The sequence below is a fragment of the Taudactylus pleione genome, unplaced genomic scaffold (genome assembly GCF_031769625.1).
Source record: "Taudactylus pleione unplaced genomic scaffold, aTauple2 ptg000081l, whole genome shotgun sequence".
Taxonomy (NCBI): domain Eukaryota; kingdom Metazoa; phylum Chordata; class Amphibia; order Anura; family Myobatrachidae; genus Taudactylus; species Taudactylus pleione.
The window spans coordinates 3,223,567-3,511,924 of NW_028284483.1; the positions used below are offsets into that span (position 1 = coordinate 3,223,567).

General features: G+C 46.4%; 3 protein-coding genes across 3 annotated transcripts; 1 reads left to right on the top strand and 2 right to left on the bottom strand.

Annotated features, from left to right (window-relative positions):
- Positions 1-46,003: 46,003 nt before the first annotated feature.
- On the bottom strand, positions 46,004-179,033 carry KCNS3 (potassium voltage-gated channel modifier subfamily S member 3). The gene is made up of 2 exons (XM_088468154.1): positions 178,961-179,033; positions 46,004-48,229 (listed from the first exon to the last, which is right to left on the bottom strand). The coding sequence occupies exon 2, from the start codon at positions 48,181-48,183 to the stop codon at positions 46,717-46,719; it is 1,467 nt and encodes a 488-aa protein (XP_088324280.1). The 5' UTR covers positions 48,184-48,229; positions 178,961-179,033; the 3' UTR covers positions 46,004-46,716.
- An 8,819-nt stretch (positions 179,034-187,852) lies between these two features.
- LOC148532215 (thiamine transporter 2-like) lies at positions 187,853-196,741 on the bottom strand. Its single transcript, XM_088468136.1, has 4 exons — positions 196,649-196,741; positions 195,126-195,131; positions 192,506-193,223; positions 187,853-187,929 (listed from the first exon to the last, which is right to left on the bottom strand). Exons 1-4 carry the CDS (start codon positions 196,739-196,741, stop codon positions 187,853-187,855), a joined length of 894 nt encoding a protein of 297 aa, XP_088324262.1.
- Positions 196,742-237,587: 40,846 nt separating this feature from the next.
- Positions 237,588-260,021, top strand: LOC148532216 (uncharacterized). Its single transcript, XM_088468144.1, has 22 exons — positions 237,588-237,761; positions 239,702-239,763; positions 239,873-239,965; positions 241,472-241,599; positions 241,681-241,824; positions 242,251-242,334; positions 244,342-244,512; positions 244,609-244,705; positions 247,164-247,387; positions 247,495-247,648; positions 247,714-247,910; positions 249,122-249,227; positions 251,246-251,436; positions 251,827-251,935; positions 252,285-252,454; positions 253,572-253,645; positions 253,963-254,090; positions 254,738-254,927; positions 255,625-255,763; positions 256,855-256,954; positions 259,144-259,222; positions 259,941-260,021. Exons 1-21 carry the CDS (start codon positions 237,688-237,690, stop codon positions 259,209-259,211), a joined length of 2,703 nt encoding a protein of 900 aa, XP_088324270.1. The 5' UTR covers positions 237,588-237,687; the 3' UTR covers positions 259,212-259,222; positions 259,941-260,021.
- The last annotated feature ends 28,337 nt before the right edge of the window (positions 260,022-288,358 follow it).

The window sequence follows — 288,358 nt, forward strand, 5'->3', positions numbered from 1 at the left end:
GACTGTGCATCTCCTGGGATGTAATCGAGGTTGGTCCAGGAGGCAGACGTTGCATAGCCATGGTCGGGGCAGGTGGCAGACGTTGCATCTTAAGGGACATAGCCAAGGTCGGGGCAGGCAGCAGACAGTGCATCTCCAGGGACATAGCAGAGGTCGGGGAAAGCGGCAAACAGTACAGCTTCAGGACATAGCAGGAAAAAGATGTTTTTAGGAAAGCAGATTTTTCGGATTACATTAGTGCAGTTCTTTGTCTGATGGTATAGTATCTGCCTCCAATGGCACATTGTGATAAGTTTCACTCCACATGGGTGTTTTCTGTGGAGAGCAATGTGTGATAGCTGTGTTTACTGTGGGAAGCAATGTGTGATAGCTGTGTTTTCTGTGGGGAGCAATGTGTGATAGTTGTGTTTTCTGTGATGAGCAATGTGTGATAGCTGTGTTTTCTGTGGGGAGCAATGTGTGATAGTTGTGTTTTCTGTGGAGAGCAATGTGTGATAGCTGTGTTTTCTGTGGGGAGCAATGTGTGATAGCTGTGTTTACTGTGGGAAGCAATGTGTGATAGCTGTGTTTTCTGTGGGGAGCAATGTGTGATAGCTGTGTTTTCTGTGATGAACAATGTGTGATAGTTGTGTTTTCTGTGGGGAGCAATGTGTGATAGTTGTGTTTTTTGTGGAGAGCAATGTGCGATAGCTGTGTTTTCTGTGGAGAGCAATGTGTGATAGCTGTGTTTTCTGTGGGGAGCAATGTGTGATAGTAGTGTTTTCTGTGGGGAGCAATGTGTGATAGCTGTGTTTTCTGTGGGGAGCAATGTGTGGTAACTTTGTTTTCTGTAGGGAGCAATGTGTGATAGCTGTGTTTTCTGTGGGGAGCAATGTGTGATAGTTGTGTTTTCTGTGGAGAGCAATGTGCGATAGCTGTGTTTACTGTGGAGAGCAATGTGTGATAGTAGTGTTTTCTGTGGGGAGCAATGTGTGATAGCTGTGTTTTCTGTGGGGAGCAATGTGTGGTAACTGTGTTTTCTGTGGGGAGCAATGTGTGATAGCTGTGTTTTCTGTGGGGAGCAATGTGTGATAGTTGTGTTTTCTGTGGAGAGCAATGTGTGATAGCTGTGTTTTCTGTGGGGAGCAATGTGTGGTAACTGTGTTTTCTGTGGGGAGCAATGTGTGATAGTTGTGTTTTCTGTGGGGAGCAATGTGTGATAGTTGTGTTTTCTGTGGGGAGCAATGTGTGATAGCTGTGTTTTCTGTGGGGAGCAATGTGTGATAGTTGTGTTTTCTGTGGGGAGCAATGTGTGATAGTAGTGTTTTCTGTGGGGAGCAATGTGTGATAGTTGTGTTTTCTGTGGGGAGCAATGTGTGATAGCTGTGTTTTCTGTGGAGAGCAATGTGTGATAGTAGTGTTTTCTGTGGGGAACAATGTGTGATAGTAGTGTTTTCTGTGGGGAGCAATGTGTGATAGTAGTGTTTTCTGTGGGGAGCAATGTGTGATAGCTGTGTTTTCTGTGGGGAGCAATGTGTGATAGTAGTGTTTTCTGTGGGGTGCAATGTGTGATAGCTGTGTTTTCTGTGGGGAGCAATGTGTAATAGTTGTGTTTTCTGTGGAGAGCAATGTGTGATAGCTGTGTTTTCTGTGGGGGGCAATGTGATTGTGTGTTTTTAATGGAAATAATAACAAATATCTACATATATTAAATATATGTTGATATTTGTTATTATGGGGGCGATTCAATTCATTGCGAGTTGAATAACGCCGGGATGTTGGTCCCAGAGCTTTTCAATTCACCGCGATGTGAAGTCCGACTAGAAGCACATAAGTTGGAGAATGCTGGTTCTAGCGACTTAAACAGTGTGTTTAGTCGTGAAAACCGTCATTCTCCAACTAAAGTGCCGCCTGCAAGGCCGTTTGCACCATTCTAAGCTGGAATACAGCCTCGCGGCCAGCACTTTAGAAACGCCCCTGCAGGGGAGGTTATGACACTGTCGAGGGGAAATCCGACTAGAGAGGAGGGGGCCCGTGTGCAGTCTCTGACACGGGCCCCCTCGTCTCCGCCCGGCAGCCGTCAGCGCACTGAGCTGTGCACGGCCAGCGCCGGAGTTATAGACTCTGGGCACTAGAGTGTGCCCAGAGTCTATAGTGTATGGACAGGTCACTGGGAAAATAGCCGTGGCGGCCATTTTCCCTGTACTGCGCATGCGCAAACGATGGGAAAATGGCCACCTCAGCCATTTTCCAGTAATTTTCCAGCGCCGGACCCCCCCGCCGACGTGGTACTCCGGAGAGGTTAGTAATATTATGGGTGCAGGGTGTGCGGGGCCCACCTGGACCCAGGCGCCCCTGTTCCCCGCACACCCTGCACCCATTATAGATACACCCCTGCTCCCCTGACTACATAACAATATAATTATAATCTTATGCGCATGATCACTAACAGTCAATGGAGTTCTCCAAAACCATTTAATGAGAGCGATGCATGAAGGGACAGCGGTAATTGTTAAATGCAATTCAGCCTATTTTAGGCAAAGTGCGCCAAATTATAGGAAAACCCCTTATGCAGAAAGGTTTATTTTTGAAGCATTCTAGAAAATATGAGATATGGTAAGAACTTACCCTTGTTATCTCTATTTCTACGAAGTCCATAGGGTTCCACAGGATACCTTGGGGTATAGGTGTGACGTCAGTCGCTGGGCACCATAGAGTTAAGCTTTTCAGCCTCCCAGGATGCACTAGGGTCCCCCTCCTATACCCCGCCCCCGAGCCAAGGCACCTCAGTTAGTTATCAAGCCATAGGCCGGAGGAGGAGAAGGAAGAGAGAGAAAAAAGATCTGGACACATACTAGAATCACATTCTCACCAGAGGGAGACGGAAAACCGGTGACCAGAGCAAAGCCCATCTGCAGCACAGGTGCGACAGGGCGGGAGTCCTGTGGAACCCTATGGACTTTGTTGAAATAGAGATAACAAGGGTAAGTTCTTACCATATCTCATATTTTCTACTTCAGGGTCCATAGGGTATCCACAGAATACCTTGGGGATGTCCCAAAGCAGTATCCTGTAAGGGTGGGGACGCTCCTGTGCAGAAAGGAGAATCCGCCGCCCGAAGGAAGCATCCTGAGAGGCGAAGGTGTCAAACCTGTAATACCTCACGAAGGTATGGACAGAGGACCACGTAGCAGCCTTGCAGATCTGAACTGCCGAGGCACCACGTCGAGCTGCCCACGAAGGACCCACAGACCTAGTGGAATGAGCCTGCAGAGAAGGAGGGACCGGTAGGCCTTCATGAAGATAAGCTTCAGAAATAGCCATACGGATCCAGGCTGCCAAAGTTTGCTTTGAAGCAGGCCAACCCTTTTTACGGAAGCCATAGAGGACAAACAAAGCGTCCGACTTCCTAAACGAAGAAGTGCGGTCAACATAAGCCCTTAAGGCCCGCACACCATCCAAAGAGGCCTCACCCACGGAAAGACCCGGTGAGTTAAAGGCCGGAACAACGATTTCCTCGTTAACATGAAACTGGGAAACAACTTTGGGAAGAAACTCGGCCCGAGTGCGGAGCACTGCCCTGTTCCCATGAAAAACCAAGAAAGGGGGTCTACAAGAAAGAGCCCCTAACTCAGAAACACGTCTGGCCGAAGCAATGTCCAGAAGGAAAACAGTCTTAGCTGTTAGCCATTTAAGATCCACTGAGGCCAGTGGTTCAAACGGCGGTCCTTGGAGAGCCCTCAGGACCACAGCCAAATCCCAAGGCGCCACAGGTGGAACAAAGGGCGGCTGAATGCGGAGAACACCTTGCATAAAGGTGCGCACATCTGGGATTGTAGCAATCCTACGGTGAAACCAGACAGATAGGGCCGAAACCTGTACCTTCAAAGAAGCAAGGCGAAGCCCATGATCTAGTCCCGCTTGCAGGAAGGCGAGAATCCGAGACAGACGAAACTCCCGTGGTGCATAACCTCTCGGTCGACACCACTGGAAGAACGTATGCCACACGCGATGGTATATCCTCGCGGAAGACGGTTTCTGAGCTCGCAACATGGTACGCACCACAGAACTGGAAAACCCCCGGGACTTCAGCATGGCCGTCTCAACAGCCACGCCGTCAAAGACAGCCAAGTCAGGTCCGGGTGATGACAAGGACCCTGAGACAGAAGGTCCGGTCATAGCGGCAACCGCAGAGGACTGTCCACGGACAGACCCTGAAGGTCTGAGAACCAGTGCCGTCTGGGCCACGCGGGAGCCATCAACAGGAGCGTCCCTCCTTCCTGTTTGAATTTCCGGATTACCCGTGGAAGAAGGGAGACCGGAGGGAACAGGTATGCAAACCGGAACGTCCACCGGACGGACAGAGCATCCACCAGAGACGCCCCTTCATCTCTTGTGCGAGACCCGTACACCGGCAACTTGTTGTTGTGCCGGGACGCCATGAGGTCGATCTCTGGAAGACCCCACCTGTCCACCAGCAGTTGAAAAACGTCCGGGTGCAGGGACCATTCCCCCGGATGAACGTCCTGGCGACTTAGAAAGTCCGCCTCCCAATTTAGCACTCCCGGGATGAAGACCACTGATATGGCCGGAAGATTGTGCTCCGCCCAAACCAGGATCCGAGAGACCTCTACGAGAGCCGCCCGACTGCGAGTTCCTCCTTGCCTGTTTATGTAGGCCACGGTGGTAGCGTTGTCCGACTGGACCTGCACCGGGTGACCCTGGAGAAACTGATGTGCCTGCTGGAGAGCATTGAAGACCGCACGGAGTTCCAAGATATTTATTGGAAGCTCCGCTTCTGTCGGCGTCCACCTGCCCTGGAACAAGTGTGGACCCGAAACTGCTCCCCAACCCCGAAGACTGGCGTCCGTTGTCAACAAGACCCAATTTGGAACCCAGAACGGACGTCCCTTGTTGAGGTGGGTTGTCTGTAACCACCACGCAAGGGACAGGCGAACCTCCGGGGTGATCACAATCGTCTTTGACTTCAGAGACTGAGGCAGCCCGTTCCACTTGGACAGGATCAGGTGCTGCAGAGGTCTGGAGTGAAACTGGGCATATTCCACCATGTCGAACACCGACACCATGGAGCCCAGTAACCTCATCGCCGAGGGTAGGGACACCCGGCGGCTGTGCAGACAACTGCGCACCCTTGACTGTAAAGCAGAGATCTTGTCCTCCGTCACGAAGATCCTTTTCTGTCCCGAGTCCAATAAGGCTCCAAGATGCAGAATCCTCCGAGACGGGATTAGAGTGGACTTCTGCCAGTTGATTAGCCAGCCATGCCGTTGCAGCAGTGCAATGGTCAGGTCCAAGTGGCGTAACAGGAGCTCTGGAGATCCTGCCACCAATAACAGGTCGTCCAAGTACGGCAACATGCGGACTCCCTGCAGCCGCAGAGAAGCCGCCATGACCGCCATCACCTTGGTGAAAACACGTGGTGCTGTCGCCAGGCCAAAAGGTAACGCCCGAAACTGGAAGTGGTCGCTGCGGATTGCAAACCTGAGGAACTGTTGATGGCGCAAAAGAATAGGGACATGCAGGTAAGCGTCCTGTATGTCCAATGACACCATGTAGTCCCCAGGTTAAAGCGTCAGAATGATGGACCGTAGGGTCTCCATCCAAAACTTCGGAACCCGCAAAGACTTGTTGAGTGCTTTGAGGTTGAGAATCGGACGATACGACCCATTGGGTTTCTGTACCAAAAATAGATTTGAATAAAAACCCTGGCCCCTCTGGGAGAATGGAACAGACACTATAACTCCAGACTGGAGCATAGTGTGCAATACCTTCCGCAGCTCCGTAGCCTTGTTCCGGTCTGATGGTAGACCCGTGGTGAAGAATCGAGCCGGGGGTCTGTGCCGGAAGGAGAGGGCGTATCCGTGGGAAACCACCTCCAGAACCCAAGTGTCTGTCGTAGTGGCCGACCAACACTGGGCGAACTGCAGCAGGCGGCCTCCCACCCTGGGATCCCCCAAAGGGAGGCCCGGACCGTCAGGCCGCAGGCTTGTCATCTGGCTTGGGGGCCGGACGTCTGGTACTCCATGCCTCCTTCCGGGGCTTGGCCGATTTCTTAGGGCCAGCCTGTCGAGGAAACGACTGTGGTTTGGGCCTGCCCTGGGCCCTAGATGACCGAAAGGACGATGGTCCAGAACCAGAAGGAGCAGCGGCCGACGGGAGACAAGCCGATTTGGCTGTCGCCAGCGTGGCCACAATCTTATCCAGATCCGGACCGAAGAGAACTTCTCCGGTAAACGGCAACGCCTCCAGACCCTTTTTGGAATCTGCGTCCGCCTTCCAGGATCGTAGCCACAAGGTGCGACGAGCAGCCACCGCTGCTGAAGAAATTCTAGACACCAGAGTACTAATGTCTAGGGCCGCCTCGTTGATATAAGTGGCCGAATCACAGAGATTACCAATCAACTCCGCCTGTTCGGCCGGACAGTCGGAATCAAAAGAAGCCTCTAATGAATCCGCCCAGCGCTCCATCGCTCTGGCAACCCAGCAAATGGCCATAGCCGGCCGTGCTGCCCCCCCCGCAAGGGAATAAGCGGACTTCAGGCAGATCTCCACCTTGCGGTCCGTAGCATCCTTAAGGGAGGACATAGATGGCATCGGCAATGTGGCACTACGGACAAGACGGGTCACGTGAGAATCCACCTGTGGAGGGGATTCCCACTTTGCAAAATAATTATCCGCGAACGGATAAGCCACCGCCAGGCGTCTCTGCGGCTGGTATCTTTTGCCAGGCTGTTTCCACGCCTCCTCTAAATGGTCCACCAACTGACCCGAAAGAGGAAAGACTGTGGCATCGCCCTTCACATCTTTGAAAAAGGCATACTTAGATTTAGCCGCTGGGGGAACTTCGTCCTCAATCACCAAGGCTGTGCGGACCGCCCGAATAAGTCCAGGAATATATACTTTGGACTTAGCATCAGCGTCCTTAGTATGGAGAGGTTCCTGATCGTAAGGATCCAGAATCTCCCCATCATCAGATGTCCCCTCGTCATCCTCATAAGGAGCCGACAGAGACGCTACCGGCCGTTTATGCGGCCGCATCACAGACTCCCCTTGCAACACATCCGACAAGTGCTGTACAGAACTCGTCAGGGAGTTAACCCACGCTGGCTCCTGAGAAACCGGGAGCGGGGAAATAGGGAGACCGTGGGGTACCACCAATTGTCGTGGGAAACCCTGCATGGGTGACGACACCACTGACTGCTGGGATAAACCCATCGGTGTAAACGCGGGCTGCGGAGCTAACTGGCCCACTGAGGCTGTAAGCACCTGAGCGAAACAAGCCCAGGGCAGCTCCTGTACCGGTGCTGTAACCGTAAGAGGCCGCGCCATGGACAAACACTGCCGGCAAAGGCCCTCCGCGCTACCCTCCCCCTCCGCTAACGGTACTTTACACGTAGTACACTGTAGCCGGAGGGGAAAATCACTTTCGGACATGATGGCACCACGTATGTGACCTCTCTCACCAATTATAACTTAAATAGGCGAGAGACCACCCTGCAGCACCGCACCGCAAGGGCTTAGCAGAAAGAACAGGGACAGTAATAAAGCTGACAGTTTAGAGAAAAGTTACAGGCAGCAGCGCTAGCACAGTCACATACAATGCAAAGAAAATCAATTCCTGCACTAACAGCGCTGATCACTCAACTACGCAGACACAGGGCCTGGTAGGACACAGCGCTGCATACACAGACCTGACCACAGCGGAGGAGAGGTATGCGGGGGGACCCAGACCACGATGCTTCCGTCCAGCGCTTCCAGCAGTGTTCACCATGCGTTCTGGAGAAGATGGCCGCCGAGGAGCAGAGAGGAGGCTGGCCTGGGGGAGGAGCGCTGCCACAGGACCAGTCGGCAGCGTATAGAGAGGGCTATGTGCAGGAGGGGAGGTGCCGGCTGTGAGACAGGGAAGGCGCGCTCCCCTGGCATGCATTTAACCCCTGGGACGCCGCAGCGCTGCCACTCTGCTGCGGTCCGCTGTCCCAGGGGGTAGTGGAAAGCGCAGGTTGGTCGCCTGGCTCCACGCTGCAGCCAGTCCCCAGGGAGCCCCGTCTGGGGACTTAGGACCATGTGACCAGCGGGGACCCACCGCGGGACCCCGCTGCTTACCTTTGTCCCCCTTGGATCCGGCCATGGTCCGGAACATCTGGGGTCACCGCTAGCTGTGACCCCAGATGCTCACCAGCATCCCCGGATCGGTACCGGCGTTCTGGTACCGGCGGGGGTGTAGGGAAGACAGCATGGACGTCAGGACTGACTGTCCATGCTGTACATCCAGATGTGCAGCCACAGCTGCACTGAAGAAAGCTTCAGGGGCTCTTCTAGCCCCCACTCCGACAGGTGCACCCGACTCCGGCCGGGCACCAAACTAAACTGGGGTGCCTTGGCTCAGGGGCGGGGTATAGGAGGGGGACCCTAGTGCATCCTGGGAGGCTGAAAAGCTTAACTCTATGGTGCCCAGCGACTGACGTCACACCTATACCCCAAGGTATCCTGTGGATACCCTATGGACCCTGAAGTAGAAAATCAATACAAAGCAAAAGAAAAAAAAAAGACAGAGTGGAAACAATGTACAATAAAATGAAGTGTGCCATTAACCCGTCAAACAATATAAATATCATTTACGTCGTTGTATGTCCTGTGAGATAATGTTAAAAACCGGTGTCCTCCTACGCGTCTCGGCCTTCCTGAGATTTATCCTTTCTCTGTGACATCCACTTCGTTACTTAGTTTCCATTAGCGTATCTAGGTTTCACTGTCATCTCCCTCACTAGCCAAACTGAGTTACACTCATGGCTGACAGTCACGTGACATACATTAATCCATTTCAGGTGCAGGTCTATACTGTATGTTACCACATACAACTACGTAAGTGCAATTTAAGTGAGAAACAAGGGGTTATCACTCTAGTACCTTGCTGTCCAAACATTGAGCATAGTAATAACCATTTGGGTTCATATCTGTATACAATATAAATATCATACACATGAGCTCCATATACATAAACAATACGAAACAGAAAAAAAAAACAAGGGCAAATTAGCATAAAAAAGTAGGAATTTGGAAGGACTGGTCATACCTGAGGCCCCTTAGTACAAGTAGCAATCTCCCCACCAGTCGAAATTACATACCTGGAAGTACCGGTATACCAGGGCGCCCATATCTTATATCATATCTTATCATATCTGTGTGGTGTCTTGCGGCAAATGTACATAAACATCTCGGGTTGCTCGGTGATATTAACCAGCATTTTCCACTGATTTACCTCTGGGGCTGCACTCGCCATCCAGGACCTGGCAATAATAACTTTAGCCACAGTTACCAGGCCAAATATGGGTTTATACATAGCTTTGGAAGAATTTTCATCTAAAGTAAGTGCAAATAAACAGGTTTTTGGATGTAAGGGGAGTAAGGCAGGTAATGTATGGCAGATACAGCCCCAGAAAAGGACCGCCCCTGAACAACCCCACAAAGGTGTCAAAAGGAATATACACACAGCCCCACATTTAGGACACCCCGAAGAGCCATATGAAATAGACCATCTGGAGTGCACTACAGTAGACCATGTGAAGAATGTATAAATGAACCTGTTGGAACCTAGCACAGGCTGTAGCATGTAAGACCACTCATCTACCTATGTATTCCTCCCACCGAACCCTAAGAGGCAACATTTTTTGTGAATGTACCAATGGATTACTTAACTGTATAACTTTTATTATAGTTGGAAAAAAAAAGACTGTACAGAAATATAAACATGCTTGGGATGGCCGAGAGAAGTCCAATCAGACTGGAAAGGGTTAAACACTGATGTAGAGCCTAGGCTTATAGGGGCCTATTCATCAACACGAAAATAACGGTGTTAAGGACATTTTCCTTAATTACCGTTATTTTAGTATTCATTAACACACTTAACGCAGGAGATATCACTGATATCTCCTGGTTAAGTCCGCCTGCGTTAATTTCCACACTCCCCATACATTAGTACATTAGTATGGGGATATGGAAATTAGGCTATTAGTCAATTCCAAAAATTATGTATTTTCTGATTTTTTTTTTTTTCAAAATCAAGTACTTTTTATTTAAAGTTTTGAAAATACACATAAATAAAGAATAGTAATAATAATAATAATAATAATAATAATAATAATAATAATAATAATAAAAGCAAGTGTGGCAATTATTAAAAGTAAATTTTGTGACATATACATACTAGGGGTGTGCACCGGCCACTTTTCGTGTTTTGTGTTTTGGTTTTGGATCTGGATCTTTCTTCATGTTTTGGATCTGGATTGGTTTTGCCAAAACCACCCTTCCGTGTTTTGGGTTCTGGGTTTTGTGTTTTGGATCTGTATTTTTTTGAAAAAAAGCATAAAAACAGCTAAAATCACAGAATTTGTATGTTTTTCTGCTCCTATGCTATTATTAACCTCAATAACCTTAATTTCCACTCATTTCCAGTCTATTCTGAACACCTCACACCTCACAATAGTGTTTTTATATCCAAAAGGTTGCACCGAGGTAGCTGGATGACTATGCAAAGAGATATGAGTGGGCGGCACAAACACGTGGTCCATCTAGGAGTGACACTGCAGTGGCAGACAGGATGGCAGTTTGAAAAACTAGGCCCCAAACAGTACATAATTCAAAGAAAAAAAAGAGGTGCAAGATGGAATTGTCCTTGGGCCCTCCCACCCACCCTTATGTTGTATAAACAGGACATGCACACTTTAACAAACCAAACATTTCAGCGCCAGGGTCTGCCACACGACTGTGGCTGAAATGATTGGTTCGTTTGGGCCCCACAAAACAAGCTGGCAATTAATCTGTCCCTGCACAAACTGGCTCTACGGAGGCAAGACGTCCTCATCCTCCTCATCCACCGATTCCTCACCCTCTTCAGTGTTGTGTACATCCTCATCCTCACAGAGTATTAATTCGTCCCCGCTGGAATCCACAACCACAGGTCCCTCTGTACGTTCTGGAGGCTGGTCTCCCTGGAAGAGTTGATAATTCATTTTTATGAACATCAACTTCTCCACATTTTGTGGAAGTAACCTCCTACGCCTTTCGCTGACAAGGTTCCCGGCTGCACTAAACACTCTTTCGGAGTACACACTGGAGGGGGGGCAACTCAGGTAAAATAGAGCTAGTTTGTACAGGGACCTCCAAATTGCTTCTTTTTCCTGCCAGTACAGGTACGGACTGTCTGACATGCCTACTTGGATGCTGTCACCGATGTAATCCTTTAACAGACAGATGCACGCTTGTCGCTGCTGCTTTGAGGATGCAGGTGTGGCTACAGCCCACACAATTCACAAAGACAGGAAAAACAAGAAGAATTTTTTTATTGTTTGTGGAGCGCACTTTGAGGGTTACACCACCCTTTAACAGACAGACGCACGCTTGTCGCTGCTGCTTTGAGGATGCAAGTGCGGCTACAGCCCACACAATTCACAAAGACAGAAAAAAAAAGAAGAATTTTTTTATTGTTTGTGGAGCGCACTTTGAGGGTTACACCACCCTTTAACAGACAGACGCACGCTTGTCGCTGCTGCTTTGAGGATGCAAGTGCGGCTACAGCCCACACAAATCACAAAGACAGAAAAAAAAAGAAGAATTTTTTTATTGTTTGTGGAGCGCACTTTGAGGGTTACACCACCCTTTAACAGACAGACGCACGCTTGTCGCTGCTGCTTTAAGGATGCAGGTGCGGCTACAGCCCACACATTTCACAAAGACAGAAAAAAAAGAATTTTTTTATTGTTTGAGGAGCGCACTTTGAGAGTTACACCACCCTTTAACAGACAGACGCACGCTTGGCGCTGCTGCTTTGAGGATGCAAGTGCGGCTACAGCCCACACAATTCACAAAGACAGAAAAAAAAAGAAGAATTTTTTTATTGTTTGTGGAGCGCACTTTGAGGGTTACACCACCCTTTAACAGACAGATGCACGCTTGTCGCTGCTGCTTTGAGGACAGTATCATATGCAGTGACAGTAGACTTGTCAGAAATTGTTGGCACGTCCTTCAGTCCGGACCAGATGTCCAAACCGGCCCTTGACTTATGACACAGGCGCACGCTTGGCGCTGCTACTGTGTTGATGCACGTGCGGCTACATCGCACACAAGTCACAAACACATACAAAAAATAGTTTTTTATATTTTGGAGCACTTTGAGGGTTACACCACCCTTTAAACAGACAGACGCACTCTTGTCGCTGCTGCTTTGAGGATGCAAGTGCGGCTACAGCCCACACAATTCACAAAGACAGAAAAAAAAGAAGAATTTTTTTATTGTTTGTGGAGCGCACTTTGAGGGTTACACCACCCTTTAACAGACAGACGCACGCTTGTCGCTGCTGCTTTAAGGATGCAGGTGCGGCTACATCCCACACATTTCACAAAGACAGAAAAAAAAAGTAGAATTTTTTTATTGTTTGTGGAACGCACTTTGAGGGTTACACCATCCTTTAACAGACAGACGCACGCTTGTCGCTGCTGCTTTGAGGATGCAGGTGGAATCTAGATGGGATTTGGAACCGGGGACACACTACCTCCATCAATTGTCTAATTCCCACTGCACTAATGGCGGATACCGGACGCACGTCTAACACCAACGTAGTAGTCAAGGCCTCAGTTATACGTTTTGCTTCAGGATGACTGCTGTCGTACTTCATCCTCATCGCTAGGGACTGTTGGAGGGTCAATTGTTTTGTAAAATTAGTGGTGTTCCTACTTCCTCTCTGGGATGATGAACAACTCCCAGCAGCAGCAACAGCACTAGGAGGAAGTGGTTCTTGATCTTTCCCTATTTTATTTTTATCGGAGAAAGTTTGGTCCTCCATTTATGTTATATTGATATATACGTGCGGCTAAGGCGCACACAAACACAGAAAATACATTTTTATTTTTGCTGGAGAGTAGTGCACTTTGTGGGTTACACCACCCTTTAAGAAATGAGCCAGCCAGCTCTTTACTTATGGGACACAGGCGCACGCTTGGCGCTGCTCCTTTGTTGATGCACGTGCAGCTACAGTGCACACAATTCACAAACACAGAAAATATTTTTTTATTTTGTTTGGAGTGTACTTTGGGGGTTACAGCACCCTTTAATGGTCAAGCCAGCTGGCCCTTTACTTATGACACAGGCGCACGCTTGGCACTACTTTGTTGATGCACGTGCGGCTACTGCGCACACAATTCACAAACACAGAAAATATTTTTTTATTTGGTTTGGAGTGTACTTTGGGGGTTACAGCAACCTTTAACGGTCAAGCCAGCCGGCCCTTTACTTATGACACAGGCGCACGCTTGGCACTACTTTGTTGATGCACGTGCGGCTACTGCGCACACAATTCACAAACACAGAAAATATTTTTTTATTTGGTTTGGAGTGTACTTTGGGGGTTACAGCACCCTTTAACGGTCAAGCCAGCCGGCCCTTTACTTATGACACAGGCGCACGCTTGGCACTACTTGATTGATGCACGTGCGGCTACTACGCACACAATTCACAAACACAGAAAATATTTTTTTATTTGGTTTGGACTGGAGTGTACTTTGGGGGTTACAGCACCCTTTAACGGTCAAGCCAGCCGGCCCTTTACTTATGACACAGGCACACACTTGGCACTACTTTGTTGATGCACGTGCGGCTACTGCGCACACAATTCACAAACACAGAAAATATTTTTTTATTTGGTTTGGACTGGAGTGTGCTTTGGGGGTTATAGCACCCTTTAACGGTCAAGCCAGCCGGCCCTTTACTTATGACACAGGCGCACACTTGGCACTACTTTGTTGATGCACGTGCAGCTACTGCGCACACAATTCACAAACACAGAAAATATTTTTTTATTTGGTTTGGACTGGAGTGTACTTTGGGGGTTACAGCACCCTTTAACGGTCAAGCCAGCCGGCCCTTTACTTATGACACAGGCGCACGCTTGGCACTACTTTGTTGATGCACGTGCGGCTACTGCGCACACAATTCACAAACACAGAAAAAACATGTTTTTTTTTAGCACTTGGGGGGAGCACCCTTGATGGACAGAGCACCCCCTGGACAACACTACAGCACCCCTTTAGGACTGGGACACTGCACAGGACTTTGGAGTGGACACAGCCCCTATGGAGAATTGACTGCACAACACAGTCCAGCCAGCCCGTATGGACTTTGAAGTAGTGGACACAGCCCCTATTAACAACAGCAGCACAGCACAACACAGCCAGCCCCTATGGACTTTGAAGTAGTGGACACAGCCCCTATGGACAACAGCAGCACAGCGCAGCACAACACAGCACAACACTACTCTGCACTACACTACACTACACAGCCCAGCCAGCCCTAACTCCCACCCTCCCTCTTCACTGTCCACAGCCGAGTGAGAAAATGGCGCCGACGCGGGTACCTTATATAGGATCCAAAACCCGCGAGACCCGGAAGGCGGGATGATGACGTTTTGCCTCGATTTCAGATCCGAGTCAGGCGGGAAAAGTCGAGCCTGACTCGGATCGGCCTCGGATCGGGGGGGCTCGGGGGGGGTTCGGATTTCAGAAATCCGAACCCGCTCACCCCTAATACATACAGACAAAGCAAAGTATAAGGTATAGTGATATTATTTAGGATATACATACATGTCTCAATAAGAAATAAACAAACGCAAAATACACCCAAAGCAAACCTACCCTATAACCCCCCACCCTGTATAGCCTATCCCCAACTCAGGTATACCTGGATCCCGCATTCCCCCCCCCTAACTAAACTAACCTACTACTAACAGTCCTCCACCCCTCCCCCCGATTGAAAGGATAGATATTCGGATAACTGACTGGGGCAAAAATTCAAAAATGGCCATATCCAGGACAAAGCAGGCAGCCGGCTACTCCCATAAACTACTTTCCCGCATTTCCGTAAAATAACTAGAAATATATGGGGAAATACCGAAATATAACAGGCTAAAAAACAAACAGATTACGTATTTCTAAGGTGCTTTGACAGAGAAACTACCTTTACCAGGAAAGCAGGGTGATCCCATAAAATAGACAGAAACTTATGAATAGCCACAGCAAATATACATAAAACAGAATATCTAGATATATCAGGAGTCTCATATACCAAACATATAACCAAATAAAATTAAATAACCACAAATTATATTAAATGACATACAAATATGTGATAAAAAGGATATATATAAGAATACTATAAAGTACTAGGCAATTAGAGAAGAATCTTCAAATAAACTAAGGCAGGTCATATCTTACTAACAACTTGTATATAACAACTGGTAAGGCAAAATAATAGATTGATGCAGATCAGTTCAGTCAAGCTTCGGCCCCCTGTTGAAATGTACCATAATGAGCAGTCCCGTTCCAGCATGCCCGAAAACCGACAGGGAAGTACATAAAATATAACAGCAGCAAGTCCTGGAACCACGGCAGACCCCACAGGGCTAAACATCTGAACTTGGCCAGACATCTCAGTCTCCTCCCGGGGTTGCCAAGGGATACAGCAGGAAGCAAGACTATTCATTTGTAAATTCCCAACTTTGCTGATAAGTCTCTGAGCAGAGGCACTGATAGCTTGCAGGATCTGTTGTAGAGAGGCCTCCATGTTTGTTTTGTACAGGTGTGATGATAGCAGAAATCAGCAAGGACTGGGTATAGGAGCTGTGTAATGGAGGCTGGGGCCCAAACAAGAATTATACAACCGAGGATTACAGTGTGGGCAATCTTGCAGAGAAACTGCCCCTCCACATGTACCCAGGATCCAGCAACCTTAGTGAAGCAGTCTGTCCTGCGGCCACCTAAAATGTCCGCAGGACAGACTGACAGCTTGGTACATCAGTAAGGAGCCAGAGTATCCACCCGCAGCCATAACTTTCAGACCACACACATCAAACACCAGACAGCGAGGACCGCCGCAGACCAGACAGCACAGGAGTGCCGGGAACAGTGCAAAGGGAGACACTGCCGGGACCTCAGCTAGGCCAGGATACTGTAATCAGCGTTAGAGCTGGTAAGTATAATTAGCAGGCACGCAGGGGGACAAAACTACCACCAGAGGTGCAGTGATATATAATGCACCTGTGGTTCACGTTTCAGCCTAATACCACCAAGGGAACAGGATAAAACACGTATATTTAGCAGGAGCTCATGTAACTAGCTGCCTGCTCCGACCAGAGCAAGCCATGCTCCATGTATTTTCTGAATTTGATGGTGTTACTGTACGCCACTCTCAGGTGGCGTATAGCGGGTTACACTTACCTGCTTTCAGCTGGGCAGGTCCTCCTCGGCTCCCTCCGGTGCTCCCTGGTCCCTTCTCTGGCTGCTGCTCTGACACTGTGTTCTCCCGGAAGAACACTGTAAAGTGAACAAAACTAAAATAAAATCTTCAGTAAGCCGGGCGGGGAGGTCAGGGTCCGCGGCTGCAGCCTGTCAGGGGCTAGGCGGCCAGGTAGGGGGGAACGTAACGGCGCATGCGCAACACTGATTACAGCTCCGGTAAGTTAGAGCAGGCAGGGAAAAGTATCTATTTTCTGAAAAGTTGTCATTGTAAAAATGACAGCTTTTCGGAATAGATAGTTATAGGGAGGAGGAATGATGAATTCCTCTGGTAATTAGGTAGAACTCCATGCGAGTTCTAAACCTAATTACCTCCATATTTATTTTAGTGTTGATGAATAGGCCCCACAGGCTGGAATTAAATCCATGTAAAGACCCTGCTGTGATTGTTGTGGCTAGCCAATCAGTCAGCTGCAGGGAGGTGGAGCTTGCCCATTGGACTCTTTCGATTCAATTGCAGCACGCGCCCCCTACTGGTCGTCTATGCGAATAAGCACCCGACAGAACAATTCAATTGTTTCTCCATTCGGATTGCTATTAGCATTTACTGTGCACACAAGCACCGGATTTAGCTGCGCATATCGGCTAAACCAGGAGGTTAGGCAGCCAAAACCGCCATCGGGGTGCCCAAAAAATGTCACTTTAGATAAAAATTTTCTTGCACCTCCGGAGGCTGCGAGAAAAAATGTGACTGCCGCAGCTAATGGTCGTCTATCAGAGAAACAATTAAATTCCTCTGAGAGACGCCCATTACTATAGATGGCTAGCGGCACAATTGAATCGCCCCCTTTATGATGTACAGGAACTAAGGGCCTGATTCAGACCCACTCAATATCTGTGTACACTCGCTGGATGCGTATACAAATTTGTTGAAGTGACGCAACGGAAAGCGAACGCTCGCCAAGGCATAAGCATGCCCACCATGTCTTAGCGAATGGAAACTTTGAGCGTACGCCCAATCGCAAAAGCAGAGCCGCCCACCAGCACACGTCATCTCCAGGAAGTGTATTAAAATGGTACATCGAGCACCATCAGATGCTAACGCAGTGCTTGCGGTTGTTTTACGCTACCGCAAGCATTGTGAGGAAATCAGTGTAAAAAAAAGGCAAGTGACGTGTACTATGACGCTGCCTGTTATGCACGCCTCTAAAATGGCATTGAAATACTCAGGCACGCCTGCGTTCGCATCTCCAACCCCCCGTTATTAGTGTCCTCCCTCTGTTAACACCCACAAACGGCCCTGGGCTGCCTTTGCTGGGTGAGCGAGAGGGTTGCGATCGCAATGTGTAGTACGTGCACGCGCAGAACAAAGCATGCGCATACGCAGAACATTGGGCCGCTTGCGAACGCACAGCGCGAGCGGCTCTGAATCAGGCCCTAAGGCCTCTTTGTTTGCTGACAAACCTCCCTAACTCCCTCACCTATTTTCTTTTCTCTTTACAGTGTGATGACAGGGGAGGTGGGTCTGGCAGATCAAATAGTTTGTGGTGCACATCAGTGTCGACTGTTAGAGTCGCTGGCCTCCGGCATAGAGACGGACGGGTCCTACCTTATTTTGTCGTGGATAAGGAGGGAGATGTTGCCTTCTAGCTGTGCACCTCGGGGCTGGATGATTACACACCCTATTTGACATCTTAAGGCTACTGCAGTTGCAGAGCCTATTATATTACGACTATATATCGATCTGCTTGCCCACTTTCCTTGCCACCATTTTCTTCTTTTAATGTTATCAATAAATTGATGACCAATTTTAACACCATATCTAGTATGTCATGTCTTTATTTATTAGTTAGGTTGTTATTATGGTTAATAAAGATGATTTGGATAAGAGGTACAAGTGTTACGATTACCGGTGCCCACTCCTTGTAAGCTGGCTAGAACTACAGGCTACGGGTCTTCCGCCACTAACAACCGCCCGCTGTTCCCTTAGAGATAGTTCGCTCACTGGTACCGATGGTATGATGTGCCAGTGGTGCGGCTACTGTGCCGATGGTGCAGCAAAGGTGACGATGGTGCGGCTTGTGAGCCGATGGTATGGCAAATGTGCTGATGATGCAGCAAATGTGCTGATGGTGTGGCAATAGCCGTTAGTAGACAGTTAAATGGTAACTGTGGCTTTGACAGCCGATGCGGCAAATGTGCCAATGGTATGGCTTGTGTGCCGATGGGGCGGCAATAGCCTTTAGTAGACAGTCAAATTGTAATGCTGTGGCTTTGAGAGTCGATGGTGCTGCAAATGTGCCGATGATGCAGCAAATGTGTCGATGGGGCGGCTTGTCTGCCGATGGTGCTGCAATAACCATTGGTAGGTAGTTCAAAGTAAATGCTGTGGCTTGGAGAGCAGATAGCAGCACGGAGGTGTAGGTGCGGCTTGGAAGCCGTAGCAGAAGCTGGAGAGCTGGGTACAGCACGGAAGCTGTTGGTGTGGCAATTGTGCCGAAGGTGCGGCAAGAACCGATGGTAGAGGAGTAAGTAGTTGAAGCTGCGGTTTGGAGAGCCGATGGCAGCACGGAGGTGTAGGTGCACCTTGGAAGCCATAGAAGAAGCTGGAGAGCTGGGAACAGCATGGAAGCTGGTGTGGCAAGAGCCGATGGTAGTGGAGTACGTAGTCTGTGCTGCAGCTTGGAGAGCCGATGGCAGCACGGTGGTGTAGACGCAGCTAAGAAGCCGTAGGGAAGCTGGAGAGCCAGAGGTAGCACAGAAGCCACTTCGGCAAGGCTGAAATCTGCACCACGAGGAGGAGCAGAACGCTGACCATGCAGGAAAGCCGATGGAACTCACAGATATGCTATAGTCGGCGAGGCAGCAAAAGTCATGTGCGTGCAAATAGAGGGAAGCACCAATCACGCTGCACTGTGGCTGACACATCACTTCTTGAGGCGTGCCGATCATCTAGTGACAGGAGAAACTGGAGTAACCCCGTCCTGACTGAGTAACCTGCTCGAAGGAGACAAGTCATGACCGTGACTTGTAACAACAAGCCAGCTTCTGCCATAAGTACTTTGTAACAAAAGTGTCTGAGAATATCCTGTTAATGGTAAAATAGGCAACTGGTCATTATCTCCCACAGTTACACACTGAAATATTAATAATGTAAATTGGAACTATAATAAACATCGGATTACAGGACAGCTAAGAGGAGGGTTTCACAGACGACCCTGAAAATTAATGATTTCGTACAGGGAAATATAATTTAAAGAGGAAAACCATATTCTATTAGCAGGTCATGCTACACATACCAGGGGTTTTGTAACCAATTAATCAGTGACACATATTCCGTGTAGTGAGAGCAGCACAGGTCACGGTGTGCACAAACCAACTGATTATAAAACATATTCTCCTTATGCATCTTTCTATGGAGTTATACAGAATTCTTCTTAGTTTTTTTTTAATCATTATTTTAACTTCAGTCATATAAAGTGTAATATTCATTATGTTAATTATCTGTTGCTATTTATTTGTACCTGGGGCTTTCTTATTTAATAGAATCTCACTGGGATTACACTTTACAGTTTGTTAATAATATGTTTAAAAAAGCATCTGATACATCATTAAACAAAACATGGGTTCTAGCCCATTGTCTTCATATATGGAGAATATCTCTAGCTCTAGGTATAGGTTCCAAATGAAAACAACAAGTCATTTGTGTGTATGTATTTTAGAACAGTGTGAATGAGAACTGTTTTTCAGAAGTCATTTGTGGTATCTTGGTGCTATGATATAGTTTTCAGTGTGGTCTTCGTTTAATACCTGTCATCTTCATCGATACGACTTCCACCATTCCTATCCTTTTTTAATAGATCACATCTGAAAACTGGTCGTACAATTACTCAAAAACAAAACTCGGCATAGCTCCCTCTGTCATGCCCTCATTGCACAGCCTACAAGCTAACACCGGGAAGCAGTCGGGAAATCGACAAACGAAATCCCGACCGTTGGCTTCCCGACTGTCTAATCCCGGCAAGGTACTAATGACAGCCACGGGGGGTGGAGGGTTAGGTTAGGGGCTCCCAGGGCGAGGTTAGGGTTAGGCACCCCCCCCCCCCGGGAGACTTAGGGTTAGGCTGCGGGGAAGGGGGGGTTAGGTTTAGGCACTTAGAGGGGGGTTAGGCACTTGGGGGGGAGGTTAGGGTTAGGCCCCCCTAAAGGAGGGTTAGAGGGGGGGGAATTAGGTTAGCGATACTTACCAGAATGAACGATCAGGATTTTCACCTCTGCGGCCGGCGGTAAATCATACTGATTCCGCTAACATCCCTTCAGTCACAAATGGAGATGTGTCTGGCTTGCATACTGTATGACTCTGCAGCACGCATATTTGCACACGATAGCAGGAGCAGTACGGTAACAGGCACATCTGGTTTGCATTGTACTCTGCGCTGTGTGAGCCTACTCCTGTCACAGCAGCGCACTGGCGGGAACGGCATACTGTACCCTATTCTGTTTTACGATCCATTCTGTTGTACATCTATTGTGTTAATATTTTTCCTACCAGGTTGAATCTGGAACTCTGCACAGAAGAAATAGAGAACTTAATTTATTGCTGCAGCTGGGAAACCTTGGAAGAGATTCAATAATTAATTTTATTAAATTACCTAATTTAGTTTCACCGAGGAATGGTTGGTCATGCCTAATTAATTTTATTAACTTCATTTAGCTAAGGCAATTATAGGACAATGCATTTACATGTGTCTTGTTATTTATGCTGATCTATGTGTAGCATCTGCTCTACACTATACTATACCATCCAGCATTTGAATCAATGATTATTGCTTAACGTCGTTTTTGCCTCATCGTGTTGTAGTATCAGCAGGTCAGTAACATTATCCTAACTCTATGGGTAATATGGAAGCAGTTTCTGGATCTTTGTGGTGAACACATCCAAGGAACTGAAGTTAATGTTGATTTGTAATCAAAACCTTTCCCGAGAGCAGAGAGAAGAATGTATAAGGAAGACATTTGCCACGCAGCATTCTCTGATGACACTGAATATCAGACAGCGTGGAAATACAGTATTTGTTGGCAGGTTTATCTTCTGCCTCTGAGTCACAATAGGTAAGGCCATGGTCATCTGCACGTTAGAATATTGGCCAGCAGCAGCTAATTTTGATTGACCTAATTACTTATTTAGCTTCCACTATCAGGATCCCTCCAGCTCCCCAGTAGCTGTGTAGAATGACTATCACTGCCCATCAAATGGACCATCCATGATCCTATCAAATGCAGCACTGTGGGTAGATCTCACCATCCTAACTTCTAATGCTTGGTTGACTAACCTGCTGGTCATAGAATTTACTAATCATGCCATCATGAGTAGTATGTAACTATACTATAGGTGACCAATATTTAAGTCTCAACTCACTCAATAGACACAGCAGTATCAATGATCCAACCTACAAATGATAAAAATAGGGTAACCAGTCCAATAGTAAGGACAACTGTTAGACAGTAGGTTTGTAGCAACGTACTGTGAGCTATCATATTTAATTTACTATTGAAATTATAGTAACTTTTATATACTAAACTAAGCTTACAGTAAAACCCAGGAACTTGTAACTACTTTTCTCTGCCTATTGTATATAGTAAGCGAAATAAAATAACGAGCATGCCTGATATCAAAACACTAATTGTAAAAATAATATAGAATATAGGAACGGGCACCTGGCAAAAATTTGCACAAACAACACATCTGCCCAAGACGGGTTGGGTATGGGTTGCCGGGAGTCAGGATCCCGGAGGTCAGAATCACTACGCCGGGATACCGACAGGATTAACATACCGACACTTGACTCATTCTCAATCCGAAACTAGTTTTCATAAATGTTGACTGTAAACCTTAACATATTGGCTCAACATCTCGATCTTAATTAATGATAGGAAGTTTGTGTCATCCTAATTCTCTACAGTACGTAAATCAGCTTCTTTGCAAATGCCAGAAAGATTTAAATATATAAATATTTGATTTAGGTCGGTACAATCATCATATACCTAAATTATCATGGGTGTGGTATGAAGAGTCGAAATTCAGAAAGTTGACACCAGAATGTCGTCATGTTCCGAATGTCAATAGAATGTCGACATGGACTTTAGGTTGACAACCAATACGTCAACATTCAAAAAATGTCAACATGGTTAAAATGTCAACACCTAACCCAAACAATAACATTTTGAGCATGTCGGCATTTTTACCATGTCAACATTTTCGAATGTCCACTTGCTGTATTAGTTGTCAATCTAAAGTCCATGTCGAGATTCTAAATGTCGACATTCAGAACCTGTCGACATTCTGGTGTCGACATTCTGAATATAGACATTCTATTAATCTAATCCCAATTATCACATTAGCAGAGGAAACAAAGATTAATGCAGTACATTACTACACATTGTGTGCAGGATAAACCCAGGTTTCCTGCTAATTGCCACACATATACTGTAAGACAATTATCTCTATTACCATACATTAGTCAAAGCTGATTTCTTGGAACCATGATTAATGGTGCTTAAAATGCCAAAAGTGTTTTTAAGAACCTTTCTGCAAAATGTTACCTCTTGCTCAAAGTTATTTCCATCTTATTATAAGTGAATGTAGCCCAATAAATTCTGTTTGTCAGGATTCTGCTGAATTTCAGCTCAAAATTCAACAATAACTGCAGATTTAACTCCGATTTAACATTTAAAAATAAATATTTTGTAGGACTAGAACTGATTAAAGTTTAAACAAAAATGAAACTGCTTATAGATTTTATGGACGCCATTCAGTGAAGAAACACAATTGCAGACCCACCCACAGGCTGTAATAAAACAATTGGTATGTACAGTGACATACAGTACCTATCAACTGTCCTGATTTTATACGGTATAGGGGTCTATGCAGTGGCGTATCTATAATGGGTGCAGTGTGTGCGGGGCACACGGGTCCCCCGGGTCCAGGGGGGCCCCGCACCGCACATGCTGCACCCATATTATTTTATACTTACCTGTCCGTGGTCCCACGTCAGCTGTCTGCGCTGCTCAGAACACCGGAAAATGGCCGCCGTGGCCATTTTCCATTTTTTCCGGTGTTCTGAGCATGCGTAGTAGACTCCTGGCACTAGAGTGTGCCCGGACTCTACTGCGCTTGCGCAATAGACTCCGGGCACACTCTAGTGCCCGGAGTCTGCTAAGGCTCCGGTGGCTGGCTAGCCATGTCAGTCGGCTACCAGCCACCAGGGAGAGGAGGGGGGGCCTGCACAGGGAGTGCACACGGGCCCCCTCCTCTCTTAAGACGCCCCTGGGTCTATGTACTGTACTAAGCCAGTGGTTCTCAAACCTGGTCCTCAGGACCCCACACAGGTCACGTTTTCCAGGTCACCCAGCAGGTGCACAGGTGTAGTCATTACTCACTGACACATTTTAAAAGATCCACAGGTGGAGCTAATTATTTCACTTCTGATTCTGTGAGGAGACCCGGAAAACATGCACTGTTTGGGGTCCTGAGGACCGAGTTTGAGAACCTGTGTACTAAACCTTGGGGTGGGATGTAATGGAGTCCAAGAATTCTTCGAGTACAAACTCGCACCTGCTCGCTCCTAAACTCGCAAATGTAATAGGGTGCGTATTTGAGGCTCAGAGTTTAACTGGCATGCGAGTTAAACTGCGGGTAAACTCGCACCTTGTAAGGCGACTTTCATTACAAGGTGCGAGCTACACAGAAGAGTGAGATCCGTGAAGGCTTCTGCGTGTAAAAAGCTATTCAAATGTTAAAAATGTTAAAAAAAATTATGCAGGGTCCCCCTCTAAAAGCACAGTTAGCATCTGGCTTTTTTGAGCCAGCTCCGGCTCTGAAAATACGGGGGAAAAAGACGTAGGGGGTCCCCCTTATTTTCATCAACCAGCACCAGGCTCAGTGAGCCAGTTCTGGTTGTGGAATTATGGGCGACAAAATGAGTAGGGGTCCACTGTATTAGCCACAACCAGCACCACTCTTTTTAGTGGGGTATGTAATGCCACAACCGTGGGACCCGCTTCACGGTGTCCCCCTGCCAAAGCATTATCACCTCACACTAGTCTGCCCAGGCCGGGGACCCCTGGGGAAGTGGGGAATCCCCCAATAAAGGGGTTCCCCTCTCCAGGGAACCAAAGGCCTGGGCTGATACCCCAGGGTAATTCCCTGCACCCCTAGCCGGTGGGTGCCGGGGTTATTGTGTGAAAATAGAATAAATAAAATTGTCTTTTGCAGGAGAACTAGAGGTCCCAGCAAGCCTCCCCCACATGGTGGTACTTGGAGAACTAGAAGCATCAGCATGCAGGATATTAAGGGACCGCTGGTACTTCTAGTTCACCTATAAAATATTAAAAAAAACGTCAGGACACAGACACCGAAGGTTTTATTATGTTATTACACATGCACTCACTCACTCATAGTCACCTGCACTCACTACTTACTTACCTTGTCCCTAGCGCCGGTCTGTCCAAGTCGGCATACCTGACATAGTAGCCTAATCGACAAGCCTGCCTTGTAGCTATGGCATCGCACTACTTTTCAGGGACCAATGGCCTTGCAGGCGCAGTACAGTACGTGCACTGGGTCTGAACATGGAAGTAAAGTGTTTCTATCCATTCGTCGGGACAGAGCTTTTTTAAAAAACATTGTGCTAGCACCGACTGAAAGGTAAATGCAAGCAGTAATTTTTGTTACCACATTGCAAGTTGGAGTGTAATTATCACGTCCCAACCGCATTAAAAATATAGTTAGTGATATATATGCCCCTACATGTTGGAAAGTATGATTTGAGTATGCCCAAATTCATTCCAAACATTCAAATTCATTGAGGTGTTTATTACTCTATTATTGTCCCACAGTTACCAGGTGTATATAATTCCCTGGGCACCTTGTTGCTGGTCATTTGCTTTTATCTCCATGACATGTTTGTTGAACTTGGTATTAATGTAATACTGCTGCATTTTTAAATATTATAATATTATAACTGATAATATTATACTAATAATAATTTTAGTTGAGCATCCACAGCTGAAAGGATAAGTACAAATACTATTGAATATCACCTATCATATTGAATATGGTTAGTGTAATGTGTCGCTAGTCAAAGGGAAACTGGGCCTGATTCAGACCCGCTCGCAAGCGGGTTGATGGTGGCCCAGTGCGCACGCGCACGAGCCCCGGAGCGAGCGCAAAAAGCACTCGCTCCGGGACTCACTACAAAAGGGGCGGCAGTCGATGTTGACCGATAACTCGCCCCATTTTGTAGGGGGGGGTGGCTGAGCTAACGGGGGCGTTCCTGCAGGAACGCCTGCCGTTTGTGGGCGGCCCTACTGACATCACTAGTGATGTCAGTAGGTGTACTTCCTGCTCTAATAGTGCAGGAAGTCCACTGGGGCTTGCGGCAACAAGACCCTACCTCAATGGTCTCGTCGCAAGCCCGATGGTCGTGATGGTCTTGACCATTGCGACCATCATCATGGCCGCTCGCATAAGCTGTGGGTGGTAACCCACAGCTATGCAGCTATGTGTGTTTAAGCAGCCAAAACCTGTCTACCGAACACTACCTTTTTCTAGGAAACTCTGGTTGTTACATGTAAGGCGCAGCCTCACCGATAAATGAGACTTTTATTTGCTATCGCCAACATACAGAATTGCATAACAAAACTTCAGCGTGCTTCCAGGGACATGCAGCAAGTCAGTCAAATAAGATAACTAGCTGCCCCATAAACGTTCCCTTCCCAGCCGGACTTTGAGTAATGTACACAATTACTGGCTGCTTCTGTAGAGAGCAGGACACGACATGACACATGCTCTGTCAGATTACGGGCAACGTGAAGCTGTGATAAACAACGCTAATATGCCAGGCTTTAGTCTCCAGCTTATCTTCTTTAGGACAGAAAGTTAATATCTCACAATATAATTGATACCATGTGTAATCCATTCAATTTCAAAACAAAACAAATGCATATGACTGGCCAACAGCCTCTTACATCCCGGGGACGGATAAGAAGGTTTATCTCCCAGCTCTCCTTGTTTAGGTGGGCCAGTCCTCATTTGATGGATGTTTTTTAAGGGAGAGCAGGGAATCTGGGTCAGTTCAGCCGTTGACATGTCCCATGGTCCCACCTCCTGTGTGATGACTGAGATGTGGAAGCAAATTTGGTAAGGGCAGCTTCAAGAAGTCCCAAGCCAGGAGCACTGAGAAGAGAGCAATCAACAGTGTCAAAGTGGGGGAGTGGTCATGGAGAAGGAGAATGTAGAAATGGCCCCTGCAGGTCAAGGGCAGTTTTGGTGAAGTGGAGAGGGTGGAAGTTATACTGCAGATGGTAAAGGACAGAGTGGAAGATTCGCAGATCTCTCTCTGGAAGTAAATGATGAATTTTAGCTCATAAGCCACAGTGCCTAACACCATCTCAAGACATCCTTGCCTACTCTCCCGAAGGTGCTGGAGGTTCCCAATATTTCGGGTACAGTAGTTCCCGGAAGTGGCCAGATCGCCTCCATCCTGCCCACTTCCTAGTGAAGTGGGCAGGATGGCCAGATAATTGTGGGTCTGTAGGATTGGGCTAAAGTGGTGCAATCACATTATTTTAGCTCTGCCCTCTCCCCAGGTTTGGCGTGAGTGGGCATGGCTTAATGACGTGGCTGTCTGACCCCGCTCCCTACATTGGTATGCTGTGTCTCCTCTCTGGGCATCTCCCAGAGAGGAGATTCTCAAAGTAGGCAAGTATGCCTCAAAGTGACATTAGATACAGTGGCACATCTATCAAGCGTGCAGGGTTTGCGCACTCCACACACAGGACTGTCCAATTCGCCACTGTAGCTGGCTGTCCAACGCCAGCTACACTATACTCATTCGGTGGCAGTGCCATCTTTCCAGTGATATATTCAGAAAGATGGCTCACGCAGGATCCTGCATTAATGAAATAGCAAAGATAGCTAAATTGTGTGCAAACTGCAATGTGAAATAGCAGTTAAAAAAAAAGAATAGTCATCCAGTAGAGCCAGAGGTTGCGGAGAAGCAGAATGTAGGCTCAGAATCTCTGAGGCTCACTGAAGATGAGCTAATTTTTCTAACTATCAATCAAGATGAATTCAGGAGGCAGATGTATTTAGACCATCTGCAAGGTGCTCGAGATTGCCAGGCTCAGGGAAGCCTGACGATAGAGAGAACTGCAAAAAGTCAGCAGCTGCTATATATCCAACACTAATAAAAGCATATACCCACATGGGAAATTCTTACAAATACTGTATATATATATGTATATATAATATATATATATATATAAAAAAAGACAATAAATGAAGCTACCAAGTATAGGTAAACGTCCACAGAAGGGGACAGCCGAGTCACAAAGGATCTTAACTCATTAATATCCTGTTATGTTATATCTAAGTCTCAAATCTCAGCATGATGTAAAATAGGTTACTCATATGGAGGCCACTAATTCCTATGTTGGATTTACATTTTTCTTTCAAATTTCTTTAAAAATAACATCACACATGAAGCCTGAGAGTCTTCAGCATAAAAGGCTGCGATGTACTGTACGTAAGGAGATAGTATGTGATATATAACACAATAGTTGTGTTTACAAAAATATATGAAAGTAAATGTATTATAATAAAAAGGGAAAAAAACAGAGGCGCCCAATATGAACTACTCACACGCAATTGCGTTATAGCTCTGTGTTAAATATCAGGGTCTTGTATATCAGGTAGAAATATAACGCAATTTTTCTCAAAATGATTGACATCCAGAGATAGATTGATTCTAATGTTTGATGTGCTATATATATATATTTTGCTTTTTCAGTTTGAGTGCCGAACCTTTGCACATTATTATATATATATATATATATATAAGATAATGGTCTGATGCAGAGCTGTATACACCTTGTGGTGCTCCCGACCCCTATGTGTGCGCCTGGTTTACTATGAGGGTAAATTTACTAAAGTGAGAGTGGTTAGAAGTGGAGGTATTGCCCACGGCAACCAATCAGATTCTAGCTATTATCTCCTAGAAGGTGCTAGATCAGGGCTCGACAAATCCCAGGGGCCAGGTCGCCATGGCTACCAGATTTTGCTGCCTGGCTATCAGGTTTTGCAGTGAGGGAGGAAGCAGATCCTCATCAGCTCTGGCAGAGATTCGTGCCTATAGTATTGCGGTGTTCATATCATGCACAGGAGTGCATGTGCTGAGTGTCGCCTGCGGTGACTGGTGTGCCTGTGTCCATCCCGGCCTGCACTGACAACTCCTCTCCATACTGGCCTACTCTGATCCCTGTTGTCTGCTCCAGTCTACGCTGATCCTCCTGTACGTCCTGGCTGTCTACTGTCTCCTATCTCCGGCTGCATAGAGCTCTCTGGTAGTAGGGTCTTTGCGTGGCCAGGGATTGTGGCCAGAAGTTGCATCAACATGCTCTCATTTCATTTTGCAAAAACACCAGGGGGGAAATGTTTCAGAACTTCAAAGTTTGGAAAAGTGTCACAGGGTAATTACGGCACCGATCTGGGCATCCTCAGGTCGCCCTGACCAGCTTTACAGGTCCCCCGGCTCCTCGCACGGCACTGTGGGAGACATCATGACCTCTTTCTCTACACAGTTCAGGAGCTGGAAGGCGAAACAGGTTGGGTGGTGGCTGGTGAGCAGGACGGATTCTGCCCCCAAGGCACCCCGCCTTCTGCGATGGCACCCGCTGCACTGCCCTCCTTACGGCCCTGCCCGCATATACCTCCTCCAGGCACCTGCAGCTCTCCCCGAGGCCAGCTTCTCTGCAAGGAGCCCTCTTCTGTACAGGGCATGTGCTGGGCTGTGAAGGCTCAGAGGAGGCACCCTGTCTGCTCTATTACAGAGCAGAGTGCTCAGGAGGCTAGTGGCATTTCGAGACCCCTACAAAAATTTTGCTCTGGGGCCCAGCAATGCAATGCACTGTTCCTGGTTGATACCATGAACTACTTAAAATCATAGCACATTGTATCACTACTAACATGACATTACATATGGTTGGAGTGAGGGAAGATCAAAGAGGACAAGAGTTATGGTGCCCATCCACTAGACAATTAAGTTGAGCGATTGAACGATAACGATCGTTCAATCATTCATAAATCGTTTGCAAAAAATGTCTAAAAGGACCAGCGATGCGCGTGCCCGCTGGTCGTTCAGACATCTATCATCGTGCAAACATGCTGGTTAACCTGACGATAACGTCAGGTTGAGCATGTTTGCAGATGATTGATGAGCCTGCACTGAATGACTGTTCGTTCAGTGCAGGCTCATCACAGGCTAACAAACGACTGCACGATTACAATGTCGTAATCGTGCAGTCGTTTTCATGTCTGCCAGTGGATGGGCACCTTTAGAATACAATGAGATGAGATAGGAAATTATGAAGGTATTCAAGACTTTCTACATAGAGGTTGGTAATCTGAATAAGATTATGGAGGACATGTGGAGCCAGTGAAGGGATTTGCAGAGTGGGGCAGCAGATTAGTGACAAAAGAGGAAGCTCAGTCTTGCCGTGGTATTTTTGATGGATTGAAGCAGGCATGTGTTTGACAAATACCAGATAGGAGGAGGTTACAGTAGTCAAGGCGGGAGGTGATGAGATAGAGGATAACATTTTTGGTAGGATCTTGGATAGGAAAGGGGCACATTCTGGCTATGTTTGTAAGATGGAAGTGACAGGACTGGAAATCAAGAGAGTATTTACTAAAGTTCGATTTTGGATTTGTGGTGTATTTGAATTCGATTATTTTCGATTTTGCATATTGGAGATTTACTAAAGGCAAAATCAAATGGAAAATTTAATATATAACCGTATCCCCTTCAAAATCAAATCTCTCCAAAACATCGGTACTTTTAAATAGAGGAACATAGGATCCCCTGATTTACTAACATTCGTTTTGAAAATTGAACACAAAATCCCCAAAACAATTTGAGCTTCTAAACAACAGACAGGCAATTTGAGCTTCTAAACAACATTCTTTTCCCTAAACCTTCATTATGATGACTATTAAAGTAGAGATAACAGGCGCTATGCAGATGTGTTTTGAGCAGTTGTTGTTAAATTGCACATGCATATTATTCAGGCTTGCCTACCCTCCCGAATATCGGGTGCCGCTCCCGACCGCTCGGAAAGGCAGGCAAGCCTCCCGGCTGCCGCCTGACCCCCACCCCCCCGACTACAGCTAGAAACCCCCCGGAGCGGGGGGCCTGATGACGCAATTCGCGCTAAATCGCGTCATCGTGGCTCCGCCCCCTGCTTCACAATGCCTTTATTTTCGGCATTGAGAAGAGGGGGCGGGGGCACGATGATGCGACCATGCGGACACGCCCTGGCCCCGCCCCAAAGAGGAGTCAGCACCCGGCCACGCCCCCCGCTGTGTGCAGGCATTCGCTGTGTGCAGGCATTCAGTTCCCTCCCGGAAGGAGGGAGCTGAATGTCGGCAACTATGATATTATTCGCATTGCGCACGTGCCAATGTCTAACAGCGATGCCGCTCCCATCGCTTAGCTTTACCCAGAGTGATTGACAGTCAGGCACCGTTTCTGGCTGTTGACGGGTGAGTGGTGGCAAAAAACAAAGACGTATCATGGACGTTTTGGGGGCATGTCGCTGGGTGAGCCTGCGTATTCGTACTCAAGCAGTGTTCCTCCGGTGTCTCTGTTCAGGCTGCCATGCTGCGTGGCCACTGAATGAATGGAATTTACAATTACCAGAGGATGTGCGTGTGCGCAGGGAATGTGTGCGCAGTTGCTGCGCCTTTGTGATTGCTCCGCTGGGTGTCTCTGTACTTTTCAGGGCCGCTGTTTTTTTTAAAATAATTTTGCACATCCTCAACGTGCGCAATCATACTTGCAATTGCCATAGCATCCGTTAATGAATCAGGCCAGATATTAATAATACTGTAAAGGCTCTATGTGACAGGTCCATAATACATGATTTTAGATGTTTTTATCAATTTTGAGAGAAATCAAGAAACACTTGAGGATTTGTTCACATCTCTAATAAATAGGTACACAAAACATGTGGTTCACTGTGGCTGTAGGAATTATGGGTCTCATTCAGAGATGGACACAGTGCACTTCGCTCCTGCGTCTTTGGGCTCCCCGCCCCCAAACAGTGACAGGCTGAGGCTTAGGGGGCACTGTGTACAACGACGAAGGACCCGTTCTGCACATGCATAGAACGGGCCCTGTGCTTGCGAAGGCGCCTCGCCATCGGACATGTGCGCAAACCACAATTAGAGGAACCCACAGCAGCTTCTTGCATGTTTTGTCCAATAGGAACACATAACGAAGTGTCTGTGGATTTTTAATTCGACTTTATACAGTAGGTGAATTTACGTTCGAGTTTGAAGTGTACATCCAAAACCAAACAAGAAACCACCATTCAAAATTGACACACATCGAATTCAAAATCGAATCTTTGTAAATGAGGGATTTTGACAGTGAAAACGAATGTCGATTTGATTCAACTTCAGATGAGTTAAATCGAACATGAAATCGAATGCAAAGTCGAACTTTCATAAATATACCCCTACATTGTTCACATAGAAAGGTATTTATTTGCCAATAGGACAAATTGAGAAGTGACGTGCATTTGCAGCCGCACTAAGCAGACCTGATACTGAGTCACACACAGGTCTCAATGCGGCTCCATTCTGAAGGAGAATGGATTGCAACAGGAATGCTAATGCTAAAATACAGGCGCATACGTCCCAGAATCAGGCCCACTTTCTGTACAAAACGGAATGGGATTGAAATACCGGTGGCCCAAGAACCACCGGTTCAAATCTGACAGTGACAGGCCGACAGGTAAGTATGCTATCCCTCCCCTCTCCCCCCCATAACCCACCCTTAGGGGTGCCTAACCCTAACCCCCCCCCTCCACGCACCCTAAACCTAACCCTCCTGGGGGTTGCCTAACCCTGACCTCCCCCCCTAGCGCCTAACCATAACCCCCCCTACCTCTAGCCTAACCCTAACCTTCCCTGAGGGGGTGCCTAACCCATGCTTGCCGACTATCTGGCTGCCCCTTCCAGGAAGGAGCTGCCAGATCGGCTTTACTGGGGGTGTGTGGCCTGCAAATGGGGGCGGGGCTGGCCAGACTAAAAGAGTAGGCGGGCGGAGCCAGGCAATTGCATCACTTTGGCCCCGCCCCCGCTACACACTGCCGATATTACAGGCAGCGTGAAGCAGGGGGCGGGGCCAAAATGACGCGATTCGACGTGAAGCGCGTCACAGGCCCCCCGCTGCCGAGGATTTTCCTGTAATTGTGGTGGGGGGCAGGAGGGGTTTGCAGCACCCGGGAGACTTGCCTGCCTTCCCGGGAGGTCAGGAGCGGCACCCGATTTTCGGGAGGCTCCCGACCAAATCGGGAGGGTAGGCAAGTATGGCCTAACCCTAAGTCCCCCCGGGGGTCCCTAAACCTAACCCCCCATCCCCGGGCTAGTCCCTAGTTAAAAGATAATAATTATTAAAATGTGCAATATATTATCTATTATATAGTTACTGCAGGTTTCTGGTCCCTGTAGACTTTTTTACAGATATTTACCCATTTTACTTCAGAATCCTATTGACCCTGGAAGAAATCCTTCGTGCAAATCGAGGCACACAATTGGTTAAAAGCTTGGTTTGTCCTGCAGGGAAGCCATCTTGCCCATCATAAATGACCTTGTCACGTTTGTTATTCTCACCCCATCGCTGTGTCTTAGTTATTCCAAATCATCGCACTTTGATTGTAAAGCACTGTTTTATATTAGGCAAGTCATTGCAACGTTCTCACACAATATCTCAGGATTAGAGACGGGTGTTTTGAGCACAAGTCCTTGGCATGAAATGCACGTTTTAGATGTAGCCAAGTCAGAAAACAAACAAAGAAGCAATCAAGGAGATAAAAGAGATTATAGAGCGAGAGCGAGAGGACTGGCGTACAATTTCATCAAGAGAATACAATAACAGACAAAATAAGCTGGAAGAGACATCAGATGTTTCATTACAACTGAAGCAATTCACGTAAAACATACAGCAGAACTAAAATACAGAAAAGTGTTTTAAAACGGTCTATAGCGATCTGTAACCTTATTTTCCGAGTCACTCACTGAAAGCAATTGTCATAGATATTCTCCTTTCCCCACAGTCCAAATTCACTGTACTGATCACTCAGACGACAATCCCAACTCACCTTATTTACCATCTGGTCAGAAGTTCTGACAGATCAGCTCTAGGTTCATGTCACAAAGAAAGGTGTTTAGCAGCTGCACACATGCAAGCGTTAATATCAGGGAGTGCTCTGCCAAACTCTAGCAAAGAGCAGTACAACAGTGCATCCCAGTGGGAAATGTGTAATTAAAAATGAATGTCGGGGAAGAAGAATACAATATCCAGTCTAAGCGTTCTGTATCTCTAGTGCTCAATCCAGACTTGGCTGTGAGTACCTTATGTATTGTGTGTGTCCTGAGTGCATCTATAGTGAGTACAGGTTGTGTACACACAGGACCCTGGGGTCCAGGGGACAAACACCGTACACCGTGCAACTATACTCTATACTTACCTCTCTGCCGAGTGCTGCAGAAATCACCGGGGATCTCACTATAGGGAGCCCAGAGGGGTTGGGTACGATATAACGGCGGTGACTATTCCAGCAGTCACAAATCCGGCAGCAGGATCCCGAGTCAAAATCCAGGCAAATTTAATGTGTATTCTAACACCAACACACCCCTCCTACAGCCGAACCCCACCCGTCACCTTTGGCAGCCTAAGCCCCCTTTGGCAGCCTAACACTAACCGCCCCCCTTTGGCAGCCTAACCCTAACCATTCCCTTTCAGCAGTCTAACCATAATTGTCTTATACAGCAGCCTAACCCTAACACTGCCCCTATTGCCTAACCCTAACCATCGGGATTCCTTGGTACTTTCAACATCAGAATTCTACTGCCGGTATTGTGTCCGTCGGGGGAAAAAGAGCAGATGAAAGGAAAACCAGTCAGAATAGAAGATTATGGCCCTGATTCAGAGCCAGACGCTCTGACCAGAGCGCTCGCTCTGAATCAGGGCCCACCTCCATTAATATGGAGCGTACTCCTGGACGCTTGTATAGCTGTGGGTCACCACCCACAGCATATACGAGCGTGCAACAAGATGGTCGCGACCATCAAAACTGCAAGCAAAAGCCTGCGGTTGGGTTTTTCAATTGCAAGGCCAGGAGTGATTTTGGCTCTATTAGAGCCAAAATCACTCCCACTGACATCACTAGTGATGTCAGTGGGGCCGGCTTCAGACGGTAGGCGTTCCCTTGGGAACGCCTCCGTCTGGCAGGCACGCCCACCAAAGGGGGCGTGCTGTCAGTCACCAGAGCTCCCTCCGTCGTGCGCATGCACAGTGGGGACCATCGACCCACTTGCGTGCGGACAGCCGCTCGTGAGTGGGTCTGAATGAGGGCCTATGTCATTATTGACAGATTGGGGGAGAGAGTGATGTAATCAGGGATCAGGGACAGATTGGGGGAGAGAGTGATTTAATCACGGACAGATTGGGGGAGTGAGTGATGTAATCAGGGAGCAGGGACAGATACGAGGAGAGAGTGATGTAATCAGGGAGCAGGGACAGATTGGGGGAGAGAGTGATTTAATCAGGGAGCAGGGACAGATACGGGGAGAGAGTGATGTAATCAGGGAGCAGGGACAGATACGGGGAGAGAGTGATGTAATCAGGGAGCAGGGACAGATACGAGGAGAGAGTGATGTAATCAGGGAGCAGGGACAGATTGGGGGAGAGAGTGATTTAATCAGGGAGCAGGGACAGATACGGGGAGAGAGTGATGTAATCAGGGAGCAGGGACAGAGACGGGCAAAGAGTGATGTAATCAGGGAGCAGGGACAGATACGGGGAGAGAGTGATGTAATCAGGGACAGATTGGGGGAGAGAGTGATGTAATCAGGGAGCAGGGACAGATTGGGGAGAGAATGATGTAATCAGGGAGCAGGGACAGATTGGGGGAGAGAGTGATGTAATCAGGGACAGATTGGAGGAGACAGTGATGTAATCAGGGAGCAGGGACAGATTGGGGGAGAGAGAGTCATGTAATCAGGGACAGATTGGGGGAGAGAGTGATGTAATCAGGGAGCAGGGACAGATTGGGGGAGAGAGTGATGTAATCAGGGAGCAGAGACAGATTGGGGGAGATAGTGATGTAATCAGGGAGCAGGGACAGATTGGGGGAGAGAGAGTGATGTAATCAGGGACAGATTGGGGGAGAGAGTGATGTAATCAGGGAGCAGGGACAGATTGGGGAGAGAGTGATGTAATCAGGGAGCAGGGACAGATTGGGGAGAGAGTGATGTAATCAGGGAGCAGGGACAGATTGGGGGAGGGAGTGATGTAATCAGGGACAGATTGGGGGAGAGAGTGATGTAATCAGGGACAGATTGGGGGAGAGAGTGATCTAATCAGGGACAGATTGGGGGAGAGAGTGATGTAATCAGGGAGCAGGGACACAGGGGGAGAGAGTGATGTAATGAGGGACAGATTGGTGGAGAGAGTGATGTAATCAGGGAGCAAGGAAAGATTGGGGAAAGAGAGATGTAATCAGGGACAGACTGGGGAGAGAGTGATGTAATCAGGGACAGATTGGGGGAGACAGTGATGTAATCAGGGAGCAGGGACAGATTGCGGGAGAGAGAGTGATGTAATCAGGAACAGATTGGGGGAGAGACAGATGTAATCAGGGAGCAGGTGTTATGTTCTGGGTTGTTTGTGGACCCGGGGTGGTAGCAGGAGCGATCACAGAAGCAGATTTGAAAATAAAACTAGGATTTTTAATAAGTGCTTGAGTAGACATATAATGTGGCAGTAAATAAAAGTCCAGGAATATATAAATGTGCACAAGAGTTCTGTGGTGGGAGCAAAAGGGTTAATGTCCAAGTAGAAACAATTAGAACTGTCCAGGTGTGCAGGTAGTGAAACTGAAAATAATCAAGCCAGGTTTGCAGGTAGTGAACTGAAGCGCAGGATGTCAGCAGGCTCAGGCACTCAGCCTGGGCAAGGGTGATGGAGGAAGCGGGGTAGTCCAGTGGGAGCTAGGAGCTGACAGGCAGACTGGCAGACAGCGAATTCACAGGAACAGGAAAGCACAGAGAACTCCCTCTCAGCTAGGCTGAGATACACGTTGCACTGGCAAAGAAGGAAGGCACTGACCCTTCCTAAATACCCCATGCCGTGCTGTTACTGGCCGGAGGGAACATGTGACTCACCAGGATTGGACAGCCGCATCACATGGCCAGAAGGCAAGATGGCGGCACCCATGCCAAACGGAACGGAGACGCCGCCAGGCCTCACCAGCGCAGAGTGACAACAGGGCCGCACAACAACGGCTCCGCCACCAGACAGCCCGCGCCACAACGACCTAACAGGTAACACCCGCCTAGCGCCATGCTGAAATACCCTGGCCGTGACAGCAGGGACAGATTGGGGGAGAGAGTGATGTAATCAGGGAGCAGAGACAGATTGGGGGAGAGAGTGATGTAATCAGGGAGCAGGGACAGATTGGGGGAGAGAGAGTAATGTAATCAGGGACAGATTGGGGGAGAGAGTGATGTAATCAGGTACAGATTGGGGGAGAGAGTGATGTAATCAGGGAGCAGAGACAGATTGGGGGAGAGAGTGATGTAATCAGGGAGCAGGGACAGATTGGGGGAGAGAGAGTGATGTAATCAGGGACAGATTGGGGGAGAGAGTGATGTAATCAGGTACAGATTGGGGGAGAGAGTGATGTAATCAGTGAGCAGGTACAGATTGGGAGAGAGAGTGATGTAATCAGGGAGCAGGGACAGAATGGGGGAGAGAGTGATGTAATCAGGGAGCAGGGAGAGATAGGGGAGAGAGTGATGTAATCAGGGAGCAGGGACAGATTGGGGGAGAGAGTGATGTAATCAGGGACAGATTGGGGGAGAGAGTGATGTAATCAGGTACAGATTGGAGGAGTGAGTGATGTAATCAGGGAGCAGAGACAGATTGGGGGAGAGAGTGATGTAATCAGGGACAGATTGGGGAGAGAGTGATGTAAACAGGTACAGATTGGGGGAGAGAGTGATGTAATCAGGGAGCAGGGACAGATTGGGAGACAGAGTGATTTAATCAGGGAGCAGGGAGAGATACGGGGCGAGAGTGATGTAATCAGGGAGCAGGGACAGATTGGGGGAGAGAGTGATTTAATCAGGGACAGATTGGGGGGAGAGAGTGATGTAATCAGGGAGCAGGGACAGATACGATGAGAGAGTGATGTAATCAGGGAGCAGGGACAGATACGGGGAGAGAGTGATGTAATCAGGGAGCAGGCACAGATAGGGGAGAGAGTGATGTAATCAGGGAGCAGGGACAGATTGGGAGAGAGAGTGATGTAATCAGGGACAGATTGGGGGAGAGAGTGATGTAATCAGGGAGCAGGGAGAGATTGGGGGAGAGAGTGATGTTATCAGGGACAGATTGGGGGAGAGAGCGATGTAATCAGGGAGCAGGGACAGATTGGGGGAGAGAGTGATGTAATCAGGGACAGATTGGGGGAGAGAGTGAAGTAATCAGGGACAGATTGGGGGAGAGGGTAATGTAATCAGGGAGCAGGGACAGATTGGGGGAGAGAGTGATGTAATCAGGGAGCAGGGACACAGGGGGAGAGAGTGATGTAATCAGGGAGCAGGGACAGATTGGGAGAGACAGTGATGTAATCAGGGAGCAGGGACAGATTGGGAGAGAGAGTGATGTAATCAGGGAGCAGGGACAGATACGGGGAGAGAGTGATGTAATCAGGGAGCAGGGACAGATACGGGGAGAGAGGTAATCAGGGAGCAGGGACACAGGGGGAGAGAGTGATGTAATCAGGGAGCATGGACACGGGGGGGAGAGTGATGTAATCAGTGAGCAGGGACAGATACGGGGAGAGAGGTAATCAGGGAGCAGGGACACAGGGGGAGAGAGTGATGTAATCAGGGAGCAGGGACACAGGGGGAGAGAGTGATGTAATCAGGGAGCAGGAACAGAATGGGGGAGAGAGTGATGTAATCAGGGAGCAGGGACAGATTGGGGAGAGAGTGATGTAATCAGGGAGCAGGGACAGATTGGGGGAGGGAGTGATGTAATTAGAGATGAGCGGTTCGGATTCTGTGGAATCCGAACCGCTCCGAACATTGGGGATCCGAGTCCACCCGAACCCTGTTCGGGTGTTCACCGCCTGACTCGGATCCCCGTTCGGGGCCGAACGGCGGCCGCCTGATGTCGGATTCTCACTAGAGAATCCGACATCAGGTCTCCTCGCGTGTAGGGCAGAGCGCAGTGATAGCGCTCTGCCTACACAGACACACAGCCGCCAGCGGCAGCTGTGTGTTTGTTACAGCAGCCAATGAGAGTCACACAGACTCTCATTGGCTGCTGCACGGAGGGAGCCGGCTGGAGCTCACACATGAGCTCCGTCTTCCGGCTCCCTCCTCAGCGTGTGACAGAGCGGACGGCGCGGGAGCGGGGATACAGGTAAGTTTTTATTTTTTATTTTTTTATTTGTGCAAGGGCCGGGGGCACTACTGGGGGGGGGTCTGCACTACTGGGGGGGGTCTGCTACTGGGGGGGCTATACTACTGGGGGGGCCATACTACAGAGGGGCCTGCTACTGGGCCGGGGGCTATACTACTGGGGGGGGGGTCTGCACTACTGGGGGGGTCTGCTACTGGGGGGGGCTATACTACTGGGGGGGCCATACTACAGAGGGGCCTGCTACTGGGGGGGGCTATACTACTGGGGGGGGTCTGCTACTGGGGGGGCCATACTACTGGGGGGGATCTGCACTACTGGGGGGGGTCTGCTACTGGGGGGGCTATACTACTGGGGGGGCCATACTACAGAGGGGCCTGCTACTGGGGGGGGCTATACTACTGGGGCGGGTCTGCACTACTGGGGGGGGTCTGCTACTGGGGGGGCCATACTACAGAGGGGCCTGCTACTGGGGGGGGCTATACTACTGGGGGGGGGTCTGCTACTGGGGGGGCCATACTACTGAGGGGCCTGCTACTGGGGGGGGCCATACTACTGGGGGGGCTTACTACTACTGGGGGGGGGGCTGCTACTGGGAAAGCCTACTACAGGGGGGGCCATACTACAGGGGGGGCCCATACTACAGGGGGGGCTACTACTGGGACAGCATTCTACTGGGGGAGGCCTGCTACTGGGGCAGCCTACTACTGGGGGGGCCATACTACTAGGGGGGCCATACTACTGGGGGGGCATACTACTGGGTGGCATGCTAATGGGGGGCATACTACTGGGGGGGCCTGCTAATGGGGGGCATACTACTGGGTGGCATGCTAATGGGGGGCATACTACTGGGGGGGCCTGCTAATGGGGGGCATACTACTGGGGGGCATTCTACTGGGGGCACTGCATAGTGGACCCTACTACTAAGGGGACTGCATAGGGGGCACCACTGCTGGGGGACATTGTGTAAGGGACACCGCTACTGTGGGCATTGTGTAAAAGGGTCACTACTGTGGGCATTGTGTAAAAGGGGCACTACTGTGTGTCGTAACATAAATAAGAGACACTACTTTATGGTGTAATGTGAATCAGGCCCTATGTGCTGTGTAATGCTAATAAGATTGTGCACTGTGACTCCTAGGGCCGTAGCACACTTTGTAAACAAGTACTGTGACTCTGCTGGCCGTACCCCACTGGGTGGGTGCACTACTTTTCATTTCTGCCACTGCTGTGTGGCAATGTGTCATAGATGTGCTTTATACTGTGGTGTCTGTGTCGTTGTGCCGCTGCTTTGTCGCTTAGTAACCAGTCAGCTCACTACAACCTTTGGCCAATAATGTTGAAAACAATATTATAAGCTGTGATATGGTCTAAATTGACTGGAAATTAATGTTATTGAGGTTAATAATACTCTAGGAAGAAAAAAAAGACCAATTTATGTGATTTTAGCTTTTTTTGTCAATTTTTGTAAAAAAATCCAAATCCAAATCCAAATCCAAAGCCAGTCACCGCAGTTTGGCAAATCCAAATCCAAATCCAAAGCCGGACGACGAATTAGAACCAAATCCAAATCCGGCAAAAATGGTCCGGCGCACATCCCTAGATGTAATCAGGGACAGATTGGGGGAGAGAGTGATGTAATCAGGGACAGATTTCGGGAGAGAGTGATGTAATCAGGGAGCAGGGACACAGGGGGAGAGAGTGATGTAATCAGGGACAGATTGGGGGAGAGAGTGATGTAATCAGGGAGCAAGGACAGATTGGGGAAAGAGTGATGTAATCAGGGACAGATTGGGGAGAGAGTGATGTACTCAGGGAGCAGGGACAGATTGGGGAGAGAGTGATGTAATCAGGGAGCAGGGACAGATTGGGAGAGAGTGATGTAATCAGGGACAGATTGGGGAGAGAGAGTGATGTAATCAGGGACAGATTGGGGGAGAGAGAGATGTAATCAGGGAGCAGGGACAGATTGGGGAGAGAGTGATGTAATCAGGGACAGATTGGGGGAGAGAGTGATGTAATCAGGGAGCAGGGACAGATTGGGAGAGAGTGATGTTATCAGGGACAGATTGGGGGAGAGAGTGATGTAATCAGGGACAGATTGGGGGAGAGAGTGATGTAATCAGGGAGCAGGGACAGATACGGGGAGAGAGTGATGTAATCAGGGACAGATTGGGGGGAGAGAGTGATGTAATAAGGGAGCAGGGACAGATACGGGGAGAGAGTGATGTAATCAGGGAGCAGGGACAGATAAGGGGAGAGAGTGATGTAACCAGGGAGCAGGGACAGATACGGGGAGAGAGTGATGTAATCAGGGACAGATTGTGGGAGAGAGTGATGTAATCAGGGAGCAGGGACAGATTGGGGAGAGAGTGATGTAATCAGGGAGCAGGGACAGATAAGGGGAGAGAGTGATGTAATCAGGGAGCAGGGACAGATACAGGGAGAGAGTGATGTAATCAGGGACAGATTGGGGGAGACAGTGATGTAATCAGGGAGCAGGGACACATTGGGGGAGAGAGAGTGATGTAATCAGGGACAGATTGGGGGAGAGAGTGATGTAATCAGGGAGCAGGGACAGATACGGGGAGAGAGTGATGTAATCAGGGACAGATTGTGGGAGAGAGTGATGTAATCAGGGAGCAGGGACAGATTGGGGAGAGAGTGATGTAATCAGGGAGCAGGGACAGATAAGGGGAGAGAGTGATGTAATCAGGGAGCAGGGACAGATACAGGGAGAGAGTGATGTAATCAGGGACAGATTGGGGGAGACAGTGATGTAATCAGGGAGCAGGGACACATTGGGGGAGAGAGAGTGATGTAATCAGGGACAGATTGGGGGAGAGAGTGATGTAATCAGGGAGCAGGGACAGATTGGGGGAGAGAGTGATGTAATCAGGGACAGATTGGGGGAGAGAGTGATGTAATCAGGGAGCAGGGACAGATTGGGGGAGAGAGTGATGTAATCAGGGAGCATGGACAGATTGGGAGAGAGAGTGATGTAATCAGGGAGCAGGGACAGAATGGGGGAGAGAGTGATGTAATCAGGGAGCAGGGACAGATACGGGGCGAGAGTGATGTAATCAGGGAGCAGGGAGAGATTGGGGAGAGAGTGATGTAATAAGGGAGCAGGGACATATTGGGGGAGAGAGTGATGTAATCAGGGACAGCTTGGGGGGAGAGAGTGATGTAATCAGGGAGCAGGGACAGATTGGGGGAGAGAGTGATGTAATCAGGGAGCAGGGACAGATTGGGGGAGAGAGAGTGATGTAATCAGGGAGCAGGGACAGATACGGGGAGAGAGTGATGTAATCAGGGAGCAGGGACAGATACGGGGAGAGAGTGATGTAATCAGGGAGCAGGGACAGATTGGGGGAGAGAGTGATGTAATCAGGGAGCAGGGAGAGATTGGGGGAGAGAGTGATGTAATCAGGGACAGATTGGGGAAGAGAGTGATGTAATCAGGGAGCATGGACAGATTGGGAGAGAGAGTGATGTAATCAGGGAGCAGGGACAGAATGGGGGAGAGAGTGATGTAATCAGGGAGCAGGGACAGATACGGGGTGAGAGTGATGTAATCAGGGAGCAGGGAGAGATTGGGGAGAGAGTGATGTAATAAGGGAGCAGGGACATATTGGGGGAGAGAGTGATGTAATCAGGGACAGATTGGGGAGAGAGTGATGTAATCAGGGAGCAGGGACAGATTGGGGGAGAGAGAGTGATGTAAATCAGGGAGCAGGGACAGATACGGGGAGAGAGTGATGTAATCAGGGAGCAGGGACAGATACGGGGAGAGAGTGATGTAATCAGGGAGCAGGGACAGATTGGGGAGAGAGTGATGTAATCAGGGAGCAGGGACAGATTGGGGGAGAGAGTGATGTAATCAGGGACAGATTGGGGAAGAGAGTGATGTAATCAGGGAGCAGGGACAGATTGGAAGAGAGAGTGATGTTATCAGGGACAGATTGGGGGAGAGAGCGATGTAATCAGGAGCAGGGACAGATTGGGGGAGAGAGTGATGTAATCAGGGACAGATTGGGGAGAGAGTGATGTAATCAGGGACATATTGGGGAGAGGGTAATGTAATCAGGGAGCAGGGACAGATTGGGGGAGAGAGTGATGTAATCAGGGAGCAGGGACACAGAGGGAGAGAATGATGTAATCAGGGAGCAGGGACAGATTGGGAGAGACAGTGATGTAATCAGGGAGCAGGGACAGATTGGAGAGACAGTGATGTAATCAGGGAGCAGGGACAGATGCGGGGAGAGAGTGATGTAATCAGGGAGCAGGGACAGATACAGGGAGAGAGGTAATCAGGAGCAGGGACAGATTGGGGGAGAGAGTGATGTAATCAGGGAGCAGGGACAGATTGGGGGAGAGAGAGTGATGTAATCAGGAGCAAGGACAGATTGGGGGAGAGTGATGTCATCAGGGAGCAGGGACAGCTTGGGGGAGAGAGTGATGTAATCAGGGAGCAGGGACAGATTGGGGGAGAGAGTGATGTAATCAGGGAGCAGGGACAGATTGGGGAGAGAGTGATGTAATCAGGGAGCAGGGACAGCTTGGGGGAGAGAGTGATGTAATCAGGGGCAGGGACAGATTGGAGGAGAGAGTGAGAGTTATAATAACACCCTCCCCCACAGCACAAGCTTTAAAAAAAAATTTTTTTAAATTGATTACACACCACTTGATGCCTCACCCCCACTGTAACTCCACCCACATTCACGGCTCCCCCACCTATTCCCCCCCCCCAAGGAGCTACTGAACCTATTTTTTCTAGAAAACAGCACTGATCTTTATACATATATAAATTTATATCTTTCCATCTTCCATCCAAGTTTCTACAAAAGCCCTTCTATCCTATCAGTGTTATCTATATCATTTGTATCCACACAGCAGTTCTCTAACATACCTAAAGTATGGGCGATCTAAATAACAACAAATAAACAGATGTGGTTCTTAAAGATAAGGCCAATACTTAGTAAAAGTGTTAGGACAGCGTGTACAAATAGCAAATTAAGTTGTCTGATGGTGTAAAAATCTTTACGAATAAGCAGCACCATTTGCAATCAATTTTAAGTTTACAAATATAAATTTAGATTTCATCAATACCTATAGGACTTGATTCTGAGTCCATCACAGACATGCCACTCGCATGTCTGTGAGTTTACACAAATGCTGCTACAAGCCCTTCCCTGGCGTCGGGGAGATGCAGGCAGGGGAGGCAGAGCATCCCCTATCATACTCCTGAGATTTAATATAAAGATTATAAGGATACTACAAAGAAGATATTTATAACTTAGAAACATTTTATTTGTTTATTGTAATCATTTTTTATAGTTAACACTTACCAGCTTTGTGGAGCTCCTAGGACTGCAGGGAGACGAGAGATGAGGGAGCAACAGCTCAGCCTCGCTTCTGTATAGTCAGACACTGCTCGCAGAGCTGGGGACGGGCCCACAGGCAGTAAGCTGCACAGAAAGAGAGCTAATAGAGACATGACTCTGAGTATAGGGGGGCGTGCCTTGAGCACTGATGGACACCTTGGATGTGTCATTGGAACAGAGAGTGCACTGCAGTGTTTAGAGATCGGAGCTCAGTCAGCAGCAGCAAGAGAAGACACAGTAATGCAGGTAGGAAAATCAATGGACACTGAGGGGAGAGTTATAGTGAGTAGGGGGTAATACAGGCTCCCAGCACTCAGACCCATCCCCAGCTATTGACCTCACCGCCTCGTGTACACCTGTGCCTATGCCTGTGTAAGGACTGAGACAACCACTTTCAGCATCCGTAGACACTGTAATACCGCTTGGTGCATCATTAGATGCTTCATCGACACACTCGCGTAACATACCCATAAGACTGTCCATCTGTATAGCCACTTTCCTGTCACAACCCTGTAACACCCAATACATTTACAATAGACTGCGTGCAAAAATACCCTGGCGCCTATAATGACACTTGCGTTGAATAGATCCAATTGACTGCGTGCACCTGAAATTGCAACTGCGACTTTTTACGAACAGAAGCAGGTTGCATGCGCTGCACAAAAAAAACATTGTACAACTACTTCCGACATTCACATAGCGGACGTCTCAGTATCAGCCCCGTAATATTTTGTTTTGGAAATAGATCAGCTTCAATTATAAAGCACTTAATCAGTCAAGCCAACAGGTCAAACATAGGTCATGCATTCATAATTGAGCAATTTGTGTCAATCAGTATGATTTAATCATTGAAAAAGTAAAAAAAAAATAATGTTTGTCACTGAAACAGGAAATTTATTAGATTCCGATTTCATATCAGACTTACATGCTTTCCTGCATTCACAATTGTTCAATAATGCATATTGTACATGCCAAGGAGATACCTGTAAATCATCCTTAAATATGTTTCCCAATACGCTTAACAAACTCCCAACTAAGAATAAACAAGATGTGGGCGAGTCAGTTAGCAGCTAATAACAAATTGACTAATGTTCAGTTAATGCAGAGAAAAAAAAAATCACAGCCATATATGTAGTTAACCAATTCATAAAAACATGAACAATATATAGCAAATCTTATAGGGGTTATATTGTAGGGATGGGTATGGGATCCCAGCGGTCAAAATCCCGACGCCGGCATCCCGACCGGGTTACAATCCCATCGACTCTAGGTAAGTAACCCTAACCTAACCCTACCTCTCCCTTTCCGATGCCTAAACCTAACCTCCCCACAGTGCCTAATCCTAACTTCCCCCTCACCGCAACCCTAAACTAACCCTCCCCCTAGTGCCTAACCCACCCCCTAGTGCCTAGCCCTAACCATCCCCCTAGTGCCTAACCCTCCCCCCTTAGTTCCTAACCCTCTCCCTCTCCGCACCCTAAACCTAACCCTCCCCCCCAGTGCCTAAACCTAATCTCCCCCTCCCCGCACCCTAAAACTAACCCTCCCCCTAGTACTTAACCCTAAACATCCCCCTAGTGCCTAACCCTCCCCCCCTTAGTGCCTAACCCTCTCCCTAGTGCCTAACCTACCCCTCTCCGCACCCTAAACCTAACCCCCCCAGTGCCTAAACCTAATCTCCCTCTCCCCGCACCCTAACCCTCTCCCTAGTGCCTAACTCGCTCCCCTTAGTGCCTAACCCACCCCCTTAGTGCGTAACCCTCCCCTTTACCCCACTACTTACCTTCGGGATCCCAGCGGTCGAGATGCCGGCGCCAGTATTCTGATAAGTGTCGGGATTCCGGCGTCTGCATTCTGAACCCCGGAAGACGCCCTGTTGAGATTCTGAACATATCCCATACTGTACACCTGCTATGATTCAAATTCCAGTTGCTGCGTTTGACAGCGATCATCCAGAATCTCTCAAACCAATCACCGACCACACTCTACAGTACTGAACAGAATCTTCCCTTTTCTAATTTCCCCCGGCTGACAGTCAAAAGCAGCAATCGCTGATTTAAACATACATGTATGGCGTTTACAATTTTATAACTGAATTAACATTTTTTTCCTGAATTTTTTATTTTTATTTATCATTAGTAGAGAAACCTGCAACTCTCTTGTAAGTGGTTTGGCATGACAATCAAATAAATATCTATTTCATGTGCATTCAATAAAATATTTTTTTTAGATTCTTTTTTCCGTACCAAAAATATATGTAAAAAAATAAAACAGTAAAGAGGCAAATTATGAATTTCAGTTAAAAAGAAACCAAAAAAAATATGAGCTACAATATTAATTCGGAGGCAATCAATGTTCTAAAATATGGCTACAAGTCATACCCTGAGAATTAAGTGCTATAAGGAACATAAGACGTTATGGTTTGCATAGGGAGGTAGCGAGGAGCGATAAAGGTGAGAAATTATAAGAGATTATGGCAAAGGAAAGCCTCATTTGAAGGTTGCATTGTAAGAATCCTCCATTTCATGGATGCTGGAGGCATCAGTTGACTCATTGCTTGCAATAATTCCGACCGACGAAAGACTTGAAATGAAGGAATTCATCCTTCTTGCATATCTATCTCTTATGTTAAAATATGGGAGGTCATTAAATTTATCTTTTTGCTCATCTTCATTACACCCATCCACATCTATTGCTTTCTGCTTTTGGTAGTACTTAGAAAACTTATTAAAAATTATAGTTATCGGAAGAGCAACCACTAGTATACCACAAAGGATGCAAACACTGCCAACAAGCTTTCCATATAACGTCACCGGGTGAGTGTCACCATAGCCAACGGTAGTCATGCTGATCGTAGCCCACCACCAGCAGATTGGTATGTTGGCAAGAGATGATAATTCATCGTCTTTTTCCAGGTAATAAATAAGTACTGAAAATATTGAAATCCCAACAGCTAAAAATAAAAGTAAAAGCCCAACTTCATGATAGCTGTGTCTTAAAGTGGCCCCTAAAGACCTCAAGCCAACTGAATGCCTTGCAAGCTTCAGAATGCGGAATATCCTCATCAGTCGTAGTATCTGGACAACCTTGCCCATGTTCTCTATGCCTTCGTTCTCGGCATCCTTGGTGTCTACAACCAAAGTGGCATAAAATGGTATGATGGAGACAAAATCGATCATGTTCATGGGGTTCTTCCAGAATTTCTTCTGTGAGGGAGCTACGGCAAGCCTTATAACAAGTTCTGTGGTGAACCAAACAATGCATACTATTTCCACCACTGCAAGGACTGGATCTTCCAGTTCTCGGTCATTGTCATCAAATTTTTGGAACTCCGGCATGCTGTGGATGCACATGGCTACAATCGAAGTCAAGACGACACTTAGAGAGGAAATAGCGAAGAGCTTTGCCGACAAAGAGAATGCAGGATTTTCAAGTCTGACCCACACTTTCCTTCGGAATTCCCCATATTTTAATGAATCAAACATCTCCAGTTCCTTCTCAAAAACAGACGACTGGTCAGAAGATGAGCCCACACTGATGACATCACTCTTCTGATCCCAATCCTTTTCCGAGATAGTTTCCTTTTTTTCTTGGTACTTGTTACTACAACAAGAGTCAATAAAGAGTTCATTAATACCCCAGTATTCTATTTCTTGGCAAAAAGAAAACACACACAGTTCTTCCATCACATGAAGCTTTCCTGTGTAGTAAAAGTTTAAGATGTATCTAAACAGGGAAGGGTTCCTGTCAAAGTAATATTCCTTGTCTGCAACGTTGTAGTCATCGCAAAGTTCCAGTATGGCTTCTTCTGAATGGCAATTGAGCAGTTTTCCAAGTCTGGTGTGAGGGAACCTTAACAGAGTCCTTTGGGCCACCGACTGCTTGAAGCCCCCAACGTTCAGTTTCACCTCTTCTTCATCATTTCTAGTTCTATGAAAGAATTCTCCATAAACCATCTTGACCCCTTGTGTCTTGCTGTGAACCAGAGTGGTTACATTTCACCTATGTGCAAAGAGAACAGATTTGATTATACACATATATTAACATTTAAAGAACATCAAATACATTTAACATAAATAATAATGAAAGTGTATTTGTGAGCTAGATCATTTACATGAAAGACTCCATGCAAAAATATATCTTTACAGCATGCTCTCTGTTTATTCCTCAGAGGAGCTCTCTGTTTATTCCCTCAGAGGAAGATGACACGCTAAATGATGGTGGTACAATTCTACATCTACAGAGCTTGTGAGACTGGCAAGAATGAATCCATAGCAATATAAATGCAATATAAAAGCTGTAGCTTGATTCAACACTGTATGTTTCAAATTGCCAATTTGATCATTTTAGACCAAATCGACTGTGATATTGGACCATCGATTCCATTTATCAGATGTCAAACTTATTGCAATCTGACCTCATATAGGGGCCTATTCGTTACTGGGGGCCAGGAGGCCCTGGATAATTAAGTATCCAACTTACTGCGAGTAGCAGCGGCGGATACTAAAAGACCGGAGCAATTCAACATTGACCCTGGTGCATAGACAGCTGATCCAAAGATCAGCTATCCCCGAGTTACCAATCACTGCTACTTTTGTTGCAGTGAATATTAGCAGTGCCGAGTCTGACTGTTACTGCACATGTGTGAATCAAAGAACCTGGCATCTGGTGGAAGGAACCGAACAGGGCCGGATCTCCTTCCCGCAGGAAGGAGAAGAGTTTCGGGAATCAGCGCCAACTGAAGATGCCGAGGGTTCCCACTGTCAAGCTCAGAAAACATTTTATTTTCGGAGATTGACGAATTTTGGCTCCCATTCAATGGTATGGGGACACCGGGCCAGATCAGGACTAAAATATATCTCCTGCATTACCTTACCGATGAATGGCCCCGATACTTAATACTTACAAAAATAAGTGAAAAAGTTCATTTTCACCTACTTTTGTGGAAATGATGGGATAAGGAATAGACCAGATGGTCATCTTCAGTTGTATACGATAAGGACATGTGGGAGATGTGTCATGCCTTGGAGAGAGAGATAGTGGAAAAGATCCTCGAACAAACCAATCAGCTTCTAATTATCTAACAGTGGCTGCTTTGGGCAACTTCTTCACTGTATCTCTCTCCAAGGCTTGATACACTTCCCCCTTTGTGTGCCCAACTTGGAAATAGATCTGGAATCTCTATTATGGTGCATACACACAGGACGATCATCAACGATAACGATATCGTTGAACGATCTCCAGGGTGTGCTGGATGATCGATATAGATCATCCAGCACACCACGAACCCACCAACGATGACTAACGATTGTGGGTCCCTATAGTATCCTGGTCGATATCGACCAGGTTGGCCTGCATGCACGGGCGATGGACGATATTCTTATCGTCCATACTTGCCCGCGCATCGCAGGTCGTTGGTGGGTTGGAGGCACAGAAAAATGCACGATATGAACAATAAGGATATGATCGATATCGTTCATATCGTGCATTTTTATCGTACCGTGTGTACGCACCTTAAGAAAAGCATTAATATTATATTGTTTGTGAGCACATGAACCAACATGCCCTGATTGCTTATCTGCAGTATATCAGACCCTCTCTGCTGACCCATATCAGACCTCACAGATGAGCTAGTGAGAAATGGAAGAAGTGGATTCAGTCGTCTGTAACAGAGGGATAGCAATTGTTCGGCCCTACTGGGCTTTTTACAAAAGCGGCCCAGAAAATGATATTTTGGATCCATGCTTCATATATAAAAGATTAAATTGCTAGGCTTTAGCCGTTCTTTCAATGTTAAAAATCTATTATTACTTTAAATCTAATTTTAAAAGGGCCCCGTTCCATTCCATGCCTCCGTTACACAAAGAGTTTATTGTTTTGAAACCAAACTGCTGCCGCCACTTTAAAGAAGAATGAGCACAAGTTTATTTTAATGGAGTTCTGTTGTATAAGCATGAAATAACCTCTAACTCCTTCTGTAATTACTATAAAAATCCTTCATACTTCGCTGATTTCCAATTTTTCCTGTGATTGACATTTGCTTACACTTTCTCCAGACCCCGGCTATAGAACGCTGCCTTTTCTTTTTTTTTTCAATGCTTTCATTATTTTTTAAAGGGTATTTGCACAAAGCGTAGACCTTTTCTTAAACTGTTGTCATATTTTGTAACCTTTAATACAATGGCATAACAAGTCTTTCATTGCTGTTAATCTTTCTTTCCCCTTCATAGTGGTAATATGTATTTTATAAAGTATTCTAACCCTTCATTCCTTCATTTGTTAATGTACTTTGTGAGGCGCAGCGGAACCCTTGTTGTGGCGCCATAGAAATAAAGGATAATAATAATAATATATCTCCCTACCTTTTCTCTGTCCATAATTCCTGTATTATTCCTACTTTCCTATGGACATGCCATAAGAGATAGCATAGGGCACCTCAGGATATATAGAACCTAGATGTTTTTTCCCTAAGTTTACATACAGTGGCATTATTATAATGGGTGCAGGGTGCACAGGGCACACGTGCCCCTGAGTCACGGGGGCCCACTCCGCACACCCTGCACCCACTAAATGTACAGCCATGGCCAAAAGTTTTGAGAATGACACAAGTGTTGGTTTTCACACAGTTTGCTGCTTCAGTGTATTTAGACGCTTTTGTTAGATGTTACTATGGTATCCTGAAGTAACATTACAGCATTACATAGGTGTCACAGGCTTTCATTGACAATTACATTAAGTTTATGCAAAAAAAAAAATCAATATTTGCAGTGTTGACCCTTCTTTTTCAAGACCTCTGCAATTCGCCCTGGCATGCTGTCACTCACCTTCTGGGCCTCATACTGGCTGATGGTCTGTGTCCTGTGTCATCCCCCATACATACACCCTCGCAGAGGCTGGACGGTGATGCGATTCGCACTGATTAGCATCATCGTGGCCCCGCCAACTGCTTCACAATGCTGTTAATCTCGGCATTGTGAAGTAAAGAGGGGGCGGGGACACAATGACGCGATTGCGCTGTCACGCCCCAGTGCTGCATTATCGTCGCACCATGCCCCCTTTCTGCCGCCTCACGTCCCCACCGTAGAAGCCTGACAGCTCCCTCCCTTTCAGTTCCCTCCGAAAGGCAAGTATGAGCTAAATGCTAGAGTTATTTTAAGGTAGAGTCATTGTGAGAGCACTGTAGAAAAATAACTATCGGTTAGGGTTAGGCTATTGGGGGAGGTTAGGGTTAGGCGAGGTTAGGGTTAGGCTGTGGAGAGAGGCTAGTGTTAGGCTGTGGGGGGAGGTTGGTGTTAGGCTGTGGGGGGAGGTTAGGGTTAGGCTGCGGAGGAGAGATTAGGGTTAGTCACTGGGGGGTTAGGGGTAGGCTGCAGGGGGAGGTTAGGGTTAGGCGGTGGGGGGAGGTTAGGGATAGGCTGCGGGGGAGAGATTAGGATTAGTCACTGGGGGGGTTAGGGGTAGGCTGCAGGGGGAGGTTAGGGTTAGGCGGTGGGGGGAGGTTAGGGTTAGGCGGTGGGGGGAGGTTAGGGTTAGGCTGTGGGGGGAGGTCAGGCTGCAGGAGGAGGTTAGGGTTAGGCGGTGGGGGGGAGGTTAGGGTTAGGCTGCAGGGGGAGGTTAGTGTTAGGCTGTGGGGGGAGGATAGGCTGCAGGGGGAGGGGAGGGTTAGGCTGTGGGGGGAGGTTAGGGTTAGGCAGTGGGGGGAGATTAGGGTTAGGCTGTGGGGGGGAGGTTAGTGTTAGGCTGTGGGAGGGGAGATTGGAGCTAGGCACAAGGGGGAGGATTAGGTGCAGTGATTAGGGATATGGTAGAAATACTCAACCTGAACACCGGAGGATCAGAGGTCTAACCCGGAAGTCACAGTCACATGACCACCAGGACCTGGAAAATGGCGCTGCAGCTGAAAGCAGCAGGTAAGTCACCGCTGGGTCTCCAGAGATTATATGTCGACATTCTAACATGTTGACATTTCATCATGACCATGTCAACTTTCTTATGTCGACATACCATATCCAACTGGATGTCATACTTGTTTTCCTTCCCAGAGTGATTTTGACAGTAGAAAATGATTTGAAGGTAAATAGTTATAAATACAGTAATATGGCCAGGGAATGGCGCTAGGTATAAAGCAGGTAAATAGTTATGAAAATTACTCTGACGTAAACTTAGAAGGTACTTAACCTGCTATTTAAAGAACAAATAAACCCATTGCTGCCTAAACTGTGTTTACAGACAGCTGCAAGGCAATTATATAAGAAAGGAGAGATAGGGAATCTGGAGAGAACAGGTACAATTTATTTGGGTATTATCAGTATACAGCCATCATACAGACAATGAAAGCAAATGATTGCTCGCTGTGTGGTATTTTAAACACTTGCAAAATCTGCGTCCACCAATGCAGACCCTGGTCTCATCCCTCTTGGTAAATGGGGGCAACACTCCTACCTACCTCCTACCACGCCCCTGCTCCGTCCCCAGGACCCATTCTGCACGTGTGTGATGTGTCTGAACCTGCGGTTGGACTGCCGTAGTCTTCTTTGTTTGGTCACAGCGAGTAGAAGATCTTCGTACGTTTCGTCATCGTGGATGAGGAAGACGTGTCTGTGAGATTACGTCAGAGATGTGTGATTGAATTTTGTGATAAACTTGTAAATAGCGGAAATGAAGCTCATGAAATTTAACTGTAAGCATACGGTGGAGAAACAATTAGCCATACTGCAGTATTTCGGTGGTTGAAACACTTCAATGAGGGTAATACACAAGTGACTGCCGAAGCACGTTCTGGGAGACCATGCACCGCGGTTACAGAGGTCAACATTGCCAAAGCTGCAGAGATGTTGCAAAATTACAGAAGGTTAACTTTACGTAAACTTTCGAATTCACTTGACATCTCATTCGAAACGGGTTCAGCATATTGTGACGAACTGAAAATGCATCGCGTGGGTACCCAGAAATTTCACAGAAGAGCAGATGTGTAGGGAGTTGAATCGTGCTAGAACACCGTTCGAATGTCGGAGAGGATACCAGATTTCCTGACATTGATTGTGACGTGTGACGAATCGTGGATTAATCATTTATGATCCGGAATCCAAATAACAGTCCAGAGTATGGATACACGCAAATTTGCCTCCGCCCAAAAATTACTGTGCGATTCCTTCTGCGTGTAAAGTGATGCTTCTGCTGTTCTATGATGTGCACGGTCTGATCCTACAGCACTGGGTTCCCCATGGACAGACAATTAATGGTGACTACTATGCAAACGTCCTGAAAATCCATTTCCATTGCGTCATGAGGAAGAACAGACATTTGCTGAAGGAACAGTGGTTTTTGCTCCAAGACAATGCCCGACCACATGTTACTGCTGTTGCGCTGGCAGCAATGACTGAAATTAATGGGACAGCACTGGAACACCCTCCATATAGCCTGGATTTAGCACCCTGTGACCTCTGGGCATTCCCAACCCTGAAAAAACAACTGCGCGGAAAGTAGTTCTCAACAGATGATGAAGTGAAAAATGCCACAGAGGCAACACTAACAGTGATGTCACAGAACCGTCTACTGCACGTCTCTGAAATGCTGCAAAAAATGTATTGAATGCGAAGGACGGTACTTTGAAAAAGAAAAATGTTCAGATCCTTTGGAGGGCTAGCTGTTCAAATCCCGACAGCAAAAGGTCGGCAGGGTTGAAGATCCCGAACGTCAAAAGGTAAGTATTAACTAACCCAATTCTAGCCCCTAACCCTCCTTTAGTGGTGCATAACCCCCCCTCCCAAGGGCCTAACCCTAACCCCCCTCTAAGTTTCTAAACCTAACCCCCCCTTCCCTGCAGCCTACCACTAACCCCCCCTGTAAGTGCCTAACCCTAACCCCCCCTTCCCCGCAGCCTAACCCTAAATCTCCCAGGGGGGTGCCTAACCCTAACCTCCCCGGGGGTGCCTAACCCTATCCCCCCCTTCCCCTAGCCCAACCCTAACCTCCCGGGGGGGTGCCTATCCCGAAGTCCTCCCCGGGAGCCCCTAACCCTCCCCCCCCCGCGCGGCTGTCCGTGCCCGGCAACCCGGCTTACCTTCGATCGGTAAGCTGGGTGTCGGGCTCCCGGCGTAGGTCTAATCACAGGCGTCGGGATTTCGACGCCTGTCATTAGTAACACGCCGGGATTAGAAAGTCGGGAAGCCGGCGGTCGGGATTAAAATATGTGGTATTACTGATCCCAGCATGCCCTGGCAGCTGTAAACTGCATTGGTATACTGGTGATTGTAGATGTCCAAGTGCCTGCATAGCCTTTGCTGCCAGAACATACTGGAGCATGTATAGCTATGAGACATCCAGGGTCCACTGGGGTGGGGGTGTCCCCAAAAAAGACACAAACAGCACCAGACTATGACCGGCTGGGTTGGTCACACTACAATGGGGAAACCCCAGCATGGGGCTGAATTTTGTTGTAAAACAAAATGTTGTCCCCCTAGTAGAAAAAAAAACAGGTAATAAACAAAAAAAACAACCCTCATAGAGAACACATGGCTTCTTCTAGCTGAGCCATTACACCAATGACAAGTCATGGATTGGTCTGCAAATTATCAATCAAAAGCAGCTTCACTGATTGTCTATGTTATGAGCCGCCATTGCTGCTCATTACTCACGCGGGTCCTGAATGCCGCGTCTCTCTGGCCACACTGGTGCCTGGTCCCGCTGGTAGCTAGACAATCGAGATGCCAGGTGGCCGCGGGGAATGCTGGTCCTGACTGGGACTAGTAGCCGGGACACCACCTATCTGCAGCGTTGCAGCTGCTCTCAATTCTAACAATTAGGGGGCTGGTTCCAGTTAAAAGCAGTCAGCTCCTCTGTGCCCTGCCAGTGATAGTTTGTACTTTGGTGCGTTTAGCTGGTCCTGTTCCTGTCACTCGGTGTCCTGGAATATTTCTACTACCTGCGACTCTCAGTGCACAACGCTCCTGGTTATACTAACCTGTACTGGGTTTGTCTCTAGCCCTGTCTCTGCGGCTATTGATTATAGCTGTTCAGGCTCTGAGTAACTAACTCAGTTCGTCCCTGCTGCATTTACCACCTGCAGGCTACTCCACTATTAACCCTGCTCAGCAACGTGTTTATCCATATACGATTTAGAGATGTGCAGGCTCGGATTAGTCCGGATTTTCCCGCAAAATTTAGGCAAAACGTCATCTTTCATGAACAAACATCATCTTTCATGGAATTTTGTCCATGAAAGATGACGGTTTGCCTCTTTCTGACACCCGAAATTTGGCTGTAAAAATCTGAATTTGTCAGGAAAATCTGAACTAATCTGAGCCTTCACATCTCTAATACGATTGTTGCCTCTGTCCATCCCTGTGATTTAACTTTTGTGGCCCTATTTTTAGTGGCTTACTATTGTGGTCAGTCCTGCTTCAGTAGTTGGTCTGTAAGCTCATTTTCCAGCATTTACTGCAATCTTCTGATAATTGTATAAGCACCAGCAGTCCAGAAGGCATCCTAAGTACCGGTGAGTGTATCCTACTGTAAGGGAACAACAGGAGGTTGTTATAGGCAGAAGCCCATCCTAGTGTGAATCTAGGGGTCTTATACAAATTATTTATGAGCATCATAACAGTCAATAGTGTGAGAAATCTGCTCTGACTGGCTGGCTATTCCAGTATAGACGTGGGGCACCAATGAACTACTGTATAACGACTCATTGAGGTATTTATACATTTTATAAATGAACCTCATTGATAAAAAGAACTTCACTCACTTTGGACTGTATGCAAATAGCCAATCATAGCAGAATCAAGCCCTATTTTGTTTTACTTTAAACTATACGTACAATCTCCAGTTACCATACAGTATGTCATGCATACATGTTTACTAGCATTATTGTAAGCCAAAATTTAGTTTTCTTCAATTCCTCCTCACTGCCACTTAATATCTCCTTACCCCAATTTCCACATTCCTCCGATATAATTATTTTCACTATGTTCTCATTATGCCGTTATCAATAGCCTTTAGTCCTTTATCATGCTGATTCCCTCTTAAATTTACTATTTTATTTTGGAAACAAATCTTGGTTGTAGCTGAACAGCGAGGTTTACGGTTTAGGTCACTCAGGTGCGGCGTCAGCACAGAATACTGGGAATAACCTATTAGGCTTTAATAACACCATTCATGACATTTGATAATTGTAAATTGATCACTCCGTAGGCAATCTGAATTTGTAATGTAATTACTGGATCAGACACTGCTGCTGAAATGGGGATTTCAGTTTCCCTATGGGGATAGGGTTTATAAGGAGAGTTCGCAGTTCTTTCTTTACTTACAGTACATGGGATTTCATAAAGTGAAACTGGAATAAATTTATAACGGGACCCAGACATCTGCACAGATCAAAGCAGAGACAGTTCTCTTTAGCCAGTGTTTACAAATAAAAGTACTTTGTATTTTGCATAAAATATAATGTGTTATATTAATGGGGTAGAAAAAGGAAATCCCCCCCCCCCCCCAGCAGAGACCTGCTTGTGATTCTCCAGATCTCTTGGGCATGCAGGAAGATCTGGAGGAGAGCTAACGATTCTGAGGTGCAGAAGTGAACACAGCGCATTCACACGGAAGGTTGTTCTGGTATTAGATATTATCACAGAGTGAATATGGTGCACTCACACAGTTGATGAAGAAGTTGTCTATGGTAAGGGTTCGTTTAATGATGTCTTCTTTCTACAGTAGCTTGATTTGCCAGCCATACTGCTTGAGCACTTTATGCTGGTCCACTGATAATATGACATGACTGATGCTTCTCTGACAAATTACAGGTGTGACCCAATTGCTGGACAGAGAACACAACTTGGGGTATATTTACTAAAGTGAGGGGTTTTAGAAGTGGAGAAATTGCCCATAGCAACCAATCAGATTCTATTTAACATATATTTAGCACCTTCTAGAACATAATAGCTAGAAGCTGATTGGTTGCTATGGGCAACATCTCCACTTCTAAAAACACACACTTTAGTAAATATACCCCCTTGTGAGATGGAATCAGTATGCGGCCGGCGGTTCAAATCCCGACAGCGGAAGCCTGGCAGTGAAGATCCCGACATGTGAGCATTTTTTCTATTTACTAACCTAACCTCCCCCCCTAACCCTAACCCTCCCTTAGGGGTGCCTAACCCTAACCTCCCCCACAAGTGCCTAACCCTAACCCTCCTCTAAGTGCCTAAACCTAGCCCCCCCCCTTCCCCGCAGCCTAACCGTGAGTTTCCCGGGGGAGTGACTAACCCTAACCCCCTCTTCCCCTAGCCTAACGCTAACCTCCCGGGGGGTGCCTAACCCTAAGTGACCCCCCCCAGGAGCCCCTAGCCTAACCCTCCCCGCGGCTGTCCGCGCCCGGCTTACCTTTGATAGATAAGCCGGGTGTTGGGCTCCCGGCATAGGTCTAATGACAGGCGTCGGGATTAAAACGCCTGTCATTAGACACTTGTCGGGATTAGACAGTCGGGATGCCAACGGTTAGCATTTAGACTGTCGGCATCCCGACTGCATACCTTGTGGGACACCTGAAAAACATCACAAGGCCCATCACAGTTCAAGTCCCTACTAGTACGCAGAGATGAAACCAATATCCATTATGTGGAAAGGAATTCTCCAACAATTTAGGGCAAAGGCACGGAATGGCGCTAGAGCCATGTATTGTACATGGCCACCAGGCGGCCTCGCAGCAGTGACGCAGGTGTAAGGGGCAGGAATGTTGTGACAAGAAGTCCGATTAGAGAATTATTATGAAAAATATGTCCAGCAATATATTATTCTTTCCTAACATATATAACTATTATTCCCTCTCGTAGGCTCCTTCAGCAGTCTAACATCTAAAAGGAACTTAATGGGATGTTAAGAGCTCAGTGAGGGTTGAGGAAATCAGGCTAGCATCTGAATGTCAGGATACCCACAAGAGTCATCATATCTGCCATGGGTTAATTCATGTACCACCTTTGGTATATTACAAACAAACCCAAAACCTCCCACTCCCTCTTCCCCTCCCACCCTCAAAGTCAGACATTCCCTGTCAATACATTAAAGTGATCTTTTGCAGTAAGATGCAGAAGGAAGCAAGTGAGGATCCCTGGCCAATAAAGGTGTGACCAATCATGTCTTCACACCGCCTACATCACTGGGGATCCAAAAGGCTGGGCTACTCTCTTTAGAGATCTGAAGAACGCACCTTTCTCTACTTCAGGATTACCCATCATGGGTCAGCCAACTTTTCACCATCGCTACATGTGTTTCGCCTTCATATGCACCTTTGTTGTAGCAAGCATGGGATGCATTGTATCATCGCAACCTTACTAGACTTTGGGCCCGATTCAGAGACTGGACGGAATTGCAGAGCCGTACACAAGGCTGTGCAATTCCGTCCATCTAAAATGCTAATGCAGCAGGAAGTGCCTGTAGCAAACAGGCAGCACCTTGCCGCATCTGCGATCCCAGTGGCGCGACCACGGTCGCAGCCTGGGCTACCCATCGCAACCATCGGTCGCGATGGTTGCTCCTATGGCCAGACAGCCTGACCGTGTCCTCTTCACTTGCAAGGCCAGGAATTCTGCATCCACCAACACAGATCCTGTTTTTATTCCTCCCGGAAAATAGGGGGTGACGTGCCCCCGTTTCCCGGGAATGGTGGGCAGCCAATTCCCCCAAACACCGTAGCATGTCTATAAAAAAAATAAAATGCAATTTGCTGGTAAAAAAAAGGTGTAAATGTTCAACTCTAAATGAACCCCTTAATAAAAACAAATCATATAACATACAGTAAAAAATATATTTCAGCAGGGAGAGGAGAAGTTAACTTCTGATGGCAGCAATGTTTCAGCTTGTGAAAGACAATGAAACTCAAGAAGGTGGGGATGAAGTGATACAAGCGTGTCTCTGGTTCAGACATGGGTCATGGAAGCACGCAGCTGTGTCTTATCACTGCCATCTAGTAGGGGAACCTCACCACACCCAAAATTTGGGATTTCTTTAATTATATTGAGTTGTGCTATATGATATTCTGAAGAAATATGCTTTCCTGTACTAATATATTCAACAAATATTCATTTTAAAAGAATCATGCATTACTGTAGATGTTAGTTCGACTAATACCTCTTTTATACCAAAGTTCCGGGTCTGGAATGAGGGCTGGAACAGGGTTCCAATCCGGATCAGACCCAGAACTTTCCCCAGGATACTTCCGAGTCGGCGCCGTTCACACCGGAGCCGGGTCTGCAGTGACACGGCTCTTCGGTGTTGCAATGAACGCTTTGAGATTATGTAATCTCCAAGCGCCACTGAAGCCGTCCAATCGGACAGCATGCGGCACGATCCGGATCATTGTGACGCCGTTCGCGCCGTTTATACTGCAGGATGGCACGGGAACGACGCATGGCCAACCCTGCAAAGTACCCGTATTGGATCCCCGGGTCCCTGGACCCGGGTAGATCCATTTACACTGACAAAAATCCCGGGTTGATGTGAATCAATCCAGGATTTTTAGGTCGGTGTAAAAGGGGAATTACTGTCACTCATGCCTGATATATGAGTTGTTTGGATGTAACACAGAAACCAAATTATACAATACTGAGAGGGGCATAGAATTTATCCTAAAATTTTAATTAAGGAATTTATTATCATTATTATCCTATATTTTTATGGCGCCTCACAAATGAGCAAAACAAGAAACCAGTGACTTACAGTACAAAACAATGCAGGACAACTACATGATTTATAAACATTGCTGCATCCGCGGTCATAAAACTCAAATAAGCAGCAGGGGGCAGCAGCAACCAAGGGTTAGGTGCAGTTGTAGGGAGTATATGATAATCTAAGTCAGGGATGGGGAACCTTTTTTCTGCCGAGGGTCATTTTGATATATACAACATGTTTCGCGGACCCAGTACAGGCCACACCGCTTCTGTGTGACGTCACGCAGGGCGGTGCCACAATCGTCAGTGATTACAGGGATGCTCCGGGGAGCTGTAAGGACAGGGTATGACTGTCTGAAGCATCTTAAGGACGCTCCAGGCGGCACTGCTGCATAGATTCTGGCTGCAGGGTGACATACTAGGCACCCTACTAGCCAGATGAGGCTACCAGAAAAAAGCTCTGAGGGCCAGATTACATAACTCCTCGAGCCTTATACGGCCCCTGAGCCTGAGGTTCCCCATCCCTGGCAAAGTATAGAAAAGCAGAAGCACATGAGGCAAGAGCTTACATTTATCCCCGTAATATTCTGCTATTATATTCTGAGACCATAGGGCCTGATTAAGAGCCGAACGCTCTGACCAGAGCGCTCGCTCTGAATCAGTGCCCTCCTCCATGAAAATGGAGCGGCCTCCTGGCCGCTCGCATAGCTGTGGGTGACCACCCACAGCATATGCGAGCGTCCATGATGATGGTCGCGATGGTCTTGAAAATCGCGACCATTGGGCTTGCAACGGAGACCCTGCGGTAGGGTCTCGCTGCCGCAAGCCCAGGAGTGATTTTGGCTCTATCAGAGCCAAAATCACTCCCACTGACATCACTAGTGATGTCAGTGGGGCCGGCTTCAGACGGTAGGCGTTCCCATGGGAACGCCTCTGTCTGGCAGGCACACACCCGGCACGCCCACCAAAGGGGGCGTGCTGTCAATCAACATCGACAGCACGCCCCCTTTGGTGCGAGACCCGGAGTGATGGAGAGCCCGTCGCTCGCCGGGTCTCGCGCATGTGCACGACGCAGCTCCCTCCGTCATGCGCATGCGCAGTGGGGGAACATCGACCCGCTTGCGAGCGTCCTGCGCTCGCGAGCGGGTCTGAATGACCCCCATTGTCCACCTATTCAAGTATTGATACTTAATGGTAATGCACGAGACTATTCTGTTTTTGTCATTTTGCCCAATACCTATAGCGTTCCCGTTAGGCTTATTTCGCGGGGCGCCGCCCTGCCCCTTATTTAAAACTCGAAATGCGCCCTGCCCCTTTTCCAGCGACCTGGTGGGATAGCCGCGCTGACAGCCTGTAGACCTGTCTCAGCTCGCTCCAGCTGTCAGCTCCTCCCGGCTGCATGGCTCCCCCGTCTCTAGGACACGCCCCTTTTTCTAGTAACCACGCTGCTTTCCCAGGCGTGCAACAAAGTGCCCCTGACTGAGAGCCGTCCTGCCCCATGGCCACCCTAGAAAGAACAGTATACCTATATCATATCCACATTTTGGGGTGAATTGCAAGTTACATTCATAAGATGCTGGGAATATCTAGGATTGATCTTCACAGATTCCTTTACAACAAATTCATTGAGTGTTGCCATCCATATCAGGGATCACATTAAAACTTTCTCCACCTTTCCGCCACACGCCAACAACCACCATGAATCATTTTATTGCACCCATGACCCACATCCATTATTTTGTATTTTGGAGCCTATAAACTTTGGATCCTCTTAAGGTGCATATACACAAAACGATTTTGTTACCAACGATTTTCTGAACGATTTTCTGAACGATTTTCTGTCAGATTATCTGTCAGATTTTTTAAAGTGTAATGAACGATTTTTTTGAACTACAAACGATTTTTGCATATTCCCTTAATGAAAATCGTTCAGTTGGTCAGTCTGACTGAACTACAAACTACAAACATGAACGCGCATGAACGATGATCGTTCATCATTTTAGCTCAGAAAGTGAACGATTTTTTCAACGATTGAACGATAAACGATATCATTATCGGTAATCGTTCAAAAAATCGTTGTGTGTGTATGCACCTTTAAAGGTATTTCATTCAGTAGTTTACAAAAATGCCATTAATACTTTAATGGGGTGATTCAATTAAGTGTATTTTTCCTCGTACATGGTCATAATTTTAACACAGGTAAAGTGCCACGTGCTATCCAATTATAATCCGGCGATCAATATCGGTCCTGGGATCTGGGTTTAATGCTGCTTTTTGTTCACACCGCATTATTTATTGTGACTGATTTAGTGCTGTTGTGGCTTTTTTCTGTTTTGTTACAGATGTGCGCTTTTTTTACTGTGGCTATAGTTGCAACAAATAGCCCCTCTCGGTACGCCAGGTCCCGTGTGACTCTGACGCGCCAAGCATCTTTTTTTTTTTTCAAAATGTGCCTATTGTTTGCTTAAATGAAACAACTGGGAGAAAAAGAACTGCATTGCTAGCGTACACTGGGGCTGATTCAGACCCGCTCGCAAGCGGGTCGATGTTTGCCCCCTGCGCATGCGCCGCCTCCGGCTTGCGCATGCGCGCGACCCGGCCAGTGACGGGCGCTCCGTTGGTAAGGGTCTCGTACCAAAAAAGGGCGGCTGTCGATTGTGATTGACAGCTTGCCCCGTTTTGGAGGCGGGCAGGGGGGGTGGCTACATAAATGGACGCGAAGGAACGCCTGCCGTTTGTGGGAGGCACTACTGACATCACCAGTGATGTCAGTGGTGAGCTCTCTGCTCTATTTAGAGCAGGAAGCTCACTGGGGCTTGCGGGAACGAGACCCTGCCACAAGAGTCTCGTCGCAAGCCCCGATGATCGCGACCATCACCTGGCCGCTCACAAAAGCTGTGGGTGGTCACCCACAGCTTAGCGAGCGGCGAGGAGGATGTGCCTCATCTGGAAATTTGTACGTGTGTAAAACTAATTATTGTGCGGTTTAAGTCTCAGCCCAGAGTCTCTAGGGCACTGTGAGCAGTTTTTCGCTGCATCTGCGATGCCACTAACATGCGACATGTAACGAAACTTACGGAATGCTACTCCTCTCGCTGTATATTTGTGTGCTTTTAAGCTTTACTGAGCATGTACGAGCCAGCTAGGCCCCATCATGCATGCGTAAAGAGACCGGGCAAGCGACACGGTAAGATAGCCATTACCACTCCAGGCCAATTCAGCTGGGAATCACTAAATTGCTTTAGAGAAATATTCTTTATAAATAGTAGAGATTCATGATTTTTTTTTTGTTATCACTGCGGTTTGATAATTAGGGGCTGAAATCCTATATACTAACCTAAACCTAGATCATGCTGCAAAGGTCTGATCTTGCTGCTACAAATGCTGAAACTCGAATAAACCTGCACACATTGTAATTTACACCAGTGAAAGCAAAAATAAAAATATATATATATACAGTCAGGTGCATAAATATTGGGATATTGACAGAATTTTCATATTTTGGCCTCTATTCACCACCACAATGGCTTTGAAATGAAACAAGCAAGATGTGCTTTAACTGCAGACTTTCAGATTTAATTTGAGGGTAATTACATCCAAATCAGGTGAACGGTGTAGGAATTACAACGGTTTCTATATGTGCCTCCCACTTTTTAAGGGGCCAAAAGTAATGGGACAAACTAAACAATCCTAAATGTAACTTTCACTTTTTAATACTTTGTTGCTAATCCTTTGCAGGCAATTACAGCCTGAAGTCTGGAACGCATAGACATCACCAGACGCTGGGTTTCATCCCTGGTGATGCTCTGCCAGGCCTCTACTGCAAATGTCTTCAGTTCCTGCTTGTTCTTTGGTCATTTTCCCTTCAGTTTTGTCTTCATCAAGTGAAATGCATGCTCAATCAAATTCAGGTCAGGGGATTGACTTGGCCATTGCATAACATTCCACTTTTTAGCCTTAAAAAACTCTTTGGTTGCTTTTGCAGTATGCTTCGGGTCATTGTCAATCTGCACTGTGAAGCGCCGTCCAATGAGTTCTGAAGCATTTGATTGAATATGAGCATATAATATTGCCCAAAACACTTCAGAATTCATTCTGCTGCTTTTGTCAGCAGTCACGTCATCAATAAATACAAGGGAACCAGTACATGCCCATGCCATGACACTACCACCACCATGCTTCACTGATGAGGTGGTATGTTTTGGATCATGAGCAGTTCCTTTCCTTCTCCATACTCTTCTCTTCCCATCACTCTGGTACAAGTTGATCTTTGTCTCATCTGTCCAGAGGATGTTGTTCCAGAACTGTAATGGCTTTTTTAGATGTTGTTTAGCAAACTGTAATCTGGTCTTCCTGTTTTTGTCGCTCACCAATGGTTTACATCTTGTGGTGAACCCTCTATATTCACTCTTGTGTTCTCTTGATTGTTGACTTTGACACATATACACCTACCTCCTGGAGAGTGTTCTTGATTTGGCCAACTGTTGTGAAGGGGTTTTTCTTCCCCAGGGAAATAATTCTTCTGTCATCCACAACAGTTGTTTTCCGTGGTCTTCCGGGTCTTTTGGTGTTGCTGAGCTCTCCGGTGCGTTCTTTCTTTTTAAGAATGTTCCAAACAGTTGATTTGGCCACACCTAATGTTTTTGCCATCTCTCTGATGGGTTTGTTTTGATTTTTCAGCCTAATGATGACTTGCTTCACTGATAGTGACAGCTCTTTGGATCTCATATTGAGAGACGACAGCAACTGATTCCAAATGCAAATGTCACACCTAGAATCAACTCCAGACCTTTTACCTGCTTAATTGATAATTAAATAACGAGGGAATAGCCCACACCTGTCCATGAAATGGCTTTTGAGTTGATAGTCCCATTACTTTTGGCCCCTTAAAAAGTGGGAGGCACATATAGAAACTGTTGTAATTCCTACACCGTTCACCTGATTTGGATGTAATTACCCTCAAATTAAATCTGAAAATCTGCAGTTAAAGCACATCTTGTTTGTTTCATTTCAAAACCATTTTGGTGGTGAATAGAGGCCAAAATATGAAAATTCTGTCAATGTCCCAATATTTATGCACCTGACTGTATATACACTACCGTTCAAAAGTTTGGGGTCATTTAGAAATTTCCTTATTTTTGAAAGAAAAGCACTGTTTTTTTCAATGAAGTTAACATTATATTAATCAGTAATACACTCTATACATTGCTAATGTGGTAAATAACTATACTAGCTGCAAACGTCTGGTTTTTAAAGGTATATCTACACAGGTGTATAGAGGCCCATTTCCAGCAACCGTCACTGCAGTGATCTAATGGTACATTGTGTTTGCTAAGCGCGTTAGAAGACTAATGGATGATTAGAAAACCTTTGAAAACCCTTGTGCAATTATGTAAGCACAGCTGAAAATGGGTTTGTTCGTTAGAGAAGCTGTAAAACTGGCCTTCCTTTGAGCTAGTTGAGTATCTGGAGCATCACATTTGTGGGTTCGATTATACTCTCCAAATGGCTAGAAAGAGAATTTTCATGTGAAACTCGACAGTCTATTCTTAGAAATGAAGGCTATTCCATGCGAGAAATTGCCAAGAAACTGAACATTTCCTACAACGCTGTGTACTACTTCCTTCAGAGAACAGCACAAACAGGCTCTAACCAGAGTAGAAAGAGAAGTGGGAGACCCCGGTGCACAACTGTGCAAGAAGACAAGTACATTAGAGTCTCTAGTTTGAGAAATAGACGCCTCACAAGTCCTCAACTGGCAGCTTCAATGAATGGTACCCGCAAAACGCCAGTGTCAACGTCTACAGTGAAGAGGTGACTCCGGGATGCTGGCCTTCTAGGCAGAGTGCCAAAGAAAAAGCCATATCTTAGACTGGCCAATAAAAGGAAAAGAGTAATATGGGAAAAAGAATACAGACATTGGACGGAGGAAGATTGGAAAAAAGTGTTATGGACAGACAAATCGAAGTTTAGGGTGTTTGGATCACACAGAAGAACATTTTTGAGACGCAGAACAAGTGAAAAGATGCTGGAAGAGTGCCTGACGCCATCTGTCTAGCAAGATGAAGGTAATGTGATGCTCTGGGGCTGCTTTGGTGCTGGTAAAGTGGGAGATTTGTACAAGGTAAAATGGATTTTGAATAAGGAAGGCTATCACTAAATTTTGCAACGCCATGCCATACCCTGTGGACAGCGCTTGATTGGTGCCAATTTCATCCTCCAAAAGGACAATAACCCAAAGCACACCTCCAAATTATGCAAGAACTATTTAGGGAAGAAACAGACAACTGATATTCTGTCTGTAATGGAGTGGCCAGCGCAGTCACCAGATCTCAACCCCATTGAGCTGTTGTGGGAGCAGCTTGACAGTATGGTACGCAAGAAGTGCCCATCAAGCCAATCCAACTTGTGGAAGGTGCTTCAGGAAGCGTGGGGTGAAATTTCTTCAGATAACCTCAACAAATTAGCTAGAATGCCAAAGGTCTGCAATGCTGTAATTGCTGCAAAAGGAGCATTCTTTGACAAAAGCAAAGTTTGAAGGACAAAAATATTATTTAAAATAAAAATCATTATTTCTAACCTTGCCAATGTCTTGACTATGGGGGTCATTCAGACCCACTCGCGAGCGGCAGTACGCTCGCAAGTGGGTCGATTTTCCCCACGACGGAGGGAGCTCCGTCGTGCGCATGCGCGAGCCCCGGCGAGCGAAGGACTTTCCTTCGCTCGGAGTGTCTCATCAAAGGGGGCGTGCTGTCGATGGTGACTGACAGCACGCCCCCTTTGGTGGGCGTGCCTGCCAGACGGAGGCGTTCCCAAGGGAACGCCTACCGTCTGAAGCCGGCCCCACTGACATCAGTGATGTCAGTGGGAGTGATTTTGGCTCTGATAGAGCCAAAATCACTCCTGGCCTTGCGGTTGAGAAACCCAACCGCAGGCTTTCACTTGCAGTTCCGATGGTCGCGATGGTCAAGACCATCGCGACCATCTTTTTGCACGCTCGTATATTTTGTGGGTGGTGACCCACAGCTATACGAGCGTCCAGGAGGACGCTCCATATTAATGGAGGTGGGCCCTGATTCAGAGCGAGCGCTCTGGTCAGAGCGTCCGGCTCTGAATCAGGGCCTATATGTTCTATCTTCTATTCATGTTGCAACTCATTTGATAAATAAAAGTCAGTTTTCATGGAAAACACAAAATTGTCTGGGTGACCCCAAACTTTTGAACGGTAGTGTATGTATTTTTTTTTATCTCTTTCTGACAGTATAAATGAATGAAATCGTCCAAATCTGACTGCAAACACAGTCGATTTCAGATATCGTTATTGACATGCGGGCATGTGCATCGTTCGTTCGATGCATGTCAACGATATGAACAATGTAACGATTTTTACAATCGTTATCGTTCATATCTTCCAGAAAATCTGACCGTGTGTACCCTCCACTACTGTTCTCTTAAGAAAATTTACACATGTGAGAGGGAAAAGGAAAGGGGGTACAAAATTCTTGCCGAGGGCATGCAGCCAAGCCCTCCAACACTGTCTGACCACGCCCTCTTCAGTGGCACCGGGTGACACAGCACCTGTGAATAGGTCTTCGAAAGGCCCAACATGCCGTAGCATAGCCTAACACTTCCAAAGGCAATATAATTAAAATGAGCCTGCCTAAAAATGGTCCTGTGCCTCAGTCACATAAATACAGTAATTTCTGTGGTGAACATGACATCTTGGCCCATTTTCTATTGTCAGTAAGCACATACAGATAGAACGGCCAAGTGCAATTGGTACAGTAGTGTTACCTCGCAGACTATTTTAATGCAAAGCAAAGTAATACTTCACATTGAAAATACCGCTCTCATCCATAGATGCATTATTCTGCAGGAAAAGTATGCTAAATGAATGATAATAACAAATGCCCACAGTATCTGATGGAGCGTTTCACTCGTTATATTGAGTTACACAAACGCTTATGACAGAAAAATGTACAATTACAGAGAAAAGCTTATTTTTTTCTGTTGGCTAATTACAGAAATATTAGTATGTCTGAGGTAATAAATGTCTCTTTCACATGTTTCATTTCGGCAATATATGTGGGAAAAGACTACCAATTAGAGGCTGGCTACCAGCTGAATGAAGATTGATCAGCTTTTCCCCGGAATGTGAAAACAAGTACAAAAGCAGCAGAGCCAATAAGAGTGGACTGACTTATTAATGCTTTTCCCTGAGTACTCCACTAAAAGCCCAGGCACAAAAAATCGTCTAATCCTCTTTGCTGTAACGCTCCTAATGCATCAGGTCTCCTGGCTTCCTCCTCTACAGACATCACCAGATTTATTACATTTTCGGAGATAAATTTGCTTTCAAAATGGCATTGCCAAACTGCAGAAGGTTCTCTTCCCTAATAAGGAACGTTTAGATTTATCAACTGCAAGCAGCATGTACTGTAATGTGCGCTCCTAAACGGAACCTCTCACCTGTAACACTGGGGCGCGCTTAAAATACGACCAAGATGCAGTGCAAAATCCTCTCTGATGTCTTATGGGAGGATTAGCACCGGTGTGCCTAGATTGCTGCCAAAGTGCATTGGTTTGCGGTGCAAGATGGCATTATACAGTACACAGCAGACCAGAGGACTGTACCGGTTAATGGGAGGAAATGGGAAGAATATTTATGGAGACACTCCTTATATTTCAGAAAGCTGGGTCCTGCCCATCACTTTTAGTGGAATGCACACTATAAATCTTTAAACACAAACATGTAAGTCATTTGATACAGACAATCCCAGTGTCCTCCATTCTCATTATTTATTTAAGCCACAAATTAGGGTAAACCAGGAAGCAAAGGTTCCCAAGCTCGGCCCTCAAGGAACCCTAAGGGGTAAATTTACTAAAGTGAGGGTCTTTAGAAGTGGAGATGTTGCCCATAGCATCCAATCAGATTCTACTTAACATTTAACTAGCACCATCTAGAATAGGGGTGGACAATAGGCGGCCCCCCCAGCTGTTGTAGAACTACACATCCCACCATGCACTGCCACAGTTTTGCTAATTGGCCATGCTAAAATTGCTGCAAGGCATGCTGGGATTTGTAGTTCAACAACAGGTGAAGGGCCACTTATTTCCCACCCCTGATCTAGAAGATAGTAGTTATAATCTGATTGGTTGCTACAGGCAACATCTCCACTTCTAAAATCTCTCACTTTAGTAAATATACCTAAGAGCCCACTGTGCCCGCTTCAATAGGAAGTGGGCGGGATGCGGGTGATTCGCCTACTCTTTCGAGGGTGAGGGGGTTCCCCGAAAAATCGGGAGCCTCCCGCGACTCCCAGGAGAGTAGGCAAGTATGCATTAGTTTGATTTAATAACCTCTGCTCAACCATGGATATCCTTAAAACCTGCATTTAGGGTGTCTTGAGGACCGAGTTTGGGAACTACTACCAGGAAGTATTTCAAGAGAAAAGATTTTTGTGAAAAGTTGGTCCTGGAGCTAGGTGGTTGGATTCTGATGTAACATTTAGCAGCCTACTTGTCAATATTTGGCTAGAGCAGGGGTCTTCAACCTTTAAGACAGTGTGGGGCACATAAAAAAATTAAACGAAGCCCGAGGGCCACTAAGCTATACTGCGGTATTTAGATTCTGCTCAATCCCCACACAATTATGTGCCATAACTGCCCCCTCCTGCAATTTTAATTCGTTTCCAGAACGACTCCCCTCCTCCCACAATTATGCCCCATAACTGTCCCTCCTCCTCCATTAATTATGTCAGATAGTTGCCCCATCCTCATACAATTATGTCCCAGAACTGCCCCAGTAGTGCCCTTTATATAATGCCCCCAGTAGTAGTCCCCCCTATGCAGTGCCCCCAGTAGTAGTCCCCCTTATACAGTGCCCCCAGTAGTAGTCCCCCCATGCAGTGCCCCCAGTAGTAGTCCCCCATGCAGTGCTCCCAGTAGTAGTCCCTCCTGTGCAGTGCCCCCAGTAGTGGTCCCCCCTATGCAGTGCCCCACCCCTATGCAGTGCCCCTTACATATATAGGACAAAGACACAAAAAAAAAAAAACACTTACCTGAATCCCCGCACCTGCCACTGTCCGCTGCTCCATCCTCCCGGCCCACTCTGCACTATGGGGGAGACATCATGAATTCTCTCCCACCACCCACTGCAAACGTGGGGGGGGGCGGGTTCCGGTTGCCTGGAGACCCCTCTTCCCAAGCCACACCATGACCGCTGCATGCTCTTCTCAGTATCACTAATGAAATAATCAACACCACCTGTGGCTCTTTTAAAATGTGTCAACCAGCAATAAATACACATGTGCACCAACATGCTCTGTTAGGGAAACATGGAAACATGCACTGCTATAGACCATAATTAGGATTAGTTATTAATACTGTATAATAATACACTGTCCAGTGGATAAGGAAACCAATATGTACATATATTTCCAGGGCAGTGCTAGCTTCTTCTGCTGCTGCCCCAGACTCCCGGACTTGTTCCAATGCTCTGGAATGGTGCCCACATCCAGTGGCGGTTCTAGGGGTGGGCTAACAGGGCAGTCGCCCGGGGCGCCGACCCTAGAGGGCACCACTGAGTCCCCAGAAGGTAAAAAAAAAATAATCCCATAATAAAAAAAAACAGCGCCGGACCTCCCAGCGTTGCCAGGGGCCTGCTGATATTTGTTATCAGCGGGCACCCGGCTCCCTCCCTGGAGCGGCAGCCGAAGCTCACTCCAGAGCTCTGGCTCCCGCATAGAGCACTATGGAAGGGATGTCATGACGTCTCTCCCATAGATCCGTGGTGGAGCCGTGGTCGGACCGGACGGCAGAGGACGCAGGAGCGGGGCCTAAGGTAAGTATTGTGTTTGTATTTTGTATTTTTCAGAAGGGAGGCATGGGGCATTACTACTGGGGGCATGTCTATAAGGGGGGCATTACTACTGGGAGCATGTCTATAAAGGGGGCATTACTACTGGGGGCATGTCTATAAGGGGCATTACTACTGGGGACATGTCTATAGGGGGATTTTACTACTGGGAGCATGTCTATAAGGGGTCATTTCTACTGGGGGCATGTCTATAAGGGGGGCATTACTACTGGGGGCATGTCTATAAGGGGGCATTACTACTGGGAACATGTCTATAAGGGGGCATTACTACTGGGGGCACTACTATAGGGGAACTAATGGGGGCATTACAACTTTGGGCACTACTATAGGGGGCATTCCTACTGTGGGCACTAATATAGGGAGCATTATTACTGGGGCACTACTAATGTGGACACTACTATAGGGGGCACTACTGCTGTAGGCATTGTATTAGGGGCACTACTACTCAGTACTGTGGGCCTTGCATATAAGGGGCACTAATTTGGGCATTGTGTAAAAGGGGCACCACTGTGTGTCATAACATGAATAAGGGACTAATGTGTGGCGTCATTTGAATTGGGGATACTGTATTATAAAGGGAATTACTGTGTGTGCACAATGTAATAAACAGGGCATTACTGCGTGTGGCATAATGTGTTATACAGGGCATTACTGCATGTGGCATAATGTGTTATACAGGGCATTACTGCATGTGGCATAATGTGTTATACAGGGCATTACTGCATGTGGCATAATGTGTTATAAAAGCCATTACTGCATGTGGCATAATGTGTTATAAAAACCATTACTGCATGTGGCATAATGTGTTATACAGGACATTACTGCATGTGGCATAATGTGTTATACAGGACATTACTGCGTGTGGCATAATGTGTTATACAGGGCATAACTGCATGTGGGATAATGTGTTTATAAAGGGCATTACTGCATGTGGCATAATGTGTTTATAAAGGGCATTACTGCATGTGGCATAATGTATTTATAAAGGGCATTACTGTGTAAGGCGCATTACTGCACATGGCAATTATTCGCCATGAGGGAGAACTTGGGGGAAGTCCAGCCCCACAGTGTGATGAATTGGGGGTGTTCCGCAAGGACACGCCCCCTTTCGGAAGCGCGTGTGCTTTCAGTGCGCGCAGAGGAACGTCATCTACAAAAAGTTTTCTTTTTTTAGGGGGAGGGCGCAACTGTGAACTTTCGCCCTGAGCTCCACAATGTCTAGAACCGGCCCTGCCCACATCTGAAATAAAAACATTCAGCTCAGGCAGGATGGACCTACTGAGATATATAATGGCTAATTACTGTGATCGCTGGTCCTGTATATGCCGGAATTACGACACTCAATACACTTTGTATGACGCATATTAAAGCTGGATAAGTAATAATTATGCCCTCTACATGGACTGGCTACACTCACTCTAAAATTAAGCATTTGGATTCCCCCCTCTAGAAGTCCTAGGTTTGCCACTGCACTGCTGGAGCCGGAAGGTGGAGCTCACGAGTGAGCTACAGCCCGGCTCCGACGTGGGTGCAGCAGCCAATGAGAGTCTGTCCTACTGTTACTGGCAGCTAAAACAAACACACCGCCGCCGGGTAGTACACTCGTACTAGCCAGCGGCGGTGTTTGTTTCTGTGTAGTGCGGACCGCATTCACTGCGGTCCACACTACACTAACCATCAGCGGGCTACGGGGAAGAGCTCCGCGGGCCACGGATTGAAGACCCCTGGGCTAGAGTCTCTGATCATAGCAATTTACAATACCAATAAAAGTAGCTTAGATTTCCAACAATACTGGCAGGCAGTGGTAAGAACAGACACACTTGTCAGCCAGTTCTGGTCCCCTTCGTGAATATGTGAACTGGCTTTGCCTGCACTGCACTAGAAGACCGGGAATAGCAGATTCATTAAATCAATGTAAAGAAAAAAAATTCTTGTACTGCTGCAGTATTTTTTTAAATAGCGCTCGCAACCGGGTCGATGGTGGCCAGAGCGCATGCGCACGACGGAGCCGGCTCTGTCGTGTGCATCTGCGAGACCCGGATAGCGACAGGCAATCCATCGCTCCGGGTCTCGCACCAAAGGGGGCGTGCTGTCGATGTTGAGCCCTTTGGTGGGCAGGCCGGGGGGTGGCTGCCCAGACGGAGGCGTTTCCATGAGAATGCCTACCGTTTGGGGGCGGCCCCACTGACATCACAAGTGATGTCAGTGGGAGTGCTCTCGGCTCTGTTTGAAAGCTCTCTGGGGCTTGCAGCAACGAGACCTTACCACAAGAGTCTCGTCGCAAGCCCGATGGTCGCTATGGTCTTGACCATCGCGACCATCATCCTAGCCGCTCGCATTAGCTGTGGGTGGCAACCCACAGCAATGCGAGCGGCCAGGAGGCCGCTCCATAAAAAATAAAAAAGACACCCGATTCAGAGCGAGCGCTCTGTCAGAGCGTCAGGCTCTGAATCAGGGCCTATATTCCTTACCATATGCTCACACACATACACACTAGGGTTAATTTTGTTGGCGAGCCAATTAACCTACCGGTATATTTTTGGAGTCTGGGAGGAAACCGGAGCACACCCACGCAAGCACAGGGAGAATATACAAACTCCGCACAGTTAGGGCCATAGTGGGTATAGAACCCATGACCTCAGTGCTGTGAGGCAGTAACGCTAACCATTACACTATGAATGCATAACTCTCAACATTGTAAATATCCAAATTCAAAAGAAGGCATGTGCATGTCCCATTAAATGACTTGTCCACAATTGGGGAGTGTGTCAAGGGCTTCTGCTAGACCATCCCTCCGCCTTCCCTCTCCTACAATCAATCTTAAAATTGCTGGTTGCAACAGTGACGCTCGCCACTGGTGCCCCTGCCACTCGTTCACCATGGAGAGCTGAGACTCTCTGGAGGTATATTTACGAAAGGTCGGGGTTTTAGAAGAGGAGATGTTGCCCATGGCAACCAATCAGATTCTAGCTATTATCTGCTAGAAGATGCTAGATAAATGTTTAATAGAATCTGATTGGTTGCTATGGGCAACATCTCCATTTCTAAAAACCTGCACTTTAGTAAATATATCTCCAGGAGTTCTGGCCCTTACATCACCATGCTCATACAAAGCACCGTCTATAGTAGAACATGTCATTATTTTGGCATTCACGGCACATATTGGAATTTTATCAATTATTATTATCACTTATTTCTAAGGTTCCACAAAAGTTCAGTAGAGCCGCAGATTATACAGGATGACATAGGTATATATAGCGAACAGTATGGATGATACACAGTCAATAAACAAATTAGCATAAATACATAATTACCTCCTGCAAAATACATAATTACATAGTAAGACGTGAGGAGAAAGGGTCCGTCTCACAGTAACTTACATACTAAAAGGACAATTAGGGGTACATAGGGCGCGGGGAGCAAAGCAGTGGGGTATGTAATCTGAAAAGGTTTAGAGATTTTGGAGCACGTTTAAAGGCTGGGAGTCTAGGCGAGAGTCTGACTGCTCAGTACAGGGCACTCCAAAGGTTGGGAGCAGCACGGGAGAAGACCTGAAGATGGGAATGTGAGGAAGTGATCTGGAAGGAAGAGAGCAGGCGTAGCCTTAGCGGAGTGGACTAGAGGGAGTGTGAGTGCAGATGAGATTGGAGATTGTTATAATAATTGATAGGTCCACGAACCTCAACCTCACATCCCAGGATTGATCTCCCAAATTATTTATGATGTGGCAAAACTTTATTATCTTTTCCTGTATCGTTACAGCCTGTTTATGCATGCCATGATCGTACTTTTGACCTTTGGAGTAATAGACCCAAACATAGCAGTATAAAGGAGAATGGACTGTTCAGTGACCATGGATAATAAAATAAAGCATGAAACATCCCTGCAAGTTATGAGTAAAGACCTCGACAGGGTCATTGACACATGATAGTTGTCTTAAGGCGGGTATCCACTTGCCGATTAAAATGAGCGATTGAACGATAACGATATAGTTATCGTTCAATCGCTCATTAATTGTGCGCAAATCGTGCAGGATAATGTCGGAAACGACCGGCGATGCATGCTCCCGCTGATCGTTTCCAACATCAATCATCGCCTGAACATGCCGTTCAGTCTGCCGATAACGACAGATTGCCCATGTTCGGGGGTGAGGGAGGATGCTTGCACTGAACGACTGATCGGTCAGTGTAGGCACAGCACAGACTGTGAAACGACTACACGATTACAATGTCATAATCGTGCAGTCTTTTCATAGTCTGCTAGTGGATGTGCCCCTTTAAACTGGAATAAGACTATACACATATACACAAATCACTAGTGATGCTCTATATATACGGCCAGAGCCGGCCCTAGACATAGGCACAATAAGCCAATGCCTAGGAGCATTCCAGGGCTCTGCCGCGGTTCTCCCCCCCCCTTGCTGAAGATGCCGCTGCGGCCTGGTCCGATGAGCTGGTCCCATGTCCCCCTGTGCTGGGCTGTGCTGTGCTCCGATCCGGCAGCTTACAGTAAGTGTGACACTGTCACACACATCTTATGTATATTATGGGAATGACTGGGATGCATACTGTCTGCATGCAGGGGTCCTGTGAATATTGAAGGGGTTTTATGTGTATACATAAAATACCATGCATTTATGTAGGCTGCACTTCAACATGTAATAATTATTTAGGTGACATGTACATGTGCAAGTGCAACCTACATAAATGTCAATGTGCATATTTTATAAAAGTAACAAACATATGACACCTCATTATTATATCATTTAGGGGTCCTCATATACTATATACTGTATAATGATTTAGGTGATGGGATGATATATATTGCAGGTGTTTGTTACTTATATAATCATGCACATTGATATTTATAAATATTAAAATATTGAAATTAATGTTTGGAACCCAAAGTAGTCAATACATATATTTATAGTAAATTGAATAATTAGCTGTATAAAAGTCAGAAAAAAATATAAAATATAATTCAACTTAAAATATGTCCACCAATACTGATAAAATGTTCAATGCTGATTAGAGCGGCAGTGGTAGAAGCAAAACTCCTCCCTCTCCCTACCTATCAATATCTCTGGTGGCTTCATAATCTCCCTCCCGCTGTGTAGTGAATCTGCATCTTGAGTCACCTGGAGGCAAGAGCTGTGTTTTGCGTCGCTCCGCTTTGGTGCTGTCTTTCCCCGGTATCTTACATTCGTTGCAGTAGTGGGACTATGGGCCTGATTCAGAACCGGACGCTATTTGCGCTCGCTCGTTCAGAAAAAAGGGGTGGCTATTCAAATGAACCGTTTGCTCTTTGCGGTCTGTTCACGCCTCTATGTCTGAACGAGCGAACAAAACTTGCGGTCGTTTTTTGGGAAACTACGCCCCCTGGCCGCTCGTATCCTACGTCATGTCCGCTATTTATTAGATTAATCGAGTACATCGACCAGCGTATGAACTGCTCGCTATTCTTGTGGTTGGTTTTTCCTACCGCAATCTTGCGAGCAGTTCTGACTATAAAATAACCCAGTGACGTGGTCAATGACGCTGCTGTATTAATTATGCACACCCATAAAACGCCCGTTTTGACCTTTAAGCACGCCTGTGTTCGGATCTCCACTCCCCGTTTTCACGCACCTTCCCCTGTTACCACCCACATACGCCTCCTCCTGTCACTCAAAATAGCAGGCATTCGCTATCTAGCGAACAAACGATTTTCGGCCGCACTGACTGGTTCGCGCATGCGTATTACGATCCGTACGCATGCGCAGTTGAGCAAACATCGCTCGGAACGAACGAGCGGACGCTTACGAGCGGCTCTGAATCAGGCCCTATGAACCCATCTCCCGGCATATCAGCTTCGCCGCGTGTAGTCTTCACAGCGTCTGTGGTTCTGGAGTCCTCTCGTCACGTACTGTGACGTCAGTTATGGTAGAATGTGAATACACCAACACGTTTCGTCATGTGTGTGACTTTTTCAACTCACCTTGTCAGTACGTAACGAGAGGACCCCGGAACCACAGACGCCGGGAAGACTACACACGGCGAAGCGGATAGAGAAGGGAGTATCCCACAGACCCGCCCCCATTAGGGCTGCTTCCAGAAATTTCCAGGGCTGGTTTTCCCATGAGCAGCAGCAGCAGCATTAGGTTAGTGAGTAGGTCCTTTAGCTAAATTAGCTATCTCTAGGTGGGAGAGGGATGTCTACGTCGACAGCACCTATTGAGGAGTTCCATCTGTTTTTTTCCTGAAGGGCTGCTCAGCTCGGTATGAGAAGTTGTTAGGGGGCACCAGTCAAAATTTTGCCTAGGGCACCAAATGGGCTAGGGCCGGCTCTGTATACGGCTGCATTTCACTTCATTTAACAAAAAATTAATTCCTGACATCGGGTGCCAGATGGACAATGACACAAGCATGGAATGCTCACATAGGGATTTAGGGACTTTTTTCCAATAACGCAGTTTAAAGACAAACACAATTATTAATGAACTCTCAGTTTTCAATATAAAAAAAGTGATGGACACATAACAGAATTAGAGCAACTTATTTTAGTAAACTTTTTTTTTTCCCTTTCACACCACTCTGGGTGGACTCTGTGACCTAATTTTTAATTAGTATCATTTACTTATATAATGTCAACATATTGCGTGACGCTTTACAATTGGGAACAAAACACTAATAACACAAGACTGGGTAATAACAGACAAAGAGTAAGAGGGTCCTGCTCGCAAGTTTATAATCTATAGGTACAGACACTATGGAATATTGCAATTATCCTCGCCACTAGTCAGTGGCGTCACGAAGGGGGTGCGGGCCACACCCGGGTGTCACCCGCCAAGGGGTGACACCAAGGTGCAGGAGCTCCCCCTCAGTGACAGGAGCCGGGTGCTGCACTGTAGCATTAGGTTCTTGTCACAGTGATGGAGCCAGCACTGGCCGCACCTACGGCACCCCCCACCACCCCAGTGATAACCACCGGTCGGGGTTAGGGCCGTGAGACCACGCCCCTTTCCCAGAGGCCACATCCCCTTTTCAGGGGTGGCATCCCTCCCCGCACCGTGTGCCACCACGGGGACGGATGCTACTGCCACTAGTGACACTACTGCATGGAGTCTACAAAATGTTTCGATTCAAGCTTTTCAGGCTGCCTGTAAATCAGGCTTGCCGACATTGAGCTCCCTCCTTCCGGGAGGGAGCTGTCGGGCTTACAGGGCTGGGGGCGTGACACGGCCAAAGGGGGCGGGGCCCAGCACATGACACTGCGTTGGGGGCGGAGCATGGGGCGATTCAGCGCGAATCGCGTCACCGGCCCCCCTGCTGCCGGGGTTTTTACTTAAAAGAGCAGGGGGGTGCGGACACAACGCTGGGGCCGGGAGGATTGCCTGCCTTCCGGGAGGTCGGGAGCGGCACCCGATTTTCTGGAGGCTCCCGACCAAATCGGGAGGGTAGGCAAGTATGCATGTAAATAGTAATAGTAACCAGTGCCATGCTGACCAACTCAAAGTCTGATTACTACAAGAGATGTGTGGGTCCGGATTTCTGAAACCGAACACACCCGAACTTAGGGGTTCCGAGTAGAACTTGGTTAAAGTTCGGATTCAGTTTTGTGTCCGGATTCAGATCTGTTGCTGGTCCGGAAGTCAGATTTAAAAACTGATCACAGGTTTTGGATTCTGACATTTTAACTTTTTTTTTGATTTTTAATAGATTTTTATCCAAATCCAAACACTTGAGGGTGGTTGTGCAACCAGATCCAAATCCAAAACCAACACACAAGGGTCAGTGCACAACTGTAGTTATAAGGGGAATCAATATACTTGGCTACACAAACCATGGCCCGGTCTGTGTCGGTGTGTGTTATGGAATAGACTGTGAGCTCTAATGGGGCAGGTACTGATGTGAAAGACAAATCAGTAGTAAGAAATCCCTTGTCAGAAGTGTGCGCAGTGCATGTGTCAGTGAGTATACACATTATAATTATTGAACACTCCTGGGCAAGCTCCAGGTGCATCTCTACGGAGGCAGAGCTATGTTTGAAATAAAGCTCCTGACTTTTATAGCTCCTTTGGAGAGTAACTTCCAGGTCAGCCATTTAACTGTACCCCCAAATAAAGAAACAATGTATATTCAGTTAGTATTTAATCTAAACAGGGTATCTCAACAACCCCCTTATATACTGCTGCTAGTAATAGTTTAAAAACAAGAGTCAACACAAAACCAGTGTAAATATATATATACTGTATATATATATATATATATATATATATATATATATATATATATATATATATATATATAATTTGCTTAATCCCTTTGTCCGGACGCTCTTTGAATTTGAATATCTCAAAGACTAATTAAGATATTAATGTGATTCTTTTACTACGGATTTCAGTCAGCAATAAATTACAGAGTGTGGAATAAAACTGTATAAAATTTAATGAGAAAAAAAATTGACAAAATCCATAATAAATGCTTTGTATAGCTAACCTGAAAATGTCAAGAAAACTACCAGAACACAGAGCTGGCACAGTGAACCGGTGGAAGCGGGATAGGAGTGACCACCGCTGGCTGCTGTTCTCACACACTACTGGTGGTCTGTGCTCTCACATGAACCCGGCGTCCTAGCCATGTGCGGACACTGATTACGTTCTGCCCAGTTCGGTTCCTGATTGGCCGCCTGGCTGCGTGAAGTAGCTATTACATAATGAGGTAGGGCGCGCCGACTGCACAACACGTGAGGCTGCTGCCATAGGGGGCGCTCTTCCCTCACCTACTTTCTCCAACGCGACGATTCCAGGCTCACAACTCCCAGCCAATCAGCACCGAGTTTGTGCCTCTTTTCTCTGCTGTCCACAACAGCTGCTGGCAGCCACTGATTGGCGGGAGGCTGGGAGATGGTGAGGCAGAGTATCATTTGCATCTATAGGGGCTCAGCTTGCAATACCCCCTGGAAACGGTCCATTTTGCTTCAGAGTCCTAGGCCAAATATATCAACGCGACGAATCCAGGCTCGCAATTCCCAGCCAATCAGCACCGGGTTTGCGCCTCGAAAGCAAAGTCTCTTTTCTCTGCTTTCCATGAGAGCTGCCGGCAGCCGCTGATTGGCGGGAGGCTGGGAGACGGTGAGGCGGAGTAACAGTGCGTTATCATTTGCATCTATAGGGGCTCAGCTTGCAATACCCCCTGGAAACGGTCCATTTTGCTTCAGAGTCCATGGCCAAATATATCATCGCACTTACAAATTGGCGAAATGTTGCAATGAAAAAAGCCCCAAAAAGCATAAAAGGGCATGGCTTAGCCGGTTATGTTTCACACACATCTTTTATTACCCGATTCCATCGTACTAACATATGATCTAGCCATTATCTAGCTAAGCATTTTACGTACGGGCATAATAGTATATATATATATATATATATATATATATATCTCAATGTTATATTATTACAAAAAAGGAGGTAAATTGTACACACAGAAGACAGGGAAATAATATATAATTCTGCTCCGCACTCAATACATTATATTAACCCAGAGTTTCCCAAACTCGCCCCTCAATGCCAGGTTTTAAGAATATACATGCTTGACCACAGTTGACATGATTACGGGTTGGGTATGGGTTCCCAGTGGTCAGGATGCCACTGGTCAGAATACTGACAAAGGCATCCCAACAGTCAGAATCCCGACACCCGTAGGTAAGTATACTACCACTAACCCCTACCGTAAACCTTCCCGGTGCCTAAACCTAACCTCCCCCCTAGTGATTAAACCTATCCTCCCCTTTCCCGCACCCTAAACCTAACCTCCACCCCTAGTGATTAAACCTATCCTCCCATTTCCCGCACCCTATACCTAACCTCCCCCCTAGTGATTAAACCTAACCTCCCCTTTCCCGCACCCTAAACCTAACCTCCCCCTAGTGTCTTACCCCTAAACCTAACCCCCAATACTTACCTTCGGCGGTCAGGATGCTGGAGCCGGGATTTGAATGGTTTGACCCACTTTAGGGAATTTCCTAGGTCACCTGAAGTAAACCAGCCTCGTTGTTTATATTGATTACTGTGCCTGTGGCAAATGAGCCCTTACCTTTCTGTCTTCGGGAAAAGTGAGGTGGACGACCAGTATTACTTAAGACTGAATTCCATTTGATCCACTTATACCAAGGTATTGTTAACATGAATCGTGTCATATTGATACTTACCTGTCTTGTTGTTACTGTACATCTGTAACAACTTTTCAAACTAAATTATAAACTCCATTCACCTGATCTGGCATTACCAAACCCTAGCAACAACCCTTGATCAAGCTCCAGCGATACTCTCAACTCAGCTATGCCCCATAATTTGATTATCTCATCTCTGCTCAGGCTTCTAATCCCAAAAGGATAATTAATGTATTTAAATATTATATCAACCTTCCCAAACCAACCCCACTGAAGACTTCGCTTTCTGCTTCATGGACATGTCATGGCGGAGAGGTAGAAAAGGCTGAAACCAAAATGTTCTCCTCCCGGTACACACACATATTTTAGGGGCCCTCATCCCCATTTCCCTGCAGCCATCCCTCTGTCAGTGTCCCTCTGGTGGCCAGCCCCCTGTCAGTGTCCCTCCGGAGGCCAGCCCCCTGTCAGTGTCCCTCTGGTGACCAGCCCCCTGTCAGTGTCCCTCCGGTGGTCAACCAGCTCTTACAGTGCAGCCCCAACGCTTACCATGCCGCGGCTCCTCTGTCTGCTAGCAGTGCCTGTTGGACGCTGGCTGACATCATGACTTTACGTGCTGCACCACAATAAAGAAAAAAAAACTTTATTGCACCATCCAACACGGATGCAATAAAGCTATATTTATACACATAACTCCCCTTATGGACCTGGTCTGTAAGTGCCTGCCGTGCCCTGCCGATCATGCAGCAGCACAGGTAGTGATCAAGGTAAGTATTATCTGTGGGCCCCCTACAACCTCGGGGCCCGACACAGCTGTGCCGCTAGTCCCCCCTGTTGCCGGGCCTGCTGACGCCTCACATGCTTATGGTGGGTATCCACTTGCCGACTAAAATGAGCGACTGAACGATATCATTATCGTTCAATTGCTCATTAATCGTGCACAAATCGGGCATGAAAATGTCAGAAATGACCAGAGATACGCGCTCCCGCTGGTTGTTTCCGACATCAATCATCGCCAGAACATGCCGGTCAATCTGCCGATAACGACAGATTGACCATGTTCATGGATGAGGGAGGGTGCCCTTACTTTCCTCAAACAACCTATTAGGCCATCTCTAGTCATCCTTTCAATTCCAACACTCCACAGAGACTGTACTGACCAAGGTAGTCACTGCTAACGCTAAAGGTCACTACTCACTCCATGGGTATAGGGGGGAAGGCAGGAACTAATTACCCGAGCCTGTTATTAGGGGTCTGGTGGGGGGCTCAGGCATGTTGCCGAGGATGACAAACATCCTACAGCGCATAATATTTAACATTTATTTTTTATTCCGGAGGGGGTGCAACCACACCTCCCAAATTTGGACACGCCCTCTCAGTACCCGGGCCCTGTGGATGTCTCAGTGGCCCTGCTCAGTTCTAATTCTCCTGTACCTCTCTACTGCATTCGGCAATGTTGAACATGCAAAAGTTACCTTACCAAGATCTTCATGGCACTGTCCTATACGTGTTCTCATCCAATTAATCAAATTGCGCTTTCAGTGTTCTAGATCCATTGGGGAAAAAATACTTTATTTATTTATTTATTTAAATAAAGCATTTTTTTACATTTAAACTTTAATAAATGTATTTTTATTGACAATGCTACATCCCATCTACAAGTTGTTATACTTTTTATATTTAGACAATTATGTTTTTCAGCGACTAAACAATTTTCTGGAGTTCTGATACCCCAGCATTGTTCTAATTTAGATTATTGTTTGTTTTGTTGGAACTGACCATCCCTTACAGCTGTAGGTGAATCAGATACACACTCTGATACAGCTCTGTGGCACACCCAGTGATATCAGGCCCTGATTCAGAGCCGGACGCTCTGACCAGAGCGCTAGCTCTGAATCAGGGCCCACCTCCATTAATATGGAGCGTCCTCCTGGACGCTCGTATAGCTGTGGGTCACCACCCACAGCATATACGAGCGTGCAGGATGATGGTCGCGATGGTCTTGACCATCGCGACCATCGAAACTGCGAGCACCAGCCTGCGGTTGAGTTTTTCAACCGCAAGGCCAGGAGTGATTTTGGCTCTATCAGAGCCAAAATCACTCCCACTGACATCACTAGTGATGTCAGTGGGGCCGGCTTCAGACGGTAGGCGTTCCCTTGGGAACGCCTCCGTCTGGCAGGCACGCCCACCAAAGGGGGCGTGCTGTCAGTCAACATCGACAGCACGCCCCCTTTGATGAGACACTCCGAGCGAAGGAAAGTCCTTCGCTCGTCGCGTCTCGCGCATGCGCACGACGGAGCTCCCTCCGTCGTGCGCATGCGCAGTGCAGACCATCGACCCACTTGCGAGCGGACATCCGCTCGCGAGTGGGTCTGAATGAGGGCCTCAGTACATTGTTAGGATGCATTCTTCCTATTGACTCATCATATTGGCTCCACCCATAAAATGGCTGCCTCAGATGTGTGTACATCCATCCTGAGATGGCGATAGTGATCAGAGGATTTACATGGCGCAACAAGGGGTCCGCAGCGCCTTACAACATACAGAAACAGTGTGAACAAAAACAAAAAAAAGAAACCTGCCGAACTTGAAACCATTGCAGAACATATGTGTATAAACATTGCTACATCAGCAGTAGTTATCCCCCAATAGGCAGCAGAGCAGCAGAACTCAAAGGTTGGGTGCTGTTGCAGGCAGTGGGGAGTGAGGAGATGATGGAATAAGTGAGGGAAGGAAAAGCACATGAGGGAAGAGGGCCTTGCATGTTAGAGCTTACAAACTAATTATGCCTCCCCGGGCATTGGGCCTTATTCAGAGATGAGCGCAGTTAGCATTGCTGCTGCATCTTTGAACGCAGTAGCGATGACAATATATAGTAATGCAGCAGGTGGCGTCTGTATGAAAAAGACACCTCCAGGCAGCATTGCAAATCCAAGTGCAGCATCGAATCACCATCGTGACCATCAGCTGCGATGGTCGCAATAAGTGCCCATCTGAGTAAGCGAGTACAATGGGTAACGTAACCGGTCAGGAAGTGTTCAGCGGACCAACAACGGTTTCTCCATCTAGAAGCAGGAAATTCCCATTGAGCCGTAGTCCAAGTCATAAACTCGCGCCATCCAGCTGCAGTGAAACTACACGTCCCAGCATGCACTGCCACAGTTTTGCTCTTAGGGCATGCTAAAACTGTGGCAGGGCATGCTGGGATGTGTAGTTCCACTGCAGCTGGATGACCAGAGTTTGACACCAGTCATGAGAATATTTTTTTTTTCTTCTTGAATCTGGCAATACATTGAAAGCAAAGCAAAAATAACAATGGTTATATATAACTTACTTAGAGGCCTATTCATGATACTAATTATTGGGGTCCGATAATTAAGAATCTAACTCGCCACGGATTCTGGAGCAATTCATCATTGCATAGGCGCGGTGACAGCTGATGCGAAATCAGCTGTCCCTGCAAGCGGCTTCACTGCTCCTTTTCGGAGCTTGATGAATTCTGTCCCCAGTGTATGGGGACAGCGGGACATTCCGACCAGAGGAAGGTAAGTAGGAGACATCTGTGATACTAGTGTATAGGGACAGTGGGCCATTCCGCAAAAGGAAGGTAAGTAGGAGATATCTGTGATACTAGTGTATGGGGACAACGGGCCATTCCGCCAGAGGAAGGTAAGGAGGAGATATCTGTGATACTAGTGTATGGGGACAGCGGGCCATTCCGCCATAGGAAGGTAAGTAGGAGATATCTGTGATACTAGTGTATGGGGACAGCGGGCCATTCCGCCAGAGGAAGGTAAGTAGGTGATATCTGTGATACTAGTGTATGGGGACAGCGGCCCATTCCACCAGAGGAAAGCAAGTAGGAGATATCTGTGATACTAGTGTATGGGGGCAGCGGGCCATTCCGCCAGTGGAAGGTAAGTACTAAGGATGTGCAGGCTCGGATTAGTACGTATTTTCCAACCAAATTTGGATTTTTCCCGACAAAAATCGGGTCTCAGAAAGAGGCAAAACGTCATCTTTCATGGACAAACATCATCATTCCTGGACAAGAGTCCAGGAATGATGATGTTTGTCCATGAAAGATGACGTTTTGCCTCTTTCTGAGATCCGATTTTTGGCGGGAAAAATCCGAACTTGGCGGGAAAATCTGAAGTAATTCGGGCCTGCACATCCCTAGTAAGTACGAGATATCTGTGATACTAGTGTATGGGGGGGACAGCTGGCCATTCCGCCAGAGGAATGTAAGCAGGAGATATTTGTGATACTAGTGTATGAGGACAGCGGGCCATTCCACCAGAGGAAGGTAAGTAGGAGATATCTGTGATACTAGTGTATGGGGACAGCGGCTATTCCGCCAGGGGAAGGTAAGTAGGAGATATCTGTGATACTAGTGTATGGGGACAACAGGCCATTCCGCCAGAGGAAGGTAAGAGGGAGATATCTGTGATACTAGTGTATGAGGACAGCGGGCCATTCCGCCAGAGGAAGGTAAGCAGGAGATATCTGTCATATTAGTGTATGGGGACAGCGGGCTATTCCGCCAGGGGAAGGTAAGTAGGAGATATCTGTGATACTAGTGTATGGGGACAGCAGGCCATTCCGCCAGGGGAAGGTAAGTAGGAGATATCTGTGATACTAGTGTATGGGGACAGCAGGCCATTCCGCCAGGGGAAGGTAAGTAGGAGATTTCTGTGTTATTAGTGTATGGGGACAGCGGGCTATTCCGCCAGGGGAAGGTAAGTAGGAGATATCTGTGATACTAGTGTATGGGGACAGCAGGCCATTCTGCCAGGGGAAGGTAAGTAGGAGATATCTGTGATATCTCCTGCTTTACCTTCGCGATGAATTGCCCGATAACTTAATTTTTAGAATTGCAGGTGAAAATTTGCATTTTCACCTGCTTTTGTAAAAATTAAGTGATGATGAATAGGCCCCTAAAGCAGCATGAGATAAATGTATTTGAAGATTTTATATCTCTAGCATTCTGACTACTGTCCCACAATGGAGCCAGAGCTGTTTTTCAAAGCTTTTTTGTCTAAAATAATTGTTTATAGTTGTCATCTGTGCAGAGATAAGAATCCGGGATGTTACAATAGCATATTACAGATATAGTAGTATTTGTTGGCTGACACAACTTGTACCCCCTCACACAGGATTTCTTTAAAATCCCAGCTTTTACCAGGGATTTGAGTGCCGGGTCTTTCTGCTGGCTCTTGCCTGACCCCCCCTTTCACACAGAAAACGAAAATACCGGGTAAAGCACTTTTACCCGGTAGTTTGCTGTTCAACAGGAGTATTTTTTGGGTGTGAAAGGGTCAACCCGGGTCAAAATTGACAGGTCTCCGACCCTGGCAAACAGCAGGGTCAGAGACCCGGCAATTATGACCCGGTTTGACATTCACACAGAAAAATGACTCGTGTTGAACAGCAAATTACCGGGTAAAAGTGCTTTACCCAGTATTTTCGTTTTCTGTATGAAAGGGGTATAAACCTTACATTTTCACAATGGCGCTATTTGCCTGCACATAAAATAACATATTTTTGTAGGGTTGGGTAAAATGTGTCGACACGCAGAATGTTGGCAATCAATATTTCAACACCATAATATCAACATGTACAAACTGTTGATATTCAGCATGTCTACAAGTTCCAAATGTCGATATATATAACATGTCGAGATGCACAATGTTTCCACTAACATAATATAAACATTTTAAGAATGCCGACATGCTGAATGTCAATAGAATGTTGTCAGTACTATTTTAGCTTAAATCTAACACTAATACTAATGACCCTAATCCTAACTGGTGCCTAACTCTAATTGTGCTGCCTAACCTTATCCCTAACCCTAATTGAAGCCAAACTCTAATCTTAATTGTTGCCTAATCCTAATTGTGTGCGTCAACATTGTTATTGTCAAAAATCACATTGTCGAAATAGTGAACATATCGACATGATGCCGACATTGACATTGTGGATGACGACATGTTATCTGTCGACTTTTTAAACATTATTATTATAATTATTATTATTATTATTATTATTATTAACAGTTACTTGTATAGCACAGCATATTCCGTATAGCACAGCATAAAATCGGGAACCAACAGTAATAAAACAAGACTGAGTAATAAAAGACAGAGGTAAGAGGGCCCTACTCGCAAGCTTACAATCTATAGGGAAATAGGTATTGACAACAGTAAGTGCTACCTGTTGCATATTGGACCAGCCAGATTGCAGAGGTTCTTGGTGGGCTGTATGACCCAGTCACACAGAGGATGTGAAACTGAAGAGAAAATATGTAAAGTTAAGTATAGACTGTATAGTGGGGATGTAATTGGGTAGGATAGATTATGAAGGTTATGTGGGTGGTTCTTGAATTTGATAAGCTTGTCTGAAGAGATGAGTTTTCAGGGAACGCTTGAAGGTTAGGTGTGGGTGCAGCCCAACAAAAGTCCTATAACCGTGAATGGAAGCAAGTAATGTGTGTTGATGAAAAACGCAGATCTTGTGCAGAGCAGAGAGGTAGGGTTTGGAGATATTTTTAAAAAGATGTATGTTAGGGGGAGATGTATCATCGGCGACATCGCCGATGCGGTACATTCCCCCCCGACTTCGCGTACATACCACGGTTAATTACCACGGTATGTACCAAAAATATCGCAAAGAACAGCTCTCTCGATGAGAGCTGTCCTTTGCGATGTTGCCGGGCAGAGGGACTTCCGGGTTTAACACCCAGAAGTCCTTCTGCGAATCCCTCCCAGCCCCGAGCGTCGCGCTAAGAAGCCCATAGGCTTCTATTGGGTAATGCCACCTGAAGGTGGTGTTACCTAGCAACGCGAAGCAGCAGAATGCAGCTTAATATATACGGGGAATGCTGTAAAACCCCCAAAAACAGCATTTTCAGGGGCTTTACCGCATTTTTGCCGATGATACATCTCCCCCTTAGTGTAGTTTGATTAATAGCCTTATGTAAAAGTATTTTATTTAAGTGTAAGTAAAAGTATTTTATACTGAATTCTGTAGACAAACGGTAACCAATGGAGGGACGGACAGAGCGGAGCAACAGACCATGAACGTTTAGCGAGGAAGATCAGCCTCACAGTTGCATTCAAAATAAATTGTAGTGTGAGAGTCTTTTTTTGGGAAGACCAGTAAGGAGACTATTGCAATAATAATGAGTGCAGTGTCTTGTGTAAGATATGGTCGTATTCTGGCTATGTTTTTTTAGATGTATGTGACATGATTTGAAAACATTTTGTATGTGGGGAACAAAGGATAGTTAAGAGTCAAAAATGACACAGGGGCTTGTGGTGTAGAGTGGATTGTCGAATTATCAACAGTGATAGAGATATCAAGTTGGTAACTACTAATGGCCAGTGGAAATATTATTCATTCTGTTTTGGTTAAGTTTGAGGTGGCGAGATGATATCCAACACGTAATAGCAGAAAGACATTCAGTGACACTGACCAACACAGATGGTGACAAATCTGGGGATGATATGTAGATTTGAGCATCATCCGCATACAGATGATACTAAAATCCGAAGGAGCTGATAAGTTTGAGAGGTGGTATAGATTGAGAAAAGCAAAGGACCTAAGACTGAGCCTTGCGGAACTCCATCTGATAGAGGTAGTGAAGAAGAGGTGGATTCAGAGAAACAAACACTGTATGGTGAGAACCAGGATAGGGCTGTATCCTGAAGACCTAGGGGTTGTAGAGTTTGTTTGAGAAGAGAGTGAAGGACAGTGTCAAATGCAGCTGAGAGAACTAGAAGAATAAAAAGTGAGTAACGGCCTTTAGACTTAGCAGTGATCAGATCATTCACTACCTTAGTCAGTGCTGTCTCAGTGGAGTGTTGGGAACGAAAGCCAGACTGAAGTGGATCCAACAACTTGTGTGAGTGAGGAAAGTGTGTAAGGTGAGAGTAGGCAAGTCTCTCAAATAGTTTGAAGGGGCATGGGAGCTGGGACAGCAATTTGAGAGAGAGTTTGCATCAGAATTTTGTTTATTTTTAGAATGGAAGTAATCACAGCATGCTTGAACAATAATAGAAATATACCAGTAGAGAGAGAGAGAGATTACAGATTTAGTTAAGATTTGGATGAGCACAGGAGATAGACCTCTACTGATTTGTGAGGGTATAGGGTCAAGAGTAGAGGTAGTAGAGTAGAAAGATAAGAAGAGTGTAGATACTTCATCTTCATTGTGGGATCAAATGAAGAGAAGGTGCCAGAGGGTCCAGTGAAACAACTGAGCAGGTAGTTGGATGAAGAAGAGCATACCATTTAATTTTGGTCCTTTTCAATCTTGTCCTTGAAATAGGAAGCAAGATCTTGTGCACTTATAGTAGCTATCACTTGGGGTTAGAAGCTTGAGCAGAGATGAGAGTTTGGAAAATATATTGGTTTGGAAGTGTCCAGAGCCTTACGATAAGAGTCGTAGATAGTCTTCTATGTGAAGCAGTCACTTGGAGTATGAGATTTACGCCACTGATGTTCTACTTTACGTGAGGGTTTTTGTAGATTTCTTGTTACTTTAGAATGTCACGGTTGTCATCTAAGTCTCAGAGAAATGTGATGTGTAGCTATAGAAATTTAATTGAGGGCTATTTCTAGAGTTTGATTAAGGTGTGACACAGCATCATCAGGGAAAGTGAATGTAGAAATCGATGAGAGTAGTTGTTGCAGAGAAGTGGTTGAAGATTAATAATGTCAATATTTCTGTGGGTTTGAAGATGTCGACATTCAGAACATATCGACATTCTAGTGCCGTCATTCTGAATGTCGACATGTTGACTGCAACCCATAATTGCACCATAAAGAGAATTTTTTATTTCCTTCTTTCTGTTTGTAATATAGCAATACATGCGATACAAAACATTTTTTTCAGAGACACTGATTTGAATCCCAATATTGGCTCCTTGGCAGTTCTCTAAGTGTGTCGGTATGCAATGGTATGACATACTGGCACTTCAAGCACTAAACATTTTTTTTTTAAAGAAGTTTTCTTGCCTACAGAGCTGAAAGCAGAGGCATGGCTTGAGTCTCACTCAGGCATCCTTAGGGATGGACATCGGAAGCCCACCATCAAATGACAGCTGACACAATTGAAACTTACGATGTGATTCGTAACTAATCATCACATCAAAAGAATCAGATGGTTAAAACTATTTAAATGACTAGTGTCAGGGGGCGGAGCCTCTGTGAACGGGGGCAGCACCCACGTTCACGTCACTGTGGGGGCGTGCCCAGAATTCTCCGAGATGCTGTGGCTCCACATAACACTGAATAGGTGCCATGCGCACGGCATCTATTCTCCCACTGCTCAACCGCTGCTCTGCTATGTGTGTGCTTTACCGCCGCAGCCAGCCATCAGATGGGCATCGGAAAGCTGCATCCAATGGCTGGCAACCATTGAATTCCCGGGATTCGATGGAAAAAGTACTTAAAATCGAATCTGAAACATCGATGGTTGCTAACCATCGGTTTCTGATGTCCATCCCTAGGTATGCTCCAGAACACTGCTCTGCTGCTGCACCCCGTCCAACACTACCCTGACAGCCTGTCAGTGACAGGACATCCCCTCATACTGCTAGCGCAGTCAAGGGCAAAACTGCAGCCAGTGCACTGCACCGAGACCCCTGGGGAGTAAGGGGCCCGCCGTGCCCCCCCCCCACGCGGCTGGTTGGATCATAATCAATGATGATCCACAGAGCGGCTGTCGGCGGCTACTACCCGTCATTGATGATCCACAGAGGGGCTGGTCCTTCATTGTAGCTTAGAAGCAGTGATCCTGCTGCTGCTGTTAGTGTAATCATCTGAATCCAGCACCTCTGTGAGTAACTGAGACGGCTCCTGCTGGTGAGCGCTGATCCTATAGGGCTATTTCACACACGCCTGTTTCACCGGCCGGCAAAAAAAAACAGGGCAGTTTTTTGCCGTAAACTAAATTTAATGAAGCATGTAAACGGATGGGTCCTTTCAGACAGCACGGGCACGGCACAGTCTCCGTGTTACAGCCAGAAATATCCACCAAAATGGACGGCTGTCGTCAACGGTTTCAATGTTAAAGATAGAGGGAAAAAGCATCACACACGGCACTAAACCATTGTTTTGAAAGGTAAATATCCACTGGAGAAAAACGTCCTGTTTTTTGCCGGCCAGTGAAAATCAGCGTGTGTGAAATAGCCCATACTGTAGCAAGCAGTGGAGCACTTGCCCCGTAACCTAGGAACCCGCAAGTACATGTGTGCGGAGCTCAGACAGATCCCGTTGGTGACAGCTGATCCTGTACTGCAGCGAGCGACGTCGCCCCCTTCCCTGCCGCTGCATGGTCACCAGGATCCAAGGAAGCCTGTCTGAACCACGTCCGCACATCAAACAGTGCAGGTAGCTGGTTGCAGGCTCTGGACACTGGTGGCCACCCAAAACCAAAAGTGCTGTGAACGCAGAAGTGCCGCCGTGGATACTGCAGAGCCAAAAGGGTGACCATTTTAGAAAGGTTGAGATTCCCCTTCATCCACAAGAAGGTCTTACTGTACATCAGTACATACTTGGATTTTCCCTTTAACTTATATTCCAGTACCCACTAGGAGAGACGTTTTGCCAGCTACAGTATTATCTGATAACACACCATTCCTCCCCCACCTTCCCACCCAACTCTGTTGTTTCCCCATTATTATTCTGTTTGTCACATTGAAATATTGTCACCCTCTCTCCTCTCCTTCTGTCTTTCTCGCTGTCACTTTCTGTTCATCTGCCTCTTCCCATAACCCTCTACCTTTCCCAGTCACACTCTGCTCATTACCCTCTGGCTCTATCTGACAGCCCGTGCCACTCCACATCACCCTCTAATCATCACCCTCTGGCTCTCACCATTACCCTCTGATCATCACGCTCTTCCACTGGCCATTAACCTCTGTCCATCTGCCTTTGCCCATTAGACTCTGCCTCAGTGCATCACCCCTCTGCTCTTCACCCTCTGCCTCTGGCCGTTACCCTCTGCCCATCATACTCTTCTACCTCTCCCCATCATCCTCTGCTCGTCACCCTCTGCCGCCCTCTGGCCATCACACTCTTCCTCACCCAGTGACACTGTGCATCTGCCCGTCACCCTCTGCCAGCAGACCCATCTATAGAGCCTCCAAGCAGCACTACTGAAATCAGATACTGTTGAGTTTCAAGGAGGCACATATAATTAATTGATTAAAGGGGGCATAGATTATTAATATTATTTGATTAAAGGGAGTTGTCTGTATTGTTTGGTGGTTACATGGCGCACTACCGTATGCTATATTAATTTAGCATGGGGCCTAGAAGGGAGGAGCCCAAAGCATTTTTTGCACCTGGACCCACCACTCACAAGTTCAGCCACAGGCCACAGTGACTGTGTGTGTGGCTGGCTGAGCCATAACTCAATCTCACTCAGTCACACCATCGTCCGCCTATGTGTGACCTTACTGCCGCCCATCCCCCACCGCTAGTGCTATCCTGACAGCCTTTCAGTGACAGGACAGCCCCTCACCCATGTGCCTCACCACATTTGTGTACCCCACCAATTGTGTACTGTGTAAATATTTTGAGTGCACAGCGCACCCCTGAGTGCCGCCACAATATAAGCACTGTGTGTTTATGTTACCATTACTTTTATTCTTATTTTTGATATAGATCACTATGAGTTACTTGATTATAATACTAACATGCCAAAGTAAACTAATCACGTTAATCTACTTCAGCTGGGCATCCACTATACAATTTTCTGTCAGATATCTGTCCAATCTGGTTGGTTGGAATGAAAACCTGGTAATGTATGGGAGCACATGACAGTCGATCATATGGTTTTAAACACTGAAAAAAGGACAAAAAAAATTGTTCAAATTGGTTAAATTTGTGTGTTTTAAATAATTTGTCTGAACAACCATTTTTGTCTATTTTCCAGTGTTTGTGAGCAAAAGTACTCGAAAGCTAGCATAAGCATGAGAGGAGATAAGCACCCTGTTTTTTATTGTAGAAGTACTGGTTAGAACTGGCTTTTGGTTGCAGTCACGTTATTGGTATTTCTATTGGTTCAATCAAATTTGACAGCCTATCAGGGACCTGTGTGGGCGGGCTCTGGTTAGGGATATTAGGGTACTGGGAGGAGTCAGATTCCTCTTTTCCAGTTGTGATCCCACCCACCCTGCAAATTTTGAATCGGCTTGGGCCGATGTTATTCGTTGGAATGTTATTTCTTTGTTTTCTTCCAACAGGTGAGGCGCAGCTGGCGTAAAGCAGTGCTCCTCGGCGGCTCAATTTCGTGCAGCTGAACTTGGCTAGCATCCCCCCTTTGGGAGAGGCCAGTCTGTGGCTGCCTTAGGGGAGGACCAGGTCTCCATCTTATGGAGGGACCAGCACTTTGCTAGATTAAGGGGAGATGGTACTACTAGAGGTAGCTCGCACTTGGGGGTGGAATCTCCAACCCCATCTTAGTAATACATTCCGCTTATGGGCTGTAGCCGAGTTAGCACTGCTTTTTAGCCACCATGCTCTAATCATTTACAGAACAATTACAATCCAATTAAATAAATTTGGCTGCAACCTCTTTTTTGCAAATCTATTCAGTTGTCAGTGTCTTTATTTTAGATTGGTTAAGTTTAAGTTAAGTATGGTGAATATAATAAAACTATGGGTGACTTAATGGACGATTGTCATTTGCTCCCATACATTACCAGGTTTTCATGCCAACCAGCCAGATTGGACAGATATCTGACAGATAATTGTATAGTGGATGCCCAGCTTTACACAGACAGAAATAAAATGATGAGTTTTTTTTAGTCTCCAACTGTTCTTAAAGTCTTCGAGTCATTAGTATTCTATCCAGAAGCAGTAGACGGACAATGCAGGAATGTTCAATACTTGGCTGAAATGACAGCATCAGCACAAAACACAACTAATCTCTGCTTTCAAGTTGCATCACAATGTATTTCGATTTGAGGCCCCCTCTCCCCCCCCTACCGTAATCTTTGCCAATCAGAGATAATTACTACACCTAGCCTTTTAATCAGAAAGGGATGATATTTCAGTATTGGACTGCATACTCCCCAGACAGTGATTCTACCTAGGATCTTATAATCATTATTAATTTCACATTTTATTTATTTTTTTAAAGTGTACCTGAATCATATTTGCAGTACAGGGAGCCATTTATTTTAGGTAGCTAAATCAATATTCAGAGGAAGCCTATTACTCACATGGACCTAGCGGCATCACTGAGGTATGAAAGGATAGACTGCATTCCCACGATTCACATCATTTTAGCCCCGTCCCCTCCTGATGGACCCGTGAATTCCTAGGAAAATCTCCCCAGCCTGGGAAGTGGGCGGGATGCGGGAGCTCTGCCTACACTTTCGGGGCTGAGGGGGGATATCCGAAAAATTGAGAGCCTCCAGCCACTTCCAGTATAATATAGAAACAATCCTGGTAACAACCTGATATGTCTGTGACAGTGATTGTTGATTCACTGTTCAACTGCCTGTGGAAGCAGCTGGATGCCGTGAAACGCGTTGTAACTTTAAGTGAGAATTTTTATACTTTATTATGCTTTATTTTTAGGTATATCACTGAACTAGTGCGAAAATAACCTTGTTCTCCTACCTTTTGGTTTAATCATTATATTATCTTTTTTGATTAGCTGGCAGAAGGGTTATTCTGTGTGTTTTATTGCAATAATCATGTGATTATACAAAAATATTTGCAATAGTCACATGAATATATTGATATATATGTAGTATGTTTTTAGATGTAGATATTCATGTTTAGTAACATTTGTCTGAATAAATATTTTTTCTTTTAAACCACAGCATTATTGTTATATAACTCATTTTTTTTTATTGATTTGTTGAATGCAGCACTGTTTGTTTTTGTCTTTTTGTGATGAATTATTGGTTGGCTACCATTTAATAGCAGCTTGGTTCATCTTATTATATTTAAAATAATTTATACACCTTCTGTATCCAGCGCCTTGGGTTTGTTTGTTTACATCAATTATTATGTCCTATTTAACCATGTGACATGGTTTTACATTTATTTGATTTAAAATTTTATTTTAACTAATTTTTGTAAGGTTTTCATCAATTATTGTCTGCGCTAGAGAAAAACATTATGTGATTAGTTTATGCAGGACAGTAGTTGTATGCTTTTTGATGCCATTAATTAATAGATAAAAATGTACTGTATTTATTTACAATTATACTCAAATGATAGTCCACGTCCTCAACGCGTTTCTCCGCACACCGGCGGCTTTTTCAAGAGGCGGAAGTGAAAAAGCCGCCGGTGTGCGGAGAAACATGTTGAGGACACGGACCATCATTTGAGAGCTGAGCCCAATTGCTGCCGAATATTCACCCTCTGGGATTACATCTATACACTTCTCCGGCTCACACATTTACAAACAGCTGACGCCCCATGTGACCCGCACAGCCTACTGTGGGTGAGACACTCGGAGGGGTGCGGACGGAGCTTCCACCTTGAGGGACGGCAACGTTGTGTGCTGTCATCATTTCCACACTGCTGGAGCCGGAGCTACTACCATCTGAAAGCCGCTGGAGCAGCGGGACTGACAAGAGGAGAGTGAGTACAGCGGAGTATTGAGTCTTCTCACTCCGTACTGCTACACAATTTCACACTGGAAGCGCACATCATTAGTGCACTGTGGAACACTGTCAGGCACTTAGTTATACTGGGCCACTCAGCTCTCAATTTATTGCTACAAAAGTACATTTTCTCAGCTACCAGATACATTGTTGTCCACTGGGCCTCTTTGAATTTGGCTTAAAAACATTTGTTTTTACAGATGCATTGGAGCTTAGATGTATATTCATCAGCTGAGAATTATTAGAGATGTTTTACTGTATCTGTCTGTTTGATATTATAATATTGAATTGTGATTTTGGGCTTTATTTAAACTAGGGGTGAGCGGGTTCGGTTTTACTCAGTTTTACTCTGATCTTTTTATTGGCTATCGCCGAACACGTGTTTTGGTTAGCGAATGAAATCGAGCCGAAATTGCGGTAAAGTGGCGATAAGAACCGAGTAAAACCGAACCCGCTCACCCCTAATTTATACACATGTTGTTTATTTAGAAATATGTTGTGTATATTTTTTATATACTCCCGGGAGTTTTATTGATGCTTCTGAATGTTCATTTATACTCAGATATATGAGATTTTATTAAAGGTGATTTAAATCTATACTCCCTGATATGTGTTTTTAGACGCCGCCTACTCTTTTTGTGTATATTTCTGCTTTTGTTGGAAATGTGGCAATACTTCCTGTGGGTGTGCTGCAATTTACACAAGGATGGGAGTTGACAACATACCACCACTGGCGCTTGGGTTATATCTCTTGATGAACTACTTTATAATATAGCTCACCGTGTAAGTAAAAGGTTGATCATTCCCAGACCACTGTATAGCTCTCCTTTTAGGTAAGTAAGGAGCAGTCACAGACACATTTTATCAGGTTATATAACCACGATTGTTGCTATACCTTCCTCCAGCGTCGGAGAACGCACGTAAAAACTGTTTTGTGGGTGTGTTGGGGTATGACATGTAGCCAGGGTTACTGGCTATTCCGAGTGGTGCGTATGCATTTTGGATGCCAATTCAGTCACATCACCCGCATCTAGCATGGGGTAGGTGTTAGTGCCGATGATAACGATCGGTGGCTGCTCCGGAGGTGGGGCTGCAGCGCCGTCTAAAATTCAAATAGTGGAGCCACACCAACTGCCAGGGAGAGCCTGCTGGCGATGTTTGGCAGTGTTTGGGGTGGCAGTTGGTGTGGCTCCCGTTTGATATTTTGGACTGTGCTGTGGCCCCACTTCTGGAGCCTCCACTGATAACAATGACGGAATAAGGGCCGGTGCAGTCGCATAGATGAACGTCTCATCAGCATTCCATCCGCATGGGGTGTGCAGACTTCCTTTCCCATGACATGCAAATTAGAATCAGGCCCTTAGTGCATCATTTTTGGGATTCTATATTATATCAGTGGGTGAGTGTATATCGCCAGTATTAAGGCCAGGATGTACTAAAGTAAAAATGCAGTAAAAACCCAGATTACGGGGGTTTTACTGCATTTCCATATGTACTAAGACCCAGCCGCAATTTTATCGGTGCAGAGGGTAACGACAGAAAAACCTGGCACTACCCTATAGAAGCCACCCGGCTCCTGACGATTCGCGGTCACCTCGCCGCCCCACTGACACCCAGCACTGGCCCCCACTCACCTTAGTGTCCTGGTCGCCGGCCTGCGCTCCTCCTTGGTCCTCCGCCTCCTCCTAATCTTCCGGGTGCAGGGAGGAGAAGGAGGAGCCCGGGGCTTCCTGCTCAAGTGACCAGCAGGAAGCTCCCGGGGCTAGGAAGACCCACGGAGACCCCGTCACCCAGCGTCGGCTGCTTCGCAAAGGGCAGCTCTTATCGCTGGAGCTTCGGCTGGACCTTCGGCTGAATGGTCACTGCAACCTTAGTACATCCCGGCCTAAGAAAGCTCTTAGTTCTCCAGATGTACTAAGCTCTGGAAAGTGATTGACTGGTAGTTTACCACTCTCCAGTTTATCACTTTCCAGCGCTTAGTACGTCTCCCCCCATTTGTATTTTATTGTACAGTTGAGATTTTTGTTTTAGCTTTCGTCTAGTTTACTTGACTCGAATGAATGCAACCTTTTTATAATAAGGTAAATGGCGCTGAAGAGGCTAACGAGACCTCCTCACTCCTAAGACTTGTACAGTTTAACAGCATCACTATTTGGTTATTGTTTTCCAGGATTAACAATGACAGACATGCACCAGCTGCCCGTGAATGCAAAGGCGGGATCTCCTGGGAGCATCCAGGAGCATTAACGCGATACTAGGTTAAGATGAAGACTAGAGGAGATCTCATGGGATTTCAGAGAACTGGCATCAATTCAAGACTGATCTACTGAGCTAACGGCAGACTGTCAGCATAATGCAAAGAACAACAGAAACACTTAGGGGTATATTTACTTAAGTGCGGGTTTTGGGAAGTGGGGATGTTGCCCATAGCAACCAATCAGATTCTAGCTGTTATCTTCTAGAAGGTGCTAGTTAAATGATAAGTAGAATCTGCTCGGTTGCTATGGGCAACATCTCCACTTCAAAAAATTCTCACTTTAGTAAATTTACCCCTTTAGGCTCCAGCTCCTGCCCTACAAGGGCAGGGGAACTTTGCACTTCCATGCAGTGGCCATGGCTATATAATAAAGGTAATTCAGAGGTAATGTAGAGGTAAGTTAGATAAGTTATAATACAGGACTATTAGCAAATCCTGGTTAGGCTAATAACTGCTTAGACCTAAGAAATGTGCAATGGTAGAGTGACATTAATGTTGCAAAGATGCAAATGGCAAACTATTTTTTCTTTCTTTCTTTTTTTACAATAACATGACTACTGTTTTTTGACCTGCACAAGACTGGGATGAGGAAGGATAGTGGGGGCTATATACTGTATATATTAGGGGTGTGCACCGGCCACTTTTCGTGTTTTGTGTTTTGGTTTTGGATCTGGATCTTTCTTCGTGTTTTGGATCTGGATTGGTTTTGCCAAAACCACCCTTCCGTGTTTTGGGTTCTGGGTTTTGTGTTTTGGATCTGTATTTTTTTTTTAAAAAGCATAAAAACAGCTAAAATCACAGAATTTGTGGGTTTTTCTGCTCCTATGCTATTATTAACCTCAATAACCTTAATTTCCACTCATTTCCAGTCTATTCTGAACACATCACACCTCACAATAGTGTTTTTATGTCCAAAAGGTTGCACAGAGGTAGCTGGATGACTATGCTAAGCGACATGAGTGGGCGGCACAAACACGTGGCCCATCTAGGAGTGACACTGCAGTGGCAGACAGGATGGCAGTTTGAAAAACTAGGCCCCACACAGTACATAATGCAAAGAAAAAAAAGAGGTGCAAGATGGAATTGTCCTTGGGCCCTCCCACCCACCCTTATGGTTGTATAAATAGGACATGCACACTTTAACAAACCAATCATTTCAGTGCCAGGGTCTGCCACACGACTGTGGCTGAAATGATTGGTTCGTTTGGGCCCCCACAAAACAAGCTGGCAAATAATCTGTCCCTGCACAAACTGGCTCTACGGAGGCAAGATGTCGTCCTCATCCTCCTCATCCACCGATTCCTCACCCTCTTCAGTGTTGTGTACATCCTCACAGAGTATTAACTCGTCCCCGCTGGAATCCACCACCACAGGTCCCTCTGTACGTTCTGGAGGCTGGTCTCCCTGGAAGAGTTGATAATTAATTTTTATGAACATCATCTTCTCCACATTTTGTGGAAGCAATCTCCTACGCCTTTCGCTGACAAGGTTCCCGGCTGCACTAAACACTCTTTCGGAGTACACACTGGAGGGGGGGCAACTCAGGTAAAATAGAGCCAGTTTGTACAGGGGCATCCAAATTGCCTCTTTTTCCTGCCAGTACAGGTACGGACTGTCTGACATGCCTACTTGGATGCTGTAACCGATGTAATCCTCCACCATTCTGTCAATGGTGACAGTATCATATGCAGTTACAGTAGACATGTCAGAAATTGTTGCCAGGTCCTTCAGTCCGCACCAGATGTCCAAACTTGGTCCTGCCTGCCCTGCATCACCGCCAGCGGGTTGCTTAGGATACCTACGTTTTTTCCTGGCAGCCCCTGGTGCGGGAGAAAATGAAGGAGCTGTTGATGTGCCACGTTCCGCTTCAGCTGACAGTGTTTTCACCAGCAAGTCTTTGCACCTCTGCAGGCTTGTGTCGGCCGGAAAGAGAGACACCACATAGGTTTTAAACCTAGGATCGAGCACGGTGGCCAAAATGTAGTGGTCTGATTTCAACAGATTGACCACCCTGGAATCCTGGCAAAGCGAATGAAGGGCTTCATCCACAAGTCCCACATGCTGAGCGGAATTGCTCCGTCTTAGCTCCTCCTTCACTTTCTCCAGCTGCTTCTGCAAAAGCCTGATGAGGGGAATGACCTGACTCAAGCTGGCAGTGTCTGAACTGACTTCAAGTGTGGCAAGTTCGAAGGGTTGGAGAACCTTGCACAACACAGAAATCATTCTCCACTGTGCTTGAGTCAGGTGCATACCCCCTCCTTTGCCTATGTCATAGGTGGATGTATAGGCTTGAATGGCCTTTTGCTGCTCCTCCATACTCTGAAGCATATAGAGGGTTGAGTTCCACCGCGTCACAACCTCTTGCTTCAGGTGATGGCGGGGCAGGTTCAAGAGTGTTTGCTGGCGCTCCAGTCTTCGGCACGCAGTCGCTGAATGGCGAAAGTGGGCAGAAATTTTTCGGGCCACCCAAAGCGTCTCCTGCACGCCCCTGTCGCTTTTCAGAAAATTCTGCACCACCAAGTTTATTGTGTGAGCAAAACATGGGACGAGCTGGAATTTGCCCAGATGTAATGCCCGCACAATATTGGTGGCGTTGTCAGATATCACAAATCCCCAGGAGAGTCTAAGTGGGGTAAGCCACTGGGCGATGATTTCCCTCAGTTTCTCTAAGAGGTTGTCGGCGGTGTGCCTCTTACTGAAACCGGTGATACACAGCGTAGCCTGCCTTGGAACGAGCTGGCGTTTCTGAGATGCTGCTACTGGTGACGCTACTGTTGTTGCTGCGTAAGGTGATACATCTACCCAGTGGGCTGTCACAGTCATATAGTCCTTAGTCTGCCCTGTTCCACTTGTCCACATGTCCGTGGTTAAGTGGACATTGGGTACAACCGCATTTTTCAGGACACTGAGGACACTTTTTCTGACGTTTCTGTACAGTCTCGGTATCGCCTGCCTAGTGAAGTGGAATCTAGACGGGATTTGGAACCGGGGACACACTACCTCCATCAATTATCTAAATCCCACTGCACTAATGGTGGATACCGGACGCACGTCTAACACCAACATAGCAGTCAAGGCCTCAGTTATACGTTTTGCTTCAGGATGACTGCTGTCGTACTTCATCCTCCTCGCTAAGGACTGTTGGAGGGTCAATTGTTTAGTAAAAGTAGTGGTGTTCCTACTTCCTCTCTGGGATGATGAACGACTCCCAGCAGCAGCAACAGCAGCAGCGGCAGCAGGAGGCGTACCAATGCAGAATCCTCCAGAGGAATCCCGGATAGGAGAGTCAGTCATGCCAGTGACATGGCCTGCAGGAATACTTCCGATCCTGACTAAGGAGGAAATTGACGAGGAGGGAGTTGACGGTGTGGTTTGCAGGCGCTTGGATACAACAGGACAAAGGGATTTAGGTGTCCCTGGACTGCTTACAGTCTTAGCCAAAGTTTCTGAACTTGACAGTAACTTTTTATGAACGCGCTGTAGGCGACGTATAAGGGAGGATGTTCCTAGGTGGTTAACGTCCCTACCCCCACTTATTTCACCTTTACATATGGTACATATGGCAAGACAGTTGTTGTCCGGATTTGGATAGAAATATTGCCAGACCAAACAGGTGGAATGTTTGGTCTTCTGCCCAGGCATGACCGTGATGGGCTTTTTCATCCCACGGACAACAACTGTCTCCCCCGGAGCCTGATTTAAACAAACCACATCACCATCAGAATTCTCCTCGCCAACTTCCTCCTCAGCGCCAGCTACACCAGTATCCTCATCCTGTTGTACTTCAACAGTGACATCTTCAATTTGCATATCAGCAAGTGGACTGTGGATGCTCCTTTCAGCACTTGCAGGGGACATGCAAATGGTGGAAAGAGCCACCTCTTCCCGTCCAGTGCTGGGAAGGTCAGGCATCGCAAACCGCCACCACACTTGGACTCTCCTTGGGGATTTGTGATATCTTCTTAGAACGCACAGTTCTTCGCTGTGCTTTTGCCAGCTTAACTCGTTTGATTTTTTTTAGCGGGAGGAGGGCTTCCATCGTCATGTGAAGCTGAACCACTAGTCATGAACATAGGGAAAGACCTTAGCCGTTCCTTGCCACTCCGTGTCGTAAATGGCATATTGGCAAGTTTACGTTTCTCTTCAGATGATTTAAATGTATTTTTCAAGGTCATTTTCCTGAATGTCATTTGGGATTGTATGTGCCCTCTACTATGAAATTGGGCATCGGCCTTGGCAGACGACATTGATGGCATGTTATCGTCTATCTCATGACTAGTGGCAGCAGCTTCAGCACTAGGAGGAAGTGGTTCTTGATCTTTCCCTATTTTATTTTTATCGGAGAAAGTTTGGTCCTCCATTTATGTTATATTGATATATACGTGCGGCTAAGGTGCACACAAACACAGAAAATCATTTTTTATTTTTATTGGAGACTAGTGCACTTTTGTGGGTTACACCACACTTTAAGAAATGAGCCAGCCCTTTACTTATGGGACACAGGCGCACGCTTGGCGCTGCTCCTTTGTTGATGCAAGTGCAGCTACAGCCCACACAATTCACAAAGACAGAAAAATAAAGAAGAATTTTTTATTCCTTGTGGAGCGCACTTTGGGGGTTACACCACCCTTTAACAAACAGACGCATGCTTGGCGCTGCTGCTTTGAGGATGCACGTACAGTGCAGAAAATTCACAAACACAGAAGAAAATGTTTTATTTTTTGTTGGAGTGCACTTTGGGGGTTACACCACCCTTTAATGGACAAGCCAGCCGGCCCTTTACTTATGGGACACAGGCGCACGCTTGGCGCTGCTCTTTTGTTGATGCACGTGCAGCCACAGTGCACACAATTCACAAACACAGAAAATATTTTTTTATTTTGTTTGGAGTGCACTTTGGGGGTTACAGCACCCTTTAACGGTCAAGCCAGCCAGCCCTTTACCTATAACACAGGCGCATGCTTGGCACTACTTTGTTGATGCACGTGCGGCTACTGCGCACACAATTCACAAACACAAAAAAAAATTTATTTTTTATTTTTTTTGGAGTGCACTTTGGGGGTTACAGCACCCTTTAACGGTCAAGCCAGCCGGCCCTTTACCTATGGGGCACAGGCGCATGCTTGGCGCTGCTCCTTTGTTGATGCATGTGCAGCCACAGTGCACACAATTCACAAACACAGAATATATTTCTTTATTTTGTTTGGAGTGCACTTTGGGGGTTACAGCACCCTTTAACAGTCAAGCCAGCCGGCCCTTTACTTATGACACAGGCGCATGCTTGGCACTACTTTGTTGATGCACGTGCGGCTACTGCGCACACAATTCACAAACACAAAAAAAAATATTTTTTTATTTTGTTTGGAGTGCCCTTTGGGGGTTACAGCACCCTTTAACAGACAAGCCAGCCGGCCCTTTACTTATGGGACACAGGTGCACGCTTGGCGCTGCTCCTTTGTTGATGCATGTGCAGCCACAGTGCACACAATTCACAAACATAAATATATTTTTTTATTTTGTTTGGAGTGCCCTTTGGGGGTTACAGCACCCTTTAACGGTCAAGCCAGCTGGCCCTTTACCTATGGGACACAGGCACACGCTTGGCACTACTTTGTTGATGCACGTGCAGCCACAGTGCACACAATTCGCAAACACAGAAAATATTTTTTTATTTTGTTTGGAGTGCCCTTTGGGGGTTACAGCACCCTTTAACGGACAATCCAGCCGGCCCTTTACTTATGGGACACAGGTGCACGCTTGGCGTTGCTCCTTTGTTGATGCACGTGCAGCCACAGTGCACACAATTCACATACACAGAAAATATTTTTTTATTTTGTTTGGAGTGCACTTTGGGGGGTTACAGCACCCTTTAATGGTCAAGCCAGCCGGTCCTTTACTTATGACACAGGCGCACGCTTGGCACTACTTTGTTGATGCATGTGCGGCTACTGCGCACACACTTCACAAACACAGGAAAAAATATTTATTTTTTTGCACTTGGGGGGAGCACCCCTGATGGACAGAGCACCCCCTAGACAACACTACAGCACCCCTTTAGGACTGGGACACTGCACAGGACTTTGGAGTGGACACAGCCCCTATGGACAACTGACTGCACAACACAGACCAGCTAGCCCCTATGAACTTTCGAGGAGTGGACAAAGCTCCTATGGACAACAGCAGCACAACACAGCCAGCCCCTAAGGACTTTGGAGGAGTGGACACAGCCCCTAAGGACAATAGCAGCACAGCGCAGCACAGCACAACACTACACTGCACTACACTACACAGCCCAGCCAGCCCTAACTCCTACCCTCCCTCTTCACTGTCCACAGCCGAGTGAGAAAATGGCGCCAACGCGGGTACCTTATATAGAATCCAAAACCCGCGAGACCCGGAAGGCGGGATGATGACGTTTTGCCTCGATTTCAGATCCGAGTCAGGCAGGAAAAGTTGAGCCTGACTCGGATCGGACTTGGATCGGGGGGGCTCGGGGGGGTTCGGATTTCAGAAATCCGAACCCGCTCACCCCTAGTATGTATATATATATATATTTATATATCCTGTTAGGTGTACACAAAGGAGTACACCATGCTCGGCACTGCAGTATATTCAGTGTATTTTAGTGTAATGGCATATCAGCAACGTTTCTGGACCGCGCAGGGTAGCAGCTGTCCCTGCACCGAAGCAATGCTGAATTGCTCCTGTGATAAGTATCCCTTGCGGCGAGTGGGATACCGTCTGGCCCACGCTAATGAATACACCCCTAAATGAGAAATATGTAATTTTCTTGTTGCTGTCAAAAAAATATAATTTAAGGGACAAATGCAGTGCATCACTGGCTGTCTATTATTTTGGGTATAGGTAATTGACTTTATTTAAATATCAAAAAAAGGATTTCCAGCCACCATAATCAGGTAAATCTGCACTCAGCAAATATTAGTATGCATATTCCTTCATCTTCTATTTGCCACTGCAAGCGAAAATAGGAGACATGTTCTAAGAGTTGGTTTTACAATTCACAAGAGCTCGGCCATTTTGTGTGCAATGTAGCTCTTATTGGCCAGCAGTCATTGTATGTTTCTTTACCATCGACCACCAAACAAGAATGTATGAATCTGCCCGGTTGAATAGCTGTTGGTGAGTAGTTTACATGGGCTAAGATTCCCTCTTCCCTCTTTTGCCTTTCTCTCCGTTAAACCATCATCTACCCACTGCCAACAATGGCACCAAACCTTTGGGCTCGGCCATCTTGCTGCTTATTTGAGTATTATGGCTGCTGAAGCAGCAATGTTTATACACCTTGTCCTAGATCTGCAATGTTCTGTGCTGTAAGTCACACTTTTCTTCTCTTTGTGTTCATACTGTTCCCGTTTATGTGCTTTGTAAGGCGCTGCCGACTCAATAAAAGATTAAATTGTTTGGTGAACCCGGAAAAGATGTCCAAACGTTAATGTGTGGCTAGCAAAACAGCTTACAAAGATGGGCGACCGCATAACATCTACAATTAACATAGGATTCTTTGGCCAGAACTGCATCATTACCTATATACTTGTGGATTGGACCTCACATAACAAAACTGTATGAGAATGACTAAAAGTCACCTGCTTTTTTGGCCTCAACAAGTGGTGTTGACTTTACAGGCGTCTTGAATGTGGACTGAGAATTGGACAGGAGATTGTGTAATGGTCTGCTAAAACCTGAGAAGGGGGAGTGACAGGCACGTATCTCTGTTCCCTGTTGCATGCTGGGAACCCAGACAGCTGCTCCTCGTCTGGTGATACCAAGCAAAACTATCATTCCCTAAGGTGACCCATTCACAGGCCAAGCAAAAGCTGTCATTTATGTCATGCAGTGGTCCCTCAATAATGGCAATTTCAAACACAAGCTAAGAGGGGTATTCAATATGAAAGGTAAACTTCCCTGGCGAAGTTTACGTTTCATATCGGAGTTTTTTTCTGCGTTAAAGTATCGGGCGCGCGCCCGCTTATACCCGTATTCAATATAAAATTAACGAAAACGGGAAACTCCAAAGTTGGATTTGCGTAAAGTTACAAATTTTTCCTTAAAAAAATTGTAAGATCCCCCTAAAGTTGTAAAAACAATGGGGGAACACTACGGGTACCCCCGTTTTAGCCTTTAATTGAAACTCGGGGATTTAAATAGCCGCAGCAGGTGTTTTTTCCCCGACATTGAAGAAGTGATGCAGAAGAGCACTTAGGTTATTTTTTTCATTTTTTTAAATGGTCCCATCAAATTTGGGGTACATGAAAATGGGTACAAAAGTAAGTTTTTAAAAATTCTGCATTTGTGCACCTGCTGCTATAATTCTATTCTAGAATACACCTGCCGCATACTTGCAGAATAGCCCTGAACCTATTTCCCTATTCTTAAACAATTTTTTCCCATTTTTTTTTTAACACCCCAATTTTTAAATTCATTTTTTGGGGTGTCCCTATTTTTTTGAAAAAACTTTTTTTGACACAGTTCTTTTTTAAATGTCAGTCCCAGGGGTGCAGGCTATTTTTTTTAAGCCTGCACCCCTAAACCCCAATTCTGCACTTTTTTTTCGACACCTATTCAATGGTGAAAAGTTATCCCCGTTTTTTCGCAAAGACTTTTCAAAACTTCGAAAAGTCTTTGAAATTGAATACGATGTAAAAGTCAAACTTGCGATAATGACGTCATACCTCCGATATTAACGCAAAAACGATGTTATCGCACCCATATTGAATACCCCTGTAAAACTGGTATTATAGTGTTATTAAGAGGGTGACTCAGGGGTCTATAAGGTACCAGTCAATCAGCTCCCAACTGTCATCTCACAGGCTGTGTTTAAGAAACGACAGTTAGGAGCTGATTGGCTGGCACTTTATCACTTTCTTATCACTTTTCACTCTGTCTCCTAACACTGCTTAGTAAATAGACCCCTTAAAATGGTAATACAAATTTCACAGCATCTCTCAGCAATAAGGATGCCATAATCCAAAGTGCTAATAAAAAAAAAACACTCACTGCTCTACACTAACTGTAAATAATATATGTATAAAGGCAATTAATGAAAACACACACAGGAAGTCAATTAAGCTCTACCAACATTTTAAATGACCTCTCCCAGTAAATCAAGATGCCTCCTGAAAATGCAACACTGCGAAGCTATTACACCCTTCAGTACTCTAATTCAAGCCACTCACTAGTCTTTACAGGGCTTATTTATTAAGCTGAAAATCATTCAGAAACTGCAGTTTCCGCTTGATTGAAATATCAAGCCTACTTAAGAAAGGCCAAATGCAGATGATATTAGAGATATTTCCTGCATTAGGCAAACTAATACTGCAGACCACAGTCCCTATTGATCTCAATGGGCACTGGACCGATATATAAAGCTCAGAAAGGTTAAGGTTCAGTGAGTTGGCGTTAGCCCACCGCTATACCCAATGGGCTTTTGTATCAAGAGATCGAGATTTTGGGATCCCTCTCTGGCAGCGGGACTGTGCACATTCACTATCTATCCCATGACTGCAACAGTTGTTTCATTGCTGCAGTAAGCAACCAGTGATGGAGCTTTCAAAGGGGTAAAATAAATGCCGGGGCAGACTATAATGGAGGTGCTGTCCAGGAATGACTTGATAAATTGCCCTGTCATGACAACAGTGTGCTTTAATGTCCAGATTTGAAGAGTCTAAAGATAATCAGATATGTAAGTAGAGTCAGTAGAGGTGCCACAGCATCCCTATTTGTGTACATAATATGACACAAAGGGCCGAATTCAATTAGCCGCCAAAAAGTACCATTTGGAGAAAAGTTTTTTCAGATTTGCGGATTTTGTCTGTTTTCAAAGTATCTCTGTACTCTAGTCCCCTGAGTTTTCGCCAACTCCAAAGGCAAAAACAGGCAAAAAAGTTTCTCCAGCAAAAGGCAGGAGAAAACAAGTGCAAAATGCGGGGACTTGGTTCAGAACACTTTGGAACCCCCCCATTGACTAATAAGTAAAAAAAATGTAAAAAAAATATCTTGATTCACCCCAAAAAATGCAAAATGTAAAAAGTGTTTGAAAATGGGTAAAAAGTGTGGGGTGGGGGCTGGTACTTTGGGGGGCTATATGGATGAGACAGGTGTCTTTGAGATTACAGGAGGCTACAGCAGGTGTATTTTTTTGAGATTTTTTTAAAATTTTCATTTTAGAAACATCAGAATATACTAGTACCCATTTTTAGGTACCCTAAATTTAACTACGGTACTTATTTTCCAGAAAAAAAACATTGCTTTCCATAATTTTTCCACACATATGCAAATATGAATATAACAGCCCTTTGCAACAAAATAAGTTCACTAAATACCTTTATTAGAGCTACTACTACTTCTATATTGATTCCCAGGGTCGCTGAAGCTGTTTAGGGTGTACAGACTGATTTCCCCCAAAACAATATGTCCGTTTCGCTAGTTTCGCTTTTTTAAATATTTGCCTATATGCGTTTTCGCGTGTTTCACAACTGAATAGGGCTAAAAGTGGGGACGCGCATGGAGAAAACATTGCGCCAAAACAGGCGAATGAGGCGAATTTAATCCGCCTTTCGCGGCTAATTGCCAAAAGTGTGAGTAGGTCTCCTTTCTGCATTGATGTATAGTGAATCATGTCATGACACAGTGGAAGAGGGGCTGCACAAATGTAAATAGGAACGCCAACCATGCCACATATGCAAATGTGACCGCCCCACTGGGATCTCCCTGAGACACCTATAATGGAGGCTAGTATTATAAAAGGCCATTTTAATAGGATGGAGTGCGGAAATAAGATCCAAGAGGTCAGGTCCACCAGTCCACAATTAGTTTTCAATATAAATCATTTTTTAAAAAATCATGATTTTAACAAAAAGGGAGGGCCGTCAGATGTTAATTCTTATAAATATGCATGTACAAACTTGCATATGAACGGGCCATATTTGACCCCATTGCTGTACCTCTCAAATGTAAATGAAAAGAATTCTCAAATTTCACACATTTTATCAGCCTCTCACAGATGGTCTGGCAACCAAGGCTCATTACCAAGTACTTGCTGCACAGAAGTCAAGAACCTGGGACATACAGTTCCTTTATTACATATGTCTCTCAGGCAGTAGTCTTTAATTTGTCATCAATTTTTATAGTACTGAAGCCGATATTTATTCATATAACCTGTATAGAGAATTCTATGGGGCAGCAAAATGCCCGAATGCAGCAGCTCCATAAAATATAACTTATAGGAGTATTTGTCTGATAGGCAAAAAAAAAAAAAGTCTACAGGCTTCTTTACACATGAAATTACTGGAGAGGGATTCAAAGAATCCCTCTTCTGTACCTGCAGCTTGCAGGCCGATGACCATGTATGCACACTAGGACGCCTTAGTCATAAAGCCGGAAGTCACTTCTTCGCTGGGACAGCTCTATATCAGAAGCGCTGTCCCTGACAGGTAAATATTCATGCATACTGGCATCAAAAATCGCTGGTATGCGTGTGAATAGTGGCAGGATTTATAGCAATCAAACTGCGATACAAGATAGTTCCCATGGTGACCTTTGCCTTGATCTTGATATCTCTGACGTCCTCAACATTTTCCATATCTCAGACCATCACCTGGTTACCTAATTTCTCTCTTTGACCACTTTATTCTCCTTACTATAACTGTAACTGCCCATAGCTGCAAAAATCAAATTTCTATAAATTCTCAATAACTTTCCACCTCTCTTCAATAACTTTTCTCGCAAATTAACCACTATCCATCCAAGGCTTGGCGGCCCCACAACTTATACCGCTTTTATACCTATATTCCGGGTTGACCCGAGGGTTGGAACAGGGTACCAATCCGGATCAGACCCAGAACTTCCCCGGTGCCGACCCAGGATATTCCCAAGTCAGCGCTGCTCACCTGGCTCTTCTGGCATTGAAGTGGATGCTTGGAGATGATGTCATCTCGAAGCGCCACTGACACCGGCCAATTGGCAGGCATGCGCACGATCCGTGTCAACGGGACCCTTGTTAAACCCTGCAAGTTACCTGGGTTGGATTGCCGGGTCACTCGACCCAGGAATCCAACCCTGTTCCCTTTTACACCTGGAAGCAACCCGGGTTAACCCTACAAAAACCCGGGTTTTAGCTCTGGTGTAAAAGGGGTATCAGAGTCTAGTTACAGTCTTTGATAAAGTAGCTCCAGTTTCTCTTTATTCTCTGCAGGGACCATAAACTCAGCCATGACACACATAGGGAAAGCACTGCCTTCACAATTGTGCCCAGGAAGTAGAACTTTATGTGAAAAAGTCTTTGAACTTTTCATGATGTCCTAAAATTAATTGCAAATTACCTCTCCTACTAAGTTGTCCAACCACTGCCAAAGAAATATACTTCAAATTACTCATCTCCACTCAGGTTTCTAACCACAAATGTCTCTGTCTCTACAATGAAACTCTTCTCAAGCCTCTCACGCCAAGACCTTCTACAATAACTGTTCAAGACCTTGCTTCCTACATCAAGAACAAGAGTGATAAGGTCCAATATAAAATGGTATTCTCCTACCCGAGCAACAATCTAACCCCTTCCTGTATCCTTCTAACCCTGTCCCCTGAGAAATCTGGAGTTCACTTTCTTATGTGCTTATCAACATATTAACTAAGTAATTTCTCCTTCTCCACTAGTCCATGTTTCTTTCCAATTGCAGCATGTAATAATTACTCATACAGTCTTCTGCAACAAGCTAATTCTCACCCATATTCTCGCTGAGGTTACTTCCCATCTTCCAACTGCCGGCCTGCTTAGATTCCTCACACAATCCATTGGAACCTCTTCAGTCAGGGTGGTCAATTACTTCGGGTTGGGTGCGGGATGCCGGCGCTCGGGATCCCAGTGGTCAGAATCCTGACGCCGGCATTCTGACAGGGTTAGGATACCGACACATGTCGGTCAGTATTCTAACCCTTTCCCTAACCCTCCCTTCCTGGTGCCTAAACTTATCCTACCCCCTTAGTGCCTAAATATAACCTCCCCCTCCCCACACCCTCATCCCAACCCTCCCCCTAGTGCCTAACCCCAGTACTTACCGTCAGTATGCCGGCGCCGGGATTCTGAAAGGTGTCAGGATTCTAGCGCCGGCATTCTAAGCACCGGCATCACCGCCACCACAGCTGTGAATGTGCACGCAGCGGCTGTGCAAATCCAAGCGACTGTATGCAAAGACGCAGCATCGGCTGCACATCAGTTGACTATTGGCCTTCTGAGTAACCCTAAGGCCGCAGGAACTGAGGAGCCAGAACCATTTGTACTGCTTACAAGATCACAGTCACATGCTGAGGCATGCCTCAAAACCGGTCACGACATGCCGGCATTTTCATTTAAAAAAAAAAAAAAAAGACTGCCCACAAACGGTCCCCATCTCGTACGCATGCACAGATTACTGGTAATGACGGAACTGCGTACACACCAGCATTGCGTCCATGTCTGAATCAGGTCCACTATCTTCATCTAGTTCTCATCCTACATGTCAATACACTTGCTCTGCTGATTACCACAAGTGTTACGGTAACGGCACCCTGCTGCCAGAATCTCTACAGCATTGCCGCCTAGAGCGTCCTTAGGTCGCTCCAAACAGTCACAATGCTGCCCTTACAGCACCCCGGAGCATTCTAAGGATGCTTCGGGCATTGCTGTAATCACCCGCTCCAAGCGCTGGGTGTAGGCCACGCCCCGCCATGTGACATCATGCGGAGGGGGCGTAGCCTGCGCCGAGAGCACTAGCTATGGCACTGTTTGGTTGTACCAATATCTCTTGGACGGCATCTTATCACCTCAAACGCTAGCGTTCAAAAATGATTAGTTACTCATCTTTCCACCAGGCCAACAACAACTACTGCTGACAACAGAAAAATAAACTGTACCCTGAAAGCTTGCTGCCTGGTGGTCATCTGCCACTCAGAACTGCCCTCCTAATCTCGTTATATATGCATCTACACAACTACAGAATATTCATATACCTAACACAAGAAACACTTCATATACCTAACACAAGCAAAAAACTTCAATTCATTCTCTCATTTAGGGCTCTAGTTACTACAATCCGCATTTGTAATGCAGATTGTAGTGTGATATTACCGACTGAATTCGCATTGCGAATTCAGACAATATCACAGGGATTTACTACAAATCCCTTGCAGGGACAGAGTTTGCGAGAAAGTTCTGTCCCCTGCGAATCCCCTCCGCTCACTTATCACGGTATTTTCGAAAAAAAAAATACAGTGACAAGTGCCCCGCGCTGCCACCCCCCCCGGCGCTAAGCCCTGCCCCAGGTGATGACCAGGCCGCAGTGCAGCATGGGAGACCAGCTGACCGGAGAGAGTACATCACCGGAGTCCGAACTCCGGTCCCTGGAGTCAGGCAGTTTGTTTTATTTTTACTTTTTTTTGCAGGGTATCAGCTTGCGGTCTGTTTAGACCACACAGCTGATTACTGGGGCCGGCTCTGGGCTCTGCTCTGCCCGTTAGAGCGGAGCAGGAGGCTGGTAACCGTGGGAGAGCCTGGATAACGCCACCTCCAGGTGGCGTTATTATCACAGGGCTTTCCCCGGTATTTTTTCACTATTTATTTTTATTAACTCTGGTCGGATCACATTTCCCATTACAATGATGGGAAATGCGATCTGCTTACTAAAAATAAGTGATAATTAGGGGTTGGAGTAGAATTTTACAAATTCTACTCCAATTGCCCTATAATAACTATAGGTGATACTAAAATAATGTGAAAAGGGTGTGAAAACACCCTTTTTCACTTTATTTTAGTAAAAATAATGTTAATAAATAGAGCCCTATGTGCCACATTGACTATTGCAATTTTTCTTTTCATCTTTCCTGAACCAGACTTTAGCCTTTGCATTCCTTTTTCAACTCAGAGGTTACACCAAAGTTACTCGGTTAACGTTCTTCTACTGCTGCTCCACTCTGTTGGCCCTTAGCAGGGCCTCTTTTTCCTTTTGCTTGCCAGGTAATACCTAGTTTAGTTTTTTTTATTACTGTATTGTTCCCAGTTGTAAAGTGCTGTGTAATATATAAATAAATGTTGTCATTATTATTAATAATAATAATAATCATAGTAATTATCGTGACAGTAATAATAATTCTGGAGTACAGTAGAGGAGAGGTAACAAAGCTGCTATCAACCAATATAGCAGATCCGGGAACAGATCTGTGACCGCTGGGAGCACTTAGCTGCCTGAGTATTTCTTCTGGTATTTGGGGTCAGAAGTGGAGGAGGCCGGCTGCTTTACACATGTGTCCTCATTCATTGATGTTTAAGTCACGACAAATAGCCCCTTTCAGCGCGCCAGGTCCAGGGTAAGCTCTCACGAGCAGGGCCCTCTTCCCTCATGTGCTTCTCCTTACTTATAGTATCATCTACTCCTTCTCGCCCCAAAAGGGTCCTTATGCTAATTTTGAGTGTTATAATCGCTATTGCAGCAAGGTGTATAAACCATGTAGTTGTCCTGCATTGTATTGTACTGTTATGCTGGGTACACACTGACAGATACATTGGCCGATTAATTGATCGGCAAATATATATGCTGCACGTTGGCCAGTGTGTACCCGCGACATGTCGGTGAACGTCGTCATTCACCGACATGTCGCATTGGCTGTGCATATGTCTACAGAAATATCTGTCCATCGGCGTGTGTGAACAGGCGGTCAGCAGACACACACAGCGGCAGCCAAGAGGAGGGGGCGGAACACGACCCGACCCGCCCACCGGCCGCCAGGTCCCTCCCCCCGGCCGCCAGGACCTGAGGATGCAAGCAGATGATGGCCGTTCAGTGTGTATGAACGACCCTCATCTGCAGATATATCTGTCAGGTGTGTACCCACCTTAAGTCCCTGGTTTCTTGTTCACTTATTTGTTTATGTACTATGTAAGGTACTGCGAACACTTGTGGTGCCATATAAGTAAAGGATAATAATAATAACTAGACCGCACCGAGCGTCTTCCTCGTTCAAAATGTGCATCTTAGTCACATAAATAAAACTGGAAATGCCCAAACTGCTTTGCTGGATTGTACTGGTCATTCTGATGTGCTAAACTTGTACATCTGTGTGCGAATGAGTCTGAGGGCAAAATTTACTAAGCCGTGGTTTGACGGCGGTTTCTACGCTATTCTAAACCCCGGGGGTTTGGTGGCGGTTTCTATTCTATTCTAAATGACAGCCCTGTTCTATTCTATTCTAAAATGTGTTTTGACTGTGGTTTGGCGGCAGTTTTGCTATCTGCAGATTTACTAAGGCCAAAACCGCTGCAAAACTGCCATCAAAACACATTTTAGAATAGAATAGAACAGGGCTGTCATTTAGAATAGAATAGAAACTGCCACCAAACCCCCGTCATTTAGAATAGAATAGAAACTGCCACCAAACCCCCGTCGTTTAGAATAGAATAGAAACCGCCACCAAACCGCCGGGGTTTAGAATAGAAACCGCCGCTTAGTAAATTTTGCCCTGAATCTGTGTAAGAAGGGCTCTGATGCAGCGGCCGCAGCTTTTTCTCACTCCGCGTTCCGTTGTACCTTGCCTGCGACTTTGTACATGTGGAAAAGTAAATCCTGTGCGGCCCAGCGTCTCTAGGTCACTGTGAGTGGTGTAACGCTGCATGAGAATAAGACTCAAAAATTTGAGAAAATACAATACCCTCTACCACTTCGGAGTGTCTTGCATCCTATGGCTTATACACGCTAGGTACTTGCTCTGGGACCCCAGCGGTACCCCCCTAAGGTCTAATGAAGCAATTGGAAGTTTCCAATTAACTTAATTAGTCCTTCATTACTCTCCTTCTGCAGCGCTGTCTTCTTCCTCCAGCGTCAAGATCCAGTCTCCAGCAGCCGGGAGCATGTGAGTTTGTGTTAGTGTTTGTCGGTTTGTATAGTGAGTGTGTGTGTGTGACCCCTGGTGTGTGTGTGTGTGTGTGTGTGTCCAGTGTTAATGTATGCCCTCCATAATGGGTGCTGGGAGAACTACATCTCCCAGCAGCTCTTGTGCCTCCCTGCAGCCCCTGGAGCCTCCCAGCAGCCCCCTCCCCAGTGACAAGATGGATGGGAGGTCACCGAGAGCCACAGAGACTATCGGAGACCCCCGAGCAGGTGTCATTTTTTTCAGAGCTGAAAACCCTGCAACCAATTTTTTTAATTGGATACCGCAGGTATCGGGAGCGCGCATACCCACGGTAATCCAAAATTGGGCGCAAGGTTTTTTTAACTCGCTAAACCTCGCGCCCGATTGAATATGCCCCATAGGGCCTTATTCAGATTTAGGGGTCTAGTTACTAAGCAGTGTTAGGAGACAGAGTGAAAAGTGATGTCTGTGATAAGGTGCCAGCCAATCAGCTCCCAACTGTCATCTCACAGGCTGTGTTTGAAAAATGATTGGCTGTCACCTTATCACAGACTTATCACTTTTCACTCTGTCTCCTAACACTGCTTAGTAACTAGACCCCTTAGTTGCATACGGAGTTGCAAAATGCGATTTTGTAAATTCATTTACTTTTTTGCAATCATTTCCGCGTCAGTGGCATTTGCAAATCTCCAGCTGCGATTCCATTTCCTTGGCTGCGGCTCCCTCTCCTTGTCGTACCGTGTGTGGTATGACTAGTCGACATTCAGAATGTCGACAAGTTCTGGGTGTTGACAGTCAAAATGTTGACATGGACATTAGCTCAACAATATGTTGACATACAATTAGGCCGACGTGGTAAAAATTGTCGACACGCTCAGAATGTCGACATTTGACAAACGATTTTTTCTCATTTTAGACTAACCATAATCCTAGACCTAAACCTAAGATGACATTTTAGTTAGGGTTAGGGGTACTCTAAAATAAGCAAAAAGCCCTATATATCGACATTCTGGTGTCAACATGTTAAATGTCGACATTCTGAACGTTTCCACATTTTAACCATGTCGACCTAATTGTCTCGGCTCCCTAGCTGCACAAGTCTCAAGTCAAGTTTGAGACTAAAAAGAGACGCAGATTGCGAAATAGCTCATGCACAAGGTGAAATATTGCAATAGAGTTTCAGACTCTGAATAAGGGCCCTTGATATGTTGCAAAAACATATATCTCCCTCTCTATATTATCATTCTGTAGCCATGATACTTACAATTAGCTGCCAGAGACTGCGACGTGGCATAACTGTTTGTCTAACTGTAATGTGTTCTGAGTGTGATTATTATTGGCCCCAAATAGCAATTATATTTGCACACAGAGATCTTCTGTTCAAGAAGCAAATTCCAATTACCACAGCAGAAGCCTAAAACTGACATGAACAGTTTTGTCTCCAGAAGAATGAGAGCCCTGGAACACGAAATATTGCACATTACATTACTCCATCGACTCATCTGCATTACACAGCCAAAATAAAGGCACTATCTGTACACAATACATGCTGCTATTTCCTGGGAGGAGATGGTTCAGGCCTTAAAGGAAAATCAAACCAGGGTTGTATTAAAATTCATATATGTATAGACTTGCAGGATTCAAAATAGATACAAGCACAGCAAATCATTATATCAGTTCTGGCTGTTTCATTGTAACTTGATTTTTTTCTGGAAAGCCTATATACAGCTGCAGCTTGCTTAGGCATGCAGAGTACATGAAGGTTATTGTAACTGCACCTTAATACTATGTATTGCAGTGGTGACTTATGAAGGTCAATACGGATGCCACGCTGGGGAAATACAGCTTTGAAACGACTGTGTGCCTCAACTTCCGCATAAGATGGAGAAATATAAAACCTTCTACAGACAGCAAGAGGAGAAGTTTCCCTTAGCAACCAGTCAGATTGCAGCTATCATTTATCAAGTAAATTCTATAAAATGATAGCTAGACTGGTTGCTATGGGTGACATCTCCACCTGTCCTCAATGGGAGGTTTGATGCATCTCACAGTCTGTGGTCAACTTATCGCCGGGGTGCATAGGTTTGAAGAAACAAAGGGCAGCCTTTGCGATGAGCAGTGCAATAGAAGCTTGTACAGGCAGAGGGGTGGAGTAAAGGAGTTTCCGATTATGAATGAAATAATATAAGCACGCCGGTGCTCCTCAGTATGTAGAAAAGTGCCGAAATTATATTTCAACTTGCGCGTATTACCGCCATGTGAAAATGCAGTGAAGAAATGCAGATGACTGGTGTCCACTATAACAAGTAGGCACTATAACAAGCAGGCACTAGAACAAGTAGGCACTACAACAAGCAGGCACTAGAACAAGCAGGCACTAGAACAAGCAGGCACTAGAACAAGTAGGCACTACAACAAGTAGGCACTATAACAAGCAGGCACTAGAACAAGTAGGCACTACAACAAGTAGGCACTATAACAAGCAGGCACTAGAACAAGTAGGCACTAGAACAAGTAGGCACTAGAACAAGTAGGCACTATAACAAGCAGGCACTATAACTATAACAAGTAGGCACTATAACAAGTAGGCACTATAACAAGCAGGCACTATAACAAGCAGGCACTATAACTAGTAGGCACTATAGCAAGTAGGCACTATAACAAGTAGGCACTATAACAAGCAGGCACTATAACAAGCAGGCACTATAACTATAACAAGTAGGCACTATAACAAGTAGGCACTATAACAAGGTAGATCACCACAGGTGGGGGGAGGGCACTGTCCCCAAAAAGACATCCAAATGAGGATATTGGGGCTCTCAAAGACACTGTGCGGGTGGTTATAATGGGATGTAGTCAGGATGCTGGTGGACGGGATGCTGGCCGCCGATATCCCGATACCAGAATCTCGAAGAGGATGAAGATACCAGCGTCGGCATCCCAACCGCCGGTATCCTGAAGGTAAGTATCCGGCATCCCTACAGTATAGTGTTAGCTCGGGGATGGGGGGGTGTTAGGTTTAGACACCCTCGGGGGGAGATTAGGGTTAGACACCACCAAGGGACGGTTAGGGTTAGGGGGGGGGTTTAGGGTACTTACCAGCCATAGTTGGAATTTTCAACAGTCGTGGCTTCCGGCGTTGGTGTTTGAACCGGAGGCTATTCAGCCACCGGGATATCATATCCAACCCGGTATTAATTACCAAGACTGGTACTCCTCTAGTTGCAACTTTGCCATTCCAATGGTTGCTGCATAATTGCTATGGATCAATAAGACCCAACCTATTACACTAAGGGGTCTATTCATCATTGGGGGCCGGCTGGGCCACCTCACCGTGGGGGATACTTATCACTGTCCCAATTCAGCATTGTTCCAGTGCAGGGACAGCTGCTCCAAAAAGCAGCTGTCCCCGCAGTTAGTAACACTGCTACAGTAGTAGCAGGGTCACTTACCTCCCTCTGCGGCCGGCTTCTGCGCATGTGCGTCCGGAGATCACGCATGTGCAAAACTGGTGAGGCAGTGAGGAAGTGGAGGAGGGATCCGCTCGGATTCCTTTTTGCATCCCCGGAACTCCTTCCCATATGAAGATGGCACTTGCTCTCGCAGGCAAACTCCAAAAACATTAAGTTTTCAGGTGTTTGCTGAATATCAGGTGATCCAATCGGACCCGTGTAACAGGCCATTTAGTGATGATGAATGGACCCCTTTGAGTGTGAAAATTATAAATAACATATATAGTACAAAAGTCAAATAAACTTTAGTTCATAAAACAATACCACAAAACACTTGTTCTACACTTAATTAAATAGAAAAGAAAATATATATTTTTTCCTTCTTTCTTGATCTGTTGTGGTACAAATATAATATAAAATTGTATTTTCTTCTTTCTTCGTCGAAATCCAATTTTAATTAGTGCATGTTAAAATGGAATTAAACCTCTAAATGCTCTCCCTGATTGTCAGGGAGACTGAAATAGTAGCAATCTCCCGGAAGAGTCTAGCACTATGTACTAAGCCTTGGGGAGAGATAAAGTACCAACCAATCAGCTCCTAACTGTAATTTTTCAAGCCTACAAACCATTCATACTCCTTCCAATTTGCTGGCTGCATTCATCTATTGGACTTATCAACCCCTGTTTACTTTGGCGTCACAACCATTCTCCGGTGGAACACTACAGCCCTAAAAAATACTGCAATGGCCGCTGCATGCCACCAAGGACTGTGATCAATCTGTGACCTATACCGGTAATATCATCGCCTATGGGACACTTTATACCTTGATTCACCCAGCACATGACTGTGTAATCTTTGGAGGGAGTATCTATTGAGGAACTTATTTCATGGTTCATTCATGCTAACATTTGTGGCAATTTTTAATTTTCAATATTTATTATTTTCATGTATTATGCCTCTCTGATGCCCTTTGAGGATTGTTACAATTTATTAAATTACTTTTAATGTGATATCAACTGTCCATTGATATTTGTGGTAATAGCTTTTAATCTATTGATTAGCGCTGCTATACTTTTTCTTTTATCTTGTCTAATTTTTCAAATCTGCTTGGGGATATGAACTAAGCTCTGGAAAGTTATAAATTGGAGAGTGATAAACTGGCAACCTATCCCCTCCTAACTGTCATTTTTTCAAACACAGCATGTGACATAACAGTTAGGAGCTGAGTGGCTGGTAGTTTATCACTTTCCAGAGCTTAGTACATCTCTCTCCACTTTATCTCTCTCCAAGGCTTAGGTAATTTCCACTACATAGTTTTCATTATTTGTTTCCTGTTTATAGTTGAACTTTAAAAATTCTACCCCAATCCAAAATCCAGATTTCAATGTTTAGCCCTGAATCTTTTACATCTATTTAGTTTAATATATTTAAATGTAATGTCATTTACATGAATTAATTCAGATTAATACAAATTGCATTCATTTACATTAATTACACTAGCGAAATATCCTGCACTGTAATGTAGACTCTTCACTGTAAATTAAAATACAAGCACTGATCAAAGATGACCTTTATGTAAGATGTTTCTCACTAGACTGCAAACCAGGATTTTAAATACACACAGTAACAAACCTGATCCTTTCCTTAAGGGATGCTGGAAACAGCAATGATTAATTTTAATGTCATTACAAATATAGAAACATTATACGACACCGGACAGAACATTTGCAGTGACCACAAATAAACTTGATATGAAGCTAAAGGAATTGAGGCCTTGAAGATTTCTCAAGAGGGACTATAACTGACCGGCCTGGTCTTAACTGAGACCTGAGCAAATGCCAAATACCTTTAAAGAAGACCTGCTGAATATGAAACAACACTGCAGCAAAAATCTATATTAGAATAAAGTACATGATACATCTTTAATCTTCTTTTTTTTTTTTTTAAAGCTGGGTACAAACTTTCCAATGTGTGTAGCCAGCGGTGCGACGCCCAATGGACCAACATATTGGGCAGCTGGTACACATTTCACGATTCGGTGCCCGACCACCCGATATGTCGGGCACCAGCGCCATACACCTGCCCGTTACCGGTAGCTGGGTCGTTCCGTCGGCCCTACACGCATCCTATCCCTAACTCTCCCCTCCCGCAGCCTTACCCTCCCCTCCCGCAGCCTTACCCTCCCCTCCCACAGCCTAACCCTCCCCTCCTGCAGCCTAACCCTAAAGCTGGGTATACACTTGTATCGGCCATTCCACTGAATTGGCGATATATCTACAGTGCATCACTGGGTGTGTACTGTACGGCAGATGTGACTACGCCATTTACAAACATATCCGATCCGCAGTGCAGCATAGCAGATGGCCAATATATATGAGTCATGTGCTGGCGTGTGTACGAGCAACATGCCGAATGCTCGTACAGATGTGTTCATGTAAATCTATCCTCCATGCGCTACAAATCGCGTTACACATAACGTGTGAGTGCCGTGTGACTTGGTAGCGCTGTTTTTTCGTGCAAATTTGTACCTTTAAATGCATCTTAATCGTACAGCGATGTGCATATGACACACAAGCAGCTTCTGCCGATTACAATGATAGGCGGCATGCCTATATTCTGTGTGAGACTTGTGCATCCGATTAGCATCGCTGTGCGACTAAGACACATTGGAAGGTAAAAAGTTGCACGAAGAGATACTCAGTGCCACAGAGTCATGCCACGGCATGGCGCGTCTAGAGCATCTGTTTAACATGCAAGGAGGATAGATGTATTTGGATACATCTGTACATATGCTGCGGGGGCCCGGCAGTGATTGACAGCTCAAGTGGGCGGGCAATTTAAATGCCCGCCCATTTGAGCTGTCAAGCCCAATCATCAGATAGGTCGTACCCAGTTTTACTCTCCCCTCCAGCAGCTTCAACAGCAGCCTAACCGTCCCCTCCCCCCGCCTTACCCTCAGGTCCCACAGTCTGTCCATAATCCTCAGGTCCCACAGTCTGTCTCTAACCCTCCCCTGCTGCAGTCTAAACCTAACCCTCCAATGCTGCAGTCTAAACCATAACCATCCCCTACTGCAGTCTAAATCTATCCCTCCCCTGCTGCAGTCTAAACCTAACCCTCCCCTGCTGAAGTCTAAACCTATCCCTCCCCTCCTGCAGTCTAAACCTAACCCTCCCTTGCCACACCTTAACCCTAACCCTTAGGTCCCACAGCCATCCCGAACCCTCCCTTCCTGTAGCCTAACCCTACCCTCCTCTCAATAAGCCTAACCTTCCCATAGTGCCTAATCCTAACGCTCCACTCCCCCAGTCTAACCCAAACATCCGCTCTCTGACCCTAACCTTCCTCTCTCGCTGCCTAACCCTAACCCCCCTTCCTGCAGCCTAAACCCAAATCTTCACTTCTTCACCCTAATACTACCCGCCCCTCTTGCCGCCTAACCCTAACCTTCAGGTCCTGCAACCTGTCCGTAATCCTTAGGTCCCACTGTCTGTCTCTAAGCCTCTACTCCAGCATTCTGTATCTAACCCTCCGCCCGCCGCTGTCTAACCCTAACCTCCCCTCCCATGGCCTAAACCTAACTGTCCCCTCCCACAGCCTAACCTCCCATACTAAAGCCTAACCCAAACCATCAGGCCCCAATCCTGCCCTTAACTCTCCCCTCCCACAGTCCAAACCTAACCCTCCCTCAGTATAGCCCTAACCCTCCCCTCCCACAGTCTAATCCTAACACTCTACTGCAGTCTAACCCTCAGGTCACACAGCCTGTCCCTAAACCTCCTCTCTTGCAGTCTAACCCTCCCCTCTAGCAGCCTAACCTTACCCTACGCTCCCACAGCCTAAGCCTAACTCCCCTCCCGCAGCCTAACCCTAACCCTCAGGTCCCACAGCCTATCCCTAACCCTCCAATCCTGCAGCCTGTCCTTAACCCTCCAATCCTGCAGCCTGTCCTTAACCCTCCAATCCTGCAGCCTGTTCCTAACCCTCTGGTCCCACAGCCTGTCCCTACCCCTCCAATCCTGCAGCCTGTCCCTGTCATGGCAGTCCCCCACACCCATAGAAGAGTGTCCGGATCTCCTGCGTCCTGCCCACTTCCTAGTAAAGTGGGCACAATGGGGACAAAATACCACCAGGCTTCCCCCGAAGAGATTAAAAAAAGTAGGCAAGTATGCCCTAGTGCTGAACCCTAAACCTCCGTTCCCTCAGCCTAACCCTAACCCTCCGTTCTTGCACCCTAACTCTTAACTTTCCCCTCCTGCAGTCTAGAACTAACCTACCGTCCTACAATCTTACTTACTGTAACCCTTCCCTCCCACCACCTAACCCTAAGGGGCATATCCAATTACAGGCGAAGTTTTCCTCGCAAAAATTTACACGGGCATCGTGACCATTTTTCTATGCGCGCTCCAGATACCTGCAGTATTCAATAGAAAGTGAACGGTTGCAAGATTTTTTCAGGCAAAACCCCACGGTAAATAAAAAAAAAAATGAGGAACAGAAGTACTCTAAGAAAGTTTAAGAAAGTATTGGCCAACAGTAATCATGCTTATTACTGTTATGCTGACCCTCATTACATGTAAGGAGTGTGGAACTATTCAGAGAGCTAAACCAAGTTCACCTCTTAATCCAAAGACAATGAGTTTTCTGGAACTTTCCAGCATTTATTAATACAGACTGGAATGATGTCTTTATAATACAACTGCAGTTCTGCAGAGTAGATCACTGTACATGTGGTAACAAATAAGATAAGATGAATGTGCGATGTAAGAAGATATAAGCCTGTGGGGTAGTGGAGATTTACACAGCTCCTCTCAGCAACTCATACACAGATTGTGGTCAGAGGCGTAACTTCATCTCAGGTGCCCGGAGGCAAGATAAATGTTGGTCCCCCGCCAGCCCCTGCTGCCGCCGTCCCCCCTATACAGTTCCTTTTACAAAAGGCCCCCAATAGTGGTCCACCTACGCAGTGTCCTCGGTAGAAGTCCCCCTATGCAGTGCCCACCTATGTAGTACCCCCAGTAATGGTCCCCCTATGCAGTGCCTCCAGTAGTGTTCCCCCTATGCAGTGCCTCCAGTAGTGGTCCCCCTATGCAGTGCCTCCAGTAGTGGTCCCCCTATGCAGTACCTCCAGTAGTGGTCCCCCTATGCAGTGCCCCCAGGTGTAAGGCCCTTGTAGTGCTCCCAACATTAAGACCCCTGTAGTGCCCCCATATGATGCCCCCAGATATAATGCCGCTTTAGTGCCCCCATATGATGCCCCCAGTAGTAAGGCTCCTGTAATGCCCCCTGTAGTGCCCCCCTATATGCCGCCAGTAGTAAGCCCCCTGTAATAATCCCCCAGTATTAAACCCCCTGTAGTGCCCCCAGTAGTAAGCCCCCTGTATTAAGCCCCCTGTAATGCCCCCAGTAGTGCCCCCAGTATTAAGCCCCCTGTAGTGCCCCCAGTAGTAAGCCCCCTGTAATGCTCCCAGTAGTAAGCCCCCTGTAATGCCCCCAGTATTAAGCCCCCTGTAATACCCCCAGTAATAAGCCCCCTGTAGTGCCCCCAGTAGTAAGCCCCCTGTAATGTCCCCAGTATTAAGCCCCCTGTAGTGCCCCCAGTAGCAAGCACCCTGTAATGCCAGAGTATTAAGCCCCTTGTAGTGCTCCCAGTAGTAAGCCCCCTGTAATGCCCCCAGTATTGTGCCCCCCCTCCCCCCGCACGCACACACACACACACAAAAAAAAACTTACCTTAAACCCCGCTCCAGTGCCTGCTGCCTTCCGTCCACGGCGCCCGCTCATCGGAACTATGGGAGCGACGTCATGACGTCACTCCCATAGTGCACTGCGGGACCCGGAAGACGGAGCTCAGTAGTGAGCTCCGGCTCCCGCTCCTCGGAACTATGGGAGTGACGTCATGACGTCACTCCCATGGTGCACTGCGGGACCCGGAGCTCAGGAGTGAGCTCCGGCTGCCGCTTGCGCCAGGGGGGAGGGGGAGAGAAGGAACAGGCGCCCGGCAAATAGAGGGTGCGGTGGCCATTTTCCCTGTACTGTGCATGTGCAAATGACGGGAAAATGGCCGTGGGGGCCCATTTTCCAGTTGTTTTTACAGTGCTGACAGGGGACTCCGGAGAGGTAAGTAATACTATGGGTGCAGGGTTTGTGGTGCAGGGCCCGTGTGCCCCGCACAACCTGACCCCATTATACTGTAGATACGCCCCCGCATGGATGGTAGGGAATAACGTTGGACATTAGCTGATGACTTAACAAGCACAGTGCAAAACATAAGCTTGTAACATAGAATCACTGACAAGACAATATGATAAAATAATAGAAGTGCTGTGGTTACAGTACAGCTGTCCTGAAGAAAAATATACTGTTTTTTTTAAAATGCATTAAAGTACTTTTTTTTTTTAAGAAAAATATAATACATGAATCAACTGATTTATGCATTTTATTTAAATAAAAAAAATATTAAAAAGCATTTTTTTTAATTTAATATAAACCAAAAATAAATAAAAAAAAGTTGGGCAATTTTAGGCTAATTTAAAAAAAGAAATAAGAAAACATACTAAAGCAATTATATTTTATTTAAATAAATGATTTAATTCAATTTGGGGTTTAAAAATCAATTAAAAATATTAATTTGGGGTAATTTGAGGCCGTTATTGGTTTTAGCAACCAAAAATTACATGTAATTATTGGACCAATTAGGCTAACTGAAAACTTAAAAATTGTCTAATTAGTCAATGGGGTTCTGAAGGGGTCCCCAACATTTTAAGTTTAAAATCGTGAGTTTTAATTTTTTTTTAACCAGCTCAGGGGCTATGAGAAAATAGTCATGGTAATTCCTATAGAAATTACTGCAACTGATTTTCACTTGAATAGGAAAAACCTTGCGGCAGCGGAAAAAACCCTGTGCCACAGATTTTTAAAACATTTGTTCTGCAATTGGATATCCTTCTAACCCTGAGGTCCGACACCCTGTGCATATCCCTCAGGTCCTACAGCCTGTCCAGCCACAGCCAAACATTAACCTCCCCTCCCGCAGCCTAACCCTACACTCCCTTTCCACAGCCTAACCCCTATCTCCTCTCCTGCAGTGTAACTCTAACCTTCCCCCCCCAATCTAACCCTAAACATTCCCTCCCAAAGCCTAATTCAAACCCTCCCACAGACTAACTCTAACTCTCCCCTCCCGCAGCATAACCCTGTCCCTAACCCTCAGGTCCCACGCCCTGTCCCTAACCCTAGGTCCCACGCCCTGTCCCTAACCCGGTCCCACAGCTAAACTCTAACCCTCTAGTCCCACAGCCTGACCGTAACCCTCCGGTCCCGTAGCCTGCCCTAACCCTCTGGTCCCACAGCCTGTCCTTAACCCTCCAATCCTGCAGCCTGTCCCTAACCCTCCAATCCTGCAGCCTGTCCCTAGCCCTCTGGTCCCACAGCCTGTCCCTACCCCTCCAATCCTGTAGCCTGTCCCTAACCCTCTGGTCCCAAAGCCTGTCTCTAACCCACCGATTCTGCAACCTGTCCTTAACCCTCCGATCCTGCATCCTGTCCCTAACCCTCCAGTCCCGTAGCCTGTCCCTAACCTTCTGGTCCCACAGCCTCTCCCTAACCCTCCGGTCCCACAGCCTGTCCCTAACCCTCCGATCCTGCAGCCTAACCCTAACCCTCCGGCCCCACACCCTGTTTCTAACCCTCCGGTCACACAGCCTGTCTCTAACCCTCCAGTCCCGCATATATTCATACAGATGTGTTCTCCTCCATCATTGCTGCAGTCGTGCCAAACAGCCCCTCTCGACGCGCCAGGTGTCGTGCTACTCTGCTAGCGTTGAGCTTCTTCTTTTTCGTCCTTTATCATGAAAATGCAACTTAGTCGCAATGCAACGCACCAAGGACGCACCAGAAGACTGTGCTGATTCATTTGATATGCGACACTTCTATATCTTTGTGCGACTGAGCGGCGGCTTGTTTACATGTCGCGTTTCATTGTGCGTTGTATAGAATATGCAAGTGTTGCATATTAAATGAATCAGTAAAGTCTCCTTGTGTGTCTTATGGCGGCTCACTCGCACCACATGGGGTATTGAGGCTAGATGAGGTAGGACACATCTGTGCATTAGGACCAGAGCCGTAGCTAGACTATTTGGTGCCCTGTGCCAGAAAGAGCATTGGCGCCCCCCTCATTTGTCAAAGGGACACGATGCACCCAAAAAAGGGGAATGGCCTCATGGGGAAGGGCCAGGGAAGAGATAGGAGAGGCCAGGAGATGCTGGGGATGAAATAAGAGGAAGTTATAAGTGAGAATGATAATAAACAGAAATCTGACAGGCCCAAACAGCGCCCGATGACCTGTGGTGCCCTGTGCGATGGCACCGGCCGCACTACCCTAGCTACGGCCCTGATTAGGACATCAAATAACTCGTAGGAAGTTGATAATAACTACAGTTAATGGTCCCAGATATTTCTCACATGACCGAGAAGACAGATACTATCTGTTAGCATCTCAAAGTGATTATACCACTGCCAGAGATATAATGGCTGCTTTTAATTCACTTTAGAATTTTGCTGGCTCAGAATATATTTCCACGCAGAATGTGAGCCAGCAGATGATTCTACGCTGCAGCAAAAACTGTGTCAAGTGTCAATTTCTAACTAGAAATTAATGGGCCTGATTCAGAGCTGGACGCAATGGCGATTACGGACGCAGATAAATCGATTATTTGCCATTGCCCTGCAATCACATTGCGACTACAGACACACACAGGGATCCATCGTAAAGTGAGTGACAGGTTGTCAGCCTTTGGGGGTGGTGATGGGGGGGTTCTCTGAAAAACGCAGACGTGCCTGTCCGTCTGAATGCCGTTTCCTGGCCGTGCATAAATTAGCCACTGCAATTGCTTATGCAGCTCTGCGTGTCAGCAAAGCTCCCAAGGCTGCGACAGGTCAGAACTGCCGCAAATGAAAGAAGTGTGTCGATGTTACTTATATTTACGCAGGTAAGTGACGCCGTACGCATATGAGAAAACAGCAGTGGGTGTCCTTATGCTTGGATAAGCTTTGCAACCATTAGCATATTTTCGCAGATGCGATGCATATGAAATCGTAGCTATAATCGCATCAGCGCCCGTCTCTGAATCTGGCCCAATAATCACAAACTTTGTACAATTATAGCACTATTACCTACTGTCATGTGTTCACCTAACGTGTCTGACTTTCATATGTACTCCACAATTAGGTTCTGCCTACTGGTACTGTGGGCCTGATTCAGACTTGGAAATAGAGGCCCTCTTTTGGTGAACACACGTGGTGCTGTCGCCAGGCCAAAAGGTAACGCCCGGAACTGGAAGTGGTCGTTGCGGATTGCAAACCTGAGGAACTGTTGATGGCGGAAAAGAATAGGGACATGCAGGTAGGCGTCCTGTATGTCCAACAACACCATGTAATCCCCAGGTTCCAGCGCCAGAATGATGGACCGTAGGGTCTCCATCCGAAACCTCGGCACCCGCAAGGACTTGTTGAGTGCTTTGAGGTTGAGGATCAGACGGTACGACCCATTGGGTTTCTGCACCAAAAACAGATTGGCATAGAAACCCTGGCCCCTCTGGGAGAATGGAACAGGCACTATAACTCCAGCCTGGAGCATAATGTGCAAAACCTTCCGCAGTTCCGTGGCTTTGTTCCGGTCTGATGGAAGACCCGTGGTGAAGAATCGGGATGGGGGCCTGTGCCGAAAGGAGAGGGCATACCCGTGAGAAACCACCTCGTGAACCCAATTGTCTGTCGTGGTTACCGACCAACACTGGGCGAACTGCAGCAGGCGGCCTCCCACTTTGGGATCCCCCAAAGGGAGGCCCGGACCGTCAGGCCGCAGGCTTGTCATCTGACTTAGGGGCCGGACGTCTGGTACTCCAGGCCTGTTTCCGGGGCGTGGCCGATATTTTGGGGCCAGCCTGTTGGGGAAAAGACTGTGCTTTAGGCCTACCCTGGGCCCTGAAAGGACGATGTACCTGAACTGGAAGGAACTGCAGCAGACGGGAGACGTAGGACTTCTCCATTAAAAGGCAAAGCTTCCAAGCCCTTTTTGGAATCAGCGTCCGCCTTCCAAGATCGCAACCATAAGGTGTGACGAGTAGCTACAGCTGCCGAAGAAATCCGAGAAGTTAGGGTACTGATATCCAAAGCTGCTTCATTGATGTAAGTGGCCGAATCCCGGAGATTGCCCACCAACTCGGTCTGTTCAGCCGAACAGTCGGAATCCAAAGACGCCTCCAAACTATCCGCCCAGCGCTCCATAGCTCTGGCTACCCAACAAATGGCCATAGCCGGCCTGGCTGCCCCCCCTGCGAGGGAATAAACGGACTTTAGGCAGATCTCCACCTTAAGGTCCGTAGCATCCTTCAAGGAGGACATGGAGGGCATGGGCAACGTGGCACTTCGGACCAAGCATGTCACATGAGAATCCACCTGTGGAGGGGATTCCAACTTATAAAAATAATTGTCCGCAAACGGGTAAGCCACCGCCAAGCGCCTCTGAGGCTGATACTGTTTACCAGGGTGTTTCCACGCCTCCTCTAAATGGTCTACTAACTGACCCGAAAGAGGAAACACTGTGGCGTCACCCTTAATATCCTTAAAAAAGGCATATTTTGACTTGGATACCGGAGGATCTTCATCCTCAATCACTAAAGCCGTGCGGACTGCCCGAATAAGTCCAGGAATATAAACCTTGGACTTAGCCTCCGACTCTTTAGTACGGAGAGGTTTTTGGTCAGAAAGATCCAGAATCTCCCCATCATCAGACGTCCCGTCGTCATCCTCATAAGGAGCGGACAAAGGGCCTGATTCAGAGCCGGACGCAATTAGCGCTCGCTCCTCCAGAAAATAGGGGTGGCTATTCAAATGAAGCGTTCGCTCTTTGCGGTCTGTTCACGCCTCTAGGTCTGAACGAGCGAACAAAACTTGCGGTCGTTTTTTGGAAAAATACGCCCCCTGGCCGCTCGCATCATACGTCATGTCCGCTATTTATTAGATTAATCGAGTACATCGGACGGCCTATGAACTGCTCGCTATTCTTGTGGTTGGTTTTTGCTACCACAAATTTGCGAGCAGTTCTGGCTATAAAATAACCCAGTGACGTGGTCAGTGATGCTGCTGTATTAATTATGCACACCCATAAAACGCCCGTTTTGACCTTTAAGCACGCCTGCGTTCTGATCTCCACTCCCCGTTTTCAAGCACCTTCCCCTGTTACCACCCACATACGCCTCCTCATGTCATTCAAAATAGCAGGCATTCGCTATATAGCGAACAAATGATTTTCGGCCGCACTGACTGGTTCGCGCATGCGTATTAAAAACCGTACGCATGCACAGATGGGCGAACATCGCTCGGAACGAGCGTACTGCCGCTTACGAGCGGCTCTGAATCAGGCCCAAAGACGCCAACGGCCGCTTATGTGGCCGCAACACAGACTCCCCTTGTAACACATCCGACAAATGCTGTACAGAACTTGTCAGTGAATTAACCCACGCAGGCTCCTGAGAGACCTGGTGAGGGGAAATAGGGAGACTGTGGGGTACCACTGACTGCTGGGACAATCCCATCTGTGAAAACGCAGGCTGCGGAGCTAACTGTCCCACTAGGGTTGTAAGCGCTTTGGCGAAACAAGCCCAGGACTGTTCCTGTACCAGAGCCGTGACAGTAATTGGCCGCGCCAATAAATAACACTGCCGACATAGCCCCTCCGCGTTACCCTCCCCCTTCGCTATTGGTACCTTACACGTAGTACACATAAGCTGGAGAGGAAAGTCACTCTCAGACATGATGGTAAGTATGTGACCCCTCTCACTGATACTTGTTAGTATAGTGGGAGAACCACCCTGCAATCACCGCACCGCAAGGGCTTTAGCAGAAGAAGAGCAGGGACAGTGAAATGGCTGACAGTAGAAAGTGAAAGTACAGGCAGCAGACGCTAGCAGAAGTCACATACCATGCAAAGAAATCAATTCCTGCACTATCAGCGCTGATCCTCAACTATGCAGACACAAAGCCTGGTAGGACACAGCGCTGCATACACAGGCCTGTTACCAACGGAGGAGAGGTGTGCCGGGGGACCCAGACCACGATGCCACCGATCATCAGCGTCCAGCAGCACTCACCATGCTTCAGCAAAGATGGCCACCGAGGAGCAGAGAGGAGGCTGGCCTGGGGGAGGAGCGCTGACACAGAGCCAGTCAGCAGATGCAGAGAGGGCTGTGTGCAGCGGGGGAGGCGCCGGCTGTGTACAGGGAAGGCGCGCTCCCCTGGCATGCAATTAACCCCTGTGACACCACAGCGCTACCGCTCAGCCGCGGTCCGCTGTCCCAGGGGGGTAGTGGAAGCGCAGGTTAGTTACCTGGCTCCACGCTGCAGCCAGTCCCCAGGGAGCCCCCTGCCTGGGGACTCTGGACCATGTGCTCAGCATGGACCCACCGCGGGACCCCGCTGCTTACCTGCTGCCCCCTTGAATCCGGCCATGGTCCCAAACATCTGGGGTCACCGCTAGCTGTGACCCCAGATGCTCACCAGCATCCCCGGATCAGTACCGGCGTTCTGGTACCGGCGGGGGTGTAGGGAAGACAGCATGGACGTCAGCATTGACTGTCCATGCTGTACTTCCACATGAGCAGCCACAGCTGCTTACGAAGAAACTTCAGGGGCTATCCTTAGCCCCCCTCTAAACAGGTGCATCCGACTCCGAGCCAAGCATACGAAAACTGAGATGCCTTGGCTCGGGGGCGGGGTATAGGAGGGGGACCCTAGTGCATCCTGGGAGGCTGAAAACTTTAACTCTATGGTGCCCGATGCCTGACATCATCACCTATACCCCAAGGTATCCTGTGGATACCCTATGGACCCTGATGTAGAAATGGGCGACCATTTCCCGGTTGGTCTGTAACTATTCCCGTCTTCATGAACTTCTCCATAAGTTTGTTGTGTGTGTCCTTTCCACGTTACCTGTCAAAGTCCATTGCAACCAGGCGACAGCTTCCTGATCCACCTATCAGAATTATTTCAATACATTCTTACTTGACGTATGGATTCTTAAAGGGTAACTGCCTTTTGTGAAGAAAGTGTTTTTTAGGATTAAAGTTGAATTTTGTAAATCACACTGAATAATCACACTATGTATTCTAATGTTGGCAGGATGAACGAGTTACATGGTGCCAACTATACAGATAGAAGTTATCAGTGCTTTTCGTTCTATGAAAAAAGGTAACGGTACTCATCTACGGCGGAAGTGAGCAGCGTGTGGGGGACTAAGCTAGTTTTCAGTTTACTATATAATATATTATGAAAATACAAATATTGCTCTCTCTGATAAAATGCTAATTTGCTTTTATAAATAGACCCTTATTTCTCTCCTCCCCTTTAATCTCCAGGCTACTGGAGCAGGGCCAGCCCAAGCCCAAATTTTTTGGTAAACGAGTATGTTTTTTGACGCCCCAGGCATATTGTTGCACGTGCCCAAACAAATTAAGGGGCCGTGGTCTCATGGAAAAACCCATAACCATGACACACACCACTTTCTCGTCACTCTGGGAACAGTCATTTCCATTCCATATGCACCTTAATGCAGTCCCCCCAGTAGTGTCCCTTATACAGTACCCCCAGTGTGCAATGCCCCCTAGGAGTGGTCCCTCTTATGCAGGCCCCAAGTAGTACCCCTTATACATTTTCCCCAGTAGTGGTCATCCTTATGCAGACCGCCAGTAGTGATCCCCCCTATGCAGTGCCCCTTATACAGTGCCCCCAGTAGTGGTCGCCCTTATGCAGGCCCCCAGTAGTGATCCCCCCTATGCAGTGCCCATTATACAGTGCCCCCAGAAGTTGTCCACCCTGTGCAGTACACCTTGTGCCCCAGGAGTAGTCCCCCTTATGCAGTCCCCCAGTAGTGCCACTTATATAGTGTACCCAGTAGTAGTCCCCCCTATGCAGTGCCCCCAGTAGTGATCCCCCCTATGCAGTGCCCCTTTTACAGTGTCCCCAGTAATGGTCCCCCCTGTGCAGTGCCCTTTGTGCCCCAGGAGTGGTCCCCCAGTAGTGCCCCTTATATAGTGCCCCCAGTAGTAGTCCCCCCTATGCAGTGCCCCTTGTGCGCCAGGAGAGGTCCCCCTTATGCAGGACTCCAGTAGTGCCCCCAGTAGTGATCCCCCCTATGCAGTGACCATTTTACAGTGCCCCCAGTAGTGCCCCCCCCGTGCAGTGCCACTTGTACCCCCAGTAGTAAGCCCCTTATATAGTGCCCCCAGTAGTAGTCCCCCCTATGCAGTGCCCCAGTAGTGGTACCCCCTATGCAGTGCCCCTTATATAGTGCCCCAGTAGTAGTACCCCCGATGCAGTGCCCCCAATAGTGGTACCCCTTATGCAGTGCCCTTTAAATAGTGGCCCCAGTTGAAGTTCCCCCCCTATGCACTATCCCCAGTATTGACCTTTATATAGTGCCCCCAGTAGTGGACCCCCGATGCAGAGCCCCCAGTGGTAGTCCCCCACAATGCAGTGCCTCTAGTAGTAGTCCCCGCTTGTAGTGCCCCTATTAGTAGACCCCCTTGTAGTGCCCCCCGCCCCCAAGTAGACACACACGTAATAGAAAAAAATACTTACCTGAATCCCCGCTCCGGCTCCTGCTCCCGCCGCCGCCATCCACTCCTCCATCCGGCCTCCCGGGCCGGGCTGCTCTGCATTATGGGAGAGACGTCATGACAACTCTCCCATTACCCACTGCAGGAGCCGGAAGATGGAGCTCATGATTGAGCTCCAGCCCGGCTCCGGTAGTGGGCGCAGTAGCCAATGAGAGTCTGACAGACTCTCATTGGCTGCTAATTAAAACAAACACACAGCTGCCAGTGCCAGCGGCTCTGTGTTTGTCCCTGTGTAGAGCTGACCAACTCCATCCGGTCAGCACTACACACGTGGTGCAGCTGTGTCATAGAGACACAGTGTGCCCGCGGCCCGCATGGTCGCAGCTGAGGCGTCTCCACTATGTGGCGCCCTACTCAACTGTGTACCATGCGTATGCGTAGAACCGGCCCTGGGAGTGACTTGTGTACAACCATCCACCTTGCGTCCATACCAAGCATTCCCTACTAGACTGTCTGCAGTCAAAGTTTGCCCCCAACAATCTACACAGCCTTCACAAAAATTATCCACTTGCAACAAAGTCTAACCTTAGGGGTGTAAAGTGCGGGTTTATAGAAGTGGGAGATGTTGCCCATAGCAACCAATCCCTTCCTACTATCTGACCACCATCTCCTCTCCTTCACTCTATTCCTCATCTCCTGCACCTCTCCCAACGTCCCCATATCAACCATCACCAGACGCATTCTCACATTGCCATCATCAGTTCCTCCGGCCTCCTATATCACCTTTATGCCAATGACGCTCAACTCTACCTCTCCTCCCCTGACCTCTCCCCTTCCCTTCTCTCTTTGGGGTCCAGTTGCCTCTCCGCCATCTCCTACTGGAAGTCTGTGCGCTTTCTCAAAATCAACATGGCCAAAACAAAACTCATTGTCTTCCCTCCGTCTAGAGTCTCCTTGCCTCCCAACCTCTCTATCACTGTAGACAACACCACTATCTCCCATGTTCCCCAACTCCGCTGTCTGGGTGTCATTCTTGATTCCTCCCTCTCATCCGCTTCCCACATTCAATCTCTTTCCCTATGCTGTCGGTTCCAGCTCTGCAACATCGCACACACAAGACTTTCTCCCTTGATGCCACTAAAACTACTGTCCACTCACTGATAATTTCTCATCTTGACTACTGCAACCTTTGCACACATTGAGGCAGAGACAAGACGCGGTTCAACTTGGTGTTTGACGAATCAGCTGTTGGGCAGTATCTGCGTTCTGTGGACCCTGGCAAGGCGGCAGGTTCGGATGTCATCCAAAGGTAATGTTTTAAGGGAATGCAGCGGCCAGTAAGTTGGGATTTTTACATTCATTTTTAATTTATCCCTGGCCTATTGTGTGGTCCCTACATGTTTTAAGACCACTACCGTAGTTCACATCCCCAAGTGCGGAATACCGAAATGTCAAAATCAGTATCTGCAAACAGTTTTGGCATCTTTAGTGATGAAATGCTTTGAGAGGGTACTGTTGAAGCATGTTGGTGACAGGTTGAGGCCTAGGATCGGCTATTACTTGTCACATCGCCGGCTTCCCCTGACCTATCGAGCGGTCAGACGTCAGGTGCGGCAACGAGTGACGTGCTTAGGATTATGCCTAGGGACCAAGTAGACATCCATGAGCTGCTCTGTGTATTGGTTGCTGCAGTTGCCGTCATGGACGTAGCCATGACAGTCTTCATCACCTGATTACCCTTTACACAATGGTAGTGTGGTAGTTGTCAGCTGACGCTGTCCTCTAGTGAACTGCTACCTTAGGGTATATAACTTGGCTCCGGACAGCAGGAAGTTGCCTGTACAACACCGTTACTACTAGTGCTTGCTTGCCGTCACTTCGTTCCAGGTTCCCTTGCTGTTTACTGTCGATTCATCTCTAGTTACTCTGCTGTGCCAGTTGTGCGACTGGATACCTTGCCCGCGTGCTCCGTACACCCTCCGAGTACAACCACGATGTCACTCTCCTGTGCCAGCGGTGTGTCTGATACCTTGCCCGCCTACTCAGTCCAAATACAAAATCCTCGCTAGTGCCTCTTTCAGATGTACATTCTCCTGGGCCTTATCGGTGTTATCTCCCTCCATTTCCCACCTCTATCGGATACCTGACCAAAGGGCCGCGACCTGCTTGCTGGGTGCAGCTTAAATCCATATCCCGCTTTGAGGGGGCACTGGTGAACACCTCCCAGCAGGCTAGATCAGGTCTCGTCAACATCCGATACTTGGGGATAAAGAGGACGTACATCCAGGCCCCTCGTCTCCGATTCTGTCCACAGCTCAGGACCTCAGCTTTTAGCTCCTCAGTAGGAGATCCCCCTGAGCTAGCCGTGACAGTTGGGTCACACTTTCCTGTGGAATTTGATCCCCCTCAATTTGCCTTTAGGGTAAAATGATCGACGGAGGATGCTGTCCTGACTGTCTTGCAGCATCAGGTACAGTCACACTTAGAAGATAGAAATACTTACATAAGAATTGTATTTCTTGATTTTAGCTCAGCATTCAATACTATTGCACCCAGTTTATTGATTGCTATATTATTTTGTTAGTGTTTAAATAGTTTTACCTGTAGGTGGCCGTTACATTTTTTATCTGACAGGTCCCAGGTGGTCAAGCAGGGGAGAAATATTTTGAAGGAGACATTGTGCAGCGTAGGGGTTTCCGCAGGGATGTGTTCTCAGCCCAGCATTGTTTTTGTTATTCACCCATGATAGGGTCAACCTCACAGTCTGTAAAAAATGGTTACGTTTGTGGATGATACCGCCATTGTTGGCTTAGTAAGCAACAGGGATGAATACGCATACAGAAGTGAGGTTGTTAGATTGTTTGAGTGGAGTAAGGAGAATTGATTACATTTAAACACATCTAAAACCAAAGACATGGTCATTGGCTTTAGGAAGCGGAATGTTACTCCTAAGGCACCAGCTTGTCTAGATGGGTTGACCATTTAGCAAGTGGAGTCCTTCAAATTCTTGGGGATTTTTTTTCCCGGATACTTTGTCCTGGTCTCTGAACTCCGCCTTTTTGGTCAAGAAGGTGCAACAATGACTTTTTTTCTTAAGACGTTTAAGATCGGCTTGTGTGGGTGGAGGGAGCTTGTTATACTTTTATCGCAGCATTTTGAAGAGTGTCCTGACCTACGGGATTGTCGTATGCTTTGGGAACTGTACTGGTGGATAACGTAATGGTGCGTAGACACTGGGCGATAAAGTGGACGACTGAACGATAATGATATCGTTATCGTTCAGTCGTCCACTTTATCGTCCATTTTTAACCCCAAAAAGATGAACGATAACGACGACGCACGTTCCCGCGGGTCGTTCGTCATTATCGTTCATCGGGCTGGCATGCAGGCCAACCTGACGATCTCGTCAGGTTGCTGCATGTTGGGGAATGGGGGAGAGAGCCCGGCGCTGAACAATATCGTTAATGATATCGTTCAGCGGCTGTGCTCAATGTCATGAACGACATTGAGCACAGCCTGCCGGGGACCCACTACACGATATCGCTCAGGGAGCATATCATGTAGTGTGTACCCACCATAAGTCTATAGATTGGGTGGTTAGGATGGCTAGTAGAATAATTGATGTTGTGCTACCATGCACCCAGGAAATCTTTGATAAGAGAGCCCTGAAGAAATCAAAATCAATTTTGGAAGAGCCTAGCCACCCAAACCATGTGATCTTTGAGAGGTTACCATCAAATAGGTGCTTGATCACTCACAACAACAACAACGGTTGCACAATAGCTTTTTCCCTAGTGCTGTGTGTATGCTAAATGCTCGTAATGATCTTGATTGAATTAAATGAAGATGTTTTATTATTTTTACTTTGTAATGTAACTGCTGCTTGCCTTATTACTTTATTATGTGGTAATGTGCCACATGGTTTTTTCGTTGACATCATTGATCCGCTAAACACGAGCTGCGCTATTTTTGGTGGTGTCATTTTATACTGATTTTATTAGATACGGTAGTACGGTCCTTGCCAACATGCGTCAATATACACGGAAAGATTATTGCACAGCTTCAGATCAGTAGGTGCATATTATACTGGCTCCTAGATTGTGGAGTAGTTTGTAAGAGCCTGCCCCACAGGGTTCTCAAGCATTCCCAAATTCTCTATCACCAATGTAATACAGATTGTTGTAAGTAGCTAAAACATCATGATGCCATACTATAGTAATGTTGAGTTCTTTCTGTTCTTCAAAATGTTTGCACTTGCAGTGGTGGGGGTCCGATCTGTCCTATTTAAAATGACATATAAATATTCAATCTGAGGCGCTTTGCTAGAAAGTGCATTCTGTTCCATATAGAGATATTACGACCTTGTTCTCGCTAAGGACTCTGGTGATTATATATCAATCTTCTGTACAAAATGCTATTTGACTAATGGATTGGAAAGAATAAAGGAAACAGACAGATTCAGCGAGAGCAGGAAATAGTGCCCCAAAAAGTGCTCTTCTGTTGTATAATTCAATACTTTAGCTTCACTTATTTTCTATTTAAGTGCCGTATCTGGTAAACATGAAATTTATAAACCCATAGATCTGGCTACCGATGTGCAGCGGGCATTTAAAGAAAAAAGAAAAAAAAGACATTAAATTAACTTTTTCCTATTGAAATGCTTCTTGCGATAGAACATAGGGTCTGATTCAGACCCGGTCGCAAGAGCTGAGTGCTCGCAACCGGGTCGATGGTGGCCCACAGCGCATGCGCATGACGGAGCCGGCTCCGTCGTGCGCATGCGTGAGACCTGGCTAGCGACGGGCTCCAGGTCTCGCACCAAAGGGGTTTGGTGGGCGGGCCGGGGGGGTGGCTGCCCAAACGGAGGCATTCCCGAGGGAACGCTTGCCGTTTGGGGACGGTCCCACTGACATCACGAGTGATGTCAGTGGAGAGCTTCAGGCTCTGTTAGAGCCGAAAGCTCTCTGGGGCTTGCGATGAACGAGACCCTACCACAAGGGTCTCGTCGCAAGCCCGATGGTCGCGATGCTCTTGACCATCGCGACCATCATCATGGCCGCTCACTATAGCTGTGGGTGGGCACCCACAGCTATGAGAGCGGCCAGGAGGCCGCTCCGAAAAAAAACAGCGCCCGCCCTGATTCAGAGCCATAGCCTTTTCCCTTTATTTTGTGTGGCTATGTGTAGCAGAAGCATTCATGTTACAATATTAACTGTCCTCGGCCAACAGTCATGTGTTGATTTTCCAGTGACAGAAATGACTTTACTGGCAACGCATCATTTCCGTCTGTGTGATCCTCAGAACGCACACTCACGGCACTTCGGACCGAGGGCCTGATTCATTACGGATCGCTATTGCTAAAGCGTACGCTGGCGGACGATTGTTGCGTACTGCACATACGTATGCATCGCAGTGCGTGTGCGGAAGGCCCAACTGCGATCATGGAGACCACGCAGGGGGTGGACGGTGAAACACAAGCGTGCCTGAGTGTTTGAAAGCCGTTACATGGGCATGCATAAATTAGCCATTGCGATGGCCTACGCAGTTTGTGCTCTCACTGTGCGCAAAAAAAGTTCAAGGCTGCTGTAATTCTGTCTGAGGGGCGGATGGTACCTGATGTTACCGATGTTTATGGAGGCTTGCAAGGTATTACAGATGTGAGATGGCGGTAGTGGGAGGCAGTGGGCGTCTCTACGCTGGCAATGCGATAGCAGTCATTAGCATACTTTCTCAGCAGACCTGCGTATGATTATCAGGTCCTGAGCGTGTAAGCTGTTACACTATTTGATTCACATTACAAAATTGTATAGAAACAGTGAGTAACAGAACCCCCCCCCCAAAAAAAAAAATCTAAATCAAAACCTACAGCAGAGGTTCCCAAATGCGGTCCTCAAAGCTCCCCAAAAGTTCAGATTTTAGAGATACCGATGGTTGAGCACAGGTGGTTAAATCATATTGACTGAGGTACTAATTGAGTCACCTGTGCTCACCCATGGCATTAAGATGCACCATTGGACGCACCATCAGAGGTTGCACCTATCCTATGGCGGGTGCAATTACTCCAACTTGAACATGGCAGCCAGGGTCAGTGCAACTGTATCCGGCTAGCCACCCCCCGTTACCTCCCTTAAAAACGCCCACTGAAATTGCATCTCTCTGCGTTTTAGAGCGGTAACCATCAACATACACAGTGCGACTCGGACACATGCACAGGCTGATTAGCTGCTTGCGTGCAGCATCGACATTACGTGCACCTATGAAGCAGACCCAATGGGTAGGATGTACAAGACAGAAAAATGCGGTAAAACCCCCCAAAATTGCATTTTTCGGGGTTTTCACCGCATTTTCCGTATGTACAAAACACCGTAACGCAAGCCAACTTCTGGTGGCTGTACCCAATAGAAGCCTATGGGCTTCTTTTCGGGACACCGCCCCCTGAGAGGGATCCGGTCGGATCCCTCCCATCTTCCCCCTGTGCATGCGAGGAAGGACACCAGAGCGACTTCTGAGTGTTAAACCCAAAAGTCCCTCTATCCGAGAGCATTGCAAGGGACGGAAGAGCTGTCCTTTGTGATTTTATTCGCATTTCTAAGTACATACCGCAGTAATCAACCGCGGTATGTACCCAATAAGAGGCGGGATGTACCGCATTGCGAATGCGATGCTTGGTAGATTCCGCCCAATGTGTCTCATTACGCAAAAACCCTGATTGTACACTTTACCCAAGAACAAACATAAAAACTTACATTTTTGATCCTTTGCAATTCAAATCAAAAAGAATTACTCACACACATACTAAAGCCATACTACAGCCAATCAAAGCAAAATGACTGCAGGCCAGAGTTACCGGGAATCGCAGATGTCCAGCATGATGAAACGCGTAGACTGGTTATCTGCTGAGTCCTTGGGAACCCCAGCTATAGTCATTTATACAGCAGGCAGCAGGTTTTTATTGTTCCCCATTCGAACTAAGATGCACCAAAAAGAAAGAAAAGAAACACTATCAGTGGTATCCAAGGAATCGGTATGATTACCGCCGGACCCATGCCCGGCGGTTGGAATCCAGACAGCGGCGTCCCGGCAGAGGAGGAAATCCCGATCGTCCAAGGTAAGTATTGTCTAACCTAATTCTACCCCCTAACCCTAACCCTCCCTTAGGGGTGCCTAACCCTAACCTTCCCCCCCCGTGCTTAACCCTAATCCCCCCTCTAAGTCCCTAAACCTAACCCCCCCTTCCCCGCCGCCTAAACCTAAGCCCCCCAGGGGGTGCCTAAGCCTCAGTCCCCTACCGGGGGTGCCTAACGCAAACCCTTCCTTCCCCTAGGCTAAACCTAACCTCCCGGGGGGGTGCCTAACCCTAAATCCCCCCCCCCCACGCTGATCGGGATGCCGGGCGCCGGTCTCACGGCGTCGGTAAAATGACATGCATCTAGATTTAGACGCCTGTCATTTAACCCTCGCCAGGATTAAGCAGTCGGGAAGCCGGCAGTCGGGATTAGGTCCGCCGGCTTCCCGACTGCATACCGTATCCAATCAGCCCCAAACATTGTTCGGACGCTAATTGACCCCTGCGATTGGGCGAAAAACTGGGATTTTTCACCGATTTTCACCAATGTTTTTTTTTCACCCTATCCTATTATTTCGGTCGACATAATAGTATAGTTCTCCCGAAAAAAAACACATAGGTGCCACGATAAGCTTGTGTTTTCGCCTTTTTTCAGGTGAAAAAACGGCAGTTATTGTGGATTATTTTTCGGGACACGTCAGGTCCCGAAAAAAAAAACCCCGATAAGTGCCGGCGTCAGGCCGACTTCAGGGCTAATTGGATAGCCCCAGGCGAGGTCATTAGCTGCGGTAATTTACTGCGGCTAATTGGATACCCCCGTAAAACTAATTCAAATGAAAAGAGCTATGCAATGCATTCAATTAGAAAATAATGTGTATTAACTTTTTATTGTTTTTCCACTCTTTAATATGATATGTACAGTAGTGCAGTACCTACTTTTAGTACAGAACAATGTCCCTGTTACATCTGCAGTATATTGAGAGCATTTGGCTAAAGGCAACATCTATCAATAAATCACTGTGGAAACGGCAGTGGAGGCTTAGAGGTAAAAATAAAAAGTATTTTTACAAATGTATTGATTAGTTCTGATTGATCACCCTGCAATACCAATTCCTGTGTTTTAAACATTGGAAATGTCATATTTCTTTTTTTCACTTGCTGTAGCTACTTTTTATGACTAACGGTTATCAGCAGAGACTGTACATACTGAGCGTATACCTCCAATATTCCACACACAAAAAATAAAATAAAATTGCTATTGCCTCCAATTGCTAAGCCATGTCGTCAAGACCACGTCCCCAAACTGTGTGGCCAAGCTTAGGGCTGTTAGAGGGAGATGTATCAATCGCAAAGCAACCAATTAGCTTCGATCATTTATCTAGCACAGTCATTGAAATGACAGAAGCTGATTGGGTTACTCCGGGCAACTACTCCATTTTATCTCCCTCCAAGGCTTGGTACAGCTCCCCCTCTGAGTGTATATGTAGCTCATCAACAGCAATACCTGAGAGAATAAATATTTAGAAATCACTCTACATCATACATGATGATTTTTTGAAACGGTCTCTACAGGAGAACTCGGGAGGGTAAGAGGTGGGAGATGTATAGCATTGGGGCATGGCGAATTACCTCATCAAGGCCATCTGTACTGCACATTTCCACCATGGAAGTGGGAAGGATCTGAAAGTCTGGTCTACTCTCACAAAAGTCTAGGAGGGTTCACAGACGTTTGGGAGACTCCCAGACATTGCAGGAAAGCGGGCAAGTATGCTGCTATGATAGGAAGAAAGCTAATTGAAGCTACGGGCTCTATTTATTGACATCCACTGTGATACGCAGCAACTTTTTTTTGTACATCGCCTTCTTGCAGCCATACAAACTCAGGTATCAAGTGTGTTCACGACGTTGCGGTAGTATTCTGCCACCTCAGTGGCGTCCTCATTTTGGTTGCCATTAGACTAACCCTGCCGACGAAAGGTCAATGTGAAATGCATATGTGCGGCTGCCGTCCTTGCATGCGTTGTTTAATCTGAAAGAGATCCAGCGAAGCCAAGATCATGCTGGCTATAGACAATAAAGGGAATAAAGGGCCTGATTCAGATTTGGGAATAGAGTAATGCCGTGTACACTCTAGCATACATGTTGCACGATCCGACCGGATCGGACGACATGTCGGCAACACCGTCTGGTGTGTACCCTCACTGTCTCTGACGATATGCACGACATCTCCCGTCGGATCTGCATGCAGGTCCGACAGGCCACATCGCTAGCGTGGGGGCCATGCTACTAAAAGCAGCATGGCCCCCGGTCTCACGCCATCGGTCCCGGCATCGGCAAGTGTGTATGCACTTGCCAATGCCGGCACCCCGCCGGGACGTATCGCGAATGAGATCGCCTGTAAGTGATCTAGGCAACGTGAACTGTGTGTGGTCCTGAGGACCGAGTGTGAGAACCTCTGCTTTAATGTATCATATATATTTATATAAAAAAAAAATAGATTACAGTTAGGAAAAAATATATATATGATTATATATATTTTTTTCTATAATGTAATCTATTTTATCATATAAATAAATATGATACATTAAAGTAGTGATTCTTACACTTAGTCCTCAGGACCCCAAACAGGTCACGTTTTGCAGGTCACCCAGCAGGTGCACAGGTGTATTCATTACTGGCTGACACGTTTTAAAAGTTCCACAGGTGGAGCTAATTATTTCACTCGTGTTGCTGTGAGGAGGCCTGGAAAAAATGCACTGTTTGGGGTCCTGAGGACCGAGCTTGAGAACCAGTGCATTAAAGTTAACTATAGTATGTAAATTATTATGTGTGGGGAAACTGAGATAAAAACCCTAATAATCTGTTACCAGCAAGTCACTACAAAGCTGCAACAATGGGCGCTAGTCTAGGAGAGGGGGCGGAGTCAGAGAGCAGGGTAGTATTCAACGTCCCTGCTCTTTCCGTCTGGCAGTACAGATTACGCCATCCTGAGATGGCGAGTCTGTACACTGCAAAAGAACGGAAAGCTGAGCTTTCCGTGCTTCTATGTATTGCACTCATCATACAAAAGTATGGTGATGCGATTCATCCACGGAGCAGGGTAGCCGCTGGAGAAGTAATGAACTTCTCCACGGAAACCCGCTCTGTGAATAGCAGTTACCAGAGAAAAGCCCTGTTCACTGCAAAACCAGGCTTTTCTCTGCTACATGAATAAACCCCCTGGTTTTCTCACATTTTCCCTGTTTTTCGTGTTAGCTCCTACAAAATCCAAAAACAAACTGGTAAGGTCATTGGCTTTTCACACAAATGGACCATACTTGCCTACTTTTGAAAAAGCATTTCAGGAAGATTGTGAGAGCAGCACCTATGAGCGCGTGTTACAGGGGGCGTGTACTGATAAATCTGAGAGGCGTGTCCTAAACCTGACTTACATCCAAATGTAAACCAGCCCAAAAGCAGTTAGTAAGATATGTTTGTTGATGAAAACACTAATACTTTGCAGAAATTCATAGGGATGATTGTGCCTTATAATAACCAATGCAAGGAAATGACACTAATGATCCCATTTGAATGTATATATCTCTGTTTTTGAATATAACAATCCCTGTCCCAGTGAAGCTGCTCCGATCAACCCAGCCACATCCCTGATACGCCCAATTAGACCCCGAATTTACTGTGACCGTGTCCTGATTATAGAAAGCCCCATACCTTTTACTTTTGGAAAATTGGACAGTCCAGCTTTAGCTGGCATTATGGTTTCTATTGGCAGACCCTATAGATGGCATAGGTGGCAGCGGTGTGTGATGGAGGTTGGTCCACACGGTAGATTGCTTAACCATGTCTTAGGTTTATCAACCAGGCAGAACAGGTTTACAGGATTAATGCAGCAGGTATGTATAACAGATACACAGCGGCTGTATATGATGTATACAGCAGATCCAGTCAGGAACGTATAGGGGAGTGCAGGTGCTTTACGACAGGTAGGAGCACACACCTGTGCCTGTATATACAGTGGTAGCAGTGGAATATACACACTGACTGTACATATAGCGGTGGTGGTGCACTGGAACAATTTGGGGTCACAGGCTGGTGTAACGTCATCTTTACAGAGGAATCGCAGAAGACTCTCAGGGGCATGTCCTACTTTCTTTGAGGACCAGCAGTTGAATCCACTCCACAAATCTTTACTTTATTGAACATGATAAAAACTTTGGTTTAACTAATACCCCTTTTACATCGGAGCTAAAACCCGGGTTATTGCAGGGTTAACCCGGGTAGCTCCTTGGTGTAAAAGGGGAGAGGGTTGGATTGCCGGGTCGAGTGACCCGGCAATCCAACCCAAGTAACTTTCAGGGTTTAACACGGGCGTAACCCGTGAAACCCTGCAGTGTAAACGGCACGCTCCGGGTCACGATGACCCGGAGTGCGCCGCATGCCGGCCGATTGGTCCGGTTTCAGTTGCGTTTGGAGATGACGTCATCTCCAAGCATACACTTCAACGCCGGAAAAGCCGGGTCTATGCAGACCTGACTCCGGTGTGAACGGTGCCCACTAGGGAATGTCCTGGGTTGGCGCCGGCTAAATTCCGGGTCCCTGTCCCAACTCCGGGTCAGACCCGGAATCAGGGGCTGGCTGGCAACTTTTAACCTGGGGGGCAAATGTATGCAGGCGGCCCTGGCAGAGTAGCGTATAGCCAGGGTGCCCGAAGAACGTGCGTGCTACGGCCCCCCCCCCCTCAAGTGTTCCAGGGAGGAGGCGGGTCCATTTGGGATTAATGTAAAGTAAAAATAAAGATTAGGGACAGCCCCGTCGTGGTGCCCATATGCAGTGCTCCCCTGTGCCCCAGGAGAGGACCCCCTTATGCAGGCCTCCAGTAGTGCCCCCAGTAGTGATCCCTCCTATGCAGTGACCCTTATACAGTGCCCCCAGTAGTGGTCCCCCCTGTGCAGTGCCCCTTGTGCCCCCAGTAGTAAGCCCCTTATACAATGCCCCCAGTAGTGGTAAACCCTATGCAGTGCTCCTTATATAGTGCCCCAAGTAGCAGTCCACACCCCATGCAGTGCCCCCAATAGTGGTAACCCTTATGCAGTGCCCCTTAAATAGTGGCCCCAGTTGTAGTCTCCCCCCTATGCAGTACCCCCAGTATTGCCCTTTTTATAGAGCCCCCAGCAGTGGTTCCTTGATGCAGTACCCCCAGTGGTAGTCCCCTCCCTCCTATGTAGTGCCCCTAGTAGTAGTCCCCTCCCCCTATGCAGTGCCCCTAGTAGTTGTCCCCTCCCCTTGTAGTGCTCATAGTAGTAGTAGTCCCCCCCTTGTAGTGTCCCAGTAGTAGTCCCCCCCAGTTGTAGCCCCCCCCCTTGAAGTGCCCCCAGTTATAATCCCCAGTAGTGGTCCCCCCTTGTAGTGCCCCCAGTAGTGATCTACCCCTTGTAGTACCCCCAGTAGTGGTCTCCTTCTTGTAGTGCCCTCAGTAGTAGTCCCTCCCTCTTGTAGTGCCCCCAGTAGTGGTTCCCCCTTTGTTTTGCCCCCAGTAGTAGTCCCTCCCTCTTGTAGTGCCCCCAGTAGTGGTTCCCCTTTGTAGTGCCCCCAGTAGTCTCCCCCCTTGTATTGCCCCCATTAGTAGTAGTCCCCCCCTAGCAGTGCCTCCAGTAGTGGTTGCCCCCATGTGGTGCCCCCAGTAGTGGTCTCCCCCTTGAAGTGCCAGCCCCCCCCCCCCCCCCAGAAGACACACCATAAAAAAAAAAAAGCACTTACCTGAATCCCCGCCCCCACCGTCGCCATCCGCTCCTTCATCTGTCCTTCCCGGGCCGCTCTGCATTATGGGAAAGACGTCATATGGCGTCATGACGCCTCTCCCATTGCCCACTGCGGGAGCCGGAAGATGGAGCGGCTCCTGCAGTGGGCGCAGCAGCAGCTAATGAGAGTCTGACAGACTCTCATTGGCTGCTGATCAAAACAAACACACAGCTGCCGGCGCCGGCGGCTGTGTGTTTGTCACTTGTGTAGCGCTGACCGAACTCTGTCACAGTGACACAGACTGCCCATGGCCAGCGACCCGCATCACGCTGCGGCCCAGGAGACACATGGCACCCTGCCCCCCGGCCCAGCCCACCACTGCCCGGCATTTAGGTGTAAAAGGGGTATTAGAGAGCAGATTTTAGTCTAATTTCTCTTCTAATGTATTTATTTTTATTTTTGTGAAAGGTTGCAATTTTAAAATTAATTCTTGGAAACATTTAGAACCTTTTAAAGAGAAGATATCAATATTCTGCTGAACAAATGATAGCGTCAGCACAACGCTTCAGGATCTGACCCTGTGTATTCTCTATTAATGATAAAAGGTTGTACCCTGCAATATACTGTGAGAACTTCTGATCAATGCTTTCTACAGTCATGTTTCCCTTACTAAAGGTCTGCCCATATTGTGCAATGCTTTTACTGTATCATACGTTTAAGAAGCAGGTGAGTCTAAGTAGCATAATAGGGTCTGATTCAGGGTTGTACGCTACCGTATCTTTGGACGAAACTGAGATGCTAAAATATGTTAATGCAGCAGGAAGCATCTGAAGACAAGAAAAACCCTCCTGTCGGCATCGCAGCATCAGGTCGTCATCGCCCATCGGAGTAAGTCTAAGCTTACACAGAATGGGCGACGGAACTTCTCTGCCGAGGCCAGAAAATCTGAAGACGCACAGCCTGGCCTTGACATGCCTACAAAATGGGGATGACATCCCCCCATTTTGTACAGCGGTCAGCATCGCCGTCCCTGTCCCACTCACGAATGCCGGCAGCATTGCACTCATGCTGCAGCTTAGGGGACACTGCGAGCTATCTGACAAGACCCCTTTCTGCACATGCGCAGTCCTCATGCCATCCGACTTATACGCAAACCTTCCAGGCTTTGCTGTGTCCTGACCGGGTTCAAGTACAACCTGTTGCTGGCAGTGGAGACTTGGCAGAGGGCACTGCCGAGAAGTAGGACATCTCTGGGCCTCACCGGACAGGTGAGTTATGTTACATACCGGCGGCATGTTTTTATCTATTGTTATTTATTACCAGTTATTTATATAGCACTATAACATGCTCACACACATACACACTAGGGTCAATTTTTGTTGAGAGCCAATTAACCTACCAGTATATTTTTGGAGTGTGGGAGGAAATTGGAGTACCCGGAGGAAACCCACGCAGGCACAGGGAATAGAATATACAAAGAGAATATACAAACTCCACACAGTTAGTGTTGTAGTGGGATGGAACTCACGACCTCAATGCTGTGAGGAAGTAATGCTAACCATTACACCGTCTGTGCATAAGCATCACTGTGATACTAAACGAAATATGCCACCAGAATTTAGTATTGTTGTTAAATGAAGCTCCTAGTTCAATGCCAAAAATAGAGCAATTATAATGGGTACGGGATCCTGGTGCTCAGGGTTAGGATAAAGACACTTGTCGGTAATTATCCTAACCCTACCCCTAACCATCCCTCCCAACACCCTAAACCTAACCTCCCCCACTAGTGTCTAAACCTAACCTCCCTCCCCGAACCCTAAACCTAACCTCCCTCACTAGTGCCTAATCCTCCCTCCCCTCTAGTGCCTAACTCTAACCCTCCCTCACTAGTGCCTAACCCTCCCCCCAGTGCCTAATTCTAACCCTCGCCCTAGTGCCTAACTCTAACCCTCCCCCCAGTGCATAACTCTAACCCTCCCCCCAATGCCTAACTCTAACCCTCCCCCCCAGTGCCTAACTCTAACCTTCCCCCAATGCCTAACTCTAACCCTCCCCCCCAGTGCCTAACTCTAACCCTCCCCCTAGTGCCTAACCCTAATCCTCCCTCCCTGCACCCTAAACATAATCCTCCCTCCCCGCACCCTAAACATAATCCTCCCTCCCCGTACCCTAAACCTAAGTTGCCCTCTAGTGACTAACCCTCCCCTCAGTGCCTAACTCTAACCCTCCCCCTAGTGCCTAACCCTCCCCCCAGTGCCTAACTTTAACCCTCCCCCCAGTGCCTAACTCTAACCCTCTCCCCAGTGCCTAACTCTAACCCTCCCCCTAGTACCTAACCCTCCCCCCAGTGCCTAACTCTAACCCTCCCCCTAGTACCTAACCCTCCCCCCAGTGCCTAACTCTAACCCTCCCCCCAGTGCCTAACTTTATTCCTCCCCCCCAGTGCCTAACTCTAACTCTCCCCGTAGTGCCTAAACCTAATCCTCCCTCCCCCCTAGTGACTAACTCTAACCCTCCCTCCCTAGTGCCTAACTCTCCCCCCCAGTGCCTAACTCTAACCCTCCCCCTAGTGCCTTACCCCAACCCTCCCCCTAGTGCCTTACCCTACCCCTAATCCCACTACTTACCGTCAGGATTTTGACTGGTGTCGGGATTACTGCGCCTGCATCCCGACTGCAGGGATTTCAACTACCTCCCATTATAATATATATATATTTTATTTTTTTTAAACTGGACACAGGAAAACTAATTTTAATAATTAACATTTTTCTTGTTACATAGGTAGAGACAATGCTAACGGTCATCCTCAGCTGCCTTCAGGAGCCACATCAGATACATCTCCTGATAGTTACAGTCTAGTCTAACTAGGGCGCATCTCCAGGGGGTGTCCTACACTTACTCCCAGCCTCCGGCATATATGACTTGCGCTCGCATGCTCCCCAACCACATCTCTGTGTGCATGAGCAATAACAATGATTTTGCAGCCTAAAGGTGGATGATATTAACCCAGATATAGAACAGATAATGAGACCTTGCCTACAGAACCAGAAGCTTGCGGCTGTTTTATGATATATCGACAGTTAAATAGTCAGCATTCCTCATGTAGGCAGTGGCAAAATGTCAACATGTTAAAATGTCGACATTTTGTCCCTGGTGACCCAGCGGTGGCTTAACAGCTCCAGACATGCTGACAATGTCGACATAATAACTGTTGACACTGTGATATAGACGTGACTGTCGACCTGTTAACTACATCCTGGAGCTAGCACTATGCATCAGTTCATCTATGTAGGAAAGTATAGAGAATATAATGTAATATACAGAACAAGACACCTACGTGTGTCCGGAATGTGAACAGATAGTGAGACGTCGCTCCACCATACAAAGTGATACAGGACGGATTCAGAGACGGGCGCTAATGCGATCGCAACTGCATTTCCATACGCAACGCAGGTGTGAAAATATGCTAATGTTAGCAAAGATCACCTGAGTGTAAAGACGCCGACTGCTGCCTACTTACCTGCGTGCGATGACGCATATCAAGGTAAACATCGGTAACATGGAAGCACATAGGCGGCCATCTTACCCTTGCGGCAGGTCTGACCTGCCGCTGCCACGGGAGCACTTCTGACATGCAGAGCTGCGTATGCAATCGCAGTGGCTAATTTATGTTTGCCTGTGTAATGGCTTTTAAAGGGACAGGCACGCCTGCATTTTTCTGACCACTCCCCGTTACCACCCCCAAACGCTGGCTGTCTGTCACTCACTTATCGATGGATTCCTCTGTGCATGCGTGATCGCAATGTGGTCTCTGCGCATACACACAGTGCAGCACATACGCATGCACAATGGCAAACAATCGCTCGATCTGTGTGACAATTGCATTAGCGTCCAGCTCTGAGTCAGGCCCCACTGTGCGCAGCTGGTACAAAGGGCCTGATTCAAAGCCGCTCGTAAGCGGCCGCTCGTTCGTTCCGAGCGATGTTTGCCCAACTGCGCATGTGTATGGATCGTAATACGCATGCGCGAACCAGTCAGTGCGGCCGAAAATCGTTTGTTCGCTAAATAGCGAATGCCTGCTATTTTGAGTGACAGGAGGAGGCGTATGTGGGTGGTAACAGGGGAAGGTGCTTGAAAACGGGGAGTGGAGATCCGAACGCAGGCGTGCTTAAAGGTCAAAACGGGCGTTTTAAGGGTGTGCATAATTAATACAGCAGCGTCATTGACCACGTCACTGGGTTATTTTATAGCCAGAACTGCTCGCAAGATTGTGGTAGCAAAAACCAACCCCAAGAATAGCGAGCAGTTCATACGCTGGTCGATGTACTCGATTAATCTAATAAATAGCGGACATGACGTAGGATGCGAGCAGCCAGGGGGCGTATTTTTTTAAAAAACGACCGCAAGTTTTGTTCGCTCGTTCAGACATAGAGGCGTGAACAGACCGCAAAGAGCGAATGGTTCATTTGAATAGCCACCCCTATTTTCTGGACGAGCGAGCGCTAATTGCGTCCGGCTCCGAATCAGGCCCAAAGACAAGTATAACAGACAGTACAAAAAGGTTACTGTCATGCCAACCAAAGAATAGGCTAGTACGGTATGTAGTCAGGAAGCCGGCGGTATAACTTACCGATTCCGCTAGTAATTTATTTGTTACATTTAATTGCTTAGAATTTTCTTTTTTTTTTTTTAATGGTCCTTTGGACATTTTAAACTGGTACCAGAATGACACCACTGACAATCACTGCAGTTTGTTGCAAAAAAAAAAAATTCTATTAAAAAAATTATAAATTTCAGACTTTGGCCCGTAATCAACTAGAGCCGAGCCGCGATACTTTTTCGCCTCCCGGACTTTTCGCCTACATCGCGTGTTTTGCAGGTGGAAAAGTATCGCGCGCGTGCCCGCGTATCCCCGTATCAATTTGAATGTAGGCGAAAACGGGACCCGGCGAAACTTAAACAAGCGGAAAGTCGTCAGATTTGGGGAAATCAGCCTGACACCCCCCAAAAGATGCTCTGACATGGGGGTTCCCTATGGTACCCCCCGATTTGGCTTGCTGAAGGTATTTGGTGTTTTTAAACGGGCTCAATAGCTGCTAAATAGCGTTTTTGTATACGTGGTGCAGAATAGTATTCTGGAGTATTTTTTGCAGAAATAACTCATCACAGCAAATTAGGGGTACATGAAAATGGGGGGTCAGCATATTTTAAAGTTGCTAAAGTTAAGTTGAAAAAATCGTGAAAAATCCACCTTCCGCAAGCACCTGCAATGAAAAAAACACTTGGGGCATACTTGGGGACCCCCCCCCCCCCCTCCAGAGTCAAGTTCGTTGGTTTTTCATCTTTGTCCCCGAAAATATTTCTTTTTCGCCCCCAAATTCAAAGTGATTTTTTGGGGTGCCCTTAAGTGTCTTTTTTTTTTAAATTTGACACAGATTACCTTTGGGGGACTGTCTTATGGCTGCACGGGGGTTCCCGCAACCTTGCACCCCAAATCCCCAATTCTGCACTTTTTCCCCCCTGCTATTCACAGGCGAATCTTTTTCGCCTATTACATTGCATTGAGGCGGAAAGTCTTTCAAATTGAATACGGAGTAAAATCAAAACATGCGAAAATGACGTCATCCGCAAAACTTTACCGTCAAAACTACGCAAAAATGGCTTTGCGCTTCAAATTGAATACGGCCCTTCATTGGTCTCTAACCTCTAACTCCAAATCAATTTCATGCATAAAAGCCAGATTACCGGGGCCCGGGCTTCCTGAGGGGCCCGGCGGGGGCCCGGGTTCGGCGCCGCTCCCCCTACCTCACAGCAGCCCAGCACACAGCGTGTGCTGAGCTGCAGTGGAGACTGCTCGTGGCTGCTGAGGACTCCCACAATGGTCTTTGTATCACAGTCTCATGTAACTGAAGCTCATTACATGGTGAATTCTGGTCGCTCTTTTTTGTATCTGTCTCGTGGGTTCTTCATGAGCCTCCACAACCTTCCCACCCGACAAGAGAGAGAAGAGTAAAAGCAGAGTTTAGTGCTGCAACATTACTGAGGACCTGAGTGGGATTGGGGTAAGGGATAGAGCCGTAACTACTGGTTGGGGCTCTATTAATACTCATACACTGTTGCTCTAGTTGCAAATAGACCCTCTCTGCGTTCCTGGTGCCGGGGCGACTCGGCCACACCGAGCATTTTTCTACATTGCTGGCATGCACGGGTCAATCTATTGTGTGAAATTTGTGTTGGAAGGATTGCACTCCTCCACCGCCTCCTCCAAGTACCAAGGTAGACTGGCTCTGCTGTCAGTACAGAGCCCAACAGCACCCTAAGCTCCAGGCTGCCGTTACTCATATATATTCTGCATACCGCTGTTACAACTGGGATTTCCCTGTGTATTATGTCAGTGCTTCTCAAACTGGGTTCCGTGGCACCCTGGGGTGCAGCAGGGCACTTGCAGGGGTGTCACAGGATGAAGATCCAGGCCCATATCAAAATATTTATGGTCAATGCGACAGGTAAAACCAGTGCTGGCGGCTGACAATCATAAAATACGTGACAATCAGAAGTGGAACCCTGGCCCATCACAACCTAAGGAGAGATTTGACTCAACATCTCGCGAGACTGGTACTATGACAGCTCCTCAGTGGCCGTGGTAACAGGTAATAACAGCTGAGCCGCCGAGGAGGAGACCAAGAACCGGAGCTAACACAGCTAAATGCTGTACAAGGTGTGGGGGCCCCGGGGTTGCTGCCCCGCCTATAAACCTGTCTATAACCTCCACAGCCCCAATCTGGGGCCAGAGGCGGATCCAGGGGGGGTGGGGGCGATCAGGACGATCGCCCCCAGTACACACAATCCTGAAAGCCCCGCACACTTTCTGAATGTCAGCCATCTCAGCTGGCTCTGCTGACTGTCAGAAGTGAAGCCGCACAGGCCCGCAGCGCAGCATCAGCGTGATGTGTGACAGACTCTGGGCTGGCTGAGCGGCGCACGGGATGAGTATACCTCTTCCGCGGCTGGAACCACCTGTCTTCTTTGCGCTGAGGATACATCGAGGTGGGCACCATCTTGAGCAGCGGAGCAGGCTGGACTGTGTGGGTTGGTTGTGACAGTGATAAATGCAGCCTTCTCCTGCCTGTCACTTTTTCTGCAGACTGCTATAAGTGAGTCATTGTGGAGCATATCATTAAGTGTCTGGGGGGATGGGCGCTCTGAGGGGCATTGAAGGGGCTTGTGTTGTGATCTATACAAGGTTTCATATATTTTAGTTGGGGCGATGGTCTGCATCCTAAACATTTAAGCTGGCTCCTAGATTTTTAGAAAAATTTGTTGAGCCCTGCCGTATACTCCCTACAACAACACCTGACCCTTGGCTATTGCCTGAGTATTATGATGCCAGATGCAGCAATGTTTTTAAACCATGCCCTTGTCCTGCATTGTTTTGTACTGTACATCACAGTTTTCTTGTTTTGCTTATTTGTAAGGCGCTCTGGAACCCTTGGGCCACCATAAACAGAAAGGATAATAATAATAAGATAACAGTAATAATCATCCCAACTCTCTACGGGTGTAGTAGGTATTGCCGCCGGCTGCATGACCAACGGTTCAATTCCCGACAGTGGCAACCCGACAGGGGTGAAGATCCCGATCGTTAAAAAGGTAAGTATTAACTAACCTAATTTTACCCCCTAACCCTCCCTTAGGAGTGCCTAACCCTAACCTCCCCCCAAAGTGCCTAACCCTAACCCCCCCCCAAGTGCCTAACCCTAACCTCCCTCCAAAGTGCCTCACCCTAACCCCCCCCCAAGTGCTTAAACCTAAAAACCTAACCCCCTCTTCCCCACAGCCTAAACTAAGTCGCCCTGGGGGGTTCCTAACCCTAACCTCCCCCCGGCGGTGCCTAACCCTAACCCCCCTTACCCTAGCCTAAACCTAACCCTACCGGGGGGTGCCTAACCCTAAGTCCCCCCAGGGAGCTCCTAACCTAACCCTACCTCCCCATGGGTGTCCGCGCCAGGCGCCTGGCTTGCCTTTGTTCGGTATGCCGAGCGTCAGGCTCCCAGCGTATGGATAATGACAGGTGTCGAGTTTTCGACGCCTGTCATTAGTACCTTGCCGTTATTAGAGAGTCGGGAAGCCGGCGGTCGGCATTTAGACTATCGGCTTCCTGACTACATCCCCTCTCCGCATTGCAGCACTACCCCCTAGTTCCTCCACTTTACTGCAAAAAAACCCCACCACAGCAAATTGCTGCTATATATCACGTGGGCGTACATCTCAACACTACATCAATCAGTATTAGCGCCTCCGCCCCACATTAACACAATACCTTGTCAGCTCTCCACATTGTAGCAACAACCTCCCCCAGATTAGCAATCCCTCTCATCCACCACAGACTACAGCAATAGTACCCCCCGCACTACAACAATACCATCCCACTGTCACTCTACATGAATACAACCATTGCCAAGAGCCCCTTCAGGCTATCATGCTATCCTATTCCATCAGAGCTCATCCCTCTGCTGCCCTTTTTAGGCCAGAGCCCCTTATGCCCCTCATAGACCAGAGCCTTGTGTTACTCATAGGCCAGAGCCTCTTATGCCCCTTATATGCGAGAATTTTGTTAAATAAACCGCTAATAAGTTATAATAACACCTACAAGACACACTGGTGTGGATTTTGTCAGAATCCAGTTAATCCACCAGTATGTAATTGGAGTGTGGGATGAAACCCCTGGAAACACGTAAAAACTCCACAGTGATAGGAACCTGGTTGGGAATTGAGCTAATGACCCCTGTGCTGCGAGGCAGCGATGCTCAGGGCGGCCATTAGGTTGCCCGGTCACTGTCAGAGTTAATTGTTAAATCATGACACTCACACAGGACAGCGCAAAACTTATCGCTGGCCAGAGAGTTCCGAGAACACGACCCGCTTTGCTGACCTGCGATCCGGTGGCCATCGATAATTGGCGATCCATCTGTGGATCGGGGAAAATAAACATGTAAAAAAAAATCCTGATTTGCTGATTCCAACCGTTTTTTTGGGTCAGGATTGGTTAATCGAGATCTTTTAATATGTTGAATATCCCTGAACGGCAGAACGGGGAATTGCGGCAATCAGTCATAGATTATATGAGCTCCATTAGTTGAATGACTCATCACACAGCTAAACTGTTCACTACGTCTCCACCCCTGGAGTCCACTACTTTCCCTTCTCTGGCCTCGGCTTTCTCAAGGGGACTTTTGTGAATAGCAGTACAGCACAGGAACACAGCCCAGGAAGAATGATGTAGTACAGGAATCTCACCACCTGTGTCTTCACCTTTATGCTCCATCCCTACCACTCTGTGTATCTGTCCCTGTCTCCTCCTCTGTCTTTGTTTGTCTACACTCTGTAGCTTAGTATGTGTGCCTCTACATGTCTACTTCCCATGAGTGTCTTTGCTCCTCTTCACTCCTGAGTGTCTCTGTCCTCTCCCCCTCCACATGAGAGCCTCTGCCTCCCACTCCACTCCTCATGTGTGCCTCTACTCCCTCCCCTCTTCTTCCAATGAGTGTCTCTGCCCCTCCTCCAATCCCCATGTGTGCATCTGCCCCTCCTCCACTGCCTATGTGTGCCTCTGACCCTCCTCTACACCCCATGTGTGTCTCTGACCCTCCTCTACACCCCATGTGTGTCTCTTACCCTCCTCCACTCTCCATGTAAACTTCTGCCCCTCCTGCATTCCCCATGCGTGCTTCTGCCCCTCCTCCACTCCCCATGTGTGTCTCTGCCCCTCCTCCACTCCCTATGTGTGCCTCTGACCCTCCTCCACTCCCCATGTGTGTCTCTGACCCTCCTCCAATCCCCATGTGTGTCTCTGCCCCTCCTCCACCCCATGTATGCCTCTGACACTCCTCTACTCCCCATGTGTGCCTCTGACCCTCCTCTACTCCCCATGTGTGCCTCTGCCCCTCCTCCACTGCCTATGTATGTCTCTGACCCTCTTCCAATCCTCATGTGTCCCTCTGCCCCTCCTCCACTCCCCATGTGTGCCTCTGCCCCTCCTCCACTCCACATGTGTGCCTCTGCCCCTCCTCCACTCCCCATGTGTGCCTCTGCCCCTCCTCCACTCCCCATGCATGCCTCTGACCCTCCTCCAATCCCCATTCGTGCCTCTGCCCCTTCTAACTTTCCATGTGTAACTCTGCCGTCACTTTCCTTCTTCTTTGTCACATTATCCCATCTTTCTCCCCATCCCATCTGTTCCCCAACTATCCTCTCTCTTATTCTCTGTCCTCTTAAGCTACACATCCCCTCCCCTTGTATTCTGCTTCTCCCCATTTTATGTCTTTGCATCCTCATCTCCTGGATGTTGTAGTAGAGCCATCACCACAGACTGCCAATCAGAAGAGGCGTGGGTAAATGTAAGCACAGTCATTTTCAATGCCAGATAATTGAACCTAAAGATATCAGGTAAGCACACTTTTCCTTTGCCAAACCACACGGCACTCAATGCTACAACTTTGCACCCACTGGGCCCTGGGGTGAGTTACGGGGGTCAGGGTGGGAAGCTGCATAATGCCCCATGATTCCTGATGGCAGCCCTGGCAATGCTAGCCACTGTGCCACTGTGTTGTCCCATTGCACTCATGCATTTGAACAATAAGAAATTAATATTTGCTATAGACACACACAGTTCTTGGTTTCACACGCTGAATATATTTTGTAGTGAATATGATTGCCCCCTTAAATCCAGCGGCTGAACAAAGCGAATGAAGATGCAGGGGATTTGAATAGCACTGCGTGGTCAATTTATCCCCCAGCCATTTTTGCATGTGTAATATATAACCGGCACTGGGGATTTTAGAAAGGGTTACAGCACAAAGCTGAGTCCTGGCTTTTTGGCATGTGTGTGACTGCACCTCCCATTAGCCAAAGCCAACTTGTTTGGACATCGTGATCTTTATTGGTTTGTACATGGAGTGCTAATCAATACTGAAGTTGCACCCTCAGCAAGCTATACATCAGACACAGAAAGCAAATATTTGCAGACAGCAGAGGACAAAACCTGTTCCATGAGACACAAACACTGCTGATGTATAGGACGGCTCGCTGACATCATAGCCACATGAGAAACCGAACAAGAAACATTATTAGGGCCTATACAATGCACGGAAGAATGCTGTACAATGCCTGCTGAATGCTACACAATGCCTGCTGAATGCCATACTCACTATACAAACTAAAATAGGATCTTCATTCATGAATCTGCTTCTTTCAAAGCGCATCTGTCACAATGGATTTAAGAACAAATACCATCGAAATATAAGAGTTGTTAATAATGTAATAATCAATATATGTAAACATTGCAATTGTTTTCTGCTGACATAGTGGCCTCCTTATCTAGTAAATATTTATCATAAATCAGGTGGAGACTGCTGTTTCCATATGATTAAGGCAAATGTTAGTATTAGGGCCATTTAACAACAATAGGATAAAGATTTTTTTGAGCTTGTCCCCAATGCATACTTGCCGACATTTATTATCTGCTCCTCGGGAGATGCCCGGAGAGCAGGTACAGCAGGTCACTTTGTTGGGGGGCAGGGCCGGATTTCTCTGTCATTAGGCCCCGCCCCGGACAAACTGCGCAAATCGCGGGGGCTACATGACGCATTTTGCAGCATCCATACGGAGTCGCGATTCACTGCAATTATGCCTTGATTCCCAGCAATCATCTCCCCATCCTGCCCACTTTTAGGAAGTGGGTGGAATGCTGGAGATCTGGATACTTTTTCAGGGGTGCAGAGGGCTCCCTGTAAATTCGGGAGCTTCTTGCAACCTCCCGAAAGAGTATGTATATAATATGAGATATGGTAAGAACTTACCCTTGTTATCTCTATTTCTACGAAGTCCATAGGGTTCCACAGGATACCTTGGGGGTATAGGTGATGACGTCAGGCATCGGCACCATAGAGTTAAGTTTTCAGCCTCCCAGGATGCACTAGGGTCCCCGACCCTGAGCCAAGGCATCTCAGTTTTGTACCAAGCCATAGGCCGGAGGAGGAGAAGGAAGAGAGAGAAAAAAAAATATCTGGACACACACAAGAATCACATTCTCACCAGAGGGAGACGGAAAAACCGATGAACAGAGCAAAGCCCATCTGCAGCACAGGTGCAACAGGGCGGGAGTCCTGTGGAACCCTATGGACTTCGTAGAAATAGAGATAACAAGGGTAAGTTCTTACCATATCTAATATTTTCTACTTCAGGGTCCATAGGGTATCCACAGGATACCTTGGGGATGTCCCAAAGCAGTATCCTTTAAGGGTGGGGATGCTCCTGTGCTGAAAGGAGAATCCGCCGCCCGAAGGAAGCATCCTGAGAGGCAAAGGTGTGAGACGCGTAATATCTCACAAAGTTATGGACAGAGGACCACGTGGCCGCCTTGCAGATCTGGACTGCAGAGGCACCACGTCGAGCTGCCCACGAAGGACCCACAGACCTAGTGGAATGAGCCTTCACAGAAGGAGGAACCGGCAGGCCTTCATGAAGATAAGCTTCTGAAATCGCCATACGGATCCAGGCTGCCAAAGTTTGCTTTGAAGCAGGCCAACCCTTTTTACGGAAGCCATAGAGGACAAACAAGGCGTCCAACTTCCTAAATGAAGAAGTGCGGTCAACATAAGTCCTTAAGGCCCGCACAACATCCAAAGTGGCCTCACCCACTGAAAGTCCAGGTGAGTTAAAAGCCGGTACAACTATTTCCTCGTTAATATAAAACTGGAAAAGAACTTTGGGAAGAAATTCAGGACGAGTGCGTAGCACTGCCCTGTTCCCATGAAAAATCAAGAAAGGGGGCCTACAAGAGAGAGCCCCTAAATCAGAAACACGTCTGGCCGAAGCTATGGCCAGAAGGAAAACAGTCTTAGCTGTTAGCCATTTAAGATCCACTGAGCCCAGTGGTTCAAACGGCGGTCCCTGGAGAGCCTTCAGGACCACAGCCAAGTCCCATGGCGCCACAGGTGGAACAAAAGGCGGCTGAATTTGCAGAACACCTTGCATAAAGGTGCGCACATCAGGGATTGTAGCAATCATACGATGAAACCAGACCGACAGGGCAGAAACCTGCACCTTCAAAGAAGCAAGGCGAAGCCCATGGTCTAGTCCCACTTGTAGGAAGGCTAGCACTCTAGACAGACGAAACTCCCGCGGTGCATAACCTCTCGGTCGACACCACTGGAAGAACGTATGCCACACGCGATGGTATATTCTCGCGGAAGACGGCTTCCGAGCTCTTAGCATGGTTCGCACTACAGAGCTGGAAAACCCCCTGGACCTCAACATTGCCATCTCAACAGCCACGCCGTCAAAGACAGCCGAGTCAGGTCCGGGTGAAGACAAAGACCCTGTGACAGAAGGTTCGGTCGTAGCGGTAACCGCAGAGGACTGTCCACGGACAGACCCTGCAGGTCTGAGAACCAGTGCCATCTGGGCCATGTGGGAGCTATCAACAGGAGCGTCCCTCCTTCCTGTTTGAATTTCCGGATCACTCGCGGAAGAAGGGAAACCGGAGGAAACAGATAAGCGAACCGGAACGTCCACCGGACGGACAGAGCATCCACCAGAGATGCCTTTTCGTCTCTTGTGCAAGACCCGTACACCGGCAACTTGTTGTTGTGCCGGGACGCCATGAGGTCGATCTCTGGAAGACCCCACCTGTCCACCAGTAGTTGAAACACGTCTGGGTGCAGAGACCATTCCCCCGGATGAACGTCCTGGCGACTGACAAAGTCCGCCTCCCAGTTTAGCACTCCCGGGATGAAGACTGCTGATATGGCCGGAAGATTGCGCTCCGCCCATACCAGGATTCGGGACACCTCTACGAGAGCCGCCCGACTTCAGGTTCCTCCTTGCCGATTTATGTAGGCCATGGTGGTAGCGTTGTACGACTGGACCTGCACTGGGTGACCTTGGAGAACCCGGTGCGCCTGCTGGAGAGCATTGAAAACCGCTCAGAGTTCCAAGATGTTTATTGGAAGCTCTGTTTCTGCCGGAGTCCACCTGCCCTGGAACACGTGTGGACCCGAGACTGCTCCCCAGCCCCGAAGACTGGCGTCCGTTGTTATCAGGACCCAATTCGCCACCCAAAACGGACAACCCTTGTTGAGATGGGTCGTCTGCAACCACCAGGCAAGAGACAGGCGAACCTCCGGAGTGAGCACCATCATCTGGGACTTTAGACTCTGAGGCAGTCCATTCCATTTGGACAGGATCAGGTGCTGCAGAGGTCTGGAGTGAAACTGGGCATATTCCACCATGTCGAAAACCGACACCATGGAACCCAGTAACCTCATCACCGAGTGTAGAGACACCCGGCGGTTCTGCAGACAACTGTGCACCCGCAACTGCAAGGCAGAGATCTTTTCCCCCGTCACAAAGATCCTTTGCTGTCCGGAGTCCAATAAGGCTCCGAGGTGCAGAATCCACTGAGACGGGATCAGGGTGGACTTCTGCCAGTTTATTAACCAGCCGTGCCGTTGCAGTACCGCAATGGTCAGGTCCAAGTGGCGTAGAAGAAGCTCCGGAGATCCTGCCACTAAGAGAAAGTCGTCCAAGTACGGCAACATGCGGACTCCCTGCAGCCGCAGGGAAGCTGCCATGACCGCCATCACCTTGGTGAAAACACGTGGTGCTGTCGCCAGGCCAAAAGGTAACGCCCGGAACTGAAAGTGGTCGCTGCGGATTGCAAACCCGAGGAACTGCTGATGGCGCAAAAGAATAGGGACATGCAGGTAAGCGTCCTGTATGTCCAATGACACCATGTAGTCCCCAGGTTCCAGTGCCAGAATGATGGTCCGTAGGGTCTCCATCCGAAACTTCGGCACCCGCAAAGACTTGTTGAGAGCTTTGAGGTTGAGTATCGGATGAAACGACCCATTGGATTTCTGCACCAAAAAGAGATTGGAATAGAAACCCTGGCCCTTCTGGGAGAATGGAATAGGTACTATAACTCCACCCTGGAGCATAGTGTACAAGACCTTCCGCAGCTCCGCGGCTTTGTTCCGGTCTGATGGCAGACCCGTGGTGAAGAATCGAGATGGGGGTCTGTGCCGGAAGGAGAGGGCGTACTCGTGTGAGACCACCTCGAGAACCCTAGTGTCTGTCGTGGTGACCGACCAACACCGGGCGAACTGCAGCAGGCAGCCTCCCACCTTGGGATCCCCCAAAGGGAGGCCCAGACCGTCAGGCCGCAGGCTTGTCATCTGGCTTAGGGGCCGGACGTCTGGTACTCCAGGCCTGCTTCCGGGGCTTGGCAGATTTTTTGGGGCCAGCCTGTCGGGGAAAGGACTGTGCTTTAGGCCTACCCTGGGCCCTATAAGACCAAAAGGACGATGTACCTGAACCAGAAGGAACTGCAGCAGATGGAAGACATGCCGATCTGGCTGCCGCCAGCGTGGCTACAATTGTGTCTAGGTCCGGACCAAAGAGAACTTCTCCGTTAAAAGGCAATGCTTCCAAACCCTTTTTGGAATCAGCGTCCGCCTTCCAGGATCGCAACCACAATGTGCGACGAGCAGCTACAGCTGCCGAAGAAATTCGAGACGCCAGGGTACTAATATCCAAGGCCGCTTCGTTGATATAAGGACGCCTCCAACGTATCCGCCCAGCGCTCCATAGCTCTGGCAACCCAGCAAATGGCCATAGATGGCCGCGCTGCCCCCCCGCAAGGGAATAAACATACTTTAGGCAGATCTCCACCTTGCGGTCCGTAGCATCCTTAAGGGAGGACATGGATGGCATGGGTAAAGTGGCACTCCTGACGAGGCGTGTCACATGAGAATCCACATGTGGAGGGGATTCCCACTTCGAAAAATAATTATCCGCGAATGGATAAGCCACCGCCAAACGCCTCTGCGGCTGGTATCGTTTGCCAGGCTGTTTCCACGCCTCCTCTAAATGGTCCACCAACTGACCCGAAAGAGGAAAGACTGTGGCATCACCCTTAACATTCTTAAAAAAGGCAAAGCGGTGCGGACTGCCCGAATAAGTCCAGGAATATATACCTTGGACCTAGCGTCCGCCTCCTTAGTACGGAGAGGTTCCTGGTCGGAAAGATCCAGAATCTCCCCAGCATCAGACGTCATTTCGTCATCCTCATAAGGAGCAGACAGAGACACCACCGGCCTCTTATGTGGCCGCAACACAGACTCTCCTTGTAACACATCCGACAAGTGCTGTACAGAACTAGTCAGGCTCCTGAGAGACCGGGAGAGGGGAAATAGGGAGACTGCGGGGTACCATCAATTGCCTCAGGAAACCCTGCATGGGTGACGACACCACTGATTGCTGGGACAATCCCATCTGTGAGAACGTGGGCTGCGGAGCTAAGTGGCCCACCAAGGTTGTAAGCGCCTGAGCGAAACAAGCCCAGGGCGGCTCCTATACCGGTGCTGTGACTGTAATTGGCCGCGCCAATAAAAAACACTGCCGGCATAAACCCTCTGCGCTACCCTCCCCCTCCGCTATAGGTACTTTACACGTAGTACACTGAAGCCGGAGAGGAAAGTCACTTTCAGACATGATGGTGGAAAGTATGTGACCCCTCTTCACCAATACTTTTAGTATAGTGAGAGACCACCCTGCAGTACCGCACCGCAAGGGCTTTAGCAGAAAGAGCAGGGACAGTAATAAGGCTGACAGTTAGAAAGTAAAAAGTACAGGCAGCAGCGCTAGCACAGTCACATACAATGCAAAGAAACTCAATTCCTGCACTAACAGCGCTGATAAATCAACTACGCAGACACAGAGTCTGGTAGGACACAGCGCTGCATACACAGACCTGACCACAGCGGAGGAGAGGTATGCGGGGGGACCCAAACCACGATGCCTCCGACCAGACTTCCAGCAGCGTTCACCATGCGTTCTAGAAGATGGCCATTGAGGAGCATAGAGGAGGCTGGCCTGGGGGAGGAGCGCTGCCACAGGGCCAGTCGGCTTGTGCAGAGAGGGCTGTGTGCAGCGGGGGAGGCGCCGGCTGTGAGACAGGAAAGGCGCGCTCCCCTGGCATGCATTTAACCCCTGGGACGCCGCAGTGCTACCGCTCTGCCGCGGTCCTGCTGTCCCAGGGGGGTAGTGGAAGCGCAAGTTAGTACCTGGCTCCACGCTGCAGCCAGTCCCCAGGGAGCCCCCTGCCTGGGGACTCTGGACCCACCACAGGACCCGCTGCTTACCTGCTGTCCCCCTTAAATCCGGCCATGGTCCTAAACATCTGGGGTCACCGCTAGCTGTGACCCCAGATGCCTACCAGCATCCACGGATCGGTACCGGCGTTCTGGTACCGGCGGGGGTGTAGGGAAGACAGCATGGACGTCAGTACTGACTGTCCATGCTGTACTTCCAGATGTGCAGCCACAGCTGCATTGAGGAAAACTTCAGGGGCTCTTCATGGCCCTCCTCTAACAGGTGCATCCGACTCCGGCCGGGCACCAAACTAAACTGAAATGCCTTGGCTCGGGGGCGGGGTATAGGAGGGGGACCCTAGTGCATCCTGGGAGGCTGAAAACTTAACTCTATGGTGCCCGATGCCTGACGTCATCACCTATACCCCCAAGGTATCCTGTGGATACCCTATGGACCCTGAAGTAGAAATGCCCCAATAGCTAGCGCAATTGTGCCCCATAGGCTGTATTCAGGGCTGGATAAAGGTTTGTGGAGGGGCCCCAGGGCAACTAACTTGTAGGGGCCCCTACCAATAAAATTGTCAGTATGATATGCTGGCGATGTTATTAAAAAGTATGATGTGTAAATACTCCCAGCACCCCAAATGTGTTAAACACACTGTGATGCCCCCAGTTCACATTATGCCACACAGAAATGCCCATTCACATATGCCAGATGGAGCAGCCAAAAGGTCGCCAAGTATGCCACCAGGGTGTGGAGGTCCCGGGGCAATTGCCCCACATGCTCTGTTGTTAATGCAGCACTGGCTGCATTTTCACAAGAGAACAACCTTCAGGTCCCTTCCTGTCAGCCTATACAGTCACATGGCCGGCCTCGCAGTAGGTAAGCCTCGTCCGCACTCGGTAATAAAGTTATAGGGAAAACCTCGACACAAAATTAATTTATAAAATAATAATAAACTATGTAAAATAATAAAAAATTCAAATATTTTGGAAAATAGTGGGCCTGATTCAGAGGTGGGTGGTGATGCAGCAGCAACTGCGTCTTTGTGCTGGTGCCGCAGCAGATGGGATTTGTACAGAGACGCCCCCCACCCCTCCCTGTGACTCAAATCCGCCGTTTAGGTCGCACCATCGGAAGACAATGGTCACACCATCGCACTCTACAGCAGTCCTGTGGTTGCTCAGAATGTCTATTGGAACATGGCCACCGATACCAGTGCAACTGCGCAGTCGCTGGCCGCGCCACACCCGTGTCTAGCTAGCCAACTCAGAATCAGGCCCTATGTCATTCATTTTCTTCATCCTAAGTGGTCAATAACAAAGCAAGTATTGCAGCAGCTCATGTACCACTGTGATCCATCAAACCTTATGGCCGGGGCAGGGAAGAGTGGGACAGATTATCAAAATCCAGGTCTGTAAAATTGATAGAGATTTATTAAGAAAGACTCAGGGCCTGATTCAGAGGGGGACGCAGTATCGATATCGGACGCCGTCAGCAGATTGTTTCAAACTACACCAGTGGCGTAACTAGGGAAGAGGGAGAGGGGCACTTGTCCTGGGCGCCGTTGGACCGGCGGCGCGGGGGGGGGGGCCCCCCGCTGCCGGCCACGGTACCGGCCCGCCTTAGTTAGCCAGTGTAGTGCCATCTGCAGTGAGTGCGGTCAGCACTACACATTTACACAGGGCCGGCGCTAGGCTTCCCAGCGCCGGTCCTGTGCTGCACAGCTGAGCCCCTTCCCTCCCCCTGTGCACTTGCCCAATAGTGCCAGGAGGAGGGTGGCAGGCGGGCGGGCTCAGGCTGTGCTGACACACACATCGCCGCCAGCGCTTGCGACGATGTGTGTGTTAACCAGCAGCCAATGAGAGTCAGACGACTCTCATTGGCTGTTGCTGCTACTGCACACACATCACCGCCGAGCGGCAGCGATGTGTGTGTGAATCAGCAGCCAATCAGAGTCAGACAGACTCTCATTGACTGCTGCAGCCGCAGCGCCCACTGCAAGAGCCGGCTCCTGCAGTGGGTAATGGGAGAGACGTCATGACGTCTCTCCCATAATGCAGAGCGCGCCAGCCCGGGAGGACTGAGGTGCGGACGACGGCGGCGGCGGCGGGAGCGTGGATTCAGGTAAGACTTTTTATTTTATTTATTGTTTAATTTCTGTGTATATTTATCGGGAGGGGGGGACTACTACTGGGGGCACTGCTTCGGGGGGGGACCACCACTGCTGGGGACTATTACTAGGGGGAATACTACTGGGGGCACTGCATTGGGGGGTGACCACTACTGGGGGGATACTACTGGGGACACTGCATTGGGGGGGGGACCACTACTGGGGACTACTACTGGGGGCACTGCATCAAGGGGGACTCCTACTGGGGCACTATATAAGGGGCTTACTACTGGGGGCACTGCACAGGGGGGACTCCTACTGGGGCACTATATAAGGGGCTTACTACTGGGGGCACTGCACAGGGAGGACCACTACAGGGGGCACTGAAAAGGGAGAACCACTACAGGGGGCACTGAAAAGGGAGAACCACTACAGGGGGCACTGAAAAGGGAGAACCACTACAGGGGGCACTGCATAGGGGTGATAACTACTGGGGGCCTGCATAAGGGTCACTACTGGGGGCCTGCATAAGGGAGGAACACTCCTGGGGGCATTGTATAAAGGGCACTGCATATGGGGGATCACTACTGGGGGCACTGTATAAGGGGAACTAATGGCGGGCTGCATAAGGGGGACTACTACAGGGGGAACTGTGTAAGCGGCACTGCATATGGGGGATCACTACTGGAGGCCTGTATAAGGCGCACGCACATAGAGGGGGGGGCTCCATTTCCAAATTTGCCCTGGGCTCCAAACACACTAGTTACGCCACTGGACTACACATACAACTTAGTCACACTGCGCATCCATTCTGATGGTTCCCACAGGAACATAGACAATTTCAGTGGGCATTCCAGGATGGCAACAGGGTCGCAGCTGTGCCGTAGGACTGTGAGACCTCACACAGATACAAGAGAAGGTGCATTTAAGAGTCTCCGGGGTCTATTTACTAAGCAGTGTTAGGAGAAGTGAAAAGTGATAAGGTGCCAGCCAATCAGCTCCTAACTGCCATCTCACAGGCTGTATTTGAAAAATGACAGTTAGGAGCTGATTGGCTGGCACATTATCACTTTTTACTCTTCACTTTTCACTTCTCTTAACACTGCTTAGTAAATAGACCCCACAATCTTCATGGGTGTGGCAGGGGCGGTTTAACCACTTAAACGTAACTTCTTTTTTTTTCGTCTAAACCGCACAGAAATTGCTGGGTTTTGTGTTTTTTTTTAATTTAATGAAGTTTTAAAAGTATTTCTTTCTTTAAATATATTTAAATATTTAGTTAAAAATAAATACCTAGGGGATGTTTTGCATCCCCCCCAACCCACCTTGTTTTTAGGCTCCCATTGTAATTTAACATACCACTCCCCATCAAAAATAGCCCACCCCCAGTGTCAAAAGATCCCCAGGAATATCAACTCCCACCCTCCTAGTGGTAGTAGGTGCCCATGGAAGAGCCCCCACCCTCACCCAAAGGGGTAAAGGGTGCCCAATTTAGTTCCCCCACTGTATTTATATAAAAATAAAATTCTAGATATCCCCACCCCCCCCATACCAAAAAAATATTTTGATGCCCTGCATAACCCCCCCTCCACCCAGGGCCGAAAGATGCCCCCCTAGATTAAACCCCCTCCCCATGTGTCCTAGCCCCGGCCCCTTCACCTCAGCAGAGCGCAGCGGAGCATGGGGCAGAAGGGACCGTTCATCAGTCCCCCCTGCAGCAACTGATCTCTGCACACCACGGAGATCAACATACCGGATTTCAGAGGAGGGGGGGGACTAAACTGGGCTCCTTGCACTTTTACTTTCAGCGAATGAGACACAGAGCGCCGTTCGCACAGCTTTCTGGGCCGTGATTCCGGCAGTGATGTCACCGCCGCAACACTTCGGGGGGTCTGGGGTGATAGAAGAGATCCATCCTGCACTTGTACAGAATTAATCTCCTGCTAAAACCAGGGTAGAGAGGGCTGGTGTGGTCACATGTCATGAGACCTTGCCAGATGACCCACTTGTGGCTCCGGTCACATTACATACGACCACACCGGTTAAGTAGTTAAGAGAGGAGGAGGCCCATGTGCAGCCCCTGTGCAGGCCCCTCCTCTCAGGCATCGCAGAAGAATCTGGCTTTGTGCCAGTCTACTGCTTTTCGCAGGTCTCCAGGAACATGGCACCCGTGCTACGTTCACGGAGACTTCTCTATTGCGCATATCTCCATTAAAATGGACTTCCTGTCGGCAGCGCCGGCCGACATAGGACTCCGTATAATATAATATGGGTGCAGGGTGTGCGGTGTGGCACCGCCACACCCTGCAGCCATTATAGACACACCAATGGGATGTGGTATGTAAGGTCTACAGTTCTCTTGTCGACATGCATTCGGTCGCCATGAGAATGCTGACATGGTCAAAATGTGGCCATTCTTAGCATTTCAACATTTATCATGTCTACACAGATGACATGTCGACATGATAGAATGTCAACCTAACGTCCGTGGTTGCCCATAGGTTGCTTACATGTTGACATTCTAGTGACAATATTGTGGTGTCTACATCTATATAATAAGTGAGAAAGCGTGTCTGTCTGTCCTTTATGCATGGCCAGAGTTTTAAACCTAACTCCAACAAATTTGGCATAATGGTGTAGTTTGACCAGGATTAGATTTCTGCCTAGGTTTGAAGTTCGTCAGGGCCACCCACACACTGTCACACAATCCCTAAAAATAGGGACACTCTTAAATTACACAGGTTCCGGAGCTGGTTCTAGTGGAAATTGGCAGTTTGCCAAAAACCTGTGTGAAAGCTACAAAAGTATCATTTTAATCTCGCAGTCTGAGCAAGTGTCATATTTTAAATCCATAGTCAGTCCTTTTTAAAGTGACCATATAAATTAGTCAGCCCTCTGTGTTTGCATGCAAGGGCGTAACTAGAACTTTGGGGGCCACATAGCAAGATCTTAAAAGGTCCCCCAAAGGTAAAAAAAACCCACATACATTTGCCCACACACACAGCCCATTCACGTTATGCCACACAGAGCCCATTCAGGTTATGCCACACAGTAGCACCCCTTATAAACATTATGCCACGCAGTAGTAGTGCCCCTTATACATTATGCCACACAGTAATACCCCTTTCACAGTATACCACACAGTAATGTCATTTACAGATTTTGCCACATAGTATTAGTACCTAATATAACACATTATTCCACACAATAGTGGTGCCCCTTACACATTATGTCACACAGTAATGCCTCTTATAACATTATGCCACACAGTAATTCCCTTTACACATTATGCCCCCCCAGCTACTCACCTCCCCGTGTCCCCCCAGCAGCCTCTCTCCACCCAGTGTGCCATCACAGCCAGCAGGTGAGGATTTGATGCCACAGACATGGACAGACAGCGTTGGTGAAATTTGAATCTGGTGCCGGTCGCGAGCCAATCAGAGCTTGCAGACCAGCAGCCACTCAGGAGTCGTCACTGCTGATTGGCTGCCAGTCCGCGAGCACTGATTGCCTCGCGACGTCTGCCTGCTGCTGCGCCAGCTGGCGGGCCGGCACCGAATCAACACTGCTGCCACTCGGCGGCCCTGACTGGACCGACCCACCTTGTGTGCGGCACTGGGAGCAGGGCGTGCGTCGTGCCACAGAGGCAATTCGGGCACCATAGCAGCCGCACCCCTTGCACTCACGGTAGTTACACCACTGTATACATACATGTTAGCAAACAGTGGGGTTTTTTTCAGGATGAATGGAATGTGGTTATAGGCAAGGACAAAGTAAACAAATAGAGGCTGCAGGTGTACTTCAGGGTCCAGTCTTCAACACGGGTAATGCCGGGTATCCCAGCTAGTCTGCAATGATCATCAGCACTTTACTGCACTGCAGGCTCCTATGCAAGGCACAACCAATTTAGAACGGTGCAAAGTTAACCCTTTCTTTTCCATTATTATGTCTTATTCTTTTATTCCGTAAGTCCAAGTATATTCTGCAGTGCTGCACAATAATACATACACACAAACACGACAAACCTGCTAACAGGAACATCAGGGAAATGACACACGAAGCACAAAGTGTTCAGCAATGGACCAGCTGTATGTCAGCATATAGGGATGCGAGACTGCCAAATGCTACGGATGGAGTACAGAGTGGGCCGGCAGTACAGGTGTTTTCCATCTGGCTATGGAATGGAAGTGCTTTAAGAATGGCCCCGGGGGAATAAAAAGTGCTAGTGTTGAATATAGAGAGGAGAAACAGCTAGAGAACTGCTTAGCTGTGTAATGTGATAAACTTCCCTGAATAACTGCATTACTTTACTGACAATTATCAGCTATCTATAGAGGAATGGGGACAAGCATCTACCTAACTATAAAACACATCGGCCCAAATGTAATAGGCTTAGATTTGCTGGTCCCGGTGGGCAAAAAAAAAGGTAAAAACATAGGCCCTCATTCAGAGCCGCTCGCTAGCGGCCGTACGCTCGTTCCGAGCTATGTTCGCACATCTGCGCATGCGTACGGTTTTTAGTACGCATGCGTGAACCAGTCAGTGCGGCCGAAAATCATTTGTACGCTATATAGCGAGTGCCTGCTATTTTGAGTGACAGAATGAGGCGTATGTGGGTGGTAACAGGGGAAGGTGCTTGTAAACGGGGAGTGGAGATCAGAACGCAGGCGTGCTTAAAGGTCAAAACGGGCGTTTTAAGGGTGTGCATAATTAATACAGCAGCGTCATTGACCACGTCACTTGTTTTTTTTTAACTCAGAACTGCTCGCAAAATAGCGGTTGAAAAAACCAACCACAAGAATAGCGAGCAGTTCATACGCTGTACGATGTTCTCGATTAATCTAATAAATAGCGGACATGACGTATGGTGCGAGCGGCCAGGGGGCGTTTTTAACAAATAAACGAGCGTATGTTTTGCTCGCTCGTTCAGACTTAGAGGTGTGAACAGACTGCAATTTGCGAACGGATCATTTGAATAGCCACCCCTTGTTTTAGAACGAACGACCGCAAATAGAGAGTGGCTCTGAATGAGGGCCATAATTTTAAAGTCCGACCATCACATTGTGACAATTACATTTTTTGCAACATTCCCTTTTAAAATATTGTCGTTAATGACTCATGTGTCTAAAAAAAGATATCTCCGCCCAAAAGTGAATAGTATGTTTGGGGGAGGAATATCCTACGTAAACCGGTCCCCTCAGGGCTACTAGCCTGGGTGTGCCATGGGATTATTTTCCCAACACCAGTTTATTTCTGGGAGCTGAGAAGTGGGACTGCAGTTACAATGTACTGCAATCCATTTGCAGCTAGCACTGACTGATGAGATAATATGTTACAGGAAAAAGCATACAACCATCAATACAAACAGGGGAACTTCCTGACACATTCCAGACAAATGAACAATGACAGCAATAGGCTTGGCATTGTGTTTGCTGGGCACTGCTTTACTATTAATCTTGGGGAGAGTGGGTGGTCCCTGCAGCCCACAGTCACTAATTAACAAAACCTCTGGTTGCATCAGCCAGGGACACAGGCAGCCAGGTGGCTGCACACCTGCGAGTGCCCAGGTACCCAGCAGAGTAATACACTTTTGTCCCTGCATTGGAGCATAGAAGGCAGGGTGACCAAACAGCTCTAAATTTACCGACACTCAGTAACACTTAAAGTCGCCTTTTTATTTTATTTACGGTGCAGAATCCCTTCATTAGTGGTGCCTAACCCTAACCTCCCTGGGGGGTGCCTAACCCTAACCTCCTCCCGGAGGAGCCTAACCCCCCCCCTTCCCCGGGGCATAACCCTCCCCTTTCCCTCCTCTAACCCTCCATTAGTGGTGCCTAACCCAGGGCTCGACAAATTTTTGTCAAATCTAGGAGCCATCTTAAAAGTTTAGGAGCCAGACCATCGTCCATTACCAAAATATATGAAAGCTTGTATAGACCACCACACATGCCCTTTCAGTGCCCCTCAACCTCCCCACGTGCCAACAAATCACCACACATGCCTCTTTAATGGTCATCAGATTCTGCAACATGCCCATACCAGCCCCTGTAATAGTGCCCCCAGTAGTAAACCCCCTGTAATAGTGCCCCCAGTAGTAAGCCCCCTGTAATAGTGCCCCCAGTAGTAAGCCCCCTGTAATAGTGCCCCCAGTAGTAAGCCCCCTGTGATAGTGCCCCCAGTAATAAGACCCTGTGATAGTGCCCCCAGTAGTAAGCCCCCTGTGATAGTGCCCCCAGTAATAAGACCCTGTGATAGTGCCCCCAGTAGTAAGCCCCTGTGATAGTGCCCCCAGTAATAAGACCCTGTGATAGTGCCCCCAGTAGTAAGCCCTCTGTGATAGTGCTGCGCGAACACAAAAAAAAAAACAGAATACTTACCTAAGCCCCGATCCTGCGTCCGCTGCCGTCCGCCGTTCTTCGGAACTATGGGAGAGATGTCATGACGTCTCTCCCATAGTGCCCGTGGGAGGGAGCGGACGCCGGAGCACAGGTGTGAGCTCCGGCTGCCACTGCTCCTCTTTACTATGGAAGAGACTTTATGACGTCTCTCCCATAGTGCTTGTGGGGGGAGCCGGACACTGGAGCTCAGGAGTTAGCTCCGGCTGCCGCTGCGGGGAGTCGGGCACCCGCTGGTAAAATTTCAGTAGGCAAATGGAGCCTCCCTGTGGCGGCGTGGAAGGGGTAGGGGCTTTGTCGAGCCCTGGCCTAATCTAACCTCCCCCCGGAGGTGCCTAACCCCCCCACCCCGCAGCCTAACCCTCCCCGGGGGGTGCCTAACCCTAAATTCCCCCTGGGGTCCCTAAACCTAACCCCCCCTTCCCCAGGCTAACGCAAATACTTACCCGGATCCTACATTCGGGATTCCAGCAGTAGGGATGACGACGGTATCGAGATGGCGGCATCGGCATTTTGCCGGGCAGTGGGATTCCGTCGTCGATATATCGACGGCCGGCATCCCGTCCGCCGGCATATTCACTACATCCCCCATATACAGGGCAGCCAAGAGCCGCGGCGGGCCCGGGTGACAGGGGGCGTGGCCTAATCAGGGGAGGCGTGGCCACGTCCCCTTAGGAAAAAAACACAGAATAAAAAAAACATTTTAGCAGCACCGCTTCACTGGGAGGGGGGCACTGTGAGCCCCTCAGCCTGGCGCACAGCCAATGGGGGTCACGATCAGCATGATCGCTCCCCATAGGCATAGGAGACTGCTGCAGCTGCTGCGAGCAGTCTCCCACTGCAGCCCAGCACACAGCAGCGTGTGCTGGGCTGCTGTGATGTAGGAGGGAGGCGGGGGCGGTGCCAGACCAGGGCCCCCGCCGGGCCCCTCCAGCAAGCCTGGGCCCGGGTAATTTGTACCTGCTCCCCCCCCTCTCGGCGCCCCTGCCCATATATGTGGCCACCAGAAACCTTATATGAAAATGCATGTAGCCATAGGGATCACTGTGCCTTCTAACCAATGAATGGAAATGGCACTTATTATACCATTTGTATGTATATATTTCTAATTTATTTTTTTTCCCAAATAAAGCTACATAATGGGGTTGAGGTGCAATCAGGGAGATTGCTAGACTCTTCAGGGAGTCAGGGAGATTGCTACTATTTCAGGGAATAGGTGATATATGAGGTGAATTTAAGCACTGTTCACCTCAGGGCGCGCTTATATAGACTTCAGGACCAAGGTAATACAATGATAAGTTTTATTATTTATTAAAAACATGCATAGAAAAAAATCATACAAATCAGCAACTACAGTATATAACCGTTCTTTTGTATTGCACGCAAGTTGTTACATTAATATCATGTGTGAAAGTTCAAAGATTCACTTTAAGTAAATAGTTGAAATGGCTCCTTAGGGTGGTATTGTATCCAGAAGAGAGGACTTTTTTCCCTCTCACCACACATTGCGAGTGCTCGTTACCATGGCCGGAAACTTGACATGAAGAAGGAGACAGTTATGCATTCAGGAGAGAAAATATCAATTGTCCCTTGACGCGTTTCTCCGTCACATGACGGTTTCCTCAAAAGGGCACTTGCGTGGGATACAAAAGAACGATTATATAGTTGCTGATTTGTATGATTATTTTTTTACATGTTTTTTCCTATGCATGTTTTTAATAAAACGTATTTTGTATTACCTTGGTCCTGAAGTCTATATAAGCGCACCCTGAGGTGAACAGTGCTTAAATTCACCTCATATATCACCTGTATATTGTCAATTAGCAATATTAGAAGCTAATAATTGGTTGTTGTTGTTTACTATTTCAGGGAGTCTCCCTGACAATAAGGGAGAGTTGGCAAGTATGATAGATACGTCGGCTCCGATGTCTGCTCTTGTAAAAATGGCTGGAAACTGGCCGCCGCGGCCATTTTACCGTCGTTTGTGTATGTGCAGTACAGGGAAAATGGTCGCCGTGGCCATTTTCCTGGTGACCTGTGCGTGCGCTATAGACTCTGGGCGCACTCTAGTGCCAAGAGTCTATAGGTGCAGCGCTGGCCGCGCACCGCTCAGTGCGCAGCTGGCCGCCTGACGGAGAGGTGGGGGCCCGTGTCGGAAACTGCACACTGGCCCCCTCCTCTCTATAAATGCAACAGGAAAGATATGAGATAGACAGACAGACAGATAGATCATACTTGCTCCCCATTTTTTGGGTAGCACCCCCGGAAGTGTAGGTAGATCGTCCTCATCCTGACCACTCCCTAGTGAAGCGGGGAGGATGGGGAGATTTATGGGGAAATTGCGGGTCCGCCAGGAGGGGACGGGGCTAAACGGCACAATTTGCGTCATTTAGCCCTGCCCCCTCCTCGCGAACCGGACAGCTCCTGGAAAGGATTATTACAATGTTGGTAAATATGAGATAGATAGATAGATAGATAGATAGATAGATAGATAGATAGATAGATAGATAGATAGATAGATAGATAGATAGATAGATAGATATAGATATATATGATAGAGAGATACTTTTATTTTATATACTCATCGTCAGCAAAATGTAGTGAAGAGGAAAAAGATAGAAGAAATATAAAAAATAAAACGGCAAAACCATACACTATCCACCTCAAATTGCTTCACAAATGCAGCACAAAGAAGTTTAAATATTTAATCTGCTTAAAAAAATAATAATAAAAAGATAGACAGACTCTGCAAATAACTATCAGGTAATGAGCAAATGCCAAAGGCTGACCAGCGAACAGGTACCAGGATCATAGAAGTGAGGAAGCCGGACAATGTACTGTAGAACACATCCAGCTTCACAGTCATTAACCAGGATACATCTGATTTACATTAAAGTGACATAACATACAGTATATACAAATGTGTTAGATAAATGAAGTCAATCAAGTTACCTGTATTTAATAAAGACCTAAAGTGTGAGCAGTAATACGTTTGAAAGTTGCCTGCTGGGGTGTACAGACGCAGGAGCTACACAATATTGCTTAGTATGAACTGTGACATACCAGTACACAGCATAACAAGTTCCCAGGAACCGTCATCGAATAACAATCAGCACATAATCTACTCTCCTACTTCCCACAGTTCCTTTGGGGAATTAGGGGGCAGCACAGTGTGCTGGAAGCCTAGATTATAGTCAGGAGACATGGAAACATCAGGAATAAAAGTATTAAGAGTAGATTTGAAGAGTTATCATAAGGAAATCAAATCCACCTGGATTAGTGATCACTTGCAATGTGCAGTTTGTATGCTTTGTGTATCCGGTAGCTATGGACACAAACAAATTCTATAGTAAACACTCAGTTTTTCTGAATAATACATTGCTGTTGTACCATACCAACACAATACAAGGTTTTATATTTATTAATATTGCGCACCACACCTTAAACTAAAATAAACTTTTAAGAATCTGTCTCCCCCCCTCCAAGCTAGTTTTTGCATTTTCAGAAGACTCTATATTGTATTTTACCTAATTTGTGGTTAGGAGGACTAATTTATACGGAAATATCGCTGGAGAACTATTCGCCATCATTTATCAATAATTATCAGCAGGGCAGTTAAATTCTGACAAGATCACCAAGAGATGAAAGGAGCACACAGCACATACCGAGCGGAACATGCCTCCTTGGGTCCCTGGTTTATACTCCCCCTGGCAGGACAGTCCACTGCTGGCAGTACTGTCCCTAAACTGTAAAGCTGCATACACACACAACGATTTTGTTACCAACGATTCTATGAACGATTTTCTGTCAGATTATCTGTCAGATTTTTTAAAGTGTAATGAACGATTTTTTTTAACTACAAACGATGTTTGCATATTCCCTTAATGAAAATCGTTCAGTGACAAGTCTGACTGAACTACAAACTACAAACGTGAATGCGCATGAACGATAATCGTTCATCGTTTGACTCAGAAAGTGAAGGATTTTTTTAAACGATATCGTGTAACGATAATCGTTCAAAAAAACCGTTGTGTGTGTATGCAGCTTAAGGAATAAGGGTCTCATTCAGACCCGGTCGCAAGCACCGATGTGCTCGCAACCGGGTCGATGGTCCCCACAGAGCATGCGCACGACAGAGCCGGCTCCATCGTGTGCATGCGCGAGACCCGGCTAGCGACGGGCGCTCCGTCGCTAGGGGTCTCGTAGCAGACGGGGCGAGCTGTCGATGTTGAGTGACAGCTCGCCCCGTTTGCTGGGCGGGCCGGGGGCGGGCCTGGCCAAACGGAGGCGTTCCAGTCGGAACGCTTGCCGTTTGGGGGCGGCCCCACTGACATCATTGATGATGTCAGTGGGGAACTTCCTGCTCAAACAAATCAGGAAGTTCCCTGGGGCTTAGGAGAGCCCAGACCCAACCTGGTCGTAAGCCCCGATGGTCGCGATGGTGATGACCATCGCGACCATCACCCTGCTCGCAAGCTAAGCTGTGGGTGGTAACCCACAGCTTAGCTTGCGACATGGAGGCAGCACTTCAAAGCAAGAAGTGCCCGCCCTCATTCAGAGTGAGCGATCGCTTCTTGCGATCGACTCTGAATAAGGGCCTATGGCCCTCATTCAGAGCCGTACGCTCTGAGCAGAGCGCACGCTCTGAATGAGGGCCGGGCTCCATTTTCATGGAGCGTCCTCCTGGACGCTCGTATAGCTGTGGGTCACCACCCACAGCCTATACGAGCGTGCAGTTTGATGGCCGCGATGGTCGAGACCATCGCGACCATCGAAACTGCGAGCCGGAGCCTGCGGTTGAGGTTTTCAACCGCAAGCTCCGGAGTGATTTTGGCTCTATCAGAGCCAAAATCACTCCCACTGACATCACTAGTGATGTCAGTGGGCCGGCTTCTGATGGGAGGCGTTCCCGTGGGAACGCCCCCGTCAGGGAGGCACACCCCCGGCACGCCCACCAAAGGGGGCGTGCTGTCAATCAACATTGACAGCACGCCCCCTTTGATCGGACACAACGAGCAAAGGACTTTCCGTCGCTCGTCGCGTCTGGCGCATGCGCACGACGGAGCTCCCTCCGTCGTGCGCATGCTCAGTGCATAACATCGACCCACTTGCGAGCGGACAGCCGCTCGCGAGTGGGTCTGAATCAGGCCCTATATTCCATGGGGGTTAAAGCCCAGATCTGGACTATCAGTGGCACTAATAAAATGCTGGGTGAGTGTACCAGTGATACCACTGTTGGTAACTCTTTGCTCTGTATCGGGGTGAAACAAGAACAACTCTTTTGCCACCAAAACGGTTTTTGTTCCTCTTCATAAATCAGCCCCTATATTCTTGCTCCTGAGAAATTGGGCTATGTAAATATAGGTAAGCCTGCAGTCACATCTATTATATTTATCAAGTCCCAGAATTAAAGTTTTGCATTATAGCAGCAATGTCTGCTCTATGATAGGGTCACTATGCCCTCAATGCAGGCGCAAACTTACGCAGGGGAATTCCAAGTATATATAATATACAGCATGATGGGCACTTTAACATTGGCATAAACACCCTCGTAGCTTTATTTATTATTTTACATACAGTGTTGGACGGGGGCATAGAGGGCCCACCAGGGAATGCAGTAGAAGGGGCGCAAGAAAAAAAGGTGTGGCCAGCCGCCATAGGGGATGTGGCCAGTCACCATGGAGGTACTTTGCCAACCATATGAGAGGAATGCAAAGTACAGGGCCCCCTTATAAAGGAGGGGGAAGGGTTTTGTCAGGACCACCCACTCTGATTGGTAAGTTAATGATCTGACCTGGCATAAATATGACATTAGCCTGGACCTTGTTACTACCTCGTCGCACTAACCTCATACCTCACTGTCACACCACTGAAACCTGGAGAGCTTACTGTGCAGTCAATTAGCTTCATTGAAATCTAACTGCATAGTGCTCAGGTGACCAAAGGTGATGTATAGCATATATTTACCCACAATCCCTGAGTGTTTTCTCCTTCTAGGTAGAAATGCAGGGACTGGCTGGGGATATGCTAATATCTTCTTGGGCGTTTTTTTTTTTTTCTAGTATCATTCGATTTAAAAAAAATTAAGTAAATACAGACAGAGAACTACGTCCAAATGTACAGACATTAATAATAGCAGTGTGATGAGATTATTATAAAATTCAAAATACAGTAGGGATATATCCAGTGGCAGCCCATGGAACTGTATCACTAATTTTTGCTCAAAGAACAGTTTCCGATTAATCACTGCAATCCCCCCATCCCTCCACCCCCCCGCCAAAAAGAAAAATATTAGTTGTTTCCTGGCTTTGTGTTACCATTTACAGAGACTGTAAAAATGGGTCAAGACTTAGACAGAATCAGAACCAAAAGGGAATGGTGACCAAAAGGCCTTTGGGTATAGCCCCAGCAAAGGCGTTCCAGCAAGGGCCAATCAGAGAGTAAGGAAATTTGGATCCATCTTCATCTTTGCCTTTCCTTTCCACCAAATCCCACTTCTACTCCAAACCTCCACCCACCTTTCTCTTAACTCTTCCTCCTTGTCAATGCAACAGGTGGACGTCCCTTGGGATGACTGTGGCTCGTTACCCATCATTATGCTTAAAGCTGGTCTGCAGCAGCTCTCATGCAGATGACCCTACTAGGCTTACCAATGTGCACTCTACTCTGATCATGTCCTAAATACTTCTCCGCACGTGACCCTATAAACAGCATAGCCCTTTAAAGTTTTAGTGACAAAATAGCTGGCTGGTCATGCAGTAAAACAGGAGAATGCAAAAGGTAAAAAGTATATGAAATCAAGCTACAGCAAAGTCTATGCTGCCCCCTCAGCTGTGCAGCCCCAGACATGGGACTAGTTAGCCTATTACCACCATAGCAGCACTTAATTCAGAATGCAGCAGTTACTCTTCAGTACAATTCTGTCCCCTTTTCACTCTTCTTATCATGAGCTTGTGCGATTACAGCATGCACACCGGATAACTACTGTACCTGGGGATATACTACATAGGAGCCAACTTTTTAAAAAGATTGGGGGTGCTCAAACACCCCCCATATGTCTGAAACATACCATGCATATACTGTATAAGGATAATGACAGCACAAATATTGGGGGTGCTCACACAAACACAGCCCCCACAGAGCTGGCACCTATAGGTATACGTCACAAGTCACCATAATGTCTAACTGCACAATGGCACTGCATATACTGTACCTATGCAACAAACAAACATATGTCTATGTTCAACAATCCTACTTCTCTATAGGTGCAACAAAATAGACAGTAAAAGGTAACCAGTATGTAAGCAGGAGCTGCACCACTTATGTTCACTTACATCCATATCACCCAGGTAAGCCATATGCTTTGTAACGCACACACATATACAGTGCATATATATATATATATATATATATATATATATATGTTACAAAGCATTTTATATGTGTATATTTACTATTTATATATATATATATATATATATATATATATATATATATATATATATATATGTATGTGTGTACTGTATATATATTTACACACACATTAATGGAATAAGTCAACAATAATACATGCAATACTATAAACATACAGTATGTGTAGAACTATAATGAGTTTGCAATTGTGCCAGGACTTTCTCCATGCAGAGCAGGCGAAAAGTTCTCAGCAGCTGGTGCAGGGGAAGCAGCCAGGGGTCCCAGCAGCAATGATAGCAGAGGAGGGGGTACATACCTGGGGAGCTGGGCACAGCATGGGGGTGACGTTCTCCTGTGTCACTGCTCCTGTGTCTATGCTCCTGGAGCCGGGCAGTGCTGCTGCAGCCAGTTCCTCCCGAGCACACACAGCAGCAGCAGCAGCAGCAGGCTGCATGGGGAGGGGAGGCTGGCAGGGGAGGCAGAACCATCATTGGACCTCCTGATATCCACGGTTCGGCCCCCTCCTGCCCTGGGAATACCTAGCAGGGAGCAGCAGCAGTGCCCTGTGCCAGACGCCTGGGGACTCCCTCTCCATATACACCTATATCATCAGTTATACATACAGAATCCAAGTGCATACAGCTCAGACACTGTGGCATGTACTGTACAGTGTCTCCTGTCTAAAGTGTGTGACAATGTAACACTATCTTAAAGCTTCCCATTGAGATTGCACCCTGGGGATGACTACTTACAGTAATAGTGGCATTTACTAAAGATGTGCAAATAGAGGGAGATTGTCATTCACTACTGCACTACAGACCCCACTCAAGGGTGCAACTCTCACAGAGGATGTGAGTCTGTGCCTGTTGGTACATTATTCTGCATCCAATACATTTGGGGGAGGTCAATTCAGTTAGGACTTAGGAGCAATTTCTGCAGCGCAGAATCTCATCTTTACAAATTGCGCACCTCCCGACATGACCCATTCCCCATCAATACACATACCTCCCGACATGACCCATTCCCCATCAATACACATACGTCCCGAAATGACCCATTCTCCATCATTACACATACCTCCCGACATGACCCATTCCCCATCATTACACATACCTCCCGACATGCCCCATTCCCCATCATTACACATACCCCCCCGACATGACCCATTCTCCATCAATACACATACCTCCCAACATGACCCATTCTCCATCAATACACATACCTCCCAACATCACCTATTCCCCATCATTACACATACTGTACCTCCCAACATGACCCATTCTCCATCAATACACATACCTCCCAACATGACCCATTCCCCATCATTACACATACCTCCCAACATGACCCATTCCCCATCATTACACATACCTGCCAACATGACCCATTCCCCATCATTACACATACCTCCCAACATGACCCATTCCCCATCAATACGCATACCTCCCAACATGAGCAATTCCCCATCATTACACATTCCTCCCAACATGACCCATTCTCCATCATTACACATACCTCCCAACATGACCCATTCCCCATCAATACACATACCTCCCAACATGACCCATTCTCCATCATTACACATACCTCCCAACATGACCCATTCTCCATCATTACACATACTGTACCTCCCAACATGACCCATTCCCCATCATTACACATACCTCCCAACATGACCCATTCCCCATCAATACAGATACCTCCCAACATGACCCATTCCCCATCAATACACATACCTCCTGACATGACCCATTCTCCATCATTACACATACCTTCCAACATGACTCATTCCAGGGTGTCTTATCAAATAACTAGTTCAACACAGGTGACGTGAAATCATACAATAGGAGGGAAGTCCAGGAACAGATAATTTTGTCCCTCCTGGAATGGGTCATGTTGGGAGGTATGAGTACAGCACCTCAACATACATACAGTATCCCCTACCCTCTAACATGACCTGTTGCATTAGGTACAGAGGACCTCATTCAGAGGCGGTCGGAGGATGCAAGCGGTCGCTCAGAAACTTGGCGGCCGCTTGCATCCTGACTGCCCGCCTCTGTTTCGGTCGTTAGGCTGTGGGTTTACACCCACAGCTCTAATGACCGCTCGGGTGACGGTCGCGATGGTCAGAGACCATCGCGACCATCGGGGCTTACGACGAGACCCTAGGGTAGGGTCTCACTTGTCGTAAGCCCCGGAGAGCTTCTGGCTCTGTCAGAGCCGGAAGCTCTCCACTGACATCACTTGTGATGTCAGTGGGGCCTCCCTCAAACGGTAGGCGTTCCCATGGGAACGCCTCCGTTTGGGCTGCCACCCCCCCGGCCCGCCTTCCAAACGGGGCGAGCTGTCAATCAACATCGACAGCTCACCCCTTTTGGAAAGAGACCCGCTACGACCAGCGCTGTCGGTCGTAGCGGGTCTCGCGCATGCGCACGAGGGAGCCGACTCCCTCGTGCGCATGCGCACTGGCCAAACATCGAGGCGTCCGTGCGGTTGCAGACCGTACGGCCGCCTCTGAATAAGGTCCAGAATGCTCTGATCCTGGATTTCCACCTAATTATTGTTTGCAGCAACCTGTGTTGAACTAGGTCACAGGTTCTCAAACTCGTTCCTCAGGACCCCAAACACTGCATGTTTTCCAGGTCTCCTCACAGAATCCAAAGTGAAATAATTAGCTCCCCCTGTGAATCATTTAAAATGTGTCAGTGAGTAATGACTACACCTGTACAGCTGCTGGGTGACCTGCAAAACATGACCTGTGTGGGGTCTTGAGGACCGAGTTTGAGAAACACTGAACTAGGTGATTGATGAGACAGGAGTTTCACCACAGGTGGCTGCAATCATCAATTTAGAGGGAAGTCCAGGAGCAGGGCATTTTGTACCTAATAGAATAGGTCATGTTGGAAGGTCTGAGGGCCTCATTCAGAGGTGGTCGGAGGATGCAAGCGGTCGCTCAGAAACTGGGCGGCCGCTTGCATCCTGACCGGCCACCTCTGTTTCGGTCGTTAGGCTGTGGGTTAACACCCACAGCTCTAACGACCACTAGGGTGATGGTCGCGATGGTCATTGACCATCGCGACCATCAGTGCTTACGACGAGACCCTAGGGTAGGGTCTCACTTGTCGTAAGCCCCGGAGAGCTTCTGGCTCTGTCAGAGCCGGAAGCTCTCCACTGACATCACTAGTGATGTCACTAGTGATGTCAGTGGGGCCTCCCCCAAATGGCAGGCATTCCCATGGGAACGCCTCCGTTTGGGCTGCCACCCCCCCGGCCCGCCTTCCAAACGGGGCGAGCTGTCAATCAACATCGACAGCTCGCCCCCTTTGGAAAGAGACCCGCTATGACCAGCGCTGTCGGTCGTAGCGGGTCTCACGCATGCGCACGAAGGAGCCGGCTCCCTCGTGTGCATGCGCACTTGACAAACATCGAGGCGGCCGTGCGGTCGTAGACCGTATGGCCGCCTCTGAATACAGCCCTGAGTATCCTACATAATTCAATCCACCTGTGAGATTTATAGAGAATGTATAATGAAGCCTAGGGTGTACTCTAAACAGAAAAGGAAACAGGGAGCGTTGATAGATGTCTTATATATCATACTAGTATAAATTAACAATGATCACAAATCCAAATTGTGGGGCCTATTCATCATATGACAAATGGCCCAGCAACCATATGGAAATGCATATTTAGGTTATTGGCCATTCATCATCAGGGGTTTGATAGGACCCCCTTGATATTCAGCAAACTCAGATAGCTGAAAGTTTTCAGAGTTTGCTGCCGAGATGTAGCTGCGTTATTAACCGAGGTGACAGCTGCTTTTTGGGGCAGTTGTCCCCTCACCAGAGCAATGAAGAATTGTTCCGGTGTAATCTATCCCTCGCAGCGAGTTCAATACTTCATCTTCGGAGGCCATACAACAAGTGGGCATGGGGTAGTTTTCAGAGCTTACATACTGTGGCTGCATTTATGAGAATTGTGTCATATTGACCCCACCCCCAGTCTCTGGACCCACAGTTTCTGGTATCACTCTCCCCATCCTGCCCACTTAACTAGAAAGTGGGTGGATGCAGGAGATCCACCCACTCTTCCGAGGGTCTTGGGGACTACCCGAAAAATCAGGAGCCACCCCTGCACCATCCGGGTATGCTCCAACCAATGTTGCTGTGTGACTGGATCATAGAAACTCCTGAGAGGGGGGGAGGCTACAATGGTGCAATCGGTTCATCACGCTCCCAGACCCGCCCATCTTCGCTGCACCACATAACCAGCTGGTCGGCAAGTATGACCCACATGGCACTGGTCACAACTCCTCCATTTCTCACACTGAGTCCTTGATCATTTAGGGTTAGGCTGCAGGGGGGGTACAAATAGGCTGCGGAAGGGGGAAAGTTTAGGTTTAGGCTACAGGAGGGAGGGTTAGGTTTAGGCTGCAGGGAGGCAGTTTTAAGGCTAGGGTACTTGCTGCTGGATGAGGGTTTCCTAACCATGTCAGGATACCAGAGTAGGCATTCTGACCGGCATCACGTACCCAACCCCATAGAAGAGCTATGGAGAGCTAGTATTAGTGTTGATGTAGTCCTAGTGCCCAGGGGACAGTACAGAGATGTCACCATTCAGCAAAGGGCCAGAACAAGGGTATTAGTGTATAGCAGAGATGTGCGCCGACACCCGTGTTTTGGTTTTGGATCTGGATCTCCCCTGGTTTTGGATCTGGATCTGGTTTTGGATCTTTTTCCTTGGTGTTTTGTTTTTCGGTTTTGATTTTGGATCTGTATTTTTTCCCAAAAATTATATAAACAGCTAAAACCACATAATTTGGGCATATTTTTGTTCCTACAGTATTATTAACCTTAATAACAATCATTTTCAGGCATTTCCATGCATTTTTAACCATCTCACAGCTCACAATTTTGATTTCACTATTTTTCACCAATGTACTGTAGGCCAAAGGCTGCAGTGAGCTGGCTGGCTAAAATAAGCAACAGAGCATTGGCACAAATGCATTGCAGTTTAAAAATATATAGGACATTGGCTTGGCAAAGGTTGTTCGGATTTGGGTGGAAATAATTCCACACAATGGAAGTGGATTTTTTGGTCCTTTGCCCAGGCATGGCAACAATAAGATTTTTCCCACCATGGGCAACAACTGTTGCCTGATTTACAGTTTTTACACAAACATCCTTGGCATCAACATCCTCATCATCCTTGTTGTTATTGCAAACTACATAAATATCCTCCTCATCCTCCTCGTGCAATTCCACAGAAGCATCCTCAATTTTTACGTCAGCATGTTGACTTGTGCTGCTCATCCCCACATTTGCATAGGGCACACAAATGGTGGAAGGAGGTTCCAAAAGGTCAAGACTCTCCTCTGGGATTTGTGATTTTTTGGAGCACACAGTTGGTTCTGATTTCTTACTCTTCTTAATCATTTTAATTTTTTTGTACCTCTCTTACAAGCAGAGGGGCTTAAATCATCTCTAGAACCACCAGTCATAAATAAAAAAGGCCAATTCGTGTAGTGAATGGCATATTACAAATTTTTTGTTTCTCTAAAGCTGACTTAGCGTTAGATTTTTTTTGCTTTAACAGAGTAAAAGTTGATTTTTTTAGCCTGACTTTTTGGGCTGACTTAAGCCCTGGTACATCGGTCTTCAAAGATGACGTTGACGGCCTTGCATCGTCATCATGACTGCTGCCGGCAGCTACAAGACTGGTATGTGGATCCTGCACTCCGGTCATGTGACTGTCCTCCATACTCACTGTGGTCTTACAGCAGTGTCACCAAGCAATAATAGCACAGCTAAGTTGGAGCTAACGCACACAACCACACACATTTTTTATTTATTTTTTCACACTGGTGGTGAAGAGCACCCCTGAAGAGGCAGCAGCCCCTTGACAGACAGCAGCACAGCACCCCTGCGCACATACATTGCTGACAAGTGTGGCTAACATGCACAGAAGAAATAGTTTTGTTTTCTTTTTTCACAGTGGGGGTGAAGAGCACCCCTAAAAGAGGCAGCAGCCCCTTGACAGACAGCAGCAAAGCACCCCTGCACACCTACATTGCTGACAAGTGTGGCTAACATGCACAGAAAAAATAGTTTTGTTTTTTTTTCACACTGGGGGTGAAGAGCACCCCTGAAAGAGGCAGCAGCCCCTTGACAGACAGCAGCACAGCACCCCTGCGCACCTACGTTGCTGACAAGTGTGGCTAACATGCACACAGAATTTTTTTTTTTTTTTTATCACACTGAGGGTGAAGAGCACCCCTGAAAGAGGCAGCAGCCCCTTGACAGACAGCAGCACAGCACCCCTGTGCACATACATTGCTGACAAGTGTGGCTAACATGCACACAGAAAAAAAAATAGTTTTTTTTTCTTTTTCCACATTGGGGGTGAAGAGCACCCCTAAAAGAGGCAACAGCCCCTTGACAGACAGCAGCACAGCACCCCTGCACACCTACATTGCTGACAAGTGTGGCTAACATGCACAGAAAAAATAGTTTTGTTTTTTTTTCACACTGGGGGTGAAGAGCACCCCTTATGGACAGAGCACTCCCTGGACAACACAACAGAACAGCCAGCCCCTATGGACAACAGCCAGTCCCTATGGACATTAAGCAACACAACTGTAGCCAGCCCTATGCACAGCACAGCTCCCAGCTCCCTTCCTTTTCAGTCTCCACAGCTGGAATGAAAAATGGCGGCGATCGCTGGACCTTTATAGAATCCAAAACCCGCGAGAATCCGACAGTGGGATGATGACATTTTGCCTCATTTTCAGATCCGAGTCAAGTGGGAAAACTCGACTCAAATCTGACTCGGATCCCCTAAGTTGGGTGGTTTCAGTTCTCAGGGATCCGGACTCGCTCATCCCTAGTGGGAATTCAGGCACTTAGGTGGATCGAAGGCTGGTGTTCACTTTGTTACAACAGAGTTTGGTCTGCTTTCCATCATAACTTGGAGACTAGTTTACTCGCCACTCTGGTGGGGGTCTTGAGGAATTTTTGTTTTACCACTGCTGTTAACCGAGGCTACTGCCAACCGGTGGAGGTTTTGTGTTTTTGCCTCAGGTCAAGTTGGGATTTTTTTCCCCTGCCCAATTATCCATTCCTTGTCAGGTGCTAGGGTTCTTTTAAATAGGGCTAGTATGAGATTAGGGAGGTGATACCCCATTATAATAATTTTATCTTGGCTACCGTTCTGGTTTATAATTTGAATTTTCAAAAATATTAATATATTTCTTTAATTTTCCTACCAAGTTGTCAATTGGATGACTCGTTCATATGGGTTTTGGGTCATTGTTATATTTTCTGGCTGGCTAGGTCAGAGGTTTGTTTTGGATTCAAGCGGAATGCCTGAACTAGTTAATATGCGGTGGATCGGGCATCGGGGTAGGTGGTGGCAGGATTTGGAGTGGGTATTGGCCGACTCTTTGGTTATCCCCAGTTCTTTGTGGTGAACGTGGGAAGCAATGAAGGATTTGATGGGGTTGATAGAGAGATGACCCTTTTTTCGCCTCCTATGGGCCAAAATAGTTCCGAGATTAGTTTGCTGAGGGTGGTGACCCCTACAGCAATTGAGCAGTCTAGGAGGAGGATTAATTCTGTCATTGGCAGAGAAGTGATGGAAAGAGGTGGGGTGGTAGCAATTCATCCCGGAATTTTTTTTTTTTGTTATAGCCATTTTTTGCGAAGTGATGGGGTCCATCTATCCAGGGGAGGTTGTAGTTATATGTAAAGGACTTTGTGGAAGTTTTGAGAAGTTTAGACATTTAGGTTTAGTGTTTAGTGAGTTCAATGGTGACGGCTATGGACGTAAGTTCAGGGTTGGCCTGGTTCAGAATGGCCTTTGGGTAGGTAGAGTGGTTCTGTGTGTTTTAGTGCCCTGGGTAGTTTACCTGTGCAGCTGGGTTGCAGCGGTGATGACTTAAGAAGGATTTGGGTTAGCCACGATCCAGGTGGGTCCTGTTATTCTAGGCTGCAGGGATGGCTCCCCAAGTTGTAGTCCGCGCAAGATTAGGCAGGAGGCCAAAGATCTTTGCGAGTTGCATTGGAAGGGGGCAGTGGGTCCCGTGAGTTTAATTTCTAGCAAGATGATTAGGCCTGTCTTTGTTATCTTTCGCATATTGTATTTGTTTTCAAGATTTGCCATGTGCTAGGCCGTTCAGATCCCCGCTACCATTTATTCCTTGGAAGGATTAGTGTTTTCATTAGTTATATAAAAGATAGTTTCATTTAAATAGGTTCTTATTGTAGTAACAATAAAAAGCCGACCCGTTCACGGCAATGCACTGTGTCTGTCTCTTTATTTTTAGTGATAAGATGTGACATGGTGTGCGTGATGTGTTGGGTGATCTGACCATAAAGGGTTTATCCCCTGTATATGAAGGTACCCTGCCCAGGATGTTAATGATGCAAACAAGCACACAGGCATACCGCCCTTATGAATAATTCCCTCTAAATGTATGTATAATCCCCATACACCTTATAGAGATATAAGACTGTCACATAAATAGTGTAAGGGAATATTGGAATAGATTATGTTTCGCGGCCTTGTTATTAATTTATGAAATATTTCATAAAATTCATATTTTATTTTAGCACAGGAAAGGGCTTTAGAAACAAGTCAATACTAGTCCATGATGTGATAAAAGCCTACAGAACTCACCTATACTGTACTTGTGGAAAACCAAATCACTGGATAATAGGATAACTAGGGCAAGGGCCTTGGAAGAACTGGTGAAGGTATACCAGCCTTTATCACCCTCCTGCCAACATTGCATAGATCAGAACAAAGATCTTAAACCTCCACACAGTGTTCAAGAAAGAACTGAACAATAGATCCGTGCAGGAGTGGATGAGGTGCATGAGCCAAGACTATGGTATTTTTATTTGCTGTCATTTCCTGGCCAACCAGGAGCTTCCTAGAGCATTTGTCACCAACCTGGAAGATGGCATAAATGAGGGGAGATTCATGTCTTCTAGTATATCAGCATACATGGATGGGATAGCTTGCAGTGGCATAATAAGTATTAAAACAATAATGACAAATTTGAATGTAATGTTTATTAATGTAATAATATACAAGATATATGTATTCTGCAATGTCCTGAAAACAGGATGTTGTACTGCGCATAGTGGAGACTTTGCGATGAAGATAGATGTGTAGGACACAACATGCCAGCTCCACCAAGTCTATTTTATCAAGGCGCAGATTTATTGCAGCGTGGCAACTCCAGAACATGGGCCATTGCAGGCCATTCCTTGGGGTTGATGGTAACTGAAAAGACAAAATGTAAATGTTAAATGACAAGAACTCAATGATTTGTTAGAACATACATTTCAATTATTTGTATTTTTTTTTCTAAAAGCCATCGGCACTGATGAAGCGTCAACTATGACAGTGGCTAAAACAGATCAGGCTACAACTGCCACCCAAGTGACCCTACCTCCATGCACCCAAGTCTCAGTCCCTCCTGCCACCCTAAACCCACAACAATCTGCCTTTTCTATAAGGAGAGGAAGGAAAAGACCATGTGAGTCAGGGGAGAGCACAGATCAGCACAGGTCATGACTGGTTGGATTCTGGAGTCCACCAACTGACTCATGGAAAAGAATTCAGACGAGTATGATGTTGTGGCAGCCAATATAGCATAGAAGCTGCGATGGATGGATGACAGCAACAGAGCTGAAGCACAGAGGATATTGGCTGATGTGCTATATAATGGAACCAGAGGTCTACTCACCCCTTTTTGTGTCCTAATGGAGATGCCTCCTAGGTCACAACAGGATCCCTACACCCTATGTATACCTCCCACCTCCCATATGCCATTTCAAAATGGAATGCACCACCATTATGAGAGGCCCTATGTTATCCCTCAGATTTATGCTAGGACTTCACCACCTGCCACTTCTGGGAGCAGAACATCATTGGATTACAGTGCCAGCCCTGCCTCACCTGAAAGTTACCATTTATACAGTAAGCTTAGGAAGTGTACGGCTATGATTTATGCTATGTGTGCTTATTTATATTTTTGAGAGGGAAATACATATTTAATGTTTTTCTATTACATATGTTTATGAATATTTTACTGAAAATGAAGTTGCTCTGTATTATTTACATTTATATACAGTTTGCAAAAAAAGTACTAATTTAATAAAATGATTATGAAAAACAAACATGACTGTGATTATTTGTGAGAACTGTTAAGAATATGTATGATGGCCAGTGTCGTAATGTGGGTGGGGTCAGCAGGGCACATGCCCAGGGGGCAAGTGCAGGGGAGGGTGCTGATGTGTGGCTTGGCAGACAGTGCTGTCAGCACAGATCACATTCACCCATAGGAGGCACCAAAAACTACAAGTAGTAGTATTGTATGATCTATAGCTGGATGTTGGACACATAATTTCAACAACCCCTGTCACATGGAACACAGAGGTGTTAAGGGACTGGAGAGAAGACTGTGCTGCACTCTCCATTGCGACAGTGCACACAAGTTGCAGTGACGGGAGATGAGGCCGGGTCAGCATATATCGGGCAATGTCAGGATGACATGACTCAGACCAGCACTGGAGCAAAGCTTAATTGCTGATTCTGCTGTGCTATCCAGCTTCAGCAACTAGATTACATGCAGGTTAGTGAGAAGAGCTTTGCATTGCTCCTTCCTTGTTATCATGCCCATCAGTAACTGCTAAAGTACCACAAGTGTTAAATTCACTTAACATCACTGCTGATAGCTTGTGCTCTACTCAGGGACATCTTAAGAGAGGAGGGGGCCCGTGTGTACTCCCCATGCGGGCCCCCTCCTCTCTTCCAGGTGGCTGACAGCCGACTGACGCAGCTGGCCAGCCACCGGAGCATTAGTAGACTCCGGGCACACTCTAGTGCGCAGAACGCCGGAAAATGACCATGGATAGGTAAGTTTAAATTAATATGGGTGCAGTGTGTGCGGTGCGGGGCCACCCTTGATCCGGGGGCCCGTGTGCCCCGCACACACTGCACCCATTATAGATACGCCACTGGCTCTACTGTTTAGTAAACCTCCCTGTGCCCACATTGATAAGTAATAGCGCTTATTACCTCTTGTTAGATGACTTCGGTGACTTGTTGCTGCTGGTGAGACTTCCCCAAGTGTCACCAGCCCCGGTGCCGGGAGAGTGTTTTGGTGCAGGAGAGGGGACTGTTGCACCGTCTACTCTGTACAGCTGCTATTAGACGCCAGATCGCTGATCAAGAATGGGGACCCCAGCAGCACCCCACCCTTGCAGAGTTGGATTGTGAGGCAGACACAGATGCAGGGACCATGGCAGCAGTGTGCTCTTGCCTGAGGGTATACTGTGGGTGCCAAGATGGTTTTAGACACCTGGAGGGTGGAGGAGCTCTGTCTAGATATGCTGTGTGCTGGGACCACCCACCAGAAATATCTGATGGCATTGTCTTAAGGGCATCCTGTGCTGTCATTGGTGGTCTGCTGGTCTCTGAGGTTTTTCTTTCTTTTGTTAGTCAATGTGCAGACTCCGATGAAAGCAAATATCCCTGATATTACATGGAAATAGACGCCATAGATGACAAACTAAAAGTAACACAATAGAGAAAATATAATTAAATAAAAGTAAAGTTACAGTATGATCAGGGACATTATTATAGCAAGTGGTCTGGTGGCCTATTTATTGCATACCTCCCAACTGTCCCACTTTTCTAGGACTGTCCTGTCATCCCACTCATGGGTCACAGTTTCCCGCGGGTGGGGTTGTGGAGTTCAGGGGGAGCACTCCAAGTCTCACTGCTGGTCTGCGGCATGTGCACGGCATCTGATCACAGTGCAGTGAGAGCCTGATGCAGCCCAGTATCTCCAGGAGTGCTGGGTACACCAGCAAGGTGATGAAAGTGGGGGCTTGTCACAAGGCCACACCCCCTTCCCACGAGGTCACGCCCTTCGCACAGAGTCCCGAGCCCCATCCTGAGAATGTTGGGGGGCATGTTTATTGTATAATGATCTGGAGAACAGCAATCTCTGCAGTTTGTTCAGTTTATTAAATAGTTACCGTGGGATCAATGAGAGATTTCTCCGTCCTTAACCTCCTTTAAGTTACCGCCATCCTCATAGGCATCCATGGGGACAGCTCCATCCCAGGGAATAGCGTTTCATCAAACGTCAGTTTTATTTTTGCAAACTCGCACTAAGGATGGCGTTACCATACATTTACATGGATTTTTTTTTAGTACATATACTGGAAATAAGCCAGCATAAAGAACAAATGGTGCATTTATATCAAAGTAAAATACACTTGATTTTTACATTTCATTTTAATTTATTTTATATTTTATATAAAACACAATAATTCCCTTACTAGTTTGCACAGAAACAATGTGATGGTGGCCAGGGCGTCCTTAGCTGACTGTTGATATCTAGCTTTATACCATTCACTGCTACGTTCACAATTGCCAGCAGCAGCAGGGATGCAACATTGTTTATCCCAGATACCAAAGCAGATTTTTCCTTTCTCACGCTCACAGCAATATTCAGCCTAGAATAGGAGTGGGACATGCATCAGTTATACAACACAGTACAAGACATGGTGACACTGTGGGTAGTGTAAGTCATAGGACTGTGACCAGACATATATCATTGTGTTACATAGGGCCAGAACAGGGCCCGTTATATTATAACTAGGGGGCCACCAGGTCCAGGAAATAGAGCACTACCCAGAGTAGGAAATAGAGCACTACCCACAGTAGGAAATAGATCACTATCCATAGTAGGAAATAGAGCACTACTCATAGTAGGGTACTACAACTGTAGGGTACTGAAACGTGACGCATGTGCAGTGCGACTCATATACATGTGCAGGTCACAGATAATTGCTCTAACTGCGCAAACTGCGGCATTGCCGCCATCTGTGAATCAGGGCCATTGTACACAGCACATTGGGGCCTATAATGACTAACGATTAAAGAACTGGGAATAAAGATCACGTTGCTTGTTTTACATGCAAAGGAAACAAAATAATTAGTCAGTGACTGTTATAGATCTGTACATGGTAATAATATGACACATAGGCATCTCAGTAGTAGTGGTACAGAGAGCATACTTACATTATTATTGTGATAAGTATCATATAGGAGGCCTTACATATAATGTAGCCAGCATAGCCCATCCAGGTACTGTTAAAGCAGGCCATGGCAAATACGGCAGCACTGTCTACTGCACAGAGGACACACAGAGCCAGCTCTCCCCAGAAGCTCCAGTCTGTCTTCATGCAGCCCATCACAGAGAATGCAAATACACCTGCAGGAAACATAAAGGTGCAGAGTAGCTATGAGCTGTCATAGTGTATTTTACTGACCTGAAAAATGAATGTTATGTCTTGATACATAAGGGAAATAAAATCTTCATTGTAATGTAAATATTCAATGTTGAGATTTTAATCTGCTTCTTTGTAGAAGTTATATAGGTTATATAATTTAATCTTTCTTATTTAAATTCTGTTGACTGCAAAATCAATGAGTTTTAAGAAAGTACAATATGCTCATTGAACAGGGCCAACATACATTTGGCAAGGCACATAGGCAAATACAGGGGGGGTTTCCGGTTGCCACAATAGCAGAAGTATAGAAAATTATTTGATACAACATGTAGTTTAAGTGACAGTACAAAGCTACTATACATGCCCAGTGGTAGTAGCTTCTCCTACCAAAACCCCGGAAAATGGCATTTACCGCATTTTTCAGTTTAGTACATCTAATGAGAAAGGGATATTTGCCTAGGACCTTGTCCTCCCTAGCCAGTGTGTGAGGTTAGCGATAAGTGTGATGGAGACACATAATTACCCACACTGCGTAATCTATATCATACCTAGCACAGCTGCAGCAGCTTCCACGCCTCCAGTAAGCACATAGACGCTGTTAGAATGTTCCAAGCTATCCCAGAGCATTTGGGAAGAGCCAATCACTTGGTAGGATCCAGCTATCACAAGGGCCCAAAATAAGGACCAGGTAACGGTGTTGCAGGAATAGCACTTGCGCAGCTCCAGCCTCTGCTGCTTGAAGAACTTGACCACCGTCTTACAACAGCTGTGCACAGCGTTCATGTGTCTGTGTTTGATGTGGTCATTTGTACACTCTGAACATGGCTGCTCCTTGCTGGGCATGGGCAAGAGAATGGCGATGATGAAAGCTATTGATGCACATTCCAAGGTAAGGGTGTTCAGGTAAAAGTAGGAGGAATGTCCAACTGACACCATGAGCTGACCACACACAGCACCTATGGTGTATCCCAGCAGGCTAAACCCTCGGAAATAGGTCAAGGCCTTCTCATATCGATCAGCGGTCACCACACTGTGTACATAGGAAGAGATGGCAATGTCGCATGCAGTGACCGTGGCTGAGGTAACCTGAAGGTACTGCATGGCCTGGACACTGGAAGCAAAGCACAGGAGGCTGTAGCTGATGACTTGGAACAGGCCCTGACACACAATGACTGGTTTGTATCGGCAGAGGTCAGTAAAGAGGAGCACTGGCAGCTGGAGAAGCAGCACACTGTATGTCCATATTGTGGAGAGCTTATTGGTGACCTGAGGAGTAAGGAGACACATGGTCAGCAATCTGTTAGTGACAGCAGAGTCTGATATCAGTTGTCATATTTTCAAATGTATGACCAGGAGACAGTGGGCTTCATTCAGAGGCGGCCGTACGGTCTATGACCGCACGGCCGCCTCGATGTTTGTCCAGTGCGTATGCGCACGAGGGAGCCGGCTCCTTCGTGCGCATGCGAGAGACCTCCTACGACCGACAGCGCCGGTCGTAGCGGGTCTCTTCCAAAGGGGGCGAGCTGTCGATGTTGATTGATAGCTCGCCCCGTTTGTAAGGCGGGCCGGGGGGGTGGCAGCCCAAATGGAGGCGTTCCCATGGGAACACCTGCCGTTTGGGGGAGGCCCCACTACCATCACTAGTGATGTCAGTGGAGAGCTTCCAGCTCTGACAGAGCCTGAAGCTCTCCGGGGCTTACGACAAGTGAGACCCTACCCTAGGGTCTCGTCATAAGCCCCGATGGTAGCGGGTCTCTTCCAAAGGGGGCGAGCTGTCGATGTTGATTGATAGCTCGCCCCGTTTGTAAGGCGGGCCGGGGGGGTGGCAGCCCAAATGGAGGCATTCCCATGGGAACACCTGCCGTTTGGGGGAGGCCCTACTACCATCACTAGTGATGTCAGTGGAGAGCTTCCAGCTCTGACAGAGCCAGAAGCTCTCTGGGGTTTACGACAAGTGAGACCCTACCCTAGGGTCTCGTCATAAGCCCCGATGGTCGCGATGGTCGTAGACCAGGGGGGGGGGGGCGAGGGCAATCACACTAATCGTGTCCTCCCATGGATTTGCACCAAGCTGAGGAGCTCACAACACTCAAATGGGTTTTTTTTTCTAAGGGGTCATGGCCACGCCTCCCATGATTAGGCCTTGCCCCCACGATAGTGCTGGGGCCCAGGCCGGCTCACTACGGCCCTAGTGTAGGGTGTGCAGGGCCGGCAGAAGCACACAGAAAAGCAGGGCCAGCAATTATTTTACAAATATAAATAACTGCATTTTATTTTATTTTAATCTACAACTAATTAATTCATATAAAATTAAAATCTGACATTGCAAAATGGAGAAATATACTGATTTGCAGATTAGATCAATTTAATTTAATGATGTTCCATTATACAGTTCCCAGGACAGCTGCTTTTTAAAATATTAATTATTTTTAAATTGCATTGTATAATACACTTTTTTTTCATTTTATTTTTGAATTGCAACAAGTAAATATAATATCATATACATAAGTAGAAGTTATTGTGAAGTAAAACTAATAATACATCTTAATATTTACTCAATCCACATAAAGAAAATAAATATTCACTGCTAATAGATGGGGGATGTTTTAATGAACTTCCCTCTATGATCGAGTCCTATTAAAGGTTATAAGATGACCGAAGCACATTATACTGCATGTAATTATAGTATGATAAGATAATATAGATTAAGATAATTACATGTCATCTAATACCATAACATAGAGAATAGATAACAGATAACACATAGAAGCAGCCCATCTTCTCTACATACAGTACATTCTATACATAACAGCCTAAATGTTTTTCAGCTTTTAAAATGATTGATTATATACTGTAGGTGAAAAAATGATAAAATCAATATAAGACTGACTAAACATAAGAGCAAATTAAGAGCTATAATCCTGAAACTGCTTAAATATGTTTTAAGGGTCATTTTAAAATTATACGGATGAACAGCCCCAAAAAACAAACAAACCATGAGTGATGATGATAACTGGCATGTACAATATATGTACAATAATAAAAACAAATACAAAATAAAGTAATCCCCCTCCACCACCCCCCACAGCCACCTAAATTGATCCAAGCACCAGCGCCTGCGGCCTGGTAGGATAACAGCTATTAACATTTACATTAATATAAACTTACCTGAAACTGTAAGAAGTGAAATATGTGTAAAGAGTTACAGCAATGAGAAACTATAGATATAGATACAACGCGCACTCAGCTAGTAACTCAGTGTCCCTATACCAGGCAGTGGCTTTTATTCTAATCTTAGTGACATCACAAAGCCGTCTGTCACAATCTTCCTCACATTGGGGAGATGCACTAAGCCTTGGAGAGTGATATATTACCAACCAATCGCTCCTAGTTGCCATTTTACAGGCTATTTGAAAAAGGACTGTTAGGAGCTGATTGGTTTGTACTTTATATCTCTCCACTTTTTCTCTCTCCAAACTTTAATAAATCTCCCTTTCACTCCCCAACATTGTTTTCTCCCTTTATTTTCTCCACCTCTAGGGAAGATGCACTAAGCCCTGGAGAGTGATAAAGTGGATGGAGATAAAGTACTAACCAATCAGTTCCTAACTGTAATATTTCAAACAGCCTGTAAACTGACAGTTACATACCTCCCAATATGGCCCTCTCCAGGAGGGACACAATGCTCTGGTCTTGGACTTCCCTGGTAAGAGGCGGGGCTGCAGCACAGTTCAAAATTCAAATAGGGGAGCCACACCAACTATCATTTCACACACTGCCAAACATCACTGGCTGGGACTCACTGGCAGTTGGTGTGACTCCCCTATTTGAATTTTGGACTGTGCTGCAGCCCCACCTCTGGAGCTGCCACCAATCATAAATTACCTGGGAAGTCCAGGACCAGAGCATTGTGTCCCTCCTGGAGAGGGTCATGTTGGGAGGTATGCAGTTAGGAGCTGGTTGGATGGCAGTCCCTCCCTGTTGTGACACCCAGTGCGAATACGATTGTAGTGCATGCAATGAATCTGTGCGCTGGTAAAAAAAAAGGGTGTGGCCTCACTGGTAAGGAGTGTGGCCTCATGGGTAGGGGCATGGCCTCACAGCCCGAACCCCCAGGGGGACCAGTCTGTGTGCAGTGCCGGCTGCCTCACTGTATCAGGAGCCGAGTGTTGCATGTGCGGCACCCCTGTAAGTGCACTGCGGCACCCCAAGGTGCAGTGGCACACAGTATGAGAAAAACTGGTCTATGCTATGTATGTTCTAGCAAAAACAAAGTGTGGAATCTCCTGTAATATAAAGAACACGAAAGGTGTTGGGCATGACATAAACCTCTGGTCTGTCATTCAACACACTCAAGGAACATTAAGGGATAGTTTGTTAAGGGGGATGGGTTTTAATGAGAGTATGGACCAATAGGATGCTAGATTTGGAATGGGGGCGTGGTTTACAGGTTTTATGGGTTTTGTGTGAAGAGTCTTTTTCTGGAATTTGGACGGTGAGTACTTGTACTGCTTATTGCCTGTATTCATCATTATTCTGTATTGTCATATTACATTGTTTATATATATTGTTTATCCTTCATCTTCCATCTTTCTGCTTCTTTCTATTTCCATCCTGTCTTATCTTTCTATTTTATGGTCATTCTTTTTTCTCTGCTTTATTTGCTTATAGTATTCTTTCATCTTTCTTGCTTTCCTTATACTCTCACTGTCCTCAATCCCTCGCAGGCTGCAGTGCTCGCCGGTAGGCGGTGTCGGTATGGCTGGAGGTTTTTGCAGAGCCATGCTGTGCCTCCTTGTGGGGAGGGATTACGAGTGGTTTTCTGCTCCTGGTGGTTGGGGTCATTCAATCTTGTATGGAGTGGTATTTGCGTTTAGCGAGGGATATGCTGGGGTGTTGTGGTAATAAGGTGTATCAGTAATACAATTGAAGCGATTCCAGGTTTAGTCTTGTCACCGGTTGGGGTGGTGCCTAAGAAGGCGGCTGTTTTTGGGATGCACACTGTCGAAGCCGGATAATTGGCTGAGACAGGATCAGTTTAAAATTATATCTGCGCAAAGCCATTTTGCGAATGGTAACGAGACGCCATTTTGCGACTGGGAGCCCAGCGCCATTTTAGTGAAACTCGCCACTATAAGTACATACGGCGATGCTATTATTTAGCATCGTGCGATTCCCACGCAATTGAAAGAAGTTAAAAGTCCTCACCACATAAATACAGACAGTCGCTAAAACATATAAACTAATTATCCCTGCAAAACACGTATCATAACGTTCTCCACAAAACACATAGTCGCACAATGCAAACTAGCTTCTTTTCCCAATTCCCCAATACTTACACACTACACACTTACATGAAAGGTTCCCTAGTATTAAAGTGTAATATTCAAGGTTTATTCAGTGATTATTAATGCTGTGTAATAAAGGTTATTTGATATCTAAGGTTTAGTACATGGTAAGCAGACCGTGTCTGGTGTTGTACTGATCCACTGTGTCTCCACAGATTTCCGGTACCATCGGTGAGAAGATCAGAACCTGCGTCTGCAAACTATGGACTATAGAGAGTTAAAACATTAAAATGTACTCTGTAATGTTAGCAGTTTAGATTAGCATGCAGCGGGAAGAAGGACACAAAGGGCGGTTGGAGGCTGTTTGTGTCCATTTGAAATTGTCCAATAAACTATCCTGTAACAGAAACACCTTTAAGAAGAACCAATGGAATCATGCCAAACTTATCTATTGTATTGCCTATCCCTGCAAGGGTATATATGTGCGCTCTCTGACCCCAGTCGGGAGTCTTCTTGCTGATGCTATTGATGGAGGTTTCTAATGCTGATGCCGGTATCTGGGCCAGAGCGCGTGCGTATGTAACAACTGTACCTTGGGTCTGTATGATTTATTTGCGCTAATTGTCTTTAGATCACAGCGTGTAACCATCTGCTTTTATGTTGAATAATAACTTTTTGTGCTTTGGAAACACATTCAAAGTCTGAAGGCATTTATTTACTGTGCGACTTATTACGCTAAATTGCGACAATTCTAGAAGGTATAGGCAGGATTTAGAAGGTATAGGCAGGATCGCATAGAGGTTTAAAAAAGGTATCAATAGTTGGGGGCTCGCAGTGTTAATCACGCCACTGGTCACTCGGTAGCACTCGGTATCGATCTCTCAGCAAACGGGTGGAGGCGCCATAGCAGGAGAACGCATTGTGCTTTCGGGATCTGTTACCACTGTTGTTACTGAGCGTGCGCTACCTGTTATTGTGACTTTAGGAGCGCTGATTGAGAATCCAGGGATGAGGGAGGAAAAAGTTTGTTTTCCTTCATCGATAGGTTTTTTTTTTTGTATTTTGTTTTGTGTTAAAAAGGGGAAGTCACATTATTGCGTATGCGGCTAAGTCGCAGAATAGCGTAAAAGTCATAATACGTGTTGTGTAGTAGTCGCATTATTGTGTATGCGACTAGTCGCACAATAGTGTATACGTATTTCCGGTATTGCTGCCACGTGTTTTAAATAAAGCCGTTGAATTAAATTATCAAGTGGTGCCAATAGCTGGGTTAACATGTATTTTTCTGCGCAGGAAAAAAAGTGTATAACAGTGAGCATTTGTTGGTTTAGGGTGTAACACCGTTCCTAAATGTTAAGGGTATCGTAGGACCCTTAAGTGCTAGGCATAAGGAGCGGCCTAGTGACTCGGTAGCAGCTTACCATTTTCTATACACAAAGCAGGTGTATGGGTTCAGTGGCGTAAGTTCATCCCAGACGCCCGGAGGCAAGTTATCATTTAGTGCCCCCCTATCCCCCATATTTACAGCCCTAAGTGGGGTGAATATGTTGTAAGTGATGGAAGAGGTGCCCCTTCAGTGCTGGTGCCCGGCGGCAGGTGCCTCCATTGTCTCCCATACTTCTGCCCTTGTATGGGTTGTTATTTTTGTTAGGGTTCGGCTCTCAGTGTGATTACAGTATTCAGTAATCGGTTAGGCTTATTTGAGCACTGTAATTGAACCGCATAGTTTTGACTAAACTGTAATTGTGAACTGAAGAGAGGGTGGACGAAATCAACTGGAAAACAAAGGGTAAGTATTACCCCCTAGCAGTTGAAAGGTAGTCAAAAAGGGATTTCAGCGTGGAAGCAGCTTCTTCCATAGGGTTTGTGGATACGCCCTGTTTCAAAGACATCCACAGGTAAGTGAAGGTGTCTTGAGTGTCTTTCACCAGTTTAAATCTTTATTGAAAAACATAAGGGTTATCCCAGGATGGGAGCCACGCAAACAGTAGAGATGTTAGACAATGATGTGCTGCTAATGGAAGCACCGCTTGGGTCGGCACGCCATATTATGCATACTAAGTACGGTGCTTATCAATTAGGTACTGTGATGTATGGTTTAAGATGACGATGAAGAGTGTTAGACCGTTTCCCAGAATTGGTAGCTTTGATAAGGATGTCCAAGATCACATCAGTCAGGTGCGTTCTCAAGTGAAAAAGGTAAAATATAGAGAATGTTTAAAATTATGGCAGCATGAGGGAGATGCGTGGCTTAAAGGTGTGCAAGCAACGAAAACTAGCGTAGCGAGCACGATACCGGAAAGTACACCCGCAGCGCTAAACAGCGGTGCATACGCACCACGTGATAGCGCGCACGTGCAGCAAGGGAGCATTGTGGAAAGTATTGCCAGTGGTTTACGCGCACCACCACCGCCCTATGCGGATGGGGGTGCAGGTACAGTTGTTTAAAAAACCCATAAAAATGTAACAAGTAATTTGTACCCTCTCTTAAGTAATCATAAGGAAAATGTTTATGATGCGGACGATGAGCCTATTGTTATGTCTGCCATTTCCCATGCTGTACAAATGATAGATGCTCCACTACGACAAGCACAAATGGTGCCGCCATCAGTAATGGTACAGGAAGTGTTAACATCCACTGCACCCGTAGAGGAAGTTGTTAACCCTATACATAGCAGTAATAGACTAAACCCCCAGCCAGGTAATAAGGTCAAAGGTAGCAATACGGCCAGTTTGCATCCCATCCGGACAATAACTGTTCCGAATGGGAATGCGGATGCGAACGGTGTAGTGCCCACAAGGGAAGTGGCGATGCATTGTCCTTGGACAAGAACGGAGCTAAATTCCATAATGAATGATTTCCCAGATCCCAAAAAGGAATTAGCCAAATGTCAAAGATTTTTGAAAAATTTGGGTAGTTCTCACGAGCCAACCAACAAAGATTGGTGAGTGGTGTTAAGGGCTTGTCTTCCACGCAATACCAACGTGACAAAATTTATCACAGATTGTGTATTGGATGGAGATGTTCCCTTAACAGACGAAGTTAACCAAGGTAACATTTCCTGCATTGTAACTCAATTGGGTGTATATTTTCCAATAGTAGTTAACTGGAGCAAAATTTTCACCATAAAACAAAAAGAGAGTGAATCTGCAGAGAATTATTGTAACTGATCTCTGCAGGCTATCACCCAGTACACTGGGTTAGAAGATATTAAAGATAGCACTCACCACAGGGGAATAATTGTCACTGTACTTATGGATGGTCTAAAAGAGAACCTAAAGACCCGAGTTCAGACCTCACAGCCAGGCTGGAGGAGAGTCACTGTAGACACCCTCATAGAATCCGCTATTGAACATGATAAGAACATCTCTAAAAAGAGAGAGACCCAGAGCAAGAAACTAATGGCTGTTAGTATCCAAGCTCCAGAAGGAATGACTGTAACATCACAGCCAGCAGACACACCTGCACCTGCACAGCTACACATCCTCACTAATCCTACACCACCGCAAACACAGCCCTACCCCATTTATCACACACAACCACAAATCCCATACTATCCACAACCACCATATCTCCCTCAATATCCTTACCCATACCCACCACCTTTCCCTCCTGCTCAACCCACACAGGAATCCTTTCATCCACCCCACTCACGAAAGTGCTTTAATTGCAACCAACCAGGACATGTTAGTAGGAACTGTACGGCGAAGAGGGTAGGACCCCTAACCAGGGAGTACCTGGATATACACAGAGACCAGCAAATGTCCAACAGACACCAGCTCCAATTGTGGCCGTTGATGCTTTATTGGAGAGTGGGAGTCAATGCTAGGGGTCAGGTCATACCTGTAGTCTACAGATAGTCAGGTTAACGGGAAGTACTAGGGAAGAACCGGTAATGATGGTTGATGTAGCTGGTACTATTTCTTGTAGACACAGGGGCGACCAGGTCAGTGATAAAATCTCCCGTTAATTTACAGGTAACCAACGAGACAGTACCAGCAATGGGCGTAAAAGGTAAAGTGCAACATTATTCTTTAACAAAATCCACAGAGGTCACTATCGGGCCATTGCATACCAGGCATTCTTTTCTCCTGGCAGCAGTGGCTCCTACTAACCTACTGGGAAGGGATTTGTTATGTAAGATGGGATGTGTCATTTATTGTACCCCTGATGGTGTATTTTTAGATATCCCAGAGAGAGTTGCACACGAGGTGAGGGATGTGTTGGACACTCCCCAAAGGATAATGTATCACTCTACCGGTTTAAGTGAAAATCCATCTCAGGTAGATCAAATGTTATCTGAAATTCCAGATTCACTTTGGACCAAGGATGCACAGAATACTGGATTAATGGCAAACGTAAATCCCGTAATGGTAAATTTAAAAAGTGGTAGGCAAGCTCCAAAAATTCCCCAGTACCCATTAAAACAGGAGGGAGAATTAGGGGTTTATCCTATAATTGAGCAATTATTACAGCAGGGAATTTTAGTTCGTACAGCTAGTGTAGCCAACAGTCCCATCTTTCCTGTAAAGAAGAGTGGTGGGAGGGGTTATAGGCTGGTACAAGACCTTAGAGGGGTTAATAAGGTGGTAGAGAGCCAATTTCCCATAGTGCCAAATCCAGCTGTCATTCTCATGCAGATCCCACCAAATGCAACCCATTTCACTGTCATTGACCTCTGTTCTGCTTTCTTCTCTGTGCCTCTTCATCGTGATTGTCAGTACCTATTCGCCTTTACATACAGGGGTGTACAATACACATGGACATGATTTCCCCAAGGTTTCATAGATAGCCCCAGTATCTTTTCCCAGGTCTTACACGACTGTTTACAATATTTTCAACCTGCCAATGGATCTGTTCTAATACAATATGTGGACGATTTATTGTTATGTTCTGATTCGTTTATGTCATGTTTAAATGATACTAAACATTTGTTGCTTCATCTCTCGAAAACAGGACACAAGGTTGCTAAGGACAAACCACAGCCATGCTAGTCCAGGGTTAAATATTTGGGACACTGCCTAACTCAGGGGTTACGACATCTCACAAACGACAGAATCCAGGCCATACAGAACATGACACTGCCGCAGAACCAACAGCAAGTTCGTACCTTCTTGGGAATGTGTGGATACTGAAGTATGTGGATCCCAGGTTTTTCTATTTTGGCCTTGCCATTACAGGACTTAGGGCCTGATTCAGAGCCAGATGCTATTTGTGCTTGCTCGTTCAGAAAAAGGGTCCGGATATTTAAAATGAGCGCTCGTTCTTTGCGGTCTGTTGACGCCTCTATGTCTGAGCGAGCGAACGAAACATGCGCTCGCTATTTTGTAAAGACACCCCCTGGCCGCTCGCATCCTATGTCATCTCCGCTATTTATTAGATTAATCGAGTACATCGAAAGGCGTCTGAACTGCTCGCAGTGCTTGTGGTTGGATTTCCTACCGCAATCATGCGAACAGTTCAGGCTAAGAGACAACCAAGTGACGTGGCCGATGACGCTGCTTTGTTAATTATGTACACCCTTAAAACGCCCGTTTTGACCGTTTGGCACGCCTGCGTTCGGATCTCCACTCCCCGTTTTCAAGCACCTTCCCCTGTTACCACCCACAAACGCCTCATCCTGTCACTCAAATTAGCAGGCACTCGCTATTTTGCGAGCGCTCGATTTCCGACTGCACTGATTGGTTGGCGCATGCGCATTACGACCCATATGCATGCGCAGTTGTGTGAACATCGCTCGGAGCGAACGAACGGCCGCTTACGAGCGGCTCTGAATCAGGCCCTTAGTCTCTTCCTCAAAGCCCGACCGTGTCATACAGACAGAGGAATCAGAACAGGCTTTCCTTAATCTTAAGGAGAGTCTGTCAAGAGCACCTGCATTGGGAATACCTGATTATGAAAAACCTTTTGATTTGTATTGTACGGAAGCTGATGGGTGTGCAGCAGGTGTCCTCACACAAAAACAGGGTGATGCCAGTAGGCCCATAGCATACTACAGTGCACAATTGGACACTGTGGCAAGATCACTCCCAACGTGTTTAAGAAGTGTAGCAGCAACTGCTCTATTGGTCAGTACGAGTGAGGATGTAGTACTAGGCCATGATATGATTGTCTATACTCCCCATGCTGTATGTGCTTTGCTAAACTCTGCCCAAATCAGACTTGTCTCCTCAGCTAGGTTCACAAAATGGGAACTAGCCTTAATAGCACCTGCACACATCACCATCAAAAGGTGCAGTACATTAAATCCAGCTACGTGTTTATCATATGTGCAACATGATGCACAATGGGTGGAGAGAGGTGAGCCGCTGGCAGCAGGTGAGTTTTGCAGGTATATTGATGCACATGATTGTATGGAATATCTGCATCAAACCTTTACTGCAAGATCTGACATACAGGATACACCTTTAGAAAATGTAGATGTGACATTTTACATGGATGGGGGTTGTCATAGACAGACTGACACTGGAGAGTTATGTACTGGTTATGCTGTTGTAAATGACGAAGACATCATAGAAGCCGAACCTTTAGGACCACCACACTTGGCCCAAGTTGCGGAACTGGTGGCACTAAAGAGAGCATGTGAAGTAGTGAAAGGTAAATCTGCTAATATCTATACTGACTCTAGGTACGCCTTCGGAGTAGTACACGATTTCGGTGCCTTATGGCATCTGAGAAAATTTATGACAGCAGCAGGCACACCAATTGCACATTCCAAACATATAAAAGGACTACTAACAGCAATCCAATTACCAAAAGCAGTGGCAGTAATTAAGTGTAAAGCCCATACATGTGAAGATGATCCGGTGTCACTGGGCAACAACAGGGCAGACGAAACTGCAAAATGGGCAGCAGGGTTAAAAATGAATGTACCAACTGAACAAATCATGACTTTGCAAACAACTGATATGCTGAAATTAATTGAGATGCAAAATTTGTGTTCTACCCAAGAAAAGTCAGTCTGGAGGTCCAAGGGATGTGGACAAGAGTCCTCTGGACTCTGGAGGGACGGACATGGTAAGCCAGTGGCTCCCAAAGCATACTACCCCAGCCTGGCTGAGGCAGTGCACGGTCTGACTCATCTGGGAAAGCAAGGTATGTGCAAATTGGTGAGAGCATACAGGTGCGCACCGGGTTTTTCTTCTCAAGCGGAAAAGAGAGCAATGTTCTGTCTGACCTGCTTGAGGAAAAATATTGGGAAAACGATCCCTACCGAACCATCTCACATTCCTCCGACTGACGGACCTTTCCAGGTAATACAAATTGATTTCATCCAATTACCACCCTGCAAGAATCTCAAGTATGTATTAGTAAGCACTAATGTGTTTTTCAATTCGGTTGAGGAATACCCAGCTGCCACTAATACTGCTGCGTTTACTGCCAAGAAAATTGTTCAGGAGTTTGTGTGCAGATATGGTATCCCTAAAATTATCGAGAGTGATAGGGGTACTCATTTCCCAGGTGATGTTTTTCAAAATATGTGTAAGCTGATGGGTATTAATAGTCGACTTCACACCCCCTAGCCAGTGCCAAGGTGGAGAGGATGAACGGAACTATTAAAAACAAACTAAGTAAAATCATGGCAGAGACTGGACTAGGATGGCCAGAAGCATTACCGTTGGTCCTACATAGCATAAGGACCACTCCTAGACCCCCTTTAAATCTGTCCCCCTTTGAAGTACTGTTTGGTAGACAACCTCATTTGATTATAAGTCCGCAGGAAGATATGAAAGGTAACAACGAGGTAACTGTAAGGTATCTTATATCAATGAGTAAACAGTTAAAACAGCAACAGCAGAAACTGAAATTGTTGTCCCATGATATGCCTGAAACAAACTGTCATGATTTTGAACCTGGAGAATATGTTATGATCAGAAATTTCTTGCGTTCAGGTTGTTTGACTGATCGTTGGGAAGGTCCGTATCAGGTGTTGCTGATGAGTACCACATCTTTGAAGGTGGCTCAGAGAGGTCCATTCCACTCACTGCAAAAAGGTCAACCAACCGGTGGAGATACAAGGCGGAGACAAGGCTGATAACATGGACCTGTCGATCGCGAGCTTGTTCCGAGAGGATTAAAAGGTGGCAGTGAGATACCTGAGCTAAAGAAATTTGCCTGGTTACAGGGACAAGTAGGTTGCCGGGGGGTATGTGTGTGGAAGGAGAGCTGAGATAGATGACTGGTGGAGTACGGGAGCATGCTGTCATCATGGATATATTATATATATATATACAAACCACCGGCCTTAAAGCAAGAGTCTCGATCCGCCCCTGGTCCCAGGTAGCTATAGAGCCTTTTTGGCATCGTGGGGTTCTAAAGGTAAGAGTGATGTTCATTGCTTCTTGCCTTGTTTGCTGCTGACATTTGTGCTTCTTTGTTTCAGGAGTTTGTATTTTGTGAGCCCGGGAGAGGTAGCGGAGTGGTTGGCAGTTTTTCTGAACTGTTCCCTCTCCCTACTTACTTCAGGATTTGGGGACTCGGTGAGCAGTGTGCAACATTGCAGGACCTGCCTACTTTTGGTAGGGGTTGAGGGATGTATTGCAGCGCTGGAGGGGTCGCAGGCAAGTTTCGGTGGCCTCTGCAGTGGCTGTTTTGTGTCTCTGTCCTTGTGTCGTGGGTAAGCTTTACAGCCAGCTTAGTTTCCGGGAGTTTTGTGACATTGCACTTGGTTGCTGAGTTGGTGGCCTGCTGATTTCTGCCCGAATCGTTTCTTTTTTTAAAATTGAGTAATCTTTTTATTACTTTTCAACAAATATACACAAACAAATAAAAATCAAACAATCAGAGAAAAAAAAATAAGGAAAATATTAAAATAAAATAAAAAAAGTTAAAGAAGTTCGAAAGAAAAAAAAGTCACATATACTAGTACTATAACAGTCATCAATCAGGTTATCGAGATGAAACATACTTCGAGGAGAGCAATCTAGACCAAATGCGGTCAAATTTAGATTTAGCTTTACGGACAATATACAAATATCGTTCATGTTGTATCGTTGTATTAACCATCGAGACCCAAGCCTGAAAGCAAGGGACTCTCTGGGTACAACCAAAGTCTGGCAATGCAGACCTTGGTTATAATACATAAATTCACTGCATATTGCAAACCACTCTTATCTAGGACATCTTCATCAACAGCTCCAAGACAGAAGAACCTAGGTGTAAGAATCGAGGATGGAATACCCGTGTCCGCTAACACCTGAAGCACCTGAACCCAAAGGGATTGCACTTTCAGGCAATCCCATAATAAATGCCAAAAAGTACCTGAAGCTAATTGACATTTTGGACATACATCAGATATCCCCCACCAAACTTCACTATCCTAACTGGAGTCATATATGATCTTTGCAAAATGACTATTTGAATTTGCTGAAAACGAACAGAGGCTGTAGATATACAAGGATATGCAAGTTCCCTACTTCATTCTACGACAGATAAGCTTCCCACCTCTGATTCCCAACTCTGCTGTAATCTGGACAAACCAGAGCTATGGTGATATGACAATAGAAATATATATAAACAAGAGAGGGTACGTTTAGGGCCTAACTGAAGGAGGAAAGATTTTAATGGAGAGAGCTGTATAGACGGGGCATTATCAACAAATTGGGCAGACAATGCATGGCTTTGTAGATATCTAAAAAAAACGTGAATGGGGGAGATTAAACTCATTTACAAGCTGAGTAAAGGATTTAAGAAAGCCATCCTGGTACAGCTGGTTAATCGTGGTAATGCCTCTCCGCCCCATACGTAACCAGGATGGAGGGATGAGATTTCCGTCAGCTGACAGGACTTCCTTAATGGAGCATCCGGGTCAACATCATGAAATTGCATTAATGTACGAACTGCACACCAGATCTTCAGTGCTTTTATATATAAGGGGGGATTCTTCCAGAAAAAAGTGCCACTCAACAAAGCTTGTAGTGGTGTATGTCCAGGTGTCACTTGTGAAACTAATAGGGCGGGGAGGGAGTCTACAGCATTATCCTGCACCCATAGCCGCAGATGTGCCAGCTGAGCTGCAAAATAATAATACCGAAAATGGGGCAGCGATAAGCCTCCTGAGTCTTTAGACCTAGTGAGTGTATCTTTCTTAATGCGTGGCTATTTATCTACCCAAATCAGAGAGGAGATCATGCTATTCAATTTTTGGAAAATTGAGGCAGGAAGATAAACGGGGGTGTAATGAAAAACATATAAGAATTTATGTTGTATTACCATTTTAATTAACTGAACCCTCCCTGTAGTTGTAAGGGGGAGTTTACGCCAGGATTTAATTCTATCTTTCAGATATGAGAATAATGGTAAACGAGGCTACCCAGCATAAGGGAAGAGGGATTAAGGGATTGTCCGGGGGATGTCCTCTAAGAGGAAGCATGGAGGAATTATCCCAATTAATAGTGAGACCAGAGTATGTCCCAAACATATCTATCACCGATAAGACGGCAGGCATGGCAGAAGTATAGTAATTAAGGAGCAACAACATGTCATCTGCGTAGAAAGTTACAGTATCCATCCGTTTATCTAGTTTAAAACCGACAATTTCTGGATGTGAACATAAAAAACATGCCAATGGTTCTATTGCCAAAGCAAAGAGATTCGGGGATAAAGAACATCCCTGTCTGGTACTGAAACCATTCACCGACATCCGAGCAGTAGGCTTGTGATACAATAACTGAACCCATTTTAGAAACATTGGACCTATTCCCATCCTACGCATGACTTCCCACAGGAAAGTCCACGCCACAAAGTAGAAGGCTTTTGCTGCCTCTAGGGAGACTATAACAGAAGAGGATTCCACTCCATGGGAGGCCTGAAGATGTGAGTCATCTAATATTAACAGAGGTTGATTGCCCAGGCATAAAGCCTGTTTGATCCCGATGGACTAACTTTGATATAATCTGATTGAGTCGGATAGATAGAACTTTAGAATCTTTGCATCAGTGGATATTAATGAAATTGGGCAAAATTGCTCAGGGTATTTGGGATCCTTCCCAGATTTAGGTATTAGTATAATAATGGCCTTAGACATCGAGGAGGGAAACACACCCTCATCATTCAATTCATTTAAAAGATTTAATAATTGAGGGATAAACCAGCTAGCATGTTTTTTAATATCTGGGAAGGAATTTATAGCATTTTCAATTTCCTCCATGGTAAGAGGTGCTTCTATAAAAAGAACGCTCTTCTGGAGCAAAACAAGGAAGACCAGCAGCAGCTACATATGTCCCCATCTCCGCCATGGTGCAGGACAATCTAGAACTATAAATACGTGTGAAGAATTTAAGAAAGGTATCAGCAATTTCAGGAACTGAGGAAACCGTTAAACCTGCTGCATTAACAAGCTTGGAAACCACTGACGAGGGATGGTTAACATGGACTAAATGAGCTAGATAGCTACCTGTTTTATCCGCATAAGTATATTGAGAGTGAGATTGAAATGGCAACCTTCGGGTCGCTCTATCTGTAAGATGAGCAGTCCATACAGAATGAGCTGTCCACCACCTAGTACGAGTCAGCTCCAATTTATCTTTCAAATATTCAAGTTCTAGAGAGCGGCAAGCAATTTCAAGTTCATTCTCCTTTTTCCTATAAGATGCTATAAGTTCAGATACCCATTTAATAAAGGTCCCCCTTATATATATGGCCAAATATTCTCTGTAAAGCGCTGTGGAATATGTGTGTGCTATATAAATAACTGGTAATAATAATAATATAGGCCTTGCATGTATCCCAGACAGTATCTGTTGAGGAAAAAAACCCTATCCAGGAAACCTGCGCCTATCTGCAGTAACCAGGAGGGTTGTAATTTCCAGAGCTTCTGTCCTCTAGGGCCATTCAGTTCTATAGTTACCATTAGGGGAGAATGATGCGATATTCCTCTATTCATATAAACAGCCTCCGTTACTTTAGGTAATAGAACACCAAAAACATATGTGGCCAATCCACCCTAGTGGTGACCCAGCTCTCCTCAATAGATCTCTCGATACTAGTGCTAAGTCAATCCTAGAAAACAATCTAAATGAAGAGGAGAAACAGGAGTATGCTGAACATTAGGATGTTTCACCCTTCAGGCATCTACCAAACCCAAACCATCTACAAATTGTGCAAACCTTTCTCTACCCCCTACTGAACATGTGCTGGGCACTTCACGCCATTTGTCCATAAGGGGATCTAAGAGATTATTAAGTCCCCAAGACACATCACAAGGGTATTGGGAGAGGGAGCAACAAATTCTGTTGCCTTTTTCAATAGAGGAGCATTGCGTATCTTGCAATGTAAAAAAACATAGCACCCATACAGGTCTATCTTAACAGAATTACAAATAAATGGCACCGACCTTCTAATAACCACAGAAACTCCACGGGTTGAAGAGGTATACGAGGCATGATACGCCCATCCCTCCCATCGACGTTTAAGGGCGAGGACTTTACTACCCACCAAATGTGTCTCTGTACAGCAAAAAATATCAGGGCCAGATTGCCGGACCATTTTTAACACCAAGGAGTGTTTTATTTTATCGTTAATCCCACGAAGATTCCACATAAGTATTTTCAACATAAAAACACCAAAAACATATGTGGCCAATCCACCCCAGTGGTGACCCAGCTCTCCTCAATAGATATATATATATATGCGCCTGATAGTGTAATATTGTTGAATACATTGACAACCAGTGCTCAAAATAAATGTGCGTACCAAAAAGAAAACCTTTTAAGCTTATCTGAAATCCAAAAGTAAATGGTCCACATTGGATGGGGTGAATAAGATGTCATCTGCTGGATCACCTTACAAAGAGTTCCCTCAAGCCCATGGGGGAGAAGAAAAATATATAGTGTAGTATTTCCTTAAATGGATGATGTGACTAGATAACTGAAAGCCGCGTACCAGAAAATGCCATATTTATAGCCTGTAGTATGTCTTTTTCCACGATTAGTGAGGTCATATCGAGGGTGTTTAGATTACAGGCATTGCAGAATTGCGTGTATGCAGAGAACCATCTGACTTTAGGTGCGGGCCTTGCACTAAAGATAGGGCTGGTGTAAGTGCTCACGATGGCGGGAAGTGCGGTCACTTAGATGCGCACAACTCTGCATACCGGCGAACGCTTGCATTTAGCTCTGCGAACACTTTGCATATACAATTAATGCTGACACTCGTTCATCTCAGACACAGAATGCCCTCACTCTCCTTGCCATAGGCTGCTGCGAATACGTCTGCATTCTAAAGGGCTGATATTAGTTTTTGTGAATGATGTTTATAGCTGATGTGCAATGACAGTGATCTGTAATGGCATGATCTGGAATGTGTATTACGGATATTTTATTTCCATCATAAATGACATAAGGAGTCTGACATTGTTGTAAAACGGAAAATGCTGCTGGAGGTATATACATGAATGTCCAGGATGATGGGTGAGCTTGTCATATTATTCCCTACAACCAGAATAGGAGATGATTTTGTGTTGAGGAAGGGAATGGAGGGAGCAGGAAGCCACAGACTGAGAGTTATATAGTGGGAGGAGCAATGCATACTTGCCTACTTTTGAAGAAGCATATCAGGGAGATTGTGAAAGCAGCACCTATGAGCGCGGCGGTAAAGTGGGTGTGCACTGCTACATCTGAGTGGCGTGTCATAAAACTGACTTACATTCTAGAGATGTGCGCTGAATCGCTGACCCCCATGTTTTGGTTTTGGATCTGGATCATACCTGGTTTTGGATCTGGATTGGGTTTTCTTTTTGACAAAACCTCACCTCCGTGTTTTGTTTTTCGGTTTTGGTTTTGGATCTGGATTTTTTTCTTAAAAAATCATAAAAACAGCTAAAATCACATAAAAGTGGCCTTTTTTTGTTCCTACAGTATTATTTACCTCAATAACATTTATTTCCACTCGTTTTACAGTCAATTTTGACCACCTCACAGCTCACAGTATTGATTTTTTCATCTACAGCAGTTAAGGGCCAAAAGTTTGCATCCAGCTAGCTGGCTCAAAACTGAGTGATAAATAGAGTTGAGGACTGTGTGAAGATGATGGTTGGGGTACCCCTTGAGCATTGAAGAATTGATAGTTGATAATTGATACAATCACTGGCTGAAGTAAGAATTGATAGTTGATAGTTGGCGCAGCCACTGGCTGAAGTAAGAATAGTTGATACTTGATAATTGGTGCAGCCACTGGCTGAAGAATTGATAGCTGACAGTTGGTGCAGCCACTGGCTGATGTAAGAAGAGTTGATATTGATAATTGGTGCAGCCACTGGTTGAAGTAAGAAGAGTTGATATTGATAATTGGTGCAGCCACTGGCTGAAGAACTGATAATTGGGGCAGCCACTGGCTGAAGTAAGAGTTGATATTGATAATTGGTGTAGCCCCTGGCTGAAGTAAGAAGAGTTGATATTGATAATTGGTGCAGCCCCTGGTTGAAGTAAGAAGAGTTGATATTGATAATTGGTGCAGCCACTGGCTGAATTAAGAAGAGTTGATACTTGATAATTGGTGTAGCCACTGGCTGAAGTAAGAAGAGTTGATACTTGATAAATTGGCACAGCCCCTGGCTTAAGAATTGATAATTGGTGCAGCCCCTGGCTGAAGAATTGATAATTGTTGCAGCCCCTGGCTAAAGAATTGATAATTGGTGCAGCTCCTGGCTGAAGAATTGATAGTTGATAGTTAATTGTTGATGCAGCCTCCGGGCTGAGTAGTAGTGGAATATAGAGCTATGATTAGGAAGGAACCAGTCCTGGACAGCCTTGAGGCCTGGAACTCTTGGCAAGTTGCAGCCATTACAGCCTTGACGACAGGTGGCCTTTGGGCCGTGAAGCAGGATGCAGCCTTTAGGCCGTGTAGCAGCTTTAAGGGCTGAGAACCCTTGGCTGAATGTCACTGTTGTGCAACTTGTGCCGTCGGGTTGACACAACAAGCAGCAATTGGTTCAGAATTTTCTTTTTAAAAAAAATGAAAGGATGCATGCAGGAGATGCTGTCTGTGGCCATTACATTTTCTGGACATTCATAAACCATAACATAAAAATGTCAGACAGCAATGCCCCAACCAGCACATAATGGAAAGGATAAAGGTGCAAGATGGAATTGTCCTTCAGCCCTCCAACCCACCCTTACATTGTATATATGAAACAGGACATTCACAGTTTAACAAACCTTCAGCGACAGGGATTGCCACTTGTGGCTGAAATGATTGGTTTGTTTGGACCCCCCACAAAACAAGCTGCCAATGCGCAGTGGACATTGGTGGCAATGATCCCATACTAAAACTGGCTTTACAATACATTAGATTAGATGTCGTCATCATCATTATCATCATCATACCCATCAGTGTGTGCATCCTCCTCTTCTTCACACAATATGAATTTGTCCCCGCTGGAATCCACCATTACAGACGCTTCTGTAATTTTTGGACTTAAGTGCTGGTAAAGATATTCCTCATGGAATTTGTAATTCATTTTGTTGAACATCATTTTTTCCACATTTTGGGGAAGTAACCTCCTACAACGATCACTGACAAGGTTCCCAGCTGAGCTGAAAACTCTTTCAGATAACACTGGAGGGTGGGCTACTTAAGTACAGCAAAGCCAGTTTGTGCAAGGGACTCCAAATTGCCTCTTTTTCCTGCCAGTAGTGAAAGGTACTGAGTGACATGCCTATTTGGATGCTATCCCTAAAATAGTCATCCACCATTCTCTGAATGGTGACCATATCAGACAAAGGCCCTCATTCAGAGCCGTTCACTATTTGCGTTCGTTCGGTCAAAAACAAGGGGTGGCTATGCAAATGATCCGTTCGCACATTGCGGTCTGTTCACACCTCTAAGTCTGAACGAGCGAGCGAAACATACGCTCGTTTATTTGATAAAAACGCCCCCTGGCCGCTCGCACCATACGTCATGTCCGCTATTTATTAGATTAATCGAGTACATCGTACAGTGTATGAACTGCTCGCTATTCTTGTGGTTGGTTTTTTCAACCGCTATTTTGCGAGCAGTTCTGAGTTAAAAAAAACCAAGTGACGTGGTCATTGACGCTGCTGTATTAATTATGCACACCCATAAAACGCCCGTTTTGACCTTTAAGCACGCCTGCGATCGGATCTCCACTCCCCGTTTTCAAGCACCTTCCCCTGTTACCACCCACATACGCCTCCTCCTGTCACTCAAAATAGCAGGCCCTCGCTATATTGCGTACAAATGATTTTCGGCCGCACTGACTGGTTCGCGCATGCGTACTAAAAACCGTACCATGCGCAGATGTGCGAACATCGCTCGGAACGAGCGTACTGCCGCTAGCGAGTGGCTCTGAATGAGGGCCAAAGTCACAGTAGACATGTCACTCATTGTAGCCAGTTCTTTCAGACCCAACCAGATGTCATTAGATATTGCTGACTAATCTGCATCACCACCAGCAGTGGGGCTCTTAGGAAAATTTAGTTTTTTCCTGGCAGCTGCAGAACCTGAAGAAGGATGCAGTGTCACGTGCCGCTTGAGCTGACAATTTTTTCACCAACTGTTCTTTGCATCTTTTCAGATTTATGTCCATTGGAAAGAAAGGCACATGGTATGACTTAAACCTAGGATTAAGTATGGTCGCCAAAATATATTGATCTGATATCAAGAGATTGACAACCCTTGGATCCTGTCAAAGCGAATGAAGGGCTTGATCTACAAGTCCGACATACTTAGCGGAATCACTCCATTTCAGCTCATCCTTCAGTTTCTCCAGCGGGTTTTGCAAAAGTCTTATTAGGGGAATGACCTGCGTCGAGCTGTCAGTGTCTGAACTAACTTCACATGTGGCAAGTTCAAAGGGTTTGAGAACCTTGCACAACACGGAAATTATTCTCCACTGAGCTTGACTAAGGTGCATTCCCGCTCCTTTGCATATGTCATAGGCTGTAGTGTAGCCTTGGATGGCCATTTTTCTGCACCTCCATCCCCTGAAGCATATAAAGGGTAGAATTCCACAAGTTACTACCTCGTGCTTCAGCAGATGGCAAGGCAAATTCAACAGTTCTTGCTGGTTTTACAATCTTCGACACACAGTTGCTGAATGTCGAAAATGTCCAGAAATCTGAAAGCATCTCCTGTATGCCCCTGTCATTGTTTTTATAAATGTTGCACCACCAAATTCTTTGTGTGAGCAAAATATGGGATGTGTTCGAATTTGCCCACATGTAATGCTCACACAATATTGCTGGCATTGTCAGAAATCACAAATCCCGAGTAGAGTCCAAGTGGGGTAAGCCATTTTGCATTGATTTTCCTGAGTTTCTCTAAGAGGTTCTCAGCAGTATACCTCTTACTGAAACCGGTGATACACAGAGTAGCCTGCCTCTGAATGAGCTGGCATTTGTTAGCTGCTGCTGTTTGCACTGTTGGAGGCAATACGCCTACCCAGTCACAGTTGGCTGTCACAGTCATGTAATCTTTAGTTTGCCCTGTCCCACTTATCTGTGGTTTAGTGGGCAGTGGGCACAATGGCATTTCGGAGGACATTAATAAGGGTTTTTTTTAATGTGCTTGTACAGATTGGGAATTGCTATTCTAGAGAAGTGGAATCTAGAAGGGATGTGGTAGCGGGGACACACAACCTCCATTAACTGTGTAAAACCACTGCATTAATGGCTGATACTGGACGCACATCTAATATCAGCATAGACATTATGGCATCAGCAAATCTGCTGTGCAACTGGGTGTTTGCCGTCATACTTTTTCGCAATATCAAAGGATTGTGTGACAGTCAAATATTTGGTTGAACTTCTTGAACTACTAAAAGTAGTCTTCTTCCTGGTCCCCTTCTGGGATGAAGATCCACTCATAGCAACAGCAGCAGCAGGAGTAACACTCAAGGATTCTTCTGAGGAACAACGGATAGGAGAGGAGTCAGTCCTTATGATATTGGATGAGAATGTTGATGATGATGCAGGTGTTGGTGGTGAATATTGCAGGTGCTTGGATCCAGATAGAAGAGAGCAGCTTGGTGACACTGGACTGATTGTTTGTTTATTTTGTCCCCAAAGTTTCAATACCCTTTCCAATTTGATGAATGCACTGCAAGTGACGTAACAGGGAAGAGGTTCCAAGATGGTTAAGGTCCTTACCTCTACTCACTGTTACATGGCAACGGTTACAAATGGCTTGGCAAAGGTTGTCCGGATTTGGGTGGAAATGATTCCACACATGAGATGTGGATTTTTTGGTCCTCTGCCCAGGCATGGCAACAATGGGATTTTTCCCACCATGGGCAATAACTGTTGCCTGATTTCCAGTTTTTACACAAACATCCTCGGCATCAACATTCTCATCCGCATCAACAACCAGCCCCTATGGACATTAAGCAACACAACTGTAGCCATACCTATGCACAACAGCACAGCACAGCTCCCAGCTCCCTCCCTCTTCACTGTCCACAGCCGGAATGAAAAATGGTGGCGATCGTGGGACCTTTATAGAATCCAAAAACCTGCGAGAATCCGACAGCGGGATGATGACGTTTTGCCTCATTTTCAGATCCCAGTCAGGTGGAAAAACCGAGCTGACTAGGATCTGACTCGAATCCCCTAAGTTCGGATGGGTTCTGTTCTCAGGAAACTGAACCCGCTCATCTCTATTACATACAAATGTACAGTAAATGAGCCCCAAAGCAGTTAGTAACATCTACTTGTTGATTAAAACACACTGATACATATCAGGAAATACATGTAGCCATAGGGATCATTGTGCCTTGTAACCAATGCAGGGAAATTATACTAATGATCCCATTTGAATGCATAGATATCTGTATATATATATATATATACTACCGTATTGGGAGCGGGGGCATGACCACAAGTCCGCGTCTTTGCGGCCCCGCCCCCTCTTCACAATGCTGGAATAAATGGCGTTGTGAAGCAGAGGGCGGGGCCACGTTGACGAGATTCAGCGTGAATCGCATCACCGGGTTCTCCCTTTGCCAGGGTTTCTATATTCACTCTGGCGTGTATCGGAAATGGTCGGCGGCTGCCAGGAGACTTGCCTGCCTTTCCGGGGGGCCGGGAGCAGCACCCGATTTTCGGGAAGCTCCTGGCCAAATCGGGAGGGTAGGCAAGCCTGATATATATATAACAGCCTCCTAATGGGGTAATGCTCGCAAGCGGGTCGATGTTGGCCCAGTGCGCATGCGCACGAGGGAGCCGGCTCCGTCGTGCGCATGTGCGAGACCCAGGTACCAAATGGGGCGTGCTGTTGATGGTGAGTGACAGCACGCCCCCTTTGGTGGGCGTGGGAACGCCTACCGTCTGGGGCCGGCCCCACTGACATCACAAGTGTTGTCAGTGGGAGTGCTTTCGGCTCTGATAGAGCCGAAAGCACTCTAGGGCTTGCGGCAATGAGACCCTACCAAAAGGGTCTCGTCGCAAGCCCGATGGTTGCGATGGTCTTGACCATCGCGACCATCTTCCTGGCCGCTCGCTATAGCTGTGGGTGGTCACCCACAACTATACGAGCGTCCAGGAGGCCGCTCTAAACATTAAGAAGGACGGTCCTGATTCAGAGCGAGCGCTCTGTCAGAGCGTCTGGCTCTGAATCAGGGCCAGAGTTCGAAAGTATGGATCAGTGTTTCCCAGCAGCACAGAGTTAATCAGGAGATGAGTGATGTGTTAGTGAGATCAGGGCTACATGTGACAGGGGTAGTGACATGATGTGAGGAGAGGAATATAGGCAGCAGGAAGCCACAGACTGAGATTAATATAATGGAAGGTGCAGGGGCCCATGTGCAGATTCAGTGCAGGCCCCCTTTTCTCTCTAGAGGTGCCACTGTCGTGGCAGGTGCAGCAGTAGATTCTGTCTTAAGGTGCCCACACACATAGCGACATTTTACACGATTTGGCCGATTTTGACGAATCGTGACGACGAATCGGGTAAAAAAAGTACAAATCGTGAGTTTATACTCATGAGCACGATGCCGATGCGCGTCCCCGCTCGTCGTATATCGCATCTTCTGATCTGCCATGCTGTAGGGCAGATTAGCCAATCATGAACCCGATGGACGCCGATCGTGAGGGTTTTTTTCTCACGATGAATCGTACGATTCATCACACAATGCGGAATTTGACTGACAGAAGCCTGGACACGCCCCATCGCCATCTTGTGCAACATCGTGTATGGAGCAAGTCAGTCGCACTTTGGGAGCCTGCACACTGGATATTTGTTTTGTTGGATATTTGGTGAGTATTTGTACAGTTTGCAACCACACTGACCACCAATATGTGCTCCCCACTGCCCACCAATTTGTGCCCCCAGGTAATAAATGCATGACCCAGCCACCGCCCGCCATATTAAGGCGGGCGGTGGCTGGATCATGCATTAAGCTCCCCCACTGCCCACCAATGTATGCCCCCAGGCAATAAATGCATGACCTAGCCACCGCCCGCCGTATTGAGGCGGGCGGTGGCTGGGTCATGCACTAAGCTCCCCCACTGCCCACCAATGTGTGCCCCCAGGCAATAAATGCATGACCCAGCCACCGCCCGCCGTATTGAGGCGGGCGGTGGCTGGGTCATGCATTAAGCTCTCCCACTGCCCGCCAATGTGTGTAATACCTCAAATAAATAAATAAACACTTTTTTACAAAAAAACACCATACATTACATTTAAAAACACACATTATTTCAAGCTGGGGTTCTTCTACCTTTCGGTCTCCAGCTGTTGTGGAACTACAGATCCCAGGATGACCTGCCACCCACCTTTGAAACTGTTTTTAGGGCATCCTGGGATCTGTAGTTCTACCACAACGACAGGTCCAAAGGTGGAAAACCCATACTGTCAAAGAAAAACATTATATTACCAAGCAATAAACACATAACATTCCTGTAAAAGAAAACATGATTAGAATACCATAACAAACCTTTAAAAACCTGTAAAAAAGAAAATATTAAAACATTAAAAATGTGAACTATAACAACATTACATTTTACAAAACTATATACACAAATATTTAAATGTCCTTTTTTTTCTTATTCATAGATAATGTCCATGGATTCAGAACGTGAATTCGTTACAGGATTCATTGAAATCCTGCACTCGAAAGACTGTCTGTGGAAGATCAGTTCTCGGAAGTACCACAATAAGTCGCAGAAGTTGGCCGCACTCGAGGAACCGTTGGTGTATACAAAAAACTACATATCTGATGCAGACCTGAAAACTGTACGGCAAAAGATACAAAATCTCAGGACAGTATACATCAAAGAAAAAAAGAAGGTGGATGACTCCAAAAAATCAGGAGCGGCTACAGATGAAATATATACTCCTGCGCTGTGGTACTACCAAATGATGTAATTCATCAGTGAACAAGAGCCTCAAAGGGAATCAATCATCTTGATGTCTGAGCGTGAGGGAGATGAGGAGGTTGCAGAAGTCTTGGTAAGTAGTGACACAGTTTAAACCAAAATCCTTAATGTTTTTGTTGTTAAATCCCAAATGTCCAATTTAGTCAGTAGTTCACAGATAGTCCTCCTGCCATGGTACAGCACCTGGTCCATTGAAATAGGTCATGTACTCCTCCCTCACTTCTTTGGCACGTGCGGTGGATGTTGTTGTAGTTGTTGGTGCAGACACAGATGTCAAATGTTCAATGTCCTCCAGGGGTCCTACATCTTCTGGTCTAGCTGGGACTGGTCCTCGTTGAGTAGATTTTCTTCGCAGAAAGTTGTGCAGCACACAGCACGCCATCACGACCCAGTCTATCTTCTCCACATGTAGATTGATGGTGGTGTGGAAAATGCGGAAGCGGTTGCTCATTATTCCAAACGCATTTTCCACAAAGCGCCGTGCCCGGGATAGACGGTAGTTGTAGATCCTTTTCTCTCAGGCCCCTGTGTGCAAATAGCTTCATCACATGTTCATGTAATGCAAAAGCCTCGTCTGCAATGAAAACGTAATTTAGGCCGTGCTTTATCTGGTCCAGTGAGGGCAGGTTGAGGGTTTTGTTGGCGAGTCTCTGGAAGAAAGCCGTCTTTTTGAAGGATCCACCATCTGAAGCACGCCCATTCTTGCCGACATCCACAAACAGAAATTCGTAGTTGGCATTCACCACTGCCATGAGAACGATGCTGAAGAATCCTTTGTAGTTGTAGTAATATGATCCGGTGTTGGCAGGTGGGTTGATGCGGATGTGTTTCCCATCGATGGCTCCTCCGCACTTAGGGAAATTCCAACGTTGTTCAAAATCTTCCGCGATGCTGGTCCACTCCTCCACGGTGTTAGGAAACTGTAAAAATAGGAAAAAAGATGTTAAAACATGACTATAATATTTTTTATATCTTTTTTCCCTATATAGACTCCCACCCAAGAACCTGATTTAACATCAACACCGGACCTCAGTCTGCTCGGTGGCGACAGTGATCCGGAGAATAGCACACAAGTGGAAAGTCAAGTTCCACCTGGACCCTCATCTTCGCAACAACCCCAAAAAAAGAAAAAAAAAGGCAGAAAGGAGAATTTTACAGAACGAGAGGACCATTTTTTACAAAACACAGAACGGCTGCTGCAGAAACCTCCAGATGCAATTGATGATTTCACAGCTCATGTGAACAGCACATTGAGAAATCTGGATGCAGATATCCCAAAAAAAATTTTACGGTTAAACTACGACCTCTTGAGTCGCTGTATGAGCAAAAATATCTCAAATTCGACATACATTGCAGATCCAATGCTATTTTCCTCTGCCCCAAATAGGTATGTCCGCCCCCCCCTGCCCAGTTAGATATTACTCCCCCACCAAGCACCCCAAGCACCAGCACCACCTTGTATAATGCTCTGCTGGATGCAGCAGATGAGTCGCTCCAATATACAGAGATGTAAATTTTTTCTATATTGTAATATCACCAAATTTTATGAATTCCAATCGGTGCTTGCTGCATGGGATAGGGTGGTGATGACGCCATTTGAAGAAGGTCACTACGCACATGGCACAAGTACACATAGCTGGAAGCCGGGGCCACAATGTGTACTTGTGCCATGTGTGTATTGGCCTGTTCAAACTGGCGTCTGACCCACCCTATCACATACAGCCGGCTACCTATTGGGATTCATTAAATTTGGTGATATTTAATTTGGTTGTTTTTTTGTCTTGATTTTAATGTCACCAAATTTTATGAATGCTAATCGGTGCTTGCTGCATGGGATAGGGTGGTGAGGACGCCATTTGAACAAGGTCACTATGCACATGGCACAAGTACACATAGCTGGAAGCCGGGGCCACAATGTGTACTTGTGCCATGTGTGTATTGGCCTGTTCAAACTGGCGTCTGACCCACCCTATCACATACAGGTGGCTACCTATTGAGATTCATAAAATTTGGTGATAATGTTCTTTTGTAAAGCTGTAATAAAAAAGTATTTTGCACACAGTTTAGTGCACACTTTCAATTGCCTGCAAGTCAGTGCACATTGTACTAAAAGAAGGCAATTTCTTGCTTTATATGTTGAGTAAAAAATAAATATAAAATTTTTTCTTTGCACAAGAAACCAATGTGTGGTGTTTTTTTTTAACTTACCTTGCAATACTGGTACTGTAGCACTTTTACGATGGCTTTGCAGGTCTCCGGAATGATGACGCCCAAGGACTGAGGTGAGATGAGTGTCCCAAACTTTAGGTCTTCCAGTGACCTTCCTGTAGCCAGGTATCTCAGGGTAGCCACCAGTCTGTCTTCAGCAGGGATTGCCCTCCGCCACCTTGTGTCCTGTCTCTTGATGTGGGGGGTCACCAGATGCAGCAATTCTTGGAAGCTGGCGTCATCCATGCGCAGGTAGTTCCGATAGTCCTCCGGGTTGTTCTCCTTGATCTCTATCAGCAGGGACATGTGAGAGCGGGTATCCCTTTGTAGCAGCCACTCCTTGGTCCAGCATGCTCTCGTCCTTCTTCGCTGGGCCCTCTTCCGAATCTCCCGGACCCCGGCTTCAGCGACCAACACTTTATACTGATAGGGACGCATCAGTACAGAATTCAGGAACAGGATAGAATGCAGGTAGGTAGCACACACTTGCAGGTAGAATAAACTTTGTATAAGGCAAGCCAAATACAAAGAGCACAGTAGCAATGTACAGGATTCAGCAGGAATACACCTAGCCTCATCTAGTAGCAGAGCAGAATGTACACAGAGTTTAAAGGGTTCCTGCTGTTTATACTCCCTAGATAGCCCCTCCCATTGTTATGGCTATTTAAATTTCCCACCAATAGTCAAGAGCCTGTTTAATTTTTTTTCTAAACTCACGATTTGTTATGTCCAATCTCACGATGCGTACGATCCGATAGATCGTGAGATCGTAAGACAGATTGGGTGTCTTTTTTCCCAAATCGTGATCACGACGGCAAGGGAGCTCCCGTGAAAGTTCATGAGGAAATTGGCCATAAAATCGTATCGTGAGCACATCGGTATATGTGTGGGCACCTTAAGTGCAAGAATCAAATGCGCATGCACCATTTTCACGGGGACTGCAGTACTGCGCATGCCCGAGTCACCGGGAAAATGTCCGCTGCCATTTTCCCAGTGATTTTTACTGCACCTTCTAGAAGATAATATCTAGAATCTGATTGGATGCTATGGGCAACATCTCCACTTCTAAAACCTGCACTTTAGTAAATATACCCCTTGGGGCAGTGGTTCCCAAACTGGGTGCCGTGGCACACTGGGGTGCCTCTGGGCACTTGCAGGGGTGCCTTGGGCTGGATGTCCAGTACAATATTTTTAGTCAGTGTGATAGGCAAAACCAGTGCTGGCTACTGCCAATCAAAAAAATATGTGGACAAAAAAAAGTGGAGCCCTGTCAACCACCACATAACTGACCCTAATGGTGACATATAAGCACAATTTACTTCATTTAAGTTTTGCTGAATTTCTCAATAAGAAACTTTTGCCACAGGGGTGCCTTAGGGAAGGGGTTCCCAACCATGGTCCTCAAGGCACACCAAAAGTCCAGGTCATACATGCCTACCCTCCCGATTTTCTCGGTGGGCTCCCGACTTTTTGGGTAACCCCCCCCACCACCCAGCAGGCTAGACATTTCTCCCGCATTCTGCCCACTTCCTAGTGAAGTGGGCAGAATGGGGAGAATTCCACGGCGATCGCGGGTCCCCGTTTAAGGGGTGGGGCGTAATGACACGATTCTCCACAAATCATGTTATTTAGTCCTGCCCCCTAATTACATTTAAGCCAATCGTGGCAATTTGGTTTGATTTCATTTGACCATCTGTGCTCAATCATGAATATCACTAAAATCTGGACCATACATGCCGACATTCAGTTCCCTCCTTCCGGGAGGGAGCTGAAAGTCTGTGCACAGTGGGGGGCGTGGCCGGGCGATGATGCAGTTTTAGGGATGAGCCGGGGGCGGAGCCACACAATCGCGTCATCGGGGCCCCGCCCCCTCTTCACAATGCTGAAAATATTGGCATTGGGGAGCAGGGAGCGGAGCCACGATGACGCGATTCAGCGTGAATCACGTCATCAGGCCCCCCGCTGCGGGGGTTTCTTGTAGTAGTTGGGGGGGGGGGTCAGGCAGCAGCCGGGAGGATTTCCTTACTTTCCGGGGGGTTGGGAGCGGCACCCGATATTCGGGAGGCTCCCGACCAAATCGGGAGGGTAGGCAAGCCTAACCTGGACTGTTAGTGTGCCTTGAGGACCGAGGTTGGGAAATACTGCCTTAGGGGCTTGATCTGAGTTGGGAGCAAAGCAAAAAAGAGCAAGTAACTATGCACCTGGGTAAAACCATGCTGCACTGCAGGTGGGGCAGATGTAACATGTGCAGAGAGATTTAGATTTCCAAAACTGTGTCCAAACTAAAACGTAAATTGAAGTTAAAAATACATTTATCCAGTATTTATGGGCTACATGCAAAAATTGCCAGTATTTACCCTCATGCAAAAAGAATTAAGGGTATATTTACTAAAGTGCAGGTTTTTAGAAGAGATGTTGCTCATACTAACTAATCAGATTCTAGCCAGGGGCGCTGAGAGGGAGGGCGGGTACAAATTACCTGGGCAGGGGCCCGGTGGGGGCCCGGGTACAGCACCACTCCCCCTCCCTCATAAGTGACAGCAGCCCAGCATACACTGCTGTGTGCTGGGCTGCACTGGGAGACTGCTCGTGGCTGCTAAAGCAGCAGCCGGAGCAGTCTCCTATCCCTATGGGGGGAGCGATCACGCTGATCACGCTCCCCATTGGCTGTGCAGCGGGCTGAGGGGCACACAGCTCCCCCCTCCCCAGCGTATATTTTTTAATATTTTTTTTCTTCTTTTTCTAAGGGGGAGTGGCCACACCTCCTGCGATTAGGCCACGCCCCCTGTCACCTGGCCAGCGCGGCTCTCGACAGCCCTGATTCTAGCTATTATCTTCTAGAAGGTGCTCAAAAAATGATTAGAAGAATCCGATCGGTTGCGATGCTAATAACCAGAATTTTAGTAAATACTGTATACCTCCAGATGTGTGTTCATCCCTTGCATTGCAAAATGGTTTGTTACAGATACTAAGGGCCTGATTCAGAGGTGGGAGCAAACCTTGTTGCCGCTGCGTCTTTGGGCCTGATTCATTACGAATTGCTTTTGCAATCGCAGCTGCGATTAGCTACAAGGGTTTGCTGCGAAAATATGCTAATGGCTGCAATCGCAAACCTGTTATAGAGACGCCCACTATCGCTTTTGCACATCCGCAACACCTTGCAGTCCTGCGTATACATCGGGAACATTGAGTAACATCAGCCCGTCACGTACATTTACAGCAGGTCTGACCTTACTCAGAAATTGCTAACCTCGTTGTACGCAGTGAGCACTCAGGCTGCGTATGCCGTCACAGTGGCTAATTTATCCATGTACATACTGCGGCGCTTGAACGGAAAGGCACGCCAGCGTTTCTCTGACCACTCCCCCATCACCACCCCCAAACGCTGATTTCCAGTCCCTCCATCTGTGATGGTGTGAGCGATCGCAGTGTGATCGCAATGCTAACCCGCGCACGTGCACTGCGTTGCATACACATGCTCAGTACGCCACAATTATCCATCTGCACACACTATCGCAATAGTGATCCATGCTGAATCAGGCCCTTTGTACGCAGTGGAATTGAGAAGATCTGCTAATACCGCATTTTTGTACAGAGACGCCCATTGCCAGCATCTAAAATCCGCTGCATCAATACAAAGACGCAGCATCGTCCACAAATTGGCTGCGCCATTGAAGCTCTGAGCAAATCTATGGTTGCTCAGAATGTCTGTCACAACTAAGGCACGGGGGCCAGTTCCGCTGCATACAAGGATCAGTCTTATTGTGCCAATGTGCCCTTGAAACAGTTGTGATACGCAGTGGCGTAACTTCATCCCAGGTGCCCGGAGGCAAGATAAATGTTAGTGCCCCCCCCAAATTAAAATGTACCACCCCCCCAGCACCTATGCCAGCCCCAGCTGCCGCCCCCCTATGCACTGCACTGCATAGGGGGACCTCTATGTAAGGGCCCCTGTAGTGCCCCCAGTTATATGCCCCCTGTAGTGAGCCCCCAGTAATGCCCCCTGTAGTGAGCCCCCAATAATGCCCCCTGTAGTGAGCCCCCAATAATGCCCCCTGTAGTGAACCACCAATAATGCCCCCTTTAGTGAGCCCCCGCGCAAGCGCACACACATACAAAAAAAAAAACAATACTTACCTGAAACCCCGCTCCAGTGCTGCTGCTTTCCGTCCCCGGCGCCCGCTCCTTGGAACTATGGGAGTGATGTCATGACGTCACTCCCATAGTGCATTGCGGGATCGGGAAGCGGAGCTCAGGAGTGAGCTCCGTTCATCCAGCTACCGCCGGGGGGAAACAAGGAGCCGGGCGCCCGCTGGTAACACACTCAGCGGGTGCCCAGCAAATAGGGGGTGTGGCTGCACCTCCCGTAGTGACGCCGCTGGAGGTGGAGCGCCGATCAGCGGCACTCCATCTCCATAGCAGTGCCCAGAACGGCCCGGGGGACAATGGAGCCAGGTGCCCCCTTAAGGGCTGTAGCCCGGCGGCAAATGACTCCATTGTCTCTGGGAGTTCCGCCACTGCACAGTGGCGTATCTATAATGGGTGCAGGGTGCAGACATTGCACCCATTTCTTCAATACTTACGTACCTGGAGTCCCACGTTGGTGGTAGCAGCGCTGCACATATCACCGACAAAATGGAGCGGCGGGCCATTCTCCCAGAATTTTGAGCATGCGCAGTAGGGAAATCGGCAACAAAATGGCTGCTGCGCCATTTCCCCAGTGACCTGCGCATGCTTAGTAGACTCTCGCACAGCGCCAGAGTCTACTAATGCCCAGAGTCTACTGCTGCCCTCAGTGCACTGCCGGCTGCCAGGTAGAGAAAGGGGAGGGGGCAGACGGATACTGCACATGGGCCCACTCCTCTCTTAATACACCCCTAATGACACGCCTGCGTTTTACTTACCAACCCTCCATTACTTCCCACAAACGTTTACTACCTGTCAATCGTTCTGTGTCCAAATCCACACAACGACCACCACCTAAAGTCCATCACAGAACATGCGCAATGCGACTCAGACGCATGCGCAGGAGAAAAAACATCGGCCAACTGCAAAAACATTGGGCCTGATTCAGACCCACTCGCGAGCGGCTGTCCGCTCGCAAGTGGGTCGATGTTCTGCACTGAGCATGCGCACGACGGAGGGAGCTCCGTCGTGCGCATGCACCAGACGCGACGAGCGAAGGAAAGTCCTTCGCTCGTTGTGTCTGATCAAAGGGGGCGTGCTGTCGATGTTGATTGACAGCACGCCCCCTTTGGTGGGCGTGCCGGGGGCGTGCCTCCCTGATGGGGGCGTTCCCATGGGAACGCCTCCCGTCAGAAGCCGGCCCACTGACATCACTAGTGATGTCAGTGGGAGTGATTTTGGCTCTGATAGAGCCAAAATCACTCCGGAGCTTGCGGTTGAAAACCTCAACCGCAGGCTCCGGCTCGCAGTTTCGATGGTCGCGACCATCGCGGCCATCAAACTGCACGCTAGTATAGGCTGTGGGTGGTGACCCACAGCTATACAAGCGTCCAGGAGGACGCTCCATTTTTATGGAGGGCGGCCCTCATTCAGAGCGTGCGCTCTGCTCAGAGCGTACGGCTCTGAATGAGGGCCATTGTCATTGCGTCCACGTCTGAGTGAGGCCCAAAGTTACTTGTTTTTTTGTTTTCCTCCCAACACAGAATCGTCCCCTCAGCCTCATTCCTTCCTGATCATTTACACACACACAAAGATAAAGAAGGAAATAGTGCTATAAATAGCAGGATAATATTTCTCCCGCTCTGCCAGAAAGCTGGGATATGCTTTAGTAACATTGGGCCCCATTTAGTAACGAACCAAAATATCAGCGGCAGTTGTCGTGTAGTATCACTGTGATACAAACAAAAATGCCACTAGTATGTATTCATACTTACCCCTCCGGCGAAGTCCAGCGAAGTTCTCGTCCTCGGCGTGGTCCTCCGCTGGGCTGCTGACGCTGTAACACTCCCCCGCTATAGGGTGACACTCACCAACGATGTCCGATGGATTGGGTGGGTTCGGAGAATCCGGTACACTGCAACAGGGATGCTTTCTCCTTCTCACAAGCAGCTTAGCTATTCCGTCTGTGCTGATATGGTGAAGCAGCAGGGGGCATCACGTCCCCTGCTGCATTACGTATCCGAGCTGCGTTGTCCAATGCGGCATCGGATACTCTGCGGACCATCGGCCGGCTAAGGTGACCCATGGGGTCACGCAGCCGGCCGTCACAGCTGCGAGAAAGAGGCCATGAAATCTCCGTCAGCCGACGGAGATCCTGGCCTCTTCCCTCCGTTTCAGGACACAAAGGCCATCGCCGCACCCAAACATCAGCAGACTGTCATTAACTGACAGTCTGCCGCCAGTTTACGTGTGGGCTCGCAGACCCGTTCCGCACATGCGCAGAATGGGTCTGGTACCTGCGCAGATTACCGAACATCGGGCCCGCAATTACAGTAAGAAAATCAATATATATTAATTTCACTCTGCCCTAGATACTGTAGGTTTCACATGTCCTGACTTAAACATAGGCAAACGCAGGGGGGGTTTCCGTCTGCCTGGAAACCCTCCTCCCCAGCCCACACCATGACCACAATAGAAATAGTAATATAGTGGACTTTTACTATTGCTGCATGTTCTTCTCAATATCATAAATTAAATAAATAGCACCACCTGTGGATCTTTTAACATGTATCAGATATGGAAATCATGCACTGTGATACCCCTTTTACACCGGAGCTAAAACCCGGGTTATTGCAGGGTTAACCTGGGCAGCTCCCTGGTGTAAAAGGGGAGAGGGTTGGATCGCCGGGTCGAGTGACCCGGCAATCCAACCCAGGTAACTAGCACGATGACCTGGAGTGCGCTGCTAGCCGGCCGATTGGTCCGGCTTCAGTGGCGCTTGGAGACAACGTCATCTCCAAGCGTGCACTTTCACGCCGGGAAAGCCGGGTCTATGCAGACCCAACTCCGGTGTGAGCGGCGCCGACTCGGGAACTTTGTTCCAACTCCGGGTCAGACCCGGAATTTTGGTGGAAAAGGGGTATTAGAGATACACTGCTATAGAGCCCAATATTTACATATATGTTCAGGGCAGTGCTAGATTTTTCAGCTGCTCCCCCAGATTCCCGGACTTGCTCCCATGCCCTGGAATGGTGCCCACATCTAAAATAAAAACATTCAGCTCGGGCAGGATGGCCCTATTGCCACATATAATGGCTTACTGTGATCTCTGGTCCTGTATATGCTGGAATTATGAGACACAATACACTATGTATGACGCATATAATGGGTTACTGTGATCTCTGGTCCTGTATATGCTGGAATTATGACACACAATACACTATGTATGACGCATATTAAAGCTGGATAAGTGGTAATTATGCTCTCTTCGTGGACTGGCCACACTCACTCTAAAATCAGGCATTTGGAAACCCCCCTCTAGAAATCCTGCGTTTGCCACTGTTAAACCTAGTTGCTTCAATATTGGTGGCGCTCATTAATTGGTCCTTTGAATCTGCCGCATGATCCATAACAGATGATGCTCCTGTTTTGAGTTCACTTGCATATAATAGTCTTAAAAGGCAGACCTTGGTGTGTTGAAAATGTACAAATATATATGTATAGATTAGATATACACATTTTCATGCAAATAATAACTTTCTGGGCCAGATGTGATCCTCAACTGCTAATTATATTTGTAGTTGTAATACTGTATTTGATAGCCACAGAATACTAATCTCCTGCCAAAACCGGCACTGCAGTTGATGTAGGCAGAGTTCTCTGCTAGGTTTAGGGTGTGGGTGTCATTTACAGTAGTGGAGCAGAACTCAATCACCTGTCCTGAGGTAAATTATACCCCTTTTCCACTACAGCAATAGCCCAGGTAGTGGTCCTCCTATGCAGTGCCCCCAGTAGTAGCCTTTCCTATGCAGTGCCCTCAGTAGTGCCCCTTATACAGTGGCCCATTATGTAGTGCCCCCAGTAGTGGATCCCCCCTATGCAGTGTCCCTTACAGATATAACACAAGACACACACAGATTACTTACCTGAATTCCTGTTCCAGCGCCTGCCACCATCCGCTCCTCTGTCCTCCAGCATTGGCACGATGACGTCTCTCCCATCACCACTGCAGGAGCCGGAAGGCGGAGCTCCTGAGTGAGCCCCGCCCGGCTCCCTCCGTGGATACAGCAGCTAATGAGATACGGAACGGCCGGGTGACAATGGAGCTGGGTTCCCCTTCAGGTCTGGCGCCCGGCAGCATATGCCTCCATGGTCTCCAGGAGTTCCGCCACTGGTTGGAACTAGAGATGAGCGGTTCGGATTCTGTGGAATCCGAACCGCTCCGAACATTGGGGATCCGAGTCCACCCGAACCCTGTTCGGGTGTTCACCGCCTGACTCGGATCCCCGTTCGGGGCCGAACGGCGGCCGCCTGATGTCGGATTCTCACTAGAGAATCCGACATCAGGGCTCCTATTGTGTAGGGCAGAGCGCAGTGATAGCGCTCTGCCTACACAGACACAGACACACAGCCACCAGCGGCAGCTGTGTGTTTGTCACAGCAGCCAATGAGAGTCACACAGACTCTCATTGGCTGCTGTACGGAGGGAGCCGGCTGGAGCTCACACATGAGCTCCGTTTTCTGGCTCCCTCCGCAGCGTGTGACAGGAGAGCGGACGGCGCGGGAGCGGGGAATCAGGTAAGTTTTATTTATTTTATTTTTTTACTTGCTACTGGGGGGGGCTACTGGGGGGTCTGCTACTGGGGGGGCCTGCTACTGGGGGGGCTATACTACTGGGGGGGTCTGCTACTGGGGGTCCATACTATTGAGGGGCCTGCTACTGGGGGGGGGTCTGCTACTGGGGGGGGTCTGCTACTGGGCGTCCATACTACTGAGGGGCCTGCTACTGGGGGGGGGGCTATGCTACTGGGGGGGGTTTGCTACTGGGGGGCCATACTACTGGGGGGGGCTTACTACTACTGGGGGGGATACTACTGGGGGGCTTACTACTACTGGGGGGGCCATACTACAGGGGGGCCATACTACAGGGGGGGCTACTACTGGGGCAGCCTACTACTGAGGGGGGCCTGCTACTGGGGGCAGCCTACTACTGGGGGGGGCATACTACTGGGGGGGCTATACTACTGGGGGGCCATACTACTGGGGGGGCTGCTAATGGGGGGCATACTACTGGGGGGGCCTGCTAAAGGGGGGCATACTACTGGGTGGCATGCTAATGGGGGGCATACTACTGGGGGGGCCTGCTAATGGGGGACATACTACTGGGGGGCATTCTACTGGGGGCACTGCATAGGGGACCCTACTACTAAGGGGACTGCATAGGGGGCACCACTGCTGGGGACATTGTGTAAAGAACACCGCTACTGTGGGCATTGTGTAAAAGGGGCACTACTGTGGGCATTGTGTAAAAGGGTCACTACTGTGGGCATTGTGTAAAAGGGGCACTACTGTGTGTCGTAACATAAATAAGAGACACTACTTTATGGTGTAATGTGAATCAGGCCCTACGTGCGGTGTAATGTGAATAAGATTGTGCACTGTGACTCCTTGGGCCGTAGCCCACTATGTAAACAAGTACTGTGACTCTGCTGGCCGTACCCCACTGGGTGGGTGCACTACTTTTCATTTCTGCCACTGCTGTGTGGCAATGTGTCATAGATGTACTTTATACTGTGGTGTCTGTGTCGTTGTGCCGCTGCTCTGTCGCTTAGGAACCAGTCAGCTCACTGCAACCTTTGGCCAATAATGTTGAAAACAATATTATGAGCTGTTATATGGTCTAAATTGACTGGAAATTAATGTTATTGAGGTTAATAATACTCTAGGAAGAAAAAAAAGACCAATTTATGTGATTTTAGCTTTTTTTGTAAATTTTTGTAAAAAAATCCAAATCCAAATCCAAATCCAAATCCAAAGCCAGTCACCGCAGTTTGGCAAATCCAAATCCAAATCCAAAGCCGGACGACGAATTAGAACCAAATCCAAATCCGGCAAAAATGGTCCGGCGCACATCCCTAGTTGGAACTACATCCAAAAACCCAGGTCAGACCCGGGTTTCTGGTGGAAAAATGGATATTACTAAGAGATAGTTACTAAACTCCCAAGGATACTGAGGGGGATTATTAGTTGGTAGTCAATATTGGCTGTAGCAGTGGTGTAATTCTATATATCCTGGCTGATTAGTGTCTGACTAATCACTGTTACAAGTACGGACTTCTCTAGATGGCTTCACTTCAGCATCAAGTCAAAGTAGAGAGCTTCAGCGGCTCTTATCTTTTTTTTCCTCAGGGGGCGTGGCCATGCCTCCCTCGATTAGGCCACTCCCCCTTTAACCCGGGCCCGGCGCGGTTCTTGGCGGGCCTTCTCCCACTCAGCCTCTCCTCTCACTCAGAGAGGACAACACTCCCTCTACCTGTGTCTCACTGTGGAAGTGGGACACTAGGAAGAAGTGGGTAGAATGTGGGACAAGTACCTACCTTCTAGGGGTGCGGAGGGTTACCCGAAAAATCGTGAGCCTCCTGCGAATTCCGGGAGGGTAGGCATGTATGCCGCAGTCCCCACTGACAAAAATAGGGACTGTGGTCTGCTGCATTATTTAGCCAAATGCAGGAGATATCACTGTTATTTCATGCATTAGACATTGCTAAATAGCCACAATAACTAAATCATATGGAAATTGCAGATTTCAATGTACAATAAAAAGGGCTTTATAAAATTAGCATTGTTCCATAAAACGCAGCTATTGCCAAGAAAAAAATACTTTGTGAATTAAATTTGTTATCATGAATGCAAGCTGTGTTTATTTTATTTGCTGAAAATCACATTGCAAAACGCACCTGAAGGCTATATATATTTTACACTATACCTAAGCTCTAGGGACCTCATTCAGAGTCGGTCATAAGCGGCCGCTCGGTCGTACGCCTAACGATCGAGAATCAGAAAAAAATACAATCTCACGGCTGGGCGATCGCAACCAAAGTGACGCCCATACATGAACAAAGCACCTCCTCTAGCTAACGAGTGATAGCAGCTAGCGATCGAGTCAGTCGTTGTCAGTCGTTGTCAGTCGCTGTCAGTCGCTGTCAGTCGCTGTATGTTAATTTTCTTCTGCTACTTGCGGCCGCTTGTGTTGTGTGCAAATTACACCAAAAAAACCGCATAGAATAAGCCATCCCCATGAAATTTATTTATTCTTATTATTCGCTAATGCAAACGCAACTGAATCAATTACATGCCAATTAGCAGTGTTATTAGCAATAACAAACGATTATTAGCTGCTAGCATTGTGTGGCACAAAATAGAAACATCAGACATAACATCAGTCACATTCGATAGTATTGATTGTACTCTGGGGCTTGCGAGAGCACATACCCAACCTCAAGCTGTACGATCAGCCAGACCTCTAACCTGCTCGCAGAGTGACGTTTTACTACTTCCGGCCTTCTATGTCGGTCGTAGCAGGTAATTTATGTACGCCCCTAAAACGCCCTGAAAACGGTGAGGAACGCCTGTGTTTTAGACCACCACCCCCGTCACCACCCACAAACGGCCTTTCATGTCAATCAACTCCTGGAAGCCACTTCCTGCTCGTAAGCCGTACGATCTACAGCATTTTGGATCGCAAGGTCTCGTACGCACATGCGCACAACTAACCGTACGTATGCGTGGTTTGGAAACATCGGATGCGTACGACCGACTCTGAATGAGGTCCAATGTGTACTCCAGTATACTGCACAAGGTATAAAAATCTATTCATAGAAAGCTAAATTCCTGCAGTGGGACAGGTGCTGCCACATAGTGGCTGTACTGAGGATATCAAGTGCAGAAAGGTTGCAAGCAAGCATCATCGAGCAACTGGGCAGCTTCCTATAATGTGCCTGATTCAGATTTGGGAATAGAGTAAAGGTCCCCATACACCAGCGGCTGATTTTCGCAATTCTGAGATCCCCAGATGCCGGAGTCGGAGGATCAGTGGAATCCAACATGTTGGATTTGACTGATTTGCCAGTCACGATCAAAATGATTATGATTTGCAAATAACCAGGGCCGACTCTTGGGGTGTTCGACCAGAGCGGTTGAACAGGAGCGCCATCCCATAGAGGGCACACCCCTCCCAACATCCCGATTTCAGCGGGACAGCACTGTCCCGCTGTTCCACCCGTGGGCCGAAGTGTCCCGCGGGTGGTCTGGTCGGGAGGTTGGGCACCCCCGCCGCCGCAGCTTTGAGGTGGTGCCGGACCGCCGGAGTAGCTGAATGTATGCTGCGTGCATGCCGGGAGAGAGCTGGGGGAAGCACAGCTAGTGATACAGACATGCCCCCCAAATAACGTCACTTAGGGGGCGTGGTCTACGGTAATTAGATCACTTCCCCATTTTCAGTCATTAGATGTATAAAGATAAAGCAAAGTAATTGTGAACCTGGACAAACCATGTTGCAATGCAAGGGGTGCAAATACATAAAAAAAAATTTGCATGCAGGGTAAATACTGGCTGCTTTTGCATGTAGTCCACAAATGCTGGACAGCTTTATTTTTACACTGCAATTTAGCTTTCAGTTTGGACACGCCCCTCCTAAATCTAGAGCTAGCTGAAGCTTACTCAGCCTGGCCAGCTCCTGGCAGACTTTATTGATCAGGACGAGAAACGGGGCGATTTTTCAGCAAATTGCCAGCTCCGATATCTGTGCTACACATTATACAATTTTTTTATTAGAAGCTACGGATTTCCCACCACACCGCACTGATTTTGCATATGTCCGCCCACAAGGAGGATGACACAGTGACAGGGGAACATTGGAAATATGAGCAGATTATTGAAAATGCACACACACTGCTCAATATCGGGAAATTGAGTCTGAGATTTTTGTTCTTGGCTGATCAATCGGATAATCGAAATAATGCGTTTGTGGATGTTTATTAACCGTTTTATCGGCGAAACGCTTGTTCATACACACTGTGGGGGGTATTCAATATGGAAGCGAAAAGTCCATGCTGGACTTTTTGCCACACATCGCAGGTTTTCCGGGGATAAAGTATCGGGCGCGTGACCGCTTTACCCCCGTATTCAATTAGAAATCAACGAACACGGGAGTCGGCAGAAAGGTAAGTATCGCCAAAAAACGGGACTTTTCGGGAAATATTCCAGGGACACCCCTAAAGATGTCTAGACATGGGGGATCACTATGGGTGCCCCCAATTTTACCTGCTGAAGGAAGTCTTGGTTTCTAATAGCCGCGGCAGGTGCAAATTTGCGGCTATGAAGAAGGGGTGAAGAATAGCACTTAGATTTTTTTTTGTAAAAATAACTATTCCTAGCAAATTTGGGCTACATGAAAATGGGGGTAAGCATTTTTTGAAGTCCCTAAAATGATTTTTAAAAATTCTGCAAAAATGCACCTGCCGCTACTCCCGCAATGAAGAAAACACCTGCCGCATACTTGGGAACCCCTCTGAATTTAATTTTGCTATTTTAGAAGTGTGTTCCCTATTTTTTTTATTTTTTTTTTTTAAACAAAATTAAAGTTCATTTTTTGGGGTGTCCCCATTTTTTTTTATTTTTTACTTTTTTTGATACAGTTTATTTTTAAATGACATTCCCAGGGGTGCAGGCTATTCTGTAGCTGCGTTACTTACCTGCTCACCGTCGCGACGGCAACGCTTGCGTGACCTCCGGTCATGCATGCACACAGCCACCGGGGAGCTGGTGAGGAGGCGGCAGAGGGATCCCTCTTTGCTTTCCCCGGAACTCCTTCCCATAGGAGGGAGCAGGGATCCGAGAACAAGCACCGTGTGAAGATGGCGCTTGTTCTCAGCAGCAAACTGCCCGGGGGGTCCGATGAATGGCCCGGTAACTTAAACATGCAGAAACTAGCATTTCCGCATGGATCGTTGGATGAATAGGCCCCCCAATGTCTGTGAGCCTTCAGTGATCTGATACCCCTTTCAGACTAGCAGCAAAATTCCAAGTTATTGCACATGAACGCACAGCAACCCGGGATTTTGCTTAGAATTGAAAGGGTCCTTAAAAAATAAACCCTGGTTGAGCGACCCGGGTAGTTATAAGGGTTGAACCCGGGATCTACTGGGTCGCGGTGCAGTATAAACGAGTAACCTAGGTCACCCAATCCAGGACCCATTTACAGCATACAAAGAGCCGGCCCTACCTCGGATCACCATCACGACCATCGGTCACGATGGTTGCGGCTTTGGCCGAGCTGCGCAAGCTGAAGCTTACTCAGCCTGGCCAGCTCCTGGCTGCTTGCAAGGACAGGAAATCCGCGTCTCACAATGCAGACCCTGGCCTCGGTAGGCCCAGGAAATGGGGGCGACGCACTCCCGTTCACAGGAACTCAGCCCGGCTCTGCCCCTTCCCTCCCCCTAAATGGCATCAGCATGTCAATCAGACTGCGGATCAGGGGGACACTGTGACCGTGATCGCAAGACCCATTCTGCATATGTGCAGAACAGGTTCTGCGCATTCGCAAATATCCCCCAGAATCAGATATGTACGTAAACCATCAGGTTTAAATACATATCCTGAATCAGGCCCACTATGCGACGTATCGTATAACATATTGTTCCAACACGGATCTGAGCAATATATCGTACACATTGTTCATTGCATCGTCCAATCGGCTGTCCTGCATGGCAGATGGGAAGGTGCAATGAACGAGCCGGTGCTGTTACATGCAGCATGTAACGATACATATCGCCATTTTAGACTGGATAGTGCAGTGAGTACGGTGCACGCGAAGTATTGCTACATCGCTCATCGCATCACTGGGTCACACCATCGTTCAGGTGTGTACCCAACTTTAGATGTTAGAAGTAAGCTGAGATCCTCCTGAATTACACAGTTTATGCTATGTGACTGAAATTGTATTACTTCACATTTTCTTCTTTACAAGAGGTTGCAACTTTCACATATTTTTGTCCCTGATAACTCCAAAATGTATCCTTTGAGAGGCCATGGGATAGATTGAATACACTGTTTAGAAATTTTTATTTTTTAAACCTCACAATTTACTAAACTGGAAATTTGCCACCACGTACGATATCGCTGTCCTGATCTATTTTTGCATGGTAAGAATAGCAGCCACGAGAGGCTAGACTGCTCGGGATACGTTTTGTGATGGCTGCCTGCCCATTCAGGACATAAGAGGAGGCGTCAGGGGCGTATCTATAATGGGTGCAGGGTGTGCGGGGAACACGGGTCCCTGGGTCCTGGGGGACGCCCACGCCGCACACCCTGCACCCTCTCCGGAGTCCCACGTTGGTGCGGGCGTCCGGCGCTTTAAAACGACTGGAAAATGGCTGCTGCGGCCATTTTCCCGGTGATCTGTGCATACACTATAGACTCTGGGCACACTCTAGTGCCCAGAGTCTATAACTCCGGCGCTGGCCGCCCACATCTCAGTGCGCTGCCGGTCGCCGGGCGGAGAGGAGGGGGCTCGTGTCGGAGACTGCACACAGGCCCCCTCCTCTCTAGCAATGCCCCTGGGAGGCGTATACACATTACTGAGCATCACACAGCTGCCTGGTGATACATTGCTGGTAATTTGCTGAGACAAATGTTTAGAGAATCAGGGGTAAATTTACTAAAGTTAGAGTTTTTAGAAGTGAGTTTTAAAAGTGATGTTTCCCATAGCAACCAATCAGATTCTAGCTATTATCTTCTAGAAAGTGCTAGTTAAATGTTAAATAGAATCTGATTGGTTGCTATGGGCAACATCACTTTTAAAACTCACTTCTAAAAACTCTCACTTTAGTAAATTTACCCCTCAGTCTTATTGCCCTAAATGGGTAAACAGTGACCACAGAAAACAGAGAAAATCAAATTTAAAATCTGTTGTATCAAATGACATCACTTTCACATCTGAATGCCGTGTTGCACCCAGGATTTTGTTAATGCGCCCATCCCGGGTGCGAACCCGACTGAGACCCCTTTCAGACTGACGGCCCTACTCGGCTCTAATACCAGGTCGATGATGTCACCGCCATCACGTGGTAAGCCAAGCGCCGGCTCTTCCTATGTAGTGTACGAGACCTGGGTCGCGTCGACCTGGGTTACCCGATCACACTGCACCACGGGCCGGGTTGAACACGCGTTCAACCCTTCTCGTGACCAGGGTTGAAATGCCGGGTCTCTCAACTCGACTCATTGCAACCTGTCCCGTTCACACTGCACAGTTACCCGGGTTGCTGCGCGTTCACATTATTGCTTGTAGTGGTAAAGGGGTATAACTGTGACAGAAGGCTAGCAAAACATGCAAAAAGTCTAAAATGCCGACATGTTTCCAACACAGAACGTTAACTGCTGGTCTGACGTGTTCTTAACTTCATCATGTATGTCCTGCAACTGTCACTAAGGTACTATTGTCAATGTAATGATTTATCCAGTAAGTACAAATTCCCACACTCAGCAATACAATAACCTTAAGGAATAGTAATAATTTTAATAATCATCATAATAATCATAATCATAATAATAATAATACAAAAAAAACATAATATTATAGTCAGAACTGTGTACGTTTTGTTAAATTGGTACATAGTGCAATTTATATGTATTTATTTCAACATTTTAAGGCATTCAGATGGTATTTATCTTGCCAAATTGCCACCTTTCCTATCTGACATAACTAGGGAAACAGATAGTACATAACAGCTACTATTGCTAACATATGGCTGGTCACCTCCATTAATTAGGATAATCTATACCAGGATGTGTTAATTAGGTCAATTGGATAAGTAGCCTGATATATGAGACCAGGAGGAGACACTTGCTCAGTAGTTTCTGCCCTGTTGCTGGTCACAAAGGGGTGAATCTGGGAAGTATGTGGTGTACTTTGTGAGGAGGGTTCCTGCTGTGGTTCTATGGTAAAGGTTTGTACAGTGAGGTTGATACTTGTTGGTGAGACCTTGACTGACAAGATGGCGGTATATTTCAGGTAAGGTCCTGGGTGAGTGCTGGCTATTGTTAGTGGCTGTGTCTTGAATTCATATAAGGAAGGTTACCTGCTAAACACTAATGTGGTTGTTTTCTCCTTGCTTCAGATAAGGCTGATTATTATTCCTGATATAAATGCATTCAAATAATCCATATGTGCAATGATTCTGTAGTAGAATAACTAGACTTTAACTGTGTGTAAGTAATGCATATTTGCCAACACTCCCTGGTTGTCAGGGAGGCTCCCTGAAATAGTAGTGATCTCCCTGTCTCTTGAGTCTAGCAATGTCCCTGACTGCATCTTACCCCCATTATGTAGCTTTTATATACTTTAGAAGAAAAAAATTAATCTGAGATATAGATATTTTTTAAAATGGGATCAGTGCTATTTGACTGCTGGCTGGCATTGGTTGTAAGACTCAATGATCCCTATGGCTACATGCATTTTCAAATTTTATTTGTGGCCACTTATATGGAACCCCTTGTAAAACAAATGACTAAGCCCTGAAGTCAGGGGTCTATTTACTAAGAGAAGGTGTCGGCTCCTTTCACTTTATCACCAAACTTCCATTTTTTCAAACACAGCCTGTGACATGGCAGTTAGGAGCTAATTGGCTGGTACCTTATCACTGTTCACTATCTCCTAACACTGCTTAGTAAATAGAACCCCTCAGTGTGTATTTGTTAACCAGTATCTTACTCATCAAGCTCATAGGTGTTCCTTTCACAATCTCCCTGAAATGCCTCTTGAAAAATAGGCAAGTGTGAAGTAATGAGGCACTATACTTCCCTGAATGCCCTAGGCAGTTCTGCTGTCAGGGCATTCTGGCATGTGTAGTTCTACAGCATAAGTAACTCCACTAAAAATCAGTCTAGTAACTTTTTTTTTATATACTGTAAACACAGCTGTACTGCCAAATGGTGATGTATCTTATCTCTAGTCTGGTGACTAGTCAAGAATGACAAAATGGGTGATTGGAAGCATTGTTTTTTGATGTTGAGCATCTTTGTGTCTTGCAATCTGTACAACCTGTTTTTGTGAAATGACACATACTAGCATACACAGCTGGTTACCTGGCAAAGCATGCTGGGGCTTGTAGTTTCAGAACAGTCACATATTCATATCTGCCTTAAGCTAGGTACATGCTGTACAATAATTGGGATGTTCTTGGCTGGTCGGTCAGATCATTGCAGTTTACCCAGCACCTGTAGGGAAGTCCTTCACAAACCCATCTGTATGGTTCCTGATAGTGAGTGATGTGTTGCTGTCATTCCTGTTGAGCCACAAATGCAGTGTGTACATGATTGGGGTGACAGTGCACTTAATGTCACCTCAGTGACATATCTTCAGATAAGAATTTTGAGTTATGTATATACAGGGAACTTTATGGACCTAAAGTTTCATCTGTCAGATAAGAATCCATGATCTTTTCCTATCTAGTGCACCTATTTTTACTCTTCCTAAATCAGTACAGGAGTAACCTTTAACTCTGCAGTATTCTGGATCTTCAAATATTTAGACCCTCCAACATGACTCCTTCCATTAGGTACAAAATGCTCTGCTCCTGGTCTTCCCTCTTAATTTATGATTGCAGCCACCTGTGTTGAAACTCCTCTCATCAATTGACTGACTGCAATTCAAAGTAAGTCCAGGAGCAGAGCTTTGTGTACCTGATTGAAGGGGTCATGTTGGAGGGTAGGTGTTTACCTGGTTAAGAACCTGATTGGTTGGTACACTCATCGGCTTCTGTCATTTTTCAATGGTAGTTAGAAGCTTGTGTGTGTGTATAATTATATATATATATATTTTATTTATTTTTTTCAACTTATTACAAAAGCACCCAATAGATGCATGTAAATTGTTCTGTCACTGTGACAAAGCTTATAGCAATTTGTAATCCTGTTCAGAACATGTTTTAACTAGTGTTGTCTTCATTCTAGGTTAATGGTCCTAGTAGCTGCTCTGTCCACTTTAGTCTGCACGCAGCCAAGTCCTAACTCAGGTACAGTAACTGCCTGAGCCTGGAGTTGGGTCTTTGTGCCCTGCCTGTAGGTTATACTGAGTGGGGATCAGGCGGCTGATCTACAGCACAAACTCTTCTTCTCTTACAGGCTTTATAGTCTCCAGCTGCAGGAAATCTCTGGTACAACTTGATTTGCCAGCTCAGTATGTTCTCAAGCAATTTGTGCACTTTTCAGCTATAGGTAAGTAATCCTTCATAGCTTACTGGAGAAATGGTTTTATTCTTTCCATGTGGCTGTACAGAAAACACTGAAGAGTTCTGTAAGTTTTCCTTGATTTGAGAGATTACAGATGCAAAGGTTAGAATGAGCATAGAAGACTGGGCTAATGTGTAAGGGCCTAGGGTACTAGTGTGGTATGGGGGGGAAAACCAGATTTGGGGGTGGTCCTCTAGCAAAGGTGCCCCAAAGGCTGCTGGGAAGAGCAGGGTTTTGCATAGTAGAGATGTTGGCAGATATGCTATATAGGGGCAGCAAAAAGTGTAATCAAACAATAACTCTTTATTGCTGTATAAATTGGATGAAACACATGCTGCAAACCTAACGTGTTGCATTCAATACAAATTGGGGGTGGACATTGCTGGTCGATGTGTGCAAAACCCTTCATACTTTCTGGGAAATGGGTGGGACCTAACTATGTTAACAGTCCAGCCCCAAACCATCCTGCAGTAGCTCTCCATGCTGCTCCCGAGAGGGATTTATACTAAGTCAGTAATGTGTGTTCTGCTTCTGCCCCAGTGAAGTGATTAGACAGTCTCTGCATGTGCATACCTGGATAACTGCTCATGAGGGAACCATTGCAATGTACCATTGAATGCAATGGTGAACTACAATCGCAGCATTCGATGGTGGAAACCTATCACACCATTCAATGGCAGGCTTCCAATGTCCATCCCTAATATAAAGGAAAGAAGCAACACCACCTTCCTTATCACTCTGGATAAAAGTAACCCCTAGTTACTATAGAAGAATAGTGTGTAAAATATATATCACACTAACTTTATCTGCCTGTACAACAAACAGTAGGAAGTTTGAGAAGAAACTCTAATGTCTTAAAGAAACTTTGGTTAGAGCTCTGCAGGCATATAGTTGTGGAGCACCATGTGGGCTGAATGTATGGAATGGTGTAGTTTAAAGCCTGGATCTTTGTAGGGTGCTGTAGTCTCTTCCCAAGAGGTGAAGGAGGAAATAGAGTTGAAGTGGGCTAAAAATAGTTTTGGGAGATTTGGCATATTAAGAGGTTGGGGGATGCAATTGTCATTTGGGTGCACCTGCTGTGGCAGATGAGGAATCCTGTATGTGGTTAGTCTCTCAGTCAGTAGCAGACGTCTGGATGAGCCCTGAAATTGTTGCGTTGTGCGGTCTGTGAATACACAAAGATCCTCTGGTCCTACCCTACAGTGCATCATGTAAATATGATTCTCCCAGTATGCTAACTGGCTACTATGGACCAAGCTTGTTTCTCCCAATGCCCTGTATGCTGCAGCTCACACAAACCAGACTGAAGAGTATTGTGCTGCACGGGCATTAATGACTCTGGGGCAGGAGTAGAATGGGTTGGCTGTCTGACATGCTCCAGCCAAGCAATCTTTTCTAATACTGTACTATCTGTGTATGGCATGTAACATTAAAAATAAGTTATTCCTTTTTCTTGTCTAAAACTCTCCGTCCACCTTATTTTCCCTGCAGACCGCTATGGAAGAGTCTTTCCGATCACTAGCACTTTGGCCTCTAAGTGTGGCTATACATTATCCCAAGATGGCTGGGGAAACATTGCTTTCAGGATTTCTCTGTTTAGCTGTTACACTGAAATTAGGGTAGGTACAATTACTCCCCACCAACATCCTTATCTCTAATAGGGATGGGTAACATTGGATGTTTTCTTATCTGCCCTCCAGAATGACAACCATTTTACTGTGACGGTCAAGATTGAGATCTCGCCCAGGCCAGACATGGGTGGTGCGATGAGCTACATAAAGAGGGTCAACTGTCCTTACGTGTGGCATCCCCGGGAAATCCTTTGCGAAACAAACTACATGGAGGTAAGGGTCTTATCTTGCATAGTTATAGGGTTTTGTATTTCAGTAATCGGGACTTTGAGGGCCTCCAGAATTGTAGCATTGAAGCATGTAACATTGTTGCATGGAGTCTACAGTATAGCTGGTCATGTGACTGTTCCCTTTAATATTATACTCCATCTGTGTTTGGGTGTGTAACTCACTCCTTCTCCCTTATACCCATACCATGAAGCACAAGTGAAATGACAGGAGGCCACCTGCAGTGTAAAATGATCCAGTGGGGCTAAAAGTTATTTAATAATTGTTTATTGCCAGCATTCTCCATTCCACTTTAAATCAAACTCTTTATTTATTATTAGCCTTTTAGTTTGGATTAATGAATTGTTGCTTGAGTCAACAATGAAGGGCCTTTCTATTTTATCAAACTCCTAAAAAGCCTCTATTTAATAGGTATCAGTCCGGAGGAAGATTCCAGTGATTTCAGAAGGAGTGTTTAAAAATGAGCCTGAGGACTGGTCGTCTGCAATTCCCCAGGTATCTATGACTTGCTCCAGCGAGCCAAGCTTGTGAATAAACACTAAGGGGCTTGTTCATCATTGGTGGCAGATGGGGGAACCATAAACTATTTATTATTGCAGCCATAAACCATCCTTATTGGCAAGCATCAAATTCTGTTGGCAGAGCAGCATCTCCAAGAAGGCTGTCCCAGTGATGGCACCAGCTATCATCTTACAACTGGGACCCAGTTTATTTAATGCAAAAGTGCTCCCATCAGGCCAAGCTTCAGCTAGCATAGGGAGGGAGGAGAAGTAGTAAAGGTCTAAATGGTAACTGCAAGCTCTGAAATGGGTAGATTTCATTTATTTTTGGCTTGGTAAATCGGCCACTTATGCCATACCCATAGATGGACTATGAATGAAACCAGGGACTGCTGGAGTTGTGACCTACCTAAATGGTCCTCATGCTAAATGTGGCAATTGTTATACTAATGGGTTCCTTGGCTTTGCCCATGAAGCTGTTGGCTTAAATACTATTTTTATAGACTAAAAGGCAATAGATCCGCCGTACCATACTATATCCTACTGTAGACAGAACTTTATTTGCTAATCAAAATAAAGAAGTTCAGCTCTATTCTTGAAATGTTTATAGTTTGGTGTCTGTTTCGGGATATAGTTATCAGACTGGTGGATGGCATGCTGCTGGTCTGAATCCTGACACTGGGCTTAAGATAGGCATCGAAATACTGACTTAATCCTGATGCCAGGGTGCCCGTAGTGTTAGCTGCGGGGGAGTGTTTGGTTTAGGCTGGGTTAGGTTTAGGCACAACTGGGGGGATTAGTTTTTGGCACGAATGCGAGGACTTGGGGTTTAGGCACTAATGGGGAAGGGTAAGTATACTTACCCAACCCCTGTCAGATACTCAGGATGCTGCTGTTGGCATTTTGACAGGCATCCAGACAGAATTGGCATGTAATGCCAGCTATCTGTTTCAATGATTTACTCAGCTGAGCGCTCTTTCAGAGTTCTAGAGTCCACTGTTTGGATGCTGGGTACTAAGATTGTCATTCTGCTAATGGTTTGATTTTTAGTACTGTAGACCCCTAAATATCTCAGTACTGAAGTGATTATGTACCTTACTCACCAGGAATATTTATATTTTTGATAAAAATATCCCTGCTATGTACTACAGGGGACTCATGGGGGCAGGTTGCAGTGACCACTGTCCCTGTTATATCTCTGGCATTTAAAGATGTTTCACAAAAGTGAGACTTCTTCGGGGGGAAGCTGACACTGTATGTGCAGTGTCTGCTTCCGGGGGCTGCAGGAGAGATTGACATCTTTCCTGCACCTGGAGCCCCTGTAGGCTTACATAAGTTAACAGTACACCATTTGAAGATGGTGTAAACTACCGGGGCTAAACTACGAAAAGCTTTGCTATTTGGAATTTAGTATATAGGGGTGAGATGGTAGTCCCCATTGATAATGGGGACTGCGATCTGCAATGTTAGCACTTTGCTGGAGGTTTCTGTGAAATCTCCTGCATTGTGCTATTGGTACACAGGTTCGCTACATAAACTACAGTTTCTGCATAACTTCCTGGGGAAAAAATAAAATTGCTTAGTACATAGTCGTCTTAGGGGACTATTCATCATCAGAGGCCGTATGGCCCCCTGAGGTCGTGCATGCGCACAGCTGCCGAGAGTCCATGAGAAGGCAGCGGGGGATCCCTCTCTGCATCCCCACGACTCCTTCCCATAAGAAGCAGGGATATGAGAGCAAGCACTGTCACTCTGAAGATTGTTCTTGTGAGTAAACACTGAAAACTCAGTTGTCTAATTTGCTGAATATCAGGGTCTCCTATTGGACCCCTGATTAGCCTGGTAATGAAAATATGCAGAAACTATTGTTTACGCATGGTTACTGGGCCATCTATCATTTGAGGAACAGGCCCCACAGTCTTGCAAGACAGTTTTCAAGGTTACTGTTGTCTTCTCCTTGAAATATCCTTATGTTGAAGGCTAATTTGTCTTTGCATCACAGGCTGTAAGTGGACTCATGTCAATTTGGCAAATTGTGTTCCATCTGTCTCAAACTCAAAAAGCTACAATGATGATTAATGATGCACTGAATATTGGCTATGGTATTAATACAACAGAATCGAGGACCCTGCTGAGATCTCCCTATAACTCCAGTGAATCTGTCCTACAAACGGTAATTTCTTTTATTTTTATTCCTTTTGTCTTTCTCCTCTTGGGGATAAATGGTGGCTACACTTCAGTTTCTAACTGCTAGATATTGGCATTTCAGGTTGGCGGGGTGGCGTTCTCAACTGTAAGAGCCACACTATTCTACAAACAGCGCTGGTTTATATTCCTGGTTGACAATGCAGTCGCCTGCCCAGTTGGTGAGTAACTTTCTGCAGTGTATAATGCCAGAGGAGTTGGTGGCTCATCTGTAGTTGGGAGTATTTAGATTCTCCCTTTTTTAATAAGTGATATTTATTGCAGATTCTGTGGCTGACTTAATATCTTTCACCTTTGGCATCCCTATCCATAGTTGGCTGCTAATTTTTGCCAAGTAAGGTGTATATAAAGTGGTAAGCTTTAAAATCCTAGTTGGGGTGGTAAGGGGCACCAGATGTCTTCAGGAAGAAATCTCTATGGGCAGGTAGACAAAGCTGAATAACAAAGGAACCCAAAAAAAACTTGCAATGCTCTGAGGAGATGGCTAAAATGTGCGGTGATCTTAAACTAGACTATGGTCTGCTGAGATGCTGAGCAAAGGGGTTCAAGACTGGGCACAATATAAAGTAGGAAACTGCCTGCAGCAGTTCACCTAGCCTAATATGTGAATTGTGATGTCATGGCCTAAATGTTACAGAAAACTGTAATATCCAGAGCAGGGGACTAGAATTGATCCACTAAAGCATCTGACACACATTATTGCAACAGACATCTGTGCTAGAGGTATTTAGTTAGCTATCTGGCACCCATAGTTCTGTGATCTGTATTGATGGACCCATTTCCTGTGGAAGGTTGAAAACCAGACTTTCTATGTGCATAGAGCCCTAAAATGAGCAGTTGGTACTGTAGGTGAACATGGCAGACATGATACCAGAGCTACAGACTCTTGTGGAATGGGCTGCTGCACTGAATAGTTTGAAGTCCATTTTGAATTGGTGGAGTGAAGGCAAATGGGTTTTCATAGTGGCCCTTAAGTTCCATGCATTACCACTTGGTTTTTAAAAAGTAGGAATCTCATTATAGATGGATAATTTCTTCTTTTTTTTTTTTTTTTTTTCTGGTTTCCTGAGTTACTAATGCCTTTCAGGGTCAAATATGCACCTCCTAAATGATTCCCTCAAGTTCAGCTAGCTGGGAGTCCTTGGAGTCATAGCAATATCACTATTTCAGTAATTTTTAAACTGCACTGAGCCTTAGACCAGACTCTGTGTTGAAGGGGTGGAACAGGTGTGGTCTGCAGTGCATTAGTAGATGTAGCAGTTATTGATGTTGTAGAGGCACAAAAAATTATATAAATGACAGCTCCAATCCTGCCCAATACAGGAAAATGTGTTAACTAAATATAGGAAAAAAGATCAAAGTGTGATTATTATAGACAATTATGCATATACACATAGAATTCCATGTATATCCATACACAATAGTCCAAAAAATCTCTTCTTGGTGATCAATAACAACCAGGATCTTCAATGTGTTCAATACTTTTATCCTCAGTGATGTAGTATATATAAAACAAAAGGCACAGATTTTTTCCAAGTAACACACAAATAAGCTATAAAAGATCCACTAAAAGGAAACCACTCAATCGGGGAATTCACCAAAAACATACCCGACCTTACATGAATGTAATTGGGTTTAAACCTATAGCAGTATCTTTATATCGTGCACATTTAATCTGACGGGAACACCAGAAAATGTGATATTTTTCAAAGGTTACCGTACCCCACTCACATTATGACATGGCAACAAAAACACCTCGGTATCCTTTTCTTCAAAAGGATGCGTACCATACACTCACAAATGCTAAGTGGATTCCTCCTATAAAGGTATCTTTTTCTTTTCTTCAAGTATGGATTAATCCAAACTTCATATCACATTTAAAAAGGTAATTTATTCCTCAAAATATCCAATAAAAACAGGATGATCAAACAAAATAGTAAAAATTAGGTAAATGTTCCACAAAAATTGTATGAAATTCCAATCTGGAGTACAAAGAAAACTCAGTCTCTTCAAAGCAAATTTGGTATAGATGGGAACACTGTCTATAATAAGTGCACTCTTTTTTATCTTTTTTTTCCTATATTATGCAGTGCATTAGTGACTAGTCCAGGATTAGGGACCAGCCACTAGAAAAGCTATCGATAGCAGAGACAGCCCTTTCTTAAATTCAATAATGTAAATTATGCTATAACACCCCTGCTGGGCAGTCCCACCAGGCAACAGATTGGAAGGGGGAATAGTTTTTTTGGGCATGCTATCATTAAGCAGTGCTTGGAGAATATTTGATACAAACCCAATACAGAACACACATTGAGCTACAGTAAATGGCACTGGGGCTGTGTTATGAGGCAGTAATTGTAACCCTTGTGCTACTAGTTTCTAGGCATTATTGTGTAGGCAAATATTTATTTTTATATTTTTTTTCAACTAACAAAAGTTCTTGTATGTATGTTTTTGACACATGGTTGCCATAAGGGTTTGGTATGTACCGGTTCCTAGTTGATACTTTTTTAAAGATCCTATGCCAAGAGTTCCAACTCTCTAGCTGACAAAATAGTGACAGATGGTTGGAGAAGGCTGGATGTTGTGACAGTGTATAATTCCATGTTTTATCATCAGATGATGTGAAACATACAAGTGGCTGGATCACATGGACCATCCCAAGGAACATTTCTCCACTACTCATTGGTGCAAAGATAACCCAGAGCAGCAATGTTCAGTTTGGTGTTAACCTTCGGAATCTAACAGACAAGGAAATAATTTCCAGGAATTACAAAATTATGGACAGCAGCATGGCCACTGTAGTGACAATCCCTGTGGGGGCTAAAGGGGGATATTATAAGGTAATAGAATGCCTTTTTATATGGATGGGTACATCAGGCTGTGACAGGTGTCTCCACTGCAGGGTGTAGAGGGAGTAAGTCTAATCCAGGTTCCTTTCTTCTTCCAGAGTCATGTTGTAAATAACGAATATGGCGTAACCTACAGTATCAATCCATTCCTAGAAAGTGTTTGGGTGGATGATGCCTGGGGTGTAACAAAGTACACCATAATTAAGCAAATCACAACACCATTTGAACGTCGACCTTCCATTATAACTAACGGTAAGCTTTCATAGAAGTGGCATCCAGTTTGAAGTGTCAGTGTGTAACTTTGCTTTCTTTTGCAGACACCATACCAGTAACCTCAATATTTAATGTCACAATTGGAAACTTTCTTCCGGATGTTAAGTTGGTGAACCTGACCGTTGGTGGTGTGCAGCAGGCCATTAATGTCAGCTATGTTATCTCTCCAAAAATCAACCCAAACGGGAGTTCAGTCTTTGTTCTTAAAGTTCCCTTCCTTGATCCACATGTGTCAAAGGAGGTATGTCTTTTTTTTTTTTTTTTTTTTTTGCATGTGTTATTGTGACTAAGTACAGGATAAAGTGCCTCCCGTAGCCTTGCCGTTAACATGCCAATTCACTCTACCGGTAGACTTCTCAGTTGGGGAGCCCAAAAGAGACCACCAAATAAAGCCAGTGGTTTTACACCCTGGATCAGACTTGCAAACCCAGCTACCAACTATTAAATGGTATTACTGAGTAAAACATTCCACCAACATACCACATACCACCTACAGGTCCCAGTCTTTCTCCATATTGACTCTGGAAGCTATTCCAGTTGGAATAATGTTTGGAGAATTCTGTCATATTCCCCCCCCCCCCCCCCTCCAAGACCCCCCTATTGTCCTATACTGTAACTTTATTTCTGGATGCTAAGACAAGATGAATAACCCTCCTACATGCACCACCCACAGATGTGCCTACATGGATAAGTTGTAGGCTGACTTGTATTGACACTGCTGTATTGTGACTGGCCTGTTTGGGTCACTGCTACCAACCTGTAGAGATCAAAAATACCACTTGCTCCACAATGGCAACCAACTCCCAACCATATTGCTAAAGTACCTTGTAATAGTGTGCACATAATATAATCACTTCAAGATTCTCATTGTAGAACATGCCCAAAGAGGAGCTGTTATGCTATATAAACTAAACATTGGGAAATCTAGCATAAGTGTGTAGCACTGGTGATGACATGGTCACATCACATGGGAGACCATACTCATTCTTGTCTTGACACATTCCCAGACATCCATACGCTCTCCTGTGGCTCACTTCCTTGTAGCGTGTTCTGTGAGGGCCAACTAAGAAAGAGGCTTTAATCTCTCACTGGATGAAGCTTTACGATGGTCTGTACAGTTTATGAACATGAGCTGCCAGACTGACCTCACTGAAGGTGTGGGAGAACTGACTGAGTCCCTATGATGTTGGGCACTACTAGCCAACCTGTCAGATCGTCTTGGTGTGCAAACAAAAGCAACACTATAAAATATATATATTCTCTATAATCTATATATCTAATGGTATTTTTTGCACCAGACTCTCTGCAATTCTATGTATTTTCAGGAGATACTGACTATCAAATATTCCTATAAGGTGCACACTACAGTTTTGTATATTCACTCGTGGTTTTTAATGTGTTCAGGCTTGTACTGTAACTTGGCAGTGAAGTTATTTTACATTTTGTCCTCAGTTTTTGGCAGATGGCATACTCTTCACCCTAAATGTCACATTTGGATTCAATATTATTCCATATGATGAGACCTTCTCTTCCTCTGCTACAATCGTCTGTTTTATCCGTAAGTAGCTCCTGCAGGAGTCACATTTCGTAGCACCTTCAAAGCCAGGGAGAACTCTGGAGACTCCAGATCTAAAGCTAGAAAATGGATTCCCCCTTTAATACATTTAACATCAATTGTTAAACCTGGTGAATGGTAGATGTGCTGCAGCAGAGTATTGGCACCTCTGCTGGAGAGATGTAATGTATAAATGATGCAATAGTTCCAGAGAGCCAGCTGCTGGTTGGAGCATTAACATGAAGCAACCCGAGCTCACCGACAGCCAATGCATCACTGCTCTTGATATGGACAAACTAGTGTCCAAGAATCCAGCCAGGAGTTCCCAGGCAGTAATGTGCTGGTATGCAGTGGGGTTGCAGGGCAGTCAAACTCAAATAGGGGAGCCACACCAACTGCCCTGCCAAACATTGCTGGCCTGGACTTGCTAGCAGCTGGTGTGGCTTCCCTATTTGAATTTTGGACTGCACTGCAGCCCTCACCTCTGGATCTGCCATTGCTGGTCAGTGCGTTATAAACAAATATTGTAGTTAAATCCCAGGTTTGTTTTTTTTGTTTTTTTGCAAATCCTAAAATGGTCACCGTAATAGTTGTTAAACCATTCGGGGAGAGAACACTGGAAACTAAGTGGATGGGGGTTCAATTCACTAAGACTGACCTTGGCATCTGTCATAAACATGTAAATACAAAAATCATATAACATGCAAGCATAATGCATTTCTGTAAAATAAACTAAATTAAAAAGCTATTAAACTCTCATACAATTCTAATCCAATATGAACTGCAATATATCTGCAAATGATGGCCATATAGAATACAATTCCACAATATTACCCAGTTTTCTAAATCAAATAGGAATGCAGCTGTGGGCCGTATTTAACAGCAATCTGCTTTTTTACAAAAACCAGACCGTCTTCTCCATCTGACCAAGAGAAATATGCAAAATCCTAATTGCCTAAAAATGTGGCAATTTTCATTCAGGTGTCATTAAAACATAAAAAAAACACCTGCACCAGCCATGAACATTTGTTTAAAACACTTGTCGCATCCATATGGACCCCGAAGAACCAGACTTTTTTTTTTTTTTTTTTTTAGACCCATTTTCAAATATTTTACCTGAAATTTGATTTTTTTTTTTTTTTGACAAAGTATGCAACTTATAAAAAAAAAAAAAAAATCTTTGATTTTTCATTTGGGGGGTATCCAAAGGGTTGTGAAATCTCCACATTTTTAAGCAAAAGAATATTGCATAATTTTTTTTTTTTTTCTCCTGACCTGATGGAGAACTTTTCACCTGTTTCACTCATATCATGAGTGCAATAATCTGCCAATATTTTTGCCACTCATTGAATCCAGCCCTGTCTGCAACCTGGAGGAGCAGAAACACTGCCTGTAAACGTGGCCAATAGGGACGGACTGAAATCGATTGCAGTAGGTGCCCTGATTTACCTGAAAGTGGAAAAACTGTAAAGGTGCCCACACATAGCAACATCTTACACGATCTGGCAGATTTCGACGAATCGTGACAACAGATCATGTAAAATATGGCCAAATCTTGAGTCCCCACTCACGATCACAATGCGATGTGCATCCCCACTGGTCGCACATCGCATTGGCAGATCTGACAATCTGGGACAAAATGCACTGGGGAAAAAAAAAGTTAAGATGCACGATAGATCTTAATGCGTTTTACTCCAAATCGTGTGGGAGCTGCCAGGGGAGAGTTCAGGGGAAATCGCACACATCATGGAATCGTGTGCAGATCGATGTGTGGGCACCTGAACTCAATGATGTCTTCAGACTAGGAGGAACTGCATGGTCTGTACCTGGTTGTCGGATTAATTAACTAAAATTAAGATGTTAAGTCACTTCTGACAAGCCAATCTGTATTGATTGCTGATTTCAGGGGAGGAAATCCATGGTTACAGCCAATGGTCTCCTTCATTGCTAGAAAACTGCTGTATACAGGCCACAGATCAATGTGTCCTTTTGCTAAGGAAGCTTTAACTCTTACTTTGTAGCCCAGCCTATTGTTGGACCATGTGGTCAAAATGGTGCCTCACTGACTACCACAGTTGGGAACCTGAGCCCAGGTTGGTCCCTCTACATTAAAGATCAACAAGTGACCTCAAGTGCAGGATTGATTTTGAATGCCAATAAGACGTCTACTACACTCCAAGTGCCTGCAACATCTGAGCTGGTCATGGATGAGGTGTGTACAATACCAGTATCTAGTCTCTAAACCATTTTCTGAGTCTTGTACCAGGTCACTTTCTGGCATAAATATTGTGTACATCCCCATCTGAATTCATGAGAAGGCTGAACTTTGTACAAGAGTTGAGAAGTTTAAAATGTCACCCAAAGCATCCTCTTGGGCTATGGTTCCTAGGTCTAAATTTCAATTTTAGCTTTATCTTTAAATTTCCCTAATTATGTTTCAGACTTCAGTTTTAAACTCCTTTAATGGATTACACCCATTAAATGGGTGTGGCATAACTCTTAACCCCCCCCCCCCCCAAAGGCCAGGATGTTTTGTGGAGTCTTATGCTGAATACCCAACTCTAGCAAGTACTGAATATAACTGGGGTTTGATGTTAAACAGGTGGTTGGTGGTGACATTGTGGTAACTATCCCGTTAACCATAAAAGACCAGAGTGGAGCTACACTGTATGACTTTGTTCTTGCCTGTGATGTACCAAGAAAAACAGTTGGTAAGTGCTTCCATATCTGGGTAGGGGTTTTTTTTTTGTTTTTTAACAATTACAAGGTAATGGCTCCACCCACTAGTCACATGATTGCATCTGCGCATGCTCCTTGATTGAATGTGCAACACTCAGAGATCAAAGCTTCTAAAGAGTTGGCCAGTGCTTCTACAGCAGCTATTCCTTGTACATCCTATAATATGTTGGGTAGAAGCTGGCTAGCGCCTATGGGCAACTCTTCACCTGTCTAATTCTCCGTTCTTTAGAAACTGATCTCCACTATTGAAGGAAGACAGCACATAGGGGTGTTTTTTTGTTTTTTTTGCGAGTAAACTAACCACTTTTTGTATTTTCCCAGTTTGCTCTCCAAATGGAACCATGCAGGTTACAGTAAAGAAAGTAGGCAACATACCTAACATGGATATGTCTCTATTGACCCTGAGAGACCCCCAATGTGGTCCAGATCACTATGACAGCAGCACAGCACATTTCACCTTTGCTGCAAACTCCTGTAAAACCACAAGACAGGTACACCATTCCCTGTTGGTTAATGGATGATAAAACTTCATGTGGGGGGGGGGGGGGGGGCATTTCTATGGGGTAAAGCTAAACAAATTTGCAGTCCCAAAAATTGGTGCTGGGTTTTAATTGTGAACCTTAGTTCAGGATGTTTGGGGACTACAACTGACCTGTGGTCACCTTTCTTGGCTGACTGGTGTTGCCTGTTTGCACTGGTGGAGAGGGCTGATTGTGTAATGCTGTTTGGCAGTGATGCCATGGCTTCATCTGAGGCGGGGTTGGTTAGTGTGGAGTGTCTCTCAAACATGATCATTCATAAATGAGTGATTTATATGTCCTGCCTCTGGTGGCTTGTGTACCTTCTAGCAGTATTTCCACTTGGTGTCCTTTAATGTCTTGCAGTGACTCTGTACTGTAAAACCAGTTGAACATTCTGCTGAATACAATTCTCTGCAAATAAGTTACTTACTGGCTGAAGTAACATGTTACCATGTGTTGTGATGGCACAGTACCATAACTACTTGTGTTGTACAATTGCTGGTACCCTGTAGAGGCTGCCGCTACTTTGATTTTCCTATGAGACAGCACTGCTCCTATAGTGGGTACAACACTTTCAGAAGCTTTGGGCTGTAATTTTGGGGAAAATTTTGGCAATGTGCCACTGGACTTGCCATTAAATACAGTAGGACAGTGGTTACAAAACTAGGTGCTGCAGGGCACTTCCAGGGGTGCCATGGGCTGATTGTCTAGACCATACCATGGTCATTGTAATGGGCAAAACCAGTGCTGGTGGCTGCCAATCATAAAATACATGGTCAAGGGACAAGCTTGTCCACCCTAAAACTGAACCTAAGGATGACTGGTAAACAATTTACTTAATGTTTGTTTCTCAACTTTTGGTCTATTGGTGCTGTAGAAAAATACTCAAGCTCTGTGGTTCAATACATTTGGGGACCACTGTAGTAGGGTATCTGATTTCCAGTAATGCTCTAATGGGCTGGGGGGCTTATAGGTAAACTGCCTTTTGCCCAGCTGTTCCAATGGCACAGAGCAGAATTAGTGTCCCAGGTCCCTAAGCAAGCTGTTCTGGAATCAACTTTTTTTTTTTTTTCCTCTCTTCCCCCAGTTTAAACAAGACATGATGATCTATAAGAATGAAATCTACTACTACAGCATTACATCTGGGAAACTCCTTTTTGTGTAAGTAATATTGGAAACTCCTCTAAAAAATGTAAATAACAGTCTTGGTATGAATAGAAGTGGTTATGAGAATTTGTCTTCAGTGCTTAGATATATATGATCCAGACAGATACAGAATGTTCTATCATATATCATTCTGGATGTCTGAATGAGGAAAAGTGCAGGAACTCTTAAAATTGCACTGAATGAGGTTGTGGGAACATCTTCTGCAGACTTTGTTGTCCTGCCTTATACCAGGGCATGGTTATCCCTAATCAAAATGAAAAGGAAATCTGTTAAAGGTAGGAGGGAAAATAACATGCATGTCTATTGTACAGAATGAATGTTACATGTGACTACATCATTAATGGGACCTTGCTTATAAGCTACGGTTATGAGGACAACCCAACACCCAGTGCCCAGACAGCAATCGCTTCCCTTGATCTGATTCTGAGACTAAGTAAAGGTAAGGACTGTTCCCCTCCATAACCGAGGTAGACCAGCCTTGTTAACCTGTGACTCCAACTAGAAGTGTTAGCTGGAGGCTGACTGATGATAAACAATTACCTTCTATACTCCTTTACTTTATAAAACTTTCCCATATGCTAAATGCCAGCATTCAAGGTGCTGTAGTTAACTGTTGGAGAGTTTGACATTGTTATGCAATATGCAAGGAGTTCTGGCACACCAGGGCTAATTGCTGCAGTCCTCTACAAATGAAGGAATTTTTTTTTTTTTGTGATAATGGAATTCTTGTTGAATGAGACCCAATGTGTGGCTTTATAGTAGGAAGTGTTGCAACAATTTTAATTCTAAATTCTAGCTCCTATTCTTTGCTAGCAACCAAACTTGTGACCTGGTTAATGAAGACCACTTCTCTATGCAGGTGATGGGTCAGCTTCAGTTCCTGAGTTCCCTGTATGGGGACAGTTCATCATTCTGACCTATGGCAATATTAAGGCTGGTGATCAATTTATGAATAATTAAACCTTTATTGGCCCAATTTGGGTAACTATCACCTAGCTTCTACAATGTACTATCTGAACACTTCAATTAACACTACTGATTCATGCATTTTTATTTATATATATTTTTCCCATTCCCCCTCCCTAGACCATACCTACACTACTTTCTATGGAGAGGTGGATTATCCAGTTGTAAAGTATCTGAGGGACTCCCTGTACTTTGAAGTTGAGCTCCTGTACAGTTCTGATTCACGGTTAGAGTTGTTCTTGGACAGCTGTTGGGCTACATCAACTCCTGAAATGAGCAGTCTTCCTGCATGGCCTGTTATTGACAACAGGTAATATCTGGTGTATAAAATACCCATATTTTTTTTTTTTTGGCTAACTTAAAATGGCATGGCCTAGGAGACTTCTTCCTAACTATTGAATGGGCCAGGACCCAACATTGGTGTAAAGTCTATAGAACAGAAGTTGTATGTACTATGAAACACTATCGTTGCATCTGGTTTCATTGGATATAGAGCATAAGTATGTTGAGTTTCTATCTAACTCTATTAGACAAAGGATAACTTTTTGTTTTAAGGTTTGTGTGCAGCATTTGTAAATTCCTAACCTATAAATTACATTAATTCTTGGATTTCATAATTGCTTGAATGGTGGCTTTATCTGAGGTTCAGGTAACTTCTAAAGACTTCATCCATTATAGTTTTGGGGACAACCAACCATTTGTAAGATGGATTGTGGTTCCATCAATACCCAGAGTACACCAATGGCTGATCATGGTCTCCTTCTTCCAAAACATCTAGTAATGCTGGTCATGTTTAGACAATCTACCTAATGTTCCTGCTGAGTGTATAAATATCCCCTTAAACAAATTCTGTACTACAGTTCAAAAAAAAAAAAACTTCCTGTAAATATGGAGTATCTGCATACAAACTAGGATTGAACTCCTCCTAGCCTGAAGCTGCCTTGTAGTAATGGCAGCTTTTAGTTTGTATTGTCCACATACTAAGTGGTATATGCTTTGCCTTGCAGCTGTGAACATAACGAACCCTACCAGACCAACTTCTACAAAGTGACTGCGGACTCCAGAGTACAGTTTCCATCCCACTTCAAAAGATTTGAAGTCAAAACATTTACATTTATGGATGGCGACAAACCTTACATGGGAGCGGTGAGTACATTTTAAAATGGCCCATTCATTGGGTTTCCAAACCTGGCTCTCTATAGTGCCTACCTCTGCCTTGTCATGTGAAAACTGGGAGCTGTGGATGATCCAGCTACGGCTTATTACGCTAAAGGGCAACACTTCTAAATGCCTGTCCTAGGCTACATGATTGTGTGGCTATGATCTTATAACAAGGACTTTCATTAGTGACCCTACTTTGTTTCATGATTTCTTTGAGCAAGGATCACAAAAAAGTTTAAATAGTGGCTTTAATATGTAACTTGGGCATCTATCTCCATTTTGCAACTTGGTTGTTGCAACATCTCTTGGGCTATAGGCTCTAGACCTGCTGGGTAGCTTGTTATGGACAGCTTTCAGTAAGGAGAGCTGTGACTACCTGGAATGTAGCACCGTGAAGACTACATTGGCAATACTGTTAGTGGTGGCAAACCAATTAATCACCATGCATGTCCAGTATCTAATCCAGCACATGTTATCAGATCTGTTCTTTGGCCTAGCCAATCATTTTTGGTGGTTTCATCAGAGAACCCTATCTTCCCTTTCCACAATTATAGCTTTTGGTGCTCTTGCGAAGTTACAGCCCAATTCTAAATCTGTTGCCTTTGGCACTTTGCTTTCTAATGGTGCATACATTCAGATTTAAAGGACCCTTTTTTTTTTTTTTTTTTTGTCCCCCTCAGTGTGCGGGCACAGATGGTCAATATTAAAAATCACTCATGCATGCCAACCTGGTCAATATCAACCCAGGTTAGCCTGGTTACTATAGGGTCCATTGATCGAGGGTCATTATAGTAGTTAGGGGAATGGTGCATGTGTTGGATAATGACTATTCAGCACACTTAGGGGAATGGTGCATGTATATAAATACCCATGATCACTGGTCCTATAGTAACCAGGTTATCGTTTAAATCTGACTGTGTATGCACAAAGATTGGCATATTTGTGTAGGCTAAAATGCCAAGTGGTCTTACCCTGTTGCCTCGGCAAAAGGCTCAAGATCTGATGTAATCTGACTGGATGACATTCAAAACTTTTTACTTGGTTTTATGCCTTTATGTTCATCCTTTTTCCAACAGATCTATTTCCATTGTGATGTGATTATTTGTGATGTCAATTTGTCCTTTGACCCAGTGTGCACAGGAATGGGATCTTGTGTCCCTAGCAAGCAGAGACTGGGTAAGTGCTACGTTTAATCCTCTGGGTATGTGCTTGGGGCACTAACTTGCTAGAACAAACTTTTTACAAGCTCCGTATTGGTGAGTTTGGGGCCTGATGTTGTATTGCTAATTAACAGAAGGCTGAGCCTGGTGCAAAATTCAAAACAAATGCAGTAACACTTGCTGCTTTGCTTGCACCCCTAATTGGGTAAAGAGCACCTCTTGTCCAACATTGAATGTGATTTGGTGGGTGTACAAGCTTAAACTTTTTTTTTTTTTTTGTATTCTACTTTACAGAATTAAAATTAATGCATACAGCAATTGAACAGCCTTTTAGCTCATTAAAGACTAAACTAACAGTTGGACCATAAACTTGCCTAATTGTCTGTCCTTTGACACTTCTAGCCTCCAGGCTGTTGAGAAGGCACAACAACCATGGCCGACTCTAGCTGCTGAGGACTTGTTTACCTGACTGTTGCTAAAGTGGGAAGGCCTAGACAGACACTTACATACTTTGTTTTTCCACCATCTGTAACCTTAAGATGGGGATGATTTAAAGAGACCTATTGAGGCAAAATCTGGAAGACTCTTGTCTCTGGCAGATGTGAACAGAATCCATATAGCTAGTGTTGTGGAAATGTTTAGTGGATGCTGGAGTAGTTACAGTTAAGCATTTGCTTGCACAAATGATCTGAATGAAAGAGTGGTCTTGAATGGACCGCTAAGCCTGGAGATGGATGTATTGTGACTTGGTGTCTGGCACAAGAAATAAAATTCTTATGGAAGGGAGATTAACTATAAATGCCAACCTCCTGAAAGGTGAACATATCAAGCAGTGATTAACTTTAAGTTTATGCAGAATTGTTTTCCTATGTAACAAAAGGGGCTCTATGAAGTTGCTGTGTGGGGGTCATATTGGAGAGTGATAAACTGCCAGTCACTCAGCTCCTAACTGTCATCACAGGCTGTTTAAAAAAAATTAGGAGCTGATTGACTGTTTATCACTTTCCAGAGCTTAGTACATCTGCCTCTTTGGCTTAGCCATTGTCTATCAAGACACCTGCAACTCAATTAGGCCAATATTAATCCTGACTCCCCCAATAACTTCACAAGTAGAGGTCGTTATTAGCCTGGAAGTCCATGCCTGTGCCATGTAGGTTAATCCAGGACAATACCACTGCCTCTGAGGTGATTGATCCAACAACACTGAAGTCTCTGCATCAGGGTGAAGCTGTCTGCACCTTAATCAATGTATAGGTATGTCAGGAGTCTGTCCATAGATGGGGACAGCAACTAATTTTGTCTACCCTGCAGACCTTCCCCCTGAAACTCTGATCATACAATAATGCAGCTATGGTGGCTGTCATTTGTCAAGTTGACAGAATGCATAAACTGATTCTCTATCTGAGAATGGTGTCGATAGTAGCTTCCCAATTCCTCTCATGCATGGGTTCTGTCTGCACACTATTTTTTTTTTTTTTTTTTCTTTTACAAAACTGGCCAGAAGCCATGACTAAAGACCCTCATACCTCAGCAATCAATTGTGTAAAACACACAATCTGCAAAAATGCAGAATTGCCATAAACTCTGCAATGTATACAGATTGCAACCAAAATTATGAATTCTGAAATCCAACATGTTGGGCAACCTATCAATTGGGGCTGCAGATTGCAAATATGTTGATAGTTACCATACACTAGCAGACAATTACTAGTAAAAGGATGGACCTGTCAAGATTGGCAGATCTGTATTTGCTGAAATCTATCTGCAACTAGCTAAGATCTGTAATGTATGGGCGCAGACTGCTAGATTGTGAAATAAATAAAAATGGAGCAACGAATCTTCAAATTGTTTATTTGTGGTTTTCTGATTGCTGATGCATGGGGGCCTTTGTGATCAGCACTAGCCTGGGATCGCAGGATGCATGAGTGCTCTCAACCAACCCTGGCACCTGGCTTATTCCTATATTCCAGCTTTACAAAACCCTGTCACATAGGTGCTGTAATAGTGCAGAAGGAAGTTTGGCTGAACTTCTCCCATAGTTTGAAGACCTTAAGTTGGATTTTAGCAGCATGATCAAACTGCATAACTAAAGACTGACTTTCTCCTCACTTTGCTTAATTGAAACATGCAATATGACTGGGGGTACTCAATGTGCTTAAAATGATATGCTGCATTGGGCTATCACTAAACTGTCTTCCTTTTCAGGGCGTAGTGTGAAACCCGGTGATGAGCACAGATCAGTCTCCTCCAGAGCAGTTTTCCTTCTTGCCTGACACAATGCACTGTAAGTAACTGGTAAATGTAAGTGTTTGGGCAGTCTTGCTTCTGTTAAGGCAGTATTTGGGTCACTGCTAAGGAAAAAAAAACTGGGTGAATTTTTTTTTTTCAGAATTTTCTTACTGTTAACCTGAGTTATTGGTTTAAAAACCTTTCAGACATTTCTCTACTTATCCCTCAGTTAGCCCTGACAGTGCATGTTTTCCCATACTCTGATGGAGCACAAGTATCTATTAATGAAGACTTTGTCAACACATGGTATGAATTTCACTTGTGATTTTGAGACCTGGAAAACATGTACTGTTGGGTTCCCTAAGGACAGAGTCTGGGGAAACTGTCTTTTAGTGTATGATGTCTCACAAACTTCACAAAGCCCCACAAGGAATCCACCCTGGCATATGATTAAGCTAAAAGCCTGATGCTTAAGCTTCAAACCAACTGTTGGACTAGTTTAGTTTCTCCCATATGTCCTGTTCTCCAATTACTGGTTGCATGCAGTAAAGTTATGTCTGTCCGTGGCTGGTAAGGTTGATGTACACCTACCATCCATCTGTTACATTTGGGCAGTATCTGGTTGAAGAACTGAGGTAGTGAGACAGGTCTGCTAAGTTCATTGCTTTGACACGAATTACCTCTTGATGTTTGCTGACTGGATGACTAAAGATTTTGAAACTTTGTACCTGCTAAACACTACTAACTTTGTTTTTTGTTTCTTTGTCTTGCAGCTTTGCACAATCATCCACTGTTACATATGTATTTTAAGGCACTCTTTTGTTAATAAAAAATCTAATGCTTGGAGTCTTCAAGTATTTCATGTATTCATTACCTGAAGCTGTTGGTGCAACCGTCCACTTTATCATTTAGATAAATGTCAGGCAAGGTTCACTATTTAGACTAAGAATGCATCGCATTTGGGGTTGTGTAAAGGTTCTCAAGTGAACTCTGGCCAATTGGTGATTGTAGGCAGATGCATTTCTCCCATTAGGGTGTTTTTAAAAAAAAAAAAAAAAAAACTAGCTGAAATACCCACCATTGCCCGGGTTTAAATCTTCAAGTTATTAAGATGGGTAGACCAATTGCCACCCCTCTTGAGTCTTCAACAAGTGAGAGGCCCAGAATAGGCTCCCAGGTCAGTTCTGCCCAGTGTACACCAAAGGGAGGTCTATCCAGGATTCTAACCCTCCCTTAAAACATGGCCAGGATCCAACTGGACCACCTCACACTAGTTTCATCCCAACTAGTGCAGGGTAGTCTATGCATAACTGGACCAACAAACCAATTTTGTATGATGTATGCTTTAGATTTTCTTGTAAGAACAAGGTAGCAATCCTCACACTTAAACACAATTTGATCTGTACATATTAATGGCAAACTGAGGGGCTTTGTGTGTAGGTGTTGTATAAAAATACACAATACTTAGGTCTCCCATTAGTGCAGTGTCCAAATTCCTGGAAGACCATGCATACACACCTAAAGTGTGCTTCTAATGACCAACATGTACCTCTAGCAAGCCACTAGAGGGAGCTTGATGCAGGTCTCTCTACAATGGTGCAGTTGTAATACCTCAGTTAATGTACAAATGATGGATGTGTGACAACCCCATGTTTTGGATCTGTGTATCCTTCAAGGGATTTGGTTTTGCATAGCTGCCCCTGGTGTGTTTTGGATCTAAAATATCCTTTAGCAATTTTTAAACTGTCACAATTTGGGGGGGGGGGGGGGTTTGTTTTCTGCACTATTAACCTCCATTAGCATTAATTTCCATTCCATTTTGGCCACGTCACAGCTCACTATTCACAAACATAGGCCGCTGGTTAAACGAAGCAACCAACAGAGAATGGACCCAAACACATGACTATTTCTGTCTACAACTGTTTTTAAAATTATTAGGTTACTGCTAATACATTACTAACTCTCGTGTGTTCAATACAACACATTTACTAAACCGTGCATGGAATATCCTTGCTTAAAACAATTAGTCAGTTAACAAGTGGCAAACACCCCCCCCCCCCCCCTCCTAAACGTGTAAATGGCAACAGTAGACATGAATGTTTCCCCCCCCTCCTCCTACAAAAGTGCATGTGCACAATCTATTTTTCCTCCTGGCACTCTGTGCTCATGTAAAGCCCCCTTCAATCAGGCTTTTTAATGAGCAGTTCCCAAAAAGCTCCCCAACAATAAAAACAGCATTCCATACCTGCAGGCCAGATAGTGTGGGTTGGCTATAACAATAGTGCACTTACTGTGACAGCGGTGTCCTCAGTGCAATGGAGGTTTGCCTGCTTTCCCGGCGGGCTGGGAGCGGCACCTGATATTCGGAGGCTCAGGCCAATTTGGGAGGGTACCTGATTAAATGACTAGAAATACTGATGCCTCAAATGTATCTAATACTTGTAGTATTCAATCACCATGAGGTTGCAACTGCTGATGCCAAAATCCAATTCAGAAACAGGAAATTGTCAAGTGCAGTGCACTAAGAGGTCAATATAACTTAAATTATATATATAAAAAAAAAAGCAAAATATTTGAGAATTTCACAATTATCAACACAAGATTACATATGCTGGCCATACACACAATTATCGTGACGATCCGCCTGATATCGGTGAATCACTGCGATAATAGTAGCGTGTGGGGGCGACCAAGGGTTAAATAGTGCTCGGGCATGCTGGATTGTCCAGCATGTCCGTCCGATGCGATATTTACCCGGTAACTGTCGGCCGCATCGGGCAGTGTATGCCCAGCGCGGCCGACAGACAGACATTTCCTGTGTTATTTCCCTGTTGCTTCCATAGGAAGGGTCTCTTCCCCCGGGGGCGGAGCGCAGATGTCAGGCTATACACTGAGATTGCTCTCAGTGTATGCCGCGGACATCTGCGGCTGGCAGCCGGCCAGATAAAATGTCTGGCAGACATTTTATCTGGCAGTGTGTGCCCAGCAATAGAAGTGAAGAGGACAAATACCACAGTGAATTCTAAAAAAAAAAAAAAATAAATAAATGAATGAATCTGAGTCTCCCTTGGTCTCTAACAACAAATATATTGTATATAAATACAGTATTTGAAAAGTGTGTTCTAACCCTGATAGGCAGCTACTATATATCTTAAACTCTAACTAAATATTTCATATAATTAGTAATAGTGCTGTCATGTGAGGGATACAAATCTAACATCTAGAAATCCCCTTTAAAATATCAGCTGTATTAGATATCTGTATTTGGGTGCCTCTATTCTGACCACCTGTATTGTGACCATGAAATAGACACAAGATGGTAACGTGTTCATCTGTCACAAACTGACAGTGGATATATTGCTACATTCATCCGCCAGTAAAAAGAAATATATACACTCTGTGATAAATCAACTATTGTAAGTTGGGGGGGGTAGGAAAGCCTGAATATGGGTGTGCTGGTGGTGTCCTCCTTGCGCACTGACTGTCTTCCTTGTGGAGATGAGAGACTGAATTAGATGGCTACCTCCATAGGTGTAACTACCATAGGTGCAATGGGTGTATCTTCTCTGAGGCCCATCTTCCTTGTCAAAGCTACATTTGTTACTCATTTTCCCCAATGAGTGGTACATTGGGGCCCTTACAAACCATTTGCTATGGGGCCTTCAAATACATAGTTACACCTTTTGGCCAGGGCTGCAACTAGGGGGTGTGGCTAGAGGTGCACATTCACTGGGTGCCAGAATGCAGATGGTGAAAAAGGGCTAACTCAGTCCCTGCACACCCTGCGCAGTGACTTGGGGGCTGCAGATTCCATGTGGACTGCTCCGTTCGCATGGGCTCTGCTGAAAACTGCCATCCAAAAATGGCCGCTGCTGAGGAGAAGACAGATGCTAGAGGTCCTACTGGACGTCTAGTGTCTGGCTAGCGCAATGCACATGGTGGTCCTGGAAGTGCCAGGAATGCTGGCGTTGCTGGGAGAGGATACAGAAAGCCGCGTCTTATGTGAAACCCCCCTTGCAGCTATGTAAGTGGCACTTTGGTAATAGGCATTAGTGTGTGACGTAATGGGCATTATGGTGTGTGGCATAATGTAAGTCACTCTACCAGGGATGTCTGACTAGTGCACTGCCTTATGGAGGAGCAAGGACAAAATCCAGGAAGGGGGCGCAATATTACTGCCTTGCACCAGGTGACATATCCTAGTTTTGGCCCGGCCCTGGCTGCCACTTACTGTATCTGTAGGACAGGGCAATCTGCAAAAAACATGTGATTAGCATTGTAGAGAACAATGCTATGTGTGCAGCTGTGCATATATTGTTACAAGAGCTGCTAATCTATTGTATTAGTGATATGTGCAGTTGGATACCAGAAAATTGTTTCCTAGCAGTCTTACACAATTTCAGCTTAGGTTGACAGAAGCTCGTTCAGTCTCCCATGCCACTTTTAATGAAGTCGGGAACCTAAAGCCTGTATGTGAATAAGTTTGGGTGTCGTCCTAAAATTAATTTTTTGTGTGGAAGTGGCAATGTGTTGGGGAGGGGGGGTGTCTAGTCTTCACCTTGGTACAAAGCAATCTGGGCTGGAAGGCAGGGTGTCAATGATTTTATGTCCATGCCCATGGAGCACTGTGGGCATGGAACCACACTTCTGTCCTCGCCAGGGGTGCCGGGAGGAGGAGGAGGAGGGGGAGGGGGGGAGCAGGCAATAATTACCTGGTCCCGAGCCTCCCTCTTTTATATCAAAGCAGCCCAGCACACACTGCTGTGTGCTGGGCTGCACTGGGAGATTACTCGAGCAGAGCTGCAAAAATGTGCCTCACGTGACTAGGCCATGCCCACTTCTTCCCCCTGAGCCCGCCGCGACACTCAGTGCCCCTGGTCTTCACTCGACGTCGCATCTGGTCTGGGTCCTCTATAGCTGAAGGGGAGGATCAATGATAGCTGGGACTGGAGCGGCGGCCTCGGACGGTCAGGAGTTGTTTTATAACAATAGGCTGCACAATGTAAGAGGAGTGCAGGTGTAGTCCGGTGGCTTACCTTAAGTCGGACAGCCTCACCCTCAGGTTGTTAGGTGACTGACAGTCTTGATACGCTGTCCAGTCGCAAATACAAAAGCGGAGGTCTAGAGTAAAGGAAAAGGGTTAAGAACTATCCTCAAGCCGCACCTACATGCCCTGACAAATCAAGAACCATCCTACGTGGAGGAGAATTTGGGTTTTAAGTAGGGATGTGCGCCGGACCATTTTTGCCGGCTTTGGATTTGGTTCTAATTCGTCGTCCGGCTTTGGGTTTGGATTTGCCAAACTGCGGTGACTGGCTTTGGATTTTTTTACAAAAATTGACAAAAGCTAAAATCACATAAATTGGTCTTTTTTTTTTTTTTCCTTCCTAGAGTAGTATTAAGCTCAATAACATTAATTTCCAGTCAATTTAGACCATATCACAGCTTATAATATTGTTTTCAACATTATTGGCCAAAGGTTGCAGTGAGCTGACTGGTTACTAAGCGACAAAGCAGCGGCACAACGACAGACACCACAGTATAAAGCACATCTATGACACATTGCCACACAGCAGTGGCAGAAATGAAAAGTAGTGCACCCACCCAGTGGGTACGGCCAGCAGAGTCACAGTACTTGTTTACATAGTGGGCTACGGCCCAAGGAGTCACAGTGCACAATCGTCTTCACATTACACCGCACATAGGGCCTGATTCACATTACACCATAAAGTAGTGTCTCTTATTTATGTTACGACACACAGTAGTGCCCCTTTTACACAATGCCCGCAGTAGTGCCCCTTTTACACAATGCCCACAGTAGTGCCCCTTTTACACAATGCCCACAGTAGTGCCCCTTTTACACAATGCCCCCAGCAGTGGTGCCCCCTATGCAGTCCCCCCAGTAGAATGCCCCCCATTAGCATGCCACCCAGTAGTATGCCCCCCCCAGTAGCAGGCTCCCCCCAGTAGTAGGCTGTCTGAGTATTAGCCCCCCCTGTAGTATGCCCCCCCTGTAGTAGTATGGCCCCCCCAGTAGCAGACCACCCCCCAGTAGTAAGCCCCCCCCAGTAGTATAGCCCCTCAGTAGTATGGACCCCTAGTAGCAGACCCCCCCCAGTAGTATAGACCCCCCCAGTAGTATGGACCCCCAGTAGCAGACACCGCAGTAGCGCCCCAGGCCCTTGCACAAGTAAAACAAAAACAAAAAAAACTTACCTGTATCCCCGCTCCCGCGCCGTCCGCTCTGCTGTCACACACTGAGGAGGGAGCCGGAAGACGGAGCTCATGTGTGAGCTCCAGCCGGCTCCCTCCGTGCAGCAGCCAATGAGAGTCTGTGTGACTCTCATTGGCTGCTGTAACAAACACACAGCTGCCGCTGGCGGCTGTGTGTTTGTATCTGTGTAGGGCAGAGCGCTATCACAGCGCTCTGCCCTACACAATAGGAGCCCTGATGTCGGATTCTCTAGTGAGAATCCAACATCAGGCGGCCGCCGTTCGGCCCCGAACGGGGATCCGAGTCAGGCGGGGAACACCCGAACAGGGTTCGGGTGGACTCTGATCCCCAATGTTCGGAGCGGTTCGGATTCCACAGAATCCGAACCGCTCATCTCTAGTTTTAAGTGAAGATCAGTGGCACTTTTGACCTCTGATCCTGAGTTTCACCTCTGGGTACTCACGCACCAGGTGAAGACTCGACCATGCGCCGGAGTGCAAGGTCCACTGTATGCCCTGAAGGAAGATGGACAGAAAGGAACAGGCAGCCACAAAGGTCCTCACCAGAGGTACTCTTGGGCTTCGTCCTACTCAATCCCACACAGGTCCGTGTAGGGGAAATAACGCTGTGCAGGGCTCTATCCTAATCTAAAGGTGTCACTAATTCTACATAAACAGCTCTTATTTAGTACCAGTTATTTATATAGCGCACATATATTTCCGCAGCGCTTTACAGAGAATATTTAGCCACTCACATCAGTCCTTGTCCCAGTGGAGCTTACAATCTATATTCACTAGCACATGCTTACACATTAAGGATAATTTTTGTTGGGAGCCAACTAATATATTTTTGGAGTGTGGGAGAAAACTGGAGTACCCGAAGGAAATGCACACAAGCACAGGGAGAATATACAAACTCCACACAGGGCCATAGTGAGAATTGAACCCATGACCTCAGTGCTGTGAGGCAGTAATCCTAACTCACTGGCCCAACCAGCTATATGTGTGGTGTTACTGAGCCTGCAAAATTCAACAAATGGCAAGTGTTCTATAAATTTACCCTGCACAGCACAATAATACATTAAGCATAATAGAGACAGTTATACCATACAAAGCGACCACAGATGAATGACCTAGGTACTGTCCCTTTTCTTCTCTAGAGGTGGGCCATTGGCTTTGCGTCTGCCTATTGTACGGTAACCTGGACCTAACGCCAAGGGCCACTTTATTTTAAGGTGATCTCAGGCTTCTCTACGTGAACTTAAGTGAACTGGGCCTCGTGCCCAGCTCACTACCAACTCTGGGGCCTTATATATAAATCGGGCCTAGTGCCCAGCTCTCTGCTCACAGGCCAAAGGCCTGACTATTGGCCACTGGCCTAGTGCCCGTCTACTTATACAATTAGTGACCTGGGCCTAATACCCAGGTCACTCACACCTAATTGGGCAAATTGGGCTATTTCTTTAGCGCCTAGTGCCCGCCTATTTACCCACAGGCCTAATGCCTGGCTGTGCCCCCGGGCCTAGTGCCTGACAGCCCTGGTGGTCTAGGTGGATTTTCAGATAGGTGCTGGTGGCCCAGGGACACCTACCCGTATCGTTGCAAGATGCTGCAGTGGGGTGCTCTTTTACAGCTCAGTTCTCTCTGGTCTTCAGACGAAGCTCCACCTCCCGCTGACTGCCGCTGTCCTCAAGGCTCAGCTGCCGTCTTCCTGTCTTCAATGGCCGTATCCGCCGTCTTCTGGCCTCTTCTTGCAGCTACTGAAACTCTTCTGGGGAGATCCTCCTGCTTTCCTCTTTGCCGACAGACTGAGCTCTCCCGCCCAGCAGCCTTTAATATAAGATGTTACCGGTGGGTGTAGCTATGACCAAGAAGCGGTCCTGACGCCAGATTCTTGCCACGGTCATGGCTCCACCACTGTAAGGGACCAGACAGTCCCAGAACCAGGTACCCGCCGCGCCAGCACCTCCGGCGCTGGGATCAGACACTTGATCCAAGCGCCGTCCGCCACAGCAAGGGGACTAGAGCGGCTTTTCACATTTCCCCTCCTTTTTCCCTTTGTAGTCCCTACAAAGATTGGATTGTACGTCCATTCAAAGTTTGGATCCACAAAGCGTGGAGCAGGCACACCCAACGTAGAACGTCTAGGCCAGTGTTTCCCAACCACAGTCCTCAAGGCACACTAACAGTCCTGGTTTTAGAGATATCCATGCTTGAGCACAGGTGGTTAAATCAAAATAACTTAGGTACTAATTAATTCACCTATGCACAAGTATGACTATCCTTAAAACCTGGATTGCTATTGTGCCTTGCGGACCGTGGTTGGGAACCCCTGGTCTAGGCAGAAGGAGAAGCAACGGACGGGTTGGACCCATATCAGCCACCATTTCCTCTGGTGACAAGGGGTCTGTTGTTTCAGAAAGTGATGGGGGCACCCACCAATCATCGCCTTCTACTGCCAGGGAATTAGGCAACTCCTCCAACATCAGTTCTAGGGGACATAGAACAAAAACAACAAGGAGTAGCATGTCCCAAAGTAAGGTACAAACATGATCACTTCCCGAACCTCATAGACTGTGTTATCAGGAGACACATTCCACTGAATGACGTAAGGCAGCACCTCCCATCTCTCACTTACTTCCTGGTCATTTCTCCCGGACTAATACCCATTGACCCTCCGAGAGCAGTCCCCCTAATGTCCACCCTGGACTGGGATGAACTGTAGACCCGAGGTTCCTCTCGGCCACTTCACCTGCTGTCTTCAGACATCACCTTTGCTACTCTATCCAGCCACTTTGTGTCAAATGGCCATCTTCCTCAGGTAGAGACAAACTTAGGTCTTGCAATTACCTCCCAGGTCTGCCAAATAGCAAGAAATAAGGAGAATAACCAGTAGTTATACACCTATACCAGCTCCGGACAAAGGCCCTCATTCAGAGCCGTACGCTCTGAGCAGAGCGCACGCTCTGAATGAGGACCGCCCTCCATAATTATGGAGCGTCCTCCTGGACGCTTGTATAGCTGTGGGTCACCACCCACAGCCTATATGAGCGTGCAGTTTGATGGCTGCGATGGTCGTGACCATCGCGACCATCGAAACTGCGAGCCGGAGCCTGCGGTTGAGGTTTTCAACCGCAAGGCCCGGAGTGATTTTGGCTCTATCAGAGCCAAAATCACTCCCACTGACATCACTAGTGATGTCAGTGGGCCGGCTTCTGATGATAGGCGTTCCCTTGGGAACGCCCCCGTCAGGGAGGCACGCCCCCGGCACGCCCACCAAAGGGGGCGTGCTGTCAATCAACATCGACAGCACGCCCCCTTTGATCAGACACAACGAGCGAAGGACTTTCCTTCGCTCGTCGCGTCTGGCGCATGCGCACGACGGAGCTCCCGCCGTCGTGCGCATGCGCAGTGCACAACATCGACCCACTTGCGAGCGGACAGCCGCTTGCGAGTGGGTCTGAATCAGGCCCAAAGTCCGGCCATCGCCTTTTTTTCTTAGCCTCCAAGGACTTTAGCATCTGTAACAGAGTCTGGTTAAAATGCTCACCAGTACCATTTCTTGGGGGTGATAAGGTGTAGTTTAGGATTTTTGTATGCCGTGGTGTGACAAAGTTGTTCCATTACCTGACCCTGAAAACATGTAGCCTGGTCCCAGTGAATGTATTCATGCAACCATACCTCCTGATAAAATGTTCCATGATGGCCTTGAATGCTGCCTCGGCCATCTGGTCTACAGTGAACTTGATGAAGTGATCTGTCATTACTAAGGCATACTTTTACCCTCTCACTGACTCCCCTATCAACACATAGTCCACCATCAACAGTTTCAGGGGTCTTTTTGTTTTAATAGTCTGCACAGGCACTCGTTGTTCTGTGACCTTCATAACCCTGCACCTCTTACAGGCTCGGCATACCTCTTCCGCCAACCCCTGCAACCCTGGAAATAAATACTGTCAATGCAGCATTTTGACCACTCCTAAATGCGCCCCCTCCTCAGGAGCCTCCACTAGCAGAGCTCGAGCCATACTTTCTGAGAGTACGACCTGCCAGACACTGCAAAGTTCCTATTCAAGATAAACATGTCGGCACAATACACCATTTTGTAGGGCCATCTGGTCCCATTGATGTAGTATCCTCTTGCCTGTCAAACCAAGTTGTGTCCTTTCTTGGGATCTCTTGACTTTCCTGTTCTTCATCTGTGGGACCAGTAGGCGACTCCACTGGAAAACAAGACAGGGCGTCCGTGTTGGTATTCGATTTCCCCAGCGGTATCAGATCTTGAATGAAAATTTAGACAGTCGGGCAACCGAGCGCTGTTCCAAGGCCCTTAGCTTGGCTGCAGTGGGGTGCTTCATTAAGCTCTTTTGCATGCCACCACTGCAGTCCTCTCCGATCCTCAGCTAAAGCTCTGCCTCGCACCGACTGCCACCGTTCTCTAGGCTCAGCCACTGTCTTCAATGGCCGCCTATTCCGGCCTCTTCTGTGGCCGCTGGAACTCTTCTGGGGCGATCCCTCTTCTTCCCTCTCCAATGATGGACTGAACTCTCCCACCTGGTGTCTAATGTAAGACGTCGCCCTCAGCGGAGCTATGATTATTGGCTGCCAGTCTGCAAGCTCTGGTTGGCTCGTGTATGGATCCAAGCCTGCCTGACCGCCGAACCAACAAGCAGACCCGGCAGACCTCCTTTTGGACCTCTCATTAACCAGGTATTTTTACACACAGAACTGCCGCTCACTGGATGTTTTTGTTTTGTGTACCATTCTATCTCTGAGACTGCACTTGAAAATCCCAGGAAACAACAATTGCTGAGATAGACAAACCACTCGGTCTGGCAACAACAATCCCTCCATGTTCTAAGGGGTCTATTTCATAAACCTTGGATGGAGATAAACTACACAGAGATAATGTACCAACCAACCAGCTCCTAACTTCAAACACAGCCTGTGACATAGCAGTTAGGAGCTGATTGGCTGGTACCTTATCTCCATTCACTTTATCTCCATCCAAGGCTTAGTAACTAGACCCCAAAGTCTGTTATAGGACATTTCTTCCCCTTGATGCTGTTTGGAGCTGTTTGATCATATCTGTATGTTGTTATTCATTGACTTGCTGCCTTATGATTGGCTGATAACCAGTGGCGTCATAAGGGGTGTGCGGGCCGCACCCGGGTGTCACCTGCCGAGTGGTGACACCAAAGTGCCGCACTTGCCTCCTGACACAGTGAGGGAGCCGGCACTGCACACAGGCTGGTTCCCCGGGGAAGTACACATCTCCGGGACATCCGGAGTGACTAAAACGGCAGTTTGGGCCATGCCCCCTACCCACGAGGCTACACCCCCCTTTTTGCCAGCGTGCGCACCCTCCCCGCACCGGGTGTCACCACTGGGAGGGATACCACTGCTGATAAGATATTTGTATTAATGAGCAGCTATTCCTAAAACTGGCTACTGAATGTGTTTTTAAATGTGCATGCATAAACTAACATAAATGTAACTGAAAAGAAGTTTATTTAGAGTAATCATGTCATTAAACATTTCACTAATTTGTTGGGACTCTCCCCTTTATTTGGTGTGTTCGGTATCTCTGGTTTTGTTACTCATGGTCATGTTTTAAAAATAAAACCTCCTGTCATGATATTGTGCTAAAATTATAGTATAAAGAATAACAACTATACAGTTTCCCCCCACTCTCATGTGTAGACACTGGATTAATATTTCCTTACCCATTTCCTTCTTATAAAGGTGTATCCACACTTCCAAACACGGTCCTCAAGGCTCCCCTACAGTTCAGGTTTTAAAAATATCCATGGTTGAGCACAGGTGGTTAAATCAAATAGACTGAGGAACTACTTAAGTCACCTGTCAAGCATGGATATCCTTAAAACCTGAACTGTTAGGGTGCCTTGAGGACAAAGTTTGTGAACCTCTGCATTTTTTGGGGGGCACTTAATTGAGTATTGATTAGCGACACAGTAATGTTTAATGTGGCTCTTTAATGTTCTGCCTAGAAAGATAGCTTAGAATACAGGTAGTCTGAGCAATGTCTCTGGCCAGGGCCAATTTCTGGGGAGCTTCAGGCGAGTTTGTCCTTTCTTACCGGACACAAATTGCTACCATTGAGTATCATACTGTTTCTAAAAATCAACTTCCATCAGTACATCTGGCCACTTTAAATGGAAAGTTGCCAGAATCTTGCGGCGATCTCAGACAAATTTAAACTAGCCGAATATTTGAAACCTATTACATCCCCCTCCCTGAATGTGTTTTTTCCTGCAAACACCCCATTTATGCAGGGCTGTGATAAGAAGGGCGTGGCCAAATATGAGAGGCGTGGTCATGCCCCCTCTGAAAAATTAAGCAAATAAAAAATATTATGTGCAGTCCCTCTCAGCAGCTGGCCCAAGTCTCTGTAACAAACCCAAGCCAGGTAAACAGTACCTGCCCCCCGTTCTTCTTGGTGCCCCTTGATATACTGGTTAACTGTAATATGATACAGAAACAAAATGACTCTTGCATTCAGGGACACATACTGTAATGCTAGCCACACACAAAACGATATTTTACCCGATCTGGCCGAATCCGACACATTAGAACAACAGATCGTGTAAAATATGGCTAAATCCTGAGTAATTCGTGAGTCCCCACTCACGATGCGATGCGCGTCCCCGCTGGTCGCACATCGCATCGTCAGATCTGCCGTGCAGTAGGGCAGATCTGACAATCTAGGAGGCGATGCACTGTGAAAGTCTGGATGCAGGAGAGATCGTATGAAGATTGGACACCAAATCGTGTGGAGATCGTGTGCGGAGCTGCCAGGGAGAGTTTCAAGGGAAATCGTACACAAATCGTACACATCGGCTGATCGTAGGCACATCGCTATGTGTATGGCCAGCTTAAGTGTGCAAAGCAAAATATATTTTGCAATCAATTTTTATACAGTTCAACTACTAACTATAGAAGCTGTTCCTGCTTAAGGTGTTCTTCTGTGGTTTTACAATGTATTAAGGGGCTTGGTTAGGGTCTATTTATTTTGTTAACTTCTAGGCCAATTAATGCATTCTACAACAGATAACATGCCCAAATCTGTATGAGGTGCAGGGGAGATCCTCAAAGACAGGGATCAAAGAGCGACCACCAAAGAGCAAGGACACTCAGGAGGTGTCTGAGTTCTCTCATTTAGATCAATTAGCTCTCACTTATCATGTATCAGTCTACCACCAACAGTGCCATGCAGAAAGCAAGATATATATCACTGACATGCCAACGACACAGCCACAGAGGCTGCAGTATAGTATCCTCTTTTTAAAACTTTTTGCAAGAATAAAATATATTCCAACAGCAGAAAACTCAGTTTTGAAAAAACGCTGCTTAGTAAATTCACCCCTCAGTCTGCAGTTTATATTTGTCTGAATCATGAAAAAAAATGTGTACATTAGGCCCGTTATTTCATACTACTAAGTTGTTTTTTTTTATCTTTTTTAAAATGAAATCACACTTGTTTAATAGAGATATGTAAAGCAATTTATTAACTCAGGCTAGCCCTAAATAAATTATATATACACACACTGTATAAATTTATTTATTACCAGTTATTTATATAGCGCACACATATTACGCAGCGCTTTACAGAGAATATTTGTCCATTCACATCAGTCCCTGCCCCAGTGGAGCTTACAATCTATATTCCCTACCACATGCTGACATACACACACACACACTAGGGTTAATTTTTGTTGGGACCCAATTAACCTACCAGTATATTTTTGGTGTGTTATATATAAGAATTACATACATAGTAGTGTAGAACTGACGACTGAACGGTTATTCTGTTATATTATTATATTGAGATTACTTAGAAATACCCTTTTTGACTCATATGAATTATTAATAGCTGTGAGAATGTATTATAGGCAGCAATATCTGCTTCCATATAAACAGCATTACTCCAATTCTATGTTGTCCTCAGCATGCATTTTTAATAAATGTCATAATTGTCAAGTCTTTGGTTTGGACGTTACAGCATATTTACCCCTGTTTCTAAGTTCAGTCATGGCCTGTGTGGGAGCAGAGGCTCAGCTATAGGAAAAGTATTGTAACATGCTATAGAAAGGACACTAACCAGTAACAACAGCAGCAAGTGGGATAGAATGTAAGCTCTGTGGCCAGTCAGGCGATGCACTTCCGTCTGTTGCCGCTGACACTGCCTGTAATAGTTGGATTTACTGGCAGTCTTTACGTTGCTAGATAACGAACAGGAAATTTCATACCTATAATACTTGATATGTATAGAGCCCATTTATCGTAAACGCAAATACCATATCTCTTCAGTCCTGCTTGAGTAGCTAATTACTTACCGACACTTATTTCGTAAGCACTTAGTGGAGCTCATTTAGAACAACTTGTAATTGCTTTCTCCTTTTATCTAATAGTATTCTTTTAAAATGCATTATTATCATGCTGTTGGTGCCACATCTTTTACAACATTTGACCTTTAAAAATGAAACCAATGGGAGGAATTATGCTGATATCGAAAAATGTAGTCATTCATTTGAAAGATCCGTTCAAGAATGGAACTATATTTGGCTTTTAGATACAACTATTAAATGATTAAAAAATGTAACATAAAGATTACTAAACATAAATGTAACATTTATACTGGATGAATAACAATGCGTGCTGTACGGGCTGGGCTCAGACAAGTAGCAGGCGGAATAAGCAGCTGTTTTGAGTATTTATTATTTATTAACAGTAATTTTATATAGCGCCAGTATATTCCGTTGCCCTTTACAGTTGAGCATAAACAAGTTTGGGCACAGGGGTTCTGCATAGGGGCCTGATTCACCAGTTGGACCTTATATGACCGGCAATAGTGAGTTTTAAGACTGCCCAGTAATAAATTTGCGCATTTTTGTGCATTTCTGGCCTATTCTGAGTTGGACAAATCTTGGGTGGATCTCTCCTTGCATGTAATAGGCGGCAAATGGGCAGTTACGCTGCGGTCGCACACAAGCAAACTGTCTCATGGGCGTGCCATGGGAGTGCCAAGGGAGCGTCGTCAGATCCCTTCCACATTAATGATGACAGCTGTGGACAGAAAACCATTGGGGGTGCCTCCTCCTGGAGCTGTATGGATACCCGCTTTAGCAGTACAGATTCTCACAATGCATACCTCCCAACTTTTAAGTTTTGTATGGAGGGACAGTCCGCATGGCTAAGGCACGTGGACGAAAAGGGGATGGGGCTTCGCTGAAAGCAGAGCATCTGCCTCGCTGCAACCCCCATTTATGTCACTATAGGGGGCGTGCCCAGCACTCTCCGAGATGCTGGGCAGTCCCCAGGCTCTCCCTATACCACAAGTGAACAGATGCCTCTGCTTACCCGCTGCTCTGCTATGCAGCGGTTTGTGCTACCCCCCCCCCCACACACACACACTGCAGGACACTGTGGAAGGCGGGTGGGACAGTCCCAGAAAAATGGAACTGTCCCGCTGAATGTGGGACAGTTGGGAGGTATCCAATGGCATAAGGTAATAAATTTGCTACCAATGGCATCACGCGATGCAGACACCTGCGCTGCATTTGTGTCCGGCTAGGGCCCTTTTGTATTCATTATTTAGTTCTAGTCCATAGTGGGGCAGACTGTGGCTAAAAAATCGTTCCTGGCATTTAAAGCACACTGGCCCATCTGTTGTGCGGGCTCCACGCAGAATACTGTTGCAGACTGATGTGAGGTTGCTGGTGCAGTTCAGCATTCGGCATCACCAAAGGTTCATATGCGTACAAGCTCCTTAAATGTTTGCGACAGCACTAACACAGATAATTACTTGATGGGGAAGATGCTGTAACAAAGTTTGTAGATGTTATAGCACATTTAGTCCAAGTGTTAATATTTACTTGTTATGTTGTTATACTTTTATTTGCAGTATAAAGCTTTGGGAATAAATCACCTCACTATACTGTAGTTACAGCTCACCTTTTCTGAGGACAAGGCTGAAAACTATCTGAGGCAAAGCAACCATCCAAACTAGATTGTCAATGAACAGCTCCAGCACACTTCTACAGTATATTTAGAGTAAGCCAGCTGGTGGCCATGCAGCCCAGGGTGTCTCACTGGCACAGCCCGCTCTTCCGTCTCTCCACTCTCCTCCCCTTTCTCCTTATTTCAAGTTGCCCCCTGCAGCTGGTTTTCCCGCTGGGGCAGTTATGTGACTGCTGCTTCGCATTGCGACCCACGCCGGAATCACTCTGGCAGCAGCACAGCTCACTCACATATACTCTGCAGGTCGCTGCGGCCGTGAGCTGCTCGCAGAGTGACAGAGACAATATAGTACCAAGGGGGCTGGTCCATCGGACTAGGGCCCCATCTGGTATTTGCCAGATGGCCAGTCCGGCACCAGTCCAGGGTACCCTCAGTTTTGAAGTTGAAGGGGATAGAGCATCCTGTGGGAACAATGATTCCCAAACTTTCTTGAATCACAGCACCTTATAGTATCAGCATTTTTTCATGGCACCCCTAGGAAAGAAGTTTCTTATTGAGAAAAATCAGTAAAGATTGAACAATTGTGCTTATCTTTCATCCAGTTCTGTGGTGGTGGGCAAGGTTGCGCTTCTGCTTGTCCACATTTTTTATCATATAAAAAAACCAGGGCTGGCACTAGGCTTCTCTGCATCCAGTGCGTTCCTGTGCTGTACTGCCACGCCCCTCCCATTTTATGGCTACATACTGTAAGTGTTACAATAAAATAGTAGCCACACAAACAACAGTACTGCACCTCAGATGAAAGAGTAAGTAAAGCACCTACAGCAAGGGTCAGTTAGAAAAGTGCTAAATATATTTCCTCCTGTGTAAATGCGCCTATTCATTTATTGATTGCTGCACGCCCACATTACTCTTTTGGGGACTGTCCCAGTATAAGCACTGTCTGCGTTGGTGAATCTTTAGATCCAACTGGAACAAAACACTCATTGGAAAGAGTAATAACGACACTTCCTACTCCAGACCCATGTACATCGTCAGGTTAGCAGGAAAGAATGTCTGAACCCAGTAAATATTTTCTTGAGGGACTCAAAGAAGTCACCAAAGGCAGCCTAGACCAGCACATCCAAAGTGCATAAGATTCCAAGTCGCTGGTGGTGTTGGGCTGAGAGGCTAAGTAAGCTCCCTTTAAATTTGGAAGTGGTTGGTGCTAGAACCAAGCTGTGTCACAGCTTGGTTCTAGCAGGGGGCAGTGGCAGGTAAATTTAACAAATGAGGGGTACTGTGCAAGTTTTTGTGTGGTCACCCCTCCCCCACAAATAAATGGTGCTACCGCATGTGCAGAAGGGGTTGGGTACGGGATCCAGGCGGTCAGAATCCCGATGCCTGAAGGTAAGTAGCCGGTATTCTGAGCACCGGCGTCTTGACCGCCGGGATGGTGACTATATCCCGTGCTGAAGATAGCAATGACTGACACAGAGGAAGAGTGATTGCAATTGTCTACGCCATTCCCATATTTCTGGAAATCTCTTTGTAACTATGGTATCAGCACCATATTTTTGAAGAAATTGCTTTAAAAATGGTGCCAACCTCAGCCCAATTGGACCTCGTTCTGGGCTGCAGGTTGTGCTGTATGGGACCCCCATGCTTAGGGGGTTCCTTATGCACCGCACACCCCGAGGGGTGGTCTGTCAGCTCATGAGCATGTTTGCACTACTACAGCAATCCGTTTCTAATAAGAACATTAGTGCTACAGTAGGTCAGTTTGTATTTAATATTAATCACAGCATTAAAGTATTCACAGTCAAAAGTTAATAGCTACAGTAATACAATAAGAACGGCAACTCAATATAAAGTTTAAAGCACATTTTTATGTGAAACTAATCTCTTCCAGTGTTCTTGTCATCCAGGTTTTAGTTGTTCATGCCATTTACAGTAATGCAAGAGATAATTAGAATTGTTTTGGTCTAAGTTACGTCAGTCCTGCTTACAGCAGCAGCTGACTGGGTGGCAGGACTAGGACTTCTGAGAGCACTGTACAGTGGATGGAGAGGTCTGTGATCCCAGCTCTGTCTCAGCAGAAGCCCCTCATCCTTTGAAGAAAATAACAAGTTTATCAGGAAGCGTCTCTGGCACCCCGGCTTCCTCTCATAACACCTCTAGTGACAAAACACAAACTGATTTTTAGGAAGCGAGATCGCCTTTCAAAATAAATGCCACTGCTTGGAATCCCAATAAATAGCCATGAGTAACTTCCTTTCTTTTTAGGGCAATAATAAAATAATACGACTATACAGTACATGCTCACTTTAAGGAACACATGCTAACAAATGTCTTTTATCATCATTAAACAGTGATATTCTATATATGGAGCATCACCTTTACCTGCATTGGGGAATACATAAAAGATGAAACATGTTTGTAACAGAACAGAAAAACAGTATGTATTAAATATTTTTGCAGAAAAATGTAGTCACTTATATTATACTTATATTATACCGACCTGTGCTCTACTTGCTGTACAGTGTACTGTGTTACACAGTTTTACATTTAGGTACATCTTATGTAGACATTATGGGGCCTATACAGTATTGAACACAATTTTTTCCGTAATTATGCTCGCATTGCGTGTACGGAACTATATTTTCCCATACAGATGTGTCCTTGTACACTGTGGGTCTGATTCACTATGAATCGCTATTGCGCAAGCAGCTGCGATTGCACACGCAGTTCAACTGCGATAGTATGCTAATCCATTGCGATCGCAATTCCCTCGCAGCATAACATAAGGACGCCCACTTTACTCACACCACATTCGTAATGTTTAGCAAGATTGCGAAACCATCGGTTCAATCGAGTACCATCGCAGCCTCGTGCACAAGCCCTGACCTCACTCAGAAATCAATGTTATGTAGCGATCGCGGCTTTTTCTCACGCCAAGTTCTGTTGTGCTTCATCTGCGACTTTGTACGGGTGTATAACGAATTCCTGTGCGGCTAAAGTCGCAGCCCAGTATCTCTGGCGCAGATTGAGTTATGATTCGCTGCGTCTGCGATGCAAATAAGACGCAAAATTTAAGGAGACAGTCGCTGTGCTACACCGATCGGTGCGGCGCATTCATGCCGGGCATCTCGTGTAGTATGGCGTATTGAGGCTTGGTGTATGGGGACAAATCTGTATACCCAGTTGTAGGCATCTATGGGACCGCATGCCCCTACCCATGCACTTGGCCAGGCCTCAGCTGTCGCCATTCTCAGCACCAGCTCTATTCTTGCTACAAAAGACCCATCTGAAATTAGACAGATATCTCTGTACCTACAACTCAACATACACTGCAGTCGCGTCAACATGCCCTTGCTTACCTTAGCTGTGTATGAATTCCCCGTTGTCACACCCACTCAGCCGCAAGTAGAGATGCCACAACATTGCGCGTGACTCTGAATCACCTGTACATGTGTACGCTCGTTTCCAGAGCATGCGTGGTGCTAAATATGGCAAGACCGGAGCACAAACTGGACTTGCGTGCAACTCTGCATCAGAGCCTATAGATTTTACTAGTGGACCTTAAAGGTAATTTTTCACACCGAGATGCTGTAGATTGTTAGGTACACTCTCTAGCCTAGTGTATCTAACCTATTTCTGACTATCAAAAATAAATTTTTTTGTAAATCCGTGTTTACACCCCATTCTCAATACCATGCTATTTGTATGATCTCATGAGGGTTTTCCTATTAGAGTGTATCTAACACACTGATGTACAGTAGCCAGGTGGGTCCTACTCAGTGGAGGCTCCAGAGGTGGGGCTGCAGCGCAGTCAAAAATTCAAATAGGGGAGCCACACCAACTGCCACCCCAAACGCTGCCAAACATCGCCGGCTGGGACTCACTGGCAGTTGGTGTGGCTACCTTATTTGAAATTTAGACTGCGCTGCAGCCACACCTTTGGCGCCACCACTGGTCCAACCCATAGGGTCGACTTAGCCAACATACAAAGATAGATATAGTATATCTATAATAGGGTTTTGTTATTCATTGTCACCAATCATAATGTTATCAGTCAATAAAGAGGCACCATTATGTCAACAGATACAAAATGCCAACACAGGCAAAATGTCGACACACCAAATTTTAAGCCTAAAATTTTACCTAAAGTTTCTATTATTGATATTTTGAAGGTGTCGACATTTTGCAGGTATCTGGGTGTTGGGTGTCAACATTTTATTCACAACAACATTGTGACATCCTACAACATGATGTCCACGTTTTGACAATCAACATTGTCTTTGTGGACATGGGGTTCTATGTACTAAGCCTTGAAGAGAGTTAAAGTGGAGAGAGATAAAGTACCAACCAATTGGCATTTAAGGGCTGAATGGCTGGGATTTTATCTTCGTTCAGTTTATCTCCATCCAAGGCTTGGAAAATAGACAAAAATAACAGTAAGGAGCTGATTGGTTGGTACTTTATCTCCATACACTTTATCTCTCTCCAAGACTTAGTACACAGACACTATGATGACTACATCTCATAGTTGCCAACCTTCTGGCTCCCTCCTCCAGGAGGAGGCAGCCAGGTCGGCCCTGTGGAAGGCGGAGCATGGTGGGTCTTGGGGCGGCAATGGGTGGGGCTCGGCAGAGGTGAGCGGATCCGGGGCATTAGGACGCAATCGCGTCATTGTAGCCCCTCCCCCCACTATGCAATGCCGAAATTACTGGCATTGTGGAGCGGGAGGCGAAGTCACGATAACGCGATTCACGTCATCTGCCGCCCGTGCTGCCCCCTTCACTGGGGAAGGGGACGGCTGCGGCCGGGTTGCCCCAGACCTCAGGAGACTTGCCCACCTTTCCGGATGGTCGGGAGCGCGTCCTGATTTTCAGGAGCCTCCCAGTCATTTCGGGAGCCTTGGCAAGTATGCTACATCTCCTATAATATATAGCAACACTAATACAGAGGGGTAAATTTACTAAAATGGGAGTTCTATTTAAGAAGTGATGTTGCCCATAGCAACCAATCAGATTCTACTTCTCATTTTCCTAGCACCTTCTAGAAGATAATACCTGGAATCTGATTGGTTGCTATGGGCAACATCACTTCTTAAATAGAACTCCCATCTTAGTAAATTTACCCCTTACACTTATATGCAGAAAATAGGACGAGCAATATAATCATCCACAAAAAAAAAGTTAAAGAAAACCAATTTGAGTGATATAACTGAATTCCCTTTGCATTTATTTTTATCAAATAACTAAAATATGAAATGGCCACAGTTTACATGCAATGCACACCAAAGTTAAAGAAAGTTATCTTGGTACGAACAATGTGGTTGTGGGATTTGTATATAAAACAAAAGATAAATTATATTTAATATATTGCACAATTTTCTAAAATGTTATTATGTATTGCGAAAGAATTTTTTTTTAAAGTCATAATAAAAGTTGTTATTAATCTGCACACTGAGAAACATACTTACACCTAGTAACAATTATTTGGAGGGTGGTAGTGAGGTAAAATAAGGGCACAGTTCAGAGAAAGGGGCTTAGAAAATAGAATATTTAGTAGAATATGTAGGGGATCGGGGTTGTTCTGCTTTGTTGCCTCATCAGCCCATTTGTTGCCAGTATTAGATTTATCCAAAAGAACACATCACTTACCCAATGCTCCTCTCAGTGCTGCCTATACACCTTCAAGGCAGCCATCAATCTCTATTATTTATTTTATTTATTTATTAACAGTTTCTTATATAGCGCAGCAAATTCCGTTGCGCTTGACAATTTGAATCAACATTAACATTATACTGGGTTGTAAAAGACAGACATACATACATACATACATACATACATAAAAGACATACATAAGGGCCCTACTCGCAAGCTTACAATTACTACAATGCCAACAAAAAAAGCTATAAAGTTATATAAAAATGGAATACAAATGGTGCACTGAGTAACAATATAAACATTGATGTCCAATTATGGATGAATTGTTTCCAATCTTTTTTTTCCCCCAGAGCGTCATTTTTATTAACTTCATAATTTTTGGGTTACTTTAGTTTACGTACATCCAGACCATATAGCCTTGAAATGTTGTAATTAGTCTCTTAAATGAAGGACAATTCGTGGAATGACATCTCGTACGGAATGTGCATACAGTGTATTACAATAAATTGAGTTGTGAGATAAGTGACAATGACAAGAGAGAAGTTATTGGGCCTAATTCAGATGTGTCATCGCAGCTGCAATCTCTCACAGATTCACAATTATGAAAATATGCTAATAAGCTACTCGCTGGCCAGTGATTAGAGACCCCCACTGAAAGCACCTCACCTCCAACCGCTCACGCACAAAACGGGAAACATGGAATGCAGAGCAGGCGGCCATCAATTCCCTCAATCCCAGATCAATTTTTGGTTCCTCTCCATTTAGTCCTGAAGTCGAGTCGTTCCTTTATTAATGCCATTACTGATGATGGGCATACACTATACAATTATCGGGGCGATCCGCTGATACCGATAATTGTACTGTGCGTGTGATGGTAATATATCGATCGATCGGTCATGCCAGATCATCCAGCTTGTCTGACCGGTGCGATATTTTGCATTTAAAAGTTGCCCGCATCGGGCATGGTATGCAGACACTGCCCGAGCAACCAACATTTTCACTGCTGTGTGTGGGTGTGTTTATAGTCACCTTCCTCCTCCGAGCCGCGGCCGGTGAGCAGGTCGGACCGCTGACTTCCTGTACAGCGGCTCCTCTAGCATGGCAGGTTAGATTCAGCTAGGCAGGGAAATAGACCTTCCAGAATACACCGCTGTTAGTGCATAAGAGCAGCACTTGTCATAGATAGGGCTGTGGCTGGCATATAGGTTTTCATGAGTTTTCGCAGCCACATTTATTTTGTTTATAATGTAATAAAACACTTTAACACACTAAACACTTAACATTATTTTTAATTTTTTAAGCATTAAATTATACACATTATTAGTTAAGAAATCTGTTACAAAAAAGCACATTATTTGTTAACAAATAATGTGCTTTATTTACTGATTTCTTAGGTAATAATGTGCATAATTTAATGCTTCAAGGTCCCATTTATCAATAATCACAATGCGATCTGGGTGTAATATTTGCCCCCAAAATCGCATTGCTGTATGTGCTGTATGTGCGATTATCACCCAAATGTATCAAATAGCACCCGCAGGGACAGTGGCCCCTGCACATGCGCGGTCTACTGACCACACATGTGCGAATGGCCAATGCTGGGTAGGGCTCCATTGGAACCCTCTCCCGGTGATATCTGCAATGTGTAGCCCATAGGCTACAGCAGCACCACGCCATCTTCAGAATGCTTCACATTCCGCAGCCTGGCAATTCTGACTGCATTTGCAGCCCCCAAAGAAACTGGTTGGGTACAGGATGCTGGCACTCGGGATCCCGGCAGTCAGAATCCCGACGCCGACCTCCCGATAGGGTTGAAATACCGACAACGGCCGGTAAGTACCCTAACCCAACCCCTCCGCACCCTAAATCTCTAGTGCCTAACCCTAACCCTCCCCCACTTGTGCCAAACCCTAACCCTCCCCCTAGTGCCTAACCCTAACCCTCCCCCTAGTGCCTAACCCTAACCCTCCCCTTAGTGCCTAACCCTCCCCCTAGTGCCTAACCCTCCCCCCTAGTGCCTAACCCTAACCCTCCCCCTAGTGCCTGACCCTCCCCAACTTGTGCCTAACCCTAACCCTCCCCCTAGTGCCTAACCCTCCCCATAGTGCCTAACCCTAACCCCCTAGTGCTTAACCCTATCCCTCCTCCTAGTGCCTAATCCTAACCCCCCCACTTGTGCCTAACCCTAACCCTCCCCCTAGTGCCTAACCCTAACCCTCCCCCTAGTGCCTAACCCTCCCCCTAGTGCCTAACCCTCCCCCCTAGTGCCTAACCCTAACCCTCCCCCTAGTGCCTAACCCTCCCCCACTTGTGCCTAACCCTAACCCTCCCCCTAGTGCCTAACCCTAACCCTCCCCCTAGCTCAACTGCTTACCGTCGGTATTCCTGCGCCGGGATTCTGACAGGTGTCGGGATTCCCGCACCGCCATACTTAGTGCTGGCATCCCGACGGTGGGGATATTAACAGTATCCCATAGAAAGAAACCTATGGAGGCTGCAGCTGCTGTCATAAATGGATGGTCCGCAGCACATCTCTGCTACAGAGCCTTATCCTTACATTTGGGTTATACTCAGTGTTTGCAGGTATCCACAGAAATCTGTTATTTTCAGGCAATAGGCCACCAATATTTAATGTTAAATAGGCCCTTGTTAGCCATTCACATAAATAAGGGCCTGATTGAGAGATGGTCGCAATAGCAAAGTAGCAGGAGGCGTCTTGTGTAAATAGACGCCACTGACATGCCTGTGTGATCCTCTGCTGCGTGCAAAAACGCAGCATCGGATCACTTGTGTGAATATTGGTCACCTGGGTAACCCTTAGGTTTCTCAGGCTGGCCAGACTGTGCTGGGTTCCAGGGCCAGTAAATCTGCATCGGAAGACGCAGATCCTGTCCTTGGTACTCTCAAAAATAACGGGGACAACATGCCTCCTTTTTTGGGAATGCAGACCAGCATTGCACTCTCCCCACCTCCATGCGTCCGCAGCCTGCCAATCAGACTGAGGCTTAGGGAGCAGCCCAGCCTACTATGCAAATTCTTTTGTCACTCCGCTGTGAGGGAACAATAATATGGCAGAGCCTGGCAGATTGTATGGGAAAACAAAAATCTGTTGGTTGAGATGAAATAGTATACAGCCAAGATATCTGATACTTAGGTCTGCCGGTCTGACAGATATTTGTATCTGACAGTGTATGCCATTGCCCAGCATAAGTATTCATGTACAGCTCGTTATCAATATGTTGGCCAGGGCTAGTTAGAGATTCTGGGTCTGATTTAGTGGTGGGCGCTAATGCCGCGGCTTTTTGTGGAGCCGCAGCGGCGATAATATGCAAATGCTAGTCATAGCCTTCAGCTTGTGTATTAGCGTGCCCCGGACTGTGCAATCCCTGGAAAGCTCACGCTTAATGCCCGTGCACTGTGCAACTACATCGGTGGTTCCAAACACTCCACCAACAGCGCACCATTGCGTCCACCATCTAAACTTTCACCAGCCCTACACTTGCAGCAGCCTAGGGCAGGCACCCTGTCGCCTTCTGAAATTCCGCTGTGGTTGTGTGTCTGGGAATGCCGCCGCTATCACTGACAATCCCATAACACGCCCCAGAGATGGTCTTTTTTTGGGTTCACTTCAGGTTGGCTCCAAGGAAGGCCCATGGTATTGCCTGGCTGTTTGAGATGAGCAGTTCGGTCTTTGCTCAGATTTTCCAGCAATGTTTGGATCTCAGAATAAGATAAACATCATCTTTCATGGACAAAACAGCATCTTTGTCCATAAAAGATGACATTTTGCTTTGTTCTAGTTTCTAATGCCTGCGGCTCCGTATACAGCAGTGCATAGAGCCATAAACTCAGGGTGATGCATGCACTGTTGGGGTTTTCTGGACTTTTCACGCATCTGCATTAGCAAGTAATCACTGAATCCCCAGGACTTCCCATTCATTTGTTAAACTACTTTCTAGATAGGAGATTACTGTAGATCAGGCATGAAGAATCTGTGGCTTTAATGCATGAAAAAACTCTTCTTTATGTAACAATCTAAGACAAATTTTGTCTACTCACCCAGTGGGAGTCCTAGATTTCAGGGAGTCCCGGGAAGATAGGCTACTCCTGGGAAGATAGGCTACTCTCCTGGATCCATTGTGCAAGAAGGTGATTTGCGTCAGCACGCTGTACTACGCATGAACTGATAATGCGAAACGCGCCTGTTAAACCAGACCCCCTGTTGCATGATGATGTAAATCACGTCCTTCCTTGCACAGCAGGGGATAGGCCCATTGTGATGTGCATAAAATTATCATGTCCTCACACTTGCCCTTTGGACCTCCCTTCTGGGATCTCCTGCAGGGCATGTCCAAAATGTAGGTATGTATGAATAAAAACATTCAAAAGTATCGAACAATAGCGACACATGTAACATGTACAGTTCCAGCATCTCTGTACCTTCATGACTTATTTAAGACAATTTCTTGAGACTCAAATGAGAGTATGTAGGAGAAAGTAACAGTGGTCATAATTTTATATTAAAGCATTTTCTTTTTTATCTATGCGAATAACTGCGCTAAATTAAGTGTGCTGCATTTATGTTAACTGACAACAAAAAGGTACAGTATATTTACTAACCAGATTTAAAATGGCAATTGGAATAAATGATAAATTGGCTTAGCATTTATTTCTATTGCCGCTTTAAATCTAGTGGTCAAAACCACCAATGACCAACAGCTTTCACAAACTACCGGTTAGTAAACAAACCCCAAAGTATTTTTTAAAGAGTAAGTAAATATAATATTCAACATCAATAACAAAAAGCTGAATTTTACTGAGTTGATTTGTTTACATGAAATATCTGAAGGATTAATAATCACCTAATTATATCTACATGTTCTCTATGTTCTCTCTCACTGCTATAGAGAAAATTCCTAGCACACAGTGACATCAGAACCGCAGATAATTACAAGAGCGTCCATAATAGGAATGGCCATCGGAGGAGTGTCCATCGATGATTGCCATCGATAGGTCCACCGATGGTACACAAACCATGGATGGTGAACCATCGATGGTTCGCACCCCACGATGGCCACCGCTACTGTTGGGAACGGGGCCCGCGGGCCAATCAAAAAAGGGGCGGGGCTAAGCTCTGTCCCATACAGAAAAAAAAGTATCATCTGCTACTCGTACATCGATGGCAAAGAACCATTGGCTCTCTGTCATTGATGTTAAAACTATTCGACATCAGCCATAAAGAATCAATGATTTTGAATCATCAATGGTCGATGGCCATCGATAGTCCATCCAGCACAGGAGCGCCTCCGCCAGAACCGGAAGAGGGAGGAGGTCAGTTAACTTAAATGGTGATGGACATTTGCCAGCAGCCAAGTGTCTTAAGATTTCTCCAATGACCCAAAGATGTTTTATGTCTCCGATTGGCACTGTCTGCTCTCATTCCATTCATGACCAGCTACCGGTAGCTGCACAGAAACACCAGTTTCCAGTGGCGGCTTTATTATTGGCGGCAGGTAATACCGCTGTCTTTTAGTAGCCGCACATACTCCCCACCATCACCAGCTACAATTGTTATGTAGCAGTTACTCCCTATAACTTTTAGATTGTAAGCTCCTTTGGGCAGGGCCATCTTTACTCTCTGTTTCAAGTCATTCTATGTTATTTTTTTTTGTATCTTGATCCCTTCAAAGTACAGCAATATGATGGAGCTTTAAAGAGGATAATAATAAAAATAAATCAGTGCCAATAAATATTTAAATAAAATTAAATCAAATAAAAATAATAAGATTTGAATAAAGCTGCAGAGGAATATCAGATTAACACCTTCATAGTTCACGTCTGGTTGGGAGTGTAAGGGTCTTGTACGCTCCAGGTTCCATCGTGTCCGTTTCTTATTCATTTATTTTTTAAATACAATCAATAATCACTTAAAAAATGTAATGGCAGAATGGCGCCCCCCTCCACACTGCTGCTCATTCTCCAAAGACCTTTATCACTGACCCCGCAAGCATTTGATTAAAAATAATAAAATATTAGTATTGAGGTTTGTGGCCAGAAGAAATCAACTGCGCCAGAACGGCTCATTGCAGAGACCTTTTATCAGTTTTATGTGGCTACTTAACTGCACAAAGTACAGGGGAGGACATCATTTTCTGAACAAAGCACTGGAACGTTATAGGGGGAATAAATTACACTGTGGCGCTCATATCTCCCTGCTCACATTTTGGTTGCAGGTGGAATTGAGGGACATGTTGTTTGGTAAATCAGAGCACAGATGTAGTTATTTTCTTACCAACTGCATCTGTATCATAAAGGCAAAGATTTGTGGCTGCAGTAAAAATCCATGTCTCTTTTTATATTGCAGGGATGTAGCTGCTAGTGAGCGTTTTGTAGCGGACAGAAGACTTCAGAGTGTCCTAGTGTGACCTTGGGCTGCACAACTTAGAACCCCATCAGTCAGGGAACATCAGTGCCGGAATATCACAGGGAGCGATTTGGATACTTGGCAGTTGCGGTCTACTATGCAGTGTATTCATTTGTCATCTTTGCACATTTGTGCCGCGTATACTCTCTGCCATCATCAGTCTTCTGTTCTAATGAGACTTATTAACATTTGCCATTCATTAGGTCCTGATGGAGGAGCTCTCCACCCTTATGTGTGCCTCTTGTACCCCCTGCTCACAGATAAACCTGGATATAGCATGTTTCTGTGTATTACCTACGTACGGTCATCCGCACTACAGAAGCGCACCTAGCATGGTTGGAACCTGGTGTAGGTTCTTCATTTGGCACCCCCCAGAACATACTTCCCAACATCTGGGGGTTCTATGGGTGGACTCCTTGTGCGTATCTAGAAAAGGGGCACGGTCTCATGGAGAAGGGGCATGGCCTCATGACACGCCCCCATTTTTAAAACTCTGGGGCTGGGATGCATCAAGGGGAAAAATGTGATCTGACCCTGAAAATGCGGATTTGACCGCATTTCTCATATGCGCCAAGCCCTGGAGTGTGATGCATTACCCATAGAAGCCTATGGGCTTCTTTCCGCTGAGTGCTGATAGAGGGATACAATTGGATCCCTCCCAGCACCCCCCGCGGCTTGTGTGTCCATCTGGGCATGCACAGAAGGATGCTGGAGTGGATTCTAGGTCATAGATCCGGAAGTTCCTCCATCGCAAAGGGTCGCTCTTACCGACAAAGCGGCCCTTTGTGGGGATCGTCATGCATACCGGTGTTACCAACGCCGGCATGCATGCGATGATCGGCGAAATGCATCACATCTCGAGTGCGGCATCCATCTACGGCACAGAACCTCTGCAAGGTCAAACAGTTGAAAACCACCA

Bases quoted from the DNA above. Each gene is read 5' to 3' on its own strand.
- KCNS3 (XM_088468154.1), bottom strand. From the start codon at position 48,183: ATGGTTTATGGAGAATTCTTTCATAGAACTAGAAATGATGAAGAAGAG.
- LOC148532215 (XM_088468136.1), bottom strand. From the start codon at position 196,741: ATGGCTCTGCAAAAACCTCCAGCCATACCGACACCGCCTACCGGCGAG. The intron at 187,930-192,505 runs GTATGATATAGA...TTGTCTTTTCAG, and splicing joins AGCTGCTGCAGCTGTGCTAG to TTACCATCAACCCCAAGGAA.
- LOC148532216 (XM_088468144.1), top strand. From the start codon at position 237,688: ATGGTAAAGGTTTGTACAGTGAGGTTGATACTTGTTGGTGAGACCTTG. The intron at 247,649-247,713 runs GTAAGCTTTCAT...TTTCTTTTGCAG, and splicing joins ACCTTCCATTATAACTAACG to ACACCATACCAGTAACCTCA. The intron at 247,911-249,121 runs GTATGTCTTTTT...TTTTGTCCTCAG, and splicing joins ATCCACATGTGTCAAAGGAG to TTTTTGGCAGATGGCATACT.